The 288,358-nt window shown below is 44.3% G+C and overlaps 1 protein-coding gene and 2 long non-coding RNA genes across 7 annotated transcripts; 1 reads left to right on the top strand and 2 right to left on the bottom strand.

The window, feature by feature from the left end:
* Positions 1–48,425: 48,425 nt before the first annotated feature.
* RCOR1 (REST corepressor 1) lies at positions 48,426–183,453 on the bottom strand. Of its 3 annotated transcripts, none has more exons than XM_038406611.2 (12): positions 182,954–183,453; positions 182,755–182,814; positions 126,122–126,205; positions 100,042–100,094; positions 85,176–85,337; positions 81,487–81,605; positions 77,811–77,889; positions 64,503–64,697; positions 63,186–63,263; positions 62,354–62,411; positions 61,599–61,828; positions 48,426–55,105 (listed from the first exon to the last, which is right to left on the bottom strand). In XM_038406611.2, exons 1-12 carry the CDS (start codon positions 183,144–183,146, stop codon positions 55,064–55,066), a joined length of 1,353 nt encoding a protein of 450 aa, XP_038262539.1. In that variant the 5' UTR covers positions 183,147–183,453; the 3' UTR covers positions 48,426–55,063. The 3 variants fall into 3 exon arrangements, with proteins under 3 accessions (XP_038262539.1, XP_038262538.1, XP_038262540.1); XM_038406610.2 differs by having other exon boundaries at positions 182,755–182,811; positions 182,954–183,398; XM_038406612.2 differs by lacking the exons at positions 182,755–182,814; positions 182,954–183,453 and adding an exon at positions 147,009–147,084.
* A 22,395-nt stretch (positions 183,454–205,848) lies between these two features.
* LOC122460727 lies at positions 205,849–234,586 on the bottom strand. 3 transcript variants are annotated; one of them, XR_006282197.1, is made up of 6 exons: positions 234,386–234,586; positions 233,959–234,047; positions 230,679–230,732; positions 211,154–211,255; positions 208,381–208,603; positions 205,849–206,425 (listed from the first exon to the last, which is right to left on the bottom strand). It is a non-coding gene; the product is annotated as an uncharacterized LOC122460727 (long non-coding RNA). The 3 variants fall into 3 exon arrangements; XR_006282195.1 differs by lacking the exon at positions 234,386–234,586 and having other exon boundaries at positions 233,959–234,373; XR_006282196.1 differs by lacking the exon at positions 234,386–234,586 and having other exon boundaries at positions 208,381–208,463; positions 233,959–234,373.
* A 33,576-nt stretch (positions 234,587–268,162) lies between these two features.
* On the top strand, positions 268,163–272,432 carry LOC122460829. Its single transcript, XR_006282371.1, has 3 exons — positions 268,163–268,174; positions 268,967–268,971; positions 272,266–272,432. It is a non-coding gene; the product is annotated as an uncharacterized LOC122460829 (long non-coding RNA).
* The last annotated feature ends 15,926 nt before the right edge of the window (positions 272,433–288,358 follow it).

Genomic DNA, 288,358 nt, shown 5'->3' with positions numbered 1-288,358 from the left:
TCTATGCTTGGGACTATGGCTCATCCCTCCCTTGGGCTACTTCCTACAGTGACTCCTGCATCCATAATCTGGGTGACTTCAGGGTTCCCGGGTTCCTCTGCCTGGGCTGGTCCCAGTGGCTCCGAAATCTTTGTGGTGTCCACAGGCATCAGGGCCTCTGCCGGAGTCTCGGCACCCCTGGCTTTTGCGTTCGGGGACTGTCCCTGCTCTGAGGTGGAAACCTGCAACGGACATCCTTCCTCCCTTGCGGTCAGTCCAGATCAATCGGGGATGCTCCCTTTTATACTTGTAAAGAATTCTAATAGACTTGCGAAGCATGATATCCCATTACAAAACCTGTGTTGACTCTTCCCCAACATATTGTATACATCTATGTGTCTAATAAGTCTGTTCTTTACTATAGTTTCAGCCAATTTGCCCGGTACTGAATTCAGGCTTATTCTGGAGCCTTTTTTAAAAATCAGCATTTCATTAGCTATCCACTAGTCATCTGGTACAGAGGCCAATTTAAGCGGTAGGTTACAAACCACAGTTAATAGTTCTGCAATTTCATATTTGAGTTCTTTTAGAACTCCTGGGTGAATTCCATCTGGCCCTGGTGGCTTATTACTGTTTACTTTATCAATTTGTTCCAAAACTTCCTCTTTTGACACCCCAATCTGGGACAGTGCCTCAGATCTGTCACCTAAAAAGAACAGTTCAGGTGCAGGAATCTCCCTCACATCCTCTCCAGAAAAGACTGAACTAGTCTTCTCATCGCTAACTTCTATGATCCTAAACATTCAAAGGAGAAATTAAGAAGTACAGACACTGCTAATTAAAATGGTATTATTATTAGCTAGACACTTAAAAAAAGCAGGTTCCTCAGTTGGACTGTTAACTTGGCTGCAGTGCTTTGCTCAGGATGGCAGACATCCGGTCACCATAAACAGCTTTAGTCTCTCTGGCAACCAGATCTTGTTTTCAGAATAGTACTTTATGAGGAGTTCGTAGTCTGCCAATTTTTTTTTAAAAGACTTAAAATGTAACAACTGACTCCATGGTAAATACAGACGAGTGGACGGCTGTCTGTACCCCATACACTCTACATGCCTAGCAAATAAAGCATCTCTGTGACTAGACTTGGATCAGTTACAGTGACAAGCCAGTTACAAGGCATGCTGCTGTAATTGATTCCTGCACAACGACAGGAAGTACCCAATTTGATGTACATTAGTTTCTGGGGATGAGAGCCTAACGATTACCAATTCAGAGTGACTTGTGCCAACTTGGTGACTCTAAACCGTACCAGGGGGATGAGTGTTGGATAACCGATCAAAAAGCTAGATGGTCAATAACAAAACTGTGTACCCACTGGATTAGACCCTCTTCCAGTGCACTGTGCATCCACTTGTTATTGAAAAGTCCTTGGGGCAGCAATCACTTCATATGCTGCTTTGTACAGTTCCCCGCAATAATGATGGCATTCATATAGCAATAGGCCTCTCTCTCCTACTTTCCGGACCCTACAAACTAGGGTGACAATCTCAGCTCACAGAGAAGCGAGGAGCTGTGGTTATGACTGTTGCTCTTGCTGGTGTCACTGAATGTTTAATTAACCTTTGCACAGGGTTTAGAAAGTGCAAAGGACTCTTGTTTGTTTTGGTCATTATTAGAGACGGGTCTGAGTCACACAATTTAATTACAGATACAATCTGATTCTGAACTTTCACAAAATTCAGGGTTGTTCAGATTTGGGTCTTCATTGCAGGCCATTATACAGCTGAGTGAAGTTTGGAGCAGGATCAAAATCTAAGTTCAACCCTATCTTTAATTGCTATTATTTACAATAAGAAAACTATATCCTGTCTTGAGGGAAAGAATCTGTTACAGTGTACATTTATTAATGGAGGGATGAGTATTCTCCTACTGGCAACCTGGTGATATGCCATGTGGGCTCTGTCAGGCAGGAGCAATTTAGGTGGAAGATAAGACTGGAGCAAAATGGCTGTCTCAGTGAGAAGGCCGTCATAAAAACTAAGCCAAAGGATCAATGGACAGGGCTCAGTTTGAGGGAAAACTACAGAGAGATTAGGGAGGCTTCTGCAGGGCACCCTGGATTGGGGAAGGGGTCTTGCCACATCAGCTGGGTGAAAAAACCTGACTGGGAAGCCCTGCTATGGGGCAGGACAAGTGGATGGCTTTGAGGCACAGATCTTAGAAGGGGTCTGGCAGCAGGACCTGGTGTACATGTATTGACTGATATCAAACTGTGTTTGTGTTTGAATAATAACTGTATTTGTGGGGAAAGGGAAGGAGACACTGACAGTGGAAGCTTCACTGAAACAGCTGGCCAATGAGCTAAGCTGCCAGCTTTCATGAATGGGGAAACTGAGGCAGGGAGTGTCCCATGCTAGGTTTGAAGAGACCCTGTGCCAGAGTGTTAAGCAGATGGCACTCTCAGTGATTGGGAACTAATACATTTAGAACAGAAGCGTTTCATAATAAAATGGAGGAGCGCCTCTCCCAATTAGACTAAACAAATTGTTTTACGCTTCCAAGCCAGATCAAAGGCTGGAGCTGCTGCACAGGACGGATAAAGGGCAGGCCAGGATAACTCAATACACAGCAAAAGGTAAATCCCACAGGCAAAGTATTTCACACTTTGCTAATTTAAAATTGTTTCATGCTTACTCACATGTGTGCAGGGTCCCATCAGGTTACATATAACCACAGGAAAGAGGGGAAAGCTTGTGCAATTCAGTTTCATGAACTTACAAAATAAAGAGACAACAACAAATGAAATGGGTAGTCATTAGTCCACATTTTACTGTGATCCATTTGGTCTTCATTTTCGAATATCTTCTTTATTTTACATGAAAATGAAATTAAAAGTATTATTTTCAGAAAGAGATATTTCAGATGCGAGTCCCTGAGCTGCACTAATGGCATTGCAAACACATTTAAATGAAACCCTGCTCTCATCTGGATATATTCGGAAGCTTTCTGGAGAGAAATTTAATATGGTCTTTCTTAGGAATGGGACCTTTCCAAAGAAAATATGCTGAGTGGGAGTCACCCTCTGATGTTGGGGGGATATTTCCTTCCTTTGATTGAGCCACACATGCAGTAGACTAGACAGATGCATTGCAGGGGGCACAGGTTCAGACAGAATATCATGGGGGTTGAAGTGCTTTCAGGTCCCAGTGTGACTATGCCGGAGCAAACAATAAGAGGGTAGCTGCACAGCCTGTAAGATGACCATGGAAAACTCAAAGTGCCAAGCAAAAGGGAGAAAACAAGTCACCCAGGCTCTCATTGTCTTGCAGCCCAATAACTGCAATGTCCTTCTCTCTGGCCTTAGCGAATACAGTCTTGCCCAGCTAATATCCATCCAGAATGCTGCTGCAAAGATTATTTTCCTAGCTCACCACTTTGACCATATTGCTTGTCTTTGAATCCCTCTCACTGCCTCTCCCATCTATTATATCAAACAAAACCCTTCATAGTCAATCCCCATCTTGCCTATTATTTCTCATTTACTACAGAGCTGTCGCTGCTTGCCTCTGATCAGCCCATGATGCTAGTCTCCACTATGCACTTGCTAATTGTTCAACTAAACACTGCTGTGCTTTCTCCCATGCTGCCCCTCATGCTTTGGAGAAGCTCCTTATACCCCTCCAGAAAGCTACCTCATTATTCACCTTCAAATCCTTCCACAAAACTCTCTTTTGATGTGATGCCTACAAACCTTGACAACTGCTAATGGGCAGAGACCGCTGCCTATCATGCGGACCAATACTGTCTCTTTGTTTCCTTGTACTCAGACCCATATCCATCTGTTGTCTCGTCTTTATACTTAGATTGTAAGCTTCTTGGGGCAAAGACTCTTTGTTCTGGGTTCGAACAGTGCCTTGCACAATGGGGTTCCTACTCCACGACTCAGGCTGCTAGGCACTAAATAATAAAATAAAGAAATCAGAACCCACTTATAACTGGCCAAGCAAAGCAATGCCCCCCCGCCCCTTCCACACACTCAGCTAGAGGGTTTTTGAAATTTTAGAATGAGTTACAGACAGGGAATGTTCTAGGCATCAATGGGCAAAACCCTGTTGATTTTGGTGAAAACTGAAAAACAAGCAAAGCCTGATTTCTAGTGGTGTAAGTGAGAGGAAATTCAGGCTCACACAGTGGCGCTGAAACAATTTTTATAGTGGGGATGCTGAAAGCTGTTGAACAAAACTGTAAATCCTGTATATGAGGGAAACCATGTCTTTGGTTGTAATTACTACTTCAAGTTAAGTGGTGCTACCGCATCCCGAGCATCTCTAGCTCCAGCACCCTTGGCCCACAGAATGTCCATTTGGTGCCACAGGCAGAAAAATCTCTTTGGTGACTCTGTTTCTGTTTCTGCCTACACATATCACAGGCAGCAGTTTACTATGCCGCTCTCTCTCATTGGATGCACTGCTTGGCCTCCATAAGCAACTAGGTATCTGACCCTCTAGTAATACTTTCCTCTCCTATAGCACCTTCCATTAAAACAAATGGTTTCTTACCTGCAATGGAACTGTTCTTTGAGATGCGAGTACAGATGTGTATTCCACTCAGTTGTGCGCACGCTCAGTGTGCCAAAGCCACAGAACTTTGCTTAACAGTACACATTGGAGTGGCACACGTTCCCATGCCTCATGGCCCCTTCTAAGTCTATTTAAGGGCAATGCCACCCCCACCCCCTTCAGTTCCTTCACACTGGAATCGAGACTCCAACGCAGATGGGACAGAGGGCTGGTCCTGGAATACACATCTGCACCCACATCTTGAAGAACAACAGTTACAAAACAGGTAGAGATCTGTTTTTCTTCTTGGAATGATTGCAGACATGTATTTCACTTAGGTTGCTCAAAAGCGGCAACAGAAGGAGGTGGGGTTTGGCATATATTTAAACAGTGAATGCAAATCCGCCTTTCCAATGTTTGCATCTGATCTAGAGGCAGTCGTAATAGCATAGGTTTGGTAAAGGAGACCGGGCAGTGGTCCTGCAAGTGACCAATATAAAAACATCATTGAGAAATGTGACCAAAGCCACTTGGGCCCTGGTTGAATAAACCACCAGTCTCTGTGGAGGTGTGGCTGAGCTACCCCATATGCTGTCAAAATGCAGGAAAGAAATCCACCTGGAAACCATCTGTGTGGAAACTGCCTGACCCTTCATCCAATCCACATAGCAGCCAAAAAGTTGAAGCAATAAACAAAATGGTTTAGTTCTTTCCAGATACAATGCCAAGGATCCTTTCACACCCAATGTCCGAAGACACTGCCCATGTGTATTCGAGTGAGGGTTGGGAGAGAATACAGGTAAGTATATTGTTCAGTTAAGGTGAAATTTTTGACAAAAAATTAGCTTGTGGCCTTAAGGCCGCCTTGCCTCTGAAAAACCTGCATAGATGGAGCCCCTGTCATTAAGGCCTGCAGTACACTTACTCTCCTCATGGATGTTATGGCAATAAGAAAGGCTGACTTTTGACAAAGGAGGGACAGAGAACAAGTTGCTATGGGCTCAAATGGAGGTCCCTTGGGAGCAGCTAGCACGAAAGTCATGGACAACACCTTTCAGAAATCTGACTACCACGGAGCTGGAAGAAAACAACTAGTGGTCCAAGTAGGTTTTAACTCTTACTGATATGTACCAACCCCGACCCACCTCACAAAAAATGTTCCGTGACTAGAGCCCTGTGTGGATATAAATTTATACCTGTGGATGCGGATACCCGTGGATAGAAATCAGTATCTGCTGAACCGCAGGGCTCTCCTGGGAACTGCAGCGGCGAAAGGAGCAGAACGTGGGGCCGCTGCTCCCAGGAGCCAGTGCCACATGCCAGCAGCTCCTCCGGCATGGATGTACTACCCCAGCCCCGTCCTCCAGCAGGGCTGTACAGACCCCAGACACGAGACCCAGCTGCGTGGAAGGGCTCAGGGTGGGGCTGGAGGCGATACAGCCGTGCCAGAGGAGCTGCTGGCGCAGAGCGCTGGCTCCTGGGAGTGGCAGCTCCATGTTCTGCTCATTTTGCTGCTGTGGTTCTGGGGAGAGCCCTGCAGTTTTGAAAATGTGTCTTTCCGGTACAGCGTACCAGCAAGATATATCTTAATGGTACGGCGTATCTGACTGTCATGGCTTACTTGCACGACTGAAAACAACTTCCCTTGGATGGGAGGATGAAATGCTAAGATTACCGCTAAATGGACCACCAATGAGCTGAGACACAGACCTGAGGACTTAAGATATAATAGGTAAACCAAAAAGTCCTGAATGTGGGCTAGAATCAGCCGAATTCCCCAATCCAGTGACCAACCCAAAAAACATTTTCACTTGGCCAAATAGATAGACCTCGTAGAAGGTTTTCCACTATTAATTAGGATATGTTGGACTGCCTCTGAGCATCATCCTTCCTCCTCAGGTAACCATGAGATGCAGGGCACTCAGCTCAGGATGCCATATCTGACCATGGTGTTCGGTCAGTATGTCAGGAAGGAGGGGAAGAGGTCTGGAAAGCTTGACTGATTGACTTTGAAGGTTGGGGAATCAACATGGTCTCTGCCAGACCGGCATAACAAGTATCAGTTTGGCATGATCCAACTTCAGTTTGAGAACAACATGAGGGATGAGTGGGATCGAGGGGAAGGCATATATTAGCACTCATCCCCAATTCAGACAGAAGGTGTCAGTTAAAGAGCCTGGACTGAGACTCGCTCAAGAGCAAAATTAATGACAGTTCTTGTCCTTTGTTGCAAACAGGTCAACAGTTGGAATGCCCCATTCCCTGAAGATGGACCTCAGAATGCTGCTCTTCAGGGACCATTCATGAGTCTAGGAGAAATTCCTATTGAGGTGATCAACCAACTGATTCTGAGCACCCAGTAAGCAGGTGGCCATGGGAATGATGCCTTCTTCAATGCAAAAATGCCACAACTTAATTTCTTCATGATGGAGGTGGTTGGAGTGGGATTCTCCTTGCTTTTTCACATAGTATGTTGCGGTGGTATTGTTGGTAAGTATGTAGGCAGCTGTACCTTCAATGCTAGCCAGAAAGACTCAGCACAAATTGTAAATTGCTTGAAGTTCCAGGACACTGATATGTAATGAAGTTTCCAGTTCTGACCAGAAGCCCTGAACTTTTGAAGTTTCTTGACATTCTCCTCAACCTATTGTGAGGGCATTAGTAACTATAGTCCTGATCAGTGTAGAAAGGGCAACTGACACATCCTTGCATACATTGCTCTGATCAGTCCACCACTTCAGGGATTCCAGTGCCTTTGGTGGCACTCTGACTAGGCTGTTCAATGACTCACAGTTCAGGAGAGATAGACCAATTTCAACCATTTTTGAAGAGGATGAAGTTGTAATCTTGCATGCTGGGCATTATAAATCACATAGCCAGACGGCCTACTGACTTCAAGCATGCATGAAATGTAGTTGAAGGGTGACATTTGAGGAACAGACTCAGATGATAAATTGTTTGCAATCGCTGTTGTAGGAAAAAGGCCCTCAAACTCAGACTTTAGGAGGGCCACAAGGAACTCAATTTTTTGTGTCGAAATTAATGTTGACTTTCTCAACATTTTGATGTTCAAAATCAGTCCCAGCCAATCAAAGAGACCTAGTGTGAATTGGATGAGACAGAGTACTTGATCTTCAGACTTACCCCTCACTAGCCAATCATCCAATTAAGGAAAGATGTGAATTGCCAGTCTTCTGAGATAGGCTGCTCTATAGTCATGCACGCGGGGCTGACAATAAGCCAAAGTGGAGTACCGTGTATTGATAACATTGACCTGCCACTACAAACCTCAGAAACTAACTGTGGCTTAGGAAAATCACTACATGGAAGCAGGCATCCTGAAGATCGAGGGCAGCAAACCAGCCATTGTGATCCAATGTGGGGAGAATTGTAGTTAGGGTTACCATGCAGAATCTCACATATTTGATGTACTTGTTGAGACCTGAGTAGTTGAGAACAGGTCTCACCCTTCCCTGAAACTTGGGGATCAGGAAGAAACAGGATTAGAATCCTTTGATCCTTAGAGCTTCTTTGGCTCCTGAAGTGCATAGTTTGAATCTGCTGAAGAAGCAGTGACTTCTGAGAGGGGTCCCAGAAAAGGGATGGAGTGGAGAATGGACAGGAATTGGATGGTGTAACCCAATCTCACAGGGGTTAGGACCCATTTGTCTCTGGTTATAATTTCCCAAGTCCCGTAGAAGTAGAATAGCCTGTTCCCAAATGGAGGGAATATGGTTGGGAAGTTGATAACTGATATGCTGCCCCTTGACAGAAGAGTCAAACTGCCTGCTTGCCCAAAGCTGTCGGAGGACATGCTGGTTGATTAAAGTTGGAACCAGAAGGCCTTCTCCTCTGTTTCTTCCTGGAGAAGTCTTGAGGCCTAGCAGGATGAGCTGCCTATCTGAAATACCATTAGGAATACTGATGGTATGGCTGTTGTTGTTGCTGACCACTATAATGACGTCTCTTAACTGCTGGGGAATGAACTCCCAATGATATAGAATGGCTTGAGAATCCTTAAAAGAATGCAGCATCTCATCATTTTTTTCAGAAAACAAAAAACTGCCCATCAAAGGGTGAGTCCTCTATACTTTTTGAAGCTTGAAAGCTATGCCAGAGCTCTGAAACTAAGAAATGCTTCTCATTGTTACAGCTGAGGCCATAATCCTGGAGGAAGCTTCTGCTACATCCAGTACCAATTGCAGTGACATGTTAGCCACTAGATGACCTTCAGTGATGTCTGCCTTAAATTCTTCCCTGGCGACTTCTGGAAATTCATCAGTAAATTTAAACACGGCATTCCAGTTTACAAAACCATATTCCAATGACAGCGCCTGCATCTATAGCGATGAAGTAGAGAAACATCTTTCTTCGACTCAGACTCCTTATCTTTAGGCATCAACTTGTATCTCCTTTGTTGCAACTTCTCATTCACAGCCATTTTGACAAACAAATTAGGGACCAGATGTGAATGGAAGCACTCAAATCCTTGCAGTACTATGTCTCTATGCTTATCTGTACATTTTGCTGTGGGAGGTAAAGAAGCAGGGGAATGCCACAAGTTCTTTGCTGATTCCAACAGAGCTTCATTTATAGGGAGAACTACTCTCCCTGAAGATGTCCACTAACCTATGGGTATTCTTGCGAACAAACTCAGCCTGGATTGCCAAGGCTGTAGCCATTCTCCTCAGAAGTTCTTGATATTAGTCAAAGTCTTCAGGAACAGGAGAAGATGAATCTGGCATGGTGGAATCATCTACTGAGGAAGATGAGGAAGGAAGTGTAGCCAATGGAATCGTCTGTGGAAAAGCCTGCTCCTGCAATACTTGTTCAGATTACTATACTCCTGGAGAGATTCTGTGTGACTGCGTGCCTGCAGAATTCCTGTGGTTCCTGCAGAAAATGGCAGGGAACCAAAGGGAAGCCGTGCGGGATGTGGAGGGACAACCATGGGTGCTGTTTTGCGGGGTGGGGTGGGGGGGATTGCCCCCTCCCAAGAGGTGAGGCATGATGTGGGGCACACAGGATTATTTGCCACTACCCTCCACCTCTCATTTCTGCAAGCACAGAGCTGCCCAGCTGAAGAAAGTTACATCTCTGCTCCACTGACTCCGCCTCCTGGGTCCTAGTGCCAGTAGCGCTCCGCTTCTGTGTGCTGGGAGCTTCCAGTTTTCTGTACAACAGCAAGTACCCACAGTGGGGCTGGGTAAGGGGGGGGCAGGGGAAATAAGCAAAGCAGGGGACGAGGGGGTAGTGGGAAAGAAAGGGGGGTGAAATAGGACAGGAGGAGGGAAATGTGGGAGTGAAGGAAGGGGGATGGAGAAGAAAAGGGGACAGGGGAATTGTGGGGGGAAGCGGGAGCCCAGCATGTGGCATCCCCTTGACAGCAGCTGGGCTCCCCCATTAAACAGGCCCATTGAACCCTCACCCTGAGAAGCCATACCCCCGGACCCCTCCAACAAGCCTCCCACCCCCAGACCCCACCCCACTGATCCCCAACAGTTGCACCTGGACACCCCCAGCCCCACTCCCCCAGCACTTGGACCCCCCCACCAAGCCCTATCTCCCCACACCTAGACCCCCCATGCTGAGCCCCAACCACCTTCACCTGGATTCCCTGCAGAGTCCCATTGCCCCTGCACCCAGAATCCCCCAACGAGCTCCTGTGCATCCAGATCTCCTATTGAGCTGTCCGCACCCAGATTGCCCCATACAAAAACTTCTCACCCTACAGCTGGATCCTACCCCACTAAGCCCCTCCACACTTGGATCCTGCAGGGCTGAGCCTGCCCACCCACACCTGGTGCACCTGGCTCAGAGGGGCAGGGCTCCAGGATGTTTCTGGGGCAGGCCCAGCCCTTGCACTGTGTCAGGGTCAGGTGCAGCCTCACTGCCAACTCCCTGTACTGGGAGAGGTGGGGGTTTCAGGGTGATCTCCCACTTCAATGCAGCCAGGGACCTGTGCTCCCCGCTGCCATGCTGGAGCCACATTTATTTTTTGACACACAAAATTTGCAGAATTTAAAAATATTGTGTGCATAATTTTTAATTTTCTGGTGCAGTATTTTAAATTTTGGGTGCACGATTCCCTCAGGAATAACCAGCTCTGAGGGAGCAATATTTTGCGTGTCTCCTGCCTATTTGGGTTGGGAGGCGAGACAACAGAATGGGTCAGTGACCTTGTTCTGGATTAAGCAGAGGATTGGGACCCTGAAGATCAAAGAGCATCCCAAAAGTCCCAGGGAGGACACTGTGGGAAAGAATATGGCATCAGAGGCCTTTAGGTACTGGATCAAGAACATCTATCCCTACTGCAGGAATGATGCCAGTCCTAGTACCACTAGCGATCCCCTGGAGGCCTAAAAGACTTCTGAAGTTGGTACTTGGAAGGAGAGGAAGAGGAAGAAGATTGCAGTCCAACAGCAATGGAGGAGCCACCCGCCAAAGCCAGCAAACTCCCAGACCCATCTGAGGTCCAATATGTGGGCAGTATCGGTACCAAAGATGGTATGGTAGCCAGCGCCTTGAGTACCAGCAGAGACACTGAGGCTACACTAACACTTGGCCCCACAACGGACATCAGTACTGGAGTAGAGGTCAGTACCGAATCTGAAGAACTGGTCTGCATTGAAAATGTAGCAGCTGAAATTATCATGGGGGCTGACGATAGTATTGGTACCAACAGCTCTTACTGCTGAAAAGGGGACCGATTTTACCTCTGCAATCTGATTTTTAAGTGGTGCTGAAGAGGACACTGTCAACCGTCTATAGTCTGAAACAATCAAGTCAGTGCAATCCCAAGGCTGCAGAAGAAGCCACCACAGTTGAGGGGTCCTGTATAAAAGGAGAGTCAGGGACATAGAGGCAAAGTACATCTGGTGCTACCTGATAAGCCTGTGGGGTCAATATGGTCAGTGCTGAAACCGATGTCATTGATACCGGACTCAGCAGATGTTCTAGGGACAGGACCAGAGTTGACTGTATGGTGCCTAACGGAGCTATTCTAAGTACCAGAGAGCGGGTAGACAGCCCATCTCTCAAGGAATCCCAGTGATGCCCTGCACTCATCTTAAAAGAGGAGAACAAATCTCTCCAAGCTCTGGAGTGGCTATGATCAGTCGTGTGAGTTCTCTTCCTCAGAAGACCAGAGGAAGTAGAACAATTTCTTCTCCTCAGTGAAGAGGCCCGCTACAAAAAGGATGTGGACAAATTGGAGAGAGTTCAACGGAAGGCAAGGAAAATGATTAGGGAGCTAGGTCACATGGCTTACGAGGAGAGGCTGAAGGAACTGGGCTTATTTAGTCTGCAGAAGAGACGAGTGAGGGGGGATTTGATAGCAGCCTTCAACTACCTGAAGTGGGGTTCCAAAGAGGATGGATCTAGAATGTTCTCAGTGGTAGCAGATGACAGAATGAGGAGTAATGGTCTCAAGTTGCAGTGGGGGAGGTTTAGGTTGGATATTAAGAAAAACTATTTCACTAGGAGGATGGTGAAGCACTGGAATGGGTTACCTAAGGATGGTGGCATGGACTGCCTGACGGGTGCTGCTACTCAAAGTTCTCCAGCTTCAGTGCTATGGTCGCATGTACACCAGAGTGGAATACGCACCAGCAACCACTTGAATAAGAATATATTTTACTCCGCAACATGAGGACAAATATATAAACAAATAGCAGCCGCCCTAATTCCCCAGATCTCTTCCTTCGAATAAGAAATATTTCAAACTGTGCCTTATTTATTGTTAAAGTTGTTACCATGAGACAGCGTTTCCAATATTTGGGCTCAGTTAGTTGCAGTGCAACTAATAGGCCCGTCTTTCTAATACTTGCTGAAGAACTGTGTTGCTATTTGGAATGTGCTTTGCTAGCTTTTAATATATTGGTCATAATAGTGTTAGAATATTTCTATAAATAGAGAAGCAAAGTAGAGAGCCAGCTATGGCTCCTTGAGGTACAACACTGTTACACTAATTGTGGTTTAACAGCCATGCTTAGTAGTTGAATGAATGACCTTTATTTGCATATCTAAGTTATGATTGCATCCAGTTTGCAGCAATTTAGAGGAATATTTACAGCCAGAGCTAGTAATTTCCCTGAGGTATTTCACAGCTCACTGCAATCACTTGACACCTTTAATGACTCCTCCCTTACCCACTCTCTCTGTTGCCTTGTCCAAGAATAGTGTGATGCCAAAAATTTTAGCTAAGGGCTCCCTTAAATTTTCTACCTCAGTCAGAGATACATGCGACTTTCCCTGGGTAAAATATTCTTCCCCTTTTCCAGAAATACCCTTCTATTTATGCTATACTCTTTTGCTCCTCAAAAATCCATCACTTCCACACTTCTTTGCTGCCCAATAAATCCTTCCACCGTCCTCTGGTCTAGTTGCTCAAACCCACCAGGCTTCCCACTCCCCAGCACCTAGTGGAGGCTCCCCTTCCTGGCAATTGTTTCTCACAGAAGCTGGAATGGTGGCTGGGAGTCATCCTGTCGTCTCTGGCTGTGGAGTGGCTGGTCAGGTGGACAGGAGGTGGTTCTAGAGGTGGATGGGAGTCAGGAAGAGTCTAGCTGGTGTAGAGAGTCAGGAAGTCCATCTCTACAGGCCAATGGGGAAGATTTAGGGGGCTGTGAGTATTGCCTCAGTCCCAGCCCCTGTGGCAAGGGCATCTTGGGACAGAAGGCAAGAGGGGCCTCAGACAGACCATGGTTTGACAGGACCACAATAGTACTGGGAAATTTCCAGGCAAAGCTTTATTTAAAGAATTCTCCTCTGTGATCTGGAAGGAGATGCTGTCTCTTTAGAACCTGCACAGAAACTGGTTTCTCAGCACTTGCTTTCCTCACAAGATCTCCTCCAGCTGCCCCTCTGTACCCAAAGCTGGCAGCCATCTCCGTTGTATGGTACAGACACTGCTGAACAGGGCCTCAGAATACAGGGCAGGCACGGACACCAGGAAAGGGAAGAGGATGCCCGTGCTCTAGGCAGAGAGGATCTTCCCAATGGCCTCCCATTCCTGTCAGCCTGAAAGGGGGTTTGGAGTGCCCCTCAGCAAACCTCTGTCCCACAAGGCCTGGGGAAGAGGAAGGTGAAGAATTTCCCAAGCATATTCCTACAAGGCCTGGGGGAAGCAGCAAAGGTCTTTGTACGCCCCCCTGAGCTAAGGGTGGGGGATGGTGAGAAGAACCCCTGGGCTGGACTCTTCCTCCATGCTGCCCACCACAGCCTGCAGAGTGATGCCCTTTGGGACAGGTTGAATCAATTTGTCACTGGGGGGAAAAGGCGTTGAACTGAAGTCCCAGGGCCTCACCCTCACCCCCAAGAAGATTGATTCACCTCATCCCAACAAAAAACTCAACCGCCCAACACAGAGTAGCTATTTGCAAGCTCCGCTTAAAGGAAATGTCAGGGGTGCAGGGGTGGGGAGGTTTTGCCTGCTATTCAGAGTGCTCCATGTCTGCATATATGGAAGTAGTTACTAGATATGGTGCCGCGGATGATGCCCAATAACATGGTGTTCAGTGATCGCTCAGTGCTTATGGTGCTCCCAAAAGCTCTGCTTTATTCTGGGCCTGGTTCCAACTAGCTGAGCATCACAACAAGAGCTTCACAGTGCCTCGATCAGACACTCTGGGAAGCTCAGCCCTCAAAGGCACAACCCCCAACACCGCAAAGAACATGTAGCATAGCACCTGGGTTTTGTAGAACCGAACAACGTTGAATAGCAAACGGCTTCTCCTTTGTGCAGCTTTTACATCAGCTATTAACAGGAGCCGACCACGAACTCTTCAGTTGCCCTTCTGCCATCCCATCATGTTGGGGGAGGCTACTAAGAGCAACGTTAGCCCAGCCCCATCCCCAGCTGTGGTGGGAGTTAGTGTAGGGGGCTCCTCACATATCCTTGGGACAAGCTTTGATGGGGGGCTCAGCCAGGAGGTTCTTTATTCCCTTCTCCACAAAGCCTTGGTGGGGGGCAGCCCGGGGATGAATGACTTTACTGAGGGTACAGGCAGCTTCCTCCTTTTGACAGAGCACTATTCTGGGCTTTGCTCAGTAATGCTGGCACAAAGGAGCTGCAGGCTTTCCCAGTGGAAAGGAAGCTGTGGGAGGCCTGTCTCTATGCCAGTTTTAAAAGGGATAGCTTCTCTCAGAATAAGATTATGACTGGCTGGAGCAGGGGTGTCCAGGAAGATTTCCCAATATGCTCTGGGACAGTCTAACTGTGTCTTTTTTGGCTGGTAATTGGAGGACCTCCGAGGGCCACCTCTTCAGACTCCAGGCTTGGATTGGGCTGGAAAAACACCTACTGGCTGCAGGGACTCCCAGTAGGCAGTCGCAGGCTTGATGAAGTTTTCTAGAGTAAATGGCAGGGGAAGCGAAGGAGGGAGGAAGGGAGGCCTGTTGGAACTAATGTGGTATATCCCCCCATTCACAGCTAGATGTGGGAGGTCACGTGGGGAGGAGATGCAGAAAGGCTAAGAATTTAAGGTTCAAAAAGGGATTGGGCCTGTGGTCCCGAAACTTTTCAGGGTTGCACCACCCCCCCCCACTTTTGTCCTAGCAGCCCCAGAGCTGGGGCAGGGAGCAGCTTGGGGTGGGGGAGGCATGAAGAGTAACAGGGCTGCAGCAGGGGGCAGGTCTGGGCCAGGAATGGAGCCACGGCCAGGGCCGAGACTGGCAGCAGCCCGGGACGTGGTTGGGCCATCGAGGATGGGGGCAAAGCCCCTCTCTCCCCTGAATGTTCCTCCATGCACCCCTATTCGGGGGGCCCCACAGTTTGAGGACCACGGGATTGGACACTTCCATGGATATCAAGAATATCTAGAGTGGTTATAGTTAATGACAACATTTTTTGGAAGGGATATTAAAACCTTCTGCTTCGGGGCTTTCGCCAGCTCTGACTATTAGCCATCAAGAGGAGACCTACATGGGCGCAGTGTTATTCCACATATGCCTACAGCAAGGGTTCTAGCCATCCTCTGAAACATCTGCCTCTGGCCTCTATCAGAATACGGGACCGCTGGTCTGATTCAGCCTAGTAATTCTATGCTGTGCCAGCAGCAGCTGCTGTCAGAGCATTTGCAGGCACACTTAGAGGCTGAAATAGTTTCACAAGCAGAGTCAGACAGGGCATTTTTGGTGGGTTGAGAACAATTTTTTCCCGTCTCCCCACAGATGTAACCAATTTCTGTCCATGAGTATCACTCTGTATGCCCAGGGCCAGCCTGAGAATTTTAAGCAAGAATAATTACATGATTCTGGTAGAACACACCTTGACAACGATTTTTCATTTTTTGCCATAAAAAATAGTGTGTGTTGAGAGAAGTAGGGGATCTTTAGGCCTACAGCTGCAGAACAGTTTACTAGGATTGCTGCAGATTCTCTGTCGCTGGCCACGTTTCAATCAAGATTGGATGTTTCTCTAAAAGATCTGCCTTAGAAACTATAGGGGGAAGTTCTCTGGCCTGTGTTATACAGGAGATCAGACTAGATAGTCACAACAGTCCCTTTGGGCCTTGGAGTCTATGAAAGCAGAGCCCTGCTGCATATCCCTTTCAATTGGTTTGTTAGGCTATTGTCACACAAAAAAGGCCTGGAAACGTTTGTATGTATATAAACTTGAGATTGTCCTTTGCAGGGCACAAAGACAGTGGACTCACATGAGCCTCTGCCACCTCATAAGCATGACCAAAGAAACATAAGCTTGCTTCTCTCAGCCATATCTCTCAGCTCTAGATGAGCAATCAGAGCTTGCTGAAATATAATCCCGTCTCTGTCGTAGACCTAGTTCTCCACTTGGTTCCATTGTGCAGGTGTTTAACCATCCATGATTCTGAACTTCCGTCTTTTCCCGCATAATCGCCTTCTGTAAACCTATTCAGAGAGGCAGTTGTAAATCTGTAGGATGGGGCCATCTTGTGTGTTTATAAAGACATCCTAGAATCATAGAAATGGAAGGGACCTCGAGAGGTCACTAGTCCAGTCCCCTGCATCAAGGCAGGATTAAGTATATCTAGACAGGGTCAGCAAACCTTGAGAAGCGGTTGTGTCAAGTCTTCATAATTTAAGGTTTCAAGTGCCTGTTACTAAATTTTTAAAATACAGGGGCCCCCCCCAACAGAACCCCAGACTGGCAGCGGGCTGAGCGGTGCTGGCGGCTGGGACCCCGGCGGCAGGGGCTGGCAGCTAGAACCCCAGATCAGCAGCGGGGTGGCAGATGGAACCCCAGACCAGTACGCAGGCTGAGCCGCTCAGCACACTGCCAGGTCTGGGGTGTTCCGGCCGCGGCCCCTGCCAGCCGGGGTCCCAGCCACTGGTCCCGCTCAGCCCGCTGCGGCCCCAGAATTCCATCCATCCAGGCCAGCAGTGGGCTGGCAAGGGCAGCAGCTGGACCCCAGCTGGCAGCAGCGTGCCGTAAAAAGTGACTCTCATGCTGCCTTTGGCACGCGTGCCCTAGTTGCCAACCCCTGATCTAGACCATCCCTCACAGGTGTTTGTCCAACCTGCTTTTAAAAATCTCCAATGATGGAGATTCCACAACCTCCCTAGGCAATTATTCCAGTGCTAACCACTTTGACAGTTAGGAAGTTTTTCCGTAATGTCAACCTAAACCTCCCTTGCTGCCATTTAAGCTCAGTGTTTCTGTTTTATCTTCAGAGGTTAACAAGAACATTTTTTCTCCCTCCTTGTAACAAGCTTTTATGTACTTGAAAACTGTTATCGTGTGCCCTCTCAGTCTTCTCAAGACTAAACAAACCCATTTTTTTCAATCTTCCCTCACAGGTCATTTTTTCTAGACCTTTTATCATTTTTGTTGCTCTTCTCTGGACTTTCTCCAATTTGTCCACATCTTTCCTGAAATGTGACACCCAGAACTGTACACAATACTCCAGTTGAGGCCTAATCAGCGCGGAGTAGAGCGGAAGAATTACTTCTCGTGTCTTGCTTACAATACTCCTGCTAATACATCCCAGAATGATGTTTGCTTTTTTTGCAACAGTGTTGCACTGTTGCCTCATATTTAACTTGTGATCCACTAGGACCCCCAGATCCCTGTCCGCACTACTCCTTCCTATGCAGTCATTTCCCATTTTGCATGTGTGCAAATGATTGTTCCTTCCTAAGTGGAGTACTTTGCATTTGTCCTTATTGAATTTCATCCAATTTACTTCAGAGCATTTCTCCAGTTTGTCCAGATCATCTTGAATTTTAATCCTATTCTTCAAAGCACTTGCAACTCTTCCCAACTTGGTATTGTCCGCAAACTTTATAAGTGTACTCTCTATGCCATTATCTAAATCATTGATGAAGATATTGAACAGAACCGGACCCAGAACTGATCCCTGCAGAATCCATATACAGTAACAGCATCAAAATAGTATCCCAAGCGTCTTGGCAACATTACAAGTACTACCTTGAGTCCTGCTCTGCTGAAATCGCTCTAATCTTAAATATTGCACTTTTCTTCTCTATCAATTCCCCAAACCCCAACTTCAGCAAGTGCAGTGTTGTTCCTCTTCTCATAAATACAAACAAGTAGGAGCCCCTCTCCCATCCTCAAGCAACTATGCAGGCTCTCAGTTTGTTCAGCAGCCAGTTCAACATTCCCCTCATTTTTAAAACACCTCATGGACCATTTAGGCAAAATCACAAGCTGCCTCCTCCTACTCTTGCCTTCCCAGTTCCCTCTACTCTTATAGCACATCAACACTTTCTTTGTGCATCTACACGATCTCACCCCAGTAAATCCAAGAGCCTTCTTCTCTGCAGTTCTTGTCATCTAGAATAAGAATGACCATAGTGGCTCAGACCAATGGTCCAGCTAGCCCAGCATCCTGTTCCAACAATGGCCAGGACCAGAGCTTCAGGAAAACCGTCTAAAACAGGACAATTTTAGAGAGATCCAGCTGTCTTTACCTGTGGGCTTCTGGCAGTGGGAGGTTAAAGTCACCCTGAGCAGAGAGTTACATCTCTGACCATCTTGGCTAACAGCTATTGATGGACCTAACCTCCATGAACTAACTAGTTCTTTTTTGTTCTTTGTCCTGTTTCATTTTACATCACCAATTCTCCACCACTTTTCAAATGACACCTGAAAAACCACCTCTCTCCATGCATATACATCATTTTTATCTCCTGTGATTCAGCTCTGTAAAATGCTGGGGAATAAAGCAGATATAAAAACCTTATATAATAGTCATAGTCTAAGGCTGGGGACTAAAACTACTGAATTCCAGTGGCTTCGTTTGAAAGGATAGATTTGAAACTTCAGTTTAAAGGCTTGAAATCAGCCAAATGACTTTAAAAACAAACAAAACAACTAAACCAACACTTGAAGATCGTAAATAATTACACTTATGAATTTGGCTGCTTGGATAGATTCATACCTATGAATTATACAACATTATATGTGAACAGCATAACAACATAGCTATCCATATTTAAAAAATTGTACACAATTGTTCCTAGGGTTTTAGATATTAAGGGAAGACTAGATATTCCAGTCTAGACAAGAGAGCAGAGTTCTTTGGATCATTGAACCCTGATGTATGAAGTTATTAATTGTAACTTTGGACCATCTGCTTCTACAGCTACTGAAGTGGGGGGGGCAGGGGGAAGCTTGTTGTATTAAACTTCTTATCTTGAACCTGAGTCACAGATAGCTGGTGATCCAGAGCTGAGAAATAAAGGACACCCAAGTGAAATGTTGTAGAGTTAAGCACTCGTTTATCACTTCACTAATGGGCTGCTTCTTTTAAAATCATGTACAACCTACAGCATATGTACTGAGGGTGGGAAAGCATTTTGAAAGTGATGGGGCTTACAGATGCATGCAGTGATAAAAAGATCTTAGCTAAACAAACAATAAGTCCAGAGAAAAGCTCAGACACACAACCATGCATTTCAAGCTGTAGATAGTAACAGAGTCACAGTCATCCATTAGAAGAGTTTAATGCATAAGATCTACTATTTAACTGGGCACTACACATTAAGAACCCAAACCAGCAACAGAATGTATGTTATTAACAAAGGGGGTCTGATTATATCAGTAGCTCCTCAAGCAAAGTTATCTTCATTATGCATAATACATTTTTACAAGACTCACAGGGTACATCAACATGGCACGCTAAGCCTGGGCACTGACTGAGGTTTGAGTCCAAGCCCCACTTCTGTCTCCACACAAAGCAGTCTGACTCGGGTTAGCAAGCACTCAGGACCCGGACCCTAGAATCCTGCCATCATACTACAACATTCACAACGTCCCCATTCTGCAAATCCTCTGCCCTGTACACCACGAATATCCATAAATTAAGCAGAAATTAATCCAGGTCAATGGAGCCTCTCTCCTATTCAGCAGTGGTTATTAATTATTATGATTAGTATTATTTGTATTTCTTAGCTATTCGGAGCCCCAGTCACAAACCAGGACCCATCATCTAGGTGCTGTAGAATATAGAACAAAAGGATGGTCCCTGCCCCAAAGAGCTTCCAGTCTAGGATGTTTGACTACTTCACAGGCTCACAGCTTAAAACAATTTGATTTTGTTTGTTTTTACATTATTGGGGGTCTCAGGGGCCTCTCATCCCTGATCACCATTTTTTAAAAACTTCAGGTTGTCTGATCTCTTTCTTGATCTCCCTGAGCAAGGTCTATAGCAGGGCAGATGCAAATGTCACCAGGCCAGAGTCTCTCTGACTTCCTTCACCATCTGACTAAATGGTCCAAATATCAGTGAAGAATTATCTGCCCCAGCTGGAATTTGGATGAAGGACCTTTACATCCCAAAGCAATAGCTCTACTTAGTGAGCTAACGGAGAAGCTCTGTACTCATAGTAGCCCGGATATCTTCTTTCAAGCATCAGGTGAGTCTCATATTTACCCTCAGTTCTGAACTTCAATCACTCCCTTTCCCTGCTATGACAACAAAGTGACTCAGAAAGAGCATTCCTTCTGGAAAACACTGTGCATCTGTTTTTATTTTCTTTCTTATAACATTACTTTAAAATTGTCCAGCTGCTGAACTTAATGCTTCACAATCAAATTAGACTAATACATTGCTAATATTGTTTTAAAAAAAAACACTTTGCTTATATAAGCCCTCAATGAATATGAATACATACTGAGCAAGGGAAGAATAGCAATAGATTTTATGACAACAACCAAGTCTGAACTGAATACAGTACATCACATGCAGATACTCTTTTCAACTACTGAGTGGAAGGGATGATGCTTTTCAGCCTTTTGCTATGCTTATTTTGCATTTCCCCCTTTCATTAGTTCATTCCTGCCTCCTCTTGCTTTCTCTCTCTTCCTTTTTGATTTTTCCCTTCCTCCCTTCTTTTCATCCAGACCCTTCCTCTGTTTCAACACCTCTCTCACGTACCCACGGGTTGATTACTGTACATCAAAATAACCAGAATAATGAATCTTGGCTTAAATTAAACAAAATGAATTTTATTCTAATTTTTTTTTGCACAGATAAAAAATTTTGCCCACCACATGCATGCCGGCTGGAATGCATCTATAGGATGAAGTGAGCTATAGCTCACGAAAGCTTATGCTCAAATAAATTTGTTAGTCTCTAAGGTGCCACAAGTACTCCTTTTCTTTTTGTGGATACAGACTAACACGGCTGCTACTCTGAATACTAGGACAGTGTTACATTAGATATTTCATACAGGTACTATGTGATCCTATTTACTAACAAAATTCAGATTCATTATTAATGTACATGAGAAATAGGCGCTGGAATTTATGGGATGGGTGATCTTGTCCCAACAATAATAATGAATTACTGTTTTCCCCTTACCTGCTTCTTTTCTTAGATGTTCCAGGATATGAAACATTAATCATAGAGAATAGGGGAAAAAAGCCTCCAAGAGCTGCCTGCCAAGTGAGAGGAAGTTAAGAACTGAGCTCTAGAATATCTTCAGCCTAATTTATTTTATATAAACTAAATTGCACAAGCCAATATTAAAGTCAACACATTGATATTCATCTAAAACTATGACGGAGTTGGGTGAATATTTGTCAGGTTTATTTGCAGCTTTGCAAATGTTTTTCAAATTAGTTATTCACCTTTTAAAAAATCATTGTTCTGCTCAGCTGACAATTCTGGTTTGGTGTTAAGGTCACTAATTACGCTTTGATTGCTTCTTAATTAAGTATCATCTGTTTTTAGAAAATGGGCAGTCATTTACTTCATCGTTGGCTGGCTGTTATTGTCAGCACATAATTATTTAATGGCTGCATTTCTTGCTTTGATTTCAAAGTCACTTGTTCCCTGTTTGCATTTCAGATCTGAGTTTCGCCAGGCAACATTTATCTGCCAATAAGAAATAGTACAGACTTCTTTTCTAGGTCTTGGAAAATCAGAAACTATCTGTTCAGAAGCTCAAAATAATCCGATTTTTCACTTTTTGGTGGGGATGGTGAAGAAAAAGGGACCCATAAAACAGTCTGGTGATCAACCAGAGGAACACTGTTACACTGAAATGCTGTGGAATTTGTTTGGAATACCTGTGCCCATTTTTGAAGGCCTTAATTTTTCATTTTGGATCCTGTGGACCACAGGATAGCGGCAGACTGGAATCATTGTGCTCCCTCCAAGACTATCAGCAAGTAAATTGTACTATCACTTGTGAGTTATATTGTTTTAGATCAGATAAGATAGGTTTTCCAGAGAGAGGGGCTCTGGGTCTACAGAACCAACTTTAAACAGACCAATTTACAAAAGATGAACGGTAGTACTCTGGAAAATACAAAGAAAAGGAGTACTTGTGGCACCTTAGAGACTAACAATTTATAGAGAAGCTTTTGTGAGCTAAGCTCACTTCAGGATGCATCCACAAGTTACTCCTTTTCTTTTTGCGGAATACGACTAACCGGTGCTACTCTGAACCTGGAAACATACAGTCATGCTTCAAGGTCTTGGGTTAACTACTGTGAGGTGAAACAATACTCTGCATTCTCTAGTATCTTCGGAGTATTTCAGTGCACTTTACAAACCATGACTATCACGACCTTCCTTCCTTTTCAGCTTGCAATTATTGCAACATGTTCAGTTAGAGCCTGGCCATTAGTCTTTGCGTGGGCACATTGGGGGAGGTCCCCGGCTTGGAAAAATAATCTAGTGACCATACTTAAAAAAGGGAGAAAGAGAACCCGCAGAACTACAGATGGTCAGCCTCATTCAATCCCTGGCAAAATCATGGAGCGGTCTCAACGGAATCCATTTTGAAGCACTTGGAGGAGAGGAAGGTGATCGGAACAGTCAATGGATTTCACCAAGGGCAAGTCATGCTGATCACCTGATTGCCTTCTATAATGAGATAACTGGCTCAGTGGATATGGTGAAAGCAGTGGGTGTGTATCTTGACTTAGCAAAGCTTTGATATGGTCCCCCTGTATTCTTGCCGCAGTTAAAAAAAGAATGGATTGGATGATGGACTATAAGATGGACAGAAAGTTGGCTAGATTGTGGGCTCAACGGGTAGTGATCAACGGCTCGAGGTCTAGTTGGCAACCGGATCAAGCGGAGTGCCCCAGAGGTCAGTCCTGGGGTGGTTTTATTTAACATCTTTATCAATGATCTGGATCTGTTCCCAAACTTGGGACACCGCTTGTTCAGGGAAAGCCCTTGGTGGGCCTGGCCAATTTGTTTACTGCTGGCGCAGGTTTGCCTGATCGCGGTTCCCACTGGCCACAGTTCACTGTGCCTGGCCAAGGGGGCTGCGGAAGCGGCCAGCCAGTACGTCCCTTGGCCCGTGCACTTCCCGCAGCCCCCATTGGCTGGGCACAGTGACTGTGGCCAGTGAGAGCGGCGATCGGCCGAACCTGCGGACGTGGCAGGTAAACAATTGGCCGGGCCCACCGGGGCTTTCCTGAACAGCGGTGTCCCAGTTTGGGAAACATGATCTGGATGATTGGATGAATTGCCCCCTCAGCAAGTTTCATCATTTTAATTCAAATTTCTGGGATATGTCAACCATCACTGAACTGCCACCACAATTGGTACCCTCGTTGACAGTTTTCAGAAAACAGAACAGCACTGAATAGGCTAAAGAGATTCACCTCGAGTTGGTCATGCCACTCCAAGTTGGGTCTGATGGGGTGTCCACCCCATAAAGACCTGAAGGGGTAAATTAGGCCAATTAACCTAAAGGCAGCGCCTGGAGGAAAACTAAGGCTAACCGGCTGATGAAGTCTAGCTCGAGGGAACTGAGTTGGGTTATAAAGCCAGGAAGCTGGCAACAGAAAGGGGCTGCAGGAAAGTGGGTGCAACCATTCCTTGGGAGTAAGGAGGTATGTTGGAGGGTACAGGGCTCAGTAGCTGTAGTAGTATTCCCTGGGAGGAGGGAGTTTAATGGTACAGCTTGGGGCGGAGCCAGCCCTTGTACCTTGTGAGTTCAATTTTACTTCACCCCTTGAGGAGAAAGGGAGAGGTGCCAGAAGCTGTAGAAAGGAGTCCAGGGAAGGAGCAACAGGGTCTGAAGAAAGTAGACCACAGTTGCCAAGTGTAGGGTCCTTGGACTGGAACCTAGAATGGGGGTGAGCCTGGATTCCCTTCCCAGTCACTGGGGAAGAGGCACAATCAGGGCAGTACCAGAGAAGACTGCCTGAGACCGTTCATGTGGAAGGACTTTGACCCACCCCCAGAAAGGGAAACCACATAGTGATCTGGCTGGAGGGCCGAGCCACTAAGAGGGTTTCAGAGCAGCAGTCGTGTTAGTCTGTATTCACAAAAAGAAAGGAGACTTGTGGCACCTTAGAGACTAACAAATTTATTTGAGCATAAGCTTCCGTGAGCTACAGCTCACTTCATGATGCATGGGTACTCATGTTCAGCTGATTATCCACCTCACCTCACCCCGAATATTTTACAGAGTCACTGCATCCCAGTATAGAGTCCTCCATTGTGTAAGTATGGCCTACATTCTTTGTTCTTTACATTTAGTTGCATTAAAGCACATATTGGTTGCTGCAAACTTTATCAGCGATGATTTTATGTTTTCTTCCAGGTCATCGATAAAGATGTTAAACAGCACAGGGCCAGGAACTGATCACTGCAGGACCCCCTGGAAACAGACCAGCTCTATGACAATTCCCCATTACAGTTATATTTTGAGACCTAGCAGTTAGCTAATGTGTGCCGTGTTAATTTTATAGTGTTCTAGTTTTTTAATCAAAATGTTGTGCAGTACCAAGTCAAATGCCTTACACGAGTCTAAGTATATTATAATCAACACTATTACCGTTATCAATCAAACTTGTAATCTCATCAAAAAGTATCTCATTAGACAGAATCTATTTTCCATAAACCCATGCTGACTTGTATTAATTACATTACTCTCATTTAATTCTTTATTCACAGAATCCCATATCAGCTGTTCCATTATATTGCCCCAGGTCAATGTCAGGCTGTTAGGCCTTTAATTACTCAGGTCATCCCATTTAACCTTTTTAAAAATTGGCACAATGTTAGCTTTCTTCCAGTCTTCCAAGTTCTCCAAGATTTATTGAAAATCAACTTTAATGGTCCAGTGAACACCACACTAGATCCATTGTGGGCTGCTGCCACTTGTCTATAGCTGGAAGACTTCCATCTCCAGTACTTTCCGTGAGCACTAAGTTCACTTTAAGAAACAGGGAAATTCTCAGCGCTCCAGTAGAGGCATGTTCAAGGGGAAAAAAGACATGATGTGGCTGAAAGTTAAACAAGCAATTGAGTAAACATGTGTACTTGAGAAACCCATTGTTGATTTATCATAGAGCATGTTTGGAGTGGTAGTTATCACTTACTCTAGAATAGAAAATTATATTACCAATCTCCCACATTGGTTGCACATCAGCTACTGTATATATCACTTGAAAGCTTATCGTCGGCACTCAGGATTCTTGGCGGTGTTGTGTTTAGTCCTTGTGGAGGAAATTAATATTGAACTAATCCTTTCTTTTGTTTTGTGTCTACAGCCGATTATAATTAAAATGGCCCTTTTTCTTGATGTTTCCTGTGATAATCTAAGTTAGAGTTAGAGCAGAGAATTTTGTTAGAGATTCAGCTGATGATAGAATGAAATCGCATGTCATTTAACATAGTTGCTGAACTAGAATTTTAAAGAGCCATCCAGGAGCTCATATACTCAGAGGTCAATTTGTGTTTATTGACCAATATTGTTTGGAGTGATATAGTGAAAAGACTGAATGAATTATACAGGTCCTAGAAGGCTACACGTTAAAGCATGTGATCTTCCTTGCATTTTTGCTTGGAGTTTTAGTATATTATTTTCTCTTTGACAGCTAAATTTAATTCTGACACTTAGTATCCTACAATGTGCCTTTATTCCGACAGATTTTATTATGCTGCTGTCCACCAAGCGATATGGTTTTACAGAAGAAAGTTTGACAGATTATTTCCTTCCACCTTTAAACCTCGGTGCCGAACAACAGATGGCTAGAATGACACTGACAGTGAAGCATACCTAGTATTCTCACAATGTAGTTTGTTACGTAAAACACAACCTCAACCGGGTTTGTCTACACTGCAATGCAAGCCCAGGGTTAGTGGGACTTGAGTCAGCTGACCAGGTTGGAGAACCTGGGGCTTGAGCATCTACACTGATTGTTAACCTGACATTAAGAATTTTCTAACCTGGGCTCGAACCCTGTGCTTTGGTGTCCACACTGCAGCACATAGACCCTTGTTAAACCAAGAATATCCCAAACTCCCTAATGCCCTCCTGAAATATGGCCACTCCAGCCTTTTGACCATTGTCCACAGTGGGAAAACTTTACTGCCCACCTGCACTACAGGAAGTCTGAACAGCCCACCATCACAGCCTGCCAAGCAATATGGAGGAGGTGCCTTTTCAAGAACTTCTCTTGTTTGTGCTTTCACTCCTGTGTCAGGAATCTGGCAGAGCTTCAGAGAGGCACTGATGGACATTTTGGGTGGCATTTTCTGACTCATTAATGGCATCTGACAGAGCATATGATGGCAGACTCACATGGGTTGATGCTGCTCATTACACTTGCTATAACTACTGAGGCTAACTAAGTAGACCAATGCTTCTGGCACAGGGCCACAAGCACAGACGGGTAGGATCACATCATCATGCAGACCTGAGATGACCAGCAGTGGGTCCAGAACTTTTCTGCAGCTTTGTGAGCAGCTCGCCCCAACCCTCCAGTGCAAAGACACATGCATGAGGTAACCCTGGCTGGACCAGAAGTGGTTGCTATATCAGTCTGGAAGCTGGCTACCCCGGACTGCTACAGTGCCGTCACCAATCAGTTGGGCTTGAGAAAGTCGACTGTGAGTTAAGTGGTGGTGGAGGTTTCTATGGCAATCAGGCATGTGATGGCAGGCATAAAAGCTATTCCTGAGGTAATTGCTGGCTTTGAGAGAATGGGTTTCCCTAACTGCACCAGGGCCATTGATGTGTGCCCATAACATGCCCTCCTCAAGGAGAACATAAACTGCAAAGGATACTACTCCATTTCTATGCAGGCCCTCATGGATCACAGAGGTCAATTTATGAATTTCAATGTGGGCTGCAGTGGGAAAGTTCATGGTGCCAGGGATTTTCACTGCTCGGGAGTCAACATTTGTGGACAAGTTGGGACATTATTCCCACCAAAAGACATGGTCATAAATAGAGTTACTGTCCCTACCATTATGCTGGGGGACCTCACATATCCGCTTTTGCCTTGGCTTATGAAACTGTACCCGGATTTCAGAGGCCGTGGCAAGAGACTGTTTAATTACACTATCAGCAGGTGTTGAATGTGGTTGAATAGGCTTTTAGCAGATTGAAATCCCACCGGAGTGAGTGAAGGGCTGGATGCCGAAGTGCTGCTGAAGACCCGGAGCACAGCCGGGTGAGTACCAGGGGGTGCCGCCTTTTTAATCTCCGCTCCCCCTGTTTTTCCACCTGGCCACGCCACTGTTTGTGCTCCCACTTTAGGGACTTGCATGGCCCAGTGGAAGAGGGGGAATAATTCCTCGGACTGTGCTTGGGGGGGAATAGGGCTAATTCATTGGGTGAGGAGGGTGGCTTGTGAATTCAATGTACTTGTGAATGACACTACATATGAAATGGGGGTGGGGTAGCTCCTGTCCCTTCTGTGTCTTCTGCAAGCTGTTCCTTGGGGGTGCATCAAACAGGCTGGTTGATTGGGTTGCTGGCTGCTGACTCCTGTCAGTTCTTGGACCAGCAGGGCACCATCCCAGCTGACCAAGTCATCATGCACCATAGTTGGCTCTGTGCTGGGCACAGTGCCCAGCACCCAGTCAAACTCCTCATCAAATGGGCACAATGTTGGCAAGTTACCAGAGGTGCACTTCTGGTCCCTCGTTTTCCAGTACTCACTCTTGAGCTACTTAATCCACTCCCTGCACTGGTTCCCTGGTCCAGTAAATTTGCAACACTATCAGCTTCTTAGCTATTTGCTGGTGTGCATGATCATTCCCGGTCCACAGTTTTTCTGGCCTTGCACCGAAGAGTCACCAAAATCAGGCTGTGCTCCTATGACCAAGAAGTAGTGTGCTTTGCAAAAGGCTTGTGCTGTTTGGTCTCCATTGCAATCACAGAAGGATCTCTGATAGTGTGTTTGCAGCTTAGTGGTCAAAAGACAATGGAAAGGTTAACACTGACTCACTGGGCTGCTGCTGTGCTCCGACCTTCCACCCCCACAGGGTCCTGGGACTCTGAATCAGCATGATTTGTGTGTAGATGGAATGGGGGTTAGATTTGAGCCTGAGCCCGGACTTACATTACAGTGCAGACACACCCACTGTTTGCTTGTAACTTGTGTCACCCATGGCAAATGAATAAAAAAAGGCTTCTGTGGGAAGTTCACAAGCAACATAAAAATCTGCAGGTCAGGAAGATCGTTAAAGAGGGAAACATGTCTTCATATAGATTTGCACAGTACCAACCACAACGGAGACCGATCCTGACTGGAGCTACTGAGTACCATCTGGACTATATAAAATAAATGGCAACAACATTTTGAGTCTCTAACAAATGCTTCAGCCTAACTCTAATTTAGATCATCATAGGAAATGTCAAGGAAAAGGGACATTTAATTATAGTCTGCTTTAGACAAAAAAGAAAAGATTGGTTTCACTCCTCTTGCAGTTACAAGGACGGAGAGGGTTGTAAACTTTGAAGAGAACTTTGATAGCCATGTGGTTGAAAGGCTCTGTGTAAATGGGAAGGTCCAGATTGGAAAGTAATACCGCCGGCTGCATATTTAGCTCTCAAGTAACAGGTTGCAGTATCAGATAAACTGAGTAGGTTATTAGGTATTATCACAGACATCTAGGAGACTCTGAAGAGAGTACCTACCATATGCAAGATGTTATCTATCTGGGTGATTATACTGTAGTGAAACTAAAATAAAGGAGATCAGATAAACCAATAGAGTCTGCTTCTAATAAATATAGAAAATGCCAGCAAATGCCTATATGAAATGTAGCCAACATCATCTTATTTTAAGGCCTAGCAATCTAGCTAAATGCTGCACTTGTGTATTCTGCTATTCCGAGAATGTGTGCAGCTCGTTTTGAGTTGATTTACACTTATTACTCATTCTGTACCAGAGTTTGCAAATTTCTCTCCCAACACAGCACATAATTTTTGTCCACTGCTTAAGGTTAGGAGCAGGCTGACTTCAATAAATCCCACTGGGTTAGAATCAAGTTTCTACATAATCATTTTTTCTAATCTACCAGCTAGCAGTCTGCCAGTACTTTCATGTCTGCATTAATGGGAGATCATTTAAATAGTCCCATTTATCCTTCCTTTGGCCTCCCTCAAAGATCCAATAGCTTTCCAATTATTTCAAAACTCTTGAGATGCTTTTATCAATTTAGGTGCTAAATAATCTTCTGGATGAACATGAGATTTGATTGATGTCATCTCAGGATGGAAATTTACCTTTAAGAAGATTCAATACAGAATCACCAAACACTTTGGAGGGTCTCTCAGCATCCTCTCTATCTGACCTGATTGAACGTAGTTAGAATTTAAGCCAAAAAGCTGAAGCTGGGAATGGGCGACCGGGGATGGATCACTTGATGAGATTACCAGTTCTGTCCATTCCCTCTGGGGCACCTGGCATTGACCACTGTCAGAAGATAGGATACTGGGCTAGATGGACTTTTAGCCTGACCCAATATGGTCGTTCTTATATTCAAAAATCAGTCATGCATTTGGGCCAGATTTTATTGACCATTTAATAACACTCAGAACATTTTAAAAAAAATTTATACTGTCAATTACGATATGACTGACTAGTGTCTTTAATGTTCTGATATAGATCAGCCTCTCCACTGGAGCTGGCATTTGCTACCTAACAAATCTACACTGGATCTTTTATTAGTTATTCTTTTGGGTTAGCTCAAAGAGGCTCCAGTTGTGGATCAGCACCTTCCTTTTCTACACATGGTAAAAACCACAGTTCCTGCCCTTACAAGCTTACAATCTCTGTCTATAGATTGAGACAACAGGTGGGTAACAAATAAATGGAGGACGGGGGAAGGAAGAAGACAAGATGAAAAGTAAGACAAAAGTGACTGCCATACCAGTTAGAGATGTCAGCACACCAGTCTCCTAATCATGGGTACGCGCAGGAATTTTAGTGTTACTGTTTTTTAGAGAGGCATGTTCTGGCTCCTGCTGTGGCTCTGGGCTGGAGGAGCTCTTGGTCCCCGTCCCCGCCCCAGCCCTGGGGGCCGGAGGAGCTCTGTGCCTCTCGCTCTGATTACTGGGGGGATGGAAGGGGGGAGAACGCCCCTGCTTGTCTCTCCTCGTGCACGTCTCTGCTCCTATCATTGTAAAACTAGTTCCCCATCCCTCCCTATGGCATAGAAACACATGGCCCAGGAGAGCATCAGAGGAAGTGCAAATGCTTACGTTTCACCGCCAGTTTAGGAGGCTACATGTAAAAATCTCTTGCAGACTGCCAGAAACGGGGCCTGGATGGCAAAGGATGGATCTCTCAAAATTGCCCTGTTCTGGTCATTCCTCTGGCCACTCTCGGAGACGGGATCCTGGGCTAGATGGACCAGTGTGGCTGTTATGTTCTTATGACTGAATAAAAGTGGCTTACCCAATACAGTATAATCACTATCTTTATATTTCTGCCTAGGAATAATAATAATAAAAAAAGACAGCCACCTTGCCCATTTCCTTATCTGAGGATTCCAATTCACTGCCCTATTCAGTAACAGTGACTTGGGATTTCTAGTCCCACAGGACCCCCATATCAACAGCACAGTGCTATTTCCTTATGGACTCTGCTTAACTGCTAAAGATTTGCACTTTGCCTTCTGCCTAATAGAGTGTAGAGACCATAGCTGAGAGGCTGCAGAATCAATTTGGATTTCCAGTTGGATGTGCTCAAGGATCAGAAAGTGAGTTTAGCAGGAGCCCCCCAGGAAAGCTTTCTTTCAAGCATTTAACATACCGCTCTACTTGTTGGGCAAACGTTTAATCCCTTATTGCACTTAAAACACTCCTGTGTGCGACGATGCTAGCTTTTGCCAAATTCCCCAAATACACACAGATGCACATTTCATTCCTGCTCAGTAGTCTTGTGTGAACATACAAAGAAAGGAAGTCAGTTTCATTGATAAGAGAGAGGTTGCTACAGCAAAACCCTGTTAGGCTGGAAGGTAGAGGAACATCTTACCTTTAAAGCAGATGGAATGAGGGAAACCCATTAGACCAGATATTCCAGGCAGTATCTCTGGATAACGCCACCAAAGATAAAAGAACGCCCTCATATCACAACCACTGCTACCATTCACCATGCTGTTGAATGATACAAGAGTGATTCAAGGTCTGGAAAACATGAGAGACTGTGATGAGAGATTTCAGATGCTCAATCTGTTTCATTTATCCGAAAGAAGGTGAAGTGGTGCCTTGATCCTGCTTTACCAATATCAATATGGGGCACAGATTTCTGGCTGTAGACTGCACTTTGGCACAATGAGGTCCAGTGGTCGACAGCTGAAGTTAGACCAAATCGGGTAGTAATAAGGCACACCTTTTAAAACAGTGAACGTAATTAACCAGGGACAACTTGCCTAGGGACATTGTGGGTTCTCTATCACGCAAGTCTATAAATAAAGCCTGAGTGTCTTTCAAAATTATATGCCATAACTCAGATTCTGCCACATCCTGATGTAACCAGTGGTAAATTCCCCTCATGTTAACATGTCCCTTACTTCCAGTTTTGATTTGTCTAGCTTCAGCATCCAGTCAGTGGATTTTGTTATACCTCTACTAAACTAAGCCCTGGTCTACACTAGGCGCTGAGGTTGAATTTAGCAGCGTTAAATTGATGTAACCCTGCACCCGTCCACAGGACGAAGCCCTTTTTTTCGACTTAAAGGGCTCTTAAAATTGATTTCCTTACTCCACCCCCGACAAGGGGATTAGTGCTGAAATCGGTTTTGCTGGGTTGAATTTGGGGTACTGTGGACACAATTAGATGGTATTGGCCTCGGGGAGCTATCCCAGAGTGCTCCATTGTGACCGCTCTGGACAGCACTCTCAACTCAGATGCACCGACCAGGTAGACAGGAAAAGGCCAGCGAACTTTTGAATTTCAATTTCCTGTTTGGCCAGTGTGGCAAGCTGCAGGTGACGATGCAGAGATCATCAGCAGAGGTGACCATGATGGAATCCCAGAATCTCAAAAGAGCTCCAGCATGGACCGAACGGGAGGTATGGGATCTGATCGCTGTATGGGGAGAGGAATCCGTGCTATCAGAACTACACGTTCCAGTTTTTGAAATGCCAAAACATTTGTGAAAATCTCCCAGGGCATGAAGGTCAGAGGCCATAACAGGGACCCAAAGCAGTGCCGCGTGAAATTTAAGGAGCTGAGGCAAGCCTACCAGAAAACCAGAGAGGCGAACGGCCGCTCCGGGTCAGAGCCCCAAACATGCTGCTTCTATGATGAGCTGCATGCCATTTTAGGGGGTTCAGCCACCACTACCCCAGTCATATTGTTTGACTCCTTCAATGGAGATGGAGGCAACACGGAAGCAGGTTTTGGGGATGAGGAAGACGATGATGAGGAGGCTATAGATAGCTCACAGCAAACAAGTGGAGAAACCGGTTTTCCCAACAGCCAGGAACTGTTTCTCACTCTGGACCTGGAGCCAGTACCTCCCGGACCCACCAGGCGGAGAAGGGACCTCTGGTGAGTGTACCTTTTAAAATACTATACAAGGTTTAAAAGCCAGCATGTTTAATGATTAATTTGCCCTGGCATTCGTGGTTCTCCTGGATATACTCCCAAAGCCTTTGCAAAAGGTTTCTGGGGAGGGCAGCCTTATTCCATCCACCATGGTAGGACACTTTACCACTCCAGACCAGTAGCATGTACTCGGGAATCATTGTAGAACAAAGCATTGCAGTGTATGTTTGCTGGCATTCAAACAACATCCGTTCTTTATCTCTCTGTGTTATCCTCAGGAGAGCGATATCATTCATGGTCACCTGGTTGAAATAGGGTGCTTTTCTTAAGGGGCCATTCAGAAGTGCCTGTTCCTGCTGGGCTGTTTGCCTATGGCTGAACAGAAATGTTCCCCGCTGTTAGCCACGCGGGGGGGGAGGGGGGGTAGGGGCAAAATGCGACCTTGTAATGAAAGCACATGTGCTCTGTATGTAATGTTAACAGCAAGGTTTACTGTGAAAGAGAGTGTACCCATTGTTCTATAAAAATGTACCTTTTTAAATACCACTGTCCCTTTTTTTTTAATCCACCAGCTGCATGTGTTTCAAGGATCACAGGATCTTCTCCTTCCCAGAGGCTAGCGAAGATTAGAAGGCGAAAAAAACGCACTCGCGATGAAATGTTCTCTGAGCTCATGCTGTCCTCCCACACTGACAGAGCACAGATGAATGCATGAAGGCAGACAATGTCAGAGTGCAGGAAAGCAGAAAAAAGTGGGAGGAGAGATGGCAGGCTGAAGAGAGTAAGTGGCGGGCTGAAGAGAGGGCGGATAGTGCAATAGACCTCCGGGATCCAATTTGGATATGGATAGAGCCCTTTTCAATGTTTTTAATAAAGTAAATACTAATGCAAACTGTGTGATCATGGGAGACTAACTTCCAGATATAGACTGGAGGACCAGTGCTAGTAATAATAATAGGGCTCAGATTTTCCTAGATGCGATAGCTGATGGATTTCTTCATCAAGTAGTTGCTGAACCGACTAGAGGGGATGCCATTTTAGATTTAATTTTGGTGAGTAGCAAGGACCTCATAGAAGAAATGGTTGTAGGGGATAATCTTGGCTCAAGTGATCATGAGCTAATTCAGTTCAAACTGAACAGAAGGATTAACAAAAATAAATCTGCAACTAGAGTTTTTGATTTCAAAAGGGCTGACTTTCAAAAATTAAGGAAATTAGTTAGAGAAGTGGATTGGACTGAAGAATTTATGGATCTAAAGGTAGAGGAGGCCTGGGATTACTTTAAATCAAAGCTGCAGAAGCTATCGGAAGCCTGTATCCCAAGAAAGGGGAAAAAATTCATAGGAAGGAGTTGTAGACCAAGCTGGATGAGCAAGCATCTTAGAGAGGTGATTATGAAGAAGCAGAAAGCATACAGGGAGTGGAAGATGGGAGGGATCAGCAAGGAAAGCTACCTAATTGAGGTCAGAATATGGAGGGATAAAGTGAGACGGGCTAAAAGTCAAGTAGAGTTGGACCTTGCAAAGGGAATTAAAATCAATAGTAAAAGGTTCTATAGCCATATAAATAAGAAGAAAACTAAGAAAGAAAGAAGTGGGGCCGCTAAACACTGAGGATGGAGTGGAGGTTAAAGATAATCTAGGCATGGCCCAATATCTAAACAAATATTTTGCCTCAGTCTTTAATAAGGCTAAAGAGGATCTTGGGGAGAATGGTAGCATGACAAATGGGAATGAGGATATGGAGGTAGATATTACCATATCTGAGGTAGAAGCGAAACTGAAACAGCTTAATGGGACTAAATCGGGGGGCCCAGATAATCTTCATCCAAGAATATTAAAGAAATTGGCACCTGAAATTGCAAGCCCATTAGCAAGAATTTTTAATGAATCTGTAAACTCAGGAGTAGTACCGAATGATTGGAGAATTGCTAATATAGTTCCTATTTTTAAGAAAGGAAAAAAAAGTGATCCGGGTAACTACAGGCCAGTTAGTTTGACATCTGTAGAATGCAAGGTCCTGGAAAAAATTTTGAAGGAGAAATTAGTTAAGGACATTGAAGTCAATGATAAATGGGACAAAATACAACATGGTTTTACAAAAGGTAGATCGTGCCAAACCAACCTAATCTCCTTTTTTGAAAAAGTAGCAGATTTTTTAGATAAAGGAAATGCAGTGGATCTAATTTACCTAGATTTCAGTAAGGCATTTGATACCATGCCACATCGGGAATTATTAGTTAAATTGGAGAAGATGGGGATCAATATGAACATCAAAAGGTGGATAAGGAATTGGTTAAAGGAGAGACTGCAATGGGTCCTACTGAAAGGCGAACTGTCAGGTTGGAGGGAGGTTACCAGTGGAGTTCCTCAGGGATTGGTTTTGGGACCAATCTTATTTAATCTTTTTATTACTGACCTTGGCACAAAAAGTGGGAGCGTGCTAATAAAGTTTGCAGATGATACAAAGCTGGGAGGTATTGCCAATTCGGAGAAGGATCGGGATATTATACAGAAGGATTTGGATGACCTTGTAAACTGGAGTAATACTAATAGGATGAAATTTAATAGTGAGAAATGTAAGGTTATGCATTTAGGGATTAATAAGAATTTTAGTTATAAGTTGGGGATGCATCAATTAGAAGTAACAGAAGAGGAGAAGGACCTTGGAGTAATGGTTGATCATAGGATGACTATGAGCTGCCAATGTGATATGGCTGTGAAAAAAGCTAATGCGGTTTTGGGATGCATCAGGAGAGGCATTTCCAGTAGGGATAAGGAGGTTTTAGTACCATTATACAAGGCACTGGTGAGACCTCACCTAGAATACTGTGTGCAGTTCTGGTCTCCCATGTTTAAAAAGGATGAATTCAAACTGGAGCAGGTTCAGAGAAGGGCTACTAGGATGATCTGAGGAATGGAAAACTTGTCTTATGAAAGGAGACTTAAGGAGCTTGGCTTGTTTAGCCTAACTAAAAGAAGGTTGAGGGGAGATATGATTGCTCTCTATAAATATATCAGAGGGATAAATACAGGAGAGGGAGAGAAATTATTTCAGCTCAGCACCAATGTGGACACAAGAACAAATGGGTATAAACTGGCCACCAGGAAGTTTAGACTTGAAATTAGACTAAGGTTTCTAACCATCAGAGGAGTGAAGTTTTGGAATAGCCTTCCAAGGGAAGCAGTGGGGGCAAAAGATCTATCTGGTTTTAAAATTCTACTTGATAAGTTTATGGAGGAGATGGTATGATGGGATAGTGGGATTTTGGTAAGTAATTGATCTTTAAATATTCAGGGTAAATAGGACTAATCCCCTGAGATGGGATATTAGATGGATGGGATCTGAGTTACCCAGGAAAGCATTTTCTGTAGTATCTGGCTGGTGAATCTTGCCCATATGCTCAGGGTTTAGCTGATCGCCATATTTGGGGTTGGGAAGGAATTTTCCTCCAGGGCAGATTGGAGAGGCCCTGGAGGTTTTTCGCCTTCCTCTGTAGCATGGGGCACGGGTCACTTGAGGGAGGCTTCTGTGCTCCTTGAAGTCTTTAAACCACGATTTGAGGACTTCAATAGCTCAGACATAGGTGAGGTTTTTCGTAGGAGTGGGTGGGTGAGATTCTGTGGCCTGCGCTGTGCAGGAGGTCGGACTAGATGATCAGATGGTCCCTTCTGACCTTAGTATATATGAAGCTGAAAGGTGGCAGCAACGTGATGAGAGGAGACAGGATGCAATGCTGAGGCTGCTGGAGGATCAAACTAATATACTCCAGGTTGAGCTGCAGGAAAGGCAGCAGGAGCACAGACCGCCGCTACAGCCCGTGTAACCAACCGCCCTCCTCCCCAAGTTCCATAGCCTCCTCACCCAGACGCCCAAGAACACGGTGGAGGGACCTCCGGCCACCCAGCCACTCCACCCCAGAGGATTGCCCAAGTAACAGAAGGCTGGCATTCAATAAGTTTTAGACTTTTAAAGTGCTGTGTGGCCTTGTCCTTCCTTCCTCCACCACTCCTCCTGGGCTACCTTACCTCCCCCTATTTGTGTGATAAATTAATAAAGAATGCATGAATGTGAAGCAACTATGACTTTATTGCCTTTGCAAGAGGTGATCGAAGGGAGGAAGGGAGGGTGGTTAGCTTAGAGGGAAGTAGAGTGAACCAAGGGGCGGGGGATTTCATCAAGGAGAAACAAACAGAACTTTCCCACCGTAGCCTGGCCAGTCATGAAACTGGTTTTCAAAGCTTCTCTGATGCGCACCGCACCCTCCTGTGCTCTTCTAACTGCCCTGGTGTCTGGCTGTGCGTAACCAGCAGCCATGCGATTTGCCTCAACCTCCCACCCCACCATAAACGTCTCCCCCTTACTCTCATAGATATTGTGGAGCGCACAGCAAGCAGTAATTACAGTGTGAATATTGGTTTCGCTGAGGTCTAACCGAGTCAGTAAACTGCACCAGCGTGCTTTTAAACGTCCAAATGCACATTCTACCATCATTCTGCACTTGCTCAGTCTGTAGCTGAACAGCTCCTGACTGCTCTCCAGACTGCCTATGTATGTCTTCATGATCCATGGCATTAAGGGGTAGGCTGGGTCCCCAAGGATAACTATAGGCATTTCAACATCCCCAACGGTTATTTTCTGGTCTGGGAATAAAGTCCCTTCCTGCAGCTTTTGAAATAGACCAGAGTTCCTGAAGATGCAAGCATCATGTACCTTTCCTGGCTATCCCACATTGATGTTGGTGAAACGTCCCTTGTGATCCACCAGTGCTTGCAGCACTATTGAAAAGTACCCTTGCGGTTTAGGTACTCGCTGGCTTGGTGCTCCAGTGCCAAGATAGGGATATGGGTTCCGTCTATGGCCCCACCACAGTTAGGGAATCCCATTGCAGCAAAGCCATCCACTATGACTTGCACATTTCCCAGGGTCACTACCCTTGATATCAGCAGATCTTTGATTGCGTTGGCTATTTGCATCACAACAGCCCCTACAGTAGATTTATCCACTCCAAATTGATTCCCGACTGACCAGTAGCTGTCTGGTGTTGCAAGCTTCCACAGGGCTATTGCCACTCGCTTCTCAATTGTGAGGGCTGCTCTCATCTTGGTATTCTTGCGCCTCAGGGCAGGGGAAAGCAAGTCACAAAGTTCCATGGAAGTGCCCTTACGCATGCGAAAGTTTCGCAGCCACTGGGAATTGTCCCAGACCTGCAACACTATGCGGTCCCACCAGTCTGTGCTTGTTTCCCGAGCCCAGAATTGGCGTTCCACCGCATGAACGTGCCCCATTAGCACCATGATGCCCACATTGGCAGGGCCTGTGCTTTGAGAGAAGTCTGTGTCCATGTACTCATCACTCTCGTCACCGCGCTGATGTCGCCTACTCGCCTGGTTTTGCTTTGCCAGGTTCTGGTGCTGCATATACTGCTGGATAACGCGTGTGGTGTTTAATGTGCTCCTAATTGCCAAAGTGATCTGAGCGGGCTCCATGCTCACTGTGGGATGGCGTCTGCACAGAAAAAAGGCGCGGAACGATTGTCTGCTTTTGCCCTGACGGAGGGAGGGGCGACTGACGACATGGCTTACAGGGAATTAAAATCAACAAAGGGGGTGGCTTTGCAAGAAACTGAATGGCCGCCTCAAGGATAGAACTCAAAACTGGGTTTAGCAGGCCATCGATTTCACAGAGGGAGGGAGGAGAAAATGAATTCAAAACAAATCTTGTCTATTTCTTGTTTTGAGCCACTTTATCTTTATACATCATGCTGGCAGCAGACTGTGCAGTATGACCGCTAGTCATCGTACCTCCTGGGTGCTCAGCAGAAGACGGTGCAGTATGACTACGGGCCATCGTGTTCTGCTAGCTGCAGATTAAAAGACAGTGCACTGCCGGTAGGATTCAATCGCCATGAGACGAAACAAGGGAAATGACCTGGCTGAGTCACTCCCATGTTTGCCCAGGTGCCCGGTTAAAAGAGCACCCAGGACTACGTCGACGACGGCTACCAGTCATACTGCACTGTATGCTGCCAAAAGGCAATAAACTGCTGCTGTGTAGCAATGCAGTACCATGTCCGCCAGCACCCAGGAGACATACGGTGGCGGTTAGCTGAGCGGGGTCCATGCTTGCCGTGGTATGGCATCACACAAGTAACTCAAGAAAAAAGGTGCAAAACGATTGTCTGCCCTTGCTTTTACGGAGGGAGGGAGGGAACGGGGGCCTGACAATATGTACCCAGAACCACCCGTGGCAATGTTTTAGTCCCATCAGGCACTGGGATTTCTACTCAGAATTCAAATGGGCGGTGGAGACTGCGGGAACTGTGGGATAGCTACCCAGTGCAACGCTCCGGAAGTCGACAGTTGCCTCGGTACTGAGGACACATTCTGCCGACTACATGCACTTAGAGCATTTGTGTGGGGACACACACACTCGACTGTATAAAAACGCTTTCTACAAAACCGACTTCTATAAATTCGACCTAATTTCGTAGTGTAGACATACCCTAAAGAGCCCTCCCTCTGCTCTCAAAATTCTTCTCTTCTTGTAGGTACTTCTAGATCATGAATCAAGTCACCTCTTACTCTTTCTTTGATAAGCTAAATAGATTGAGCTCCTTTAGTCTCTCATGGCCCTGAAATCATTCTTGTAGTTCTTCTCTGAACCCGCTCCAATCTTACCAACATCCTTTCTGAAGTGTTGACACTGGAAATGGCCAAAAGATGACTCTCCCCCATAACTGCAATTTCAAGATTAGCCCAATGATTGATTTCAGCAACTTGAAGCAATTTCTGAAAGCACAACAGCTAGGGGGCTTTGTGGAGTTAACCAAACATCCCCCACAAAATCTCTTTCCCCCTTGAAGCAGACTGACTTAAAATAGTAATAAAAATATAATAATAATAATAATAATAAAAAAACCTATGCACTTTCCTAGCAGTTCCCACAAAATTCCTCCTAAATCTTTGCTGGAAAAGAAACTTCAGACAGCTGGCATACACCCTCTTTTAGCCCCCTGCCACATGCTTGTGCCTTCAGAAAGCTTCTGCAGACATTAATCAAACACTACGGGGCACACAGTTTTCACATACTAATTTACTTAAACGATATGTTACTTTGTCATCAAAACTGAAATACCTTAAAACAGGGCAGAAATTATGCCTCTTAGGAATAATTAGTGTATCAGAAAAACAAAACAAATCATGCTGTAGCCCACACAGGTGATTGACTCTAGGGGTTCCTGTACAAAAACAACTCATTCAGAATCAAAACAGTCACACATTAAAGAAAGTAAGACACTGTTCTCCAAAGCCCCAACTACTCCAGGAAAATGCCCTGCTGTTGATAATTGTTGTGAATGGGTCTCCTGAATTCAGGCAGAAAAAGGATTTTCTGCAAGCACATGCAGTGGACAAACATTTCAGCACCAATTCAGAAATTGTTACAGGGCTGAAGGGGCCAAGTCAGGTATTGGGTAGAATCACATCACAATCTGACTTTATCATTCTGCTGAAAATGCTCCTGTCTACACCAGCACCTCAAATAATTTTCAACATTGATTCAAGGCACCTGTCACTGACCACTGGACATTACCAGTGTGTCAGATTCTAGTGCAGACTGGGCTTTGGAGATCTGACTGATATAGTTGCAATCATTACGCTCCACCTGCTTGTCCTAAACCTGCTTTTTAACTCAAGACACAGTAACAAAGCAGGAAATGACCCGTGTGTTTTCAATGCAGAGCTGAAAAACTCTTAACGTGGACTGACCCATTCACTTTCATCTATTATAGTTGTCTCTACTAATGCTCCATAGTAGGTACAGAAGGGGCTTTCATAGCTCAAGAACCAAGCCAGTGGCAATGCCTCCTACCAGAACCTCAGTTATACACTATAGAATTTGAGATGGCTAAAGAACCAGGCCTACAGCAATGTTTCTTTCCAGTACACCTGACAGACAGTTGTAATCTTAGTGCCGTATACTCACTGCAACCGTAGAACATCTCTAGCAGCATTTAAGTATGTAACCACAACCTTCATGTAGTCTCTGTGGCATATAACCATCCTAGTCAGCCATACTTCTAAACCAGCCAGAGCCAAATCCTGCTCCCACTAAAGCTAACAGCAGAACTCCCATTGACTTAATAGGGCAAAATTCTAGTCCCATGCTACATTTTATATATATTTCCCGCTACCAGACAACTGCTAAGTCCATTTCTCCTTCCTTCTACTCAAAATAAGCAACACTAACTTGTCCAGCGCTTGTGTATTTGTACAGCGCCTAGTGAAATGGCATCTTGATGTGGCTAGGGCCCTTTGGATGCCTCTCCACTGCAGAGAATTCTGCATTACAAATGTCATGAAATACTTTTCACCCCAAATACACAATTGTCAGCAGGCAGCTGCACAATATTTGCTCACAGGCTTTTGCTACAAAAAATAAAACTAGTGTGGCAATCCAAGTGTTACACAAGCAGTTGGATACATCCTTCTATGAGCAGGCAACTCCTAGAATTCCCTAGCTGTGAACAGCCTTCATGATTTTTTCTCACTGACACAAGCATCTTCTGCATTCAGCAAGTTAACCTTGGTTTGCATTCTGGCACAAACAGGCAGCCATTTTAGCTTTCCTTCACTGTACAAGCACAGTAACGATGTTTAGTATTGCTCTGAATTCCACAGGACTGCCACGCTACTCTTAAGTTATGTCTGCACTGCATGCCAGTGGCAGTGGTGTTTGTAGGATACGTGTAGCTACACGCCACAATGAAAAGCAGGTTGCATCTGCACGGCAGTGTGTAGCGACGTGTGTCTGTGAAAGACTCTGGCAGGAGAGCGGCAGTGGGGAAAGGCTCCAGCAGCAACTTGTGATGGACTTCAGCAGTGGGACACTACCCTGCTAAAAACTGTAGTGTAGACAAAGGAGGCACTGCCTGGGCACGTAGACAGCCATGTAGGGTACATACTCACAGGGTTCGGGCGTGTCTTTACTCGCCCAAGCCGTGCCTCACCATCAACATGCTATTTATACCCATGCTGGGGGGGACTGTACTCTACCTACCGCTGAAAGGAGCATGCAGTGCAGATATACCGTAGAGGTTAAAAAAAAAATTTCTAACCTGTGGGGGCTCATGTTTGAAGCCTTTAGTTAACAAGAGGTGGAGGCGCTGGAGCTTTAGCAAAACTTCAGTCCTCCCCAGTATTTTAGTAAAGTAGGTGTGGTTAAAAATGGTTTTAAAACATTCCACATAAAACTTACTTCCCATCTCAATGAATCAGATTTCACTTTACTTACAGCAGAACTTCAGAGTTACGAACACCTCAGGAACAGAGGCCATTCGCAACTCTGAAATGTTTGTTACTCTGAACAAAACATTATGGTTGTTCCTTCAAAAATTTACAACTGAACATTGACCTAACGCAGCTTTGAACCATTACTATGAAGAAAAAAATGCAGCTTTTCCTTTTTTTTTTTTAGTGGTTTATGTTTAACACAGCACCGTACTGTATTTCCTTCCCCCCCCCCCTTTTTGGTCTCTGCTGCTGCTGGATTGCGTACTTGCAGTTCCAAGTGAGGTGTGTGGCTGACTGGCCAGTACGCAACTCTGGTGTTCATAACTCTGAGGTTCAACTGTACTATTGTGGTATCACAATCCTGTTTCCACAGACTACCTCTGAATTTCTAAATGTAAAAACACAAGCAAAAACACTCCACTGCTTGCCAGGACAGCTTCATAGATTATAAAGCAGCAGCAAACAAGACACACCCTCTTTACTGCCCTCGTGTTCCCCGTAGCACTACTGAACCCATAGAGAATAAAGCAATTCGACCCAAGAAAAGGCTATCACCAGAAGACAAAACACTGCAAAAAGTGTGGGCTGAATACAAATCTAATTCTCTCCCATAAACCCTCAGTACAGTATAGCTTTTTGGAGAGTGTTAAAGATCAAATGAAAGCAGCATCTGGTTGAGACAGCATTGCTGATATGTTACTGCTTCACACACAGTATGCTAATTTGGTCCCTCTTTAGACAGTGGAGAAGCAGAGAAGTGAACCGACCACTAGTAAGCACAAATTCCTGTATCTTTTACTGTCAGGTTTCTGCCTAGACCTTGACACTAATGAGAGCAGCTGATTGGTAATTGTTTGAGATAGTGTTTGCTGTAAAGTTAGCATCAGCCTGGTCCAATTCTCACTGAAGTCAATGGAAAGACACGTAGTGCAACAGGACTTGTATTAGCTCCTATGTTTAGTGTCTGCAACATTCACATCCCTGTACAATACACAAAAATAAAGACTGTTCCTGCTGGGGGAGGGGAGGCCTTATGGTGTATCTATACTGTAAGTGGGTACCCAGGGCTGGCCCTTGCCAGTTGACTTAGGCTTGCAGGGCTCAGGCTAAAGGGCTGTTTAATTGCAGAGTAGATGTTTCAGCTGCAGCCTGATCTCTGAGACCCTCCCTCCTCTAAAGGATACACACAAAGTTGGCAAAATGCCTGGCAAATCTAGCAGAGGGGGGTTTTATTCTCTCACATAATTATAAACTCACAGGTGTTTTAAGGGGTTTGAAAAAGAAAACAAAAATCTGGGAGAAAAAGAATAAGCACATTCCATAACTAAGGGGCTGTTGGGCAGTGTACAATACGGAATAGATAAGGTGTTATGTTGTCAAGAGTTATTCACTGGGGCTATCTTCTTGCATCCAGATTCTAAACTGAGATCTTAGGGACCTGAGCAGGACACCAGCATCAACTGCGAACAGTACGTAGAACATCAGAGTTACAAACTCCAGAGTTATGAACTAACCAGTCAACCACACACCTCATTTGGAACTGGAAGTACACAATCCGGCAGCAGCAGAGACAAAAAACCAAAACAAACAAACACAGTACAGAACTGTGTTAACAAACTACTAAAGGGAAAAATAAAGGGAAAGTTTAATTTTTTTGGACAAATAAGGAAACTGTTTAAATGAACGGTTGTTTCATTTAAATTAAATGGTTAAAAGCGCCGCTTTTCTTCTGCATGATAAAATTTCAAAGCTGTATTAAGTCAATGTTCAGTTGTAAACTTTTAAAAGAACAGCCATAACGTTTTGTTCAGAGTTCTGAACATTTCAGAGTTATGAACAACCTCCATTCCCAAGGTGTTCATAACTCTGAGGTTTTCCTGCATGTGCAATATAAAATGCATCGGAATCCAGCAGGCACGGGAGCGGAAGCTTACCCTACAATGCTTACAGCTGAATGAGTAGCTCATCATGAAATAGAACTGACTAGTTCAGTGATTCTCAGACCTCTGGTTCAAGAGCCAAATTAGCAATCAACATTATCCAAAAGAGCCACAGCGGTGTGAATTCATTGTTTCATTTATTATAGTACTATATATTCATATTTAAAACAGTATGATGGGAAATATTTAGTTTATATATTATTCTCACAACAAATTAACAACATAGTGCAAGTTGATAATTTGTTAACAACATAGTAATATTGGTTATTGGCTAATTAAAATGGATTGGTTAATAATTAAGTCATACAGTGTTTTAATATCATCATGTACTGCAAAGACCCACAGGAGACGCATTAAAGAGCTACTTGTGGCACAAAAGCTGCAATCTGAGGGTTACTGGCCTAGTTTATGCTCCCTTTATGGAATGGCCGTGACTAGGTTACACTTTGCTCAAGTTATTCAAGGAGTTCTACCAACCCCTTAAATTCCCTTGTTTCTGGTTTGCTATTTGAAAGCAAAGCTGTATTGCTTAGTTATGATTAGTCACATAAGTAATGTGGCATTTTTGTTCCAAATAGAGAAGAACTGATAACCTAACTTCAAGCACGGAAAAACTACAGATACTGCAACTCCAAAAGAAAAAATAATCTGTTTTATTAGGGGCATTTGAGAAGCTTACATTCACTTTCTATGAACATTTATTCCAGTAAAACTTGATTGCTCAAGTGTTTGCAGGAAGAGACCATAAAAGGGGCGCAAACATACACCTAAGCAAAGTAGTTTTCTTTGTTTTTGCAAGGGCTGATGACAGTACCAAGGGAACATTTGGGTGAGAAAAAAATTGAACCAGCTTGTTAATGTTGGGTAGACTTGAGAATGATCCATGAAAGGTTGGACCAGATTTACTGTATTAGTGAAATATACATTTTTCTGACATGATTCACTTCCAGGCAACTAAAATATAGGACTACGGAGAAAGGAAAGTACTGGGCCCAATTTCCAAACATGGGCACCCTTACAAAATATTCAGTTGCTACACTCACATGTTGATGAGCATTTATCTGCCAAACATGGCTGTTTTATACACTTAAGTACAGATTTCAGCATGCAATGTGGGACTAGGGCACCTTGGAACTCCAGAAGTTTCCAGACATACTCCAGACTTGCACTGGTACGGCTCGGAGCAGATACAGCTCAGAGCAGAATTTGGTCCCATCTTTAGCTCCTTGATTTGTGTCAGGGGAGAGTTAACAACCCTTCCTAATGAAAAGTAGATTGAGCAATTCAGCTCCAAGAGAGAAAGATTAATGATCGAGGCAATCAAGTCCACAGGACCCATTGCATGTCAATTAGGAAAGCTCAGCATCAAGTAATTACTGAAGGTAATGGAATCCTCCAACAACCCTCTTCTATATTAGATGAGAGGTGGTTTTTTTTTTTTTCATATAAAAATATCCCACCGCCCTCACCAAAATACCAAAGTGAATGGCCCCCTCCACAGCTTGCCCATGGTGGCATAAAACTATTTGACGGCTTTCTGGTTCAGTTCTAGACGAAAGATTTAGGGGCTGATCAGACCTTGAGGGGAACCAGCGGTACAGCACCACAGTGAGAGTCAGGCCGGCAGAAGTCTTAGGTTTGTGGTTCAGGCTGTTTACGGTTAATAATGCTGATAGTATCAGCTTATACAGCAGTGATGGAGACTGTTCTCAGGTGTATGAGGGCAGTAGACTTGCAGGCAAATGCGATGATGGGTTTCTTTGCTCTTGACCCACCCCAACACATAGCGCTACATAATGGGACTAGTTAGACAAGCAGTAATACATTACACATCCCTTTTACATGAGAGAGAATTTGACCACTTTACGCATGGAAACTGGAGTATTTCATTGCAATAAGCTGACTGTTTTGACAATAAGTTAACATTTGGGTGGTGAGGTTGATAAGGCCTAAACAGCAAGCTAGCAAACACTAATGGAGTCAATATTTCCAGTCTCTACTCCAGCTCCTACATGAAATCCTGCAAAGTGATTCTAACACTCTCAGTGCTGCAATATTTTTCACTTCAGTTTCATTCTCCAGCTTCCATTCAGTCCTTTCCACATCTGCAAGGGGGATGTATGTGCGTGATTTTTTAAACTGAACCTTTGCATACATGCAAACCTGCACCAGCTTCAAGATTAGGTATACTATTCAAACCAAGTTAGCTAAGCCAACACTAGTTTGTGTCTCAACAATTCTCAAGTCTTAGTGAGACTAGATCAATAAAAGCTACAGTAGAATCTCTGAGTTACCAACACCTGGGGAATGGAGGCTGTTCGTAACTCTGAAATGTTCATAACTCTGAACAAAACGTTATGGTTGTTCTTTCAAAAGTTTACAACTGAACATTGACTTAATACAGCTTTGAAACTTTACTATACAGAAAAAATGCGGCTTTTAACCATCTTAATTTAAACGAAACAAGCACAGAAACGGCTTCCTTACCTTGTCAATTGTTTTTTTAAACTTTCCCTTTTTCTTTTTAGTAGTTTATGTTTAAACACAGCACTATACAGTATTTGCTTTGCCTTTTGGTCTCTGCTGCTGCTTGATTGCATACTTCTGGTTCCAAATGAGGGGTGTGGTTGACCGGTGGGTTCATAACTCTGAGGTTCTATTGTATGTAGGGAAATAGGCAGTTTGGAATACTAAATCCACTTCCAGACAGGAAGACCAATCTGCTCCTCTTTATCAATCAAGTATATGCGATGCATTTTATACTGACAATATGCAAATATGTCACACACACATACAGCACTTTTCCTCTACAAGTCTCTGTGTTTTACAAACAGCAGGTAAGCATTACCACCACCGTTCTGCACGTGGAGAAACTACGGCACCAAGAAGGTAAGTGACTGCTCTGTGATCATTCATAAGTCAGGGGCAGAGCAGGAGAAAGAAGCTGCAGTCCTTAGCCCTAGTATAGTACCCTATCCATCGCACTATGCAGCTTTTCTTTGCATTTTATACACTCAAAGTACTGTGTAAAAATGTTGACATTGACTTTATTCATCAAAAGCCAAGTTTTGCTTCTATGAATTCCCCATTTCTTTTACCTTTGAAAGCACATGAAGTATATTTCCCACCATCTTCAAGATCAGGCAGATTTTAAAAATCAGTAAGATAACATTTAGGTTCCTTTTAAAACGCTGTCCATTTATATAACTTAACACTAGCAGGCTCTCTTTAGACATCGTAAAGCAGGAAAAGGGGCAAAACTAATTTCCCCTCTGCAGACGTGCACAGGAAGCAAACACAGCATTTTGCTTTTTATCATTAATTATGCTGGGTTTAATGTATGCAGCCAGCCAACAAGTTCCTGGTCATTTATCCCATACAGATACCCAGAACTGTAGGAAATAAGCTCTAATTGCCCTGTAATATACAGTGCAAGCTTTCTCCAGTTTATTAGTGTTTTGCTCTGTTTCCACTGTGAATCCCCCTCCTTTGCATGGTCCTTTTCCCCCCCAAAATTGGGAAATAATTGCCTCTCTCTGCATTTTGAAAAAATCAGTCCAAAGATTCTTCTTCAACCGCTATTTATAGCGACTCAGTCAGCAGTGACGAGTTAGTGCAGTCGTTCCTATTGGCTTTCAGTGACACAGGTTAACTAACTAACTATATGTATTTTCACACTGAAATTGGTTTTTATTTTTGTTCACAATTGTGTAAGAAAATGTTATCTTGCTAAAATGCACGTCCAACATGCTTGTCCTTTGTCTGTACAGGTCACAGAACATTTGGAACATGTTGCATCTTCCAAACATCCAGTTTAATGCTGAATACGCTGGGGAATGTCCCACATTTATATACCATGGGCCAGATTTTGGCTGCCTCAGGTGAATGTTTGGGGCTCCCCCAAGGGACAGCCAGGTTATTGACTCGTGTGCATCTTGAATGCCAGTTGTGGCAAGGGTTAGCATTGTCAGATGATCCATGGCAACACACATGCAAGGGTTGCGTGGAGGTAAGTAGCAGGAGCATGGTCAAGAGGGAAGAGAAGGAACATGCCACATCTCCAAAAAAATGGAGGTGCAGTCTCCCCAGAACTGCTGCCAGAAACTGCTGTCTCCCCTGCATGCCAAACATCTCCGGTCACTGTAACTGGTGCAATGCACCTCCCCATTTCTCATCCCCTTATGTAGATTTGGAGTGCTCAGGGCCCAATTCAGCTCCCATTAAAATCCATGGAAAGACTCCCATTGAGCTGACGGGGAGTTGAATTGTGCTCCAATGTCACAAAATAGGCCTGTGCATGCATATTATTATATAAGTGTAATCGTAGAATTTGTGACTATCCAACCAGACTACAGGTGTTGACAAGTGAGGTCTCTGAGCACCCACCCCCACACATTCCAGGCTGCCGTTTTGCAGCAATAACATCTGTTACTCCATATTTTATTACATCAATGGCTTGAAAAATTTTATTTGATGTCAGCAAACATTGGAAATCATAGAAAAATGATTTGTGTAGAATTTCACAAAGGAATTTTCAAACCCCATTATAATTACTCTTACAGTAAAATGATAATTCAAAAACCAATGCTGCTTTTCAGTGGTTAAGCAATTTTATAATGCTATGAACATTCATCACAGTAAGTGTGCTGAATAATAGAAAACAGGCAAAAAAGACATTAAAATATTACTTACAACAGCATTATTACAACATACTTTCTTCAAAACCCCAACGAGTATTTGATCACTTCCAAAGCTATACAGCATTTCCATTATATTTGCAAACTTAACCTTATACATCTTTTAAAATTTTGAAAAATTCTTTTAAGTCATCTATAAGCAGTTAACAAAATTGATAAAATCTACATAATGGAATACTATACACTCCAGTATAAATTTAATTTTTAGGAGAATATGAATGTAAACACTCATTATTATACAACATGCATAGACTATACTGACCTTCCATCTTTTGAATGGTAACTTTCACTGCAATTGTGCTTTACTATCCACAGAAAAAGCTGCATTAATCCAGGGAGTGGCAGAAAGTGTATTTGCTTCAGGGCATTGCACACGATCACTAGATTTTGACTTGCTAAAGGCAAGCTGGAGCTAATAAAAATGCAATTTTTTTTAAAAAAGTGACTATTAGGCCACTCAATTTTAAATGGGCTATGAGATGTTCTATACAGACTTAAACATATATCAGAAAAGCCACATTTCGTGACATTTTTGCAGTTCATTGATCTGAAGTTTTCCAAAGTCCTTAAGCTCACAAATCCAGTGATCAAGTTAGCGTAATGCACAGTTTGGCTCATATTTGGTGTGCATGAATACCAACAGTATATTGGAAATTTTGGGGGGAGGAGGCAAAAACTAAAATGGGTTAAGTTTAAATTTAAAGTGACAATGATCATATTTTAGTAAGCAATGTTTCAGATGCGTTTGTCCTGGAAAGAAAAACGTTTGTCGGGACATCACTTTAAGAAAAAAAGTTTCATTCTTGTATTAGCTTTTTAAAAAATGATGCTTTTTATTCAGAATCCAGGGGTCTTCCTGGTTGCAAATTTGTAAAAAAAAACATTAAGAATCAGTTGTTATCCCCACTGGTATTAAATATATGAAGACACAAATGTTGTGACTGCATTACCGGTTATGGCTACTATGGACTTAAGTGTCTGATTGTACATTTTTGCTATACTGTTAAGCACAACTGAGGCATGTATTTTTTCCCTTGGTTATAAAGATTATATTACAAAAATTGATCACTGTGTTTCAGACCAGTTAAACACAATATTCAAGTAACAAGGTGTTTTAATGGATAAGTGAAAAAAGTTACCTAGCACTTTACACAGCTACATAAAAATTAAATAGAACAAATGTAATTTGTTTATGCATATGTAATACACTTTTATATCTTTAAGATTTCTAAAACTAAAAGTTAAACTATCATTTGCTTTAACGATATCATATTTTTGCACAATAACTTATACTTAGGAGAAGTAAATTCCCATATTCCACAAAATATATATAATTATAACATTCACATTGATAGTTTAAGAAAACAAAATTTAAGTGAATATTACATCTTATGCAGTAATCTTTGTGGACCCTTCTAATCAGAATGCAATCAGTTGATGTATCTAATGCTTGATCCATTTAAAAAAAAGAAAAGAAAAGGTCTTCATATAAAACAAGACCAAACCATTTAAACTTTCAGAGCTAAAATGATTTCTTGCATTTAAAAACATAATAGGTAAGAGAATAATGAAACATAACAAAGTTAAAAACACAGGGCTATACTGTAAGTATAAGACTACAATAAGATAGCAGTCCTCCAAAAAAAAATTAGACAACTTTCTTCTTCCTGATATCAAATGAATTATACATACTATTTTCCACTGGGGAGAAGCCAAAATAAAACTTTTCTGATCCTAGGTTTGCCAGACTTGGTGGGAAGTGGGAGGTGATCACGCAAGACCAGTTCTACAGGAGACATTTGGGCAAGGTCTATACTACAAACGTTTGTCGGTATAACATCATCGGTTAGGGGCGTGATTTTTTTTAATGACATTTTTATATAGGCAAATGGCCCAGTGATGACACAGTTATAACAGCATAAAAGTGCTTTTGCCAGAATAGTTTATTTTGTTTGGTATGAAGCTATACCAGTAAAAATGTGCTTTTGCCAGTATAAGCTGCGTCTACACTGGGAGGATTTGCTAGTATAGCTATATGCAAACCCTTTCTAGTGTAGGCTAGGCCTGAGTGCCTAGATCCTTTACACCATAGACTGTGGTTGAATGCATGGCACAGTTTGCAAATTTGCAGTTGTAATTCACAATGGCAATCAGCTATTTTCCAAGTTTTACAAAAGAGGACTTCCCATTATTCCCAACTTTTGCAGGTCCACTGACAGAGCTACAAGTCTGCATAAAACACCACCACCGTGCTGTCAAAAAGTGGTGTTACTTTAAGGAGTCAAAGGGGTCAAACTGGGAGGGGAGATGGCAGCACTCTTCAGACCTCTAATCACAGGAAAAGCTCAGCTTACATGAGCTGCCAAAAATCAAGCCGCTTACAGTAGATTGCACAGATGTTCAAAATGCAATCGTGCACTCCCCTGGATCTCCTTGATGACTTCCCTCCCCTCACCCCACCGAAATCAAAAGTGGTGGCACTCTTCCAAATACACCAAAACCAAGAAATCTTCTCACCCATCCTCCTTCTTAGGCCTGGTCTACGTAAGAGAGTTGCACTGGTTTAATTTTAGTTTTGTTTTTTTTTAAAACCTGTTTAATTATACCAGTGCAGAAAGCTCTTATTTTTGTTTAGTTTAAACCTATTTCTAATTGATTTAAGACAAACCAAAATAAGCCGATTTAAACAGAAATCAGGGGGTGCTCACAAAGCCTTTTGCACCAGTTTAAATAAAGGTGTGATTTTTAAACTGGTATAACTTGGTTTACATGAGACCTTGATAAGGAACAAAAATTACTGGGCATTTGAGTTAACACTCGCTGAGAGGAATGAGGCAGTTCACACCTGTCAGAGTTTTGGTTCCAGGCTTTCCGTACACTCATCCAGGATATGGCTCCACCGCAGAGTAACTTGGGCTTTTGTATTGTCCCCAACCCCACTGTCACCCACAAACAAAACTCTCATCTGAATTTAGTGGTGCTTTAATCCCAGGCAAGCTGGTCTGGCTAAAGGTTAGAGCACAGGTGCAACTTTCACCTGGTAACTTAGATGATCAGCACCCAAGTTAGCTTGATCCGAGAGTGAGCAGCCATACCACAAAGCCATTCCCAAGTGCACGGGTGTCCTCGCTGGTGCTGTATTCACGCCTGGGTGTCGCTAGGACTCTGCAACTAGGATAGAGCAGAAGTGGGCAAACTACGGCCCGTGGCACCCTCATGCCCAGGAGGGTTGCCCCCGGATCCTCCCCCACTGTTCCCCCTTCCCTGCAGCCTCAGTGCGCCATGCTGCCGGTGCAGTGTATTAAACTGCTCCGTGTAGGAATGTGCTACTGGTAGCAGTTACGGAGAGCAATTTACTACACTACACCAGCGCCACACTCTGGGCAGCCAGCCTCCAGTGCTCTGTGCTTTTTGGTAAGGGGGCAGGGAGGTTGGATAGAGGGCAGGGGAGTTTGGGGTGGTGGTCAGGGGTCCTGGGTGGGCAGTCAGGAAGGGGGGGGATTGGATGGGGCAGTGAGGGGCAGGGGTTCCAGGGGCAATCAATCAGGGGACAGGGAGCGGGGGGAGGGGGAGGCGTGGATGGGGCAGGGATCCTGGGGGGGGCCCCATCAGAAAACAAGGGGGGGCTGGATGGGGCAGAAGTCCCGGGGAGGGGCCATCAGGGGACAAGAAGCAAAGGGGGGGCAGATAGGGGGCAGGGGCACAGCCTCCCCTAACTGGCCCTCCATACAATATCCAAAACCTGATGTGGCCCTCAGGCCAAAAAGTTTGCCCACCCCTGGGATAGAGGCTAACCAGTCATGTGCTGATAGTCCTCCAGTGCCTTCCCACAATTCTCCTGGGTGCCCAGGAGGACAGATAAGTTTTCCCATAATTCAGTGGGAAAGAATCATACAGCAGCTCAGCTTACTGCAGCGTAAGTAGCTGTGGGATATGCCCCCAGAAGCCCTAGTGACCCATGGGGGAGAAGAGCATCAGCTAGGCCACAGTAACTCAGGTATGGCTTTGCAATGTGGCTGTTCACACCGCACCAACCTCTTCTCGGGGGGCGGGGGGAGAGCACTGAGGCGGGGTAGACAGAAAATTGGGGGGCTATGCCCCCCTCACCACATGTCCCCACTACCTGCTCCTCCTCAGTTAAATGCTGGCCCCACCTCTTCCCCACAAAGCCCCACCCACTGGCCAAGCTGGAAGCCTGAGCTGGGCAATGCGGGGCAGCTGCTGTGCTGGCTGGTGTCACGGTGTGGGGGGGTCACACCTCTCCCACATCTCTTGCTGCTGCTCAAGGCCCCAGGGCTGCAGCTGCTCCTCAGCTCCCCACTGCCTTTTGATTGCTCATAGCCTGTAAGAGCCGCCCAGGCAGGGGGACTCAGCTCCGGGGCCAACAGAGCCTTTGGGGAGCAGTGAGTGCGAGGGGGCCCCAGGAGCCCGGGCTGGAACGGGTCAGTCCAGGCTCCGGGGAGTCCTGGATCCACCACCTGCCCTGGGCAGCTCACCCCCGCGGGGGGGAACACAGCCCAAGGCTGCTCTCAGGCACCCCAAATTCCTGCCTACGCTTATTTCTGTGCTGTTGCTGGCAGCAGTGCTGCCCTCAGAGCTGGATGGCTGGAGAGCAGTGGCTGCTGGCCGGGAGTCCAGCTCTGAAGGCAGGGCTGCTACCAGCAACAGAAGTATCTGTGTAAGGTTTCATCTTTGCGCTGGGAGGGGTAGCTACAGGGGAGCTAAGGCAAATTTTGGGGTGAGCCTCTTCCCCTTTTAATTGCATATTTTAGTTCTGAAAACGAAAGTGATGCGTGCTTTAGAGCAGCAGCTTCAGAACTTCACTGGTTCACATATCATCATCTTAAACAAAACCAAACCAAACCTTAAGTGAATGGATGGCACATCAAGCGTATATACCAATAGTGGTACAAGTACCAAAGCTTGAAAACTTCTGCTTTAGAGGGACTGAAATTGCTTCCAAAACCAAAGTGGGTCAAATTTGCAATGATACAGGGAAACCAGTTGTATCTTCCCAGGGCATTATTCTTGGTAATCTAGATTAGTTGTTTCTCAACCTTTTTGATACCAGGCACCAGCTTGCTACCTTCCTAAACTGCGTCAGAGAAATCTCAGGACCAGCAAGGAGGATGCCACGGGCCAGCACCAGTCCATGGACCAGTTGTTCAGAAGCATTGCACTAGATCAATCAGATCACTTCCAGGTCCTGTACAGTATTGAGAAAGGGGATCAGAGTGGCAAAGGGGGAACAATACAGGACTGAGTGAGGTCAACAAGATGGTCCTTGTCCTCCTCCACACAAGGTCTCCTCTAAGACTGAAATCTACATTTTAGGGTTGCACTTTCACGTCAACACTTCCCCAACCTTCCACTGAGATGAGCAATTTGGTGGCTTTGGCAACCTCAGTGCTCTCAAGAGGACGACAATGACACTGAAATAAAGTGACTGTATAGTAGCCTAATTTAAGGGGGGAAAAAAAAAGTGAGAAGCACCAGCTAAAGTTGTTTTGACTTAATCCCACGGAGAGTCAGGAAAAAGGAAGTTGCGTGGCACTCACTTAAAAAGTTACAATGTGAATGCCGAATGCCATGGGTTATATATTGTATCTGACAGATTTCAGGTTATGTATTCCCTTTTACACTAAATAAAAGCCATTAAAAATATCCAGGAATAAAACGCTCAATCAGTTAGTGAGCTTTCTATGAAGCAAGAACATGTACAAATACAGCGGAAAGAAAGCATTGCACAAACCAGAAGTGTAATGAGTTACAACTGTAGACAGACCCCAACCTTAGGAATAACCTTTCACATCACTTTGCATTATTTAAGAACGCTTGCTAACATGCCCTGTAATTGCAGAGTAAGTATGATGCCATTGGCATGTGCATAAGCCTCTCCTTTATAGAAAGCTCACTAATAATAGTGTCATTGTAAGAATAATAATTACTTTATACAGGAAGCAGAGATCACAAGGTCATGCAGCAATACGTACTTATACCCTATGGAGAGGACCAAGTATTATAAGAGCTCCTACTGTGTAGCGTTAGTGTGGGGCTGCTAACACCGGAGTTCCTTGCTGTGCAGACTTGCCAGATTTTACCCACAGGTGTAACTGGTTCTAGAAGTCCCTGTGCTTAAGCAGGACATTGATGAAATGGAGCGCTATCTGGGAGCTTTTGAAAGAAAGTCGAGGCAGTATGGAGGAATGAGGAAAAATTAAGGCAGATGTAGCACAGGACTGGAAGCGTTTGCCTTTTTTTGGTAATAGCTGCTTGTCCACATAGATACGATGCAGATGGCTGTCTGAGGTTTGCTAATACCTGATATCCTGGAAAACACAGTAGTCAAACACAAATTGTTCTAGGCTACACGAGCTTCTCATGAAGCAGATGCATATCTGACATCAAGAACAGAAGTAGCCTAGAGGGAAAAAGAAGAGACATTTGTTTAACTGTACACACACACACACACACACACACACACACACACACACACACACACACACAAACTTTTCTCGAAGTGTAAGATACTGAAACCAAAGACAGACCGACAACTCGGACATACAGCAAGCAGCATCCTCTGCTCCGAGATGAAACAGGACTTATTGATTGTCAATAAATAAAGCTAAACTCAGCACTAAGGCCACTCTATTGTCAGTGATTTCACAGGAAGCGTAAAGGGACTGTTTGCCATGAAAAAACAATTCCAGGGAAAACCAAGGAAGGATGGGTTACTCACCTTAGATGTAGAACTTGTGGCACCTTAAAGACTAAGGTGCCACAAGTCCTCCTTTTCTTTTTGTGGATACAGACTAACACGGCTGCTACTCTGAAACCTGTCCCCTCAGATGTGTTGCACACATGCTCCATGTGCCTCAGAAACAAAATTTTTCCTTAGCAATATTTGTCTGGTCCGTGTATGTGCCCCTGCTCTCCTCGTGCTCTGCACCAAGAGAACAAAGGAGGCTGCCATTTTGTTTCTTCTCTACTGGCAGTTCACAGTAAGGGAAAACCAGGCAGAGACAAAGAGCACTATCCACCCTCCTACACACAGGGCCACATAAACACGCCTTTAAGAACTCAGGTTACTACAAGGCGAGCAACCCATCCTTCTGTGAGGGATCGTCACCGTGTGTAGTGCACTTCAGGTGCTTCACAAGCTACATCTCTTTAAAGAAGATGGGTACCTGGAACCTTATGACACAATAGACTGCAGAACTCCCCTAACCTAGAGAAGCAGTTGCTTACACCAATGCATAATGCCTAGAAGTGGAGTTCGTGAACAGAACTCCAAGTTGCTGTCTGCTGTTGTCAGTAAAAGGGCCATCGCTAATGGAAGCTATCGATGCTGCCTGAGCTCTAGTTGAGTGCACACTGATACGCTGCCTTTGAGGAAACGTTCATCTCGTAGCAGAGAAGGATGCTCCCTGAGATCTGTTTAGTGTCTGGGAGGAAATGACCTCTCCTTTCACACACCCTGCAAATGATAGAGTCTAGGACAGTGGTTCTCAGCTCATCTAGATATTTGCCTAGTTTTACAACAGGCTACATAAAAAGCACGAGTGAAGTCCGTACAAACTAAAATTTCATACAGACAAAACGAGAAAGTAAGCAGATTTTCAGTAATAGTGTGCTGTGACTCTTTTGTATTTGTATGTCTGATTTTGTAAGCAAGTAGTTTTTAAGTGAAACTTGGGGTACGTAAGACAAATCAGACTCCTGAAAGGGGTACAGTAGTCTGGAAAGGTCTAGGAGACTTTTGAAAAGATTTTATTCTTTGCAGATAAGGCGTAAAAGCCCTATGCACATCCAGTGGAGTGTCATACCACCTCTTCCCTGCTGGATTAAGGTTTCAGGTAAAACACAGGTAGATGGTTGCTTTGGTTGATATGAAAGTCCAACACTATCTTAGCGATGAACTTCAGATGTAGTCCCATATATACCTTGTCCCAGTGCAAAACTGTGGGATGGGAACAGAGGAGGGAGGTGGTCAGCCATAAGTGCACTTAGCTCCCGACTCTTCTGGCCATCATCATGACCAAAAATGCTACCTTCATAGAAAGGGGTAGCAAGGAGCTGGATCCCAGGGGCTCAAGTGATAATTTAGTAAGGGTTGATAAAACAAGGCCCAAGTCCCAGGCTGGTACAAGTCTAGCCTCTGGAGTGAAGTGAAGTGAAGTGAAGACTTGAATCATACCCTCCAGAAAGCTGGTGGTGACTGGGTGGGAAAAATAAAGGGTAGGTGTCTGCCAATGGATGAAGGGCATTGATGGCTGCCAGTTTTACCCTGGGAAAGCTAACAGCAGTCCTGGACAAAAGTTAGTCCAGTATGCCCGGAATCTCTGCCTGTAAGGGCGTAGTTCCTTGTCTGTTATATCACAATTTCAGTCTTTCCCATTTTGCTTTGTAACCTTTCCTGGTAGTGTCCTATCTACTGCTGCACAGGACAGCATGGACGTCAGCCTTTTCTAACTGTGACATCCAACCAAATACCATGCCCTCAGGTGAAACATGGCTGGGTTGGGGTGGCAAGTCTATCCTTCATCCTGGGTTAATAATTGACACATCAGGGGAAGACAGAAAGGAGATTGGATGGACAGCTGAAAAGCATGGAGTACCGGAATTGTCAGGCCCAACCCAGTGCTAGGAGGATGGCTTGCACCTTGTCTCGTTCGATCGTCTTCAACACCCGAATTAAGAGGGAAATCTGTGTGTGTTGATCTCAGGGCCCTGACCATTGCATCACCCAGACAGCCTGTGCTACAACTCCCTCTGAAGCACAAGTCTTTGGCCTTGTTCACATGGGATGCAGAGATTTGTGGATGAGACACTCCACATTCAAAACACCTCCCAGACAGGGGAGCGCAGCAGCTCCCACTTGTGTTCTGTAGAGAAATGTCCGCTCAGAGAATCTGCTAGGCATTGTAGATCTCTGCCAGGTGTGCAGTGACCAAGATAATCCACCTGGGAATGCACCAGTTCCAAAGGGCAATGGCCTCCACACAAAGCTGGGAGGAGCACGCTCCTCCCTGCTTGTTGACATAGGAGACTGCTGCCACGTTGTCTGATAACTCCGTTCTGAACTTTAGGTGATGGATGAACTTGTTCAGTTCCTTAGAGTCCAGAATGGGTCTTCATCACCCTGTCTTCTTGGGGATGAGATAGTACCTCAAGTAGAACTCCTTTCCCCATGCTGTTGGGAGATACTAGTTCTAGCACTCCCAGTTGAAGGAGCAACTCTGCCTCCTGCTGAAGAATTGTCTTTTGAGGGATCCCTGAAAGAGAAGGGGATGGGGGAAGGGAGGGAAGAGAACTGGATTGTGTACTCAAGGAGATGATTTCTAGTACCTTCAGTCTGTCATGATTTCTGTCCCAGTAAATAGGGAGTGGGAAAGTTGGTCTCCAAAGGGAGGGGGAAGGGAAACAAAAACAAAACCACCCCCCACCCCCACAGTGATGCATGGCTCTCAAAGTTTCCATTAAAAACACCAACGGTGGCAATGGTTGGGAAGTGAGAGACTATTAACCTGGGGCACTCTTTCTATGCATTGTTAGACACTTGCACATCCTAGGCAATGAGCAGTAAGCAGGAACTGAGATGATAGTAGTCCACCAGCCCTCTCTATTCCCTTAGTGCAGAACATGAGGCGAGCAGGGGCATATGTGTGGACCACACTGACACAGCTAGGGAAAAATCTCCGATCCTGGGAGCATGTGCGACCTGACGGGCACTATACATAGGAACAATCAGTTGAAGAACCAGAACTTGGATAGGGGTTTTGGGTGCAATTACTGGGCAGGAGCAGAGAAAAGCCACAGATGAGGGTATGGCTGAGGTAGAGAGTGGAGGAAATCAATGGGGTCCTATGCCGGGCCAGCTAGCATTCTCGTATGCACTATCAGACTGATCCTGTAGACCAAATCAGCGAGACCAGCAGAGCCACAGAGGCAAAGTGCTGAGAACCCCAGGACTGGGCCTGCCCCAATGGTGCACTGCTATACAGGAGGGAGGGCACAATCTCCTTCCTGCCCTATACAGAACTAACCTCTCTTAGCTCATAAAACTATACAAAATAGGAGCAAACTGATCCGGCTCTTTTGGAAGTTCAGCTGCAGGACTGGATTTAGTTTCCTCTGAAGGCAACCAACACCATATGTTGACTACCTGCTCCATGAAGTAGCAATTGTTCAGGTAGATTTTGGGCCATTAATTTCACGGAACAACAACATTGCATCCCACACTCTTGTACTGGCAGGTAGGGGAAAAAGTAAGGACTGGTCTATTTTCAAAACTCCCTCCATAAGGTCAACACTTCTGCCTCCTTCCAGCAGACATACCCAACAAACGAGTAGGAAGAGAGTGGATCGTAGGTTGGCACGTGGTTTACATACATCTTTATCACATGCCTTTTATTTTAGAAAATACGATGCATGACCCTAACTAAATTTGTTCTTGGTTTGTGGCCAGTTACGAGTATTGGCACATCATTGTGCATTAAATGTTAAATCAAAAGGAGACAGGCATGTTTTAAACCTCTTGGTTCTGAAGCACCACTTGAGCAGCATGCCAGAACCTCTTCTATAGAAAAGGCTTCACCAGCACCATAACCCATCTGACATTGATTAGGCAAGCAGCAAACCAAGATGTGTATTTTCTGCTCAACTGTTTATTTTGTTACCTTACTCTGCCACCCCTCCAGCCAGTTTGTCCATTGTATCCTCCTATCACATCCTGTGTCACCTAGACTGCCAAGTTCTTCCTGGTCACTGGTCTGTGCAATGCCTAGGAATGCCTGACCCTGGATCCTTGGCACTACTTTACTGAGCTGCAAATAAATAATAATCCAACTCTGTATGGCAGTCGTTCCTCTCCGTTCTGCCTCCTCTCTTCCTCCCTGGGCTTAAAGAGGCCCTGCTGCTACTCTCAGGATCCACTTTCCAGTCACATCTTCCTGCCTCTGATGATGTACCCAACCCATCCTCTCTCTGCTGCAAGCTACCTCTGCACAATACTCCCACCTTCTCAATGGAGAAAAGTATAATGTATCCTACTCCACCCAACCCTCCCACCTCCTCAGCAGCTGCTCCACCTGGCTTTCATATCCCTACTCTCCTGACACTTAGCCTCTCCCACCTCCTCTCACTCCATCCAACCCTGCTCTGTAATAGCCACCAACTCCAGGCTGGCCTTCCAGAGCCCTTGTGACTCCTGGAACTGATCCCAAGCTTTTAGTTGTTGCTACACACTGTAAATACCTCCTTCTGTATCCACCCATTCCCTTCCAGTCTCAAGGGAGATTCCATCTTTTAAAAAAGTTAATTTAGGAACAAGGGTTAATCAGAGGCCAGGATAACTCCTAAGCCTTAGGGTTTGGGGGGGGGGGGGAAGGGCGGGAGTGTTTTCAACAATCAGTAACACTGACTAATACACAGTAGCCCCTTATCCATGATGTGTAGAGACACCTGGCATCAAACAGGTAACTAGTTCCTGGCTACATATTTAAAACACATTATAGAGCTGGAGCAAAGGAACAACAGAAGTACTGGTGGGGGGTGAAGAGGGGTGTGTGTGTGTGTGTGTGTGTGGTAATTTAATTATTCACCTTCCTATAGAAAGGGTCTTTGCCAAGCTCTGGATATTTTTATTTAGGGACAATTAATTAATTCACTCCAGGACATCTTTAAAAGAGGCCTGAAATATCAGTAGGACTCATGCAGCAATGAAGTGGTGTTAATTGTGGACCTAAAGTTAACGGCTCGTGCTGCATGAGCTAACCAAGCATGGTAAGAACAGCTGAGAAACAACATAAGCAAGGACAGTGACAGAAACCTTTAGTTCAACAGGAGCCAAATTCTGCCATAGGTCATGTGCGCAAGCATCTCAAACCATGTCTACACCACAGGCACTATAGTGGCATAGCATAGGCACCCTACAGCGGAAGGGGTTTTTCCATCGCTGAAGGACCTCCACCTCCCCGAGTGATGGTAGCTAATTGATGGAAGCATTCTTCCATGACCTAATTGTGTCTACAGCAGGGGCTAGGCTGGCATAGCAACAGTGCTCAAGAGTATGGAGTTTCACACATCTGATCAGTGTAGCTAAGTCAGTTTAAGTTTTAAGTGTAGACAAGCCAAAGGGTAGAATTTACTACTGGACAAAGTTCTCTTGTATGAATTAGGACTAGGTCAAAGACAGCCCAAAGTCCAGTTCATGTTTTGGTTTTCCTATTGCACAACTATCATTATATTAAATCTTGTAAATAAAATATATTTAAGAACGGTGAAGTACCTGGGTTATCTTTAAAAGCACAGTCTGTGGAGAAATATTATCAAGAAAGAGACAGATAGAACAGTCCCATTGCACCCGTCTGCTCAGAAACCCCATGAAGTCACCAGGAGTCCTGCTCATGGAGCAGCTCTGGGATTGAGCCCAAACCAAGCAGTTTTCACAATCCCACTTTGTTTTGTGTATGCCCAAAGGGCTATATAAACAACACACACAAAAGTAAGGTTTCTGTCTTAGAAATTTACACCGAGTCCAAAAAACCAAACCCTAGACTAAGAGCTGAGGAATTTAAGTCCAGTTAAAGCATCCAACTGAGCTACTGAAAGAAAAGAGGGTGAGAGGGTTCCAGTGACAGTCATAGATATTGTCAGAGCCTAAAATCAGGAGGTCTCTTATCACCTTAAGTTACACTTGGAATTCCCAATATTGTCACTGGGAACTGCATACACAGGAGAAATCTGCTTAAATACTTTATTTCATATATATATATATATATACATGCACACAAGAAAATAAGTTGGTTGAAAGCTGTGAAAAATGGCTGTTAACAGTTTGGAATTCATTTATATATTTGAACCTAAAAGCAACCAATATTTTACAGTCCCAAACGCTTTAGTCACAGATTTACCTCATTTTCCTCTTCTGACATTTTAGTGGAATTGTCAGGTGATTTTACAGGCTTCTGGTTACTAGGTCCATTTGTCTCCTCTTTGCCATGTTCTGCTTCCCACTCCTGTAGAACTTCATCTATGTTGAAACGACGCCGGTAACTTACAAAAAAATGTTTCACTTGCACCACGGATTTATTTCCAATTACATCAGAGATTGCCTGGAAATCTCTGCCATACTTCCTGATTGCTGAAAATGGAAGAAGCAGAATTATATAAGTAGTGACAGCAGCTAGAGATGGGCATGAGCCACAATGCAAGGATCCAATGCTGAATTTCCCCAAGGCTTGGGCCCATCTCTGGTTACACCACCATGAAAGATGGTACAAAGTTGGGAGTGGGAGAAAGACAGATAACAGAAGAGTTGGGAGCGGAGACAGAGAGAGGCAGAGTTGTATATAAAAAGGAGTCATGTAGGATGAGCCAAACCAGAAGTGCTAAACTCACCAACTCTGTTAGTTACATGTACAAGCAGCCTGGCAGTGACTGCACTAAGAGTGTCACTGTCTAGAAGCAGGTGAGTGATCTGTTTGCCCAAATGAACACTGCATGCCATGCGTCATAAAAGGGAAGGAGTATTAACCCCTCTTTCTTCGACAACAATATACAGTAATGTCAAGATTTTCCATTAGCCACTGAAGGAGAAATCCCTTGATGTGCAATAGGGTTCAACTGTACATCACCTGCTGAAGTAGGAAAGATTTATAGTTCATACCTTGCACAGCAAGAAGCTGCTCCTCTGTGGTCCAACGTGCATTAAATTTCTGAACGACCTAGGTGTCATAAACAAAGTAATTCATTTCCTTAAGCAATGGACTTTCACTCATATCTGAGTTTGTAATTCTTGTCTGAATGCAGCAATGAACTAATTGCTAGATCCTTCAAATAGGGTATTTTTCTTCCTATTAAAATATTGTATTATTCCTTATTGTTAACTGACAAATAAATTGATTCCATAGTTAACTGTTAACACGACACAGAAGTGTGGGGCTTAGTCCATGCTCCGAGTACAGGACTACGAGTTAGAGGAGCTCCTCTTTCTATTTATTGGCGTTGCCCACCAACTCCCTCTGTAATCTCAGTCAAGTTTCTTATAGCCTGATTATTAGAGGTGCCAAGTACCCAGATCTCCCATTAACTCTGATGGAAATTGTGGGTGATCAGCAGTTCTGTCAGTCAGGCCATTAACTTCTCTGGCCAGTCCCACAATCTGTGGAATAGGCTAATAATTACTGCTCTCAGAAGGGTGTTACGACAACACTCAAACGAATATGGTGACTGTGAAGTATTATCAGCAATCTGAATGTTTACATTTGAGAGAAGTTTTACAACCAGCCAAATACAGATTGAAAGTTGCCTGCTGGTACCCTCTTCCACCCTCCCTTCCCACAAAGACCAATTACTGTTAGATTGGTCTCTAGATAGCTGGCAGTAGATAGAATGATTGTATCTACATAGTGCCAGCTATGACATTAAAGCAAGAATTAGGATTTGATATTGGGAAATGCAGAAGAGATGCATACATAGCAGTGTGTGAACTGGCATACCTCTGGAAGTCTGTATTGTTCTATTCCACCTTCAAGTTTTTCTTTGAGAGCGCTGTTTGTCTGCTTGATATTTTGAATCTGGGGGGGGGGGGGGAGGAGCAGTGACTTTCAGCAAGGATAAAAATGGTTCAACAAATCCTGTCCCAGCTGCCCTTATGAACACCCTACCAACTTGACTTTGCAGCTCTCCCTGCATCCTCTTTTTATGAAAGGAGATTCTCATCTGTACCCCAAGTACAAGAAACATCTGGGGTGATTGTTAAATCTATTTACACTGTAAGCTCTTTAAAGCAGGGTCTGTTTCTTATTCTATGTTTGTACAGTGCCCAGCACAAGGGGACCCCATCCTCTGTTGGCCGTCGGTACTATATTAAAACAACAACAAACAATAGTAATTCAAAGCTAAAAATGACTATAGTAGTTTGAAATGGACCTGAACCAGCTCTAAATTCTGAAGTTAAGGGAGCGTTCAGATCTAGGACATAGCAAAAAGGACTAAACCCAGGAAGCGATTCATTAGCACGTCTGTCTTGGCTTTCAGATGTACAGAGAACATTTACCATTAATCAGTTTAAGACTGATCTACTGGTGGTGCAGAAATACGTGGGGAAGCTTGCCCAGCGCCTGCCTGCAGAAAGCACATGTCAAACCACAGCAGAATCTCAGCTTTGCACTTTGGGCTGATGCCAAAACTTCCAAAAGGTGAAGGTCCAATTAAAAAACTAAACAAAAACCCCACCAATCTCCCCTGACGCACATGCTCCACAGACGCAGAGTGAAGAATTGTGTTTGCGCCCAATGCAGAGTTCAGCTCCATCATATTTGCCAGCTTGGGGGGGGGGAGGGCGCAACACTGAAGAGATGCATTAGGGCTGTAGGAGATGCCACAGAAGAGATCTATAGCCAGAAGTGGAGAATGGCTCTGGCTATTCCAAAGGTGACATGAGAAAAACGTGAAGAAAGCTAAATACGGTAGATGCAAAAGCAGTTACTGCTGGAAGATACACCACCCAAAGCAAAATTAAAGTTCAAAAATATGAGCAACACCAGTTTAAAAGGCAGACAAAGGGCTGACAAACTCTTTGGATCAAAATGAACCATTTCTTGCTGCTTTGTAACTACAAAACTAGATTTAAACAGTACAGGGCTAATTCACTTTGGTAGGCTGGCAGCTTGTTAATTAAGCCACATCCTGTTGTAAGCTATAACAGCCATGCTATAAATCCCCCTTAACAACCCATGTGGTGACTGACAGCAGCACCTTTAAAATATCAGATGACAAATCTACTCCTGAGCTGTCTTTGGAGTGGTTCTTACCTGTCGCTTGATTGAGACCAATTCCATGTCCAGTTGTCTGAGCACAGTGGTAGCAGCAGTGGCATTGGCAGAAACGGCCTCCACGTCCTCTTGAGAAAGGAACATTCCTTTGGGAGGTTTCCTCTTTGCTCTGTTTTTAGCCTGTGTACTGTGCTTCTCCTTCTTCACCGGAGGCATTGTCTCAGGTGGCGGCACCTGGGAGGCAGACATTTTACATAAACTCTGTTCTCAAAAGAAAGACTGACTCTCAAGGAGATTGAAGTCAACAGGGTTTAGGCTCTTTAGTCACAGAGATGCCTTTGAAAATTACATCTCATCCTTCCGTTCTGGTGGAAGACAGCAAGTTGCAAAGTAACAGGAATTAAATCCTTTGTGTGATAACATCATGCTATGGGGCACTGTGATCACAAATAAATGATGCCACATCAATCTTTTCTACACAACAATAGTGTCTTTCCAGATACAGATATTTCTGTTGCTTTTTTAGCTGGCTTCCATTTCTGGTACAAGTGCCTAATCATCAGTTAAATGTCACGGCCAGGCCTCAATGTGTTAGTTTAATTCATTCCCAAAAGGAAATTCCATTTGATGGGGTGAGGGTGGGTGAACACAACATATGAGTTGTGCCAAACAAGGAAAAAACAAATGCAACCCAATTTAAGATTGAACATGAGGGTTGATGCGACTGCAAAGTAATTCTTAAGAACAATAATTTTTAAGGAATTTTTACCCACTTTATTTTAGAACGGTGCTAACAAACAAGTTCCATTAGAAAGATACAGAGTTTTACCTGTTTGAGAAATTCAAACTAGAAAGATCTCTTTTTTGGGGAAGGAGGAAGAGGAGAAAGTAGGATGGTAGCATGGGGAAGGGGATATGTTTCACACACATTAACCTCACATTCTACGAAGAATTAGATACCAACCTGATCTATTTTGACCCAAAAAAAGCTATAAATATTTCCCCACCTGTGTCTATAATCAGAGATATCTTGTAGCAAAACACCAATTTTTCTAGCCATTTCAGCAGTTTATTACATGGAAAAATCATTTGATTACCCCTCATACTCCCCTCAAAAAGGACATTTGAATCTCTTTAATATCACCTCCAAAAAAGATCATATGTTAACTTGCACACCAAACAAAATCCTCCATCCTAAGATTAAAGTTGTTGTATAGAGGCTGGAATAGTACCAAGAACTAAAAAAGAGACAGGAGAGGATCCAATATTGCATTCCTGTATTTGCTCACCCTTGCCCCAGGCTGTAAAGTGCAACACCGCCAGGTTTGGTTGCAAAAAACTGCCGTGGTTCTCGGACAGCAGGTCTGGCCAGAGACACAGCCGCAGCAAGGTGGCTATTGAAAGGTCCAGCAGTATGCCGAACCAGTGTTGGCAAGGCCACTCGCGGGCTATGAGGATAACCTTCGTCCTGTCTGGTTTGACCTTCAGGAGGACTCTTTGGATCAATGGCACTGGCGGGAAGGTGTACATCAGGGTCTCCAACCACGGGAGCAGGAAAGTGTCTTACAGGGAACCCTTGTCCATCCCCCAGAGTGAACGCCTGGCGTTTCCTGTTCAACTGGGACACAAACGAGTCCATCTGGTGAGTCCCTCACTTTTGGAAGATAATACTGACCGCCTCTGGATGGAGCGACCACTCGTGGTGAGATGAGAAGGTCCTGTTGAAGCAATCTGCAACATGTCCCTAGTCCCAGGCAAATGCATGGCTACCAGATGAATGGCCTGCTGCACACAAAAAACCCAAAGGCGGAGAGCTTTTTGGCAAAGGGCCAATGACTTGGTTCTGCAGTGGTTTTGTCCATGAGGACCTGAACCATCTTGCCCCTCAGGTGGGGCAAGAAAGCCTAGAAGGCCAGGCAAATCGCTTTAAGCTCCCTGATGTTGATATAGAGGGCCAGATCATCTTGCAGCCAGCGGCCTTGCATGCTGAGCTTGCCCTGGTGGGCTCCCCAACCCAGGTCCGAAGCATCCGAGACCAGGGTCAGCGATAGGGACAGGGCCGCAAAGGGAACTCCCTGCAACACCAACCCATCCACCAATCTAGGGATGATAGGATGTGATCCGGCACCCTGGACTACCTGGTCTAGGTCATGACTGACCATGTATGTACAGGCAGCCATGTGGCCAAACAACCGCAGCAGGTGGGAGCCATGTTGAGTGGGTGGTTCTTCACATGGGAGATCAGGTCCGACATGGCCTGAAAATGCGCCTCCGGAAGGAAGGCTCTGGCTCACGTGGAGTCAAGAAGTGTCCCAATGAACTCTATTTGTTGAACTGGCCTTAAGGTGGATTTTTTCTCATTTACCAACAGACCCAGGTTGCAGCAGATGGAATACACCAGAACAAGGCTTCTCTGCATTTGTTCCCGAGACCTGCCCATGATGAGCCAATTGTCGAGATACAGGAAGACCTGGACCCCTTGTCATCTCAGGAAAGTGGCCACTGGCCTTTTGTGGTCTTTTGTGAAGACTATTGGGGCCAATGAGAGACCAAAGGGCAGTGCCGTGAATTGGAAATGGTGTCCACCCACTATGAAACAGAGGAATGTCTATGGCCTTGGAATATGGAAATATGTGTCCTTCAAGTTGAGGGTGGCGTACAGTCTCCTGGATCCGGGGAGGGGATGATGGAGGCCAGGGAGACCATGCGAAGCTTCAACTTCTTGAGAGACTTGTTGAGGCATCACAGATCCAGAATGGGTCTGAGGCCCCCTTTTGCTTTTGGGATTAGGAAATAACGAGAGTAGAACCCTTTATTCACATGTCCTGAGGGACCTCCTCCACCACCCCTAGGTTCAGGAGGTTCTCAACTCTTGAATGAGGAGCTGCTCATGAGAAGGGTCCCTGAAGAGGGACGGGAAAGAGAGGGGTGGGAGGGAGAGGTAGCTGAAAACTTCAGGGTGTAGCTGGACAGTATGTCCAGCACTCAGTGGTCTGAGGTGACCCACGACCAGGCCGAACAGTAGGGATGAAAACAGTCGAGGAAAGAACAGGGTGAATCCTGGGAGTGACTCGGACGTCGCTCTCAAGGGCACCCTCAAAATGAGTGCTTCTGGCCCCCAGGAGGCTTTGCTGGGCCGGGCTGCGCAGGTGAGTGGGAGGAGGAAGGGCCACGGTGGTTGAAACGTATGTCCCTATCCCTTCTACTTGCAGACCCGAAGGCCTTGGCAGCGGGAACTGCTTCCATGCAGACTGAAGCGTATGCATGCCCAGAAAGCAAAGGGTGGCCAAAGTGTCCTTTAACACACGCAGCCTCGCATCCACCTGCTCAAAAAAAAAAAAAAAGACTGTTCCCATTGAATGGGAGGTCCTGGATTGAGGTCTGCATCTCTTGTGAGAGACCAGCAATCTGAAGTGAGAAGCTGCGCCTCATAACCACTGCCGACGTGACTACCCTAGCTGCCAAGTCAGCCACATCCCACTCCATTTGGAGGGAGCACCTAGCCGCTGTGGTGCCCTCCCTCCACCAGGCTGCTGTACTCTTGGGAAAACCCTGTGGGAGGGACTCCTTGAACTTATTGAGGGAGTCCCTTAAGTTAAAATTGTATCTACCTAGGAGGGCTTGATGGTTCGCCACCCAGAAATTGTAGACTGGCTCCATCATGCACTGGTAGTGCGACACGGGCATGAGTAGAGGCTGAGAGGATGTTGAACAAGATATCTGCCTGCTCGGTCATCTCCTCCACCTCTAGGCCCAAGTTCTCGGCCACCCATTGAAGCAGAGCCTGGTTTTCTTTAAAATAGTCTGGTGAGCTGGCCCACAAAGGTCCCGCGACCATCTCGTCTGGGGACGACGACGACAACTGTGCCACTGGGGGAGGCCCGGAGAATTGTCCACCGCAGGGGAAGAAGGTTTAGGGGTGGGTGCAGTCTCCTCTGTCTTGAACTCCAAGCACCCTTCATGCACCGAGCCTGGTGTCTTCAGTGACAACAACTGTTGCTCCAAGGTGGCAGCAAATGAGCGGTGCAAAGGGGGCATTGCCATGACTGGCGTGCCCCACGTGCTCCAATAAGGCCACTGTACTGGCCACTGGCTGTGCTGCCAAGGCAGCGCTCTCCATGTCGACACTGCCTCAAGTGCCCAATCGTGCCAGTGGAGTCTGTGCGAGGGCCTGAACTGCCCTTCCATGCCAGAGGAATCCCTTTCCAGTGACCACGGTGAGGCCGTTGATGCCTGAGTCTGCCTGCCAGCCGTTGCTGCCGGAGATCGATGCCCAGTGTGAGAAGATTGGTGCTGGTATCAAGGGGACCAGTGCTGGAAGGACTGGAGACGTGACGAGGAGTGCTCCCATGGGGCAGGTGACCAAGATCTGTGCCAAGAGGACAACCGGCAGGAGGGCGAATGGTGCCAGTAATACGGAGACCAGCGCCTCCCTCTAAGCTCTCCACGTCGAGACACCAGGGACCTTGAACGTGGTGCCGGTGACCGAGGGAGAGCCTCAGAGGATCTGGGCTGTGACTCTGGGTATCTGTGGTGGGGAGGTGGAGAGCACTGTCTTGTCTCAGGGGACTGGCGGTGCTCTACTGCCCCCGAGCGCTCTTAGGGGCTGGCTTGCCCTCATGGGGAGCCTTTGCTATTTCCTGCAGCGTTGGCACCATGGGCAGAGGCATCTGCTCTCTCAGCACCGGGGGAGCTGGGGAAGGCATCTGTGCCATCACCAGGTTGGGTCCCATACCGCTCCCAGGAGTTTGTGGTGGAAGTTTTAAGGGGCTAAGGGCCCTGACCAGAGAGGCACGCACACGTAGCTCCGGAGTGGCCGGTTGGTCTTTCTTGCCTGGAGCCATCCTAGTTTTCTTTTTGGGCACTGGTGACAGGAAGCGGTGATGGGTGAAGCCCAGTGCTGGGGTGCACTGCATACCAAGGCACTAGGTGAGTATTGATGGGATGGCTCAGAAGCCGGGTGAAGGGTAGACTCCGTGAGGAGAGCCCGCAAATGAATATCCCGCTCCTTTTTAGTTTCTGGCCAAAGTTTTCACAAATATGGCACTTGTCCTTCATGAGTGATCCCTCCCAAGCACTTGAGGCAGCTACTATGGGGGTCACTTAAAGGCATAGGCCTGTTACTGTCTGCGCAGGGCTTAAACCCAGGAGACCGGGGCATGCCCCGCCTCAGGCAAAGTCCCAGCTAGGACTCTAACGTCTAACTACACTTAACAACTACTATAAACAAACTATTTACAAGGCCCTAAGGCTGAAGTCAGTAGAAACGAAACTGCTAGCCCTTGCTATGCAAGAAAAGGCGCTCCGACTAAACTCCATGGGTAGTGAGAAGGAACTGATATACCAACACATGAGTGCGGTATTCAAGGGGACACCACTGCTGATCCTATGGATACCACTAAGTCAAAAAACTCTGACAACCACGTACGTGGGTGCGTGCACACCTAGAATGGAATCTACATGAGCAAGCACTCGAAGAAGCAGCAGCTCTTATTCATTAATTATGTGTGATGAAGTTATGATTAGGAGAATGCCTCAATCATTTCACAGTTAAACTGAAAAAGAAAGAAAGTACAACAAGGAAGCTCCTCATCTCCTCCTGAAAAAGGAAACACTGAGACCAAGCATTTTTGAGAGCTCTCCAACCCCCTCTCCAAGTTGTATGGCCCAGAGAAATCCCCATATTGCCTAAGTTGTCATACAGAGAACTCAGTCTCTGAGTTGACAAATATTTTTTGTTTGGGTTTTGGGAACGGGGTGGAGGGATGATTCACCGAGATTACAAACCTGACCAACTCACTGCAGAAATGCTACGATGAAGAACAAAACATATCCCCCTTTTGGACTGCTCTCCTCTCAAAGTATTTTGGATACAATAAGCCCTCAGGCTTGAGTACTGCAATATCAAACCTAATTAATGCTGCACAGGCTATGCAAATTGTATAGGAGAATAAAATGAAGCGGGCAGTCACTTTCCAGTGACAAGCCCTCAGGAGGCCGCTTGTCACCGCACACACACAAAGTGACTGAATGTGCTTGATGAGCTTTTTTTGGGGGGGACGGGACAAAAGCGAGTGGTGGCATAGATTATCTGAATTAGAGAGTGAGAAATAAATAGGATATACAATCCCATGTAAAATACTTTGCTACAAAAAGGAACTGAACCCCCAAATTGTGACCATCTGTTTCCTTTTGGAATGCACGTAGATACAAATGAACTTTGACTTCCACCATGCACAGCTAGATCTACAGATTGTAGGAAGCCAATAGTAATCCAATGTTTTAGATGGGTGAGTAGAAAAAAAAAAGTGAATAGGTAAAAACTCTTTTAGATTCAGAGTTTCTCAAAGAAAATTTCAGTTTGAAACCTTAAATCACACAAAAAACTGCTTATTATTTCATTTTTTATGAACAGACAATACTGTAGCCAGCCAGTCAGGCAGCGGCACAGACAGCTGCAGCAGCACAGGAGCTAGCAAACAGAGCTCTAAACAGGGGAGTTTGAGTGGGAGTTTGGATTGTGTTGCTTGTTTGGGGTTTGCTTTTGCTGGGGGGTGTGTGGTCTTTTTGGTGTGGCTTGTGTTTCCCAGATTAACAGGATTTAGGTGGGAAGGAGATGACAGATACAGAGGCAGCTGTGGGAGTGACTCCTGTAGTGAAAGACAAATTGAGGATGACTGGATGTGGAAGCTGTGGTATGTATATGATCCTGGAGGGGGGAACCGGTAAGAGTTTTTTCTGCATGAAATGCCGTCTGATAGAGCTGATGGAGGAAAAGATCCAAGGTTTGGAGATGCAGGTGGAAAGTCTAGTTGAGTTTAGGAAGGGGTTTGAGCAGATGATGGAGCAAAGATATGAGGTATCTGAAGGGAAAAGCTCAGACTCACAGATGGAAGCAGGGCTGGGGAATTTTGAGGAGAGACTGGGTGAGGAAAGTGGTCAGTGGAAACATGTGACTCAAAGAACCAGGCAGAGAAAAAGACGGGCTAGTGAAGGAGAAATAGAGCTTAGGAACAGGTTTGCAGAGTTGGAAAATGAAGAAGGGGCTCAGCAGGTACTTGTTGAAGGTGGAAGGGTAAGGAAGAAGAGAAGAGAGGCTAGTCCTATAGAAAAAGGGGAAGAGTCAAGGGAGACTACACCAAATATGAGCCCCAGGAGGATACAGGATGGGTTGAAGAAGATTGTAAGGGAAAATAGGAATGGAAAGAACTTGCAGCCAGAGGGAACAGGGGAGAGACCGGAGAATAGCACTGTCACCAGGAAAAGGCAGGTCTATGTGATAGGGGACTCTTTATTGAGAAGAATAGACAGGCCTGTAACTAGAGCTGATCCTGAGAATAGAAGGGTGTGCTGTCTTTCAGGTGCTAAGATACGGGATGTAGACCTGAAGTTGAAAAGGATCTTAAAGGGAGCGGGAAAGAATCCCCTAATTATCCTTCATGTGGGAACAAATGATACAGCTAGATTCTCGCTGGAAAGTATTAAGGGAGACTATGCTAGGCTGGGGAAGACGCTTAAGGAAATTGAGGCTCAGGTGATCTTGAGTGGGATCCTTCCTGTTCCTAGAGAAGGGCAACAAAGGTGTGACAAGATTATGACTGTCAACAGATGGCTTAGGCAGTGGTGCTATAAGGAGGGCTTTGGGATGTATGGCCACTGGGAGGCATTCACAGACAGAGGTCAGTTCTCTCGGGATGGACTTCATCTGAGTAGGGAAGGAAATAGACTTCTAGGATCGAGGCTGGCACAACTGATAAAGAGAGCTTTAAACTAGGAATTGGGGGGAGATGGATGGGAGATGTCCAGAAAATCTCCACGCCAGATTTTAGCATTGAGAGGGAAGAAGATGAATTAAGAAAGGATACAGCCGTAGGTAGGAGAATGTATATAAGGAGCGAGGGCGGTGTGGATACTAGTCTAATAGGTTATACTGGATGTAGAATGACTGTGCCTAATAGGGTACAAAATGTGAGCGAGGCCAAACAGCAAAAATTAAGATGTTTATACACCAATGCGAGGAGTCTAGGTAACAAAATGGAGGAACTAGAGCTACTGGTGCAGGAAGTGAAACCAGATATTATAGGGATAACAGAAACATGGTGGAATAGTAGTCATGACTGGACTACAGGTATTGAAGGGTATGTGCTCTTTAGGAAAGACAGAAACAAAGGTAAAGGGGGTGGAGTAGCATTGTATATCAATGATGAGTTAGAATGTAAAGAAATAAGAAGCGATGCAAAGGATAAGACAGAGTCCGCCTGGGCAAAAATTACATTGGGGAAGAAAACTAGTAAAGCCTCTCCTACGATAGTGCTTGGGGTGTGCTATAGACCTCCGGGATCTAATTTGGATATAGATAGAGCCCTTTTTAATGTCTTTAATAAAGTAAATACTAATGGAAACTGCGTGATCATGGGAGACTTTAACTTCCCAGATATAGACTGGAGGACCAGTGCTAGTAATAATAATAGGGCTCAGATTTTCCTAGATGCGATAGCTGATGGATTCCTTCATCAAGTAGTTGCAGAACCGACTAGAGGGGATGCCATTTTAGATTTAATTTTGGTGAGTAGCGAGGACCTCATAGAAGAAATGGTTGTAGGGGGCAAACTTGGCTCAAGTGATCATGAGCTAATTCAGTTCAAACTAAATGGAAGGATTAACAAAAATAAATCTGCAACTAGGGTTTTTGATTTCAAAAGGGCTGACTTTCAAAAATTAAGGAAATTAGTTAGAGAAGTGGATTGGACTGAAGAACTTATGGATCTAAAGGTAGGAGGAGGCCTGGGATTACTTTAAATCAAAACTGCAGAAGCTATCGGAAGCCTGTATCCCAAGAAAGGGGAAAAGATTCTTAGGAAGGAGTTGTAGACCAAGCTGGATGAGCAAGCATCTTAGAGAGGTGATTATGAAGAAGCAGAAAGCATACAGGGAGTGGAAGATGGGAGGGATCAGCAAGGAAAGCTACCTAATTGAGGTCAGAACATGTAGGGATAAAGTGAGACAGGCTAAAAGTCGAGTAGAGTTGGACCTTGCAAAGGGAATTAAAACCAATAGTAAAAGGTTCTATAGCCATATAAATAAGAAGAAAACTAAGAAAGAAGAAGTGGGGCCGCTTAACACTGAGGATGGAGTGGAGGTTAAAGATAATCTAGGCATGGCCCAATATCTAAACAAATACTTTTTCTCAGTCTTTAATAAGGCTAAAGAGGATCTTGGGGAGAATGGTAGCATGACAAATGGGAAGGAGGATATAGAGGTAGATATTACCATATCAGAGGTAGAAGCGAAACTGAAACAGCTTAATGGGACTAAATCGGGGAGGCCAGATAATCTTCATCCAAGAATATTAAAGGAATTGGCACCTGAAATTGCAAGCCCATTAGCAAGAATTTTTAATGAATCTGTAAACTCAGGAATAGTACCGAATGATTGGAGAATTGCTAATATAGTTCCTATTTTTAAGAAAGGAAAAAAAAGTGATCCGGGTAACTACAGGCCAGTTAGTTTGACATCTGTAGTATGCAAGGTCCTGGAAAAAATTTTGAAGGAGAAATTAGTTAAGGACATTGAAGTCAATGGTAAATGGGACAAAATACAACATGGTTTTACAAAAGGTAGATCGTGCCAAACCAACCTGATCTCCTTTTTTGAAAAAGTAGCAGATTTTTTAGATAAAGGAAATGCAGTGGATCTAATTTACCTAGATTTCAGTAAGGCATTTGATACCGTGCCACATGGGGAATTATTAGTTAAATTGGAGAAGATGGGGATCAATATGAACATCAAAAGGTGGATAAGGAATTGGTTAAAGGAGAGACTGCAACGGGTCCTACTGAAAGGCGAACTGTCAGGTTGGAGGGAGGTTACCAGTGGAGTTCCTCAGGGATCGGTTTTGGGACCAATCTTATTTAATCTTTTTATTACTGACCTTGGCACAAAAAGTGGGAGTGTGCTAATAAAGTTTGCAGATGATACAAAGCTGGGAGGTATTGCCAATTCGGAGAAGGATCGGGATATTATACAGGAGGATCTGGATGACCTTGTAAACTTGAGTAATAGTAATAAGATGAAATTTAATAGTGAGAAGTGTAAGGTTATGCATTTAGGGATTAATAACAAGAATTTTAGTTATAAGTTGGGGACGCATCAATTAGAAGTAACGGAAGAGGAGAAGGACCTTGGAGTATTGGTTGATCATAGGATGACTATGAGCTGCCAATGTGATATGGCTGTGAAAAAAGCTAATGCGGTTTTGGGATACATCAGGAGAGGCATTTCCAGTAGGGATAAGGAGGTTTTAGTACCATTATACAAGGCACTGGTGAGACCTCACCTAGAATACTGTGTGCAGTTCTGGTCTCCCATGTTTAAAAAGGATGAATTCAAATGGGAGCAGGTACAGAGAAGGGCTACTAGGATGATCCGAGGAATGGAAAACTTGTCTTATGAAAGGAGACTTAAGGAGCTTGGCTTGTTTAACTAAAAGAAGGTTGAGGGGAGATATGATTGCTCTCTATAAATATATCAGAGGGATAAATATAGGAGAGGGAGAGGAATTATTTAAGCTCAGCACCAATGTGGACACAAGAACAAATGGGTATAAACTGGCCACCAGGAAGTTTAGACTTGAAATCAGACGAAGGTTTTTAACCATCAGGGGAGTGAAGTTTTGGAATAACCTTCCATGGGAAGCAGTGGGGGCAAAAGATCTATCTGGTTTTAAGATTCTACTCGATAAGTTTATGGAAGAGATGGTATGATGGGATAATGGGATTTTGGTAAGTAATTGATCTTTAAATATTCAGGGTAAATAGGCCAAATCCCCTGAGATGGATGGGATCTGAGTTACTATAGAAAATTCTTTCCTGGGTATCTGGCTGGTGAATCTTGCCCATATGCTCAGGGTTTAGCTGATCGCCATATTTGGGGTCGGGAAGGAATTTTCCTCCAGAGCAGATTGGAGAGGCCCTGGAGGTTTTTTGCCTTCCTCTGTAGCATGGGGCATGGTTGACTTGAGGGAGGCTTCTCTGCTACTTGAAGTTTTGAACCATGATTTAAGGACTTCAATAGCTCAGACATGGGTGAGGTTTTTCATAGGAGTGGGTGGGTGAGATTCTGTGGCCTGCGCTGTGCAGGAGGTTGGACTAGATGATCAGAATGGTCCCTTCTGACCTTAGTATCTATGAATCTATGAAGCCTCACAAACAGCAGAAAGTGGAAAGGGGAGGTGTTAAGAAAGAAGCTCTTATTCACTAATTCTGTGTGATGAAGTTATGATTATGAGAAAGTCTCTATCGTTTTACAGTTAAACTGAAAATGAAAAAATGTAATAAGGAAGCTCCCCAGCAATGTATAAGATGATCAGTTGGGTAACTCAGGTTTAAGATGTATATTTATACTCAATGCCATAGTAAACTACCAAATATATGCTTTTGCATGAAGCTTTGCACTAACTGTACTGGGATTATGACATTGGAGGATGGTTTTTAAAAGATTTTATTGCAACAATGGGGAATTTTGTCTAGTTAAAAGACAAAACAGTAAGTATGTGCATAGGATATGCAGGAACTAGTGTACAGTAAGTATATTATCAGAGTTCATCCTTTATACAAGATTGCTTTAGAAGTGACATGAACTGTATGCAAAATTAAGATATAGTGTTTTGTCTTGCTCAGCCCCAATTAAAGGGTTTGCTAAACATAACCCATAAATATCTCTTTCCAATCCCTGTTTAAAAATATTGAGGACAAAACCAAAACTCTGTCAAGGTATTTTCCAAACATTTTCTAGTTTTAACACTGATGTATGCACCACCTTTGATAGTTCAAAGTTACATCTTTCCTCTCTATATACTGCGCTGTTACTATAGGACCCCTCCCCCTCCCTTCCACCCTGTGAGTGTCAAAGCTTGTAACATTAGTTTGAGGTATATCCCTGGCACATTTGTTTAGAAAAATAACACAAAGAATCCCATAGACTTTGCAGATGCAATTCAAGTCAAATTTAAATAAAATGAATAAACCCATTCCCTTTGATAGAGTTTCTCTGTATCTTAAATTATATTTCTTAAATCTTAACCATAATTTCTCATTCTGAAGGTTTGGATTGTGCAACCGGCAGCTGCAAAGAACCACATTTACTTCAGTGGAGATGTGTGGGGGTGCTGGGATCAGCCCACATGGATACAGTTACACAATCACAGCTTTCTTTTGTATCTGAAGGCCCCAGGCAGCTAGGGTGAGTTCTGCTGTATATTGCAGTGCCTCCTTTTGTCCCAGTACAGAATGAAGTACCTCACAGCCCTTATATGTGCTATTTCTGAAGGAGACAGGTTGACTATCTACTGCCAAGAGCAATCAATGCAGTTCTACTGACTTCAGCAGACTTGCACCTATTACACCACTGGTGAGTCAGGCCTGCAGCACCTAATCACACAAAGCTCCTACACCCTGGGACTTGTGGATGTTACAAGAACAAAGCGTTCCATAAAAAGTAAATGTCAATTTTCCAGTTCACACCCAGCCCTGTTCCAATGAAAGTCAATTGGAATGTTGTCACTTCAACGCGCTCAAGAGCAGGCCCCTTCTGGATGGAGAGGCTATACAGAAAGTGCCAGCAAGGACTGAAAGCTTAAGTTAACTTCAACCTGATGTGTCTTGACTATAATGTTCTTTTTCTACTAGGGAGGAAAAGAAGTCTTTTATTAGGTCACTTAATTCCCCTAACAGTTATTTTAATAAAACAGGTAACATCAAAAGAACTGACATGTATCAGTTAGTGTATGTTCCAACCCCTGCTACAGGATTACAGTTAAAAACATGTTAATTATTTTCTCCCTCCAACTTCCTGTTAAAACACTATGAGCCAAATTTTCAAAGGTAACACGTACATTTGAGCACAACAATTTTAATACTCAATGCCCCCCGCCCCCCACGCCAGCCCCCAATTTACAAACAAGGATTCAGGGGGAAACAGGCCTGTTGTGTTGCCCATACGCAAAATGTCAGCTTCCAGGTCAAGGCCCCTTTGGAAGGGGGAAGGGAACACTCACAACCACACATAATCTTTCTCCTTTGTTGTTAGCCACTTCAGGTGAAATCCTGACCCTGCTGAAGTCACTCGATATCTTGCTATTCAGTTCATATGGGATTGAGGATTCCGAGTACTAGTTACTCTAATCAGAATTGAGAGTCACTATTATTCCTGTGCTGAAAGAATGAATGCACAAGCACAAACAAAACTGGGCACTGTCAGATCTTCCATGGCACAACAGAATAGTTCACAGTAACAGGTGAAAACTTTCATTAGCCTTCAGTACAGTATTAGGGGAAAAAAATAATCTACCTCTTTTTTGCTCTCCTTGTTTTGTTCAACTTCAATATCAACAGGGTTAGTTCCATTTGTTTCCTCCATTTCATCCTCACTGAAAGACAAAAGCAAGGCACCACCATATTACAATGAGAATTTCTATTTCTCTACAATAGTCTGCTGAAAGTCAGGCATGGATGGAACATTCAATCCAACGGCTGTTCTTTTTGGTGAATTTTAAAGTCAATTACCGCTTTAAAATAACCACATTAGGGACCATTCATTTAAAAGCTTTTACATAAACTCTTCTGTGGTATATCTGGGCAAAATGAAGTCTGTTCACACTCAAAGACAAAAAATAAAATTAAAAAACAAGTCAGAAATTCTCTGGCTGTTAGATTCAAAGAGAACTAGCTGAATATTTTTTAACTTCAAGCAAACTCAGACAAACAAGGATATAGAATTAGAGCAAACAACTTTAATGTGGATTTCATACATTTAATTAAAAATTGTAAACGTAACAAAAAGCCACATGCACAATTAGTTCTCCCAGGAATTTAAAAAAAAACAAAACAAAAAAACCCCCACATATATGTTTAGCACTCCCATAATCTCATCTTTAATTCCTCCCCCCCGGGGGGGGGAGCATATTCTAACAATTACGGAATAATAATAATAATAAGCAGCATCAAATTGGGGCCATACTGAATCTGATCTTGGAACACCTAGCCAGTTTAATTGTACTGGAATTCTAATTTAGTGTTTGACTATCATTCACATTAAGGTATACTTCCATGTATGGTTTAGAATTAGTGTACCGTACATTGCTGAAGGTAATTGCTCTGCTTTCTATAATGTTCCCAGAGTGCAAGGATAATCTTATCTGGGTTATGTTTATTTTAAAAAGGACACATGCAGGTTTCACTGGTCCCATGAAATCCAGCAACACATTAAGTTAGCCAAGTTGTAGAAATCAGTATTAAGTCAGCATTATATTCTACATACCCTCTTAAAATTCCAGAGTACACTGTCTGCACAACTCAGTCATTTACTAACCATTTAGGTTTCAGTTTTTATTTGCTTTATTATTTTAAATTATAAACCAAGTGAAGAGTATGAACAAGACACATGCACCTGCTCAGTCACTGAGGGACACATTTTAAGGTTGTGTTAACGGTCTTCCATTTGCAGTCACTTGTGTAAACCCTGCATGCTTTCCTGTACAAAACTGATTCTCAAGCTAGTCTGTGCATGCAAATTCTGTCACTTCTGGGCCCAGGAGACTGCATGTACAGAATCCCATGCACACAAGTAAGAGAACAGGTTTTGAAAACCGAGTCCAAAGTTTGTTTGAGGTTATTTTAAAGTGATTTTAGTGCTGCCTTGGGAAAGGTGCCTTGGGAATTCCTCTGTTTAGTCACAGAACACATTCAGTGGCAGGGCAAGATTCCTCTCACTGCCCCTTTAATTAGTCTTAACTCTAAAGGGCAAGAGTGCAGTTTTACCTCCACACAGATTCAGTCCTTGGTGTCTGCTGAGACCAACACCAAAAGGTGCCAACTGTGCTGGAAATTTGTGTCTAGAGGGTCACATAACCACTACAAACTAGATTGAGACCCTAACCCATTTTGCAGAGGTTTATTACAGTCATTACTTAACCTAAGCACAATTTAATCCACAAGTGAACAGGCCTGGAACACAAACTAGCTGTAGAATTCACACATTCTAGTCTCAGGCTCAAATGACAGCGCAGCTCTCCTACCTCCCCCCACAAAGCAGAGACACAAATTCCATAATTTTTCCCTGCAATTTTTCTACTTAGTTAAACATCAAATAGCCAAGTTAAAAACCTGCCAATCATTCTTTAGCTTGCTAAATATGAAAAGCAAACACTATGGGTTGGTCGACACCTAAAACTTAAGTCAATGTAGCTATGTCAGTCGGGGTATGAATAAGTTACGTTCCTGACCCATGTATCTTTGCCAGCCTATCCTTGGGTGTAGATGTAGCTAAATCAATGGAGGAATGCTTCCATCAACATAGTTTCTGTCATGCAGGGTGGTGGTTTTCCTACACTGATGGAAAAAAAAACAACCTTCCACCAGCTTAGACATAGCTAACCTGGTGTAGTTTCCATAGTGTAGACATACTCTAAGTATCTCTGCTCCTGTTGCTTCTCTCAAAGGCTTTGAAATTCAGAAATGGAGCAGCCCATCCACTCACTCTCCATAGAGCTTATAGCACCTTAGATACACTATCTATAAAAGTCTTTACTATAAAGATATTTCCTGGTGGCAGTAATTTCAGTGCAGTTTACAAGTATAGAACAAAATGCTGATGCAGCCTTTTTGAATACTAAACTATATAGTGTGAACTACAAACAAGTGCTCCTTTTAGGAAACACAATTATTTTTCCACTGAATAAAGTTAATAAATAAAACCAGAAATAACAGTATGAAAGGGAGGCATGGATAAAGGAAAGCCAACCAAAGTCAACCAAGTAAGGGATTAGTTGGATAGTGGTGTTCTCCTTTGAGCCCACTCTCTTCCTTCCAATTAAGCAGGTGTGGAGGGATCCAGCTGCGAGATGAAGACAGTCTTGTTGGCTCATTGTTGCAGTGCGGTTCAGTAAACTCCACCATGGGAATGACCCTCTTCCTATAGGGATCTCCTTTTTGAGGCACAAAAGCTAGGGTCTAGGCTAAGCAGTCATGACATAGGAGCGGTATAATGGGAGACATGTGCAGAGCATTGCCAGCTTGTGACAGGTATCTACTTTCCTGGGATGTGGCTCTAAGAGAAGTTCTGACTCTACAAATGTCTAGATTGAGTTTTAGAGCAGGTTGGGAAGAGCACCTATTCACAAGGACAAGAAACATCTAGAGCACGGCAAAAGCACCACTGCTATGTAGAGAGAGGAAAGACAAAGAGGATGAGGACGCAGAGAATCTGTGCAGATGGTTAAACACCTCAATGTGCCAAGGAGCCATGGCCCATCGAGGCCCCAACTGCTCTAGGTTCGAATGGGGATATCCAGAGAAAGAGAATCTCTATCTCCAGAAAGCATCTGTGTAGCTAAACACATGAACTATCAGCCAAACCTTCCCGAAGGGTGCTGCAGTGTGTGGTAGGCACGGCAGCCATGGAGACTGCTGAGGCCTGAAGCTGAAGTAGTGGGAACAAAGAATCTGTTGAAGCTCAGTGGCTTAGGGGTGGATACAGAATTCCATCCACCACAGCTAGTGTGAGCTCTTTTCTCTCCTCCTCTTCCCATCACAAAGCCAGTCTACTCAACCATTGCACTGGGTAGAGAATTTGGCCCTGAAAGCATTTTTCTGGTAGCAGTTTTCTGCTGGGACAAGTGTGTAGATAAATGGAGAGGGGACTGCCAAACATTGACATTCTTCCACTTAGTGCATGCTCCCATTCTACAGAATGTTACATTTAAGGCTAAAAACCTGCCCTCGAATTACCATTGTGATCTCCCTTTACAGGGACTCGAGAGATGCATGTGAATCAGATGGTAGAATTTGGTAATGAATGTTTACATGGACACAGATTTTGGTTAAAAAGAGAGAGAGAAAGAGGCACCAGGAAGTGTCTGGGGGAAAAAAATCCTAGTTCTAGTTCTTTACAGGCTACCAGAAATTCTAGGATCATCATAAAAAGATTTATGAGTGGCAAGACACAGTCTCTCTCCTTGTAAATGTACCTTTCTTCCCGTTCCCTTTTTTGTTTACGAGCATGGCGGTCCATCACGCTGGTTTTAGTCCTTGTCTTTTTCCAGGAGTAGTAAAATTTCACCAAACTGGCTATCGATTTGTCAGGAAGCTGAAAATAAAATGGTTATACTTTTTAGAAGTCTTCACAGGTTTACATGTACAGCACTACCTGGCTTTCACATCACATGGGCCAGTTTTTGGTACCTACTATGACAGCCAGCAGGAAAGTCATAACCAGCTTCATAGGATAGCCATATCTATTCAATTAACAAAAGAGGTTTTAAAAGGTTGCAATATTGGTTCTTTCTACAACCTTCGATAAGCGTGTAGCAGGTTGTAATATTTTCATTCTCATTGTCCTGCATGTCTACATGATAAGCCTGCCCTCCATCAAGCAACTAAACCTGTATTAAGGTAGCTGACTAATTTGAGTTCTGCAGGCTACCCTAGAAGAGACCTGCATCACTCTTGCCCCTCACCTCATCCCACACAGAGTGATGGGGAGTGCAACAATAACTTTAAAGGCCTGATCCAAGTTCCATTAAAAATCAGGGAGCTATAGGTGGAAGTCAAGTCCCTCTTATTTAAGGATCAAAATTTCAGAAGTTTTGTGATTATCAGTGGCAGATTCATTGTACGCTGAGGGCAGTAAATAGCCCCAAAACTATAAATTTAGTCCATAGACTAACTAATTTGTCCCTCTCCATGGAATGAGTTTTACACCTCTGCTGTAAAATGTGCAATTTTAATACCGGTCAGCATCCACATACAATGCAGTTTATTTCCAGCTACCAGCACAGGCTTCTTCAGTGCAAATTCACAGATAAGGCTACTAACAATGCAGCTAATTTAACTAGTTTGGAATAGATAGTCAGAACACTTGCACTTACTCTTTTGCTGTATAGCCAATACTTAGAATATAGTGTACTTTTCATATAAATGACTGTCAGAGTGTTTGCCCAGCACACTCAGTACCACAGGATGCTACATGCATTTCAAGAGTTGCTCAAAAAATGTCCTGTAATTCATTATTAAGAAACAGTATAGGAGTCTGGCATTAATGCACATTCACAGTATGGGCTGGATGAATGGACTATTAGGTGGACAGAAAGCTGGCTAGATCGTCGGGCTCAGCGGGTCGCAATCAATGGTTCCATGTCTAGTTGGCAGCCGGTATCAAGTGGAGTGCCCCAAGGGTCAGTCCTGGGGCTGGTTTTGTTCAATATCTTCATTAATGATCTGGAGGATGGTGTGGACTGCACACTCAGCAAGTCTGCAGATGACACTAAACTGAGAGGAACAGTAGATACACTGGAGGGTAGGGATAGGATACAGAGGGCCCTAGACATATTAGAGGATTGGACCAAAAGAAATCTGATGAAGTTCAACAAGGACAAGTGCACAGTCTTGCACTTAGGACGGAAAAATCCCATGCACAGCTACAGACTAGGGACCAAATGACTTGGTAGCAGTTCTGCAAAAAAGGACCTGGGGTTACAGTGGACGAGAAGCTGGGTATGAGAGTTAACAGTGTGCCCTTGTTGCCAAGAAGGCTAACGGCATTTTGGGCTGTATAAGTAGGGGCATTGCCAGCAGATCGAGGGATGTGATCATTCCCCTCTATTCTACATTGGTGGGGCCTCATCTGGATGTGGAAAAGTTGGAAAGAGTCCAGCGAAGGGCAGCAAAAAATGATTAGGGGGCTGGAGCACATGACTTATGAGGAGAGGCTGAGGGAACTGGGATTGTTTAGTCTGCAGAAGAGAAGAATGAGGGGGAGAATTAATTGCTGCTTTCAAATACCTGAAAGTGAGTTCCAAAGAGGATGGATCTAGACTGTTCTCAGGTGGTACAAGGAGTAATGGTCTCAAGTTGCAGTGGGGGAGGTTTAGGTTGGATGTTAGGAAAACTTTTTCACTAGGAGGGTGGTGAAGCACTGGAATGGGTTACCTAGGGAGGTGGTGGAATCTCCTTCCTTGGAGGTTTTCAAGGTCAGGCTTGACAAAGCCCTGGCTGGGATGGTTTAGTTGGGAATCGGTCTTGCTTTGAGCAGGGGGTTAGACTAGATGACCTCCTGAGGTCCCTTCCAATCCTGATAGTCTATGATTCACAAAGGGACAGAGTTACGGCCGTTCACCTGAACTGTGAATTTCCTAATTTGGTGCTTACCTGTGCTACATAATGGGCTCCCTTAAATGTTTTACAATCAGTTTGCGTATGACATTTCTGAGGGATTCTTTATATTACAGTTAAAAGGGGGGAAAAATGGGGAAAACAGAAAGATTCTCCTCTCTCCAGGCCTTCAGAGCTCTGCTAGTTTTGCATTAAAATTGTCAGGAGGCATTCATCCAGATCCTATAATCTGGAACCATTTGGCTGGGCACAACAGGAATCCTGTTCATATACTTGCATGAGGAGCTTTTAAAGGAGGACGAGAACAGGACCTAGACAAGCCTTACAAAGGTGCATAGCAGCCCTCCTTACCTTTTGGAACAGTCAGATCACTTTTTACTATTCTGCAAAGTCAGCAACGCATGGAGCACTGCTAGGGTAACCAGATAGTAAGTGTGGGGAGGAAGAAAAAAAAAGGGGGGATTTTTTTTCCAGGTGGGGTATGGGGCAGAGTTAATATTTGTGTATATAATACAAAGCTCCTAATAGAAGGATGTCTGGTCACCCTCAGCACTTCAGCCTTCCTTAGCTGCACACTTTATGAGTGGATCAAAAGCCTTGTGCAAAGTATACTGCATATGCTAGTTTTCAAAGGGTCAGAACTGTCCAATCAAAGCCAGAACTTCACTGGAACAGTCAAAGGGATTTTCACTTAAGGGATATGTTTTCAACTTTAAAACTTTCAACTTTCAACTTCCCATCCCAGCTGAAAAGCTGTTTAAAACTTTGATTTCACTCCCACTCTTCATCCCTTCCAAAATGGATGAAGTTGTTGGTTTTGCGTTTTTGCTGAAAATTTCCTCTCCCAAAAAAAAGTTTACTTGCAGGCAGATTCCAAGCCTAGAAAATTTCATCTCCAAAGGTAAAGTTTCATAAAGACTGAGTGATTGAAAGCAGGGAATTAAATCTACAATCCTCATCTACACAAGCATTGACGCTCTCATATTATACTTAATAAACACTTATCGCCATTGTAAAACGCATAAAACTCCTAAAAAAAAAAAAAATCAATGTTAAAAGAAAGTAAAGGAGATTCAATAAAGCTCTTTGGGGAAAGGACTGTTTTCTTATTACCACTCATTGCACAATGGGTCCCTAAACCCTGGTTTAAGCCTCTAAATACTACTGCAATACAATAAAATGAAGAGTGGCCCCATGAGTGACCAATCAAAAACAATACCAATTCTATAGTCAGAACTGTCTCTCAACATTGTAAGAGAGTCAGATTCTACTTCTAGAAGATTTTTTCTTTGCATGACATGCGGATTCTTTGTCTGCTACTAGAGGAATGTGAGGTAATAAAAGTAATAGTCCCTCCCCCCTCCCAAATCAGCATAGTCCTTTGAATGACAATGCCATAGTCAAGCTTTTCCCCAACACCCCATCCCCACACCGGCAGTCTTTGACAGTCTTCAAAAAGAGCAGTTACATGATTGCTAACAATCCTGTATTGGACAAGGTGACCTCAACAGTTTTTTCCAGGTCTAATTATGATGATCCTACTTACCATCTGCTGAATTCTATGAAATGTTTTCCCATGGAAACTAAAGGCCTGTTCGAACAAGACCTTGTCTTCCACTGTCCACTCATCTGGGAATGGAGTAAAGTTGGGCAAATCTGCCAAGGATTTCTCAATATTATGCTTGTGCCAAAAGAGCATTCCAAGGGCCTGAAAGTAACATGGACACAAAAGAAAGAGAGTTACAATGGGGGGGATGGAGGGGAAGAGGGGGAATATACAGTCCTCACACTGATACAAGTAATAGGGCGATAGGGCAACACAAAAGTTACAAAAGGGCCATGACTCTGACCTCAGATATACGTGTGTGAGGCTGCAGAAGCTTACATGACAGCAAGAACCTGGAATCTGACCCATCACCACTCTGGACTGTGGAGCATCAGAATCTGGCCCATACTGCATAAGCAGCAAAATGAAAGAGTTCTATTGCTGAAAGGCCGCTAGAGATTGCTGCAGGAAAAGGCAAGTGGGGTGGACATTTTTGCTAGTTTAAAAAATAAAAATGGTCTTCCAGCAAAAAAATGGTGCACACAGAGAATTTAGCCAAGGACAAAGTAAAGAGTTAGAAAAATGTGTGTAAAGCAGAGATTAAAACTAAACTACAGGAAGAGTTAGCCCGTGTTCAAGTCTTGATACCTGTCTATTTGATTGGGTATTTTTGTGCTCTTTTTTGGAGGAGGGGACAGACTTATTTGTTGATTGCGCACCCCCTGACAAAGCAGGGGCATAGCTCAGTATCATTTGGAAGGGGACTATCATTTATTCCCCCTAACTTCATCTCCTTCAGTTGCAACTCTGAGTCTCCAGTTCAGAAAACTGAATTAGACAAACAGTTCGCCCTGGCACAAATGAATGCTTTCCCTAGTGAGCCCTCTAAGAGGTGTTCACTCAAAATCTACCACCTTCCGGAAGTGGATGGCAAAAGGGCATTCTGACCTTCCACTCCGATGGAGTGATTATTTTTGGTGCAGTTAGCCTCCCCAGAGTCATTTCAGAAGGGCCTGACCCTAACATGCTACAAATATTTAAAATAAAAATTTTCAACTTGTTTCAGAACTGCTGTTAAGTGAAAACGATCCCCGATCCGCTGACTAAAATATTACCTGTTTGACATATGCAAAGTTGACTCTGGTTCTGCCACCATAAATCCCCCCATCTAGTAGTTTCACCCAGTCCATTCAGACCGACAGTGCTACCTTTGAAACTGGGGTTTCCCCATCCCACTTTGCTATGCAAAAAAACAGTTCCTTTCTGGGCACAAAGTTCTCGCTCCAGTAGATTCTGCAACTATATGACTAAATGCTTGCCTCACCCCAGATCTCTTCCTCATGAAACTAGACTCTCCCTGCTAAATATCTAGATTTCTTCCCCTTCATTATGATACAGAACCAGAAGAGTCTTAACATGCCACGGTTTTGAAGATGTCACGTGAATTATAAAAATTACGACTAGACAGTTGGGAGGGGAGAGCTTAACTAGCTAGTATAGAGGCACATGGAAGATTTTACAAGCGTTATGGTTTCTTCTTTTTTAATATCAGACTCAGTCTCACCTGGGCACCTCCCCAAATATCCCTGTGTGAAGCAACACAAGCTGGACATTAGTGCAGAAATACATTACACAAAGAGGAGATCTGTTGAATGGGCAAAAGTGGTAAATGTTCTTAAAGAGGGGAAGTTGGCCCAGACACCAACCTCTGACAAAGGGCATGGAACACAAGTGTGATTTTTTTTTTAATTTTTTTTTTTAAATAGGTCAGGCTCTTAACACTTACAATATTTTTTTAAACAGATATTGTTTATAGAAGGAAGACATTTTACATACAAGCTACTTTTACACCACTAGCAATAGTGCCCACGGGGATTTACCAATTCAAAAGTTCTTCTACCCATCCCTCTTCCCTAGGAAACAACTTTACTTGCCCCTGCCCTTCCCCCCACCCCAGGTATCTATTTAGCTGTGGACACAGAACCCTGCTGCAAGCAAGGGAGAGAAGGAGAGGGCTAGAGCAGACAAGTTCCATACAGAACAAATGCAGCCAGCTGGATATGAAGCCCAGCAGACAGCTGAGCTTTAAGCAAGAGTCCCATTCACCCTTCCAGAGAAACCTGCTCCCTACTACTCCATCAACAAGCTGGCACCTGTGTCTCTGCAAGTGATGGAGGGCAGGATCCTCAAGGCAATTGCTATCTCCTCCTCTGCTGCCCTGTGCCTGGGAGGGAGCAAGCTTTGCAAGGTCATTGCTTCTTTGGCTCACCCGACACTTGGGATCTTCTAGGCTGCCACCTGCTATAGTGTCCTGAGCCCTCGAGGAGTGGCTCCCAGCAGTGTGTGCGCGTGCACACACACGGTCAAATGCTTGCCACCACCTAATAAGTTCAGAGCCAGAGGCAAAAGTCCTAAAGCAGGTTGTCTAGGCTTGAACGGTTCCCTCAAAATTCTCACTCTTCTCCTCCTCCCTCCAAAGGATCTCATGTCTAACGTCAATCTGAAAGGGGAAGTGTCCATGGTTTTGCAATTTTTTCCTGAGGAAGGCCAATTTCAAAAATAGAATTTCTATAACATTGGATTAGTAGGACTATTTGCATAAAATAACCATCCTGGAAGGACATTCTGTGTATTTCCTAGCAGTACTTGGTTTTCAAATTCTAGGACCACCTAAGTCTTTGGGGCATATGCTGTCCTGCAAAGGAAGAACAGTGGAAGGTTCTCTTCCATTTTTACCACCCCAAGACAATTCATTATGGAGAAACAGGAACATAGGATTCAGAGGGTAGCCGTGTTAGTCTGTATCAGCAAAAATAATGAGAAGTCCTTGTGGCACTTTAGAGACTAACCAATTTATTTGGGCATAAGCTTTCGTGGGCTAAAACCCACTTCATCAGACGCATGGAGTGGAACATACAGTAGGGAGGTATAAATACATAGCAAATGAAAAGATGGGATTTACCTTACCAAGTGGGGGGTCAGTGCTAATGAGCCAATTCAATTTAAGTTGGAAGTAGGCAATTCTCAACAGTTGACAAGAAGGAGTGGAAATCACATTTGTACTGTTAATGAGGACAGTGTAAACAAGGTGGCCCATTTGAAACAGTTGACAAGAAGGTGTGAGTATTTAGCAACGTGAAATTAGTTTTTGTAAAAACAAGGAGGGGTACTTGTGGCACCTTAGAGGCTAACAAATTGATTTAGTTTCTGTAGTGACTTATCCACTCCCAGTCTCTATTCAGGCCTAATTTGATGGTGTCCAGTTTGCAAATTAATTTCAGTTCTGCAGTTTCTCGTTGAAGTCTATTAATTGCCATATTGGATCAGACCCAAGATCCCCCTATTCTAGCATTCTGTTTCTGATAGTGGCCAGTACCAGATACTTCAGTGAAAGGGGTAAGAATCCCACTGTAGGCAGACGTGGGATAATCTGCCCCTCCCCGTGAGAGATCAGAATGAGATCTAAGTAACAAGAAGAAATGGCTGGGGATAGGACAAATCCATTTAGTAGGATAATGGGAAGGCAACTGGACAGAGTCCATCAGCTCATTTCACAGATCACTGTAAACCTGACAGCGAATGTTCAATTGCCACCAGCCTTGCTGATCATAGGCTCAAATCATGACAAGTGAACAGTGGGATAACACGGAGAGCTTAGAAAGTGCCAGGTGGTACTGATCATTCAAGCATATAGTTACACAGTTCAGTGAGTTGTCATGCCACAATCCAGAGAGCTCAGTAGCACAAACACATACTTTTCTCCTTCCTCCCTCCCCTTAACCAGATGTTCCCATCCCACTCTCCCTTCTGGTCACAGCATCACAGCCACAAAAATCCTTCTGTTCAAGGAGAAGACATGTTTTCAAACTTTAGACGTTGCGAGAGTTGTCTAAAAACAAAAGTGTGTCTTCAATGTTTAAAGCTTCAGACCTGGCAGCTGGCTGCACCTCAGTTTTATAAGTTTTTTAATTTTAAACAAAGTCTGATCAGTTTTCACTTTCCAAAAACATTCACCTTTCGACTAAAATCGAATAGAAGGTCACTCAAATAGGTGGGGCTTAGTTTTTTGAGGAAAAAGAAAAGGAGGACTTGTGGCACCTCAGAGACTAACAAATTTATTTGAGCATAAGCTTTCGTGAGCTACAGCTCACTTCATTGGATACATGCTCAAATAAATTTGTTAATCTCTAAGGTGCCACAAGTCCTCCTTCTCTTTTTGCAGACACAGACTAACACGGCTGCTACTCTGAAACCTTTTTTGAAGAAGTCATTCATGACTTCACATATTAAAACAACACACCTATCTCAACCTTAAAGGTTATCTGTGTTTAAAAAAAAGGGAAGAATTAGGCTTGTGGCTATTCACTGCTTTAAGGGGTTTTATTATTAATTATTATTATTTTTGGTCCTAGAAATATCATGATTGTCATTTCTGATCTTCCCTGGTTTTGCTGGAGCATCTGCTGGACAGCTCAGAGCACATGTATTGTATGGTTTCTCACACCTTAGCAACAGGGATGCTGAAAAAGACAGTTACCTGTTCCGTAACTGGCGTTCTTCGAGATGTCTTGCTCATGTCTATTCCACAGTAGGTGTGCGTACGCGCCACATGCACCGGTGCTGGAAGTTTTTCCCTTAGTTGTACCCATGGGGGGGGGGAGCACCACTATGACCCCTGGAGTGGCAACTCTATCGCGCTGTAAGGGAGGCCGCGAGCTCCCGCTATCCTCGGTTCCTTCTTGCCAGACAACTCTGACAAAGGGGAAGAAGGGTGGGATGTGGAATAGATATGAGCAACACATCTCGAAGACCACCATTTACGGAACAGGTAACTGTCTTCTCTTCTTCGAGTGATTGCTCATGTGTATTCCAAGCTACATCTGTTGGAGGTGGGTAGGAGTTCACGAGTTCCTGGGACGCAGTACTGCTCTGCTGAACCCGGCATCATTCTAGTTTGGGAGACGATCGCATAGTGTGCAGTGAACATTTGTACTGAAGACCAGGTGGCAGCCCTACAGATATCCTGGATAGGGACACAGGCTACATAGGCAGCTGACGAGGCCTGAGCCCTCGTTGAGTGTGCCCTGACGATTGGTGGCGGGGAAACCCCTGCCAGATCATAGCACATGCGTATGTACGAGGTGATCCAGTGAGAAAGGCGCTGGGTGGAAATAGGCTTCCCCTTCATACGCTCGGCCGAAGCAACGAAGAGTTGCGAGGATTTACGGAGCGGTTTAGTCCGATCCAGGTAGAAGGCCAGTGCCCTGCTCACAGAGTGTGGAGGCGGCGTTCCTCATTGGAGGAATGGGGCTTGAGACAGAGCACGAGAAGGAAGATGTCCTGGTTCCATATGGAAGGCGGAGACCACCTTCGGGAGGAATGCAGGACATGGGCGAAGTTGGACCTTATCCTTGTGGAAGACCGTATATGGGGGTTCCGAGGTCAAGGCCCTGAGCTCTGAGATACGTCGGGCTGACGTGATTGCTACAAGGAAGGCTACCTTCCAGGAGAGGCGAGACCAGGAACACGTGACCAAGGGCTTAAAGGGAGGCCCCGTGAGGCAGAACACCACCAGGTCTAGGTCCCATTGTGGTACAGGGGGTCTAGCACATGGGAATGAACGGTCAAGGCCTCTCAGGAAGTGGGAGGTCATATTATGGGAGAAGACCAAGTGCCCTTCCACTGGCGGGTGGAAGGCCAATATAGCCACCAAGTGTACTCTGACAAAGGCGGGTGCCAGCCGTTGGGTCCTAAGGGACAGGAAGTACTCAAGGATAAACTGGAGCGGTGCGGACGATGACGAAACTCCCTGCTCCCCCGCCCACCTGGAAAATCTGGACCACTTCACCAGGTACATCTGTTGTGTGGACAGCTTCCTACTTTCCAGGAGGATCCGCCTGACTTTCTCAGAACACCTCCTCTCCTCCTCACCTTGCCACTGAGCAGCCACGCTGTCAAGTGGAGAGCGGCCAGATTGGGATGAAGGAGGCAGACTCCATTCTGGGAGAGGAGGTCTGAGCGAAGCGGAAACCTCCTCTGAGGGGCCACCAACAGGTCCAGTAGGGTCCCGTACCAGTGTTGACGGGGCCAGGCTGGGGCGATAAGGATGATACGTGCCTTGTCTGCTTTCACTTTTTCTAGAAAGTTGCCTATAAGGGGAAAGGGTGGAAAAGCATAGAACACCACTTGAGGAGGAAGGCATCTGAGATCGCATCCCTTCCCAACTGCTCCCCCCCCACCCCCGGAACAAAACTGGGGGCAATGCCAGTTCTGGCGGGTTGCGAACAGGTCCACATGGGGAATTCCCCACTCTCGAAAGAGCCGGTGAGTGACCTCCGAGTGGAGCGACCACTCATAATGGGGGAGGAAAACCCTGCTGAGGCGATTGGCCTGTGTATTGCGAGCACCCGGTAGGTGGAAAGACCTCAGGGAAATGTCGTGAGCTGTACAGAATTCCCATAGGCTCAGGGCTTCCCGGCACAGGGCTGAGGACTGTGCCCCACCTTGCCTGTTGATGTAGAACATGGCGGCGGTGTTGCCGTAAGGACTCTGACCACCTTGCCGTGAAGCTGCATGATGAAAGCCACACACGCCAACCGTATCGCTCTGAGCTCCCCGACATTTATATGGAGGGATATGTCCAAGGTTGACCACATCCCTTGGGTTTGCATGTTCCCTATGTGGGCTCCCCAGCTCAAGTCTGACACATCAGACACCAGGTCTATTGACAGGTTTCAGAGTAGCAGCCGTATTAGTCTGTATTCGCAAAAAGAAAAGGAGCACTTGTGGCACCTTAGAGACTAATAGTAGTCTCTAAGGTGCCACAAGTGCTCCTTTTCTTTTTGCGAATACAGACTAACACGGCTGCTACTCTGAAAACTGTAAGGAGAGTGATCACTTAAGATAAGCCATCACCAGCAGCAGGGGGGGAAAGGAGGAAAACCTTTCATGGTGACAAGCAAGGTAGGCTATTTCCAGCAGTTAACAAGAATATCTGAGGAACAGTAGGGGGTGGGGGGGTTGGGGGGGAGAAATAACATGGGGAAATAGTTTTACTTTGTGTAATGATTCATTCATTCCCAGTCTCTATTCAAGCCTAAGTTAATTGTATCCAGTTTGCAAATTAATTCCAATTCAGCAGTCTCTCGTTGGAGTCTGTTTTTGAAGCTTTTTTGTTGAAAGATAGCCACCTCTTAGGTCTGTGATCGAGTGACCAGAGAGATTGAAGTGTTCTCCAACTGGTTTTTGAATGTTATAATTCTTGACATCTGATTTGTGTCCATGCATTCTTTTACGTAGAGACTGTCCAGTTTGACCAATGTACATGGTAGAGGGCATTGCTGGCACATGATGGCATATATCACATTGGTAGATGCGCAGGTGAACGAGCCTCTGATAGTGTGGTTGATGTGATTAGGCCCTATGATGGTGTCCCCTGAATAGATATGTGGACACAGTTGGCAACGGGCTTTGTTGCAAGGATAGGTTCCTGGGTTGGTGGTTCTGTTGTGTTGTGTGTGGTTGCTGGTGAGTATTTGCTTCAGATTGGGGGGCTGTCTGTAAGCAAGGACTGGCCTGTCTCCCAAGATCTGTGAGAGTGATGGGTCATCCTTCAGGATAGGTTGTAGATCCTTGATGATGCGTTGGAGAGGTTTTAGTTGGGGGCTGAAGGTGATGGCTAGTGGCGTTCTGTTATTTTCTTTGTTGGGCCTGTCCTGTAGTAGGTGACTTCTGGGTACTCTTCTGGCTCTGTCAATCTGTTTCTTCACTTCAGCAGGTGGGTATTGTAGTTGTAGGAATGCATGATAGAGATCTTGTAGGTGTTTGTCTCAGTCTGAGGGGTTGGAGCAAATGCGGTTATATCGTAGAGCTTGGCTGTAGACAATGGATCGTGTGGTATGATCTGGATGAAAGCTAGAGGCATGTAGGTAGGAATAGCGGTCAGTAGGTTTCCGATATAGGGTGGTGTTTATGTGACCATCGCTTATTAGCACCGTAGTGTCCAGGAAGTGGATCTCTTGTGTGGACTGGTCCAGGCTGAGGTTGATGGTGGGATCGAAATTGTTGAAATCATGGTGGAATTCCTCAAGGGCTTCTTTTCCATGGGTCCAGATGATGAAGATGTCATCAATGTAGCACAAGTAGAGTAGGGGCATTAGGAGACGAGAGCTGAGGAAGCGTTGTTCTAAGTCAGCCATAAAAATGTTGGCATACTGTGGGGCCATGCGGGTAACCATCGCAGTGCCGCTGACTTGAAGGTATACATTGTCTCCAAATGTAAATAGTTATGGGTGAGGACAAAGTCACAAAGTTCAGCCACCAAGTTAGCTGTGACATTATCGGGGATACTGTTCCTGACGGCTTGTAGCCCATCTTTGTGTGGAATGTTGGTGTAGAGGGCTTCTACATCCATAGTGGCTAGGATGGTGTTTTTAAGAAGATCACCAATGGACTGTAGTTTCCTCAGGAAGTCAGTGGTGTCTCAAAGATAGTTGGGAGTGCTGGTAATGTAGGGCCTGAGGAGGGAGTCTACATAGCCAGACAATCCTGCTGTCAGGGTGCCAATGCTTGAGATGATGGGGTGTCCAGGATTTCTAGGTTTATGGATCTTGGGTAGCAGATAGAATACCCCAGGTCGGGGTTCTAGGGGTGTGTCTGTGCGGATTTGTTCTTGTGCTTTTTCAGGAGTTTCTTGAGCAAATGCTGTAGTTTCTTTTGGTAACTCTCAGTGGGATCAGAGGGTAATGGCTTGTAGAAAGTGGTTTGGAGAGCTGCCTAGTAGCCTCTTGTTCATACTCCGACCTATTCATGATGACGACAGCACCTCCTTTGTCAGCCTTTTTGATTATGATGTCAGAATTGTTTCTGAGGCTGTGGATGGCATTGTGTTCTGCATGGCTGAGGTTATGGGGTAAGCGATGCTGCTTTTCCACAATTTCAGCTTGTGCATGTCGGCGGAAGCACTCTATGTAGAAGTCCAGGCTGCTGTTTCGACCTTCAGGAGGAGTCCACCCAGAATCCTTCTTTTTGTAGTGTTGGTAGGAAGGTCTCTGTGGGTTAATACGTTGGTCAGAAGTGTGTTGGAAATATTCCTTGAGTCGGAGACGTCGAAAATAGGATTCTAGGTCACCACAGAACTGTATCATGTTCGTGGGGGTGGAGGGGCAAAAGGAGAAGCCCCGAGATAGGACAGATTCTTCTGCTGGGCTAAGAGTATACTTGGATAGAGTAACAATATTGCTGGGTGGGTTATGGGAACCACTGTTGTGGCCCCTTGTGGCATGTAGTAGTTTAGATAGCTTAGTGTCCTTTTTCTTTTGTAGAGAAGCAAAGTGTGTGTTGTAAATGGCTTATCTAGTTTTTGTAAAGTCCAGCCACAAGGAAGTTTGTGTGGAAGGTTGGTTCTTTATGAGAGTATCCAGTTTTGAGAGCTCATTCTTAATCTTTCCCTGTTTGCTGTAGAGGATGTTGATCAGGTGGTTCCGCAGTTTCTTTGAGAGTGTGTGGCACAAGCTGTCAGCATAGTCTGTGTGGTATGTAGATTGTAATGGATTTTTGACCTTCAGTCCTTTCGGTATGATGTCCATCTGTTTGCATTTGGAGAGGAAGATGATGTCTGTCTGTATCTGTACGAGTTTTTTCATGAAGTTGACAGATTTCCACTCTATACGGCTAAATTCAGTGCCTTGCATAATGACAGGTTTCAGAGTAGCAGCCGTGTTAGTCTGTATTCATGTGCCAGCAATGCCCCTCTACCATGTACATTGGTCAAACTGGACAGTCTCTACGTGAAAGAATGAATGGACACAAATCAGACGTCAAGAATTATAACATTCAAAAACCAGTTGGAGAACACTTCAATCCCTCTGGTCACTCGATTACAGACCTAAGAGTGGCTATCCTTCAACAAAAAAGCTTCAAAAACAGACTCCAACGAGAGACTGCTGAATTGGAATTTATTTGCAAACTGGATACAATCAACTTAGGCTTGAATAGAGACTGGGAATGGATGAGTCATTACACAAAGTAAAACTATTTCCCCATGTTATTTCTCCCCCCCACTGTTCCTCAGATATTCTTGTTAACTGCTGGAAATAGCCCACCTTGCTTGTCACCATGAAAGGTTTTCATTCCCCCCCCCCGCTGCTGGCTTATCTTAAGTGATCACTCTCCTTACAGTGTGTATGATAAACCCATTGTTTCATGTTCTCTGTGTGTGTATATCAATCTCCCCTCTGTTTTTCCACCAAATGCATCCAATGAAGTGAGCTGTAGCTCACGAAAGCTTATGCTCTAATAAATTTGTTAGTCTCTAAGGTGCCACAAGTATTCCTTTTCTTTTTTCAGGTCTATTGAGAGGGCCGTCTCCCAGAAAAGAGCCCCTTGGAGCATGTTTCCCGGGGAGGACCACCATTGTAGGGAGGCAATTATCAGGGTCGGTACCGTGAGGGCCTTGTCCAGGCCGTCCCGTGCCTGGGAGAAGTGGGAGGCTAGCCATACCTGGAGGGGCCTCATTTGGAGCCTGGCGTTGCAGACCACATACATGCACACCGCCATGTGTCCCAGGATCTGAAGGAAAGCCCTTGCTGTTGTCACCAGAAAAGTCGTGACAGAAGCGATGAGACCTTTGAGGATTATGAACCTGGCCACTGGGAGAGAGGCTGTGGCCCTTAAGGAGTCCCGTAGTGCCCCTATGAATTCTATGCGCTGCACCGGGACCAGTGTTGATTTTGTTTTCGTTTACTAACGGACCAAGATTGGTGCATGTAGACAGGAGCAGATGCACACGGGCCCTTACCTGAGACCGTGAGTTGCCCTTGAGAAGCCAATCGCCCAGATATGGGAACATCTGGACCCCTTCTCATCTGAGGTAGGTTGCTATACACTTTGTGAACAGCCTGGGAGCCGTGGATAGGCCAAATGGGAGAACCGTGAACTGGTAGTGGTCGGGCCCCATCAGGAAACTGAGGAAGCGCCTGTGCCCTTCGAAAATATGGATGTGGAAATATGCGTCCTGAAAGTCCAGGGCCGCGTACCAGTCCCCCGGGTCCAGCAAGGGGATAACAGAAGCCAGGGATACCATGTGGAACTTGGAGCGGACCATAAACCGATTGAGATTCCTCAGATCTGGATGGGCCTGAGACCTCCTTTTGCCTTTGGTATCAGGAAATATCAGGAGTAGAAGCCCCTGCCCTGGAATTCTACTAGCACTTTCTCCATCGCCCCCAGGAGTAGTAGTAGTTCCACCTCCTGACTTAGGAGATGAACATGCTCTGTGTCCCCCAGCCCACCAGGGACGGGGGGTGGTTGGGTGGGGGTGAACTGAACTGCAACATGTAGTCCTTGGAAATGGTGCTGAGGATCCAGCGGTCCGAGGTTATTCGTGACCATTCCCCACGGAAGGCAGACAAAACACACTTTATTAGTGGGGGTTTCCATGGCAACTACCCCAGTGCCCCCCCCTGCAAACAGTCAAAACCACCTCTTTCCCTGCCTCTTGCCCTTAGAGGGCCCGGGCTGTGGGGCAGAGCAGGAGTTTCGTTGAGGCCTGCGCTTTTGGTCTCTCGGCCTCGTGTAAGGGGCTCCTATCTGCTCTGTGCAGGGTGAGCCAACGTCTGTGGTTTGGCCTTGTCCTTAGCCGGAGGGACGTATTGGCCCAAGGTCTGCAGGGTGGTGCGAGAGTCTTTCATCCCATGTAGCCTGTCCCGTGCCGTCCGCCTGTTTGGGAAACAGGGCTTTCCTGTCGAACAGGAAGTCCTGCGCGAGGTACTGGGCCTTTGCAGAAAGCCCGGACAAGAGGAGCCACGATGCCCTGAGCATGGAGATCGCGGAGGCCATCGAGCGAGCCGCCGTCTCCGCCGCTGCCTTCAGGGCAGCTTTGGCTGCCGTCACCCCCTTGTCCACCAATGCCTTAAAGTCCTTCCTATCCTGCTCTGGGAGGAGTGGCTCGAACTTTGGCAGGGACTCCCATAAATTAAAATCATATCAGCTCATAAGGCCTGATGGTTGGCCACCCTGAGCTGGAAACTCTAAGAGGAGTAAAGTTTTCTACCAAAAAGGAGTCTAGTCTCCTGGCGTCTTTATTCTTGGGGGGTGGGCGCAGGCTGGCCCTTCCGCTCCCGGTGGTTCACAGATTCCACCACTAGAGAGTTGGGTGCCAGGTGAGAGTGGTTCTTGGCCGGCACAAAATACTTCCTCTCAGCCTTTGTGGAAATCGGGGCCAGAGGGGCAGGAGCTAGCCATAGGCCATCTCCAAGGCGTTGAAGATGTTGGCTACACCTTGGTGAAGGGGTAAAGCCACACGGCCCGACACCGAGTGGGACAGTACATTAAAGAGGGAATCAGACAGGCCCTCCATCTCCTCGGCCTGCAGCTGGAGGTTCGATGCCACCCGCTTTATCAGGACTTGATGCGCCCTGAAGCCTTCCTGTGGAGCAGCGGGTGGTGGTGCCATAATGGTGTCATCAGATTCAGAAGAAGAGGCCGGCATGTGGCTGTAGGCCTCAGCCGGTGCCAGGGGATCAACCCTCAGGTTGGAGTCTGGGTGTGGGGCTGACGACTCATGACCCGTCATCTTGTCCCCCTCTGCCTAGATAGCGAGGCCAACAGGGCCTCGGACGCCCCAGCCACCGAGCGGGTCCACACCTGGGTAGGCATCGTCAGCCACCGTGCCCATTGACACCATTGTCCCTGCCATGGGGCCCCTTGCCACTGTCCATGCTGTGGGCCTGGTGGCACTATCTGGTCTGGCTGAGCAGTACAGCCCAGCGAGGGGCGGGCTGGGTGCTGAGGCCACCACTGACCAAACAGTACCATAGGAGCGGTGGGAGCAGTGGTGCCTACGATGCTGTCTTCCACGGGACTGGGACATCGACGTCGAGGACCGGTACCCGCCGGAAGTACTGTCCCGAGACTCACTTCGGCGCCTGGAGCTGCGGTACTGGTGACACGCGGCAGGAGCCCCGTGTACGACGCCTGACAGAGCGGGAGCTCGACTGGGAGCGTCAACTTCGGTTGCGCCGAGACCAGCTACAATAGCTGCATCATGAAGAGGAGCGCCTTCAACGCCTATCTTGGTGCCTGCGTCCGCTGCTGCGTGGCGTAGTTGGACCCGGGGACTCCTGCCCGGATGGAACCCTGGTTGGCGTTGAGGGCGGTGGATGCGAGCTGCGGGTGGACCAGTTGCTGCGTACCAAAAGAAACAGAGAACGGTCTTCAGAGTGAGTGCGCTGTGCTGGGGAGGCCTGTCGAGCACCCAGTGGTGGTTTGCCTCGGGACCGGGGGCCTGCCCCCAGTGGCGCCCCGGGCACCGGCAAGCTCAGAATGTCACATGCGGCCTGTAGAGCCTCCGGCATCGATGGCATCCTGACTGCGGGAGAGTCGCGTGTCGGCGCTGCCGGGCTACTCCACTCAGCGCAAGTCAGAGGTTTCGAGCCGGGGGGGGGGGGGGGAAGACAGAGGGCTGCCCAACGCAGGACCAGCCTCTCCCCCTTCCTTCTCTCAGCGCCGCTGCGAAGTCGAGCTCTTCCTTCGTTTCTTGGAAGGGGAACAGTGCCGACTGGTGGCGGGCGCTTCGCTGTGCACCGACGATGCTGCGCCCGGTGCCGAGTCCACACAGCATACCGGCATGGAGTAAGCACCAATTCCATAAGAAGAGCGTGAAGCCCGACATCTCTCTCCTTCTTAGTTTGCAGCTTGAAAGACCTGCAGATCTTACAGCATTCACTCACGTGAGTTTCGCCCAAGCAGCGGAGACACTCAGCATGCAGATCACTCCTTGGCATGGAGCGGCAACAGGAGTCACACGACTTTAAGCCTGGGGCACGGAACATGCCCTGTGCCCACTCTAACAACTGAGAAACTACTTTCCACGAGTTACTAACAACTAGCTAAAGGTACCACTAAGATCAACTGGAAAGGCTGCAGCAACCCTGGAGCAAGAAGTTCCGACACACCTTCACTAGCGGCAAGAAGGAATCGAGGGTGGGGGGAGCTCGCGGTCCCCCTTATAGTGCGATATAGAGGCGCCACTCCAGGGGTCGCAGAGGTGCTCCCCCCTTACGGGTACTGCTAAGGGAAAAACTTCTAGGACCGGTGCACGTGGTGTGCACACACACCTACTGTGGAATGCACATGAGCAAATACTCGAAGAAGAACTTTAAGATGTCTCTTCTCAAGAATGTTTAAGACCTACACTTTCAATGGCTAACACAAAAATGAGGGTTTGATCATCTGACTAAAATCTCTTCCCCTCTTAATCACTCACCCTTCAGTCCCATTGCTCTTGCAAGGACATAATTTCTCTAATTCTCAAGTCAAAGTCCTCCAGTAGAGACAATACCTTTATTCCCAATATAATAAACCAGCAAAACCCATCCCTCCTCCCCACAACATAATTTAATGCACATGAGATGTCCCACTTAATTCAGAACTTCTCAGATGCATGAAGCTACCCAGCTATCCAAGTGTTTGTCGAGATGCACCTTAAGGAGGAGACAGAAAAAGCCAGAGTAAAATCTGGGCCTCACTCAAGTAAAGGAGAGCCTTGAGTGAAGTTGAGTTAAAGGCTGCAATGAGACCAGAATTTTACCAACATAGATATAGATCAGACTGCAATACAAGGCCAAATACCTCTGAAAATCAATGGGAAGTTTGCATCAAAACACTGAAATTTGGGTGTTTTAGTGACTATCACTAATAAATTAGGATGAACTGCATGTCCTCAGAAAAGAAATGTATTACTATGCTGGATGAATGGAAGGAAGAAAGTTTGCAGTGTGGCAGTTTGCTTTAAATCAGATTCTAGTACCTACTGGAAAAAAAAGGTCAGTTTAAATACAGAAATGCAAATAATCGTTTTTGTTACCTGTTCCATGTTGTATCCATGTTTCTCTTTAGCAATGGCAATGTATTCATCCACTGAAAAATAAAAATAGGTCCTGAAGACATTTCGCACATGGGCCTTGCCCCACTTTCTAGTCTTCAACAGAGGATATAAAATTCAGCTCCTTTGAGTCTAAACAGGGAGGAGGCTAATGGTTACTTATTACCCATATTATTCACTTATTGCCCAGTAACGGACTTCACATCCCCTGTAGAGAACTTGGGGAAAGAGTTAGTTATATTTAAAAAACATGCAAGCAACAAAAAAGAACCACATGGTATCCTGTTCTAATTCTTTTCCATTAGGCTGTTGCAAGAATCAGTCCGTAAGACTGCATTCTTCATGGCCAGAAACAGTTGAGGATTTCAACCAGCAAAGATATTTAATTTAGTCTTGCTCAAATAACTTAATTCTGTCCCTTTGCTCATGCATCACAATATGCAGTCTTTAGGGACAATCACCATTTGTTTGTTTTAATAACCACAAAGGACTCGTGCTTCATTTCATGAATAGGATGGATGGTAAATCAGGTAGTTGTTTATAGGACTATTGTGATTTGCAGCTGAAGTTAAAAGGTGAATGGTAAAAGTGGCAAGGGGACTGCAAAAAGAGAAAGGGTACGCGCCTGCCTGAATCCTGTTCTCTTTGGCTGTGTCACAAGCTTTTTACTTGCTGGACAAATTACTTAACTCAAAAATCTTCAAAAATCATCAACTAACTGTTGGTTCCTTGTTTTCTGGATGCTCATCTTGGGACACCTAAGGTCTGCCTTTCAGATATGCTGAGCTCTTCAAGTGAAATTAACAAGAATGGAGAGGGCTGAGCAGCTTTTGAAGAAGGGGAAAATATATCTATAGCTATATCTCAAGCTTAAGTATCTTTAATGGGGCACCCAATATTAGTAGACCCTTAATTTTGGCCTAGATATCCATGTCTCAGCTCCCCATCTGTAAAATTGGGACAATACCTTTCTAAAAACTCTCATGGGCACTGTAAAAATAATTTCATTAATCTTTGTGAAGCAGCTGGTTACTATAGTGATGAGTGCATTGGAAAAGCCCATGAGAAAACAAACAGTTCCATATTCAGTGCAGCTTGGATGGGGTGCAGTAAATAAAGCATGAGGCCACAAACTGAAAAACTGTACAGGAACTGTACAGTTGCATCATTCCCCAAGTACCATCCATCCTGTCCCCAGAATGACAGAGGAGTCCTGTGGAAATTTTGTGATCACATCCCATTAAAGAGTGTATCGCAATCCAAGCACACAAGTGGGCAGAATTAGGGTTACACAGGAAACCTTAATTAGGATGTTTCCCAGCTTGAGTGTTTGACTATGCACCCTTAACTTTTCTTAATGTAGATATTTTATAAGCGATTCATTAAGTACTTTGCCTTAAGGCCCAGCAAAAACAATTAAGTTCTAGAGACAGTACTAAGCTCTTGGGAACGCCAATCACTTGGGTAAAGGATTGCAGCATTAACTGGCTCTTTGAGTGAGAAAAGATCTATAGATCCAGATATTATTTTACCATTTTTATCTTTAATTTCTTCTCCTTGGAGATTTAAAGAGCTCTCCCTTCTAATAAATTAACATTTTAACAGCTACAGCAATTAAAACACACATTTTTTTAAACCATTCATTAAGGTCTTTTCTATAAACCTAACTAAAAAGGACAGGAAGAGGGGTCATTATAGCAATAGCAACATTAATAGAACATCATCACTTTATAGAGGAACTCGGTATGTGGTGAAGCAAATTGCTAGGGGCATCACACCAGGATGCTGGACAGGAGGCACAGAGTGTGGGTGTGGGTGTGTGGGTAAATGTGCGCGTACATGCGCGTGTGTGCCAGGGAAGAAGGACAAAGGGAAGGGAGGAAGAGGAGAGAAAAAACAAACAGTAGAATAGCAACTTTCATATACTGAAAGGGCGGGGGTGGGGGGGAGATAATCTATTGTGTCAATAAACCAGGAAGTTGCAAGCAGCTAATGAGGCCACTTAGTTCATGCTGCCAGCCATTCCTCTTCTAAGTATTAGCTCACTCTTTCTTTGGAGCTCACACTTTGAGGGTTCAGAGGTGTTGGGCAATTCTAGATTTTTTGCTCCTATCCTGTAAGTATTACCTTTTGCATTAAGTAGGGCCATGCTATTGCTTATGGACTTGAGTCACTCATTGAATCCTTTTAGACTCAACTCAACATTACTAGATACTTGAATTGCTACAGCTGAGACCCACATATGCCACACAAAACATACACACTTCCAGCTTGGCCTTGTCACAAAATTTCACACCATTCTGGAAGACTTGGACCTGCCCACAGTGATCTAGGCATTTGTGACCTCCAAGCTCAATTACTGTAACTCCTCCTTGGGATTTAAGCCACTCGCCCTGAAAAAGCTTCAACGGTACAAAGCATAGGAGCTCCTCTGCTTAGCAGTGCAGACCCCTCTGAACCCATCTCACCAGTGCTCTCCTCATTCAATACAGAATCCAGGTCCCACAGTCTCCATCTTGAGATGGAAAGCCCACCATGGAACTCTCCCTAGCTACATGAGAGATTAACTCTCCTGCTGCATGACTTCCCAGGAAGGGAAGACTTTAGGTGAGGGGTGTGTGTATGAATGTGAAAAATCTGCTGGCTCATGTTGGTATGTAAGCAACCTGACTAACAGAAGTTTGCTGAATACAAACTGTGCTGTAAAAACAGTGCAGGCACATTCTAGTGGTTTCTTTATAGAACTACTGCACCACACTCCTTTCTAGTGTAACCCCAGTGACCTGAGTGGTTACAACAAGGAGGAATCTAGTCTATTGTGTTTAAGAGCGTGCCTACACCACAATCATGGTGTGACTACAGCATGTGTAGACATACCTGAACTAGCTTTGGTACCCAAATTAGCGAGGTTGAGGGTATGTCTACACTTCAATTGCTGCAGTGGCGCCTCTGTAGCACTGACACTACCTACACTGACTGAAAGGTTCTCCTGTCAGCGCAGGCACTCCACCTCCCCGAGACGGAATAGCTAGGTCGACAGAAGAATTCTTCCAGTGACCTAGTACTGTCTACACTTCGGGTTAGGTTGACATAGCTACATCTCTCAGGGGGACTTCTCACACCCTTGAAGGACATCGCTCTGCCAATGTAAGTTCTCAGCAAAGAAAAGTCCTAAAACTAGTTCAGGTATGTTGTCTACACATGTGGCAGTCAGACCTCTGATTGACACGTAGACAGACTACTATAAAGTTAGGTCAACCTAGCTAATCACTCAAGCCTATGAAAAAACTCACCCCCCTAAGAGACATAGTTAATCCAACCTAAGCTCCAGCATAGGCAGCACTGGGTCAACAGAGTTCTTCCATTGACCTAGCTACCTACCACCTCTCAGAGATGGATCTACTACAGCAATGGAACCTGTTTTCGCTGCAGCTGTGCCACTGTAGCATTTCCAGTGTAGACATAGCCTAGGCTACACTAGCACATTGCCTTTTTGCCAGTATAACTGTGGTTTGGTCTACAGTACAGACTTTCACACCCGAGTGACATAATTATACTGGACCTAACCCCCAATGTAGACAGTGCTATGTCAGCAGGAGGGCTTCTCAGGAAGCCTCTCAGAAAGGCGGATTAACTATGCTGATGGGAGAACTCTTTCCCCCTCGGCACAGAGCATTTTCATTAAGGCGTTACAACGGCACCGCTGCATTGGTGCAGCTGTGCCGATGTAGTATTTTAAGTGTAGACCTACCCTGTGTCTGTATTAGGGCTTCTGCCAGCACAACTATATCTGTTGCAGGGACAGGTTCACACTCCTAAGGCCTGGGTATACTACAGGGTTAGATCGACATAAGCTGCCTTGTGTCGACCTAGCTGTGGAAGGGTCTTCGCTTAAATTTGGCTCCCCCAGACATAAGTGCCTCTCTACGCCTATTTAGTAACACCACCTTCCTGAGTAGCGTAGAGGCATGGTCAATGTAATTGGGTCAACGCAGTGTCAGTGTAAACACTGTGTTGCTTATGTCAACTGTTACTGGCTTTCAGGAACTGTCCCACAATGTCCCACACTGGCAATACAATTGATACAAGCACTCCTGGTGAGGACACGCACCACAGACACAAGGACTCAAGTGTGCACACACACAAGCGATTTAATACCTGCAGTGGCTTTATGCAGACATAAGTTAGGTCGAGAATTCTGTAGTGTAGACATGGCATAACTCAGTGGTTCTCAACCAGGCTCACATGGATCCTGGGGGGTATGCAGAGGGCTTCCAGGGGGTACTCAATTTATCTAGATATTTGCCTAGTTTTACAACAGGCTACGTAAAAAGCATGAGCAAAGCCAGTACAAACTAAAATTTCAGATAGACAATTACTTGTTTATACTGCTCTACATACTATACACTGAAATGTAAGTAGAATATTTATATTCCAAATGATTTATAATTATATAGTACAAATGAGAATAATCATTTTTTCAGTAATAGTGTGCTGTTACACTTATATTTTTATGTCTGATTTTGTAATCAAGTAGTTTAAGTGAGGTGAAATTTGGGGGTACACCAGATAAATCAGACTCCTGAAAGGGGTACAGTAGTCAGGAAAGGTTGAGAGCCACTGGCCTAACTGACATAACTATGCCAGCAAGACTTTCCAGTGTGGACCATGCCAAAGACAATGATGCTTAAGAAATGACAGTTATGTGACAAATGAATTGTCTGATTCTTATGAGGGCCCTTGTTGCTATTAGAAACCAGATCGTGCAAAAGGAAGATTCCTGTACATCTTTAAGAAGTTTCCTCCTTTCACGGGTTTTGTGCTTGGCAGGTGCATAAGAGCAAACTCACTCCCCTCAAAATGTTCTGCTCTGGCCAGCACACAGGGTGGGAAGCATGTGCTTACCCAAAGATCCTCTGTCTGCAGCTATCCATGCCCAATGCGTCTCTCTTCCCTCCACCTCCCAGGAAGATGGTCAGGCATAAAAGGCTGGAAGAGCAAAATGCTCCTGCTAATGGCACCCTGCTCTGCCTGTATGCTGCAGGCAGAAAGAAGTAGGTAACATTTAGACACTTGCTAATCACCTCTCTCCAGTGCAAGTGGGAGCTGTTAGGGCACCCACTGAAGGAAATGGACAGGTTGCACCCAACCCAGCATCAGTGGGGAAGGAGAGAAAGGGAAGCGACAGTCCTCCAGCATCTGGAGAGAGAGAGGATACTTGCTGGGTTTCCCACCAGTGCATTTGTCCCTTAATCTCATTGGAAACCCTACCTCCACCTATACTGCATGTCCTGGCTTTTAGCTGGCTAGCTGCCTAAGTCCTGTGGGTGTTATTCAGTAATGCACAGGCACTAAAGGAGACTTTGTTAGCTGCTAGAAAGAAGGGAATAGGAATAAATAGCTGCACTGCTCCTCATTACAGTCCCAACTCTAAGACCAAAGATTTGAATTATTTTAAATACATAACAAAGGAATGTTTATTTAGGGGTCTATTATCTGAAAGATAGGAAATGCTTGGAAGCAGCTTTTTCCTGGGCACATTCCATCAAATATAAAACACTCTATAGAGCACATATTTCTGTGGAATTGTCCCCAGAATAAATATTTGCTTCCTGACAGCTTCACAAATGCCACTTCATGCCTAGAAGAACCATGGACCCCAGACAGGGTTTGCAGGAGAGAGAAAACCTGGAGAAAGCAAAGAGAATGCAGAGGTAGAGCTGCGACTGTAACCTCAATTCACCCTTTTTACTGAGGTACTGCAGGAGATTCTGAACACTTTGCCTACTACGTGATGTAATACCCTGAGAGAACAGGGTGAAATGAGGACACAGCAGCAGTCTTAGCAGTCTGCTGTAGTGTGCTTCCTACTGTTTGATCAATGTTTGAATGTGTAAGATTTTGATTGTAGCTGTAGATTTTTTCCTCCTCCACCAAAAAGATGCAGAATAAATCAATTTTGTATAATAAATCAAATGTGGATCATTCATACACAAAATAAATAAATTTTCAACTCGAAAATGTGATGGAAACATGAAAAAACAAAAAAACAAAAAAACCTTTGCTATAAAAATGAACCACAGCATTGCTGCGTCTCCCAGTACCGGCCAAACTGTAGCACAGACCATTAGTAAAGCAATTATGCCACCTTGTGGCCACAAAACATTTTAAAAAGGGAAACAGAAAAGTTTAGAAGAGACAAGCAAAAAAAAAAAAAGGGAGGAATATCAATAAAAAGGATTGGTCTAAAGAAGTCCTGAAAAAGACTACTCCTGGGGGAATTCTGCTCCAAAAAATTAAAAATTCTGTGAATAACAGTTTTAAATTCTGCAAAATTCTGTGTATTTTATTTGTCAAAATAATACTACGTAATCATGACAGTTTCTATATTTTGGTAATTTATTCAAAATACCTGTCAGCAATTACATATGTAACCATACAGGCAACAAAAATGACTGAGGAAATGTAGGTCAGCTGAGGCTCCCACTGTCAGTCCTGGGTGGCTGGGGGTGACAGTGGGAACCCCTCCACCCATTTTCCAGTTTATCCAGATTTTTGGTTATCCAATCTGGCCCCAGTTCCAGTTAAACTGGATAATCAGGGTTCCACTGTATGTAACAAATACATCTGAAACACACAAAACCGGAAAAAGGAAGCATTTTGGTGGAAATCACAAGCTCTGTGTGAAAAAATAAAATTCTGTAGGGGACATTAATTCTGCGCAAATTCTGCACTGTGCAGTGGCACAGAATTCCAGCAGGAGTAAAATATTTTATCCCCCAAAATGACCCAATCCCATACTTTATTTAAATTAAAGGATTCTCTCTGCCCTAGAAGACTGATAAGTGAAACGAGTAAAGTCATGACTGATGTCACAAGAGTGATGAGGGCTGGTCTACACACAGGTTTTGGACTGCTTTAAGCACCTTTATACTGGTATAACTGCATCCTCCCTAGGGAGTTGTCCAGTTTCAGCCATATCGGTTTCTAACGCTTGGTCCAAGTTTTATATTCATACCGACATAGCTATGTTGGTTAGGGGTGATTTTTTTCCCCCACTGACATAGCAACGCCTGTCTAAGTTTCTAGCGTAGACCCAATTTACACAAGCATAGTATGTCTTCTGCTGTTATAGCTTATGTCTCGGAAAACTGATTAATACTATACCAGCAAAAGAATTTTTATAACGGCAAAAACTGCATCTCCACTCAGAGTTTGCTGGTATAGCTATGCCAGCAAAACTTCTCTAGCATAGACAGGGCTTAAAACTAAGCTAGCTATAGCAGTACAAAACACTGCTTAGACAAGCCCTGAGCTATGGAGGGCATGTCTACTTTGCAAATAGAGGTGTGATTGCAGCATGTACAGACATTCCTAAATTTGCTTTAATTTAGCTAGCGTAAATATCAACAGCAATGAAGCCACAGCCACGGAGACTTCAGCGGGGGTGCACAAGCCTACCAAAGATTCTAGGTACCTACTCGAGTAGCTTGCCCACAGCAAAGTCCGCGTTGCTGCAGCTTCACTGCTGTTGGTACCCGAGCTAACCGAGGTATGTCTACACGTGCTGCAGTCCGACCTCTGATTGTAGAGTAGACATGTGAAGGGACATTTTTTGTGGTTTTAAAACATCAATAATGTTTTCAGAGTTCTTTGAGTTCCAGAGTTTTCGCTAGTATCTACTTAACTTCAGGTACCATGTAACTGAAGGAGGCCACACTGCCCAAACTGCCTTTTATGTTTCTAATTGATGCTCACTAAAAAGCTAACCAATACAAATACCTGTTAATTGCACAACTTAGCCATTCATTTGCTATTTTTTCCTTTAATATAGTATTTTTTGGCGTGTGTGTATATATATATATATATATATATATATATATATATATATATATATATATATATATATAGGGGTACATTCACATTACAAACTTTTACTGGTACAGCAGTGGCCGTGAGGGGTATGACTTTAACACTGTTGTAGTAGTAAAAACTCTGATGTAGACACAGTTATAGGTGCAAAAGTGTTTTTGCCAGAATATATACCTCTCTTATATAGTGTTTTTCATCAGTAGGTCTCAAAATGCATCACAATCTTTAATGTATGTATCGTCACAAGACAGCTGCAAGAGAAGGAAATATAGCTTATGCCACTCACCAAACCAGCATACGCTACAATGGTAAGAATAGGGGTTCTCAAACTGGGGGTCGGGACCCCTCAGGGGGTCACGAGCTCTCAGCCTCCACCCCAAATCCCACTTTGCTTCCAGCATTTATAATGGTGTTTTTTAATATATATATATATATATATATATATATATATATATATATATATATATATATATAAAAATAAAATGTTTTTAATGTATAAGGGGGGGTCACACTCAGAGGCTTGCTGTGTAAAAGGAGTCACAAAAGTCTGAGAACCCCTGGGTAAGAACATTTTGTTGCCAATATAACTAAGTCTACACTAGAAGGATTTGTCAGTATATCCCATACTACCAACGTTTTTCTAGTGTAGACTAGGCCTAGGGTAAGTGTCAAGAAGTATTTGCAGTTAAAGAACCTCAGTATTTCTCCTTAAGATTATGTATGGTTTCAGGTACTATTTGGGTGAGGATACTGGATTAAGTAAGCCATTAGTCTGATCCAGGATGTGGTTCTTATACCTTTTTCCTTCACCAGGATCTCACTAGTCTGAAAAATAATTTGGTATTCCCTAATTATGGGCAGCAGAATGGAAAGCAATTCATTCAAAGTGTTGCAGTCCTTGTACAAAGACTCTAGGCATCAACCTAGGAATGTCCCATCACCTCTTCTCATACCCGCAAAGTTAAGCAGCATATGGCACTAAGAGTGGATCAGCCAGTCAATAAGGAATTACCTTATTGTGCCAAAAAAATCAGTTTCCAAAAAGGTAAGTGTCTGAATTTGTAAGTGAAAAAGGCAGCTCTGCTTTCAAAAGCCCAGTCAAAAATGCCAGTTTTGAAATTGGTGGTTGGGAAGTGAAATACGATTGACCCTATGCACCCTTTCTATGCGTGCTTTGATGCTTGCATGGCTATTCGTACTGCAGCTGATGATAAAAGGCAGGCAGGACTGGTCATCCGAATTACAGCTCACTGGATTTTCTAGTGGTTGCAGGTATGTAGGTATCTGGCAAACTAAGTGTGATTTAGGAGACGTTCAACGAGTGGAGAGACTCATTCATCTTTGCTCTGAACAGTGTGTCACACTCAAATGGAAGGTCTTCAACCATGCTTTGAACCTCCTCTAGAATTTCTGAGGAGAGCCACGATGAGAGTCTCACCATCACAGCTGTTGACATGGACCTTGCTGCCATGTTCGCTGCCCTTATGGCAATCTGAAGCGACAATCTTGTTATCAGTTTTACTTCACCAATCGGGGCCAAAACTGGTCTCAAGTTTTAAGGCACTTTATCGGTAAAGCTGCCAATTTGTCATACGTGATAAAATCATATTTAGCCATCAAAGTTCTGCAGTTTGAGACTTAAAACAGCAGGGAAGTCGAGGCATACATCTATCTCCCAAAAAGGTCAATTCTCTTTGCTTCCTTCTTGTGCAGACCTGGCTTGCCTCGGTCTGCTGTGCTCAGTGACCACTGATTCTACCAAAGATTTGTGAGATGGGTGAGAGAATAGGTACTCTGACCCTTTCGCGGATACAATATAATTCTCTCTTTTCAGCCCATTTGGATATTGGTGCGAACCTGGTGGGCGTCTGCTGAAGAGTCCTGGCTGGTTCCAGGATGGCCTCATTAATAGAAAGGGCCACATCACTCAGAACCGAGCAATGTAAAGTGCCCAGCTGTTTGTCTGGCCCTTCCAGGACCTTGTCCAGGGAAATGTGAAGTGATTCTGCCACTCTCGAGGAAGACCTGGAAAGCCTTAGTATCATCAGGGCATGGTGGTAAAGCTGGGATCACTGCCTCATATGGGGAAGACGAGGATATCATCACCGGCATAATCCTACTGTTCCTGTTGCTCTTCTTCTTCACTGCTTGAGGAGGCTGAAGCAGCAGCTCCTCCCTCTTCCCTCGGAGCCATGGATCTCCTTGGGTCCCTGGCCTCACGAGGGGGGTATATTGGGCAGTCTCTTGGATCTTTCAGGCCCCAGTACTGCCACTGAAGGATCTCAATCTTTTGGTACCAGGCCCCCCAGATTGGTACCAGTGGGTATTTAGGGGGGCGGGGGGGAGGAACGAGACCAGGGTATTCTGTAGTATGAGAATAGTGAGATACCCTGGAGACTCCCACAGTTCCATCCGGGTTCAATCCCCTCAAGAGATCCCTTCGGCGTAGTCCAGATGCAGTCTTCTGTCATAGATAGGGCCCTACCAAATTAATGGCCGTGAAAAATGCTTTATGGACCGTGAAATTGGATCTCCCCTGTGAAATCTAGCTAAGAGACCAGATTTCACAGAATTGGGCAGCCAGAAAGCGGCGGCAGCTGGCCAGGCGTCCAGCACTGAAGGCTGCTAGTAGCAGCAGCACAGAAGTGAGGGTGGCACGGTATGGTATTAGCAACCTTACTTCTGAAGGCAGCAGCACAGAAGGGTGGTAATATCATGACTCCCCTACAATAGGCTTGTGAACCCCTTGCCCCTTCCATGACCCCATTTGGGGTCAGGACCCCCATAGTTACAATACCATGAAATTTTAGATTTAAATATCTGAAACTGTGAAATTTATGATTTTTTTTAAACCTGTGACTATGAAATTAACCAAAACAGACCATGAATTTGGTAGGGACCTACTTATAGTCCTTTTCCAATCCCGAGGATTCTGCTTCCAGATCTAGAAGGAGAGTCGTTAGTAACAGAGGAGAACGTGTTGACCTGCCTCTAGCTGTTGCCAGTACCAGTGACTGTTTGGCTCGACCCCTACTTACAGGTTAGATGGTAAAGGGTACCACAGAGATATCAGCACCAGCTGAAGTCCCCGTGATGGGTATCAATGGCTGGAGAGGCACTGCTGTTTTGCCTTTCAAAGATGTCCAAGTCCAGGCCTTCCTGGTACTGAACAGTCACAACTCTGGAGCACAAACCTCCCAATGACTTGATAAGGGAGGGGACATATGTGTCTGCGTCTATTTAGAGACCTTGGGCCTTGTCCTTGTGGAAGCACTTCTCTCCCTCTTCCCCCTGCCTGCCCTGGTTCTGCTCTCCAGAGTCTCTCGGTGGGGGTTCAGAGGTCTTGGAACTGCCTGGGTCCAAAGAAAAGAGGTCACTCTTGCCTTCTTCAGGCCGAAGTACAGGGGCTTTTCCCCCTCACTCAAAGGTTATTCCCACCTTCATAGTGTCTTCCATGAAGAACTTCTGGAGTCAAAATTCCCTCGACTGCTTAGGTTCTATTCGGGAACAACCTGTAGATCGTATCTCTTCTAGGTGTACTGGTTTGCCCCAGGCAGTATAAACCGATGTCAGGGATGTCCATGACTGGGAAGGATTTGTGGCACTTTATGCAACTTTTGAAGCAGGGGAGCCTTGGCAAACTGTCCCACAACCAGTTGGAAGGCCAAGGCCAAGACTGGGGTGGAAAGGGCAGTGTATACCAATGGCTCTATGTCCCAGAGGGAAGCAAAATAGGGAGCCAAACTCTTAACATTTTATAGTTATGTCATAACTTAGACTTTTAAAAAACAGCTTACAGAGAGAACCTGAAGTATTCAGCATGAACACTGAAGCGCCATCCTAGACCATCAGAAGTAAGAAGGAATAAGATGGTGGTGATCTGGCAGCCCCTTTTACAAGCTTGGAGCAGAGCATCAAGAGAGCAGGAGCACATGCATGGACCAGACCAAAAAAAAAAAAAAAAAAAAAAAAACCACCAATCCTGGGCACATGTAACCTGAAGTGCTCGACACAGAGGGACAATCACTCAAAGAAAGACACTCAAAGCCAGTATCCGCTATCTCAGGGGTGGGCACACTTTTTGGGCCAAGGGCCGCATCGGGGTTGCAAAACAGTATGGAGGGCCAGGTAGGGAAGGTTGTGCCTCCGTAAACAGCCTGGCCCCCGCCCGCTATCCACCCCTTGACTGCCCCCCTCAGAACTCCCGCCCCATCCAACACACCCTGCTCCTTGTCCCCTGACCGCCCGTCTCGGGACTCCTGCCCCAACAGCCCCTGGGACCCCCCCGCCGCTCCAACCGCCCCTTCTCCCTGTCCTCTGACTGCCCCGACCCCTATCCATGCCCCCACCTTTGACAGGCCCCCTGGGACTCCCAACCCATCCAACCCCCCCTCCCACATTCCTTGTCCCCTGACCGCCCCCTTCCAGGATCCCCATCCCTAACTACCCTATCCAACCCCCCCACTCCCTGTCCATCCCCCCTGGAACCCTACCTCCTAGCCAACTCCCCCTGCTCCCTATCTCCTGATTCTCCCCCCCCCCCCCGAACCTCCACCCCATCCAACCGTCCCGACTGCCTCCCAGGGCCTCCTGTCCCTTATCCAACCCCCCCACCCCTTAACATACTGCTCAGAGTGACAAGACAGGCATATTGGAAAGCCTGAGAGGTGGGTGGGTGCAAGCCACGCTTCCCACGTGGCGGCATAACTACAGGAAAGGGGGTACAGCGGGGGAGAGGCCGGGAGCTCAGGGGCAGGGCAGGTCAGGACAGTCCTGCAGGTCGTAGTTTGCCCACCTCTGCGCTATCTATTGCAAGCTCAGACAGCTACTCAGTGCCAATTAACCTCAAAAGGCACATCAGGGAGTTCTCACAGTGAAAGCCTAACCAAGTTGCGAGTTTCAAACTTAGGCACATGGTTCAAAATCCCTCCCATGCTGTCTAATTTACCCCATTCTCCATTCTCAGATGGATTTTCACAGAAGTTTAGACAGGAGTTTTCCAAAGATCAGTATTTCAGGTACCGTCATACCAGGAACACTAGCTAATAAAGGCATCATACTAAACTCAGGCTACATAAATAGTTCCTGGAACAATTCCATTATTCCAGAGCATGGTGGGTGGGTGGATGGGTGTGTGCGTGCATGCGAGTGTGTCATGGGGAAGTGGGGGGAGGGACAGGCCACCGCTTGCAGGGAGCCTGTAGGAGTGGACTTGCTATAAGGTTAAATTACAGTTCGTTATTATTGTTGCTGATAATGAAGCCTGTCACTAGAGTGTGGAATCATGCTGACCCTTTATAACCAGTACAAAAGCAGGAGAAATGGACAATTTGTCTCCTAGCTACCTCCTTGAAGAGTAGCAGCCGTGTTAGTCTGTATTCGCAAAAAGAAAAGGAGTACTTGTGGCACCTTAGAGACTAACAAATTTATTAGAGCATAAACTTTCGTGAGCTACAGCTCACTTCATCCGATGAAGTGAGCTGTAGCTCACGAAAGCTTATGCTCTAATAAATTTGTTAGTCTCTAAGGTGCCACAAGTACTCCTTTTCTCCTTGAAGAATGTCACTTAGGCAAAAAGGAAGTATCACTGATTCACTGCTTTGGCTGAAAGGGGAAGACAAGTCAGAATCATGCTTAGGAGCTGCCTATAGCTGTGACTGCTAGAAGACAGAGCTTATAGTGAGAGCAACACACCACAGGCTTTGTAAGGACAAAATCTCCAGATGGAAATTGGCTGGTTCCAGCTTCATAGAAGCCAGAGTAAGAGAACCTAGTTTATCAGAGTGAGAAGTGGTCTAATTCACAGAAGGACGTGTTTCTTTTGCAGCCGCCCCACTCACTCCCCAGCCCAAATTAGGGGAAATGACATGTTGTGGACAATGGTTCTCAGCACCCAGAGGCCCACTGAACTTGTGTTACCATTTGTAACTGCCAGAGTTGATTGGACAAAATTTTCAGCACCATTTGATAAAGCATGATATGAACTTGATTGAGTCACGTTTGATATTAGAGGGAACCAAATCTCGACCACAGATTCTATAATGCTGCTGAAGACAGTTTTGCTCCTTCTGCATTCACAATTTTCAGATCTGGTTTAGGCAGGGCCCTTTTGATCACATTTGAGGCATTCCCACAGAGCAATGCCATTAGTATTCCTGATTGCAAGGGCCAAGAATCAGTGAGCAGCCTTCTCAAATTGTGCCAGTTTGGAAGGCTCCATTTTAAGTAAGGGGAGGATAGATAATGCATTTATTGTGCACTTAGAGTGAGTTGATTAGGGAAGGAACCTTTGATAAAGGTTTAAAAAAGGGGAAGAAAGATGATGATGATTGATGAGTGTGGCATAAATGAAATTTCCTGGTGAATCTGGCTATCAGCATGAAACTGCTACCAGGCCACACCATGCAGGACTAGAGCACAAGCATAAAAATATTACACTTATCTCAGTTTGCTCAGGTGGGAAGCGTTGGAAGTATTGTCTGAACTGGATCAGAGGGACAGTACCAAGCTGATTTTCCCAATGCAGATAGGCCTGAGAGAGGTGTTACTAACACTTCATATATCCACCTCTGTATTTGATTACAGCCTAATCTTGGATGATAAATCTCAGCCCTGAGAGACATTTTGTAGAGAGACTGGAAAGCTAGTTACAGTAAAGTGGTAGCTTGCCTATCCAGAGCTCAGATGACATCTATGGTTTGCTAGTTGGCAACCCAAAAGGATTAGTGTCAGATCTTCAGGCAATTTGGATTTTAAAAATATGCATAAGGATGAAGTAAATATTAAAAGCCAAAGTTACAATTCCATGTCTAACTCACTCTTTGGTGTGTTACATCTCAGTCTAGTGGCAGATCTCCAGAGGCTAAGGCCTGGTCTACGCTGGGGAGGGGGAATAGCAAACTTTAGCTACGAGAATAGCGTAGCTGAAGTCGACACATCTTAGATCGACTTAGAATCACTTACTTCACGTCCTCACAGCGCGGGATCGACGGCCGCTCCCCTGTCGACTCCATTTCCGCCTCTCGCCCTGGTGGAGTTCCGGAGTCCACGGCAGAGCGATCGGGAAATCGATTTATCGCATCTAACTACACTAGACGTGATAAATCGATCCCCGATAGATCAATCGCTACCCGCCTAAGAGTCTATAACAGCCAACACCAGGAATTAACCCATTAGGTCAAGCGGTAGTAGCTCATACTTTTAGCGCAGGATGTTGGAGGTTCAATCCCCAGTGAGGACACATTTTTCCTGAGGATTACCATGAACCATCACCACAAGACAAATAACTTCCATATTAAAACACAGCATGATGTAGCTGCAATTTGGCCTGGTTCTCACTATAGTGGTCCTACAACTTATACTACAGATCTGGCCAGCTGGAACTACTCAAATGCATTTCAGGTGATGGCTAACAGTATTATTACTATACTGTCACATTACTGGTATTCAAATATAGATTACACCATCGAAAAGGTTTTTCTCTAGAAAAGCTTCCCTCTATTGCGAACACTGATTCAACTCCCCTGGTAATAGCAGCAGCAGGAGCACAACTATACAAAGGCTTCAAGGTGCCAGTTGACATTGTAACCAAGTAATCTGAACCTGCTTGTGATGAGGTGTTTAACCCACCTTGGCTACGAAGGGGTTAATGTAGACTGGGAATGGGGCTAATTAGCTGACAAGCCACAGGTGAGAGGCATCAGGTGGCTAAGCAAACCCTGACTCAGGAAGGGAGCCCAGCTGGGGAGGAATGAGCTGGGATGGATGTATATAGACAGGAAATTGGAAGTAGAAGGGGTGGCTAGGAAATAGGATGCAGTAACTCCTTGTGGGGAAGAGAGGTGTGTTTGGGGCTATAGCAGAGGTGGGCAAACTCCGGCCCGCAGGACCCTCCTGCCCAGACCCTGAGCTCCTGGCCCAGGAGGCTAGCCCCCGGGCCCTCCCCTGCTGTCCCTCCTCCCCCGCAGCCTCAGCATGCTGCGCTGCTGGCACAATGCTCTGAGCAGCCGGGCAGTGCAGTTGCAGAGCTGTGGCCAGCCACCGGTGCTCTGTGCCCCGCGGGTGTAGCACCACCAGCCACCGGTGCTCTGTGCTGCGCGGTAAGGGGGCAGGGAGCGGGGGGGGGGGGTTGGATAGAGGGCAGGGGTGTGGATAGGGGTCATGGTGGTCAGAGGTTGGGGAACTGGGGGGCTAGGGTTGAATGGAGGCAGGGGTCCCCTGGGGGGGGAGCAGTCAGGAAGAAGGGGGTTGGATGGGGTGATGGGGGCCTGTCAGGGGCAGGGGTTCGGGGAGGGGGGGCACCGTCAGGGAACGGGGGGGGGGGGTTGGATGGGGCAGGAGTCCGGGAGGGGCGGGGGGGAGGCGGCACAGCCTCCTCTAACTAGCCCTCCATACAATTTTCGAAACCCAATGCAGCCCTCGGGCCAAAAAGTGCCCGCCCTGGGCTATAGAGACAAGTAGCCTGCAATTGCTCCTTTGGAGCAGGGAGTTGTGAGGCTGGCAACCCGGGGCGAAAGAGTGCCAGATAGTAAGGAAAGGGCTCAGAGAAAGGCAGTAAGGTCTAGAAAGGAACAGCCCTTAGCTGCTGTGCAGAGGGTCCCTGAGCAGGAACCTGGAGTAGAGAGTGGGCCCAGGTTCCACTGACCGCCACAGAGGACGTGGCACCAGGGGGGAAGCGAGTGGGAAGACTGCTGAAGATTGCTGAAGATTCTGATACCTCGGAAAGGGGACATACGTATAGTGACCAGGCTGGAGGGCTGAATCACGAAGAGGCGGCAGCAACAGCTCGTGAAGTGTGAGAGGAGCGGCATGCTGAGAGAGTGAGGCGGACAGATGGCAACCGCAAGAAGGGGTGTCGACCTTGGAAAGCTAATTCCCACAACAGGCAGGAGGGGGTGCCCTCTAGCACTGAGTAGAGTGCCCTGTGACACTGCTCAGAGCAAGTCTGCATGACATGGCAATAAGAGTGCTGGTGCCTTGGCTAAGCTAGCACTTCCATGGCACTGGCTTTGAAGGGAAGCGTTTCTGAAAACAAGACTCGTGGGAGAGGACAGAGCAGGGAAAACTAGGAAATACACTTCTCTTGCCAGGATGCCGGTGCTTCATGCATCCTACCCTGCCATTACTTATAAATCAACCATTTTTTTTAGAACAGCGTGTGACCATGAATGTTGACTCAAACCCCTTGAATGTTGAATCTACAGCACAGCATACACATCCCATTGTAAAACTTGTACCCCAGGGATGAAGCACATGGTAGCAGAATAGAGTTGACTGCATAAAGCTGACTGCCTCCTCCCCACACAGGACCCAGGGACAGAAGCTCTTCCAGGGCAGCATGACAATCTGAAAATACCTTTGATACACCCTGAATCTTTCAAATGCAAGCCCATTACATGGGAGTTCACTCTTTGGCGTTTTATTTTCGAAATGCTTTCACCCAACTACTTTCCTGGTTCCAGTTTGAACCATTTCTGAACCAGATGGATCAGTGAAAGGGTTAAATTCAAATCCTAACTGAAGTGTGTGTTTGGGCTCCAGAGATACCAACCTGCAATAATAATGATGAAAGAGTGGTCTGAGATTTCACCTGACGTTGCAACAGCCAGCAAGCACCACATGGTGGCTAACAAACAAAAGGAAACTCCTTAGGCTTTGTGTAAGTAGCACAGACTCTTATTTGGAACATCTTAACCTCTGAAACGGAGAGGCTGCACTTTTGCTGTTTGCAGTATTGTCTCCCCTGCCTCCCACGATATTTGTAAACATATGAACTTACCCCAGGTTAAAGACAGAAGCCAGGTCCATTAGCAGTTCCCCTTTATCCTTCTAGCCTGTCTTTTGGGCATTTACATCACTGCAGCAATTGCCACTGCCAATAAGTGGAAGCTACAATATAACATTTCTACAGTTAAACTCCTAGCGAATGTTAAGTTAAACCTTATTTATCTTGGTTTTGGATTCATGAACTTGTATTTTCTAGCTGCAGCTACTATATTTATGTCCAAGTTTTATGCCTGCCAGGTTCACTGTGTACTATTAAATTTGGATTAAGAATAAACACAAGCCCATTCTGCCTTTCCATTATTTTTTTTGCTGTCATTGTGAGAAGCCAACAGGCTGATGTTAGTAGGGGGACAGGGAGGGAATAAACAGCATGATCATAAGTACTGTTAAGCTCCCTTAACTTTACTGACCATCTGCCCCCCAAACAACAATAAAAACCACACACCTACGGATCAGACTCTGGACAAAAAAAGTTACAGATCCAGAAATCCAGCACAAGACTCTCCTGGAAGTCTTTGCTCCATCATACAGATCTCTCTCGAGAGCGTGGGGGTGGGGAGAGAGCACAAAACAAAAAACTAATCTCTCAGGTCATTTTTAACCATCATGAGGCAGCCATAAAAAGGCATAAATCTAATGTTTTTAAAAAGTCTTCGGAGGTAATCTTTGAAGTATTAATTCCATCAATGTAAAGGAACACTGTCAACTTGAAACCTTGCTAATTGCAAAAGCAAAGTACTGAGTCAGAAGTGCCACCTGCCCCAGAGCCTCTCTGCCTTTGTGTGTTTTATACTCACTTTTCTATGCTCTGCTGCAGACACCCCACACCCTCCCCAAAAGAAAATGGGAGCTGACCATTGCCTGATCTTGCTAAGAGAGCCAAGTCTCTACAGAACCTTGTTGATTTCAGCGCGTGGCTTTGCAAAGACGTAAGTTCACATCCATGAGGTTGGAGGTTTACATAGCCAAGCCACAATCTAGCAGAGAAAACCGTGAAACCAACTATCCACAGGACTGTAAAATGCACTCAGTACCCTGAAAAAAGAGAGACAGGTATTTTCTCCTCCTCTAATCTTTATCATGCATTTTAGGTTAAAAAAAAATTCAGATTAAGGCAATTTTAAATTGATAGTACATCAAATTCTAAGCTACCCTGCCATGTCCCCTTAACATTAAGAGAAGCATGATCATACCTATATGTTCTTTGCAATGCTTAGCCCTGCAAAATTGTTAAATATATGGACCAGGGCCGTTTAAAGGTGACCCATATGGTGAAAGTTCAGGCTTTACTCGAAGGATAGAGAATGCCAGGAGGATTTTCTCAACAAAGTGCTGGTTTCTTTGAAATGGGATACAGTCCTTTTGTTCTGTGTCTGTACAGCACCTAGCACAACGGGGTCCTAGTTCATGACACATAATAAATTAATAATAATTATTAATCTTTCCACCAGGCTGTCCTCACCCTCTGTTTCCTGGAGGTCCTCAGCAACCTCCCCCAAAAGCCTGAACAATAAGGTCACAAAAACCATAAACCAAATTACAGCTCTCCTCCACCCAACTGCATGGCCAACAGAGGGCACTTCTTACTGTCAGGTTTCAGAGTAGCAGCCATGTTAGTCTGCATCTGCAAAAAGAACAGGAGTACTTGTGGCACCTTAGAGACTAACAAATTTATTAGAGCATAAGCTTTTGTGGGCTACAGCCCACTTCATCAGATGCATAGAATGGAACATACAATAAGATAGATAGATATATACACAGATAAGTTGGAAGTTGCCATACAAACTGTGAGAGTCTAATTAGTTAAGATGAGCTATTATCAGCAGGAGAAAAAAAAACCTTTTGTAGTGATAATCAAGATGGCCCGTTTAGACAGTTGACAAGAAGGTGTGAGGATACTTAATTTAAGACAATAGATGCAATATGTGTAATGACCCAGCCACTCCCAGTCTCTTTTCAAACCCAAATTAATGGTATCTAGTTTGCATATTAATTCAACCTCAGCAGTTTCTCGTTTGAATCTGTTTTTGAAGCTTTTCTGTTGCAAAATTGCCACCCTTAAATCTTTTACTGAGTGGCCAGAGAGGTTGAAATGCTCTCCTACCGGTTTTTGAATGTTATGATTCCTGATGTCAGATTTGTGTCCCTTTATTCTTTGGCGTAGAGACTGTCCAGTTTGGCCAATGTACATGGCAGAGGGGCATTGCTGGCACATGATGGCATATATATCACATTGGTAGTTGTGCAGGTGAATGAGTCCCTGATGGCATGGCTAATGTGATTAGGTCCTATGATGGTGTCACTTGAATAAATACGTGGACAGAGTTGGCATCGGGCTTTGTTGCAAGGATAGGTTCCTGGGTTAGTGTTTTTTGTGTGTGGTTGCTGGTGAGTATTTCCTTCAGGTTGGGGAGCTGTAAGCAAGAACTGGTCTGTCTCCCAAGACCTGTGAGAGCGAGGGATCATTTTTCAGGATAGGTTGTAAATCTTTGATGATGCGCTTAGCTGGAGGCTGAAGGTGACAGCTAGGGGAGTTCTGTTATTTTCTTTGCTGCGCCTGCTCTGTAGTAGGTGACTTCTGGATACTCTTCTGGCTCTGTCCATCTGTTTTTTCACTTCAGCAGGTGGGTATTGTAGTTTTAAGAACGTTTGATAGAGATCTTGTAGGTGTTTGTCTCTGTCTGAGGGACTGGAACAAATGCGGTTGTATCTTAGAGCTTGGCTATAGACAATGGATTGTCTGGTATGTCCTGGATGGAAGCTGGAGGCATGTAGGTAAGTATAACGATCAGTAGGTTTCCGGTATAGGGTGATGTTTATGTGACCATCGCTTATTAGCACAGTAGTGTCCAGGAAATGGACTGCTTATGTGGATTGGTCTAGGCTGAGGTTATGGTGGGATGGAAATTGTTGAAATCACGGTGGAATTCCTCAAGGGCTTCTTTTCCATGGGTCCAGATGATGAAGATGTCATCAATGTAGCGCAAGTAGAGTAGGGGCATTAGGGGACGAGAGCTGAGGAAGCGTTGTTCTAAGTCAGCCATAAAAACGTTAGCATATTGTGGGGCCATGCGGGTACCCATAGCAGTGCCGCTGACTTGAAGGTTTATATTGTCCCCAAATGTGAAATAGTTATGGGTGAGGACAAAGTCACAAAGGTCAGCCATAGGTCCTCATCCACAGCTATTTCACATTTGGGGACAAGGAAAAACTGCTGAGCTTGAATTAATATGCAAACTAGATACCATTAACTTGGGTTTGAGTAGAGACTGGGCGTGGCTGGGTCATTACACATATTGCATCTATTGTCTTAAATTAAGTATCCTCACACCTTCTTGTCAACTGTCTAAATGGGCCACCTTGATTATCACCATAAAAGTTTTTTTTTTCCTCCTGCTGATAATAGCTCATCTTAACTAATTAGACTCTCACAGTTTGTATGGCAACTTCCAACTTATCTGTGTATCTATCTATCTATCTAACTATATGTTCCATCCTATGCATCCGATGAAGTGGGCTGTAGCCCATAAAAGCTTATGCGCTAATAAATTTGTTAGTCTCTAAGGTTCCACAAGTACTCCTGATCTTAGCATCAGTCTCTAACTATTGCTAATGGAGTTTGTAATGAGCTAGCAGCATGTTAGCTCTAAACACTATGACCAGACCTCACATGGTTAATACTTAGTAACAATGGCAACCAAACATTTCCCTCCCCACCAGAGGCCTAGGCTGGCACATAGCTGTCTTCCCAGGGCCAATTCATCACACTTGTTTTTCATTGTCGACAGAACCGCAGAATAGTGCTTATGTAACTAGTTTGGCCAGCCCAACCTCCTCACAGCCTTCTGTGCATTTTGATACCCTAGTGCGCACGGCTCCAAATACTGCTGGTTCTTCTCTCCGGGCACATCTGACAGGCACTCTATTCCCCAAGAAGAAACAATGGGATAGCATCCAGGTTTTTCCAGAATTTACCAATGCAAATGCACTTAGGCAGGGGAGAAGGTGCAGACACAGGTCAGTGGTTGCCCTGGGGGGGGGGGGGGGGGGGAGGGAGTAAAAGAAAAAAGCTGCCCTGTGGATGCAGCTCAGCCACGTTTGTGTAACCAGGTCAGATGTCACCACAACCGGGTGGTGTGTTTGTAATGATCGTGAAGCCCTGAGCTGGGCATGCCTTTCCATTTTAGTTAACCCAGAGCTTATAGCTTCCTGAGATCCTCTATTCGCATTCTCAAGAGACCTTGACAAGAACAGCCAAACAAGGGAAGGTGGAGAGGATCTTCTATATTTTAATAGTTTAAAAAAACAAAAAAAAAAACAAAAACAAAAAACCACCAGATTTGTATGGGAATGAGGAAGGTAGGATAGCCCCTGGAGACAGTCATCGTAGATCGTAGAATAGCAGCAAAGACAGCTTTTCACTTTGTTGGTCACATTTAAACTACATGCCCATGAAAACGACCACCACGATCGTGCCATTACCCCAATTACTTTATATTCAGGCTTCCTCGGAGGCTGCTGAAACAAGCCAACGTTTCCTCATTTTCAAACCAGTGTTGTTATGGTAAAGCCCAGTGAAGTACTTGGCAATGCTGTTTTACAGTAAAAGCTGTTTTATCCAGCATGGTTGGGGAATGGGGGTGGGGGGGTGCCGGTAAGTGAAAAATGCCTGTTAACTAAGAGGGAGGGAGTTTGGGTGCGGGAGGAGGGGTGGGGTTGGGGCACGGGAGGGGGCTTGGGTGTGGGAGGGGGCTTGGGGAATGGGAGGGGATGTGGGGTGCAGGCCATGGGAGGGGGCTCGGGGAAGGGTTTTGTGGCGTGAGATGCTGGATCCAGGGTCGCTCGCCTCGGGTGGCGCCTGTGGAGCCACCTGCTGCGCCTCCATCTAGGAGTGGCCGGGACAGGCCACTGCTTGCGGAGAGCCACCTGAAGCGAGCACCCACCAGATGCGGCACCCTGAGCCCCAACCCATCTCATGCTCTGAACCCCTCGTGGCCGTTCCTCTGCCCAGGAGCAGCAGGGACATGTCGCCGCTTCTGGGGAGTGCCACGGAGCCAGGTAGGGAGCCTGCCGGCACTGCTCTAACCAGACTTTCTATGACGATTAGAAATGTAGGTGTATAGAGCTTTCCGGTTGGTACAGGGCCTGATAACACAACTTTTACTGTAAATAGTTTCACACCACCAGCCTGGCTTTATGTACTGAGACACTGCTTTAGGCCAGGGGTGCACAAACTTTTCCAGTTGCATGCCCCACACCCCCTTACCGTTAATGGAATCCATCTGTGCTCCCCACCGTTACTGCACAGTTGACTCAGCAGAGGAGCTTGGGCTGAAGGCAGAGCTGGGCTGCAACTGAGAGTGGAACTGGGATCCAGTGGGGTGTCGCTCCCACCCCGCCTTCTGGGGGGGGCGGCCTGGGCCCTGCCACACCCCCCCTAAGGGTGGTGCGCTCCACAATTTGGGGACCACTGCTCTAGGCCATGCCATGGTATCTCATTAAAAACAAACTTTCGCCATTCCCCACCTCAGCTCCCATCTGCAAAACAGATTAGTTCCTTCACTTTACTTAGCTCTTCCTCTGCCTTGCTCAGCCCTGCCTCTCTCCAGTGAGATCTAACATCCCAGCTCTGCCTCCATTAACAACATCTCAATGCAGGTCCCTGAAGTTGAGGCAATTCTTTGGAGAAATCTCTTCAAAATGTCTAAGAGTGCGAGAGCAGGGTTCTGTAGCAGGTGTGGATGGGCTACATGGCACAGAGGAATGGACTGACTGGGCAGAGACGAGCACAGCTATTTTAAGAGACAGTTGGGAGCTGACCTATGGCAGACTGGAGGGATTTTGTTCTTGCTCTACTCTGTCAGAGCATACAACATTTTATTGTTCAGTCTTTGTTCATGAAACTGCCAGTGGGTAGAACCATCTCAGTGACACTCTGTAACAAAGGGTTTTTGGGGATCTGTAGCACACCTATAACCCCTTATTGACAGCACTCAGTTCAGGGTGTGTGGGGGAGCGTGAAAGGAGCAGAAAAGTTATGGACTCCCAGGAATATGGTTAACAAGCCAAGGGATGCAAATAAATATGCCAGTAAATAGTAGACAGGGCCAAATCCACTACAGTATATTCCTCCAGCATAAGTAAAACACTGTCCCATCTTCAAGCATACATGGCGCAACTAGGTTTTAACTGACCTGCGCTAAAGCCTTGGACAAGCAAGTATGTACCACAGTTAAGATACACCATTACACCACAAGACGGGACTATGTCAAGGGACGATGCCTATAACCTGGTCCCCCAACTGTTTTTCCTGTAGTTTAGACAAGCCCTTACTCAATTCAAACCACTGAAATCTTCATGGAATCTTTCAGCATCTGCCTCCATTTCAGACTATGGCTACACTGACTAGGACAAGGATATATGTGAACTGCTGTTTATTGTGCTTACCTGGCTCTTCCCATTAAGCCTTGACCCTGAAAGTAAAGCAAACCTTCAGCAGTAAGATTGTGTGTAAGAGCAGGTGTGGGCTGGGGCCCTGGACATGAGCCAAAGTGGTACTGCACAGGTGCTAAAGGATTGTCTAAGTCATCCTCACAGTCCTGATTTTTCAGCCATAAACCCCCTCCACGTCAAATAGCCCTACAATAAAAAAATTCTATGAAGACCTGCTGCAGTTAAGTCTTTCATGGGGAGGGTCTCCCCACAGTATGGGAGATTGGTATAAGGCACTACCCTCCAACACTGTAAACTTTCTGAAAGGAGAGGAGCAGGAACAATATGGGGCCAGTTCAGATTTTGTACTGTTGTAAATCACGGCATGTTGCCCTGGAAGTCAGTATAGTAAAATTGCTGTATGGTCAGACACAGACAAAAGTTTAAAGTTCACTTGTATGAAATTTGAGAGGAGAAAGTTCCTAGACACTCATTGCTCCAAAGATGCAAGGTCTTGGACAGAGTCAGTCATTCCCTTCGGGGGTTATTCACATGCCACTTGTACCAGTGGCTATAGCCTTCCACAGTTGGTAACGTACAACTACACTTACGCTCACCATCTCCAACCCAAAAAGAAATCCAAATTCCTAACAGCAAGGTGCTAAAAATTGAAAAACCTAAAAATCAACCCCCATATCTGAAGCCAGGTACTTGCAATCTTTTGTGATTTTGCAGACTACCAAATTTGAGCAGGTGGCCCAGGAAGAAAACACATTTGTTTCCATCTGCAAATGCCTCACCACACACACACACACACACACACACACACACAAAAGAAGGAAGCACTCTCCCCTCCAGAGATTTTATACAATGCATATAAATAGGAATACAAAGTTCACTAACTGGCAATCTGACCTCACCACTAGGGGAGGAAGTGGAAGTTACACTTATATTGGCACTTTTCATCTGTAGATTTCAAAGCATCAGCCACCTTTTACAGATGGACAGGCTGTGAGAGGGTAAGTGACCTCTCCAGTGCAGAAAAGTCACCCAGCAGAACTCGGGCCACCCAGGATATCACTAGTCTGATGCCCTATCCAGATTGCTAAAGCAGGCAGTATAGGTACTCTTAGTCTTCAGCAAACCCTCACAACTGCCTAGTGAGGTGTATCACTCCTATGCAGCCAATGAAAACAAAGGTCAAGCGACTTGACCAAGGCCATAGAGGGAATCAATATCAGAGCTGGGAGCAGCACTTTTAGTTCCTTGCTTCTGGTCCTGTGCTCAGGTCACAGCACAGAAAGTTAAATTAAAACAAAATAAACCCCCTCCACTTTATTAGAGAGAGCTGGCTTTTAAATGGTAACTATGTTAAAGACACTGTAATTCTTCAGGAAGTGAACCACAATTAGACATTTCTATCACTTGTTCCACCATGAGTTAATGGCCTTTGGAAACCTGTTCCCAGGGACACATTCAGTTTACAATTTGCTCTCACATGGAAATCAAAGACACTCTAATTGTTACCACATTTTAAACTTGAGTTCCAGGTATGGAATTATTGAGGGTTTGGAGGTTGTTTGTTTGTTTGTTTTTGTTTGGACAGGATTTCTTCCCTCCCCTCAAAATGCCTCTCCTCCTGGCCTCAGAAACTTTATTTCTGCTGCCTTCTACAGCACCTGCAGTATATGACTGGAAGATCACAGCAGCTTGCTGATCAAGAGCCTCAACAATTCATACCATGGAAGGAAATCACAAGAGGTCTTTCCTCCTTCCCAATGGATATGGCATTCTGGGCAGCTGCTCAGTAAGGAATGAAACCCTGTGTAGGGTCCTTTTTTTAGATTCCCAAATTCATTTTGAAGCCCACTGAGACAATCACACTGCATAATCGCTCTCTGCTGTAAAAGGTATCTTCACTTTCTTAAAAATAAACCACTTAAACAAAAATAAGAATGCAAAATAGACTTACATTTTGCCTCGGATAGATTCTGATTAGGTGACCAGACCAGCATGCCAAGGTTCTCTCTCTCCTGACAGCGTCTTGCAAGTTTGGCTTAAGAAAAAAACAGATATACAGCAAAGTTAAAAACAAATTCAAGAATCTTATCGCCAGCTAGTACTGAAGCAAACTGGGTACAAGAGTGGCTTATCATCCAGCTTTTAGTCAATCTAACAAGATTAAAAGCCTTCCTCCCTCTCCCCCTTTAGATCAGAGGTCTCTATTTGTCTCTTCTATACATCACTCTAAATACAATATGAAAAGGAGTACTTGTGGCACCTTAGAGACTAACAAATTTATTTGAGCATAAGCTTTCGTGAGCTACAGCTCACTTCACTGTAGTTCACAAAAGCTTATGTTCAAATAAATTTGTTAGTCTCTATGATGCCACAAGTACTCCTTTTCTTTTTGTGAATACAGACTAACATGGCTGCTACTCTGAAACCTCTTAATACAATACGACAGAGGAAGTACATTCACCCTCTTTCGTGCAGAAAGCTCTAAATCAAATGTTAATTAACATTTCTACATCAGCATACTTGATTATTTCTCTTCTGCCTTTTGTTAAATGAAGGGGAGGAGCAAGAACCAGATGCTATGGATACAAGACCCTGAATGCTATGGTCGCTTCCTTGTGTAGTTAGGTTAGGACTTTGGGACAGTCACATGAAATGAAGAACGTTCCGGGATTTTTTGCAAATCCCTGTTAATTATCTCAAGCCAGCCTCCAGTTCCAACTAAGTATTTCCACACTGACATTTCATACACTCTGGGACAGATTCAAATCTCAGTTATATTGAGGTCACTGGAATTAGAATCTGGGCCTTCATTTGTACAGTTACTCTAAACAGGGAAATGACTCTCTTTGTTCATGGGTCTGTTACATCACAATAAAGAGCTGCCCAGCATAATGCATTAAAATCTACAATTCAAAGCCATGTGCACATATGGTTCCTGATTGCTTACTATTCAAGTTGCTCTCTCTGAAACCAATGCAAGTTTGTGTACCTCAAATTTTTGGCAGTCTGCTGTTCAATTTCTTACACCATTAGCCAGGTACAGTAAAGATACTAGAAAAGAGAGAGTTATCAGAAGTAGACACACCAAAAATGGATATGATAGACCAAATGCCTCTCTCCGTTGAGTCAGCACATGTAGTTAAAATCCATTACTAGTACTGGCAGCACAACGTTAAGAGAAAAACTCTCATATCTAGCTACCAGTGGAGAGCTGGGTATTATTATTCCTACTACAAAACTTCTATGGACTGCTAAAAATTTATAATGCTTATACAGAATGACACATACCCTGCCCCGATCTGATTAATAATATATAAACACAACAGGACCAGAGTTCTAAGAATTTCTTCTCCTGGATACATCTGCACTGAACCACCTCCTGCATCAGCGAGTCTCAGAGCCCAGATCTACAGATTTAGGCTCATACTGCAGGACTAAAAATATCAGCGTAGATGTTCCCACTTGGGCTAGAGCTCAGGCTCTGAGACGACCCACACCCCCTCACTGGGGACATCTACACTGCTATTTTTAGCTCTGTAGTACGAGCCCCCAGAAGCCTGAGTCCGTAGACCCAGGCTCAGACTCGCTGCTGTGTCTCTTTTTTGCCCTGTAGACATACCCTTAGTGATGAGAAGCAACGAACAGAGATCGTTCCCCAGGGTACTATACATGTGAAGTCAGAACAGGATTGTCTTTTTAAACTCACTTGCAGCATAGACAGACTGTTATGTATGTCAAAGGAAACTTGGTGCTGGTTGGTAGATGGTGGTAGATGACAGAACAAGGAGCAATGGTCTCAAGTTGCAGTGGGGGAGGTGTAGGTTGGATATTAGGAAACACTATTTCACTAGGAGGGTGGTGAAACACTGGAATAGGTTACCTAGGGAGGTGGTGGAATCTCCATCCTTACAGGTTTTTAAGGCCCAGCTTGACAAAGCCCTGGCTGGGATGATTTAGTTGGTGTTGGTCCTGCCTTGAGAAGGGTGTTGGACTAGATGAGGTCTCTTCAAACCCTAATAGTCTATGATTCTAAGTACATATTCTTGAACAGTCAGGCTACATAAAAACATTTGGTGGGTGCATGCAATGAACTTTAATATTTTCACCACTCAGGCTGTGTGGCTTTTTAACATTGCCTCTCCTTAACTTGGCATTAGACAACAAACCTAAGTTATGTTTTCAGGTAAGAGTTTAAATCCCAACAACAAGTTGGTTTTAAAAATGGTATTATTAACCACTAATATAATGCAAAGATTCCGATTATTTTTACTCCCAGTTATCTGGATGCTGAAATTTGCATCATCTCTATGCCTCACCACACTAATGCAAGAAAGTTTATTTTCTCTCTGTTTTGCCATGAAGATGCTGAGAAATTAATCACCTTTTTCTCTAGCATTTTAAGACGACTGGCAACTGCGTCTTTCAAGTCACATTCAAACTCCAAGTATCCGGAAGACTCTGCAGTCGAATACACTCACACTCACACACTCTCTCTCTCCGTGTGTGCGTGCGCGCATGCGGGGCACAAAAAAAGAAGCCAACTTTCTCTGGAGGAGAATGACAGGGTGGAGATGGGATGTTCTATAGAGACTATAAAAACATCTTAATTTAAAATGACAATAACTGGACTTTGAACAAAACTTGCTATGATCTTGAAACATTTGGGACCCTCTCATGTGGCTAACAAATCATGATTATGGAGTTGTGAGAAAAGAAAATAAATAGGTAACCCCGACGCCAGTCACTTGTAGAATACTGCTCCACTGCATTATGCATCTCAGTTCTACTCACCCATTCAGCCTACTACAAAAGTATCTGAACAAGGGAAAAAACAAACAAACAAACAAAAAAAACCCCTACCACCATAAGAGGTTATATTTAAAGAGAACCTCACACCATTTACGGATACACAAATAAATGCACAAGAACTAGTGAGAGACTCCAATTAAGATTTACTTTAAGCAGTGACAGTCTACTACACCCAAAAAGAATGTATTAGGCTGTGTTTTGTCAGTTAGGATTCAGGAGTCAGTTACTTAAATGCCAAAAGGAACTTAGATAACACAGTTAAGGGTTGCCCAGTGGTGCCTTGTGCCTTTCCAGAATGTGCCGAGTAGCTACACGTAAAGCCTCTGAAAACCAGGAAATACCTTATTTACTGGTTCTCAGAGATTAAATTTAGCCACGCTGCACATTATGAAAGGGCACAAGGTGCTACCTTGAGGGTACGTTTACCCTAGAGCAGCTGTTGCAGCATAACTACAGTACTGCAGCTATGCCATTGTAGTGCAGACACTTCCTGTTGACGAAAGAGATTTTTCTCTCAATAAAGAAGGTAATCCACCACTCCAAGAGCTGGTAACTAGGTCAACGGAAGAGTTATTCTGTCAACCTACCTGTGTCTACAGTGAGGGTAGGTCGACCTAAATACATCACACAGGGCATAAAAATTTTTTTTTACAGCCCAGATGATGCAGCTGGGTTGACCTACATATTAGGTCTAGACTGGACCAGCGGTTTTCAACCCATGGTCCTCAGATCCCTCGGGATCTGCAGACTGTGTGCAAGTCACACAGTGAAAGGTTGTCATTACCACAGAACAGTGTTTTCAACCTGTGCTCTATGGATGGGGGTCTGCAGACTAGGTCTAAGATTTCCAAAGGGTTCCGCATCTCCATATGAAATGTTTAGGGGTCCACATATGAAAAAAGGTTGAAAACCACTGGACTAGGCCTAATTCTGCATTAATAATGATTGGGGGCTTTTAAGGGTTTTTGTTTTTGTTTTTTAAAAGAAGGAAAAGGATTTTGCACCACACACACAAGCGCCCTACTCTCCTCCTTCCTTGCATCTGGCTCCTTGGCAAGGATTACCCCACCCACAGAACACACTGTATGTTAAACCCCTTTGCTGCACCTGCATCACTCCCCCACATATCTCTATCTGTCCAGCACAGCTCCCCTTCCTCTCCCCACAGAGAGGCAGGCATCAGGATGGGGCCCACAGACTAAGGAGCTGAGGAAAGGAGCAGAACAGTGGGGATATGTTTTGAAGGGGTGGGACAGACATGGGGGGCACAAATGTAGGTTTTTGAAGGGGACAGACACCTTGTCTGACCCCTTCTTTCCACAGACTTCCAACCCCTGATATTCTCTCCAACCTCTCAGATTTCCCCCTCTCGCACCCCCCGACTGCTCTGAGACAGCTCCTACTCCAACGTTATCACCATCACACCCACTGCTCATCTTAGTGGCTGTTCTCATCCCCTCTCTCTTGGACATTTAGTACCCCTGCTAATAAATGGGGAAAGTAAGGCTGCCCTGCTCCCAACAGAGGTATAAGGGGCCCCAAGATACTGGTTTACACACGGGGGAGTCCCTGCCGTCTCTGATACCAGGTGTAGCTGCCACCCCATTCTCAAAGATGGGCTAGACTAGAGGTTTTCAAATTGTGGGGCTCAGCCCCCTAAGGGGGTGTGGAGGAACACGTGGGGCTCAAAGCAGTCGGGGGCAGGGCTTAGAGAGGGAATGTCGCCTCCGACTAACCTCAGCGGGCCACCCAGCTGGTGGATCAACACCCACCACAGTGATTTCTACCCCCAGAGATCTTCCCACATGCCTTCCCCCACCCTGAAAATCCAAGGGAGGAGGAGCAGGTATTGTGTCTATTTGTGTCCATGTCGGGGGAAGCGGAACCAAAAAACTAATTCAAGGGGGGGGGGGAAAATCAGCTCAGAAAGTCTGAAAACCTCTGGCCTAGACAAACCTACTATAAGGTGGGTGCACAACTGGTTGGAAAAGCATACTCAGAAGGAAGTTAGCTATGGTTCATAATTAAAGTTGGAAGGACATAATGAGAGGGGTCTCACAGGGATCTGTCCTGGGTCTGGTTCTATTCAATATCTTCATGAATCATGACAAAGCCCTGGCTAGGATGATTTAACTGGGACTTGGTCCTGCTTTGAGCAGGGGGTTGGACTAGATGACCTTCTGGGGTCCCTTCCAACCCTGATATTCTATGATTCTATGATTCTATGATTTGGATAATGGTGTAGACGAGTACACTTAAAGTTTGCAGAGGATACCAAGCTGGGAGGGGTTGCAAGTGATTTGGAGGACAGGGTTAAAATTCAAAATAATCTTGAGAAACTGGAGAAATGAAATAAACAGGATGAAATTCAGTAAGGACAAATGCAAGTACTATACTTAGGAACGGACAATCAATTGCACAAATACAAAATGGGAAATGATTGCCTACGAAAGAGTACTTCAGAAAAGGATCTGGGGGTTATAGTGGATCAGAAACTAAATCGGATTCAACAATATAATACTGTTGCCAAAAAAAACCCATCCCACCACCCACAAAGCAGCAAACATCATTCTGGGGTGTATTAGGGAGTGTTGCAAGCAAGACATGAGAAGTAATTCTTCTATCTTATTCAGCAAGGTCTCAAGTGGAGTACTGAGTCCAGTTTTGGGTGCCACGCTTCAGGAAAGATGTGGACAAATTGGAGAAAGTCCAGAGGAGAGCAACCAAAATGATTAAAAGTCTAGAAAAAAAGACCTATGAGGGAAGATTGAATAAACTGAGTTTGTTTAGTCTTGAAGAGACAACAGTCTAAAACAACCTTTCACATACTTGAAAAGAGGAGGGTGAAAAATTGTTGTCCTGTCCTCAGTGGTTAAGGAGAAGAAATAATGGGCTTAAATTGCAGCAAAGGTAGTTTAGGTTGGACATTACAGAAAAATAGAAAAAAGAAAAAAAACGAACAACTTTTGAACTGCCAGGGTAGTTAAGCACTGGAACAAATTACCTAGGGAAGTTGTGGAATCTCTTTTATTGGAGGTTTTTAAGACCAGGTTAGACTGGTACCGGTCAAGGACTGTCTAGATCAGGGATACTCAATAGGCAGCTCATGGGCCAAATGTGGCCCACCAAGGCTTCCTGTGTGGCCTACGAACTCACCTTAAAAAATGCTTATAATTATATTCATGAACAGTGATGCACAGCCCGTCATTTGCCTAGGACTTCCTTAGTAAGGAACTTGCTGCTGGACCTTAAGTTCTTGCGATAGCACCAGCTACCACTGAGCTAGGACACCGCCCATTCTTCTCATCCATGATGGCAATGGTGCCAAAAATGAATGCTGATGTGTGTGAACGTTAAAAAGTCGACAGCAAAAACCAAGCTGTTAACCCAAGCTGGACAGTGGGTTATTTTTATTACTCCACCACACTTAAATGCAACACTTTTGTGTTTAACGTGTCAAACCACTGTATCCGTCTGTAAAGTCATCAGTGCGAAGCGCCACTTTGAATCAAAGCACAGTACCACTCGACATGGCCATCCTGGCAGTGTTACAAGAAGTGACAAAATTGAAAATCTGAAGTTTTCGTATCACACTTCAAATATCTCCTCACAATATCAGTGACCGTGCAGGACAAAGTAACAGCTGCTTCTCTTCAGATACCGTTGGTACTAGCTAAAAAGAGAAAGTCTTTCCTGTAAGGTGAGCTTGTGAATGAGTGCACATCGGAAACACTGGAAGAGCTTTTTGCTGGAGATAAAAACAAAGACGATATTGTGAAGCATGTGAACCAAGTTCCCGTATGATTCCATGGCAGCACAAAGATTGGAAGTAGTTTATGAGGAGTGTTTTTCAGCACTGTTGTCCAATTTAAAAAACAAAAACAAAAAACACCAAATGCATGTCCTGGCAGTGTATGATCAAGTGTTTAAGTGACACTGCTCAGCTATTGCTGTTTGTTAAATTTTAAGATTGTGAAATTTTCAAGGAAGAATTTTTATGTTTAATACCATTAGAAACCTATATGATGGGAGAGATCATTTTTGAAAAGGTAAATGGATTTTTTGGAAGAAAAAAAAAAAAAAGCTTTAGATCTGTCGAAAGTAAACTTGCTTGTTACAAACGGAGGCCCCTCCATGACAGGAAAAAAAGAGAATGGCTTTGCTTCACATTTGGCGGTGATACACCCTTCATTAAATATACTTCACTGCATCATTCACCTGACTGTCCTCTGCAGTATGTTGTCTGGGGACTTGAAAAAACAATGGGTATTCTGATGAGATTAATGAACTACATATGCTCAACTTCTAGCTTGCAACAGCAGCTTTTTAAAGCTCTTTACAAGATGTTTCAGCTAAATACAGTGAGTGACCTGTTGCAGTACAATGATGTTCACTGGTTAAGTTGCAGGTGTGTGTTAGAGAGGTTTTGTGCGCGTCAAAAAGAAATAATAGACTTTATTTCAAAACCACAAGACAAACAAGGTTTGCAAGTTCCTGGAATTTATTAAAGATTTCCCCTCTATGTAAATCTGTGTGATATTACTGATCACGTCAAATTCCCCTAAATTATAGTTCCAAAGCTGGGCAAGCAGTGTCGGGGATGTGTTTGAAAAAGTGTGCACCTTTCAGAGGAATCTTGAAATCTTTCAGACAGACTTAACAGGAAAGATGTACTTTCTACATTTCCTGTGAAACTACAGCTGAAACTTCACTGAAAACGATGCAAGAATTCCTAAACAACCTGATTGAGAAGTTTGCAATTCTAAAGGATTTGTTTTTTGTTGTTGTTTGTTGTCTCTGCCAATAGAACATTCTTGATTCAATTGATGAAGGTGCTTCTCAGTTAGAAATTGTAAGGCTCGAGAGCTCAGATATCTTGAAGGCAAAATTCAGAGAAGTGGGACTTGGTGATTTCTGGACTCAGTATGCTGACCAATAGATAGGTGGTTGGATTCTGGTTAACAATGTTCAGATCAATGTACCACTTTAATTCTGGGTTTTCTACCATCAACATTATTTAAAAACAACACCGCAATCGCTTGACAGATGAGCATCTTCACCAGTGCACGAGCCTTGCCCTGACTTCTCCTACAAACCACTCTTCATAAAGCTTGCCAGAGATTGTTGATGTCACCTCTCCCGTTAGAGATTGCCACAAACCCAGATAATAATGTTGATTTATAAACTTTGTTAAAAGATAGAAACACCAATACTTAAGTTGCAATCAAGGTCTTTATTGGCAGCTGAAGGGTTTTTATTATGATTTTGTCAGCCTTCTGCGCAAACAACCCACCTCTTGTCATAAAATTGTCAAGTCAGACCACAAATAGATCCAATTGAGTATTACTGGTCTATATAATACTTAGTCCAGCCGCAATGCAAGGGACTGGACTAGATGATCTATCAAGTTCCCTTCCAGTCCTACATTTCTATTATTCCCTTACGTCAGGTACAACTCCCCTCTGGCCTCTAGATATTGCCCTGAGAAATGGGGCTGTGAAGAACATCTCCTACCAGCACCCAGCCTTCCCAGCAGCCTTGAACAAGAGAGGAGAACATGGGAATAAAAGGCTCCCCTCCACTGCAATCATCCCCCAGCTCCTCTGCCATCCACCCCATCCTCCACTATAACAAGTGACACAGCTAAGAGCAGTTCAAGTGCTTGTCTATGCACTCATCATTTTTCCAGAACAGTTATTTCAATATAACCCCCATGGGGGCACAATCTAGAATAACTATTTTGGAATTATTATTTTGGTACATTTCTGTGAAAACGCAAGCCCTAAGACCCACCCATTTTGGAGAGAAACTAAGGTCCCTCGACCCCCACACCTAATTCAGCGCTTTGACAGGTTATTCTGCTGAAGAGCTAACCCTGGCACATGAAGTTTAACTAAAGGGATGATTTTAACATAAGCTGTTTTTTAAAACACCTGTGCAGCTTTGTGTGTTCACACAATTACACTTGGTTTATAGCAGTTGAAACCTGTAAGTTTAAATGTGCAAGCTAACCCAATATAATCAGTTTTAAACAGATATACAAGTGTTCACACAGGGGTTCACAACTAAACAAATTTTTAATCAATGGGTTTTAAACCAGTTTCAGTTAAACTGTTTCAAGCTTTGTTTTGACAAGCCCTACAATAGCAGACGAGGAAGTGCTGAAGTTCAGTTACAAGACTGAGCCCTGCATTTTCAGCTATCCTATTTAAATGCTGACAAAGTAGTTTAGTTGCATACAGATACCCAATACATCACTACCTAAGAGTGAGTCTCTATCATAGTTGCCAGATTCCTAGTGTTACTGGAGGGGGAGAGAAGAGCCCCAATTTGCCCTTCTCCCAAGCATTGCTCATATCAGGGCCTTTGCACCTTGTTGCCCTCCCCTCCGCCTACCACCATTGCTGAGCTTGAAGCAAGTAGGAGCAAGAGTCCTTCCTCTATCTGCAGCAGAAGGGCCTGCTGCTGCATCCAGCCACCCCAGCGTTGTCCCAAACATCACACTCCCAAGAGTCATAAATCACCACCTGTTCCCAACTGAGTAATGCAGCCCTACTGTAGATTCTCAGCAGCAGCATATCTGCCTCACCCAGAAAGCTGTATCGTTGGAACAAAGCAGGCTGTTTATTAGTTTATGCTGGCTGTTCGCATTTTTTGCCTTTGCTTTTCCTTGTGTTTGTTCCTAGCTCAGGTGTGGTCAGGCTTCCCTTCCTGTCTCCATTAGCTCACTGCTATCAGCACACATGGCATGCAAGACAACAGTGCAGTCTGAAGGTGCAAAGCATGAGCTACTCTGGATGGCACTCTGTGCCAAAAGTTTTTAAATTCTGCAAGTTTTATTTGTCAATAAATAAATAAGAGGCTCCAGCATGGTAGTAGGGAGCACAGGCCACTGACTGCATGAAGGTGGAAGATGACCCTGAAGCCCCACGCCACCCCCAGGACACGGACTCCTTGGTGAGGCTGCACCTGATCTGGACATAGCACAAGGCCTGGGCCTGCCCCAGAAACACCCTGGGGCCCTGCCTGGCCCCTCTGTGCCAGGTGCACCACAGGTGGGGTAGGTCAGCTCAACCAGGCAGGATCCAAGTGTGAAGGGACTCGGCGGGGGGGGGGGGGGGAGAGGGGGGGAAGGGGGGGAAGCGGGTTCCAGGTGTGGGGTGAGAGGATTCTGTGTGGGACAATCTGGGTGCGGGCAGCTCAGTGGGGGGGGGGAACGTATCTTTATGCACAGGGGCTTGTTGGGGGGTTCCAGGTCCAGGGGCAATGGGACTCTGCAGGGACTTCCAGGTGAAGGTTGCGGGGGCTCAGCAGAGGGGTTTGGGTGTGTGGGGGAGAGAAGGGGTCTGAGTGCTGGGGAAGGAACCATTCTTACACCAGATACACTAGAAGACTGATTGTAAAAACTGTCTTGGCCCATTCAGAGAGACAAGGTGGATGAGGCAATATCTTTTATTGGACAAACTTCTGCTGGTGAGAGAGACAAGCTTTCGAGCTTATACAGCTTCCCAGTCCTGAAGAAGAGCTCTGTGTGGCTCAAAAGCTTGTGTCTCTCTCACCAACAGATGCTGGTCCAATAAAAGATATTACCTCACCCACCCAGTCTCTAATATTCTGGGACTGACCTGGCTACAACAACACTGGATAATGGCCCACTCAGTCCTTCAAGTTTGTATTTCCCTGTTGTGAGGGTGATAACGGGGCAGACTCATCCCCATGCGTAATTCTTCTGGGGCCACCATATGTACAGTTGGCCAGTTTTAATTTGGATACTAAAGAGCTAGACAGAAGGGTGTTAGGCCTCTTCTTCCCACTGCTTAAACCCTTTAGGAAAAACCACTCCCCGGACCTGAATAACCAGGTTTGGTGCAGAAAGTTCAGAGGAGGTAATGGGGGGAGGAGGCGGGGGGAGAAAAGAATGAAAAGTTTCCCCACCCGCAAAGAACAGACCCACTCCACAACACTTTTGCATCCCTCTGTGTGTATGTGTATATATATATACATACATAATATATATATATATTAATTGGGGGGGATCCCCAGTTGACCCTTGGTCATGCCACACACCCCACTGGGGTACAGGGAGCTCCTACAAAGCAGTGCAATGGAGGTTCTCAGTCCTGCCGCTAACGATCTCACCAAGTGTGAGAGCTTCTTCAGGGTAGAATCTGTTGAGCAACAATGTGCCTTCAATGATGTGAAGGACTTTTTCACTGGCCATCTGCCTTAAATGGATCATCATTCCAAGACACCTACACACTAACGAATATAAGGTCCAGTCCTTCTCCCATTGAAGTCAATGGACTTTAACAAGGAATTGATGATTCAATCCATCTCGAGTTCACTCAAGGACTGAGAAAAATATAGCACATGTGTGTGTTCTACAGGCAGTGTAACAATGCATTACAATCACTTTGGGTCATGTCTCCCATGATCCATATGCAGAAAGCCCATCTTCTGCATCAGTGCCCCTCCTTTCTGCCCCCCACCACCAGGGTTGTGCAGCCCAGGATCTGCATAAAAGTGTGTGGGGAGGGAAAATGCACATGTGCGCGCACACACACACACATCCATCCCCAACAGACGCTACCTGGAAAAGGTTAAACAGCCTAGAGCTCTATTATAGCTTTCCCATGAAACCTCATCTACGGAACAGAAATACCCTTCCACCTCTGGCTCAAACAAGGGCAAGACTTGGAACAGCTGCAGTCATTGGTGGGGGAAGAGAAGGAAGAATGCTTACTAGCATATTGTACAACTGGTCCCAGCCACCTGCTGGTACCCCAAGACACATCCCACCGTCTTTAACGACCATGGAGGATTTCTGCCAAGCGGCTCCTCCAAGTTTCCTTCTGCCTTAACACCTCCTGTCGGCTTCACCACTACAAGAGTGATCCAGCCCTCTATTTTTTTTTGCCTCCTGTGGAGGTCACTACTGTGCAGAGAGCTATGGAGTTTACCTGCAGTGGCGTTACTCAGAAGCACCTTGCTACCAGCCTACATATAAGCAAATCTGCTGTTAGCAAATTTCACTGTTCCCTAAAGTATTGGGAATTCTGCAGCTATGAAGGTCACAGTATCTATTGTTCAAGAACAAAATGAAAGGCTTTCAGCACCACCACTGAACTTTGTTGAATTACTTAAGTTTATGTGCCGTACAAACCTGAAATCCTCCAAATACTGATGGTGAGATTCCGACATTCAAAGACTACTGAATAACTAGCAACAGCATTTACTGAGCCTCTGTCATATCTGGCAGTAATTAATGGTTTTATGTTTTATTATAATAGGGGTATAGACTTTTATTGGGGACTAGAGTTAAATGAAATAAAAGCTGATAAATAATCACTTTCATGAGTAGTTTCATACCTCGACTAAAATACAGCCACTTTTTAAATAAAGGGATATAAACATGCTTCTGTTCCAAACCCAGCATTTTCTTAATTTATTAATGAAATCCTTACATTTTTGGCTAGGCACCTCCCTCCTCCATATACACACGCACACAAAACTTGTCTACACCCGTGATATATAATAGAAAAAAAGTCAGCCTGGGCTCCAATCATTTCAAAAGAGACCACTTTAAACTCAATATTATTGCCCAGTTAAATCAGCATTACTGACTTCAGAGTGGTACTGCATTTCAACAAGAATTAGCTTTAACAAAAGTTGCTGTGATGCAAAAGAATTCCAACCTTTTTGAGAACAATTAAAACAGAAGGAAAGTTTCCCCATCCTCTTTCCCTCTTGCTAGTGTTACTTGTCTCAGGCAATGATCCAATGAAATTCAAAGCAGTGCTCTGCTATACGTCTGCTTCCCTGTGCATGTGACTTATCTTTGGTCAGCCGATTATGCTTGTGACCCCCTTTCATTTCTATTTCAGCAGGACTGCCTAGATTTAACAGCTAGTATCTTGATGAAGTACAGTTTTGTACATACTGTAGTTGTGTTAAATGCAGCAGAACATTTCTAGACCAAAAACCAGTAAGTCAGGGGACTTTTTAATTTAAAAAGTTATAAATTAAGCAGCAGTTAGCTCTTCCTATACATAGATACACCTGACTGGGACTATAATCTATATGCAAATAAAGTGCTGAGGGCAAATTTGTATCCACCCATGAAACAGAAGCTACTATTTAGATTTCTATATATAAAAGCAGTACCCTACACCACAGGAGTAAATGAAGGTGCTGTACTACAAACCGAGAGGTTGATGTAATAACCATTAAGAGAGTGTGAAAAATATTGCTTTAAAAGTTACTGAGTTAAAGAGTAATCATCCAGCACAGGTTAAGGAGGTCATTTTGCACTTCTAAATGAAGAGCATTAAAAAAGCTGAAGGAAAATGAGCTCAATAAGAGACAGTATTCCATTATTAAGAATGGACAAGTTCAACCCAAATCTAGGCTGAATTTCATGTTTAGTTTTTTTAAATTATCTGATGCAAGATGCTACTTTTTTTTTTTTTAATATATAGTTGCAGGAAGCTGATTAAAGTGCAAACAAAAAGACCCCAAAACACCCCAAACAAAAAGAGCATCTACATTTGCTAACAGTCAAATCCAGCTTAAACAGTGTTATCATTTTGAGGCATCGCCTTAGTTTTTTTGCTTTGAGTCCACTCATTCTTTCCTGCAGGCAGGTGGCACCAATGTGCAGCCATAGCAGCTGTTTGATCAACTATAAGTGAATGGTCTTTATACACAGAAAATATTGTAAATTTATATTTTATACATACACAGAACTGGTCCTAATTCTGCAGTGAACTCTGCACCGGCAGACCCCTGTACCTACACACAGCTCATTTCAGGACTAGGTCATAATTTAATGCACCCACGAATTCAGAAAATCTAGTAATATTCTCATCACCATACAGCAGCCATCTTCCACAAAACTGTGCCACATGATACATCACTGTAAGACATCTGCTTATGGTTTTGCTATTTGTGAGAGCCCTAATTTTGGATTTCCTAATTTCTGGACAATCTCAGCCAGAGTCACATTTATGTATTGTTTATACACCAACAAGGTACCTTTCCACTTAAGAGTCATAAGCTGCAAACAGATAGATTATCAAAAGTTAAATATTTTTAAAACCCTAGACTTGGTTATTATTTTGGATCAATTTATTTATTTTTTTCCCCTCAAACTGAGGAAATTAAATTATGTCAGTTTCAGTTTTGTTGATGTCCAGTTTCACTTTCAGGTTTTTAGTGGTGCAGCCTCTGGGTGTTTTTAAATGCAAACAGAGTTTAACTTTTAAAAAAATAAAAGACATGGTCAACTCTAGCTACTAACAACCCACTAATATTTTTAAAGGCTGTAAAACCCATCTATACTAGCGCTGAAAAGTGTGAAGGCATATCTACATAGGGAAATAGCCCTGACAAGCCTCTCTGTATGTCCTCCATGTAGACATTTAATCCACATACAGTATCTCTTTTTGGGGTTTAGATTAATCCATGTACACATGAGGAGCTAATGCAGAATACCTTCTGCCTTTTAAAAGAAAATCACACCCTAGCTTATGTTGCAGTAGTCTCCTTGTGTAGAAAAGCCCCAAGTTAACACTACATATACTTTCTCCGGCTTTGTCTTCATGCACATAAAGTGTGTTCTTTACTAGGATTTTAACTTAACTTTTAGTTATGACAAGGCAATTGTAGTTGTCACATGAGTCAGCAGGTTGAGTTTATATTGTCCCATAACAGGTCAAGTTATTCCCTATGGGGGAAGTATAAATTCAACCTGTTAAGTCCTGTGACAGCTACAATTGCTTTGTCTTAATTACATAAAAATGTATTAACTAAAATTAAAATCTGACTGAAGGCAGGCCTTTGTCCAGGCACAGCCAGACTTTCACACTAAAAGGAACGGGTTTGGAGGTTTTGTTCATTTGATGTTTAAGAGAGAACTGAAGCACTGGATTTAAAAAAAAAAAAAAAAAAAAAAATTAGAGTGGAAATGTTTGCTGGTCTTATCCTTTATCAAAGTTTGTTTTTACAAAAATCCTGAATGCTGTTTAAAATTTAAGAGTGTAACAGTCCATTTAACTAAACAAAAAACAAAACAAAAACACCCACCCACCCACCCCTAAAAGGAACTTAAAGAAAAAAGGGCTAGTGAGAAACCGTTTACTGAAACAACCATGTGCATGTGTTTCATTGTACATTCCACCACACTTCTGTACAAATTTACAACACACATCTCGGTATGCAGCTACACAGATGCTTCCTCCTTGCCACTATGGGGCAGAACTTCACTAACTGCACTGCAAGCTCCCCTCTACCCATATCACGCCAGCCACTGCCACTTTAAATGCAAAGCAAACAATACCCTACAGCCACACCATAATTATTATCGTAATTTAGAAGAACTGTTCAGGAAATCAAGTCAGAATTCATTTTTATCAGGAGTATTTTAAAAGCCAGTTGATAAATTTATAAACATGTACTCCAAATAATCTAAAAGTTGCTTCTACTGCCTTTCTTCAAGAAGAGTTACTCCACACAACAAGTGTTCTCCCTCCCATTTCCCTTATATCCTACAAGTTTCTATGCCATTAAAAAAACAAAAACAGATTTAGGATCCAATCCTGCAGGCAGCCTAGTCATACGAGTAAGAAAGACATTACCATCAGGTTTAACACAACAAGCATGGGTCTTGCAATTTCTTCATCAGTTATCACGCATGTAAGAATACAGCCCAATGGGGCAGGTAAAGATACCTGTGTCACCAGACCATTTTAACTGTTTATAAAGACTTATCAATAAGGACGTAAAGACAAGACAACTTCGTCCTGTCCCTCCCCAGCACACCCTATTAATTCTGCTTTCCCACCTCCCACAAATAATCTGACAGCCTCCAAATTGGACATGTCCCTGTGTTCATAAAATCTTGGCTCCTTTACACAGTAAGTCCTCTGGTCGCCTCCCTCCCCACTAATGAGAGGGCCTCTTTTCCCCTTCTGCTGTTCTCCAGGGGGGCCATTCTACTGTCCCTCCCCTGCAGACAAGGAATCAGAGTGGTCCAATGCAAGCCCGTCTCTGGCTCTCTCTCCCCTTTCCTGTTAAAGGAGCAGCTACTTCCTTCTCTCTCCTTCTCTTCTGGGGAGGGTTTCTGGCTCAGCTCTCTTGCCAGAGAAAAATTTCTACTCACCCTGGGACAGCAGAAAAGCATCCCACAACCCGCAGCCTTGACGAGGAAGCGCAAAACCTAGTTATCAGCAGGAATGTGTCCACAATTTATTTTAAAGCTTCAACTAAGTCGGTTTGGCCTTTACAGTGCCACACAAGTAGTTGCAACCCGAGTATCACAACATCGTGCTAGCATGTGCAAAAGCACTACAGCATTACTATATCTTGAAATGGAACAGAGTTTCAGTTGCCCAGTGTAAGAAACAGCATAAAAAGTATAAAGTTTCCATAGTCTGAAGTGTTAGCAAAACAAATTCGTTGCTTTGTTTTTTGTGGAGAAGTGGTGCCAAAATACACTCATTAGCATGCCCGCATCCCTTTAAGACAGCTTGTGTTGATTTGTGGAACTCTAAGTCAGTCCCTGGAAAATGCCAGCTTTGTTGTAAAATGCAGATACTTGCTTGGCAAAGATAACTACAAAGATATGTTCAGTGTTTCAAAATCCTTACTGATGGATGGACAGATCCAAATAACAAGGAATTGGAGCCCAATTTAGATGGAAAATAAAGTTTCCCGAGCTCTCTTTAAACTTCAGACAAATCAGGACAAGCTATTCCTTCTGAGCCTTCCAGTAGCAGCAATCCTGCTTTATAGAACATGACATTGATGGTACTAGCTTCACCAAATAATAGCAACAACATGTGCTAGTACAGGACATTCTGTGGTATCTCAATTTAACAAAAACTTGTCCCCAAAAGTCCAAGGGCAAAGTACACGATAAATGGATATTCACAGCATAGCACTAGTACAGTAGAAACAAAATCACTGTGCACAGAAGAATAAAACTATAAAAGCTGAGCAACAGCCTGATCTTCAGGATAGGTATAGATTTCCCACAATAATAAATAATAATAATAATAAAAAACCCACACACCACAGTAAATGGGGTTGAAATTTTGGCTCTTATGAGGACAGCAAGTGGGGAAATTACAGTACTAAGTCATAATACACTAAATTAGAGGAAGCACCAGCACAGAAGATGCTTACACAAGATCCTGTCCAGCAATCTGACCCACTGACATCTCCCGGACTCCACTGCCATCAATGCGGCTTCCGACAGACACAAGGCTTCACTGACACAAACCTAACTAGGACTGTTGGAAACACCTACCTAAGATACTCCTATGCCCCCAGCACCACAGGGCCTGAGCACCTCACAACCTTTGAGGTATTTACCCTCACAACACTTCTGTGAGGAAGTACTATTACTGAGGCCCTGTGTAATCATCATTGTGTGGACTGCAAGGAAATCAGGAAGTTACCCCAATACCGTGATTTTTCCCAAGAGCTAGAAGACAGACGTGGCTGCTCATGGGGGTTAACAGGACGGTCCCATCCTAGGATGGGGACAGAGGTGCCAGGACAGTCCTATCCCCTGGAGTAAGGCTGCATGTTTCACCATATGGTGCTAGCTGGTTCAGCCCAGTCTGGCCCAGGGCAGGGATTGGCTCACTTCCTGATTGGCTGGGGGGGGGGGGGGGGGGGAAGAGAGCACACAGAGCTGTGAACATGGCCATTAGGAGCCCCAGCCCACCCCACAGTGCCCCCCCTATCCCAGGGGCAACACTGCAGGAGGTGAGACCATGATCCATCCCCTCCCCATGGCCAGCACCATGGCCGCTTGGAATTAGGGCTACCAACTCTCTAATGGCAGAAAACTTAACAGCCTTGCCCCACCCCCTGCCCCACCACAGCTCACTCCATCCCCCTCCCTCGCTCTCCCCCACCCTCGTTCACTAGCTCATTTTCACCAGGCTGAGGCAGGGGGTTGGGGGTGAGGAGTTTGGGCTGCAGGAGGAGGCTCCAGGCTGGGAAAGGAGGTTGGTGCATGAGGGGGCTCCAGGTGGAGGGTACAGGCTCTTGGGAAGGGCTAGAAACGTGGAATTCAGAGCGTGGGAGAGGGCTGAGGCAGGGGGTTGGGGTATGGGAGAGGGTACAGGCTCCGGGAGGGAGGTTGGGTGCAGGCTTCAGAAAGGGGCTCAGGGGGAGGGGCAGGGGGTTGGAGTGCAGGAGGGGGTGAGGGCTCCCAGAAGGGCTGGCATGTTCCGCCGGCTCCTAGGCAGAGGGGCCAGTGGACTCTGCACACGGCCCCCACCCTGAGCAGTGGCTCTGCAGCTTCCAATGGCCGGGAACTGCAGCCAATAGGAGCTGAGGAGCCGACGCTCGAGGCAGGTAAAGCACACAGAGTCCCTCTATGCCTAAGAGCCGGTGTAACATGCTGGCCACTTCCGGGTGCCAGATACGGCCAGGTAGGGAGCCTGCCAGTGCTGCCAACCAGACTTTTAACAGCCCGGTCAGTGATGATGACCAGAGCTGCCAGGGTCCCTTTTCGACAGGGTGTTCTGGTCGAAAACCAGACACCTGGTAACTGTACTTGGAACATGAGCGAGAATGAGAAGGCGCCTTGTTCCACCAGATTGATGGATCCCAGTATCAGCTTTGCACCAGTTGGGGCTATTGTCTCTCCTCTGGAGCTTCAAGGTGTGCTGGAGCTCTTAATCACCCCATGGTCAGCTCTGCGCCACTTCACCCCCACCTCCCCAGCAAGGCAGGAAGCAGCAGCTAAGCCAAGCACAGAGCAAGCTGGGCCCTGATCCTTGCCCCAGGCTGCATGGGCTGGCACCATGTAGGGAGAGCTCCCCCACTCCACTCTGCAAAATTGGACCATCCCACCACCTCCCCACCCCATCCAGGATGGGACTGGCCCCTATTAACTCCCCCAAGAGCAGATGCAGTGTGTGCTTCCCCCCCACACACACTTTTGGAAAAAAAACAAGCAGGTGGGGGGGGGGGAGACAGGGGATTCAGTGGCTGTGCATATCCCAAGAAATTCAAACATTTATCCGTGATATGCCATGAATTTAAAAAACAAACAAAAAAAATCACACACAGACACACATGATTTTCTCAAGACCTTAACTATTATTCCTGTTTTACAAAGGGGGAACCGAGGCACACAGAGACTACACAACTTGCCCTAGGCTACATAGGACATCTGTGGCAGAGCTGGGAATTGAACCTGGCTCTTCTGAGTGCTAGGTTACTGCCCCAGCCACTGGCCAGCCCTTCTTTCTCATTATTCCACTCTCAGCTCTGAGGGACTAGACAAGATATTCTGCGAAATTTTAAAAATCTTGCCTATTATTTAATGAAATTTAAAAATAAAAGAGGCCGGGGATTGATCTGTGTTTTTCAAAAGATCTTTAGAAGAGAGGACTGTGTTAATTCAAACATGAGGCAGTATTTCGTTTGCCCTTGAAAATGCAGGCGGCTCCTAGGAGCTATTTGGTTTGACAAGTTTTCCTTCAGATTTCAGAATTAAAAAAACAAAAACAAGCCATCTTCTCCAAACTTCATGACAGAATGTTTTTTACATATAGTCTCTGCTAAAAATACCAAACCACCATGAAGGATCCCACAACAGTGCTAATCTGAGTTTTGCTAACACTTCACCCAAAACACCCTAGCACTACACAGGCACAAATCAATCAAGATAGATGCTAGCACTGGAAAGTTCTCCATTTATATCAGTGATTCTCAACCTATTTACCACTGTGGGCTGCATATGCAGCTGTGTGTGTTACGTGGAGCGTGTGTGCACGCACGCACGTGCACACACACACAGTATGGCCCTGAAGATGGCAGCTATATGCAGATTGGGCCACAAGTGGCCTGTGAGCTGAGAACCACTGATTTATATCTTAATACTATATATGCAGCTAGAATAGACAAAAGGCTTAATTCTTCATTTCCTGGCACCTTGTGTAGACAATTATAACAGTGCAGAATGACAGCAAGATACAGTAAAAGCTGTGTTTTCCAGCACTTTGCCACCCAGAATTTCTGTATCTCCCAATACAAATCTTCAATCTAGTAACCAGGACTAGTATACTGCCCAGGAGGTTATGCAATTGCACATTCTGTACTCTACTTTTATGCAAAAGAGGCAGAAGACAAGTAAGCAAGCTGATATCAGGAATTTAATCAGAGAAGCAGCTTCCAGGGTATGTCATAGGGTCAGTACAGATTCAGCCCAATCTCCTACACCTTCTACATCTACAATACATCCGATGAAGTGAGCTGTAGCTCACGAAAGCTTATGCTCTAATAAATTTGTTAGTCTCTAAGGTGCCGCAAGTTCTCCTTTTCTTTTTGCGAATATAGACTAACACGGCTGCTACTCTGAAATACATCTACAATGATAATTGATGTTGATAATGATGACCCTGAGGAACTGCAAGATCCTGAAGTGCCTTCTGAATCAAAGAAAGATTAAATTATGTTCAGTATAGTTTTAGTGTTAAGAGTGTGTTTAGTGATCTGGGTGTACGCAATGCACTGCCCATAGTGATACGTAGTGTCATAAGATAACCTACTGTATAGAAAACTTTACCTGATGTGACAAAGTTCCTCCTCTACCTTGGTGGGTCCTGCACTTATTGGCGGATTTTGCTTGCCTCAGAGATTCACAATTGCCCTCAGTTTGGCCACTTTCATGGCCCAAATCTGCCATTCACTCAGATGGCCCCATCACTGGCCAGCATGGGAAAAAGGAAGGAGAACAATCCCCCACAGTCTGTGCTGGTCCACCTAGTGGGTCGGGGGACAGGTCAGGGACCTTCCCCTCTGGTGGGACCTACAGTCCAAGTCAACTCCCCCTGTATCCAATAGGGAGTTGGGGGGAACCCGGGCCCGCCCTTTACTCCTGGTTCCAGCCCAGGGGCCCTGTGGATCACAGCTGTTTATAGTGTTTTGTATAACACCTGTGTGACAGCTACAACTCCCTCGGCTACTTCCCCATGGCCTCCTCCCAACACCTTCTGTATCCTCACCACAGGACCTTCCTCCTGATGCCAGATAGCGTTTGTACTCCTCCGTCCTTCCGCAGCACACCCTCTCAGCTCCTTGCGCGCAACTCACTAACTGGAGTGAGAGCCTTTTTAAACCAGGTGTCCTGATTAGCCTTAATTCTAGCAGCTTCCCAATTCACTACAGGTGTCCTAATTAGCCTGCCAGCCTTAATTAGTTCTAGAAAGTTCCTGAGTGTTCTGGAATAGCCCCTGTTATTTTACCCAGGGAAAAGGGACCTGCTTAACCTGGAACTAATTTATCTACCTTCAACCACTCTTTGGTAGCCATCTGGCCTGACCCTGTCACACTGTATACACCTAAGTGCTTCAAGAAACCAACTGCTCTGCATGCAGTACTACTACTACTACTGGATTGGTGAATACCTGTACACTATTTTATACCTTTATTCATTTTATTGTATTCCAATTCTTTGATAATTAGTATTCCATCGGTAAATATAGCTCTTAGTTGATTGGAATTTTGGACAAACTGGCACCCCCCCATTCCCCCAACATGCTGGATAACAAAGCTTTTACTGTACTAACTAGTCTCATTTACACCTACTGTGAATGACTACATAAAGTACAAGCCAACAGAGTATCCTCAGCAGCAGCAAATGGGCTCCTCAGCCAAACCAAAGCAAAAATCCTGCAAGCATGTTGGATTTTGCTGAGCCGCCTTCACTTTGGGATTATGAATGTTCCATCTGTGGTGCCAACCCTCTGCATACCACAGCATATTATAAAGGAATCAATTAAGGCAAAAGCAAGGAGGTAAACACGAACCAGAGATCCATGATGTATGGCATGCTCCTCTGATCAGAGTGTAGCTCCCCTCTCTGCTTTGATGCTTCAGGCAGAGAAGAGCAAGCCAGGTAGGGCTTATCTTCACTGAATGTTGCACTAGTTTAGCTACAGATGTGAATTTAAACCAGTGTAGTTCAATAGTACAAACTCCTACAAGGACAGTCATGCACCATTTAAATTTAAAGGGATGCAAGCATGCATGTAGACAAGTACTTAGCAGCACTGATGGTACATCTACACTGCAATAAAAGACCTGCTGCATGGCTGGGGCTGGCCCAGGTCAGTCGACTCTGGCTCGCAGGACTCGAGTTGCAGGGCTAAACAATTGCATTATAGACACTTGGGCACGAGGGGAGTGGGTCTCAAACCTCAGGCTCCAGCCCAAGAATCTACATTTCAATTTTTAATCCCGCAAGCCTGAGTCAATTGACCTGTACTCTGAGACTCAGTGCCATGGGTTTGTTTTTGTTTTTTTTTATTGTAGGCATAACCTGAGACACAAATCATCATTGCATATCTGCAGCAACAACCCCAAAAAGCAGAGGGAGGGGGGAAGACAGGCAGCTGGAGCTGGAGAAAAAGAGAGAATGCCTGGTCAAAGGCAGGGCAGGGGACAAAAAAGGGACTCAGGAAGAGTGAGAGTGACCAGGAAAGAAAGGGGATAAGAATGAGGCTATGGCAAGGCAGAGAGAGACACAGGAGGACGACATAGGAGGACAGAGAGACATGAAGAGGGAGAGTAAATGCTGGCCAAATAAGGGGCCGCCAGCAAGGAGGACAATCTGCCTACTTAGATAGCCAAAGATTCTTAGTACCTCATGGGAGGAGCAGAGTGTAGCTTGCACATAGGAAACTGACTTATTATGAGAGACCACTTTGGAGCCTGGTTTGGTTCTACTGCGAGGAAGGGAAAGGTGGCTATGCTAGCTAGCGGGGTTGGGGGGGAGGGGAGGACTGGTTAAATGTACCCACACTGTACCTGGCATGCATGCTCACACTCCTCTCGCAAATTTGCTATATAGCCATAAAATTTACTGTTTCACTATGTTCAGGCAAAGAATCTTTCCAGTCTGGGAACAGAAATCCTGTTAAGAACTTAAATGCCTCTTTCCTGAGGCTGCAATTCTTAAATTTTTCTTCAATTAAACCCAACTAAAATTGTTTTTATTTAGGGTAAAAGGGATGTGTCTGCTTCTTTTACAGCACCAGGCATACTGTCAGTGCTAAACAAAATGATTAATACTACAGTACCTAGTACAAGGGGAGCCTGTCCATCGTTGGGCTCCTAGGTACTGCCACAATACAAATAAATACAATATCCAGTGCACCAGCAGATCTCATTTGGAACCCTCCCAGCTGTATGCATGTTTGGAGGGGGATGGAGAGGGGTGAGAAGATTATTTTTGGAGTCACTCTTTCACAGGGACAAACCCTTAACTAAAACCTGCTAGTACCTGGCTATACTTATTTAAGTGTCCTAACTTCCATGGCTGTGGCATTACACTCCGCTAAACATATTCCACCTTCAGAACAGCAGTTCGGTATCACGGCCGCATCCAGTTAAATATACCAGATAACTCTCCATCACTCTCCAGAACGGATGGTACCCTGCTTAGGAGCAACTGGGTGTCTTAATTCCCCTGCTGCTTGGTCTGAAGCCAGGGAGTCCCGCCAAGTGCCAAGAGAAAGGAGCTCCTGAAGATCCCCACTAGTGAACTCCTGAAACATTTCTCTCTAGGGAATAGGGTATTCCCCGTCATATGATCCTGGATAGCAAATGCTGGAGAGCCTGGGCTTTTACATGAAGTTTGAAGCTCATAGACTCATAGATATTAAGGTCAGAAGTGACCATTATGATCACCTAGTCTGACCTTCTGCACAACGCAGGCCACAGAATCTCACCCACCCACTCCTGCAAAAAACCTCACCTATGTCTGAGCTATTGAAGTCCTCAAATCATAGTTTAAAGACTTCAAGATGCAGAGAATCCTCCAGCAAGTGACTCATGTCCCATGCTACAGAGAAAGGTGAAAAACCCCCAGGGCCTCTTCCAAGCTGCCCTGGAGGAAAATTCCTTCCCGACCCCAAATATGGCGATCAGCTGAACCCTGAGCATGTGGGCAAGATTCACCAGCCAGATACCCAGGAAAGAATTTTCTGTAATAACTCAGATCCCACCCCATCTAACATGTCATTACAGGCCATTGGGCCTATTTACCATGAATAGTTAAAGATCAATTAATTGCCAAAGTCATGTTATCCCATCATACCATCTCCTCCATAAATGTATCGAATTTAATCTTGAAGCCAGATAGGTCTTTTGCCCCCACTGCTTCCCTTGGAAGGCTATTCCAGAACTTTACTCCTCTGATGGTTAGAAACCTTCGTCTAATTTCGAGGCTCTCTCACTCTCTCCACATTCTTTAAGTGGAAGAATCCACTTTAGGTCAACCACCCCTAGGCTAAGCTAGTGCCCTGTGGTAGCACTTCACATAGGGCAAGGACAACCTGCCTTTGCTGATGCTGTATCACTTCCACCCAAGACTTTCCTCCCCTGCAGAAGCAAGACAGAGGGGTGTTCAGGAGAAGGGCAGTGCAGGGCAGAGCACCAAGCAATGGTATTTAAAAATGCCTACTTTTGTTTTGCCATCTTCTACCATCTTCAACTGATAGGCTACTGCAGATGCGGGGTCAGAGTTTTTTCTTTTATTTGTATACTAATTTTTAATCTTGATCAAACTCTAACTAAGCAACTATACTATAGTGTCAAGAGTAAATGACCATATAGGTCATTCTTCTTCCTGGATAATGGAAGCAGCACTTGTCTGTTATTCCACCCAGGATTTCATGGGTATTGTTGTCTGAATTGGAGTGTCCAGTTAGAGGATAAGACATATGAACCAGGTCTACATCAGAAAATTTGCTAGTACTGCAATATTGGTTAGCAGTGTGATTTTCTGTGATATTGGCAATAGGGCTTTTGCTCATACAGAAATGTGGTTATACCATCATATCTTATTTCTCATGAGGAACTGGTAAAAGCTACATCTACACCAAGAGGGTTTGCTGGTATAACGATTCTGGCAAAAATTTCAAGTGTAAACTAGGTTTTTATCGCTGCATCTAGATGGCTTCTAATTGAATACATCAGAATGGGCCCCCGCCCTGTTATTGTTTGGAGAACATTAGGAATTTCCCTTTTCGCTTTGTCCTTTTTGTTCTAGTAATTACAAATCCATTCACGGAGTCCTGTGACCTTCTCATCCATTTCAGAGCCCTAATTATTTATGTGGGTGGAGTGCTAAAAACTTGTGATGGAGTCCCGGCAGTGCCCTGCCCTGAAAGGAACAGTTTAGAATTAGAAGGGAATTCAGTTACCACATCAATTCAATCCTTGGCCTTTGTGCAAAGACTGACAAGTGCCAGCTGTATTGACTTTGTGATGTGGACATCTGACTTCTCTAGGAACTGCATGGAAGACAGCAACATGCTTCATAAAGACTAAGACAATATTTATTTCTGGTCACTAATGATCTTGGTTATTTTGAACTAGTGACCAAGAGTTCTCAAGTCATCCAGCCCCCATGAATCTTCCTTGTCCATCTAATTTTACCTTCAAACAGAACAAAAAAGAAGGGGAAATGTATTTCTTTGAGTATGGAAGATACGTGGCTTGGAATGGAAACTCACAACATCTTATTAATGATTTACAAAGATCTATACTTAGTGCTTTGCTGTTCTAGCAGAGTTGGAAAAAAAACAAACATTTTTTACTTTTTGCCAGACTTAAAAAGAAATAAAAAACCCTAAGAGGCTACAATTCCCATTACAATGCATATGTGTCTGTAGCTGTTCTTGAGGAAAGACTATATTGTCTGAGTGCTGGAGTGGGTTGGTGAAGGCAGGAAATAAGTCTCATGAGACAGATTCTGGGGATACTCTCACTTTGGAGAACTCTTGAAACAGCCTACTATTTAGGGGATACAGCTGTATTCGGGGGTAAGGCAAAGATTTGGACAGAGGAAAGCTGCACTTTTTTCCTGGATCTCCCTGGATAGGTCACCTTGGGCAAGACACTTCACCTCTGTACCTCAGTTTCTTCAATCTGTAAAATTGAGATAACAATACTTACCTCCTTTGGAGACAAAGTGTGCTATATAAGAGCTAGGTACTACACTTTCAGTTTAATCTTATGCATTTCATTGGCCAGATGCATTAAAGGATGTATGTGAGCCAAAGATGAAAGTACCACACACTGGAATCTCTAGGAATTCAAACCCCAAGTGAAAAGAATGCAAATAGACAAGTACATTACTGGCCTCCTGATGCAGGGTGGCGAGAGGAGGAGAAAAGAAAAAACTAATATTGTATAGAGTGCATTCTTATTGAGGGAAATCAAAAAGGCAACAGTATGCCTTGCAGCTCTCATTAGCTGGGAACAGCGAACCATGGCCACTGGGAGCTGCAAGCGGCCGTACCTGCGGACGCTCAGGTAAATAAAGCATCTCGCGGCCTGACAGGGGCTTAACCTGAACGAGCCACAAACCAAGTTTGGGAACCATTGATTTAGATGAATCATTTCAAGTTTTCTGCAGAGTTCACAAGAGAGAAAGTTGGGGAGAGGCCTATTCTTTTCAGGCAATAAAGATTTCAAAGACTGAGGTGTCCAAAGAAATTAATAAAAATTGATCAACTAAAGAGCAACCAGTCATCTGGATTGGATTCCATGTATCCGGGAACTTAAATGAAATAGACGAGCTTCAAAACAAAAACAAACAAAACCCACCACGACCACGTAGGGCTGGTCTACATGGAGAAAAAGCCTACAGTAGCTAGTCTGCACTAGCTCTTTGTCTGGACACAATTGCAGCTTACTGAGAATGGCTTAGTGCGCAGTACCTTAATGCATTTTTGAAGTGCATTAAGCTAAACTGCTTGAGGGCACTCAGTGCACAATAAGGGCTTGGCTACACTTACATTTTAAAGCGCTCTAACTTGCTGGCTCAGGGGAGTGAAAAATCGCCCCCCTGAGCGCAGCAAGTCAGAGCGCTTTAAAGCGCTAGTGTAAACAGGCTACGAGCGCTGGGAGCAGGGCTGCTCCCAGTGCTCGGAGCTAATCCCCTCGTGGAGGTGGATTACCAGGAGTGCTGGGAGAGCTCTCTCTCCCCAGCACTCACGCGCGACCACACTCACACTTCAAAGCGCTGCCATGGGAGCACTCCCTCGACAGCGCTTTGAAGTTTCTAGTGTAGCCATGCCCTAAGTGTCCACAAGAGTTGGTACAGAATAGCTAATGAGCTTTAAATTCACATCCTAGTTAACTGCACACTAACTTCCCCATGCAGACAAGCCCTTAGTTACTATACTGGGGGACAACAAAATGTTGTGCCTTTTTCAAAGACAGGCATTTAGAGGTGATCCTGGCAAACCCAGGCCAGTGAGTCGTACCTTCAGTTCCAGGTACAGTGGATGGAGATATTACAGAGTCATTAAAACACCTAAATGAATAAGGACAGACATGGCGTCTGTAGAGAAAAAGCACAACTCTTTAGTCTACCAGAAATCTTGTGCCTCTTATTTTAAGATTGGCTACAAAATGAAAAGCAGAATTTAACATTTCTCCAAAGCTCTGACAAAGTCTCTGACAAGATGCAGTTTTGGGAAGCATAGGGTAATGGGATGAGATGCAAAACTGTCATGGATTAGAAAATGACTAAAAAAAAAGAAGACACATGATAGCAATAAAATGGTCACACTACACTAGGTAGGATTTAATGGAACCTTTTCCATTGACCCTATTTGGTTTTGGGTCAGGCCCATAAATCCTCACATTTCAGAGCATAAAAGTCAACCACTAACTGATGGGGTCAGAATTAACTGCTCATTAGTTTCTATGATTATGGACTATTGGGTTTCTTTTATCTTCCTGAGGCCTTGTCTACACTAAAGGGAAAAGTCGATCTAAGCTACGCAATTTGAACTACGTGAATAGAGTAACTCAGATCAATGTATCTTAGATCTACTTACCGAGGGGTCCAAGCTACTCGACTTTGACGGGAGACACTCTCCCGTCGACTCCCCTTACTCTTCTCGATCAGGTGGAGTACAGAAATTGATAATGGGGGTCAATTTAGCAAGTCTTCGCTAGACCTGCTAAATCGACTGCCAATGCATTGATCTCCATTGCGTCAATCCTCCAGTAAGTGTAGACAAGCCCTCAGAAGCATCCGATACGGGCCACCATTAGAAACAAGACACTGGACTAGTCAGATCTAGTTAGCAATTCCTAGGTTCTTTTCAAAATGATCTTTGGAAAAGCTGGTTTTAGTAGTATGAAGAGGGAAGGGATGAAGAAACTGAAAAAGCAGGTTACACAGACCTGGATCGTTACTGGCAAATGTATTTCTTAGGCCATGTCTACACTAAAAAGTTAAGTTGACCCAGCTACATTGCTCAGGTGTGTGAATAATCCACAACCCTTTATGGTGTAGTTAGGCTGACCGAACCCATGGTGTAGACAGCACTAGGTCAATGGAAGAATTTTTCTGTCGATCTAGCTACTGTCTCTCCGGGAGGTGAAATACCTATGCCAATGGGAGAACCCCTCCAATTGGCGTAGCTAGCGTCTACACCAGAAACGCTCCAGCAGCGCAACTGCACCACTGCAGTTAGGCCACTGTAGCATTTCAAATGTAGACAAGCCCTTGCAAGTGCTGGGCATTAAAGTATTGCATTTAAAATACCTATAACTTCATTTCCTGCTTGCTCAGTTGTACCACTACAGCCAGAATATGGATTTATGCACTGAATTGCCTTGGGGGACCCACAATTTAATTATTCTGAATAATTAACCATGGAATGTATTACTGAAGTTCCAGAATGCTTTCAGAAGAGAGATGGTCACAAACCAAAACTAGACACCCAGACTTCTGGTGGGGTGGACGCCTCTAGATCAGACTTGCACCTGGCTTCACTCTGTAAAACAGGTCTATCAAAACTCCCTCAATTTTAGTAGATTGAGTAAAAGTCTGAAGTTTGCACCTGAGGTTAAATTTTGAGGTAACCTCTGACTACTAGTTTAACTACGCACATATCCCTCCCCTCTCAGGAGATACTTCTGAATAATGCATGTACGATATATTGGTACATTTAGAAACAAGTTTGTTTCTAAGAAAAGCAGCAAAGAGTAATGGTTGTTGTTGTAGTTGCAGATAGCATGAGTGGGATGGTTTGTATTAGCAGGTTGCAGGTACAAGGTTTGCATTTGATTTTAATGCTCTATAGGTGCTACTCCAGAATAATAATTTTAATGTCTTTAAAACAAAGATAAATCACATTTCCTGTAACTAGCTATGCACACCAACTGCAAAAGACAAGTTACTTTGCTTACGCATTTCAGCGTATTGGCTGAATCATATTGTCCCAATATGTTCTCTTAGTCCCTTCCTCTGCCCCCATATCAGTACCATCTGGCTCTGACCGGGCTGGTGACCACAAATCCCTAGTTTAGGCAAATGTTCCTGTCTTTACAGTTACATGTCACCCACACCACCTGTGTTGGTCTGTTTAATCACCTGTTGTGTCTCGTCAATCTCAGACTAAGTTCTATGGGACTAGGGACAGTCTTTGGTCTACCCACCTGTAGAGTGTCTGACAGTGAAGGCCTGACTGGGGCCTCCAAGAGTCACTCCAGGATAACTATGTAGGTTGACAAAAAAAAACGCCACACATTGTTGTATATACAGGGACCTAGGGCTGCCTTACTAAACTAGAGAAGAAAAGAATGTTTCCCTGTCTGCTAAAGACTAGTTTTTGGAGCCCAGAAGAAACGTTTTTTGGGATCTTCCCTTACCTCCTTATTCAGAGATTTTTGAGCTAGTTCTCTGTCAGAGTTCCAAATGACTGACTCATAAACACCTGGTTTAGAAATGCCTTCTGCAGGAGAATAGAATGAATCAGAGCGACTGCCGGCTCTAATACTGCTATTTCCACCTACTTCAAATAGCAGCTGCAGGTGGCTCAGCACCTTTTGGCTGGTTTATGCATTGAAGAGGACCAATGGCTTTAGTTTCTCTTCTAGAGCAACTGTCATCCTTGTCTCGAAGGCGGACAAGTGCCAGTTGTTATTTCATAAAGATTTGGAATTTGATCCCCCTTTTATTTAAGATGTCGTAGGGGAAATTAGCTTAATTTGCAGGCACGAGGTAGTGTTCGCCTCACACCAGGAACTTGCAAAAAGAAAAGGAGTACTTGTGGCACCTTAGAGACTAAAATTTATTTGAGCATAAGCTTTCATGAGCTACAGCTCACTTCATCGGATGCATTCAGTGGAAAATACAGTGGGGAGATTTATATACATAGAGAACATGAAACAATGGGTGTTACCATACACGCTGTAACCAGAGTTGTGCTGGAAATGGGCCACCTTGATCATCACTACAAAAGGTTCACCCCGCTCTCCGGCTGGTAATAGCTCACCTTAAGTGATCACTCTGGTTACAGTGTGTATGGTAACACCCATTGTTTCATGTTCTCTCTGTATATAAATCTTCCCACTGTATTTTCCACTGAATGCATCCGATGAAGTGAGCTGTAGCTCACGAAAGCTTATGCTCAAATAAATTTGTTAGTCTCTAAGGTGCCACAAGTACTCCTTTTCTTTTTGCGAATACAGACTAACTCGGCTGCTACTCTGAAACCAGGAACTTGGTGTACATTTAGGCAGGGAGCATTGGAGAATTTCAGTGCTCTGTTAGGAGTCTTCTCAATACCCAGGTATCAGCAGAGCACAGCTGATCACTCCTCCAGCTTTATGGGGAAGGAGAATTGAATATGAGAAATCCAAAGTGTCAGATACTGGCCTGCCTAAGAAATCAACATCCTGAGCACAGCTGCTGTGACACAAATGGCTTTTCCTCTCCTTCTGAGGAAGCAAGCACTTTGCCCTTCTCCTTTTCAGTTACTGGAGGAAAAGAGGCCTGTAGATTCTCAGAAGCCCTCTTGTGATCCAGAAGGGTCTACCATCACCACGAGAAACAGAGACACACACACTTGAGTCACATCCTTCCCCCTCAGCTTCCAAAGACTAATATATTTTTTCCTGAGTCACCAGGAAAGCCCCAGTTCCAGGGCTGTGGCTGGATCTCACTGCCATCCATCAAGGGAATGGGGGTGTTGGGAGGAGTGTTTGAAATCAGGGGCGCGTGTGACAGTGCTCAGGTTACCCAGGACTAAGAAAATCACTTTACTCCTCTCACTGGCGGAAGGTGTGAGAGAGTCTTGCCTCTGACTGTTGGGTGTTAGCTCCCTATGCCAGCCCTGTCTATCTAGGTCTTTCAGTTTAACAAGTGCACCCCAACCCTCTTGAAGCATTCCTCTGTGACATCCGGCCCCCGACACTGACTACTCACAGAAATCCCAGATATAATCTGCTTTCAAAAGGAACAGTGTACCCCAGTTTTACCTACATCACCGCGCCTGTATAACGCACAGCACTTGTGAACACTTATACCAAAAGAAAGAACAGAAACAAGAGAGATGGAAACAAATAAATAGTTACAATATAAAACAATAATAAAATGTGAACTACAGCCTACATTTATTAATAGGTACCGAAATGCCCTACCTGCCACACCATCCTGCCTCTCAAGATCTAACCAAGGTCACACTGCAGATCAAGCCATGAATCTTTTACTGTTATATAAAGGTCCAAATGGGGGACACAATCTGGAAAGGTGAAAAAAAAAAAAAAATCTAAGAAAACAGTTTGTTCTTAGAAGACTACTCCCTCCCCACCCCATTCATAGAATCACAGGGCTGGAAGAGACTTCAAGAGGTCTTCCAGTCCAGTCCCCTGCACTCAAGCCAGGACTAAGTATTATATTTTAGACCATCCCTGACAGGTGACTGTCTAACCTCCAATGATGGAGATTCCACAATCTCCCTAGGCAATTTATTCCAGTGCTTAACTAACCTGTCAGTTAGGAAGTTTTTCCTAATATCCAACCTAAGCTGCCCTTGCTGAAATTTAAGCCCATTGCTTCTTGTCCTATCCTCAGAGGTTAAAAACAACAATTTTGCTCCCTTCTCCTTGTAACAACCTTTTATGTACTAAACTTTTATCATGTCCCCCTTCAGTGTTCTCTTCTTCAGACTAAACAAATCCAATTTTTTTCAATTTTCCCTCATAGGTCATGTTTTTTTAGACCTTTAATCCTGTGTTGCTCTTCTCTGGACTTTCTCCAATTTGTCCACATCCTTCCTGAAATGTGGTGCCCAGAACCGGACACAATACTCCAGTTGAGGCCTAATCAGCGTGGAGTATGGGGGAAGAATTACTTCTAGTGTCTTGCTTACTATCCTCCTGCTAATACATTCCAGAATGATGTTCGCTTTTTTCTTTTTTTAAAAAAAATGCCCTTCCAGCTGAGAACTAGTGTTCCCAGTGAGTAATCATTGGTATTTCAAACAGTTATGCACCCACCTTATAGTAGCTCCATCTACGTTGTATTTCCCTCATTTGTTTACAAGTAGGTCATGCGAAACAGTATCAAAAGCCTTACTAAAGTCAACATATACCACATCTACTGCTTCTCCCCTGTCCAGAAGGCTTGTTACCCTGTCAAAGACAGTGTTTAGGTTGGTTTGACACAATTTGTTCTTGACAAATCCATGCTGACTGTTACTTAGCACCTTATCTTCTAGATGTCTGCAAACTGACTGCCTAATTATTTGTTCCATTTTCTTTCCAGGTACTGAAAGTAAGCTGACTGGTCTGTACCTTCCCGGTTTGTCCTTATTCCCATTTTTGCAGATGGGCATATATAGTGCCATTTTCTCTCCCATCTTCCCTGACTTTTCAAAGATAATTACTAATGGCTGATATCTCCTCAGTTGGCTCCAGCCATTTCTATACCACTTATGCCAGCAAAATTGTTGCTCAGGAGGGTGTGTTTTTTTTCCTCTACATCCCTGAGTAACATAACTTTTGCCAACACAAGTGGTAGCGTACCCAGCGCTACGTCAGCAGGAGAGCTCTCTCCAGTCAGTATAGAGCGGCTACTGGAGAGATCTCATAGCGGCGCAGCTGCATCAGTACAGCTGTGCTGCTATATGGTTGCCAGTGTAGACATGGCCTCCTTGAGCATTCTAGGATGTATTTCATCAGGCCCTGGTGACTTGAAAACATTTAACCTGTTTTCAGCCTTGTCTACAGTATACAGTTTTGTCAGAGATGCTCAAGTCCCTGATTTTGCTGCATCATTTGGAACACATGCCTGCTCAACTCCCCCTGCAACCCATGTAAAACTGCCTCCATGCTCTCCCCTCAGACATTCCCAGTATCCCTGTCACTCCACCCCATGGACATTTTTCCATAATAGCTGGACTTATACACAGCTATGAGATCCTCATTTCAGAGAGTGCTATTCACTGCCATGTGCCTTGTAAGAAATGTTAATCTATGTATTGCTGTTTAAAAAAATGTAGTCTTACAAAGACCATTGCAACAGAAAATTCATACACAGTGGCAAAGCAGCACATTTGCAGACTATAATTAACACCCAGGCATGAATCATTACAAGGGTCATTCAAGATGGCAAGAAAGCAATGCCTGGCTGAATGTATTATAGAAAGACACATTGACAAAGAGCCCAGTAAAATGCTGCTTCAAAGCCTCCCCGATTCAAATAGCCCACTGTTGAGCCCTTCTAATAGCCCTAGTATCTGGCTGCTCGAAATCAGCAGCTAGGCAATCCACCTCAATGTTCCATCCCAGGGAAACTTTTCCCCCTTAGTTTCACAAATGCTATGCAGCACACAGCAGGTTGCTATGAACATGGGAATATTTTTCTCACTGAGGTCTAACCGACCCATCCCGCAAAAAAAAAAAAAAAAAAAAAAAAAAAAAAAAAAAAAAAAAAAAAAGGCAGCACCAACAACCCTTTATTCTGCCAATTGCACATACTATGGTCATTCTACACCTACATTGTTGCTGCTGTCAAGGTTTCCAGTGTAAGGCTTCATAAGCCATGGGAGTAAAGGGTAGGTTGGGTCTCCCAGAACCACTATGTGCATTTCCACATCCCCTGTTGGAATCTTCTGGTCTTGAAAAAAAGTCCCTGCATGCAACATTTTATACAGGCCAATGTTTCTGAAGATGTGTGCATCATGCACCTTCCCTGACCACTCCGTGTTGATGTCAGTGAAATACCACAGAGAAGTAGCCCTTTCTGTTGATGTACTCTTCCGCAAGATGGTCACCACAACCCCCAAGGCCGACTTTCCAACTCCAAACTGATTCGTGACTTATCGGTAGCAGTCTGGAGTTGCCAGCTTCCACACAGTGATTGCTACACTTTCTACCAATAGGGCAGCTCTCATTTTGGTATCCTCACACCACAGGGCAGGGGCAAGCACCACACACAGTTCAAGAAAGATGGTTTTGCGCAAATGAAAGTTCTGCAGCCACTGCTCATCATCTCATATCTGCATCACAATCCAATACCACCACTCATTTCCTGAGTCTAACTGCGATGGTCCACAGTGTTGAAATGTTTCTTTCCATGGCACACAGCAGGGCAGTTCAGTTCAGATTGACAGCTCATGAAATACTGTAGGATCAGCCGCATTGTGTTCATAACGCTCATCACAAGACTGGTGAATAATGCAGGATCCATGCTTTCAGGCAGAGATGGCGGGCACACAATTTACAGGGGCAGTTGAAAAACAGCACGAAACGTAAATCGGAAGCTCTTGGAATTATGGGACGGAGAAAATTACAGCATGAGATGACAATTCCCTCCCCCATGATGCACTGAGATCCATTCCCAGAACTCCTAGCAGGATAGGATGGCGATTTGCACAGTAGTAATAGCTACATCAGTGCACTGTTCTCTCGATCGATGCTAGAGCACCAACTGTGGATGTGCTCCGCTGACACAAGGAACGTTGTGTGAACATGCACAAGCGAAGTAATTACAGTGGCTTACAACCACCAACGTAACTTAAGTTAACTTAACACTGTAGTGTAGACATGGCCTAAGTAATTTTTAAACTTGTTCTGTCCCTATTTTAGCCTCTGATTCTACCTAGTTTTCACAGGCATTCATTAAGTTAGACATTCAATTGCTACTAAACTTTTTGTCAAAAACTGAAACAAAAGTCATTTAGCACTTTTGCCAGTTCCACATTTTCTGTTATTGTTCCCCACCTTCCACGGAGTAACAGGCCTACCCTGTCCTTTGTCTTCCACTTTCTTCTAATGTATTTGTAGAATGTTTTCTTGTTACCTTTTATGTCTCTAGCTAGTTTAATCTTGTTTTGTGCCTTGGCCTTTCTAATTTTGTCCCTATATATTTGTGTTGTTTATATTCATCCTTTGTAATTTGACCTAGTTTCTGCTTTTTGTAGGATTCCTCTCCTGCCAGGTGCCAATGTTCTTTGCTGAAGGGCAAATTAAACCCAAACCAAGCTAAGGGAAACTTTGATTATTTTCCTACTTGCAAATCAACTGTGGGGTGTCTTTTATAAGCAAGTCACTGGAATGAAGCAGCCTCTATGTACATTATGACCTTAAGTTACCCAACCCTACCCCAATCTGTTAATCAAGGGAGCAACCTCCCCATTCACGTATGATCAGCTACCAGTACAAAGCTGTGCTGAGCATAGCCAATTCTTGAGTAACAGCTACCACAAGTATTTTAAGACAAGCTGTAGCTGGCCCCTGAGCAGGCTATAGCATGCAGGTGCAAGCAACCAGGCACCACCAAATGCAGACTAGCACTCCGAGGCACTAGACACCCCTAAATGGAAAGAAGGAACATATTCCTCACACCATACCAATAGAGCTGGCACAGTCTGCATGCTCGCCCTATATGCAGTAGAGCTCCAAAAGCCACTGGTCTCCTGGAATTGGTACAAAGTGCTCTGCCCCCCAAATGCCCCTTAAATTTATTTTTTTAACAGTCCCCTGAAACCGTCTTTCCCCCGCTGATGTATTTCCATACACCAGAAGGGGATTTTTGGATAGGCTTGGCTGAGTAGAGTCAAGACTGTTCCCTGTAGTCCACCCCAAGCCCAGAGGGTTTTGTGCAGTCTAGTTTCAAGTCTCATTGTTTTACATGCCCATAATTGCTAATTACTCAATAGCTAAACAAATGCTTTTTTGGTGAAATAATGGAATTTCTCTAGTCGAATTCACTCAATGGGATGGTTATGACCATTAGCAATAGTACTCCCTCACACACATACCCCAACCCGCTTCAGTTAGTCTCTAGCTTTGTGTGGCTGTTAACCACATGTACCCTTCCAAAGCCAGGGATCTTATTTATGACTATTAGGCTGTGTTTCTTCATCCGTCAAGTCAGTCTATACTTCCTTTCATCAGTAAATAATAGCTGCATGCTGATAATTCACTACAACACAAGTTAGAATAGCCATTTAAACATCTGCTTTGACAAAGATCCAGTTGTCACACTACTGTAGGGCGACATGGATGCCTCTGTGAAATAACAGGGTGTGACTACATATTGTGACTCAAGCATGACTGGGTAGTCACGGCTGTCTAACAGTGCAACTAGTCTCACTTCCAGGTGGCTGATGTCCTGTAAACTTAGTCTGACTTTAGGATCACTGTCATAGGTGTTTATGCTGGCAATACTACAACCTCAGAACAGATTCCTGTTTTTATTTATATTATATAAATATAACAGTAACCTGGAATGGGTTTAAAAAGTTTAAACAGGGGGCTGTTGAATGGGCCCATTGACAGCACTGCACTGCTCCGGACACCTGGGTTAAACGGTGCTGGTCACGCTCTCAGATGCTTTGGACCAACAGGGAGGGGTTGGAAGTGTTATGGCTGCAGCACAAGCAGCCCCATAGGGAAGAGACTCTGCCTTAAGTAGTCACAACACAAACTGCCTCCTCAGACAGTCAGGGAACACGACATTGACAGGAGTGCCATTTAGTCCACCTAGGATATGGGACAGTAATTGCAACATAAGGGTAGAAGAGAGATGATCAGAAAGAGTACAGGATGAAGAGATGGGATGAGAGAAATCCATCCAAGACATAGCTTTGATTTACTCAGTTAAGAGATTTGAGGGGGTCAAGGCGGGGAAAACACAGTTAAAGACTTAAAAAAAAAAAAGCATCCTTCAAGTTTTTTTGAATATAGTAATAGACAGAAGCAATAGAACTTGAAAAATCCACTCACCAGTGATGAGCAGGAAACTTGCCGACAAGGAGGAAGATGGCGTAGCCATCAACTTCTGCGTAGGTTTGTTTCTATTACTTTTCTAAGTCTCACAATTGAGGCGGAAAAGCCTTCCCAATTTGAGCTGACGCAGTGCCTGAGTCTGCAAGCAGACAGCTCCTCTGTTGTTCCCAGTAGCAGTTGTTTGGGGGAAAGCAACAGTGTGGAGCTAGGTGGTGACACTGCCCAGAGTGTGTACAAAAAAGTAGAAAGTAGTGAAACTGGGAGAAATGTTGATTTCGCTAAGCCATGGTGGAGTTAAGAGTCAGTTAGCAGCCACTGCAGCTCAGTGTTTTGCCCTTGCTATGGTTGCTTTCCTGGGACCGGTCCAGCCACACTTTCTGCAGCATAGATGGGAATCCCAAGCCATATGAGGCATCAGTTAACGCTTGATCTTCCTCCCCGTTCTCCTTGGTGGGACAAAGCATTTGGAATAGCCACACCCAGCTCATGCCATTGTGCATACATCTTACAGTCACCATATCCCTCGTTGAGTCACTACAGGTTAGCTACCCATATTTTCCCAGAATGCATGGATGCAAACATGGGTGGGCAGCCTGACAGATGCAGACATACAAGACACTGAAATGATGCAGAAACATTGACCTGTGTTATTTGTAATGGGCTACAGTCAACATGCCTCTAATTGTTTAGAGAAGTTTAGAAGTATTATCGTGAACAGGGTTTCAGCTGCTGCATGGGAAAGACCTGAGCAGCTGTGGGGATGGGCACCAAAGCTATTATGGGAAAGGAGATGCCCAGAAACGTGGGTGCGGGCTGGAAGAAAGGCAGGCTGGGGAAGAGGTAGAAACGCCTGTATCTGTTACTCTACAATAGATATTTGTCCTGGTCACATTCATCAGTAGCCAGCCACTGGTGGCTGCACCAGTGCAAAACCCTAATGTGGAGAAATTTATTTGCTCCAATGGAGTGTTCCTCTGCCAGATGCTAGAGTAAGCTGCCTCATTCTATCATGCAAACAGCTGCTTAAACAGGTTTGCCCTGTTTACACTAGAGATTTCCACTGGTGCAGCTATAACAAAAGCAAACCGCCAATGACTGTAACCAGGCCAAATGCCCAGGATGGACAAAGTCACAACCTCCTGCCTACTGGATGGACGAGTAACAGGCATCTGCTAACCCGCACAATCAGGATGGAGAGGGATGCTAAGATGGAGGGAGCTCTACAGATGCCAGACAGATGGCTTCAGATCTGTTAGTCACCGACTAGGCCAGTAGGAAAGCTGGAGACTGCCCTCCCATCATATCCCACCCCCCTCTCCCCCAAAAAAGTGTTTTTGGGAAGAGCATCTTGTCAAGAATCCCCAAATCCTTCCAGATCTTACTGGTGGGACACAGTCTCTTATGCTCCTCCCTCCCCCACAAAAGTAGAAGAAATATTGTATCCATAAGATTTTTCAAATCTGTAAGCATTTCTATAGTGATCTTTATGTCCAAGACACCTCAGGCCTATTTAAACTTCACAGCAGCTGTGCAACACTGAATGGGTTAAAGATTAGCCTTATTAAGACGCGGCAATTGTGACCACTCTACACAATGCCTGGGGAAGTGCCATCAACTGAGATCACTCTGGCTGGTGCAACAGTCCTTAATAGACGACACATGTTTGATGATGAATTGTGACAAAAAGGTTGCAACTTGCGCAAGGCCAGAGAAAGTGCTGGGATTAACACTTGCACACTCAGTCTCCAGCCCCTGTGCTCAAACCATTAGACCGTGCTTCACTGGCAGTTTGCTAAATTAAAGAGTCTGAAGCATCCAGACGTGGTGCCAAGCCCTAGCCAACATTCACAGGTCTAAGGTTTGGATCCAAAAACACCAGTGGAAGGGGGATTGTACCAATTAGTCTTAAGAGGAACCATCTCCTCAACCCTTATCTTTTGTGAAGATGGAAACCAAACATAGAGAATGCCTGGGAAAATGGGATTTAGAATGCATTTGTGAAAGCAAGAAGTAGGACACCATAATATGAAAGATTCTGATAATATGAGTTTGTTGTTTGTTTTGGTTTGGTTTATAGACTGGAAAAGATTTGAGTTTATTATTTCATAATCTAGGCTTTCAAAGGTAGCACTAGGTACAAAATGCGCTCCAAAGCTTATAAAGATTCTTGCCATGTTGAGACATTCCCCCCCAGACTGTATTAATTTAAAAAAAAAAAAAAAAGTTCACATCACAAATTCACTGAGGGACCCTGCTCTCCAAGTCAAAAATAAAGATGGATCTGTATTGCCATTTCAATGGAGTGCAATCCATGTACTCTTTCAGAATACCTGGAACAAGACAAGTGTTAAAGGGAAAGAGGAGCTGAATACCATTAGAAGCAAATGGTAAAGAGGATAGATTTTAAGAATGCATTTTCCAGTTGCAGTCGCTTTTGTCCTTTCATTTACTTATATGATTTCCTGTTTCCTCTCTTCTGGCATTTTAATTCTCCAGTGTCACTCACCTTTGGAGCATGCCTCATTTCTGCACGGTCACTTGCCTCTCCCCCCTTACAACGCCTTTTCCTTCTGGCCTACAAAGCCTTGCCAAAATATGGCAAAGCAGGAAAAGAAAGAGCAGCCTGGCTGTTATTCCTGCATCTTTGTTTAACATTTATGGCATCCAGAGGTTCATTTAATCTTAGCCTCAGCAAAGCAACAGAGTTTAGCTACCAGCTCTTAACTCTAATACAGCGATGAGGACGCCAAATTGAGATTTCAGACTTTTTTTAAAAAAATTGCTTCTTTAAAAGTCTCTGTAGCATCTTCAGAACACTCAAAAGTTGTTGAAAACTGAGCAACAGAATGACTGCAATTTGCATAAAGCCTAGAAGCAATTCTGCCTCACCCCCCAGCTCTCTCTAAACAATCACACAACAAAATTTCAAAGCTACTTAAACACTTGATCGTCCCATGATCATAGTGCTTCAGTGGCCATTTTGGTTAGTAAAATAGGATTTTGATACTCAGTTTCTAGCCAGTACTGACAGCTGTCTAAAGCTAGTGACACAGTAAGGATCTGAACAGAGGAGGTTTAAAAAAACAAAAACAAAAAAAAAAAAACACTTTTAGTGTTTATGGTATTGGTAATTTATGATATTGATAATTAATAAAAAGTTTAATACTATTTCTAGCATGGTATTGCCTAGAGACCTTGATCATGCCCTCTGCCGTTCCCCCCCCCCGCCCCAAACAATAATCCAATCGTACTAGGCACCGTACATCTAATCAAGACTGCAAGCTCTCCTGGCAGATGCCATCTATACATAACTCCTGGCTAGAGAAAAATGCTTATCTCGCACAGAAACAGAGTTACCTGAACAGTGTAGGGACGCTTAAGGTCTTGTTTTGGTTTTATAGGTTGCCTTTAAAAAAGCCCCACTCTGTTATAGTTTTAAGAAAAATGCAAAAGTTTTGCCAAAAAAGTGTTTATGGACAAACGATAATGCACAATTGAATGACCTTGTTTCATGACATTGTCCTCCTTAGTTCAACACATCATTTAATGGAAGAAAAGACCCAAAACAATTTGGCTTATCGACAACTGAGAGACAAAATACATGGCTGTCAATGTCCCAAAAAAATCAACCACCAGAGTGGAAGGAATCATAGAATCATAGAATCATAGAATATCAGGGTTGGAAGGGACCCCAGAAGGTCATCTAGACCAACCCCCTGCTCAAAGCAGGACCAAGTCCCAGTTAAATCATCCTAGCCAGGGCTTTGTCAAGCCTGACCTTAAAAACCTCTAAGGAAGGAGATTCTACCACCTCCCTAGGTAACGCATTCCAGTGTTTCACCACCCTCTTAGTGAAAAAGTTTTTCCTAATATCCAATCTAAACCTCCCCCATTGCAACTTGAGAAGGAGAAATGCTAGAAGTCATTTTGCCTATATACAGAGAGAATATTTTGACCAGCTTCAATTTCCAGCCCTCATGTTTGCAGAGATGGCCTGCCAAATCTGAAAGAATAAATAGTGCTGTCTTCCTAAGTCTGACAACAGCTCCAGTGCCTCTGTTGTCACTCAGTTTTACAAAGCTGAAACACAGCCAAGACTGACTAGTTATTTTTTCCCCACTGCTGATATTCAGACCCCTGGGAGAAGCAGGGAAAGATAGAAATCAAGTCAGTTTAACTTTGCTGGGGGAAGGGCAGAAGTTATTCACTGGGATTTGAGTAGCGGTAACATCCTCTTGCAGCAGCCTGAATATTGAGGCCAGGGTAAAGTATGATAGCAATGATACAAAGCCACTCCCCCACTGCTGCAACCAGTACACCATGAGCAGCACCCAACTGTTCTATCCCTTTAAGCTGCAGGGTGTACAACAGCACAGACGCTTTCTACTATGGCTTTTAAGTGTCAAGTAGATTTTCCTAGCCCTGGTTATAGCAACATGACCATCTAAAGTAAAGAACAGCCATTTGAAAATACATCAGGAAAGAATAAAACCAACTGTCAAAGACAAGAATAAAAACTACCCTCTTCAACTAACATCCACCTGAGACAATCAAGTTCTGGACTGGCAACAGCTGTAAGTCCTATAGATAAATTATCAATAGCCACCATATTCAAACCCTGGATTCTTGTGCGATGGCCTTGCAGACTCCCCCAACAACCATTGAAAACAGGTTTGCAAACAATGCTACTTCATCGGACAGCCTCCTAGTTCTGCCCCTAGACAAAGATGACCCAGTGCTTTTTCTAGAGATTTGCTCCAGGCAAAGCAGCAACAATTCCTACTGAAGCCGCTGAGTACGAGATAATCAGATAAAGCAGCATTCCACATAATCTAGTCACTCAATGTTTAGCGGGAGACATCTGGGTGCAGGACAAGGATGTCTGGTTGTGATCATGCAGGCCCCAGTAGTCTAAACACAAGGTCTTGGGGGGGGGGGGGGGGTGTGAGTTCGTTCTCAGGGAGTTTCAGAACAGCAAAGATTCTAGCAGATCCCAATTCCCTGGTTGCAATAGGAGGATATTTTTACTACCCCTAAATAAACTTGGAAGGATTAGATTTTTATCACTAAATGTTGATTTCACTATATACACAAAGCAAGGAAAAACTATTTCCATCACCAATAATCAAAATTTACAGATAGGCAAAGTAAGAAAAATGCTGCTTGACAACTTTTAGACTTTAAGGATACTCAGTTTGTGTACTTGGACATGTGATGTTTTAAATTTTTGTTTTAATTGTTATAAAAAGCTTTAAACCTTCTGAATCTCAATATCAATTGTCATTAAACAATTATTGTCTCACCCCGCCCATAATTTACTGCCTCTGCAAAAATTTAGATCTAAATATGCTTAAAAACTAAATCAATATTGTCTGTTGACATTATTTAAAAAAAATTGTTATCCCTACTTCTAAAGATTTTTTTTGTTAGGGTGCGAAGGTTTTGATTGAATACACTCCCATACTACCTTGCAATAACTTAGACAAAGCACAAGTTGCAAATGTATTGATGTATCTTTGACTGTTGAACCTCTAGTATCTCTGAAGGATGTTAAAAAAAAAAAAAACCCACACACTACTAAAATTAAACATTTTTAAAAATCAGCAGGTCCAGATAACTTGCCTTCAGGAGTTTTAAAGGAGCTGGCTCAGAATCTCACTGGACTGTTAATGTTGATTTTCAATAAGGCTTGAAGCACTGGGAAAGTTCCATTTCACTGAACAAAAGCTAATGTTGTTCTGTTAATTTTTAAAAAAGGATAAATGGGATTACCCAGATAATTATAGGCCTGTCAGCTTGACATCAATGCCAGGCAAGATAATGAAGCTGCTGCTATGGGACTCAATTAATAAGGAATTAAAGGAGGGTAATTTAACTAATGCAAATCACTGTGGATTTATGGAAAACAGATCTTGTCAAACTACTCGGATATCTTTTTTGATGAGATTGCAAGTTTTGTTGATAAAATTTTGACGTAATATAGTTTGACTTGGTACCGCACAATATTTTGATTATAAACTAGAAAGACATAAAATCAGTATAGCACACATTAAATAGATAAAAAGCTGGCTAACGAATAGGTCTCAAATATGTAATTGTAAATGAAGAATCATCATCGGGCAAGTCTGTTTCCAAGGGACCCTGCAGGGATCCATTCTTGGCCTTACGTTATTTCACATTTTTAATCAATGACCTGGAAGAAGACATAGGATCATTGATAATGTTTTCAGAAGACACACAAATAGGAGGAGTGGGAAATAACAAAGAGGAGAGGTTGCTGACACAAAGTGGTATGGATCACTTGGTGAGCTGGGCGCAAGCAAACAATATGCATTTTAATATGGTTAAATGTAGATGTATACATCTGGGAACACAGACTGCAGGTAACACTTACAGAATGGAGGACTATCCTGGGAAGTAGATAGTGAAAAAGATTTGGGAGTCATGGTGGATAATCAGTTAGACATGAGCTCCCGTTGCGATGCTGTGGCCAAAGAGTTAATATGATCTTGGGATGCAAAAGCAGGGGAATCTCGAGTAGGAGTACAGAGGTTATTTTACCAATGTATTTATCACTAGTACGACTACTGTTAGAATATTGTGTCCATTTCTGGTGTGATCAACATTCTATTTAAATTGTGAAGTTGGAGAGGGTTCAGCAAAGAACTACAAAAATGTTTAGAGTATTAGGAAACCTGCCATACAGTAAGACATTCAGGGAGTTCCAATTTATTTAGATCAACAAAGAGAAGGTTAAGGGGTGGCATCACTGCTGTCTACACTTGTCTACCTGGGGAACAAATATTTAATAATGGGGCCTTCAGTCTAGCAGAGAAAGGTATAGCATGATCCAACGGTTTGAAGTTGAAGTTAGACAAACTGAGACTGGAAATAAGGTGCACATTTTAATGGTGAAAGTAATTAACCATTGGAAAAGTTTAGCAAGGATGATAGGGGATTCTCCATCACTGAATTTTTAAATCAAGTTTGATATTTTTCTGGAAGATCTGCTCTCAGAATTAATTTTTGTGAAGTTCTCTGTCCTGTGTTATACAGGAGGTCAGATTAGAGGATCAGAATGGTCCCTTCTGGCCTTGAAGCCTATGAATCTCTGGTTTAGAGGACATGTTAAAATGAGCTGTATAATCATTTATGTCCATCTTTCACATCAGCATAAATCATACTTTTTCTAGTATGCCTATAAAGGTAAAACAAGTTTGCTAACTGTCCATCTTTGATCCTGGATGAGAACCTGAATATTATAAAGCCATGGTTCTCAGCCGGGGTAAACATACCCCTGGGGATACGCAGAGGTCGTCCAGAGGGTAGATCAACTCATCTAGCATTTGCCCAGTTTTACAACAGGCTACATAAAAAGCACTAGCAAAGACTGTACAATCTAAAGTTTCATACAGACAAAATGAGACAGCAAACAATTTTTCAGTTTTAGTGTGCTGTGACACTTGTATTTTTATGGCTGGTTTTGTGAGCAAGTAGTTTTTAAGTGAGGTGAAATTTGGGGTAGGCAAAACAAATTAGACTGCAGAAAGGTTCCACATAGTCTGGAAAGGTTGAGAGCCACTGTTATAGAGTGCTGCTTGGCTGTACCAGAGTGACCAAATAGCCAGCATTCTACACCACAGCATTTTTAAATTACAGCCTTAGTGGCTTCTGTTCCGGTGGAAGTTGACACAAGTCATTTTTCACCTGAAACTGCAACTGTAACACAAAACAGGCTTGGTGACAAAGAACATTGGATGGAGTGCTGGATGGCATTGCTTGCACTTTAAAGAATCAATGTCTAACAGGTTAGGGAGAGTTTTTGAAAGAAAGAGTTGCTCAAAATTCAAACCAAAGCAAACAGGAAACTTTTTGGGGGCGGGTGGGGAGGAAGGAGGGATCTTATAGTCCCCTCAATTATCTTAATTACTGCCCAAAGTTAGGAGTAACAGGTTGACTGCTTCTCAAGAGGTACTCACACTTGTGTTTCTCAGGGTGAATATATGAAGAATGAAATCCATTAAAGTAGTTGCCATGTAATCAACAAAAAGTCTCCCCCCTTGACTTCAGAGGGTTATTCTGTTGACTGTTCCTACACCTCCAAAGTTCTCACCTGCAGGATCTCTCCTCCATATTATTCAATATCTATATAATGCCTAGGGAAGCTGGTGGGAGAATGGAGTTACATGCTGCTAATGGATGAAGCTGAACCTATCCAAGACTGAGGCAATGCTGGAGAGAAGGTGCTTCAAAAAGAGTTGGTCTGCTCATCAACATCTCCATCTATCACAGCTATCTGCAGCCTTGGGATCCATTTGGACTTAATACTATTGGATCCCCAAAATTGCCATGAGGACAAACACACACATCAATCTTCAAATGACTAGAATGAGATGCAATCTGGTAACTGGGGAATCTCTGGGCAGGGCCTTATTAGAATGAGAATGATGCAACAAACATCTAGTCACAATTGCATGAAATCACCGTTACTTCGGCTGTTGGATAGAATCCACTACAGGGTCTCTGCCCTGATACTCCAAGCACTCCATGGGAGTGCCCCTAGCTACCCAAGAGACCAACTCTTTCCCCAAAGCCATGGCCTTCATGGCAGCTACAAACCACCGGAAGAGTGAAACTGCAGACCAGGAGAGGGAATGTAGTGCTGGGGGTAATTTCTACAGCATAGGTCCTGTTAAACATCCACAGACCTAACCATGCTCAGAATCCATTTCTGTGACTTGGCTTTTCCCATGAGGTGTGTTTTTGTCCATCCCCCCTTCTTCTCCCAACCCAAAAAAATCCTGTTTAAAAAGTTGATAAACTATTTCCTGCACAGTTTGGGAAGGCACATCGATATTACTCCTGAAGTACCTGGGAGGTGCTCAGACAAAGGCAAGGGGAAAGAACAGGAATAATCGATAAGCACCTACTTAGATTGTAGATGCTTTGGGGTAGGGACCATCTTTCTGTTCTGTGTTTGTATGGCACCTAACATCAGGTCCATGACAGGGATTTCCAGGCACTGTGATAATACAAAGTTCTGCTAGTTTTTGTTTTATTTTTATTTCCCTAAACAGAGGGCTCTGAGTCATCAACCAGAAGAAAGAGGTCACGAGAGGGATTTTAAAAATAGTTGTGGAATAGATTAAGTGCAGAGATGAAATTCCCATGGGATGGGGGAGGGGAGAAAGAGAAGGCAGAAAACACAGTGAGGGACAGGAAGAGTGAAAAGTACAGGAAATAGGCTAGAAAACACAAGTCCTAAGGTTGGGGTAAGGAGAACAAGGTCACGGAATAGCTAGAAGACCTAGAGACATAATGAAGGAGGATGTATTACCAGCAGCACTCAGAAGCATGTCCAGGACATGCCACAAGCATGGCAATTCTTCAGGGGGAGAGGAAGAGGAGGGGCTGATTACAGGAACTCTTGAGGTAAATCAGGCACACAGTTTTCTGACAGTAGGGAGTTACAGGTCATGTGCAAATAAGTACAGCTGAACCACTGCAAAGGAAGTAGAAGCTGGAAGAGCAACTTTCAGACAAGTTGCTGTGAGAGGTGAAGCATTAAGAGGCTAGATTTTGCTAAGAAAGAGATGACCAGTGGTTAGTTGGGGACACCTCTAGGAAAGGATTACTAGAATGGGAGTGATGGTTGTTGCATCATGAGCATCACACACACCCCCCGCAGTGGCCAGAGTGCAACCGATTATTGCTGCAATACATGAAACAAAGGTTGAGTAGCGGAAAAAGAGAGAAGAAATATTGGGGTCTGAGCTTAAGAGGTACCAGCAACTCCTATTAATTCCCATCATTCTGATCAGAGTTCTGTGCTTCTCAGATCTTGTGACAGACAGGGAGCAATCCCTTGCACTACTTCAGGTACTGAATTTCCCTCACCTTTTGATTGAGGATGACGTTTGAGATGCTGCATTTCAGTGATAGGAGAACTGGATATACAAATATTTTTGGACCCAAACTTTTGAAAGGTACATTTATGTGAACTCTGTTAGTATTAATTAGAAGCCTTTGCAGCTTTAAAAGTTAATATACCTGGTTATCTTGCCCGAGTCACAATTTATATTTTCACAGCAATAAAGATATTTCTAAACTCCTTAGATACATGGAGCCAATGACCTTTGTTTAGAGTGTATGCTGTTTTTAGTAGTATGTATTTTTAAACACTGATTACATTTCTTAGGCTACATAAGTAATGCCTTTTATACTGCGTGTTTTGAGTTTCACATGTGATGTATCACTATCATATGGTACTTTGTTTTTATGAAAGTTTAACATGTATGGTCATTAACTGAGGTCATGTCCATCCATTTCCCCACCAACCCCTTTCCCAACCTTAAACAGAGAGCCACCACACGTGCTACCGTCCAGATGCTGTTTTGTGCCCATCCTTATCTTTCCATCTATCAGACAAAGAAAATCCAGAGCCAGTTAAGAACAAAGTCCTCTTCCCACACACAATGAGGTGGAATATCAGAACACATTTTTTTGTTGTTGTTAAGACTACTTAATACCAACACTGAGGCAGTCTGCCTAGCAACAAGTTGAAGTTATAAACTCATATCATCCTACTTGTGTTCCCATGGCTACTGTCATGAACAGAGCAGTGGCAGCTGCAGATATCAGGGAAAGGGGTCCCATTAGAGACATATTTAAGATTCTGAGACAGAAAACAATACCAAAAAGGTATGAATGCTGTTTGGTACATTTTCCACTGCAGCCCACCTCTCCACCCCCAAAACTGCTCTGAACAGCCTTCCATTAGAGCAGTGGCTCTCAAACTTTTGTACTAGCAACCCCTTTCACAAAGCAAGCTTCTGAGTGTGACCCCCCCTTATAAATTAAAAACATTTTTTTATATATTTAACACCATTATAAATGTTGGAGGCGAAGCGTGGCTTGGGGTGTAGGCTGACAGCCCCCCCATGTAATAACCTCACAACCCCCTGAGGGGTTCTGACCCCCCAGTTTGAGAACTCCTGCATTAGAGCCTGTAAAATATTAGTGGTTTGTCATCTCAAGAAGTGATTGAGCCCACTGGCTACTGAGGAATGCTGGAAGTGTTATTTGTTTTTTAAAGCTAAAAGTGAATTCACACTACGGTTGTGCAGCATGACTGAAAACAGCCATGAGCTCCTTATGCAACTCTTAGCAGCCTAAACAAAAGATGTAGCAAAGGCCACTTGTCAAAGTTGTTTGGAAACAGCATAGTCTAACAGCTTTATTAGTGTTCCATTCTTTTTTTCTTTAAAAAGTTCAAAAATTGTAATGAAGGGCCCAAGTCAGAGTGCTCTTGATTCACACTAAAGGCAATGAGACTAGAGGGCCCAAAGAGAAAGCAAGGGAGTGGAAGGAATTCCCCATCTTGAGGAAAAAAAGGCGGATAAACATTTAAACTATGAATCCAGACTTTTCCAATCCTGACTTGACTGTTCCCCCAAGATGAGAACATTTCCCTCTAGCAACATTTCCATCTTAATCTCTCACTGTTTATAGGATCTCCACCGGGTTGAGAATCTACAGTCCATGTTTTTTCAGATTGCAATGATTATTTTTTTCTAACAAGGAAGGAAGCCAGCCAGTCACTTATATAACAATATATAGTTGGGCTAATATAAGCAGAATTGCTATAGTTACACATTATTCATTGGCCCATGTTTTTGCAGACTAAATATACAATATCTAAGAGAACAATGTTTTAAGGGCATATACAAACTTTTTAATACCCAATATTTAAATCCAGATTTAAAAAAAAAAAAAAAAAAATCTGTAAATCAGTATAGAGTGAAGTCCAATTGAACTCAGATATCAATCTGTAGTATACAGACAGACCCATACAATAATGGGCATAATCCAGATACCTATAGACAGCATAACTGCACAGATGACACAGGTGGCACGTGGTTAGATTCTAAATTAGAAAGCTATACTATGAAAGTAACAGAGGATCTCTTATGAGAATATCATCTGTGAAACCTCTCCTTACTGAGGAGGAGCTTGGGATAGGGGCACTTCTACTACAGACACCAACTCACTTCCTTGCACTGTTCATTTTCAACACTGCTGCCACCCCACTGAAAGAACAAAGAAAACACCAGTGGCATCCTGCGTGGAAGCTCCTAATTCACCATGACCAGACGTGATGAAATATGAAAATGAGACGAGTATACACCAGATCTTCCTCTGAACCCAGGGAATCTTTGTGATTCAATATTATCAGTCCATTGCAGCCTTCCACTCTCCCCCCCCCACCCCCCATCAATGTAAGAAACTCCATTTACTAATACTTCCTTTTGCAGAGTTCAATGAGTTTAGCTGCTGTGCAGCACTGAATGTTTGAAGATGTTTGGCAGGGCGGGTTAGACACACTAGCTTGGTTTCAATGTACCTACCATACGAAAAGAAGTTAAGCACATCACGATCAGTCACATTTCAGCACAACTGGCATTATGGGCTCAAGATAATAGAAGAAAGTTTCCAAAAGGAAAGTTAAAAACAAAAACAAAAAAGAAAAGGGCTATTTTCAAAATTTAAAATAGAGTCTAAATTGCACTGCAAGGAGGTATTTCCTGTTCATCATTTGAGAAAATGTTAGTTCAAAAGTCAATTTCATATTTTCCAACACATACACACACACACACACTTAAGACCATGGACTTTCACAGTTTGCCATTTGTTTTAGTTAATTTATATAGAGAGGCTCAAAACCTCAAAATGTACAAGAGCACTAAATGCGCAAATTGGTAAAGATTTCATGAAGAGGTCCAGTTCTGCTTTCACAATTGGAAGTTCCTTGCTCCAGGTCCACTGAAGTAACCAGTCACTCTAATTATGTTACAATACAGGCTGCTCAGCACTTAGAATTCTTCTTATTTTATAATTGTAAAGCACCACGAAAATCTATGCCACAGTACCACAAATAAGGAACATTTCTAAAAATTAAATTAAACAAAGTTTCCAGAGAACCAGCTGCCTCAGCTGTACTTGCCTAGCATCTGTTCAGAAACCGATATGGATATTCAGAAGTTCAACTGTGCAGCTGAAGTGTTTTACAAACCACATCCAGTTATAATACTCTGAAGATATGTTACAGGACAAAAGCCCACCGTAAGCGCATTGTACAGTTCCCCTTGATCAGAGGCAAGATTTCTGAGCTAAGAACTAATTACAGAGAGCTCTAAGCCTTTCACTTGGCCAAGTCACAACACTAAACTAGGCTGAAAACAAAAGTTTTAATTAAGAGCAACTCATTAAGTGGCAGAGACCAGTTAGAACAAAGGATCCACTTTTCATAACTATCAAGTCAGTCCCACCATTAATACACTCATCAAAAGGTGAGGTAGTGACAAGTTTATTATGCAAATACTGCATGAGCCAGGTTGATTTCACTAGGGGACCTCATGACCTCCAGTAACAAGACTGTTGGAGAGGTCTCTTGGCATTGCACAACAAAGTGACAGACAGCATCTTTGGGATACTCGCTTCACTGTGCAATGCCAAGGGAAGCTATACCAAGAGAAACAAGGTGAACCATCTAGTTCATTATACTTTTCACTTTGATTCCAGATGGATGACCAATGCCTAACTGCCAGGGAGCTGCACCCAAGCTTCCTCCATGCCTAGGCATGGTCCCACAACTTCCGAGAGTTACTGGGACAAACGTATTATGGGCCGTATGAGCTGGGTCTCCCTGAGGCAAGATTGCACTGACCAAGTCTCTCAATGCTTTAAAGAAATCAAATCGGCTACCAGCAAACTAGCAGGGACTTGGCCATCCAGGAGGCAAAGAAAACATTGCGGTGTTTATATGACCAAAGTGGAGTGCATTCCCAGACCTCCAGCATTTTGAATGGCATCTCCGCACAGTAAGCGTTTCTCCCACCTTCTGCGTCCCTGGATCCAGATGTTTCTAGGGTGCTATTGTAATTCCTCCCTTAGCAGGAATACTTCCCTAAATCAAGAGTGCTCTGGTTTTATTCATTTATTTTTGTAGTAGAGCAGGCAAGAGACTCGTGAGGCCAGTTCTGCTGTAAGCAATCCACAGATGGTTTCTCCCTCTCTACCTCCCCCTGGCATCTCCATCAGAGATCTGATTGAATTAGGGCACCCTCTGGATTAACCAGTCATTTGTCAGGAGTTCATTTCCACCACAAAGAAAACAGGAGCATTCTCTCTGAAGATTACTGGACATAACAGAAGTCTGGAGGTACAAGAACTGGCTCATACTTGTACTGCTATAACTGAGATGAAAGGTACTTAGTTGCACTACAGCCATGAGAAGGAGAATTGCACAGGAGAAATCATTTCTATCTTCTCTGTATTTATAGATTCGGAACAAGGTGTTCTCGTCAAGAAATTATATAATGCTTTTCAAAGTCATTGAAGCCTAAATCTTACTTAAAAGTTATTAGCCATGCAAAAGAGTAAACAAAAAAAAAGTAACTAGGTTCCTTTTTATATTTACAATATTTCAGCGCATACAAGATGACCAAGCAGAAAGCAATCAGGGTCAAGTAGCAAGCACGTTTTTTGCTAGTACTCCCCTCCTCCTCCTCCCCCCACATAAAATAAAATAGATTTCTATTCATCTTTGGGACACAAATTCCCTTTCCCTAAATTTTTCCATTAAACACACAAGTACACACAGCTTTTTGTTCTCTTTTTTTTAAATCCTCAGTTTCTCAAATGGAGAACTCACAATATATGCTGGCCTACTGATAAGTATTGTTTGCTAGAGCTGTCAGCTAGCAGTCAAATGTTTGACTCACAATTCTTTATATTTACTACAGAGGGCAATGGTGGGGGAGGGACAGCTTTTCTCAATGTATTCATTAACTCAAGGCCAAACAGCAAAACTTATCAATATATAAATATTTATAACACACCTAGGAACAATTAAAAGCTTACTTTTCTATTTAAGACAAAAAAGGCAAGTGCTGTGTCCAGCTACCAAGACCCTGGTTTACCAAAACAACATGTAGTTGCAATACCAATGGGTGGGTAGGATGAGAAAGGAGAAAGAGACTGGTAGTAATTTAAGAAAAGATTCTACAAAACTTTGTCCATGTGACCTAGCCCTTAGAGCCCTGCATGGCTACAAAATTTGTATCCATATCCAATCCACAAAAATGGACCATGGATGTGGATATCCAGATTTGCAGGGATGTCCTACTGCCAGTAGCCAATCCACTGAACTCAAGGAGCTACAAAGTAAGGACTATTGATCCACATGCGTAAGTATTTGCAGGCTCATGTCCTTGGCTTTCAAGAATCACAAAGATCATCATCAGGGCCTTGCCACATTTAATTTTAGCCATTATCATTTTAAAGAAAAATTTAAGATCATCCAGAAGGCCACTTTAATTCAGAAGAAAATCTAGTTATTTTTTGGTTCCAAAAGGAATCTAAAAATATATTCTAGTTTTAGTATTTTTCCCAGCTCTACTGAAAACCTCTAGCCCATTAGAGGAGGTTAGACTAGAGGATCCTAGTGGTCCCTTTTAACCCTATGATTAGCCAAAAGGTGAAGGGTTCTCTGCGCACTTTTTAGAAGTTTTGTTTTTATTCTGTTTAATAGTTTGTCATTGTAAATCCAGAGAGTAACTAAGGAGACCTAAATTTTTGATTTCATGTTGTACACTGCCTCTTTGGTCTGATCTAGCTGTAATGTAATTACGAAATCTGAATCAACGTCTTGTTACTGTCTTGCTCAACTTCACTTTATTTTGCAGAATGTAGTTCTGAAAAGCCTTCCTAGTTTAATATTCTTTACTATAACTATCTCACACATGTGCACAGTATTTTTATATATATACACACACAAGAAACAGACTGGACTAACAGGACTGCTACTTCTGCTTCTTATACTAATTTTGATTGTAAGCATTCAGGGCAGGGACTGTCTGTTACTCTGTTTTTATGAAAAAAGAAAAGGATGCATCCGATGAAGTGAGCTGTAGCTTACAAAAGCTTATGCTCAAATACATTTGTTAGTCTCCAAGGTGCCACAAGTACTCCTTTTCTTTTTTCCAATACAGACTAACACAGTTGCTACTCTGAAATCTGTTTTCATGGTGCCTAGCACAATAGGGCCCCATTCTTGGTTGGTCTTTAGGCACTAGCATAATAAACATGAACTTCTGTAATGAACATGATTAATAATAAAAATATCAAAGGTATACTTAACTTTAATGCTGAACTGTAGCTAAAAGCATTTACAGTCCCTATTCTAAAATCATGGCCATGATGCAAAAATCTGTTCTGTACTGGGTTTCAGCCTCCAGTACCGCTGCAAGAGTGCAGATCCTTAGTGTACACACAGTTTTACACTGGCACAGTTTACCCAGGGGTAAGGAGACACTGTTTATACTAGGGGTTTGTACCAATGCAGCAGCTAGAGCAGAGGTGGACAAACTCCAGCCCGTGGGACCATCCTGCCTGGCCCCTGAGCTCCCAGCTGGGGAGGCTAGCCCCCAGCCCCTCCCCCCGCTCCCGCAGCGATGCCGCCACACTGCCATCGCTCTGGCCTGCCACTCCTGCTGGGCAGCACGGGCAGCGTGGCTGGTTCCGGAGCGGGGCTGCGAGCTCCTGCTGCTCTGAGCAGCATAGTAAGGTGCGGGGGGGGGGGGGGCAGGATAGGCGTGGGAGTCCCCAGGGGGCTGTCAGGGGGTGGAGGTGTGGATAGGGGGCGGGGTCCCAGGAGAGCTGTTAGGGGCAGAGGGTCCCAGAAGGGGGTGGTCAGGGGACAAGGAGCAGGGGGGTTGGATGGGTTGGGGCCAGGCTGTTTGGGGAGGCACAGCCTTCCCTACCCACGCTTTCATAGTTTCGCAAGCCTGAAGTTTGCCCACCCCGACCTAGAGTCCCAGCATAGGCCAGGGCAAAGAACCAGCTGGTTTTACAAATCCTTTGTTCTTCCCTACTAGAAATAGGATGTTTGATAAACTGAACCTACAGTCATTGTGCATTATTATAACACTGTGCTATTTGAATGTAGTAGTCATAGGAATTTCTAGGCCAAACAATTGTTTAGGGTTAAGAGAGATAGACTCCAGATAGCTGAAATTAACACAGTTTGACTGGCATTATATTCCAGAAGTACAGTTATTTAGGAATGCATACTATTATTTAAAAAAAAAATCAAATTAAAAACTGAATAGGGACGTTCAGAAGAGAAAATATACATTTTTGTGAACAAAGTTTAACTGCAAAACTACCAAGGTAGTTTGATAAAATTTAGCATTAGTTTTCCAATCTACTTAAGTAGAAGGTAGATGTGAGTATACACTAAACTCTTAATTAAGTCTAAAAATTAGTTCCACAATAAGGGCCCAATCCAAATCCCATTGAAGTCAATGAAAGTCTGCTTATTTACTTTCTATCAGGCTATTATGGACTAAGTACTGCACTGTTTACTCAGGCTGAACTTCCACTGAAGTTGTGTAAGTTGCATTTATTTTTCCAGCTATGTCATACACTTCCCACCCCACTGGAAGAAAGATAAGTCAGTAATGAATGCAATAACTTTTGCATACGTAAATCTACAACTTTAACTGAAAACTAGAACAAAATAAATGCAATCCTAAATGTATTCAGTTCAGTCACAGCAGTAAGAAAAAAGTCACTCTAGTAGAGAAATGAGGTAAGTTAGAGAACTGATTTGCAAGGTTCAATGAAAAACATAAAGTATTTTTGTAACACTTGGCTAGAAGCCAGTAGGATCCATGTATGTTACATCAATGTTGTGCTTGACCTACAGAATGAAAAAGAGGGTCAATTGCTACCTAATAAGCCCTTCCCCCAGTGGTCAACAAAAAAAATGGAGTTTCCATGAGCAGAGAGAAAAGGAGTACTTGTGGCACCTTAGAGACTAACAAATTTATTAGAGCATAAGTTTTCGTGAGCTACAGCTCACTTCAGCAGAGAGACCTTGTATCCTATTCTGTCAATCAGAAGAACCAGTGAGAAATGTCTACCCAGGAAGAAGAAAGGAGAGAGAAGCAATACAAATAAAATCTATAAATAACTATATGAAATGCTGTAACTAAAAAGATGTTCAACCTGAGTATCCACAAAAAAATGCATAAGTTAATTGATTTGGAGAGACTGCAACAGTGTAAAAAATAGAGAAAAAGCAACCTATTCCATTAAATAAAAAGGCACCCAAAACATCTTCATTCTCAAGAAAATACATTTCAGAATTTAGATTGATCTAATAAGTCAATTAACAGCAGGAGTTACTCTCTCTGGTTTGTTCTGAGAAATGAACTATTGTTATTTTCAAGTCGTGTGTTTTGTTTTGTTCTTTTAAGCTGAGAGGTACAGAGGATTCAATTAAGTTTGAGAAATGCAAGAGGCAACTCCAAGTGTTAAGACCTCCAGACAGTAGGAAGGTTTTCCACTAGCTTTAACCAACAGTTACAAAAGAACAATTAAAAAGCACATTTAAAAACTAAGGAAGTCGACAGTCTACCTCTACACACACAGCTGTAGACACGTCTATACTAAATTGTCTGAATCACATGCCTTCCAGTACAACTACAATTCCTTTGTTTGCTCACAATTTTCTCCCATACCACTTTAAATTAGCTTACAAAGAACTGCAGCAGAATAGATGGAATGTGGAACATTTTGGCAACCAACTGGTTCTTTTTAAGAATTTTTTTTTTAAAACAGCCACATTAGTTTGACTAAAACAGCCATAATCGAATACATTTCAAAAAGAGGAACAGGCATTTGTGACTTCATCTTTTTTATTTCTACCCTTATGGTCGAACCCACAAACATATAAATCGTGTGGAGGGGGAGCGGAAATCTAACTGCCATTTACGGTCTCTCCTAGCCAAATCAGCTTCCTTGCTTTTCTCCCTGTTTGCAAAGCGCCCTCTGGAAAAGCATCTAGACTTCTTTTATTAACCGTTGGGGGGGGGGGGAAATCGTGGTTCTTCTCTGGCCCTGAATATCTCGTTTTGGGGGGAGGAGGGATGTATTTTTTAAAAGTACTGGGGTAGGGGAATAGAAAACCCACTAAAGGATTCGATTTCATATTAGTTGCCAGGGAATCTGATGAAAGTCCTTTTAATTAGTGCCACGCTACTCTCCTAAAGACCCAGATCCCAACCCGATCGTTGTGAATATGAAACTAACCACACCTGAAGAAAGGGGGGGGGGGGGAGAAAATAGCACAGCTAATCCTTCTTGCTTCCGTGCCATAGAGTGAGATATTCATATTTCCCTGGGGGAGGGCGGGGGCGAGGAGGGACGTAAATAGATCTATAGCTATAGTTTTGGTTCTATTTCATGGAAAAGGAAAGATCTCCCTCTCCCCCTCCCCCCCCCCCAATCTGGAGGCACGTTTCCCCTACACGTTCCCCCCTTGTTGCTGTTCTTTCCTTGGACAGCAGGGTGAACACACACACACACGCAAAAGTTGTTGATTTTCCCCTCCCTTTTTAATTACCAGAAATCTAATGCCACAAAGTGACCTCTCCCACACCCCCCAATAAAACAGTCTTACGTCCAGCGGCTCAATCCAAACACTAACCCCAATTCCCAAAAGCAGGATGTCGGATCTCCAGCCGGACACACACACACACACACACACACACACAGCCGTTGGCGGCTCTTACCCCACTCACACACACAAATGGTGCTGAATCCTTAGGAGACACTGGAGACACAATAACTCACCCGGATCAAAATCAGGAACCACGGCTTGGTACTGGGCTCCAACTCTCATGCCGCCTCCTGCTGAGATGTCAAAGAGAGAGAGAGAGAGAGAGACCGGGTTAGAAAGAACGTGCTTCATTGATTCGTGTGTGAGAGAGAGAGAGAGATTAACAGAGAAAATCCCGGAGCGAGTTTGAGGCTCCCACTTCAGCGGACTTACCATGCTCTTCATCACTAGAGGAGCCAGAGCTGCCTTCCTCCCAGGAGTTGCTGCTGCTATTTCCATTGGGCGCTGCTGCCGCCAAACTTTTATTATTCCCATTATTGTTGGCACTGGTGGCGGCGGTGGCATTATTATTCCTGCCTCTTCTTTTCCCTGAGACCTCTGGGCCCTTCTCTATCATGGCTGGCATTTGGGGGTGAAACTGGCAGAGAGATCAGAGTTAACTCGGGGGGGGGGGGCTGCTGGAGGGGGGGGGGAGAAGGGGCTGCTAGAGCCTGGGAGCAGCAGCTGGTAAAGCCCCCGGCTAGGGGAGGAGGAGTGGGGGGGGGGGAAGAGAGGCTGAGGCGCTTTCAGTGTGCGGCCGCTTTAAATCCCCTGCACGGCGAGGGCTAGAACTTTGAGGCTCATCCCAGCGCTGCACTTCCCTGCACTGGGACGCTCGTCAACCTGCGCTGCTGCCTCACCGCGGCCCCACCTCCCCCTCGGCTCCGGCGCCCTCCCATTGGCGGCCCCCACATTTTGGGAGGCAGGTGCCTTTGCCATTGGCCGTCCCGCCCCGTCCATCAACCCGGCCCGGCGCTTCCGTTTGTCATGTTAGGTGGAGGCGCATCGCCCGCTGTACGTGGTTGGGTTTTGCAATCTCTACGCCCAGTGATACATCCCCTTCCAAGGCTACATTGTATCGGGGAGGGAAGTGGGGGAGTTTCACGCCGTGGCCCCAGAGGCGCGGGGGAGGGGCTCGAAGAGGGGGAGGGGGATCAGGCGGAGGGGCCCCCGCCGGGGGGGGGGGCTCCGAACCTCGTGCTTTGAACTCGGCAGCAGTCGGGGCTGGGGACTATTTTCCTCCCCTTGGCGGAAGGTTACGCGGAACACGCCGCTCAGTTTGAATGGAACCCCCATACAAAGAGAGAAACTAATTGCTACAAAGTGGCCCCGGGCTGGGGCCGGCCCCTCGCGGGGGAGGGGCGGCACGGGGACCAGGGTGGGGAGACCTGCCCAGGCTTTGGCCGGGCAGAGTCGCCCCTCGAGCGCTACGAGGAGATTGGCCGGTCGGGGAGGAAAAGTCCTTGCAATTGCTGGAGTTCGCCAAATTGCCCCCTCGGTGGCGCCGCGTGGGGAGGGAAGATCAGGGCATTAGGCGGAGGGGGGGGGGGCAAATCAGCAGCCGCTACCCCACCCACCTGAGCAGCAGGCGCCTGGCCAGGGGACAATGGGCAACAGACAGAGTTTAATGAAACACAATAAAAGCTGGAGGGAGGTTGATGCTGGCCGACTGGCACTGAAGGAAGCAGGGTGCCACCCAGGTGGAGGGATCAGTCCTTGCATAGCTGATAGCAGGATCAGGCCCTTGAGGGCCAATCCTGCAGACTCTTGGCCATGTGACAAGGTTTGTTCACAAGAGCTGTCCCAGAAAACTGCTCATGCATGTCTGCAGGGTCAGATTCTTAGTCCCAGATCCCCAAAGGCACCCACTACCTTTAAGGATCTGGGCCTTGCATCTTATAGAAATAAGGTCCTTGCCATGAGGAGTTTGCAGTGTAAGCGTCTGACCCTGTAGAGCTTTCTCTTGTGACATCAGCGGGCTTGCTCCCATGAAAACTGCTCTTCTGAGGATTCCCTCATTGGGCCCTGACAGACCATATGGCTCACAAACCATATATCACACTCCACATTTCTTCCACTTCCAACCTGCAAACAGCTACGGGGGCAGACACTTTTGCCTGTGTTGATTCAACAGCACGACAGGGGTTTTGAGCCTTAATCCTGCAAGGAGCTCGGCTCAGACAAAAATCTGAGCCCACAAAGACTCCTCTTTACTGCTCTAGGGCTTCACATGAGTGCAGGAATATATCCACATGGATGCAGTTGCAGCATCAGCAGCAGGGACTTTCATCTTCATACCTGTTTGTACAGTGCCTGCTGCAACGTCTGATCCTAAACTGAGTGGTGCTACAGCAATATCAATATAGCAGCAACCAGTTTGCTAGGGCAGCGGCTGTGAAAGGAATGAGGACAAAACAAGCAGGGAGAAAGAAGTGAAGCAGTAAGAGCACTTTTCCTTTCTCTCCCTTTTCCACTGAATGTGAATGATGGGTTTTTTTAGGGGGATGGTGGAGGGGGGACAATGACACTTACTCCTACTTTGGGGGGAAAAAATTAGGACTATCCCTGCCAAAGAGAGAGAGTTGGAATGCACAAGCTGTAAGAGTGTATTTACTATTTGAACAGTACAGTACCATGAGGTAAAGTAAAGTAAATCTAAGATGGGTTGTACCTTCTATTGCTAATTCAAATTACCTCCTGCAGCAGCTATTTTTTATTGGTCAGTAGCACAATTAAAGCTGCAATTTGACTAGCTGCAGCTATCTGAATGTCAGACAAACTGTCTCCAGTCACACCCCACCTCCCCCACCCCTCATTTAAATGTGAGGGAACTTGAAAAGGGCAGAGAGAAAGCCTGCTGATCAAGATAGTGTATGAATTTTTTTTTTTAAATTTGGCTTGTTTACTATTTTACTGTTTACTCCGCCTTACAGGTCTACACAACACAGTTTTGTCAGGATTGCTATGTTGATTAGGAGTGTGAATTATTCACTTAAAAATTTAAGTAAACCAAATTAAGGCCACCTCAATTCTGAATGATAGCATTGAAAGAGGAATTTAAGGACTTGTCTACATAGAGGAACAAGAAAATTAATTCAAATTAACTTTTAAATCAGATTAGTTAAACCCCATTAAAACCTCTGTGTGGATGCTCTTATTCAAAATTAAAGTATTTACTTAACTAAATTGAATTAAAGTCAATATAATTCTGAATGTGTCTATACAGGCATTTAATGCAGGAGAGTCTAAAAGTTAATTTGGATTAATTTTCCTTGGGGCTTGTCTTCACTACTGAGGAGATCCATGCTGTTGCAATCGATGCAGTGGGTGTTGATTTAGCAAGTTTAGTGAAGTTCCACTAAATTGACAGCTGCGTGCTCTCGGGGAGCTGGAGTACCAGAGTTGACCAAAGAAGAGTAAGGTAAGTCAATGGAAGAGTGGAAGGAGTAAGTTGACTTAAGCTACGTTTGTGATATTGACATGAACTGTGACCATATAGATCATTGTTGCACCAAATCTTTTACCAATGGGGTCAAGTAAGGTGTCTATGGAAAGGTTGTAATTTTACTGGTTATGATTATGCTTTGTGTGCATCATTTTTGTATTTAAAGTTATGAATATTGGCTATGTGCTTGTATCTCCATGATTCTCAGTAGCATCAGTGAAGCATTTGATCAGCTTCTTGAGAAAGGAGTATTCTGAGTAAGTGCCCAGTCAAGAAACACTTGACAATGGACTTTGGGAGATGCCAGTCGACATCTGAGCATTTCTGTGAACATTCAAACTAACCTGTAAACAATGGTGTTAGCCTGCAAAAAGCTGAATCGTTCATGGACATGTGACTTACCCAGGTGGCTACAGACTCCATCTTCTTGCTGTGATTTTGCACAGAAGAACAAAAGGGGGTTTTGCCCACAAGAGAGAGAATATAAAAGGCCCTAGAAGCCCCTCCATTTTGTCTTCAGCTGGCTCAAGGGATGGCCTTTCCAACTCAAAGATGCCTGAAAGAAATTGGGACAAAGGACTAACTATGGGGGTGAGAGCAATTGCTGGATCCAGGCCATAAACCACAACATTGGTCTGAAAAGGATTGGGCCCAGACTAGGAAGAAATCTAGTCTGTGAAAGCAGCTTATTGAAACATCTCTGGATGAGAGATTTGCCTGTATTCAGTTTCCTACTGTATTAGGCTTAGACTAGTGTGGTTTTTTTTTTTATTTTGCTTGGCAACTTACTTTGTTCTGTCTGTTATTACTTGGAACCACTGAAATCCTACCATTTAATATAATCACTTTTGCTTATTAATTAACCCAAAGTAAGCAATTAATACCTGGGGGAGCAAACAACTGTGCATCTCTCTCTATCAGTGTTAGAGGGCAGAATTTATGAGTTTATCCTGTATAAGCTTTATACAGAGTATAATGAATTCATTTGGGGTTTAGGTTCCCAGAAAGGTTGAATACAGGGTGCTGGGAAAGTCCCTGTTAACTAAGAAGCCCCTGAGTTGAGTGGATCTCAGTTTCAGTGAACTGGAGAGGTGTGGCCCAACCCCTGGGTCTGGGCTGAAGCTGACTGGAGTATCTAACTCAGCAAGACAGGATTGGAGGGGCGCCTGTTCCGGCAGGAGGGTTGTTCTCAGTGGTATTCCAGCACATCTAGTGACAGTCTTGAGGGAGTTTGTGACCAGCCTGTCACAATGTCAACTCAAGATACATTATTCTTGTAGCTGGAGAGGAGTAGGTTTACCCCAGTAGTGAAGACAAGCCCTTAACACACTACAGCAACATACCTTCCATTGACCTAATCTGTATACACAAGGGTTTAAGTAAAATTAACAATGCTACTCAGGGAGTGTGGCTTTCATACTTCTGGACAATGTAGTTATATCAACCTAATTTTCCAGCGTAGACCAGGCCTAAGTGTCCCCATGTAAACAACCCCAAAATTTTACTTCTAGATAGCTGCTTATCTTATCAAGAGAGTCTTGTTTAATTTTCATAACTATACTTTCTCCCTTGAAACTGGACAGAGAAATATATAAACCAGCCCCTGTGAAATATATATCAGTTTCCTTCAGAATAATGTCCTCTTGTCTATATTCATCTCCATCACATACTCAAATTATGTCTACACTTAAAACACTACAGCATGACAGCTGCAGTGACATCTGTAGCACATCAATGTAGACACATACTGCAGTGACAGGAGAGGTTCTCCTGTCATTGCAGTAAATCCACGTCCCTGAGAGGCAGTAGCTAGATGAAAGAATTCTTCAGTCTATCGCTCTAGCATTAGCTACATAGGGACTTAGGTCTGCTCAGGGATGTGGATTTTTCACACCCGTGAGTTATGTAGCTGGGTAAATCTAATTTTCTAGTGTAGACCGGCCCTCAATGTATACATTTTATATATGTACACAGTAGAACCTCAGAGTTATGAGCACCAGAGTTATGAACTGACTATTCAACCACACCTCATGTTGAGCCCAAAGTACACAATCAGGCAGGAGCAGAGACCTCCCACAAAAAAAGCAAATAAAGTATAGTACTGTGTTAAACTACTAAAAACGGAAAACAGCATTTTTTTTTCTGCATAGTAGAAGTTTCAAAGCAGTGTTAAGTCAATGGTCAGTTGTAAACTTTTGAAACAATAAAGTTTCGTTCAGAATTACAAACGTTTCAGACTTACCTTGGGAATGGAGGTTGTTAGTAACTGAGGTTCTACTGTACAATCAGTATATATTTATCTCAAATTTAGTACACACATTAGTAGCTGCAAGCCTGTGGTTTTGCACAGGTGTAATTCATAAAGTCAAAACAAAAATTGGACAGTAACAAACCACAAATCCCAGCGATTATTGGAATATCACCAAATTCAAACAAAAATAGCTCTCAACTAGGCTTGTAGCTGTTCCCATTACTTCAGACTGACTTGACATTCTAGGCTCCATAGTGAATCCGGAAATCTTATATATAGACACACATACGGTTTGTGTGTGTTTATCTTTTATATATAAAATCACAGTATACATGTGCACAAAGAAAAAATCTAGTTTTATATTCTCCCCCAGTATATTGTAAAAATGATTTTTTGTAGTAAAAATTTTCATTAATTCAAAAAAAACTAATTTCACAACAGCAATTTCTGGTTCCACTTTTTTTCCCTCCTCTCCAAAAGGATGTTCTAAATCACAGGAATAATAAGTGATGCTCTCAAGCTTCCAGCATGGCAGCTGCAAATATTTCTTGGTGCAAAATGTGTTAGTTCTACAGTATAATATACACATTGCATGAGAGATAGAAATGCAAACTTGGCAGAATGTTAGTTATCCTTTTCTGTAGTCTAGGCTCCAGTATTTCTACTTCAGAAACGTGGGTGGTGGGAATAGTTTGATTTTCCTTTGAAAAGGAGTTTGAGTTAGATTCAAAAAGGAGTTTATGTTGACACTGGGGCCCAAGCCCTGAAAAGACTACTGCATATGCTTACCTTTACACACTTGAGTAGATCTGTTTAACTCAGGACTAATGTGCTCAAAGTTAAGCATGTGCATTAGACTTTGTAGGGTCTAATTTTGTATTTTTTCCTATTATCTCTTATATCACCTTTGACTATGCTGAAAATTAGGACTCAATTAAAATATGGTTTTATATTATGTATTTTAGGAAAGTAAAATCAATATTTTATCATTAACTGCTCAAACTTACTGCCAATTTTATAAAATCAATTTTCTAACTCAACCCAATTGTACTACACTTACATTAAGTAGCATTTACTAGGAGTTTCGCCATGGATTTGATTTGGAGTAGGATTAAGTCCCATATGTCCCTACCCCTGCACAGAATACAAGTGACAGGGTGGGTGAGGTCAAACGTTTTATTGGACCAGCTTTTGCTGATTAAAGAGAAGCTTTTGAGCTGCACAGAATTCAGAGTTCTGTGCAGCTCAAAAGCTTCTCTTTCACCAACAGAAGTTGGTCCCATAAACAATATTATCTCACCCACCTTGTCTTTCTAATAGCCTGGGACCAACACAGCTACAACACAGCCATGTACATTGGCCAAACCAGACAGTCTCTACGCAAAAGACTAAATCAGAGGTGGGCAAACTACGGCCTGTGGGCCACATCTGGCCTGCAGGATTGTCCTGCCTGGCCCCTGAGCTCCTTGCTGGGGAGACTATCCCCTGGCCCCTCCCCCACTGTCCCCTCCTCCCCCGGAACCATGCTGCCACATGGGCAGTACATCTGGCTCCAGCCAGGCGGGTGGCTCCAGACATGCTGCTCTGAGCAGCATGGTAAGGGGGCTGGAGCATTGGATATGGGGAAAGGAGTCCTGGGGGGCAATCAGGAGACAGGGGTGGTTGGATAGGGGGTGAGGTCCCAGGGGGCAGTCAGGGGATAATGAGCAGGGGGTTGGATGGGTAGGGGGTTGACGGAGGCAGGAAGTGGGAGGGAGAGGATGGGGCAGGGGCCAGGCTATTTGGGGGACACAGCCTTCCCTACCTGGCCCTCCATACAGTTTTGGACTCCGATGTGGCCCTTGGGGCAAAAAGTTGGCCCACCCCTGGAATAAATGGACACAAATCAGACATCAAGAATTACAACATTCAAAAACCAGTAGGAGAACACTTCAATCTCCTTGGATACTCAGACTTGAGTGGCAATTCAACCAAAAAAAAAAAAAACTTCAGAAACAGACTCCAATGAGAAACTGCAGAACTGGAATTAATTTGCAAACTGGACATCAAATTAGGCCTGAATAAAGGCCGAGAATGGATGGGTCACCACAAAAATTAGTTTTCCCCTGCTGATACTCAGCCTTCTTGTCAAATGTTGAGAGCAGCCCACTTCCACCTTAATTGAATTGGCTTGTTAACACTGACCACCCCCACTTAAGGCAACTCCCATCTTTTCATGTGCTGTGTTTATACCTGCCTACTGTATTTTCCACTCCATGCATCTGATGAAGTGGGTTTTAGCCTACAAAGCTTATTCCCAAATAAATTTGTTAGTTTCTAAGATGCCACAAAGACACCTTGTTGTTTTTACTGGAATAGAAGTGGCAGATGCCTCCCACACAAGAGCCATCTGTTGGGATGATGGGGAACCCATTACCATTCCTGTTTCCACAGGCTCTGGTCCCTCCTCCAGCAGAGATCTGTCCTGGATAAGGGGGACTCCCTCTCTACCCACCCAAGCAGAGGTGTTTATACATGGGGTCCATGTTACAGCAGTGAGTGTCCATGTTAATGCTCCACCAAGATGAATGGCACAGCTGATGTTGGTCAGAACTATTGTTTGAGCTGTCTGCAGACTTAGGCAGATATCGCTGCACTTTTCTAAACTTTTTCTTGTGAACCCTGAGGGATACAGTGGTAACATCACTCACGCAGACAAGCCCTTAAGCTTCTAACTTTTGGAAAACTTTTAAATGTTTGTTCCAACCTTCCTGCCCCATCGCCCCACATCCCTTCCCACCAAAAGGGGTTAAGCTTTGCAAGAATATTAACACTGTCACAATTTGTGATTTTTGTCCTATGGGACAAGCTTAAAAAATCCTTTCCAAACAATATAGAAAACTCTGCCCAGAGCGTCAATAAATGTGTAGGCAGGAACTGCGTGCGCGCACATGCACACACACACACACACACACACACACACACACACGCACTCTACAGTATTTTATTTTTTTAAAAAAATAAGTGGATGCACTTTTGGCTCCCCGAGAATACCACCAAGTATCAAGAAAGAAAAGTTTAATGCCAAATTCCATTCCTGCAGTTTACCCCCAATTGCCCTTGATACAGTTGGATCTTAGGTAAACTTTACCATTCTTAGGCCTCAATCCTGCAAGCAGATCTGCATGGGCTGACATTTGAGCTGGCACAGAAACTTCCCTGACTTCAGCAGGAACCCCTGCAGACAGGGTGTTCTGTCCACATTGTTCAGCTTGTAGGATTGGGGCTTTAGGCCCTGTTCCTGCAATTGAGTGCATGCAGGTGCACCCATGTACCTACACAGAGCTCCACTGAAGTCAATTGGGCTACAAGTTGGCTCAGGTGTGTGTTCACATGCAGTCAGACAATTGATTATAAATGTTTTGGAGCAGGGACAGCTTCTTCCTACCACAAAGTGGCCCTGATCTTGACTGGGGCCTGTGAGCACAACTAATACAAGTAAACAAACATGGTTCATCTTCTGCTCAGCAGTGAGGACACCAAAGCAAAAATCTTCCCCTCTTTGTAAGCACACTTGTCTCCATTTTATATAGTCTCTCACTAATGGGTATATTAGTAGGTCTTTTCAAATAACTTTTGAAAAAGTGGGTGATTAGTTTTGCCAAGCAGTAGGGTTCATCTATTGCCAGTCAATAAATGAGACCCTTTTTATTAGCAATGATTGATTTAGGCCCACAAGCAGCATATACATTACATATCAATCTGTGGTGACTACAGCTAAATTATTAACTGGAGTTAGAGAGGAAAGATGATCTAGCGATTAGGGCACTAGCCTAGGATTTGGGAGACCTGAGTGCAATTCCCTTCTCTGCCACAGGCTGCCTGCATGACAATCTCCAAGACACTTAGCTTCTGTGTGCCTCAGTTCCCCATCTGTAAGATGGGGAGGATAACACTACCCTAGCTCACAGGTGTTTTGAGAGAATAAATCATTACAGAATGCGAGATGTTCACATACTACAGTGGGGGGGGGGGCACAGATAAGTACCATTGATAGACTTCATTACCAAGCAAAGCCCCCTGCTCCTCCATAGGGTCAAGAGTTTGGATAGTCCATCAAGGTGACACTGAAGTTACACATGCACATGGTTGTCACTTAAAAGAAAACCATTCCTAATTTTCCTCAGTTTTGAGAAGCAGCTCTCACCATATGTATAATGTATTTGAATATTCTTGTGTAAACCAGGTGTATATATGTTAGCAATGGCCATGCTGCAGCAAATGAGAATTTTGGTCACTCAGAGTAGAAGAGATAGTTACCCAGTCTGTACACAGATTTACTACAGATTATTATTCATATTCCCATCACACCTAAGCAGAGACCAGGACCCCATTGTTGTAGGCAGTGTTCAAACAGAACAAAAACAGTCTGACCAAGTAAATCTAAATAAAAAAGGCAAGAGACAGATATAGATAGGGAGTACAAGTCAATAGTGTCTCATTGTTTGTCAGCATAGCAGGGAGTGGTCTCTGCACATTAAATGACTGTCAGAAAAAACCTTAAGCCTTGAACAAGATGTCTCAAAATAAACATTAAGGTTCTTTCTATAGGTGTTAAATCACTGTGGAAGCAGATCAGAAACTGATTTCTAATCTCTTATATTAGAGCTCCATGACAGCAGCTTTACACAAAATTTAGGCTGGAATTTTCAAAGCAGTTTAAGGAAATTAGGTGCCCAATTTCCTCCTATTCACTTTCAAGGGGATTTGGGTGGCTAAGGGCCAGATTTTTAAAGGTATTTAGATGCCTAAATGTAAATAATAGGTGCCTGGTGGGACTTTCAAAAGCACCTACACACCTAGCTTCCATTGAAATCAAGGCCCAGTCTACACTTAATTAGTTCAACTTGACTACACCACTCAAGGCTGTGAAAAATTTTGCACTTTTAGCATCACAGTTAGGTCTATCTAACCCCCAGTGTAGACACAAGTAGGTCAACAGACGACTTCTTTGGTCAACTTAGCTACCACCACTTGGAGGGGCAGATTAACTACTCTGATGGAAAAATGCCTTCCACCTATGTAGGTCATGCCTACACTCTGGTGCTACAGTGCTGTAGTGTAGACATACACAAAAAGAGAAGAAATTTGTAGTGAACTCAGCAGGGTGATGGGATTTTCTCAGTAGAGCGGGAGCCAAGGGAATATGGTTGGGGGTTACTGTGATAGACTAAGACTGAAGAGAGGAGCAAAGGAGTCCAGAATGATGGAGACAACTGAGTGAACTAACAACTGAGGAGAGAGCTGAGAGCAGCAGAGAAGTCATATACTTTGATGGACTGGAAGTCAGGGAAGTGCCAGGTGGAAGGTGAGGAGCAGATAGGCAGGGCACAGAAATAGCTGGTTCTTGCCCATACACCAATTGAAACCTCTAGGAAGCTACTATCTTGTTCTCCAGAATCTCAGTTTTATTTTTTTTTTTAAAAAAGGTTCAGAGAAGAGCAACTAAAATGATTAGGGGTTTGGAATGGGTCCCATATGAGGAGAGATTAAAGAGGCTAGGACTTTTCAACTTGGAAAAGAGGAGACTAAGGGCGCATATGATAGAGGTATATAAAAATCATGAGTGGTGTGGACAAAGTGAATAAGGAAAAGTTATTTACTTGTTCCCATAATATAAGAACTAGGGGCCACCAAATGAAATTAATGGGCAGCAGGTTTAAAACAAATAAAAGGAAGTTCTTCACACAGCACAGTCAACCTGTGGAACTCTTTGCCTGCGGATGTTGGGAAGGCTAGGACTATAACAGGGTTTAAAAGAGAACTGGATTAATGGACTTAACCTCTTTGAATTTATCGCTATTAGCCAGATGGATAAGGAATGGTGTCCCTAGCCTCTGTTTGTCAGAGGGTGGAGATGGATGGTAGGAGAGAGATCACCGATCACCTGTTAGGTTCACTCCCTCTGGGGCACCTGCCATTGGCCACTGTTGGTCGACAGGATACTGGGTTGGGTGGATCTTTGGTCTGACCCAGTATGGCCATTATGTTCTTAATTAAATCTCTGTGCTGTAAATTATGTCCTCCCAGAAGTGCAGAGATGCCATATTTCCTGTACCCTCTAGACTAGTGGTTCTCAAACTTTTATACTGATGACCCCTTTCACATAGCATGCCTCTGAGTGTGACACCCCCCGCATTATAAATTAAATACTTTAACACTATTATAAATGCTGGATGCAAAGTGGGGTTTGGGGTGGAGGCTGACAGCTCACAACCCCCCCCCCATTGTAATAACCTTGCAAACCCCGCGGATCCCACCGTCTAGTTTGAGAGCCCTTGCTCTAGGCAGAGTCTTTGGTTTCCTGTGACACTTCCAGCTGGAACAAAAGCCCAGGGAAGGGCAATAGCAGGCTGAAGCTACCCATAGTAGGAAGTTTTGGGTATCTCAGTTCTGTGCACAGTTCCTGTTCATAATAAAAGGTTTATCTTGACACAGCTCAGCTCCTCAGCTAGATACAACAGTCTTTAGTTATGGTTGTGGAGAAGGCTCACATTTGTGGAGCTAAGTGTGCCCCAGTTCTGTAACCACACAAAAAGCAACGGCACTGAGAGGTGTGAGGTATGGTATTCAGTTTCAATGGTGTGTTAACTCAGATGCCTAGGGAAGATAATTTAAATGTAAATATTGCTAACTATTAAATTGTTCAGGTAGCAAACGGGATGGAGGGTCCCAAAGCCACACAATTTCCCAGCGGTAATATTTCATTTTGATAACAAAAATGGGTGGTATTTGGGAGATGCCTATGTCACATTGTCTGGAGTGGCTCATGACCGTGAGTGCCAGTCTCAGTGCAGATTGTCAAGAAGCAGGGCAGAGGCCCTAAACTGGTTGCATGTTCTATTAGATTTCACCAACCCAGTAACAAGTGTGAACTCCTAAAGCACTAGGACAGTCTTACCATGTAGTCACTCCTTGGGCATTCCAGTCTATCTTGTCATCCAGGCAAGCTGTACTTAGTGATAAATGGCTGCTTTACACTAAAGATCACAAAATATTCAGGTTGCTTCCAGTCCCAAGAGACCAGTCATTAACCCCAGGTCAGTTTAGGCCTTAGCTCTCCCACCTAAGACAGTGCTTGTAGCCAATCCGATAGTAAACTAATTCAGGATTTATTATCTGAAAAAATAAATGAGGGAGTTACTACAAGGTTAAAACAGGCAAGCATATATAGACAAATGAGTTACAGTCTATGGTTTTAAAAAGAGTTGTAATAATTTGTCAGCTTTGAATGTTTTTTTAAGGCTAACCCAGGTTAACTCTGGAGATTTTTGCTTCTGCGAGAGTCCAAACAGCAAAAGAGGGATTTTTTTGTCAGCTATTTTTATTTCCTTCTTCCAGAACTCAGGCTGATGGGATGAGTCCTTTTGCATGCAGCCGCTTCATTGGTGTGAAGGGGCAATGAACAAAGTCTTATTGTGACATCTCAGTGGCCCATTTAGTTTTGATCAGCCTTCTTGATGGGCAGGAGATGATCCCTCTTGACTGGGTTCACAGTTTCAGAGCAAACTTTTTTTTTTAAATTATAAAGCAAAAACTTAAATTACTGTGACAGGGTTGGGACTCACCACTGCAGCATCTCCTGCTGTTTGGTCAGGGAATTAGCTCAGTTCATGCAGAGCATCCTCTGCTAGTGGTGTCCCATCAGTCTCTTGCCCTTGCTTAGCATCTTGACCCACATTGCTCCCAGCTTGCAGCATTCTCTTCAGGACACTGCCCTCTGGCAGTGCCCCCAAGTCCACACTCACCCCCTTCTCAGGGTGGGAAAGGGTTATCAGGAATCTTTGCACAGGCCTTAGTGGCTTGCTACAACCCCCAAGTCTAGCCCCCCTTATGTCAGGGGGCAGCCTGACTCAGCCACTGCTCCACAGCCTAGTGCAGCACAAGGGGGCAGGGGGGACCCAGGCCCACCCACTACTCTAGGCCCTGACCTAGAGACCCTCTAACAGCAGCCTCCCTGCCCTCCTTCTCTCCCCTTGCCTTCAGTCTTCCCTGCATCACTTCCCCTCTGACCCCATTACACCTTCTAGACCCTTCTACTCAGGGTCAGCAGTCTGGCACTCTCCTCTACTTCCCCAAGCCTGCCCAGCACAGCGCTGTCCTAGGTGCTGGTCTCCTGCTCAGGAGATAGACCTTCCCTCACAAAGGTCTAGGACAGATTGACCACTCCCTTCCTAGGCAGCCTTTATATAGGGCTGAGCCTGGCCCTGATTGGCCGCCTAAAGCTCAGCCCTGATTGGCTCCCAGCAGGCCCTTCCCTATGGCTGCCACACTGCGCAGCTGCACTGGCCTGACCCAGTCCACTCTTTCATGGGGGTGGAGCAGCTGCCGCACCACAATTACCGTACAGCATGTGACAATGATATCATAGTTGAGATTAATTCTGCAGCAATTTACAAGCATGTAATAAAGTCTAAACACATTTTTAGAAGTTCAATACCCATCTTAACCATCTTAATGCACAGGTGAAACATTTTGGTTTCCAGCAATGAATTTGTCAGTGCTTGACTGAGTCCTAAAGCCTTTGCAAGAGCTGACACCTAGTCTGCCAGCGTCACAGCCACCACTTATTTTATTCCCCAATCAAGAAGGAGCCAAGCCCAAGGAGTGTAGCAGTGCCCAAGGCCTATTCAAGCCTTACCAAGAGAGAGCCAGATTCAAGGAACCCACTGGAGCGAAGCAGCGAAACAATGATATTTTTAACATCTTCACAACCTATTGTGTATGGCATCTTATTTTGGCCAATCACATGGGTGGAGTTTATTCTGGGGCCAGAGGCTGAAAGAGTACCACCACCTTCTCCGCCTACTCCACCTGATCCCTGCAGATGGGCAATAGTGAAGGAGATGAGGTGGTTGACAGTACGATGGGATAGTGAGAGTTTAAAAAAGGAGGGCCCAAAGGAGATGCTTTGGGGTTAGGAAAAGAGGGGAAATGCTGGGAATGAAACAAGGACCAGAGTTAGGCAAGTTCCACATATATGAAATTATCATCACATACACTGGCGCCCTGGCTCAGCAGAGAAGCGAAGCACTAAATGTACACAGAGAGTGGTATCTTTTTCCCTCTAGAGGTGCTCAGATGCCAGGTTGGGATTGAGGCACATTAGCTAGTCACCGTGAGGAATCTTGCATGGCTGCCATCTTTGCTTTAATCTGATCTATAGATAAACAGAGGGCTTCAGGCTTCAGTCTGGCACCTTTCAGAAGCATTACATTTCAAATGAATGTTTGAACTCATGTTTTCAAATATATCTCACAGCATAGACCAGCCTTGGTGGGCTAAGCAAAGTGCAAATGGGTTTCTTTTAAGTAGCCAATTTAGTGCAGGCTACTGTAACAGGTGACCTTGAGGATCATCACTATCTTTTCATAAACTTTTTTATTACAATTCACATTTTTACCCTACCCTCAATACAGAGATCCTGAGTGTAACTCTGGCCCTATTGAAGGCAATGGGAGTTTGAAGACTGGGATTTCAGCCAATGTCTTTATCTTCATACCACACCATCTAGTGCAATAACGGAGCATGTGCTGCACATCACATAGGCCTGACAATGAAACTGAAAGGTGGCAAATTTAAAGCTGATCAAAGGAAATGCTTTTCCATACCGAACATGATTTGCCTGTGGAACTCTTTGCAACAAGACATAAGTGAGGCCAAGAGTTTAATGGGATTCAAAAGGCAATTAGACATTTGTGCGAATTACAAGAACATCCAGAACTATCAGAGTAAATGTTAATTTAAAAAAGAGCTTTGGAAGGGATATAATCCCTCATACATCAGAGTTTAAACCAATCTTGAGTTACTGAGACTTGGGAGAAAATTTTCCTCAGGGAGCTGATATCCTAGAACTGCCTACTTACTGCAGGGTTTCTTGCACCTCTTCTGAAGCATCTGATACTGACCATTTTTGGTGGCAAGGATAGTGGACGAGATGGCACATTAGTCTGACCCACTATAAAAACTCCTATGTACTATCCTCTCATAGTTGAGCAGTTCCAGTGCTTTCAGTGGCCAGGATCTTGTTGCAAAGATCCACATGTGAGGAGTAGCAAGTTAGCACAGAGGGAGAGGAGTGCCATCTCTGCAACCCCTCAGATTCCACTCTTGTGCAACTGTCTTACCACTGGATCACCACATGTAAGGGGCTCCATAGATTTCTAGGGCACAGACAAGAGCTCTGTACAGATTTCCAGGAAGTAAAACAGCTGGGATTTCCATTACCTCCCTTTAGGCCTCCTCTGCAACTGCTTACTGAGTAGCCAACAACAGGGTAGCTCAAATAGGAAACAGGAAGGGGGGAGGGGGTCCTGCTGAGCAGCAGCTGTACCTGGAGGTTAGCTCCTAAATCCATACTAAAGGCCTTATGATTTGTGTAGTTGGGAGGCTGGGGGGCCTCCTATAACCACAACCACCTTTGCTTCCCCATCCACTCCCATCAGAGGGAAAGGAAAGTAAGGGAAACTATATTGAGTTTCTCTCCTCCCACGGGTTATTCTGTAGGAGGTGACAATCTGGCCCTTTGTAAGCATCAGAAAATCCCTTGAAATTGCTACAAAACACCAAAAATGTAGAAGGAGCAAAGAAGATATTGTAAGAGTGAATGGAATCTACATGAAAAATAGGCCCCAGAACAATGGGCTGTTCTGATTTATATTGGGAGTGACTCCACTGAATCAGGCCCAGTGTTTCTATGACCAGATTGTTGACTCTAAGGCATGCTGTCAAGACTATAGGGTCAAAATGTGATTCTCCTCCCTCCCCTTATTGTAAATCTGTTTCCAAAGTCTTGCATGCAGGAGAGAGGTGTTGAAGCAAAAGCATCAGTGCTATTTTCTAAAGAAAACGTCAAACGCATGCGAAGCCTAGAGAAGATAAACCAGTAAAACTTTGATTTAGTGTCAAATGTCCGAGGGATTATCAGCATCTAAGGAACAATTTAAAAATTAAGAAAATATCATGACAGTATCTTTTAAAATCACAGTAAAACAAATGGCCACACACTCCTTACATTTTCTTTTACTTACATATTTTACATTTAAGACTGAAAACACTAGATATTTCTCTCATGCTCCACAAGAGCAGCAAGCATGTGGGTAAAATGTTGTTTCTTGCATACTGGGTTCTTTCTGATAAAATGTGATACTTTCACAAAAACCCGTTGTGGAGATTTCTCTCAGGAAACAAGGAGGGTTGGACCAGTTTCTGATATTTCTATCGGCCCTTCATTTTCAATTTTTATTTTATTTAATTTTTGCCAGGAATGTATCGGTGTTTATTACTACAACAACAAAACCATGTGAAAATCGGTGCAAAAAACTATGAATAATTTTTCATAGTTTATTTTGGTGGACAGAAGGACCAGGGGGAAAGTATTCAATAGATTAATGCTTTCAGGAACAGAATTCAATGTGGTTTGCTGCAGAACTAAAACAGAACTCAAAACACAATGCCACTTCTGAGTTTAAGAAAACTATATATCTCTAATCTCCAAATAAAACTTTTAATTTGAATTAACAGTTCATTGTTGTAGACTTAGAACTAATAGCCTGTAAATATTTAGATTTAATAATTTGCAGCACATACACTTAATCCTTTTGTCCTGTTTTTGTTTTTTTAAAACTTCTGAATACTTCATTGGGTTCTGAAACATATTCTGATTCAGATTTTTGTTTTCTTCTCATTTTAGTGTGTCAGATCTTTAAACTGTTATCTGCTGTCTGCTTGAAATGTATACGTGGTGGGTGTGAGATTCATCAGTACGTGCAGATATGCATGCACTTCAGAGCTTGTGTGCATGTCTGCTTATTTACTGTGTGTATCTTCTAGACTAATACATAGCCTTACTTCAACAGGCAGGTTTGCATATACACACAGGCTAATGTATTATCGTAATAAATATATCTCATGCAACGTATTGCATTTTCCTAATAAAACAAGTTATTTTTAATATATATGAATGATACAAAAGTAGGGTAAAAATTGGAAAAAAAAACAAATAATACTTTTTGAAACACCTGGGATTTTTTTGGTAAAAATGGGCTGAAACTGAAAACGAAGGGGCTTATGTATCTAGCTAAACATTTATACCATGCTCATCACTATCACATATCAGAATAACACCAGTGTAAATCTAAAGTGACTGGCATAAAACTGGCATAAGTCCACTGGAACAATGGAAATACTCTGGTTTGACATCAGTTTATTCAAGAACAAGAATCTTCCCCCTGGTGCTTCTATGTATCGTGGTATTGGTTCTGATTGTTTCTTTGATAGAGAGGCCAGGTGGGTAAGGTAATATCTTTTATTGGACCAACTTCTGTTGGTGAGAGAGGCAAGCTTGAGAGTCACACAGAGCTCTTCTTCATGTCTGTTTCTCTGATAGGCAGTAGTGATTTAAAAGGAGCAGTTACAGTCTCTTGTGTAAATGTGAATAATACTTGCTCTTTAAAGAATAGAGTTTTCACACGACAGGCACTAATGGCCCTTTCAGAGCTGTTACGGTCTATCTTGTCAATTTGGTTTCTATTCACACATGCTCAGTGAATTTTTATAGCTTAGCTAGGAATCCTCCAAAATAGGCTTTATACTGGAAAAGCAGCTGTGACTTACTGTGAGTTGTGATATGATATCATCCCTGCTCAGGGGAAGGTAGGATCGGGAAATCAAAATTTCCCTTTTGGTGCAGATAACATTACTCCCCATCGCTCTTTCATCTATACTGAAAGGCATGAAAGAGAGACAGACAGAGTGGAATTATCCCCTCATTACAATACTGCTTCAGAGACAGCTTCTCCAGCTACTCTCTGCATGAATTAGAGTTAGGGGCCTGATTGTCAGAAGTTCTGAACAGCTACAACACCTGTTAAAGTCAACAGGAGGTGTGGGCACTCAGCAGTCCCTTTGAAAATCAGGCCCAATGTGCTTTTAACCAAAGGGTTTTTAAAAAGCCTTGCGTGAAAGGGGAAAAAATTATAGCCAGAGCTTCATTGTGAAAATGGACTTTCAGTATATATTCAGGTTGATTGATTTCCTTGTGGCTTCCACGTTACAAATTGTACAGTACATGTACTAGTCTCAGTATTGTTACCTGCTTCTTACAGTGTCAGAAAAGAAAAACAAGTTGCCTTAATTGTCTTCCCATTCACAAAAAAAGCTTATTTTTCATGCTATGCCAGTTCAGATCTGAAATCTGAATAATTTTATATCAGCTAAATACTGCTGATCGTTTACACTGTACAGAGCAGATACACACCACTATTCAGTGGCAGTGTGAACCTGCTCTATGGAGCTGAAAGTAGAAAAAGAAAATAGAAGATATCAAATGTCATTTGTTTATTTGTTCAGATGTATTAACTGTACGTCCCTTGAGTGCTAGGCTCCTGACAAAACAATTTTATAATGAACCCCATTACAGGAGCATAGCCTCAGCTGGTGCAAATTGGTGATGCTCCATTGAATGTAATGGATCTATGTTGATTTACACTAGCTGAAGTTTTGGCCCAACACAACTAAAAAGGCCTACATCTATAGATCATATAAGCAAAAGAGAGACCTCCTACATTGTCTTCCCAATGTATTTCTCCCCAGGGCCCACTGGTCACTACTGGAATCATAGACTTGTCTCCACCTAGGTGCATATACCTAGTCCCCATTGCTGTACTATTTGAGTGTCTAATCATTTAGTAGCCATCTCTAAGACTCTCATTTGAAAAGGCACAGAGCCAAATCTGGCACAAACAGATCAGATATGTACAAAGGGAAATCTTGACAGCATCTGTGAATAAAGCATTTAAGAGAAGGGAACAAAATAATACCACATATGTTAACAGATTGAAATGGTAGCTATGGTGACCACAGATTGACAAAGAACAAACCAATTTGACTGAATTCAGCTCATTCTCTCAGCTCACAAATTGCAAATATAAAACTAAACTTTTAAAATCTATGATGAAATAATCATAACAAATACATTTTGCGTGGTTCTGTTTGTCTGTTTTTTAAACCTTTAGTTACAGCCATTAAATTCTCCCTCTTAAATTAACTAGCTATTCAATCAAGTACTGTTTACCCCATTAAAATATGGATTTTTTTTAATGACTGCTCTTTGTTTGCACTTTCTAAAATAGCCAGGAATAATGAGTGTAAAATGACTGACAGGTAGAAAATAACTCAGGGTGATATCCTCTTTATGGAGCAATGGGTGAATTTTGTAGGCCAATGGTTTGTCTACACACAAAAGTTGCACCACTTTAACTATACCAGTGTACAATGTAGCTATGAAAAGCGAGTGGCTTTGTTTACTGTGTACTGCACCTTTAAATGTCTAAAAACTCTGCAGCTGCCATTTTGTTCTCAGAATTATAGTCAGTACAGAGGAGAGACACACTGTGCTCTCCCATAGAGACTTTTTTGATTCTATCTGAAATAGTCCCAACATTAGACTGGTTGTTCTTTGTGCATGGAAAAACATAACAATGTCCCTGTCTGAGGAATTATAATCTTTTTAGGGTCAGATACTTTCCTCCGCCCAGCCGCTCTGTCATACTCTGGTAGAGTATAGGAGCTGGCATTATGCTGCAAGAAGCCAGGGGAGAATCCCCCGCCCAGTGCAGACACAACATAAGGCTGCTGAAAGTGGCTCTGGGCTACCCCCTTGCAAACTCCCACCACAAGAGGTGTTCAAAGGGCAAAGGAGGATTGTCCCTAGTGATCCCCTCTAGGGAGATTCTAGAATGCTTCAGATTGTGGAGCATCCCATAAGCAGCCCTCAGGCTGCTAGGGTAAAGCAGGGCATAGGAAGACAGCTCTGATTTACACAGGATGCTGTTTTAGACCCCAGAGCAGTCCAGATTACTGAGCAGAGACAACAGGTGGGGGGGGGGAGGAAGAAACAGGGTCACATGCCCCCCGATTTCCTGCTTGACTTGTAGTGAGCATGCTGAGTAACACTGCTGCCCTCACTCTGCACCCCTCGCGCACACACGAATCAGCAGACACAGATCAACTTTGCTCCTGCACAAAGGTGACTTCAAACCATCTGTATTTCCCCCATCTCAGGGATGTGCAGTCTGTATTGGGCCTCCAGGGGCACAGCAAAGAGTCTCACTCTCCCACCCGCCCCCCCATGAGCAGGCAAGGCACTTCCATTCTCATGAAAGACTTAACAGTTTAGTATTTAATAGCATGTCTACAGTAGCATTTTGCAGTACACTGCAGGGTGTTAAATTGATAATAATAAAAATTTGCAACATAGCCATGTCATTGTTGATGTGGGTGCATCAACTTAGAGTTTCCTGTTTTTTGCTGTATTGACATTCCCAGCTGTATTGTAGCATTTTTGTTCTGTTTAATTTCATTGGGAGTTTTTAAAGAAAAAAAATTAAACAAGAGTGATTACTGTTCAAATGACTAACTATTATGTTGCCTGTGTTTATGTAAGAGAGGAAGGATGGTCTTAACTGGCTAAGGCCTTGAATCAGGACTAAGGAGATTGAGATAAATTTCCAGCTCTGCCATACACTTCTTGTGTGATCTTCTAGGGCACATCACTGAATCTCTCTGTGCTTCAGCTCCCCATTAGTGAAATAAGATGATAATTCAGCCTTTTGCCTCCTTCTCCCCCACATTCTCTGTCTTGTTTAGTTAGATTATAAGCAATTTGAGACTGTCTTTGACTATGTGTTTGTACAGCATGTAATACAATGGGGGTCTCTAGATGTTGCTGTAATGCAAATAATAATTTCAAGATCTGGCAGTGAAATTCAAGTGGGCAGGCACACGGTGTATCTGGAGCTCCACATATGTTTACTGAAATGCTCAGGCAAGGAAATTAAAGGCAGTAGGCCAAATTCAAACCTGCTGCAATTCCAGTGAAGTCAGTGGAGTAATGCCAAGTCTGAATCAAACCAAGTATATATTTTATGATCTGGTATTTCTTAAAAAGAGGAAAGGTCACCACATGATCACTAAGTACAACACACCACTCCTACATGGTAATGTTATTGTTTGCAATAGTTAGGACTACAGAATTAGTGCACAAAAATAAAATGTTTGGTCACTTTTACTTAGAGAGTTCCATGCCTAGATAAAAATGCTAAAAGAAGTTTCTTCACTTTTATGTACAGTAAACCCTCAATAGATGGCTCCTTACAGCAAGCAAATATGATCTCAACAGCAAGAATACCAATGTGATGTTATATGTAAGAACACACACAATTTTATGCTAATTGGGCTTTCTAGCTGTTAGAGTGCAATGCACATACGGGGTACATAACACATTGGTTCATTGCTGAGCAAACAAGTAACTGCATGTGTTACCAGTGACACGATTTTATGACTGGCAAACCATGAGTCAGACTGGCACTGTCATCCTTCTCAAGTTTAATACATCCCATGCCCTTTTGTATGCATTTTTAAGTAAATCTGTTTCACATTCAGCTGTCTAATTCAGAGAGCAAAGGTGGGCTGGGGGAAGAAGGCAGGAGGGAATGTTGGTGGGAACAGCAGATTCCAGTTGAGGCAATGGACAGTTTTCAAGTCTGGAGTCCTATATATCACATAAGCAAAGAGGTGGCATGCACCCTAAAATGGCTCTTTAAAGTCTCTATCACAGGAACATTTTATTTATAACACATATATTAACAGGTTGCTCTATGCAAAAGAACAGAGAGAGAAACAAACTGTTGTTTACTTCTCATTCATACTTCACGCACACAGTGTGGTTCAAGGTTGTGCAAGTCAGTTGTGCACTCATTAATGAGTGATAGCAATTGGTGCATATCTCATACTGCAATAAACATGTTTATTACATGTTTGGAAGATGTATGTGAAAGTGGTGGTATTACATAGCAAACTAGAGAGAGTTTACACTGTAGAATTAAGGGTCTGATTTATAACCATAAAGGGAAAGGTGCATTTGATACTCCATCCCTTTGCAATACTCTTAGGCCTAGATCAGTGGTTCTCAACCTGCAGCCCAATCAGCACACAGCTGCAGCCTATGTGACATCCTCAGGGCCATACAGGTAGTAGTGGATGCAGCCCACAATGGTAAATAGGTTGAGAACCACTGAACGATTGGAAACAAAGTTTGAAATATGAGCAAACTCTCACAGCTCAAGCGTGGCTGTTTATTTCTGAACACAATTGGTATAGATGTTGAAAAATCAATATAGATAAAATACGGTGAATATATTTTTAATCAGCCTTAAACGTTTATGTAAATGTTCAGATTAGAGAATTATAGCAAATACTCAGCAACTCAGGGTTTAGAGTTTTTTAGACAGACATTTGTATCATGTTTACTTTTTTAAAAATGGATTTTGTTTTTTCAGCAACTTTCCCTTGAAATGCATTTGTTTACAGCAGATCTTTAAGGCTGGATTAATGGAGGGGAGAGTTTGCCTTCAAATTATACACATAGATTTTGTTGTTTTTATTTCTACAGTCACTAATCTATTAATAAAACCCTAGTGTAATAATGCTCAAATTCCACTCCTTACGTTACCAAAAGATTAAGAGAAAGAGAGAGCAGGTCAAATCAATGACTCCAGAAATTATTTTATATATTTTGATATTACATCTCTTTCACACAACACAATATACTTTCAGCAAACAGTGATGAATTATTAATTGCTCACAGCTTCAAACGGCAGCCAGAAGGATTAACTCATGAACTGGACAATAAAAGAGGAGATGGCAAGTCATCACCCAATGAGCCTTCTGAGATGGGCAATAACAGTGAAGTATCTAGAATATCCATGGAAGAATTTCTACTGTATTCATTTATATTTAATGCAATTTATTGCTGTTGCCCTCTCTGTAGGCAAACATCCAGAGGATTGAGATTCGAGGAAGAGATTGAAGAATTCTCACCTACATGTCCCAGACACTGTGTCTTCAGGGACTCTTGGGTTGCTTTTCAACAACAAGGAAGATGGTAGCATCTCCTTTGACAGCTGTTCGATGGCATTGATTAGGTGTTCATGGTTATAGCCTGACTTACATCCTTGCACATCTTGTTTTTCTTCTCCCTCCTCACATGCGTGAGAGCCTAAAGTGGTCATGTAATTGCCCCAAGGAAAGGACAGGACTAATCTCTCAGCACCATGGAGTTCTGGTCCATCTGCAATTGGATATTTAAAAAAAAAGAAAGAAAAGGAAAAAACCCATTCCACTTTGTAAGTTATTTATCTGTTTAAGGTTGCTTTAACATTCCTTATAGAGAAATAACAGATACAGATTTGGAAATCATTTGCAGTTCTTTAGTTTTATTTACTTCAAGCAACTGCGTAGCCCTTCAAGGCAGTTTTAGGCTATCTATACCAGGGGCTTTCAGCCTTTTTAGGCATCTGCACCAGATTAAAGGCTTCAGTTGTTCCAACTAATGATTACATTTAAGGTTATGTCTTTGGGGCTGGGGAAGGGTGCGAGCTTAGAGGAACAGAAAATTAAGTGAATTCTTAAAAAAAAAAAATTGAACAAGACAAAGGGTAAAATGTTCAAGTCAGTTGGGTGCTTCTAGGAGCTTAAGTCCCCTTTTTCTGGAGAGACAGTTTGTCTACCCAATGAAGTTGTATCAGTTATACCAGTATAAATATATCAGTATAGTTATTTTTGTTTTGGGGGTTGGGGTTTTTTTTGGTTTTGGGGTTGTTGGTTTTTTTGGGGTTTTTTGTTTGCAGATAACTTAGAAATTAGCTGACAGGAGCACTGTATCTAATTCCTCTATATAAAGAAAGAAATATATATATACACAAACACCAGTTAAAGCCATATTTTAAATTTATATGTAAATTTAGAACAATCAGGGGATAATACAGCAAGATATTCCCAATTCCAAGCCTTGAGGTATCAGTTTTGGAGCCTTAACACATAGTTATTCATTCTCTGACTCCAGATTAAATTAATCAGTTAACAAGATTTTTTTTTTAAATTCCTATCCTTGCTTAACTCTGAAATTCAAATTGGGTTCTTTCTGCTTCTTTCATCTTCACCAGCAATGCATTTAACAATTCTGTTGATGTCTGAGGCCAAACAGAATACAGTTTGCTTTCCTTGACTGATGTTGGTTCCTGCACCATTAAGAGTAAAAACATGTTTGTATCCATAAAATAAACAGATTTGACTTGAAACAGAGAAAGTAGAGGTCTTTCATTGTGGTAACATTTTTACAGAACCACTTTTCTGACCACAACTGGACTTTAAAGAAAAACCAACATTTATTTTTGCCAGGCTGGATGTACAAGATATGCCAATGAACATTCTTATGATCCATTCATCTAAGCCATTAGCTAGGAGAGTGTGTAGTCTTGAGGGTGGAGTAGCAGAATGGGGAGCTGGGCTGAGATACATTTCTAGTTCTAATACTAACATGTTCTGACATCTTGTGGCAAAGTCACATAAGGGACACTGGTTCCATTTAAAATTTTAATGTATATTCTTACTTTGTTACTAACTCTTGAATACAACAATTGGAACAATTGCAGAAAAGTCTATATTACTTTCTATCATTTAGACTATTTACTTCTTGCAGTTCACCAAACTGGGAATAGATCATTTAACTTTTGGAAACGTCCTACTAGTGCAAGGCCCCATGAGTTTATACTGCACCTGCCTGGGGCTCTAAGGGTGTTACCTACCACAAATATTAATAGACTAGAAACTGACTTTAAACAGGAGTCAAACTGACACTTTCAAGTCACTTTCACTTCTGTTTAAAGGCTAGTTACTTTCCATAAGGCTCATAAACACAACACTGCAGTGATTGAGTTGCAGTTCTCACAGGAAAATATTTAAAACCAAACACCAAGAAAATTCCACATTTTAAAGCTGAGAAAAAAAAATTGATGATGTGCCTCAGTGCCTGTTGCTGTGAATTGGGAATACTACTACTTGCCTGTCTGCCATATGGAATTATAAGGATTAGATTGAGATCTGTGGGGCAGGAACTGGGCCTTCTTATTGGTTTGTATGGTGCTGAGCACAATGAGGGATTCCTAGTCATTAAGGTCTTTAGGCACTGCTGTAACATTAGTCAGCTGTTGAGATGCTCGCAGGTGGTAGCTGAAGGGGACTTACCTGGCGGGTAGGATGTTGGTGGCGTACAGGTCCATCTCTTTGTTGGTCTACAGTACAGCTTTCATCCTTCAAGAGCTCAGCACCTGCTGGCAGAATTTGCAGCACAGCAATGGACATTCACCTTCCCTTGAAGGTGCAACTGCTAGTGGACATGACAGCTCTGGATGAGAAGGGTCTGTCCCCAGTCTCTTCCCAGAGAGACGTGAGAGTGCTCCCTGATTCTCTGAGGACAGACAGACCCCAAAACCCACTTAGCTGCTCCTTGCCCCCCACCGTTCTTCAGCTCCCACTCCCTCAGGATCCTTGCCCCAGGGACTGGTCCCCCTCAGCTGCTCCTCCCACACTCACTGCCTGCTCCCTCAGGACTCACCCCTGGAGATTGACACCCCTTTCCCACCCCACTACTCCCCCCACCACGAGTGGGGGCCCTGTGCTCCCCCTTTGCTTCCCACCACCACCAATGGGGACTTTCTGCTTCTCCCTCCCACCCCCACCACAGGATACCTTGTGCTCCCCCACCACCACCGGGGACCCTATGCTCCCCACTCCCATCCTGACTGACCCCTTCCTTGCCTGGCCCACCCTCAGAGGCCCTACTCACTGCCCCTCCCAGGAGCCGATCCCCTTTTCTTTTCCCCCGGGCCAGCGTTGGCCATGCTGCTGTTAGACCCCAGCAGGCTAGGCTGTGCAAGCCCCCTTCTTCAGAGCTGTCAGACTCAGTTTGAATCACCATCCTCGCTTCTCACTGGAAGAGAGCCCCCCTGCCCCTAGTGCCCAATTGGAGGGATTGTGGCTAGGACATGCCCCTTCAGCTCCTCATTAGAGGAGCCAGCCCCCTCCTCCTGCGGGTTAAAGCCTCCGTTGCTCCTGATTGGGCCAGGGTGGCTGGGGCATGTGCAGACCTCCCGTATGAAACTCCCCCTGCCCTCCCTAAATGGTGCCCCTGCCACCAATACTTTCATACCAGAATAAGAGTGCCCACACAGGGGTTATACCAGAACATCTATATCAGCATGTCACAGGTTCACCTGAACCAATGGACCATTTCATGAAGTGAGCTCCCTTCAAGTCAATTGATGTCCAACTCAGAATGGCCAACTGGACTTTAAATTCCACAAAGTAAAACAAAACCAATCTTCTGCTGACTCAGTCAAAGAGGTCCGGCCCTCCTGAACCTCTTGGGTTCCAACAGAGGAGATCCTTCCTCCTCAATTTTAGCTTCACCTAGAACTGTCCCTAGAAGAAGCAGCCAGTCCTTTTAAATCTTTCCTGCTCCTGGTCTTCTAGCAATGATCCTGTGGGCTCTCTTGGCAGTTCTTGGAGGTCTAAACTCACTCTTCTACCTCAACAGGACACCTTCTTCAGGCAGGGTGTGAAGAGGGCAGCTAATGCCTGGTGCACACAATGTACCTGGTAAAACTTTCCTGTGTAGACAAGGCCTAAGACATTTGGGTGCTTTTGAAAATTTTATTCCAAGAATCTGTATCCAGCTAACTTCTCATCCCCCTGGAGCCTTGTTCCCTCTAATGACAAACTCAGGGTCCCAGCTCTGTCTGCAGCCCTGATATAACAGTTGTCTGTCTACCTCCTGTTCCTTTAAGTGTGACACTGATAGATGAGGTAATCAAAATCCTGGAGCATGGCACTGGTCTCTGAGAGCAACTTCAGATTCATTGAGGGTCAAAGCATGTGCAAATAAATAGGAAGCAGGCAGCAGTAGTATACAGGATCCCAGCACAGATTTGATTAAAGCCCATATCATCCCTTCCCATGGTGAAACCATATAGGAATCTGCAAACCAAGTGAGGAGAGGGAGGATGATCTGGTGTTAAGGCACTAGAATAGCACTCAGCAGGTCCAAGGTCAACTCTCAGCTGTACCACAGACTTCCTGTGTGACCTTGGTCAGGTCATTTAATCTCTCTGTGCCTAGTTCCCCTTCTGTGAAATGGGGGTACTACTTCCCCGGACCTCAGGGATGTCATGAGGCTATATACATTAATGTTTTGGAGGTGTTAGATAGTATGGCAATGGTGGCCATAGAAATAGCTAGATAGAGTTTCCCCTGACAGAATTCCCACTGGATTGTTTACACTGAGTGAAAAGTTTATAGGAGGATCATCCTGCAAAATGCATGGCTGTTAGGGCAGCTACTGAATCCCAGTGCCTCTGCACTACCCTGACAGCACCAGACCCGAACTGCCAGCCCGTCACCTGGCCTTTGGCAGCCCCTGGGCCTCCACTCCTCTCAGAGGCTCATCAGTTGGGAGGGGCTGCATGCAAAGCTAATACCAAAGGTCATTATTAAGTTATGTGCAGCTTTCCTGCAGGCTTTATGGGAGATGGTGCTTTGTCCTGACAGCCCCCAACAGAAAAATCCAAAATTGACGTTGTTGGTTTTCCATATTCCCCCCAAAAATAGTATAACTGAAAAAACAGGAGTTGGACCCTTCTTGCCCAAAAACAAGTTGTGCATTCTTACAGACAGACTTAGAGTTATAACCTGCACAATGGCTATTTTTAGCCATGATTCCCTGCAACGTGATATAACTACCAGCAGGACACCGTATACACTATCTTATCTCCTAGACACAAACCACCAGTTACACCATAAGCTGAAGAATGAAGAGGAACTGTGGCCAAAGAACATTTACCTACTCAACCTGGATTACACAAGAGTGACATTGCACCTATCTTGTGAGTGACAGCGTAACAGCTACCATCTTGGCTGACACACTGGGGATTAAACAGTTTGAGGTAAAGAAATAACTCACCTTAGGTTGCTGGGGCTATAAACAGATTTATACAAAGAGCTGAGCTGGAATGAGATTTTTCGTTCTGCAAAAATTTCCAAGATTTTGGGGAAAAAATTAGTTCTGTAGTGGAATGAAAAACAATAATCTCAGAATTTTTCACAGAACAGCTGCTTGGCTTCCTGGCCAGCAGCCAAGGAGCTGAGCTACCCACTTCCACTCCAGGAGGGCAGCCCAAGCAGCCAGGCAGATGGAGAACCAGCCATCTGGCTCCCCTGGTAGCCAGCTAGATGGAGAACTGGTCACCATCTCGCTGGGGTGCTGGTGTCCCCAAGTCCTCTGGGTCCTAGGGAGCCCTGGAACCTCGACAGCCCACCTGGCGAGCTGCTAAGGAGCTGGGGAGTCCTGGGGACCCTAACTCCAAGGCAGTCTGTCTGGGAAGCTGACACAGAGCCAGGGACCCTATAATACCTGCAAGGTCTGACTCTACTCATATGGTCTGCAGATGGGGCACAGAGGTGGATCTGTACCACACACTGACCAATGGGTTACACTAGAGTAAGTCTCAAATAAGAGAAAAGTTAAAATATGTTTTAACCAACACATTTTAAATGCCTAGCATAGGCAGCACGTTGTATTTTCATGTGTATTAGCCAGCTGAAGGCCTAGGTTTTATCTCAATCAGCCGACACAGGTCAAAATACAGCTTGTCTTGCCTATACCAGGTGTTTAAAGTACGTTGGTTAAACTAGCTATTATGCTATGCTAGCTACCATCTTTTAAAAAACACCTTTTTGCTAGTCTAGATATCTCCCAAATGTGTGAGCTAGGCCTCCTGCTGACTGATTTAAACTACAAATGGTGCACATTTGTGCATGCAAAGCAAATGAACTCAGATACATGTGTAAAAGTGGTGATGCAAAACGATATGGTGTGTGATGTCTAGATTCATAAAAGTGGTAGCCCTGTGTGTGTTTGTTCTGCTAAAGAAGCAGTTTTGACTGAATGAAGCACAGACCACTAGAAAAAATACATGTAAGATAGGTCATTGTCTCTTGGGCTGTCATGTGCTATGCAGAGAAAGAGTTTCTCTACTGGATAAAGCCCACATAATCCACAACATTCAGTGCCTTTTGGCAGAGTGAGGGCAGACATAAGCCCAAACTCTGTGCATTTTCCTTTAAGAACACCTTGTGTGAGCCAGCTTCTGAGCCATCCCTCATGTCCTCATTTCAGTGTTTTCCCTCAGCATTCTCAGCTGAATCACTCTTGCATCATTGACATCACTGTGGGCAGCTTTCCATATATAGGTGTGGCAAATGGCGACACCTCCAGCTCAGTCATAGTCAAGTGGGGATGAGCAGTGAATCTTCGCTAAGGCCCAGAATCAGAGTTCTGTAGGGACTTGTGCAATTTTTGCACCCTGAATCAAGATTTAAGCTTCAAAAAGAGCAGATCTAGGATTCCCTTTTCACATAGGCTGCAGATATTGTGTTTCATGGAACAGATCCTTTAGTCTCGGTATCTTGCTGGAGTTGAAGGCATTTGTGTTCAAATCCTTATTTAGACTCTAATGCTATTTAGTACTGGATACAGGGAATTTATACTGGAAGTGGCCCAGTTGACTTTACTTTTGCCCAAAACACACAATTAAAGCTTTAAGATGCTGTTTCCTCTCCACTGTGTTTACATTGTCCCCGATACTCTCTCAGAAAGTGATATTGTTCTGCCACATTGACTCTGCTAATAACATTTACTCTTCCCAGCTTCTCTCCTCCACATTCTTTTCAAGACTTTCACCAGAGTGAAAACGATGATAACCATTTTACATGTATTTACATTAGTTTAGGTGCCACTTACAGTACTTTGAATTTACTTAAACATATGCCACAAAAGTATATATTGTAGCACCACTATACACAAAGTTGTGTCAGGCATTCCCATTGGAAAGCCCTCTTTTCAGGAGTTAAACATCTTTACTGATTATAACAATACATTGCTCTTATGGCTTTGCTACATTAGAAAATGTGAGCTTGGTCAAATATGGTTGTGAAGAGTGAAGTTAGCTGACACCATCACCGATGTAGGCAGGCCAAATCGTGATCAACATCCACAGTGACCAGTCAGTCAGCATTGTGTCAGCTAACTCCTTGCATCATAATTTTTTTGAACTTGATAAGTGTGTAAGGCAGGCAGACCCTTGTAGAAAACCTGTCATCCAGAGATCTTACAAGCAATAACAAAAGCCGATACTGTATGAAATAGGTACATGTGTCTGCTTCACGTACAAATTATCTGTAAAATATGTACAGAGGTATGTGACTCAATCAGCTACATTGCAAGTGAGTGACAGAGTAAAGAACAGAACGGACTTCCTAGGCCGCACTCTGTTGGAGGAAGTTTGGTTTAGTTGTCAATGCACTGGGGGAGGGGTTCCCTTAGCGGCCACCAAATGAGAAGAAAATTTATTTAAATCCTAAAATGGTTAATACATGCAAAGGATTGGCTTCAACCTTGTTTTACTCTCAAACTAACTCACCATTCTTACTTATGGTAAATCTCATCTATGGTAAAATTTCAAAGATTAACCAGCAAGAAATCCTTCCTAAACTTATGTTCTGTGCAGATGTAAATGTTGTATCAGTGTTTGTAGTGAAATATAGCACCATCATTTCTCTCAAATGTGGAAGGGAGATCCACATGCAATTGGATTGCATACGCAGACCCTTAAGTTCATGAAGAGCTTATCACAGGAATGGGGCCCAACTGAGTTTTATTTCACAGAAAGGATATGCTTTTTTTCCTTTGGAAAAAATATAGAGTAGGGCTGAGATTATGATTTGCTTCATATTCACTGTGTAGACAAAGAGTACCACTGTTCTAGGCCCAGTGGCATTCCAAAAAAGCACCCCAATATGCTGGTTCCCAAGTTCTGAGGCTCCCAACGCAGCTGGAACATCCAGGCTTCTGGTTCTCCTTCAGTCCCCTGCCAGGAGTTGGGCTACCCAGCTGGCCTGGGAGTCAGGAAGCTCTGGGGTTCTAGCTCCAAGGCAGTCAGCATGGCAGGCTGCCCCAGAACCACAGACCCTGGAAAGTCTGGGATCCCCAGCTCCAGGGAAGTTTGCATTGCAGGGCTGACATGGACCCTGGAAGTCCAGGCTACAGAGGAGTCAGTTAGTGAGCTGGAAGAAAACCAAGCAGGTTTCAAAACCCTGCCTGGTTTCATCAGAAATTAGTTGAAATTGAACCATTTCTATTTAGCATTTTTATTTAAAGAAATGGGCTAATCATGATGAAAAAACTTTTCATCTGAATTTTTTCAACCAGCTCTGGTCACATGGCCTCTTGATGTTAGTAAAGCTGGGGAAATACTGCAAAACGTTGTCCACAAGTATGTGTTTGAATTTTAAAATGAATTCTTGTGGACTGTGTTCGAGCTCCATTTGTACTTGCCTTATGTGAAAGTTCCAGCTAATAAGCTTACTGGCAGGGATGTTCTCAGAAACACAGAATTTTAAAACGAATGCTGTACAATATTTCCAGAAAGCAATTTTTGAATTAATAGGCACAATCAATCACAACACCAGAGTCCTGATTTTAGCAGCTAAGTTCATCCCATCATGGTATCAACTCATGCCATGTGACTTGTCTGACCAATCAAAACCGCTCAAATGTTAAATACTCACAGCTAACTGCTTGATAACACACAAATTGCCAAGTATTAATTGCAGAAATTTAGGGAATAGTTATGAATAAATACACTCAAGATTATTAGGATTTGCTTGCAGACAATTTGTGATAGAACAAGTTAGGATTTTTGTAAAGTAAATTATTCATTGTGAATTATTTGCCCAGCTTGGGACGTTAATTGATACATTACTTCTTCATGTATTTGATGGTTAACACAAACATTTTTTGTGTTAACCAAAGCTAATATCACAGCACTGTTCGGAAGAGAATTTTGCCAATGATTACTTCCTTTAAACATGAATTTGGGATCAAAAAATATGGTTCTGATTTTTCATCTATTTTTAGTCTTATAATATACTTCTCCATTGATAGCAATGAAATAATTGCAATAGACAGCCTATGAATTTTCAACAGAGTGACATCTTCAATACTTTGCTGAAATATTTTTTTCCACAACTGCTTTGTCTTCTTCAATCTTCATATTGATTTGGGCTGTAATCACCCCTTCCCCTTCCTACCCCTCCCCCACAGAGACAACTACACAACATTGGTGAGGGGGAACTCTATGGCAGAGATAGCACAATGGATTTGAGCTAGGGCTGTTCAAATATTTTCCATCAAAACTGTTTTCATGGAAAATCTGGGACTTTGATTAAACAAACATTTTCACAGAAAGTGTCTGTTTTCCCTGAAAAATATTAATATGTAGTTGAAAAACCAAATACTCAAAAAATGATTTTGTTTTTGCCAAAAACCAAAATATTTCAGTTCAAAATAAGCACTGGTTTGCAATAATTCAAAAATTTCAAGTCAAAATTCACCACAACAAATAATCTATTTTCTGATCAGCTCTAATTTACGCCTGACTCATGGGCACGCTCTGTTACAGCAACTTTGCAGCCACCAGTCCAGCATCTGGCCTGGCACAGTGGGCATTGTTCCTCTGCCTGGTTTTTGGGTCACTGTATCTACATATGTGTAGATTCAGCAGCATCTGTCCATTTTCTAGCCAAGGCCCAATGGGCTGATCTATTTAAGACTGGCATAAAGACCTGCTTTTTAGAGTTCCCCAGTACTGGTATACGTCCTAATTATACGTATAATAATAATACGTCCCCAGACCACACCACCATCCACACACAGAAGACCTTACTATCCACATCCAGCTTCTCGTCCACTGTAACCCCTAGGTCCTTTGCTGCAGAACTGCTGCCGAGCCATTCGGTCCCCAGTCTGTAGCGGTGCATGGGATGCTTCCGTCCTCAGTGCAGGACTCTGCACTTGTCCTTGTGAACCTCATCAGATTTCTTTTGCCCCAATCCTCTAATTTGTCTAGGTCCCTCTGTATCCTATGCCTACCCTCCAGCGTATCTACCTCTCCTCCCAGTTTAGTGTCATCTGCAAACTTGCTGAGGGTGCAATCCACACCATCCTCCAGATCATTTATGAAGATATTGAACAAAACCGGCCCGAGGACTGACCCTTGGGGCACTCCACTTGATACCGGCTGCCAACTAGACATGGAGCCATTGATCACTACCCGTTAAGCCCGACAATCTAGCCAGCTTTCTATCCACCTTACAGTCCATTCATCCAGCCCATACCTCTTTAACTTGCTGGCAAGAATACTGTGGGAGACTGTGTCAAAAGCTTTGCTAAAATCAAGGAACACATCAACTGCTTTCCCCTCATCCACAGAGCCAGTTATCTCGTCATAGCAGGCAATTAGATTAGTCAGGCATGACTTGCCCTTGGTGAATCCATGCTGACTGTTCCTGATCACTTTCCTCGCCTCTAAGTGCTTCAGAATTGATTCCTTGAGGACCTGCTCCATGATTTTTCCAGGGACTGAGGTGAGGCTGACTGGCCTGTAGTTCCCAGGATCCTCCTTCTTCCCTTTTTAAAGATGGGCACTGCATTAGTCTTTTTCCAGTTGTTGGGGACCTCCCCCAATCACATTAGTTTTCAAAGAGAATGGCCAATGGCTCTGAAATCACATCTGCCAATTCCTTTAGCACTCTTGTATGCAGCACATCCGGCCCCATGGACTTGTGCTCGTCCAGCTTTTTTAAATAGTTCCAAACCACTTCTTTCTCCACAGAGGGCTGGTCACCTCCTCCCCATGCTGTGCTGCCCAGTGCAGTAGTCTGGGAGCTGACCTTGTTTGTGAAGACAGAGGCAAAAAAAGCATTGAGTACATTAACTTTTTCCACATCCTCTGTCCGTAGGTTGCCTCCCTCATTCAGTAAGGGGCTCACACTTTCCTTGACTTTCTTCTTGTTGCTAACATTCCTGAAGAAACCCTTCTTGTTACTCTTAACATCCCTTGCTAGCTGCAACTCCAGGTGTGATTTGGCCTTCCTGATTTCACTCCTGCATGCCCGAGCAATATTTTTATACTCTTCCCTGGTCATTTGTCCAACCTTCCACTTCTTGTAAGCTTCTTTTTTGTGTTTAAGATCAGCAAGGATTTCACTGTTAAGCCAAGCTGGTCGCCTGCCATATTTACTATTCTTTCTACTTTTTTTTTTTTAAATTTCTCATGATTACTGAGCCAATACCATGATTTTTGGGGGGCCTGACTCAGATTTTTGAACACTTGGCAATACTGGAAGTGCTACATTCTATCTAGCTTCCCAGTTGGTGGGTGGACTTTTTGGGGACCTCCTGGTATAGGTTAGAATAGCACCTAGGATGATTTCCCTGAACTAGGCCATGGCTGGGACTGATCAGCCCTGGATCGGGGAGTTAACACAGGCTTATTACACTGACTTTATGGAAATTATTCACAGTAGCAGTATTGCCAATCACAAGAATTTAAAAATCATGAGTCAGGCCCCGCAAAACCATGAGATTGGCTTAGCAATTAGGAGATTTAAAATAGTTTTTGGGGTTGGGTATTTGCCTTCTGACTCTGAGTTTTTAGAGCTGCATAGTCCATCTTTTCTCCATAACCAGGAGCACTAGAAACTTGCTGTCAAAGTGGCTGGCAAAATGAAGCAGGTCCAGCTTTGCTGTGCTAGAACAGGTGATCCCAGATTGGCCAATGAACGGGGTAGGTCAGCATCTGGGGCTATAAAGAGCCAGGTTGCCAGTAAGGAAGGGGTGCAGGAGCAACAGGATGTTCCCTGGGAGAGGCTGCCAGAGTCCCTTGGGAGGGGAGGCAGTGGGAAACTGTTGGGGGAAGAGAGTCTCTTGGGAGAAAGCCCTGGGAGGCCATGCTCAATAGGGAGGACACTGACTTCTCCAATTTGTCCTCTTTTGAGATGCTTGTCCCCCTTCCGGTACTGAACATGGTTTGTCCAATATTGGACAGGGAACACATGCACTGCCCCCTCCAATTCTTAAAAATGGCACACACACCTCTGCCAAACGGCATAGGAGGTCATGCCAGCAGGGGTGGGTCGCTTTTAAAGATGGTGCCCCCCCATGCGGCCTGACCTCACACACAGCATCATGCCGGCGGGGGCGGGTCATGCTGGCAGGGGTATGCCCCGAAGTACCAGAATGTCTGATATTCTGGGAACACGTGAGTGGTCACCTCAGTGCTCAGTGAAAAAGCAAGAAAGAATCCTGCAAGAAGCCCTGAAGTGGGAGGGACAGAGAGATGCAAAGGGGAAAGTGTACTGAAGCTGTAGCCCAGGGAGGGCTGAGGAACAATTTTTGTGCTTTGCCTATGTTTGGGAAATAAAATTGGGCCTGGAAAGAGACTCTGGGTGTGGCAGTGGGGACTTCATGGGCTGATGATGAGACAGCTCTTTACAATTGCCTAATTTTTTCAAATGAAAGCTGAGATTCTCATACAATACCATGATTCCAGGAGCTGGGGCTTTAAGGAAAAATACCAAATATCACAACACCTGCTATAAAATTGCAAGAGCTGGCAACACTGTGTAGTCAGAGTCATGCTCAGTAGGCAGCCTTGGTAGGATAAGGCCCCATTGAATGTTGCTAGCACAAGAGTATGGACAAGGTTTGCTTATTTCCCCCTTTATATTTGATTTTAATTTTTTAACCCATACTGGACAAAGAAGACTATAAACCACCTCATAGAATCACCAGGACCTTAGGGCTACTCTACACATTAATTATACTGATACAGTTAAAGCAGTAGATCTTTAAAGGGCTACAAAGCCCACAGAGTGGCTGCAGTTCCACCAGTGTAAATATGATTATGCTGGTATAGCTTGTTCCCATATGGAAAGGGGAGTCAGCTAAAATGTATAAGGCACCTTTATACAAGTACAATTGTGCTCGTACTAGGAGTTGTACCGGTATAATTATTTTGGTAAAAAAAGCCCACCACTAACCAAAATAGCTATGCCTCTACAAAAGTCACCCTTGTTGACTGTGCCTGTTTTCTAAGAAAAGGTTCCTGGCTTTCAGCCTTGTGTAGAACTTTATTTTCAGCAGGTCCTCAAGAGAACACCTTTGTCCTAGCTGCAACTCATGCTCCTGAGGCAGGGCCTGGGGACCAGAGCCTGCTGACGGGGCAGGGGGGGAGCAGAGCTAGGGCAGCCGGCTTCAGCAGTGTTACTGAGTATGTTCAGTCTGTGTGAGCATGTTCATTACAAGCCAAGCAGCAAATCTGGAGGAGGGCCCCCCATGCATCCCCTATTCTATTTCATTATTAAGACATCTCCAGTGAGAGCTGCTAATGTTACCTGGGGGGGGGGGGGATTTCCCCCAGGTAAAGTTTAAAATGAACAGAGTGAAAAAAGGAATGGGCCAAAAAATTCAATTTCACTCAAAGACATGCAAAGCTGCCTTCACGGTGAATTTGCTCTGGATGGAGGTGATAAATGGCCAGTCATCAAATGTAGAGAGAATGTAATGTCCGTGTAGGGAGAAAGAGTCTAGCATAGACCCAACCCAGCTGGGAGCTGTGCACAGAAACAGGTAAACAAACTTCTGCTTCAGGGCCTGAAATAGTGATTTTTTTTTCACCCTCATTCAGGTCCGTCAGCATCGCAGATATCTGGTGTGGCTTTGTTCAGTTTTGCTGATAAATACTTTAAAGCCCAAGTTCGCAGCTTTTAATTTATACAGGACTGGTGATGGCAAGGGGAAACCATGTCTCCTTAATCTGAGACCTCTAAAATGGCAGATTAAAGGGGGCTGCCTAGCCTTCCCATCCTCCCCCAAAGGGAGCATCTCATGAATGGAGAGTACTTTGTGCCGAGCAGGATTGTGCCCCCAGTGAGACTGTTTCTAAAACACTGTCAAGAAAAGCTATTTAGTACCAGTCTAGCATTCATACCCTATGCCAACAAAGCTGCTTCCAGGAACCAGTATGTGTTCGCTGATTTTCAGCCTTTTGTGGCCTTTGTTATGCAGGAGGAAGATCCTTGCTAGCCTTAAAAATCTATGAATCATAATGTGTCCAGGAAGTCACTCAGACCCATAAGCCCCACCCTTTGGATGAGGCTAATGGTGTATCACACCACATCAGAGCTGTATCTTGAATGATGCATGGCTCTAGAAATGATGCGGACAAAAGGATCGGGTTTGGGTTCAGTCTAATCACAGGATGAAAGAACTGTCTTTGCTAAGACGATACTTGGCATCCAAATTTGGCCAAGATCTGAAATGAAATTTCTCAGCCCCGCATGTTGAACAGTTTGATGGCTTTCCAGAACCACAGGGGAACAAGGGATGTTTTCTACAACTCTTGTTTGCCTCTTAGAAGGATTGCCAGTGTATTTTAGGGACAATAATCAAACAGCCATAGATCTTAATGCTCTACTATAACCCAAGTCGGGTATAGATTGATCAGTAACATTATCGCCAGTGGAGGCTTCTCAAAATCAATATGCATTAGTATTGTTTATTCCAGCTGAAATCTAATATTATCCAAATGGCACTGCCTACCTCCATATCTTAGTCAGACGCCTTATAAATTTTACCTGTTGCTGTATATTGGCTATGCAGGAGAGCACCTATGCTCTTTCATCATCCTCTTATTGCCAGTCTGGTATATGGAAGAACAACGGATGCCTCCGAGTCAAAGGAGAGTGAAAGATCAGTTTGTCAGGAAGCAAAACAATCCATCAGGAACTGCTGACACAGTGAGATTTGAGGGGAGGGGGAATATCTACCCTGCTTGTCTGGTTAGAAGGATGGGAGCGATTAATACAGAATATCAAGTAACAGCCTCTGTAGGCCAAAGATTTCCAGTGCCTTGCTCAAATTAGTGTACTCTTCTGTAATTGATGAATTCTCTTCCATGTCTGCAATACATGGGGTCTGTCTGATGTGATACAAGTTAAACAGGAGTCTGAAGACTGGGTAGGTCTATCCCTGCACCCATCATTTTCCACACTTCACTCATTCATTTCTTTTCAGCATCATGAAAAGTGTTAGTTTCCTAACTTAAAAAGTGTGCTGCACCCTGCAGAGATAAATCCAGAATGCCACAATGTTTTCTGCACTTCAACAGGCACCATTAAAATTCTCTTCCAGAAGCCGTACTAGTGGGATATTGAAGCCATGAGCAGCAGTGAATTTAATTCATACCACTGAACCACAACACAACCATATGTGAGAGAGACTAGAAGACAGTATTTTATGTTAGTCAGTTAAGTGTTTTAAGAAATCCTCCTCACCAGATGGACATCATGGTGCTTCAAAGACCCTGAGTAGCTTCTTAGAGGTGCATGCGCACACACGCACACACATACACACACACACACACACACACACACACACACACACACACACAAGTAAATCCTCTTCAATTCTTTATATATTGCCATTTAAGAGGAAATCACCATTGCAGTGACAAAAGAACGTTTGAAGCTGAATCAGTATTAAAAAAAAAATCAGTATTTGATATCAATTTTTCTTTTATAAAAATAGTTTAGATCAAAAGGGTGAAAGATTCCATCTGACTGTTTTAGAACAAGCTAGGGCCCATTTAAAGGAAAATGAAGGAAAACTTAGAGGCCTGCCAATTTCAGCAGCTATTCCCTAAAACAAGAGACACTGCAGGTCAGGTATACACTGTAATGCACAACACACACCCACACGGCAAGCATTGTATAATAATCAATTTATGGCAGGCTTGTGTGACTATATCAACAAGATCCTTCAGTGTCATAGAATATCAGGGTTAAAAGGGACCTCAGGAGGTCATCTAGTCCAACTCCCTGTTCAAAGCAGGACCAAACCAACTACCATCCCTTATTTTTGCCCAAGATCCCTAAATGGCCCCCTCAAGGATTGAGCTTACAACCCTGGGTTTAGCAGGCCAATGCTCAAACCATTGAGCCAAACTCCCCCAAAATAGTTTAGGTATAGAGTGGGCCGTATGCATAGATAAGCCCCGACAAATATCTTTAACTTGTGTGACATTCTGTACCTTGGGGGGAACACCCAGCATCCCCATGTTCATCCTTATAATATGATTGTGTTGTATCTAATGCAAAGTTTGTCATGTTGGGTGTCTTCGGAAGGCTCATGATGTACTGAGCATTGTGGTTATGGTAATGTTATAGTAATCATTGTTATAGGTTGTAATTTCATGTATATAGTTATGAGGCTGAAAATGTGTCCTCATGGCTTAAAGCAAGCCCAGGCAAAAACTCTCCAAAAGCAGAGAGGCAGTTCACACCTCATCAGAGCAGGTGTGGGACAAACCCAGCCCAGCCTCACAGGAAGAAAGGACATTAGCCTAGGCAACAACAAAGGATCTGTTGGACTCTCGATTGAGTCACCCCCCTTCCTTTGGTCAGTTTGGGATTGCGATGAGGTAATGTTCAACTAACTCTGAAGTGGGGGGAGGGGGGCCAAGCCAAGAGAGAAGAAAGGACATGATAAAAGGGAGAGATATTTGCCATGCTCTCCCCTTTGATCAGCACTTCAGTCACTTGGTGGTGATGTCTGTAGATGGAGGTGGAAGAGAGAGGGAGAGCCTGGCTGAAGGGCAACCAGCCAGCCTGTGGTGAGAAGCATCGAAGTTTGTAAGGGCATTGAAAGTGTTAAGATCAGCTTAGAATACATTGTGCTTTTATTTCATTTGACCAAATCTGACTTGTTGTGCTTTGATTTATAATCACTTAAAATCTATCTTTGTAGTTAATAAATGTGTTTGTTTATTCTACTGAAGCAGTGCATTTGGTTTGAAGCATGTCAGAGACTCCCCTTGGGATAACAAGCCTGGTCCATATCAATTTCTTTGTTAAATAGACAAACTCATATAAGCTTGCAGTGTCCAGCGGGCATAACTGGACACTGCAAGACAGAGGTTCCTAGGGTTGTGTCTGGGACTGGAGATACTGGCTAGTGTCATTTGGTTGCACAATCCGAGGAGCAGCTTACATGCCAGAGGCTGCACGTGAACAGCCCACGAGTGGGGGTTCTCACAGCAGACCAGGGTAAGGCTGGCTCCCAGAGTCAAAGATTCGAGTGACCTAGCAGATCACTGGCCCAGATAACATGCCAGGGAAATGTCACAGCCTGGATCAACATTAAAGTCACAAGGGTGGAAGAGTAGAAAGAGGAAACTGAATAGGCAAATGTATCATTTTGATATCTAAACTGTAAAATAGATAGTGTCCATTGTTGTATGCAGTGTAGTTGTAGCCATGTTGGTCCCAGGGTATGAGAGAGATATTAGTGATATTAACTTGTCTTTCTCACTAACATAAGTTAAAAGTAAAAGATATTACCTCACTCACCTTGTCTCTTAAAATGGTAGGAAATCTATTTCTCAATATGACAAAACTTTAAAGCAGGGTGGTGCAGGTTATTTTATCCACACCCAGTTGCTCAGGACTGAATTCTGTCACTGAGATGATGCCATAGGTCAGGAGATTCAGTGTTGCCAACTTCTTTGATTTTATCATGAGCCTGGCAACATTTGGTGGTTTGATTGGGAGAGAATTTTGGCTGCAAATGTTTCCAAAAGATGTCTACAGTTCCTTCGGGTGTGCAGAGCAGCAAATTAAAACCAGTCAGACACTCATTCACATTTGATTTAGAACAGAAATAGCTGGCAAAAAGAAATTATCCAAAACTGAAAACCATGTCAACTTTAAAGACAGAGCATAAAATTATAGAATCTCAGAAATGTAGGGCTGCGAGGGACCTCAAGAACTCGTCTAGTTCAGCCCCTGCACTGAGGCAGGACCAAGTAAGTCTAAACCATCTCTGACATATGTTTGTCTAACCTATTCTTATAAACCTCCAGTGATGGGGATTCCATAACCTCCCTTTGAAACTTATTCCAGAGCTCAACCATGGGCAGCGCATAATAGAGGCTGAGCCTCCCTAAACCTCGTGCCTCGGGGGGGAGCAGAATGGGGGGGACTATGGGTGGAACAGGGATGGGGCAGGGCCACAGGCAGAAGGGGCCAAACCGGGATGGGGATCCAAGCTCAGAGCTCCAGCCAGGGCTGAGACAGCTCCACCCATCCTCGGTGGTTCCAGCTGGGGCCAAGCTCTCAGCTCTCTTTGTGGCCTGGATTGAGCTTTCAGCCCCCTTGCCTTGCCCAAGGTGGTGAGGGGGAGGGCTGAGCTCACAGGCCCCTCCTCCCACTGTGGCCAGGGCCATAGCGGGGTAGGGCTAAGAGCAGTGAGTAGGCCTCAGCTAGAAGAGGCAGGGCAGGGGGCTAGCCTCCCCAAAGGGAAGCTTGACCTGCCACCTATGAGCTCAATTAGCATTATAGTTAGAAAGATTTTCCTAATATCTAACCTAAATCTCCCTTGCAGCAGATTAAGTCCATTGCTTCTTGTCCTACCTTTGGTGGACATGGACAATAACTGAGTCATCTTCCTTATAACAGCCCTGAAAATATTTAAAGACTTATCAGGCTCCCCCTCAGAATTCTTTTCTCAAGATTGAACATGGCCAGTTTTTATAACTTTTCCTCATAGATCAGGTTTTCAAAACCTTTTATCATTTTTGTTACTCTCCTCTAGACTTTCTACAATTTGTCCACATCTTTCTTAAAGAGTGGTATCTAGAACTGGACATAGCACTTCAGCTGAGGCGATGCCGAGCCGAATCGAACTATTACATACCATGTCTTACATATGACACTCCTGTTAATATACTCCAGAATGATATTAGACTTTTTTGAAACTGCATCACATTATAGACTCATTCAGTTTGTGATCCACTATAACCACATCATTTTCTGCAGCATTACTGCCTGGCAAGTTATTCCCCATTTTGTAGTTCTGCATTTGATTTTTCCTTCCTAATGGACGTACTTTGCACTTGTCTTCACTGAATTTCATCTTATTGTTTTCAGACCAATTCTTTAATGCAGTGGTTCCCAAACTTGTTCCGCCACTTGTGCGGGGAAAGCCCCTGGTGGGCCGGGCCGGTTTGTTTACCTGCCGCGTCCGCAAGTTCAGCTGATTGCGGCTCCCAGTGGCTGCAGTTCGCTGCTCTAGGCCAATGGGAGCTGCTGGAAGTGGTGGCCAGTATGTCCCTCGGCCCGCGCTGCTGTTAAATATCTGGTCTTTCTAGTTTACCTTTTTAGTGAAGACTGAAGCAAAATAGGCATTTAAACATCTCAGCCTTCTTGATGTCATCCACTGTTAGCTCTCCTTCCACACTAACTAGAGGACCTAAGTTTTCCTTCATCTTTCTCTTGCTTCTAATGTATTTAAAGAACCTCTTCTTATTGCCTTTTGTGTCCATGGGTGGCGCGTATAAGAGGCTTAGGGATGCTAAGCTTCCCCACAATAAAAAAGGCTGGCCACGCAAGGGGCAAATGCCGGATGTGGCACAGGTCACCTCCCTTTGGAGGCCCACCGCCTTTGCACCGGCCAGGAGTACCAGAAGCTCCCTAGAAGTAGGGGAGCCACTTGCGCATGGACTGTGGCCCCGCCCACGCTCCGCCCCAACCGCTCCTGCTCGGCCTCTTCCCCCGAGGCCCAGCCCCCACTCTGTCTCTTCCCACCTGCCTGCTCCCAGAGCAGGGCTCCAGCAGGCATGTCTCCAGCCTGTCCGCATCACTGTGCTCAGCCAGGCAGGAAGCCCAGGGCAGGACACCAGCGAGGCGGTGTCAGCGCACTGCCAGCACGGCCTGGGGGCCCATGCCCAGCTCCCCTCGGTGCTGACCCAGGGAAATGGCGCTTCCCTGGCTTGGTTGGAGCCCGGCACCCTTCAGCGGTGGGAAGTGAATGAACCACACCACCCATGGAGCTCCTGCCTCCTGAGGTTGAAACGAGTTCCCCGGGCAGCTGCACCCCCAAGTTCCTCTGCCTCCCCCTGCTGCAGCCCGGGCCTCTCCCCTTCCCCAGGGCCGCACAGGGTGTGAGTGGGGGGGAAAAGATGGGACTGAGCCCTGGGGGGCATGGTGGGGCAAGAATGAGCCCTGAAGAGGGGGCAGTAAGGAGCCCCGGGGGGGTTAAGAGGGGACAGTAAGGAACCTGGGGGAGCAGGGAGGAGCCGAAGAAGTGGGGGGCAGTGAGGAGCCCTGCAGCAGAGAATAAGGCTGGGGCTGGGCAGTGGAGCAAGGGCAGGGCTCAGGGGAAGAGGCCTCATGGAGGCTTTCTAGGGAGTTTCCAGTGCTCTGTAACCTCCTCGGTGGAAAAAGACTCACACACTGCCTATCCTTATGTCCTTTACTAGCTGTAACTCATTTTGTGCTTTAGCCTTTCTGATTTTATCCCTACGTGCTTGTGCTATTCTATTCAACCTTAGCGATCTGTCCATATTTCCACTTTTTGTAGGATTCCTTTTTCATTTTCAGGTCATTAAATGACCTGATGGTGCCATGTTGGCCTCTTACTGTGCTTCCTATCTTTACTTCATACCAGGATAGTTTGCTGTTCCATTAATATTGTCTCTTTGAGAAAATACCACCTCTCCTGACCTCCTTTTCCCTTAGATTGTCTTCCCATGGGGCCTTGCCTACCAGTTCTCTGAGTTTGTTAAAGTCTGCTTTTTAAAAAGTCCATTGTCCTTATTTTGCTACTGTCACTCCTTTTCGTTTGAATCATGAAAGGATAGATTTGATGAACATTTTCACCCAAATTTGCCTTCAACCTTCAGATTTGCAACCATTTCCTCCTTGTTGGTCAGAATCAAGTCTAAAATGATTGTCCCCTGGTTATTTCCTCTGCCTTCTGAAACAAAAAGTTGTCCACTACATTATAAGAACTTACTGAACATTTTGTGTTTTGCCATATTACTTTTCCGGCAGATATCTGGGTAGTTAAAGTCCCCCATTACTACCAGGTCTCATGTTTAGGATATTTCTGTTATTTGTTCTAGAAATGTTTCCTCCACATCGTCCCTGTTTTCCCCCTTTTATCTTCCTCCAGAGACTTTCAACTGGTCTGCCTCTCCTCTCCTTCTGGACCTCAGAACACATGTATAAAGCAACACTTCTTCCCTTTCCCCTCCCCATGACTCAATGCAACACCTCCAGCCAACATCAAGTGACATGAAAAATCAGAATCCAGCCACCTAGTCCGTGGACTGATCAAAAGACCATGAGAAATGCCAAGTTCTCAGACAAGAAGTCACAAGTCCAATTACTCAAAATGAGATGATGGAAATCATGGTTTAATATCCCAAGGGATATTTCCGAGAACATTTCTGGAGAGTGGTATACAAAGAAGGGAAATGAAAGTTATACCACTTCTATAGACTTCTGTAGACTATAACATGAATGAATGTTCATGAAGAGGTCATGTACAATGCAATCAGTACATCAGTGGAGGCAATTTTATCAGTAATTAAAAACATTATTGCATTGAAATCAAAGATCAACAACTGACAACTTAGAGAAAAATTGTTAAAATATCTGTTTGCTCAGTCAAGCCAAAACTTTTCCAATGTAATGAACTTGATAAAAATTTTGATGGTACTAGCACCCAGTGCTGTAAGTGAGCACAGTTTCAGTGCTGTATGTTGTATTAAAATATGGCTTTAATTCACAATGGAACAATCACAGATCAACTGCTATATTATTTTTACATATACACAAGGATAAAACTGATAACTTACAGATGTTGCAGAAGCATCCATTTGAAGTAATTCAGGATGAAGATATTTGTTTGAAACTTTTTCAGATTTGCAAGGCATTATTTTGTTATGTTTTAAAAAAGAAATGCTTTAATGAGTAATTTTAGACCGTGATTAAATTTGTCCACTTCTAATAAAATGAGATGAAATACTGAAGTTGGAACAGAAGTTTCTTTGTCCTCAACCCTCCACCCTGCCCCCCAAAAAAACAGTTGTCTATGCCTATGCATATTGATGAAGGCAGCACTATCCAGCCAATAACTCATACACTTACAGTAGAATCTCAAGAGTTATGAACACCAGAGTTATGAACTGACCAGTCAAACGCACATCTCATTTGGAACCAGAAGTACACAATCAGGCAGCAGCCGAGCGGGGGGAAGGAGCAAATACAGTACAGTACTGTGTTAAACGTAAACTACTAAAAAAAATAAAGGGAAAGTTTAAAAAACGATTTGACAAGGTAATGAAACTGTTTCTGTGTTTGTTTAATTGAAATTAAGGTGGTTAAAAGCAGCATTTTTGTTTTGCATAGTAAAGTTTCAAAGCTGTATTAAGTCAATGTTTAGCTGTTAACTTTTGAAAGAACCGTAATGTTTTGTTCAGAGATACGAACCTTTCAGATTGATGAACAACCTCCATATCCAAGATTGTTCATAACGGTGAGGTACTGCTGTATTTTCCTTAAATCACACCTGAGTTAGTTCCATTTACAGCCAGCCAGTACATGAAATGTCAATAGCCTCAGTAGTTACCCAGCAGACCAAGTCCCTCATCCCTTTATACATGAGAGACTTGTGTAACCCTGATTACAGAAGGCTGGCACAGAGAGAGTTCCCTCAAGGATGTTCACTCATGCACCCACCTCTGGTCAGCTGGGGAAAAGTGCTGGGAGACAGTCTCCAAAAGCTAGAAAGAAAACAGGAGACAGTTGAAGGCTAGAGGAATCCTGTTCTTATAACAATAGGACTGCAGTTTTGTCCCTATAGAAGAACTGGTAGCACACCAACCGCTAAAGGTGTGCAACCTGCTCCTTTGCAGAAACCCCTTTTTTGAGAGGTTTACAGCTCAATAGATAAACTCGTATGCAGCCTTTCAACCTGCAGGCAGAGGCTTGGCTTCAGAGGGGCTGTCATAAAAATATTATGCAAAGCCCTTCTGTTATGCAGTCAGCATAAGTGCTAGTACACATCAGCAGCATACGCCAGTGGATCTGTTCTGTCAATGGCTAGTTAGAATATTACTTTGCAAAGATAAGTTAAAATAGCAGGATCACCACTATGTTATTGGGGCCCTGGGCAAAGTCAGGTATAGCAGGTGGAGAGGGTCTTTTTATACCCTGTACACCTGAGGTGTGTTAGGGAGCAAAGGTTATCACAGCAGGTGTAAATGCAGAACTTGTGCTTTTTGGTGTGGGACATAAGAGTACATGCAGTGTTAGTGCCTTCCACTAGAAAGGTCACCTACATAAGGATTTCAGGAGCAGCCCTCAGTCAGCCAATGCTCACTATTGATACAAAGCACCAGCATTCAATGACAAATGTGGTTTTCTCTCTGCTTGGCTGGTTCTATTGCAACTATACATAGGTGTAACTGCAAAGTAACATCAATGGCATTACTCTGGGTTTGCTCCAGTGCAAGATCAGGATTTGGTTCACTGAGTCCATGATTATTAAAGAAAAGAAAACCCAGCTGCAAGCTCTTTCAATAAGTGTCTGCAGATTTGGGTTCTGTCTCTTTACTTTTCCCTTCCTCCTTTATAGGACCTGGATTCTGCTTTTCCTGCTTTTCACTGGCCATGTTTCAACCTCAGAACCATCTTCCAGATGTTTTCCATGTTCACGAGTTGGCAGTTTTATCTTCCTTAAAAACCTGCTTTCCTTTTTCAAGACATTTGCTCTTTTCTCCCTATCTGTGTTCTCATATTCAGCCTCTCTCCCCCACTTGGTCTCTCCTCCCCCTCACCCCCAAACTTTTCACATGTTTCTGTTTTGACCACACTTGTTTTCCCCTTAATTTCTTCTTTAAAAAGTCTCCCTCTGTCTCACAATCAACACATTCTCTTTCACTTCCACATTTTCTCCGCCTCTAATCCCCATTTTGCCCACCTTTGGCCTTCCATTTCCACCCGGCCCCACCTACCCTCTGGTTTCTTTCCCTTCACCTAGTCTTTTCCCACTCCCAAGTATTCCCCCATTCTCCTTGGCTCTTCATACACATACCCCTCTCTCCCCATCCCTTCATGCCTCCTAGTTCTTTTATCTATTTGCCCTGCTCTCTCCCTCAGTCTACAGCATTTTTCCTCTGCCAGGGAAAAAGAATGGCGGGGAGACACATTTTTCCCTCCTGTCCCGTCTCACTGTATCTAAGGGGAGCATTCAGAGCATTCTTCTGAGTGCGCTACTGTCAGTAGAACTGAATCCCCTCACAGCTCAAGAAGCTAACCTCTCTCTGTGCTGTGTGTGTGTGTGTGTGTCACTCCACAGAACATACTTGCAGTCATGACAATGAAGAGCACCCCTAGCGGGAGGCCCCCCAATTAAGAGAAAGAGGTCAGGCAATTAACAGCAGGAGAGCTCTTCAGACATCAAATCTCTCCCAGTGATGTTCTCCTCCTCTGTGCTCAGATCACAGAGCTTTTTTCACTTGCCAGCCCTAGGTGGGCTCCACAGTTGGACGCCTGGGACCCCTTCAATCCCAAGTCAAACACTCTTGGAAGGACCAGCCATGCTCAGTATCCACAAGAGGGAGAGTCTGAAGATACCCCAGTCTTGACACATCAGCCAATATTACTGAAGCCTCATGAAGGAGAAAGAAACAATAGCAAGAATTTCCAGAGTTAAGGCTGCTTCTTTCTTCTCAACTCACCCTCCCATCCTTGTTATGGCCGGCATCCAGCTTCAGGCCCAGAGATAACATGACCTAGGAGCAGAGTTGTATTTATACATCTTGGAATGAATTCACTAAGAGTCAATATTAATTAAAGCACCAACAGCTTTATTTATGTCAATAATATAAATATGGTTTTCATTGGTTCTAGTTCAAACTGGAGAAGGAAGGGGACATATGACCCCTTGGGAATTTAGTGCACTCCCATGGTGGGGCGGGGGGGGTGTGGTATCTGGAGTTGCAGAACAGATGTTATTCCGTTCTCTGTGCTGTTTTTCCATGTAGAAGAGGCTCCACTAGAACTGGAGAGGAAGTGAGTTTCCCCATCTCATGAATAATTTTGAGACATCAAAAAAATTTTCCCATTGTGAATCAGGATAAAATATCCAAAATCTTAAAAATGTTTGTGAACTGCAAATCCAAAAATATATTCGGTTTGGTATTTCATTTTGATAATTTAGGAATGTTTTGTTTCAATGTTAATAGCTTTTAAATAATAGTTTAAAAACCCTTCAATTTTAGCTTAAATTTTGAAACAAAAAAAAAGTTACTTTGAATAGGAACAACTGATTTTTCCCATTTCAAAAATGTCTCTCTCGCTCTATATATAGGCAATTTCAAAATGATTTCCCCCCCCCCAAATTTCCGGGTGAAATATTCATCAAAACCTTTCCTGGCAACAGTTTCAACAAATTAGCAACTTTTGACAGGAACAATGTTGAGTCGGAAAATTCCCATCCAGCTCCTCTTCATGCTTCTCACAGGGGCAGTCCTGAGGCAGCCACTTTAGTGGCTAGTGTTAGTTGAGATACAGAATGTTACAGAGCAAGTAAATGTGTAATTCCCTCCTCACTCTGAGCCGTCCCACCCCGCCCGAGGCACGCTCATACTCACTCTCTCTCACACGCACACACTTTATATTTGTTTTCTGTTGTTTTGCTTAATCTGAAATAAAAGTCCTCTCCACTGAAAAAAAATACACAGTTTGCTCAGGATGGGGAAAGGAGCAGAGGTCTAGCTTCCAAACCCTTGAAAAAGTCTGACGGAATTTAATAGGGAGTAAAATCAACAGAGTGCTGTCAAAAACTAAACTAAATATCCAAGAAAAGCCAAGAAAAAATGAAGCCAAGAAAAAATGCTTAACCTTCCTTTAGGTTTTTTGAGCCACCCCTGGAATTCCATAGCAGGGTATAATTTTCTATTTCAATCCAAAGGATGTTCCAAAATGCCTGTAGAAAAATGAATAATTAAATTCTATAGGATTTTCCCGTAAAAGAAAGCCCATCAGGTGATAGGAGAGTGCGGAGATAGCCATTGATTAGTGTTTTCCCCCACATAAGGAGCAATCATATACAGTCAATTTAAAAATGACTTATTTAGCAAAAGGAAAATCAAGAACAAGTGAAGGTCAAGTCTCCTCACTAGAGCAGGCTGCCCCTCTCCTCCATTACAAGCAGTGACTCAGAAGAAAATGGCTGCCCCATCCATACACCAGCAGAGTTCTTACCCACTTCTGGCACAGAGCAATAGAAAATGAAGGCATCTGAAGTGTTGTAGCTACATATGCCACAGCGATCTTGAGTCTCCAAGGAAAAGGCAGCCAGCACCACGCAATACATCTGTACCGTAGCAGTGGATTTTAGCAACAGATATGCAGGGAGGATCCAGAGGGCAAACACTGTGAGGAGGCCAAGGCTTAGCAGTGGGGGAACAAGAATGAAAAGATGAGTTGTCCCCTCTTTTGTGATTTTTCTCTAAGATACCTGGGAAGGCTCAAGAGCTTATTTGCTAATGACTGGGGCTTTCCTCTACAGGGAAAAACAGAGACAGATATTTGTATGTCTGAAGGATTAGGGGAACTTCTTGGCTGATTTAGGGATGGTTTACCAGTGAAAAAACACATAGCTTCTTCTGGGAAATGAATGGGTACAAAGCAGCAGCTGAATGAATTTAATAGGGTGCTATCAACCTGGAACTAAATACCCAGGCAAGCCAAGAAAAAAAAATGCTTAACCTTCCTTTAGGTTTTTTGAACTACGCCAGAATTCCATAGCAGGGATATCATTTTCTATTGCAAGCCAAAGGATGTTCCAAAATGCCTGTAGAAAATGTATCACTCTCTATTAAATTCTATAGGCTTGTTCTATAAGAGAAAGCCCTGCAGGAGAGAGAGGTGAGAAATGGGAAATGAATGGGAGAGAAGGGTTAGAGTTACAGACATCATATACAGGGCCAAGTTTTCAGACCGGCCCTCTAGTTTTGTAGGTGTAACCATATTTGCTCCCCAAAATAGGAACACAGCCATTTTGTGCACAGCCACTTGTGAGCATAAATCACATACTCTGCTCCCTCCCCCAGCTGACCTTGCAGCTTTTGCTTATGCAAGACAGTTGCATGTCTATTTTCTCACCCAGAATCAGCTGTGCATGCAGAAGTGGAACACAGCACACAAAAGCTCCCTGGCAGTCTAGCCACAGGGAGAGCATTTTTCAGATGCTGAAGGAAAAAGGCCCCTTTGCACTGGGGTGCCCACTTGCCAGTAGTGAGTATTCACCAGAAGCTGCTATATCTATTAATGCAGGTCTGCAATATAAACCCTGTAGGAGGTTTGAGCTAGTATAGGGGTTCACACCACCCTGTCATTTCCAAACCCAGGCACAGGAGGCATTTCTGGGTGAAAGGAGACATGGCTGGTACATATTATAGTAACTAGGTCTATAAGTTTACCCTAATTGTAACCTCAGCTGTGAAAAGTGAGTAAAAGTTCATAAAAATCTCAATAACCTACAACAATAAATGTTCATGGGAAAAGGTGCAAAAGAGGAACAAAACTGAATTAATAAAAACAAAAAGACCTACTTTTATAATTTGACTGTATTAAAATCATGCTGGATAGACAAGAAACATGTGGGACAGGAAAATCAATACAGCAAAGTGTGTCAAATATTAGGTATTACTGGTAAACAAAATAATGAGGTGATGGGCTATTCCACTCCTTTTGGAGTTCATAAAAAACAGAGGCTTTTGGAGGAAAATTAGCAACAGAAGCAGCTATTGGCCAACAACCACTGCAAGAAGCTTTACACTCATGGCTGCCACACCCCATCTCCTGCAAACCCAGAGACTACCACAACACTACTGGGCCTTCATTGTGCTAATTCTGAGAGATGTCCTCACCAGACCAAGCCAAAAAAAGGAACCCAAATAACACCTCCACCGGCTTAATTGCAACCACTACCTGTGAGCCTTTGTCACTTACCTCTTTGTGTGTCTCTCTCCCTTTATATCTCTCTGTCCTTTTGCCTTCTGTTTAATAAGAGTCTGGTCAAGAATGTATATTTTGCAAAACTGCAACCAGAAAAAGACAGCTCTCAGCAATGCCCCAACCAGCTCAGTGTTGGTATAAGTTGCCAAATCTCAGAGTGGCTAACAAGACTGTGTGTCATACACATGGTTCTCCCACACCGAGGTTACAAATAAAATGCAGAAGCTACATTTTAAAAAAATCTCTCTCTCCCCTCTTGTGCATATTTGCCTTGCTTTATCTTTTAGGAAACACACACAGACTTCAAGAACAGCAGCTTCAGCCCCTTTCAACTAACTTCATTTTCCCCCTATCCCAGAGTGTTCCCTCAGCTACCCACTGTGCCACACTGCATGGCCCATTTGGGTGGTCTCTTACTCACAATCTACATAAATCCATTTCTTTTCCTCATGTCGATCTTTAATCTTTACATTCCCAGCATAGCAGAACATAGCATAGGCATGTGTCAGGGGACATCTTCTACCCAACCTGTTCTACCACACCCAGCTCACTCTCTGAGGTCCCCTCTTACCACCTCTTCCTGCTAATTCTGTATCTTCCCTTATTGAGCTCATTAGCCCAATCATCAACAATCTCCTCCAGAAGAAGTTAATTGCCATCAGTTAAGTCTGTAATCTTCTCTGTTATGCAATTACCTAAGTGACCAGGGTGCTACAGTTAGCACTCTGTCACAGCCCCAAAAAAGGACAATTATTATCTTTAATATCATCTAAGAGACAGGTTTTCTTTTGATAGCTCTCCAGATGAGGGAAAGTAAACAAGGAATGTTGTTAAAACAAAAGCCTGACTTAATACTTTACACTTCAAATGCTTTATTTGTTTTTCCTTCTTTTCTGTATCTTTAATAAAAGGTTTAAAAGATTTTAATGGTGTATTTGCCATGGTACTAAGCAGGCTGAAATCTCTGTATGCCTAACCCTGAATCTTGTTTAACACTGTTTAATATTGGACAGTAAGATGATCATGTTAAGACCTTTGACTCTTTAGGCAATTTAATTTCATCAAAATTAATACAAAATTTCTGGCATCCGAGGCTGGGTCTAAAGGGTTTATAGATACGCAGGAGCTAGTATCTTAGCAAACAAGCAATTGTTTTCAAAGTTGGTTTAAAACAAAAGTTTGTTTTAAAATCCTGAAATGTGTTAAGCTTGTTTGGAACAAGCATGCAAAGCACTGTTTTTTGCTTCAAAAATAAGTTGAACAATTGTTTTAAAGTTATTATTTTTGTAACCTTTAAACAAATGCTTTTTGTTTTGTTTTAAGGTTTGTAGTTTCTTTAACTGGTAATAATTTTGAGAGGTATAAGAAAAAAGTATTTTTAAGAAAAAGCAAAAGTAGTAAAAATAAAGTGTTTTAAATTGTTGCTAAAACAGACTTAAGTTGCTAAAGGTTAAGTTGCTAAAGCAGATTTTTACTAAAATAACATCATGGGTAACCCATCTTCCCAACCTTGTTAACAACATGCCAGCTTCATTCAGGGCTGCTCCTGCATTAACTGTAAATTAAGTTTCAAACCACCTGAAACAAAAACTGTTGCAAACTTTTTTGTAATTTTGGTGACTGTTTTGTTTCTGAAATGTTTTCCTTCCTTCTTGTTGTTGCAATTTTGTTGTTGTTTTACAATTTTTTTTCCTGTTTTGTTTTTGATGTCAGCAGTTTTTGTTATCGTTGTCCTTGTGCACGTAAAACAGCTTGGTGCTAGTGTTGCAGGTTAAATCCCCATGATGGGTTAAGTTGCCACAATGGCCATGTTGTCCACACAAATGTCAGTGGTGAAACAGGTGGGCAGGGTCTGTCAGAGACTAAAAATGCCTGCAAATTTTTATTGCCGTTGGGGAGTTGAAAATGGCTCATCAATGCAAAAGTGCTTCCAAAGGAACATCATCTTACTGCTTTTTTGTTTAAAAAAAAAAAAGGCAATATGCTGGGGTAAAAATGCCATATGGGCTAAAAAATTCTCCAAGTAAGCAAGTTTAACCACTAGTATGTAAAATTGTCACCATTTGTGCAAAGGTACTGCATTAAATGTATGAATGGCAAAAAGAAGGGTAAAGGGTTTTTTTCCAGTTTTACCCATTCTGGGCATACAGCCAAAGAAGTAATAAAAGCTGGTTTGTTTTTAAATATCTTACAAACGTATAACAGCAGCAGCTCAGGGTTTGTTTTAGCAGGAAATAGAGTCAGTTGTAAGTCCTTCGCTTGTTAACATCTGGAAGGTTTAACCGCAATTTCGGTAACATATAACCACATAAAATTTGTAAGTCCCAATTTAAGAATAAAAATTTTGCAAACCTTAAAATATAACCAAATGCCGTTTTCTTTTTCTTTGTTTCTATGTGCTTAAATTAAAATACGGTTTTTATTTTAGTAATTATAATTTTATGGACCACTGTCCAATCCTAGCGTGAATTGGTTTGTAAAAGAAAGGGATTACACTATAATAATTGGGGTTACAAATCTACCCTAATTGTAAACTCAAGTGTGAAAAGTGAGCAGAAGTTCATAAAGTCTCACAATAACCTATCACAATAAATGTTAATGGAAAAAGGTGCAAAAGAAAAACAAAAAAAACCCAGAATTAATACAAACAAAAAGGCCTAATAATATAATTCAAAGACTTTGTTAATCATAGAATCATAGAATATCAGGGTTGGAAGAGACCTCAGGAGGTCATCTAGTCCAACCCCCTGCTCAAAGCAGGACCAATCCCCAACTAAATCATCCCAGCCAGGGCTTTGTCAAGCCTGACCTTAAAAACCTCTAAGGAAGAAGATTCCACCATCTCCCTAGATAACCCATTCCAGTGCTTCACCACCCTCCTAGTGAAAAAGTTTTTCCTAATATCCAACCTAAACCTCTCCCACTGCAATTTGAGACCATTACTCCTTGTTCTGTCACCTGGTACCACTAAGAACAGTCTAGATCCATCCTCTTTGGAACCCCCTTTAAAAACATGCCTGGTAAACAAGAAGAGTATGGGACTAAAAATTAATAAACCAAAATTGTGTGTTGGATATTAGGTCTCATTGGTAAACAAAATAACGAGGGATGGGCTATTTCACGCATCACTTCCTTTTGGGGTTGTTTTTTTTTTTTTTTTAAGAAAAGACTTTTAGGGAAAAATTAGCAAAAGAAGCAGCTGTCTGCCATCAGCTGCAGCAAGCTTTACCATCCTGGCTGCCACCCCCACTGTCTCCTGGCTTCCCAAAATCTACCATGACACCTTTGGGCCTTCATTATCCTAATCCTAAATTGTGTCCTGACCAGACTAGGCCAAAGAAAGGGACTCAACATTGCCAGCTCCACCAGCTCTAGATAAATTCCATCCACCACCTGGCATGTGAGACTTTGTTACCCTTCCTTGTGTGTGTCCTTTTCCTCTCTCCCCTGCTCACTTCCCCCTTATTTCTTTTTTGTCCTGTCTCTCTCCTTTTAGCTGGCCAAGATTGTGTATTTTGCAAAACTGCTTTAAGAGTGAAACCAGAAAAAAGCAGCTAACAGCAATGCCCTTAAAAGCCCGATGTTGGTACAAGTTTTCAGGTCTCAAAGAAGTAATAATACCTTGTGCCAGGCCAGAGCCTGGCTGTGAGGCAGTGAATACAACCAGAAACAGAAGCTGCAGTTTCTAGTTTTGCTGTTCTTTTCTCTCCCCTCTTGTGTGTGTTTGTCTTGTTTTGTCTTTTAGGAAAAGGAATCAGATTGCAGCAATAACAGCTCCAGCCCATCTCAACTGGCTTCTCTTTTCCCTAAAAAGGACAATTATTGCAATAGTTAATGCCATCTAAAAAACTGTCAAATGGGAGAGGAGGGTCCTTTTAAAACTCTCCCTAGCTAGAGGGAAAGAAAAGAAGAAATAAAACCCTACTTAATACTTTACCTTTCAAATGCTTTAACTATTTTTCCTTTTTTTCTCTGTATCTTTAAGAAAAGGTTAAAATATTTTTAATGGTGTGTCTGCCATAGTACTAATCAGGCTGAGATCTCTGTATACCAAACCCCAAACCTTGTTTAGCCCTGTTTAATGTTGGACAATAAGAGGGTCACATTAACACCTTTTGACTCTTTCGGCCCATATATTCCTTCAAAATTAATACAACAATATGCCCTGTGCTCTCTCTGTCCCTGGCTAGAGGACTGGGTGGTTGGGGCTGTGCACAGGTGGGTATATGTAAGAACATCCTTCAACATTCATTTAACTCATGGTGGGGATGGGACTAGGCTCCACCAGCCAATGGATCTAGGGGCCACCAAAGTGGCTTAGAATGATCATTGCCACCCTGGCACTGCTCCTAGTGCAGCTCAGCTGATCCTGATAATCTTGCCCAATAGAACAACCCACACGAGGGGGGGTTTGCCAGATCAGACCCAGAGTTTTTAATTTGCCCATAGGTGTACTTAAAAAATAAAGTAAGTATTGCCACTACTCACTGCAGTTGTCCTTTAACAAGTTACACCACACAAGTTATCTGACTGCTATTAGGTTTCCAACCCAATTCTTCCCCAACACCACACCTGTCACCAGCTGACTTGAACCTGAGCCAACAGTGAGTTCAGCTGTTCGATTTGGTTTCCGTTCCCATCCTACCTCATGTCACTGGAAACAACTTTATCAGCATATCCCTAATTCTGATTCTCTCCCTGGGATTCAGCATCTTATTTCTTGGACCCTTCTTTGTTTCTTCTGCACTGATTTAAAGGCTACATCACACAAATACCACAATGCAGCAATGTTGCTGCAAGATTCCCAATAGAAGAGTGAGCCTAGTCATTAATCTAACAGCAGTGTGGGTGAAGGAATACCATAAGGCTCCTTTAAAGTGTTTTCTGCTTTTCCCCCTGCTCCCCCAAGGAGGCACTTTCTCTTGGGTGCAGTGATGAAATACAGAAAATCTTTGCTTCAGCTGAGTCTCTGTGTGGCAAGAATACAGGAGGGCCCAATCTTGTGCTGAGCACTGTCATTGGCTTCAGGAGGAGTTGAAGCCCTTTGCAGGTTCAGACTCCTACTAAGGTCCAACCCCCCCCACCTCCCACCCTACAGCAAACAAAAACATAGCCAAATTTCACTAGGGCTAGGCACAGGGAGCCATTCCACCACACGCTCTAAAGTAGAGCTAAGGAGACAGAGGGAACCAGCAACCCAGAGCCTGCCTGATTACTGACATTTAAAATACACAGTGTTCCAATATGAAGCAATTCTAAAGAAAAATAGCCCATACTAACTGAGCAGGTGGATAAACAACAGCCGTGGGTGCTGCCAGCCAAGAAGGTAGAGTTCTGGAAAGGGATCTGGATGCCAGGAACAGGGTCAATGGAACGTGTTGTGGAAATGCTGGGGCCATCTGGGGCTGGGAGAGAAGGCCAGCAGCACCAACTCCTTACACACCCTTTTGCAATCATTGCTCTTAGGTAGAACTTGCTGGAAAATGGGGGGCTGTTCCCCCAGAACATTTTGTAGGAAACCAAATTATTTTTTTCACAACATTTTCAGTGGAAAATTTTGACCTTTTGTTGAAAGACCTAAATCTCTAATGCTGATTTATTTTTGGTTTAAAAAAATAAATAAATCAACATTCAGTTTGCTGACGAAAAAACAAACATTTTGAGGAAAGCTGATACACACCGTGAAAATTTTTGTTGCATCAAAAAAAGTTTTTGACACGTTTGGGTTTTGACACAAAGTTTCCAACCAGCTGCACTAGGCAGCAGTGCCTAGTGACTAGCGCATTGGAATGGAAACCAGTGCCTGCTGGGTGTCCTTAGGTAAATCACGTCCCAGTTTTGAGCCTCAGCTTCCCCAGCTGTAAAATGGGGACACTGATCTCCTTTGTAAAGCACTTTGAGATCTGCTATGTAAGTGCTCAGTGGGGTTATTATTTTCACAGGCTCTGTCCCGGCATGGAGCCTTCAACATGCTGCCTGCACTTGAAATCACTTCTCAGGTGTGCTCAGCACAGGACTGAGTGAACCTCACCTTTCCTGCTAACTGTAAATAATTCCTATACTGAAAGGAAATAAGACTCGAAGACCAGGAGCTGAGTGGCAATGCTGCTGGATGTCACCATGGGAAAAAAACTGCTTGCGGGGTCTTACTCGGAAGGCTGGTAGGTACTGAGATTGCTATGGAGGTGTTGCACTGGGGAATGGCGAGAGAGTCTCATGCCACTGAATAGCCACCTCACCTCGACAGCAAATGAAGGAACACTTGTAATTGTTCTTGGCTGCTGTGAATGACGGTCCTGACAGGGGCTTGAGCATAGGAGGATAAAATAATGAAAATAAGGGAGGGACAGGAGTTTTCAGATCTCTATGAGGATGAACAATGCAAAGGACAAGGTGATCACTGGGGTACCGCAGAGATAAGCACTGTATAAGAACCTGAATAGATAGGCCCAACTCTTATAGATCAGGCAAGTGGACAAAGAAAAGGCATTTTGTAGACACACTGCTCTGCCCCCAGGAGCTGTGCAAGCTGCACCTCTTTCATCACTATTAGCAATATGCCATAATGAGGCAGTACAAGGAGCAGTTTGCTCTCTCAGCTACCAGGGGCAGTGGGAGGCAGGGAAGGGGAAGTGGTTGGCTGGAATCAGAAAGAAACAAAGTAGTGGGACAGAATATATAGATAGATAAAGACACTATAAACTGTACCTAAGACCCAGTAGACAACAGACAGTAGACAACAGACAGCTCATTCATTGATGCTCAGGTACTTACATATAATATACAGCTTTACAATAAAAGTACTGTAGATGGATGTGAATTTATCATTCTAGACAAACAGAGATTTATTTATTTTGCTTTCTTTGCTGCAACACAGAAAAGAATGCAGAATACTGATGTTTCAAATGAGAGGAGTGCTCCCTTTGTTTTGCTTTACAAGATGCTGTCTCTGTCTGTGCTTCTGAAACCCAGAGACTGAGGCTCATCCAGAAACCTGGGGCATGCAATCATCTCTTTATCACAGTTAACTAGTGAAAAAGACAGGTTCCTATTAAAATGCTATTGCTAAAAGTGGTGAAGTATGACTTTTAACCAGCAAATTGTAGCCTGGGTTATAAAGGCAGATCTAGAGGAAGTGAGTATGTTCTCACTGAGTCAGTATGAGAGGGTAACTGTAGGAGGCTAGTTTAAATAAAGTCAAGGGGCTAAGTGGTGAGTTCTGAACTGTATGATGCTTTGTGGCTGAGTTAGTTGGCATCCGATGAAGTGAGCTGTAGCTCACGAAAGCTTATGCTCAAATAAATTTGTTAGTCTCTAAGATGCCACAAGTCCTCCTTTTTTGTTACATTTGTAACTGAACCCAATCACTGTGATGGCTGGCTTTTTTGTTGTGAATCAACTTTCTATTGTAGTGACTAGGGTATATTGCTCCCTCTGCTGGATGGACTCAGATCTGCTGGTGTACAGTATTCTGGTATTAATTGGGAAAAGCAGCAGCCCTTAGCAAGTCCCACACCAGAGGACTGCTGGAGAAACAGTTGCCTGGCACTTCCTGAAGATCTAGACCTGTGGTTCTCAGCAAAGGGGTATGTATACCCCGGGGGGTTTGCAGAGGTCTTCCTGGGGGTACAGCAACTCATCTAGATATTTGACTAATTTTAAAACAGGCTACGTAAAAAGCATTAGCAAAGTCAGTACAAACTAAAATTTCATACAATGACTTGTTTATATTGCTTTATATACTATACACTGAAATGTAAGTATAAAATTTATACCCCCAATTGATTTATTGTATAATTATATGATAAAAATTAGACACTAAGCATTTTTTTCAGTAATAGTGTGCTGTGACACTTTTGTATTTTTGTCTGATTTTGTAAGCAAGTAGTTTTATAGTGAGGTGAAACTAGGGGTACACAAGATAAATCAGACTCCTGAAAGGGGTACAGTACTCTGGAAAGGTTGAGAGCCACTGATCTAGAGGAGGTCAGCTGACCCTGAAAGCCCTGTAGGGGACAGGAGCATGGACCACCCCAAAACAGAAAAGGAGTGTCAAGGCCTGGAGTGAAAGGACCTGGGGGAAGAGAGAGGAGATGGGCTTTTTCTTGGGGATTTAGGATAGAAACCTTATGGGTCAGGTTCATAAACAGCAGTATCGGTTTCAGTTTGTATCGCCCATATGACCTGACCCCAATCTAGAGTGACTAGATAGCAACGATGAAAAAACGGGACGGGGGTGGGGGTAATAGGTGCCTATATAAGAAAAAGTCCCAAAAAATGGGACTGTCCCTATAAAAACAGGACATCTGGTCACCCTAAACCAATCTGGCTTACACAGGCCCTTGTGAAATCCCTAACCAGTGTTGCCAACTGGAGCTTCAAGAAAAACACCAAAGATTGCATTGTAATGATCTTGGGGTTCATTAAACAACAAACCAGTGGATGAGAAAGGAATAAAACTTTTAATAAAACAAACTAGAGAGCTTCTGTGGTGAACTGCTGTACACAGCTACACTGTGTTCTCAACCTCAGCTTCTAGGGCACATCTCTAAATTCCTGTGTTCATAATACTGCCCCTTATGAGGGAGTGTCTCTAAATATCTCATATTATATTCTTTGTTGTAAATCATAGTAGTAGTAATATGATCATAGAATATCAGGGGTGGAAGGGACCTCAGGAGATCATCTAGTCCAAACCCCTGCTCAAAGCAGGACCAATCCCCAATATCTGTCCCAGATGCCTAAATGGCCCCTTCAGGGATTGAACTCACTACCCTGGGTTTACCAGGCCAATGCTCAAACCACTGAGCTATCCCTCCCCCATATCAAACATATCTCTAAAGCATGGCCTGCCATTTGACCTTGGGAAGTCACTTCATCTCTCTGTACCTTTGTCCCCCGCTGCCGTCCCCCACATTGCCTGTTTCAACTGTCAGCATTTTGGGGCAAGGATTGTTTCTCACTATGCATTAATACAGCACCTAGCACAATGGAGCTCCAGTCTCAGCTGATGCTTATATGTGCTATTGTAATACAGATAGTACTAAAAACCTGTTGCTTTATTTCAATCACTAGCAGTCAGGTCAATGCACAGCTATCTGCTAGGCCAAACTGGGCATAATAAAATTGGATTCAGGTGAAAATTGGTAATTTTTGAGCAAGCAATTGTGGGTTCAGAAAAATGTCCTCCCTTTACTTGTATAACTGGCATTCGTGTGCCCATTAAAAGATACACAGATTATATACAGATTAGTTTTAGCTGGAATTTTGGATACAGAAAAATTCTGGACAGGTAGAACTCAGTTAAGAGAAAACCACAGGACAAAAAATAAGATCTTGTAAAATGTTGATCTGAAATTAAATTTTTCCCTCTTGCTAACATCCAGGAAGTATTAACTGAATCTCATACATACTTATACCCAAGGGAGGGGGGCAGGAGGGAAGGACTTCAGGCAGAATGGCAACACGGCAGCAAGTCCTACAGAAACTCTGACATGTGGATGAACACAAACTCTGGGACCACTTCCAAAACCTGCTGCCTTCCGCATTTAAGACAATGCACAAGAGACAGATGAAGATCTGCTCACTCAGATGCATTCTTCCAGCCTTCCGTGCATGGACAGAAAAACAGAGAGAGAGGAGCCATTCAGACAATAGCAGCAAAACATTCAGGAACATTTTGACTATTCAATCTGTTGAGGAAGCTGCACATTTTAGGAATCGTTCATCATGAGAAAAAAAGGAGGCAGTACTGAGCAAATTAGCTCCCCTCAGGGGTGCAGGAAAGCCAATGTGAACTCGGCTCTCTGTGTAGAGTCTCACGTTGACACTGACACAAAACTTTCCTCTTAAACCAACAACATTCCAATCCCACAATGGGTTGCCAGACCCAGCCTGCCTAGCACCAGTAGTTCTTATGGGCTAGGGTGTGAAAGGAAGGGGGGCAAGCATGTGGAAGAGTGAGCAGTGGTGCCTAGAGCAGCGTTTCTCAAATGTGGTCACCAGGGGCTTTTCTTGGGACCACACCCTCCTGGGCGGTGATTGGGAAGGAGGGGGAGGGGAGCAGCAGCCCCTCCCCCAGGGCCGCCGGCAGTGGTTGGGCCGTGCCTCCCTCTGGAGACACACAAGTTGGAGGAGCAGGCAGTGAGTTCCCCATCTTCCTGGGGGCGGTGGGGTCAGGCTTCAGCTCTGGGATGGCCGGTGGCAGGCTCCAGCCACGAGGCTTCGAGGTCCTTTTCCAAGTTGCGCGGTGGTGGGCTCTGGCCCCGCGCTCACCATTCCCCCCATTGCCCCTGGCCTCTACTGCCTCCACCAGTGCCTCATCCTCCCCAGCCCCCATTGCGTCCATACCCACATCCCCCATCCAGGGCTTAATTTGTCCCCGAAGCTGAGTAAGTCTGCTGTGAAAAGTGATATTTGTATGTTTGTTAATATCCCTTTTCACAGCAGACTTAGTAGCTAGCAAGTCTTAAAACAACAACAGCAACAACAATAACAAAGCAAATGGAACAGGAAGAAAAAAGACAAGAACATGCATAGCACCTTATTTGTGTTTCTATTCTGTTTAGGTCCAGTAAAGAATAGAGACAACTGTACATTATTTTTATTATTGAGTCTGCAAAAAAAAATCCTACATAAATAAATTACAATGATTTGGACATGTATACGTGCATATTTGATTTTCCTAAAGTTAATTATTTTGGGAAAAATTGTCAGAGTGGCCACCAGGAAGAGTTGGTGGCCGCAATTCTGAGGCCACCAAAAATTTTGTTGTGAGAACCTCTGACCGAGAGGTACCAGTCTAGAGGGCACAGTTGGGCTGGACGCTGTACAGACATCTAACAAATGACAGGCCTGGCCCCAAATGGCTAACAGTCTAAGAAGTGACATGTAACAGGTGGAGGAGACAAACAAACAGATCAAGGTGGGGGATGGACATGACAGGGTAACAAAAAACAATAGGAAATGAATCATAGAAGTGTAGGACTGGAAGGGACCTCAGTAGGTCATCTAGTCCAATCCTCTTCACTCCAGGCAGGACTAAGTAACAACTAGACCAGTCCTTAGTCAACCAATTCTTAGTCAACTAGGACCGGTGATCACAACTCATCCATAGCACCTGCCTCCCCAAAGATGAAGTGAGGGGAATGGGCGTGGGTGGAGCCATGGCTACTCTGTCACTCCAGGCAGTGGAATGAGCTCGTGCCAAGGGAGCACAGGCTATGTCCTTTTGAAGGGTGGAGGCGCTCCCACTCCAAGGTGCACTCCCTCAGGGTGCAGAGGTGGCTGGCTGATCCAACTTGTAACCAGTTAATGGCCCAGCTGGTTCTCACATGGTTGATGACCATGCACTAAGGTTACTTGGTAAGTAGCCATGGAAGCTGGCAGAGCTTGCTCTTGCTGGAGCCCTAGCCCAGCACCTTCCTATAACGAAGTCACTGTGATTGTCATTGCTCTGTGCTGATACAACCCCCTAACCAGGATACTAAGTCCCCCTTCCTCCCAGATCGCCGGGTGTTAGGACTTTCCTGTGTGTATCGCTCTTATTACCATTTCTAGCCCCTCCATCCCATCCTTCTGCCTGCCTGGTCCATCCACTTGTTGCAGCTTGTGGATAGTGACAGATGATCCCTGTCATAAAAAACTTACAGCGTGTTTGTACAAGTGGTTCCCAGTCCTGACCTGGACCTTTAGGCGCTGCCGTAATCCAGGAAAAAAAAGCAGCCCTGCATGTGGCTGGTGCCACTCTGCGTGCGCGTCCTCAGGACACCGGCCCCTGCTGATACACCAGCTGGCTGGGGTTGTGCAGCTTGTCTCAGAAGGCACTGATACAAGCACAGCTAGGCACTGTGATGGGTAGGGGTGCACACACTCAGAGGACATATAGGAACTGCTGTGTGGACACAACAGAAAGCTGGTTGTAGCTAGGAGAGATGCAGGTGACATAGCTTGGTGACCAAACATATTTAGTGATTGCAGATGTTTCCATTCCCCACCCCACCGAGGTAGAACACCTCTGGGCATTCCCATTGCCGTGCAGCCCCTCCCTTCCAGGACAGCCAGTAGCTTGCACAGCTGCAATGGGGGAGAAATCAGGGATTTCTGTAACCGCTGTTTATGGTCACACTTGTCAATTTTATTGTGGAACTAGATGCCATTTTAACTTTTAGAAAGAGCCACCACCACTGTTCCACCTTGGAAGTATTGATCTATTCCAGCACAGGCTCTTTTAGTCAGAGCAAGGACAAACAGTTGTTATGCCTGCATTTCCTTGCCATTTCAGTGAAGTGAGCTGTAGTCACTGAGAGTAGATTTCTTGTGTCATTTTACTGGCAGTAATTAGCTCACATCCCCCTGCTTATACCAGCAATTCTCATCACGCAAGTTATCTGACACACTGGGACAACCTAGGGTTGACTGACACAGTTCCCACCCCCATTCTCCCAGACACTGTAGTTTTTACAAAACTCTGTTCTCGTTCTCTATTCATCCTGCGAATGCACTGAAGCTACTTCAGTCCATGAAAAAGGAAGGCCCCATGTTCATAAACTTAGACTCTAGAAGAGCTCTGTGAAGTTTGAAAGCTTGTCTCTTCCACTAACAGAAGTTGGTCCAATAAAAGATATTACCTCACCCACCTTGTCTCTCTCTAGTTTTAATCATTTCCCCACATGCTCCAGAAGAACGAGCATTTAACTTGCATGGTGACAAGTATCAGGCATGCACAGGATGAAATTGTGAACACACAGCATCACTTCCCCCATAACCTCAGCCATACAGAATGCAACGCCATCCACAGCCTCAGAAACAACTCTGACATTATAATCAAAGGGGCTGACAAAGGAGGTGCTGTAGTCATAATGAACAGGTCAGATTATGAACAGGAGGCTGCCAGGCAACTCTCCAACACCACATTCTACAGACCACTATCCTCTGACCCCACTGAGGAGTACCAAAAGAAACTGCACCATCTGCTCAAGAAACTCCCTGCTACAGCACGGGAACAAAACTACACGGACACAGTCCCAGAGCCCCAACCTGGGGATTCTATCTGCTACCCAAGATCCATAAACCTGGAAACACTGGACACCCCATCATCTCAGGCATCAGCACTCTTACCGCAGGATTATCTGGCTATTTGGACTCTCTCCTCAGACCCTACGCTACCAGCACTCCTAGCTGTCTCTGAGACACCACTGACTTTCTGAGGAAATTACAATGCATTGATGATCTTCCTGAAAACACCATCTTGGCCACCATGGATGTAGAAGCTCTTTATACCAGTATTCCACATGAGGATGGACTACAGGTTGTCAAGAACAGTGTCCCTGATGAGGCCACGGCACACCTGATGGCTGAGCTTTGTGACTTTGTCCTCACCCACAACCACTTCAGATTTGGGGATAACTTATACCTTCAAGTCAGTGGCACTGCTATGGGTACCCGCATGGCCCCACAGTATGCCAACATTTTTATGGCTGACTTAGAACAACACTTCCTCAGCTCTTGTCCCCTAGCACCCCTCCTCCACTTGTGCTACATTGATGACATCTTCATCATATGGACCCATGGGAAGGAGGCCCTTGAAGAATTCCACCTGGATTTCAATTTCCATCCCACCATCAACCTCAGCCAGTCCACACAAGAGATCCACTTCCTGGACACTACAGTGCAAAATAAGTGATGGTCACATAAACACCACCCTATACCGGAAACCTACTGACCGCTATACTTAACTATATGCCTCCAGCTTCCATCCAGGACACATCACACGATCCATTGTCTACAGCCAAGCCCTAAGATACAACCGAATTTGCTCCAATCCCTCAGACAGAGACAAACACCTACAAGATCTTTATCAAGCATTCTTACAACTACAATACCCACCTGGAGAAGTTAGGAAACAGATTGACAGAGCGAGGTGGGTACCCAGAAATCACCTACTACAGGACAGGCCCAACAAGGAAAATAACAGAACACTACTGGTCATCACGTACAGCCCCCAGCTAAAACCTCTCCAGCACATTATCAGTGATCTACAACCTATCCTGGAAAACGATTCCTCACTCTCCCAGACCTTGGGAGACAGGCCAGTCCTCGCTTACAGACAGTCCCCCAACCTGAAGCAAATACTCACCAGCAACTACACACCACACCACAGAAACACTAACCCAGGAACCAATCCCTGTAGCAAACCTCGTTGCCTACTCTGTCCCCATATCTACTCGAGCGACACCATCAGAGGACCCAACCACATCAGCCACACCATCAGAGGCTCATTCATCTGCATGTCTACTAATGTGATATATGCCATCATGTGCCCGCAATGCCCCTCTGCCACATTGGCCAAACCGGACAATCCCTATGTGAAAGAATAAATGGACACAAATCAGACATTAGGAATGGTAACAGACAAAAGCCAGTAGGAGAACACTTCAATCTTCCTGGACATTCAATAACAGATTTGAAAATAGGTATACTTGAACAAAAAAACTTCAGAAACAGACTTCAAAGAGAAACTGCAGAACTAAAATTCATTTGCAAATTTAACACCATTAATTTGGGCTTGAATAGGGACTGGAAGTGGCTGGCTCATTACAAAAGCAGCTTTGCCTCTCCTGGAATTGACATCTCCTCATCTGTTATTGGGAATGGACTACATCCACCCTTATCGAATTGGCCCTGTCAACACTGGTTCTCCACTTGTGAGGTAACTCCCTTCTCTTCATGTGTAAGTATATTTATGTCTGTGTCTGTAATTTTCACTCCATGCATCCGAAGAAGTGGGGTTTTTACCCACAAAAGCTTTTGCTCAAATAAATCTATTAGTCTTTAAGGTGCCACCGGACTCCTTGTAGCATTTAACTCTCACTCCCAGGGCAGATCATATTGCCCTCTAGTGGATTTGACAAACATGACAGCCTGACATTATAGTGGCTAAAAGAAATCCAGGAATGCCTTTGCTCTGCGTAACAATGGGAAAACCGAACCTCTGGAATGTGCTGACTCTCATCAGCATTGCTTGGAAGTCAGCTAGAGCTGCTGTGCCAAACACAAGCGTGTCAAAGTAGGCCACACCGCTGCGGTGTGGAAAATAAAACCTCACACCAGAGGAGTTGCACTCTGAGGCCAATAAGATCTGACAGAGAATGACCTGAGCATGCGTCCACTGACAGCACTAAGTCAAGTGAGCTGAAGTGAATCGTGGCAGAGCTACACAAAAAATCCTTTCACCAGCTCAATAGTTTCTTAGCTAAATGCCAACCATAAAGGGGAGTATCACCCCCAAGAGAAGCAGGAGTTAGTTTGGATGTAACTAGAGTCCATTTACTAGCCCCACTCCTGGGGAGGAAAGGAGAGGAAACACCATCTCCATAAGTTATTGGCATTTCATCCCTTCAGCTGTTGAGGAACTGATGTGACATGCAGCCTGCTAACAAGTAAAATAGAGGCTCCATGTGAGTGTAATGTGGTGGGCTGGCTGTTCATAATAGGAAAGGAGATAGAAAACAGCTTACTCTATAGTGCTGCTTATTCCATAATAAGCAAAATAGCCTTTAGAGATCTAGTGAACACAATTAATTTACAGTGCTGGTTCCCCTTTGTCTTTAGGGCTAAACTCTGCTTTGTCCACAGATTGAGGCACTTTGAATAAACAGTACCAAAAAAAATGCCTTTAAGAAATGATGGAGTTGCCTCTGAAAGCAGGGGACTGGAGTTGAAGACCCAGGAGGTCCTTTCCACTCCTACAGCCTCTGCTTCTAAGAGATGCCTCTTCCCTTGGGTAGGAAACTGATTTCATGGGTATGGATTGGTATAGTCATCCACCTGTGAAGTGCAGCTGCTTCTGGGGTGAATGCAGCAACTGTGCAAAAACAGATAACAGGATAGGACAAAAAGCAGTTATATCAGCTGGTATTAGAGGGTTTTAGTTGGCTAATTACATTCCTCTATGCTGGAATTTGACCAGGACAGCAGGATTAATATCTCCACTTATGAAAAAAGCCAGGGAATCTTTTATGACCAGAAGCTGTCAGCATGCCTCACCTGGAAGAAGACAAAGCTTCCTGGGAAGCTGCACATTGGGCCAGTGCAATGTGTGACATCTGACACTAACTGGAATATTCCATAGGATATGGGTGGGGGGAGCTGTAGATGTGATACATCTTGATTTTAGTAAGGCTTTTGGCACAGTCCCACATGACCTTCTCATAAGCAAACTAGGGAAATGAGGTCTAGCTGAAGTTACTATAAAGTGGGACCACCACTAGGTGAAAGACCGTACTCAAAAAGTAGTTATCAATGGGAGGGTATGGCTAGTGGGGTCCAGCAGGGTCAATCCTGGGTTTGGTATTAGTCAATATTTTCATTAATGACTTGGCTAATGGAGAGGAGAGAATGCTTATAAAATTTGCAGATGACACCAAGCTGGGAGGGGTTGCAAACACTTTGGAGGACAGGATTAGAATTCACAGTGATCTTGCCAAATTAGAGAAGTTGTCTGAAATCAACACGATGAAATTCAATAAAGACAAATGCAAAGTAAAACTCTCAGGAAAGAAAAAAAATCAAATGCAGAACTACAAAATGGGTAATAACCAGCTAGGCAGTAATGCTGCTAAAAAGGATCTGGGAGATCTAGTGGATCATAAATTCAGTATGAGTCAACAATGTGATGCAGTTACAAAAAAGTCTAATATTCTGGGGTGCATTAACAAGAATGTCGTATGTAAGACACGGGAGGTAATTGTCTTACTCTACGTGGCACTGGTGAGGCCTCAGCTGGAGTCCTGTGTCCAGTTTTGGGCACTACGCTTTAAGAAAGATGTGGACAAATTGGAGAATGCAGAAGAGATCCACAAAAAAAGATAAGATTTAGAAAATCTGACCTATGAGGAAAGGTTAAAAAAAACTGGGCATGTTTAGTCCTGAGAAAAGAAGACTGAGGGCAGGGGGAAGAGCTGATAACTATCTTCAAATCTGTTAAGGGCTGTTATGAAGAGGATGGTGATCAATTAACCTCCATGTCCACTGAAGGTAGGACAAATAGCAATGAGCTTAATCTGCAGCAAAACAGATTAGATTAGATATTAGGAAAAGTTTTCTAACTATAAGGGCAGTTAAATTCTGGAGGCAACCAAGGTAAATTCTACAATCCCTATCATTGCAGGTTTTTAAGAAGAGGTTAGACAAACACCCATCAGAGATGATTTAGTTTTACCTGCCTCAGCCCAGGGTCCCTACATTTCTATTATTCTAAAAAAGAACAGCAGTACTTGTGGCACCTTGGAGACTAACAAATTTATTAGAGCATAAGCTTTCGTGGGCTACAGCCCACTTCATCGGATGCATAGAATGGAACATATAGTAAGAAGATATATATATACATACAGAGAAGGTTGTACAAGGTTCATGACATTTGCCTGGGTATCAAAGAGCAGGAGGATCAGGCTCGGAGCCTCTTTTCAAAGAGAATCAGACCCAATAGTCTGGAGAACCATGGCCTAAACAAAAGGGAAACCTTAAATATTCCTTTTCCCCCAGGAATTGTGCAACAGATGTGATTGGCTCACCTTTTTAGCAGAAACTTCACAAAATGAATCTTGCTTATATTAAAAAACAACGAGGACTCCGGTGGCACCTTAAAAACTAACAGATTTATTTGAGCATAAGCTTTTGTGGGTAAAAACCCCACTTCTTTGGATGCATGGAGGGATAATTACAGATTATTACAGAAATTACAGATACAGACATAAATATACTGACACATGAAGAGAAGGGAGTTACCTCACAAGTGGAGAACCAGTGTTGACAGGGTCAATTCGATCAGGGTGGATGTAGTCCACTCCCAATAATAGATGAGGAAGTGTCAATTCCAGGAGAGGCAAAGCTGCTTTTGTAATGAACCAGCCACTCCCAGTCCTTATTCGAGCCCAAATTAATGGTGTTAAATTTGCAAATTAATTTTAGGGTACTTATATTCAGTGACATTTATTAAGTAGCTTGGGGGACTCCTGGAATATCACAAAAATATCACAAAAATGGAAGCCATCGCACATCTCCAGGAAAGCAGCTCTGAACCACTGCATTTCAGTGAGGGACAGAGAAGAATTCAAAGGGGCTACTCTAAAGACCCTCTGCACTGCCAGAGTGGTGGAAAGCAGCTTCAGTGGAAATGAGAATTGGACCCCCCACGAGTCTTGTCAGTAATTTTCAGTAAGAGATATGGTTCATTGTGACAAAGGCCAAAAATTAAAAAAAAAAAAAATCTGGACACTTCAGCATACTGGAGTCAGGCTAACGACACACACAAGAGCCTGACTCTCCTTGCATTTACACATAACTCCTGCCAATAGACACTTGTGAAAAACTGGTGCAAGTGAGAGGAGAATCAGGCCCTGAAATGATTGATGATTAGTAAAGGTCTAGAGAGATGAGGATGTGTCTTACAGGTCACCAAAGCCTGAGAGCTGCTGGCATATATTAGTATCATAAGATCGGCCTGGATCCCATCACTGCAAGGCCCCATGCTTGTCATGCTGCAGAAAGCAGAGATACACAACCCTTTCCCTAGCTAGCAAGGAAGGAGAGTGATCTACTTCTTTAAATGATAGAATATTTCTCCTGCTCACCCACCTCTTTTAGGCCAGAACTATGCTAGAACCTTTTGCTAGTATAGTAATGTCGAGGGGCTGCAGGAGGTGTGGGTGTGCATGCACAACATTTATGCCAGTATAACTGTGTCTACACTAGAGCTCTGATACGATAAAAAGTGCATTTGCTGGTATAGCTTAATTTTCTGCAGGGAACTGCTGTAAGCAGTACTGGCAAAAGCACTTTGCCAGTATAAGCTATGCCTCTGCTAAGAAGCTTGGCCACTACAGCTGTACTGCCAAAGCCTTTCTGATGCACACAGGGTCTTAGTTTCCACCATGCAGCTGCTATTGCAGCAACTTTAATGAAATACCGCTCTCTTGGGCTCCAGCTGCTATGAGTCAGACCTGTTAGAGGCCAAAGTCATACAGGTGTGGCAGAGCAGGATTGCTGCATAGTGGTTAGAAAAGGGAAGCTGTTCTAACTATAGGGTATGTCTACACTATGAAATTAGGTTGATTTTATAGAAGTCGATTTTTATAAATCGATTTTATACAGTCGTTTGTGTATGTCCCCACTAAGCGCATTAAGTCAGTGGAGTGTGTCCTCAATACCATGACTAGCATCGACTTACAGAGCAGTGCATTGTGGGTAGCTATCTCACAGTTCCTGCAGTCTCTGCTGCCTATTGGAATTCTGGGTTAAGCTCCCAATGCCTGATGGGGCAAAACATTGTCGTGGGTGGTTTGGGTACATGTCGTCAGTCGCCCCTCCCTCCCTCCTTCCATGAAAGCAACGGCAGACAATTATTTCATGCCTTTTTTCCTGAGTTACCCATGCAGACGCCATACCATGGCAAGCATGGAGCCCGCTCAGCTCACCGCTGCTGTTGTGAGCATTGTAAACACCTCACGCATTATCTTGGAGTATGTGCAGAACCGGGCTAAGAGACGCCAGCAAGAGGAGGATTGTGATGAGGACATGGACACAGATGTTCCTGAAAGCACAGGCTGTGGCAATTGGGACATCATGGTGGCAGTGGGGCTGGTTGATACAGTGGAATGCCCATTCTGGGCCTGGCAAACAAGCGCAAGTGGGACCACATAGTATTGCAGGTATGGGATGATTCACAGTGGCTGCAAAACTTTCGCATGCATAAGACCACTTTCCTTGAACTTTTTGAGTTGCTTTCCTCTGCCCTAAAGTTCAGGAATTCCAAGATGAGAGCTGCCCTGATAGTTGAGAAGTGAGTGCCGATAGCCCTGTGAAAGCTTGCAACGCCTGACTGCTACTGGTCAGTAGGGAATCAATTTGGAGTGGGCAAGTCTACTGTGGCTTAATCCAAGTAGCCAGTGCAATCACTGATGTACTGTTATCAAGGGTAGTGATTCTGGGAAATGTGCAGGTCATACTGGATGGCTTTGCTGCAATGGGGTTCCCTAACTGTGGTGGGGCAATAGACAGAACGCATATCCCTGTCTTGGCACCGGACCACCTTGCCAACCAGTACGTAAACCGCAAGGGGTACTTCTCAATGGTGCTGCAAGCACTGGTGGATCACAAGGGATGTTTCACTGCCATCAGCGTGGGATGGCCGGGAAAGGTGCATGATGCTCGCATATTTAGGAACTCTGGGCTGTTTGAGCAGTTGCAAGAAGGGACTTACTTCCCAGACCAGAAAATTACTGTTGGGGATGTTGAAATGCCAAAAGTTATCCTTGGGGACCCAGCCTACCCCTTGCTCCCATGGCTCATGAAGCCATACACAGGCAGCCTGGACAGTAGTAAGAAGCAGTTCAACTATAGGCTGAGCAAGTGCAGAATGGTGGTAGAATGTGCCTTTGGACATTTAAAAGCTCACTGGCGCTGTTTGCTGACTAGGTTAGACCTCAGCGCAACCAACATTCCCATTGTTATTGCTATTTGCTGTGTGCTCCATAATATCTGTGAGAGTAAGGGGGAAGAATCATAGAATCATAGAATATCAGGGTTGGAAGGGACCCCAGAAGGTCATCTAGTCCAACCCCCTGCTCAAAGCAGGACCAAGTCCCAGTTAAATCATCCCAGCCAGGGCTTTGTCAAGCCTGACCTTAAAAACCTCTAAGGAAGGAGATTCTACCACCTCCCTAGGTAACGCATTCCAGTGTTTCACCACCCTCTTAGTGAAAAAGTTTTTCCTAATATCCAATCTAAACCTCCCCCATTGCAACTTGAGACCATTACTCCTCGTTCTGTCATCTGCTACCATTGAGAACAGTCTAGAGCCATCCTCTTTGAAACCCCCTTTCAGGTAGTTGAAAGCAGCTATCAAATCCCCCCTCATTCTTCTCTTCTGCAGACTAAACAATCCCAGCTCCCTCAGCCTCTCCTCATAAGTCATGTGCTCTAGACCCCTAATCATTTTTGTTGCCCTTCGTTGTACTCTTTCCAATTTATCCACATCCTTCCTGTAGTGTGGGGCCCAAAACTGGACACAGTACTCCAGATGAGGCCTCACCAGTGTCGAATAGAGGGGAACGATCACGTCCCTCGATCTGCTCGCTATGCCCCTACTTATACAACCCAAAATGCCATTGGCCTTCTTGGCAACAAGGGCACACTGCTGACTCATATCCAGCTTCTCGTCCACTGTCACCCCTAGGTCCTTTTCCGCAGAACTGCTGCCGAGCCATTCGGTCCCTAGTCTGTAGCGGTGCATTGGATTCTTCCATCCTAAGTGCAGGACCCTGCATTTATCCTTATTGAACCTCATTAGATTTCTTTTGGCCCAATCCTCCAATTTGTCTAGGTCCTTCTGTATCCTATCCCTCCCCTCCAGCGTATCTACCACTCCTCCCAGTTTAGTATCATCCGCAAATTTGCTGAGAGTGCAATCCACACCATCCTCCAGATCATTTATGAAGATATTGAACAAAACGGGCCCCAGGACCGACCCCTGGGGCACTCCACTTGACACCGGCTGCCAACTAGACATGGAGCCATTGATCACTACCCGTTGAGCCCGACAATCTAGCCAGCTTTCTACCCACCTTATAGTGCATTCATCCAGCCCATACTTCCTTAACTTGCTGACAAGAATGCTGTGGGAGACCGTGTCAAAAGCTTTGCTAAAGTCAAGAAACAATACATCCACTGCTTTACCTTCATCCACAGAACCAGTAATCTCATCATAAAAGGCGATTAGATTAGTCAGGCATGACCTTCCCTTGGTGAATCCATGCTGACTGTTCCTGATCACTTTCCTCTCCTCTAAGTGCTTCAGGATTGATTCTTTGAGGACCTGCTCCATGATTTTTCCAGGGACTGAGGTGAGGCTGACCGGCCTGTAGTTCCCAGGATCCTCCTTCTTCCCTTTTTTAAAGATGGGCACTACATTAGCCTTTTTCCAGTCATCCGGGACTTCCCCCGTTCGCCACGAGTTTTCAAAGATAATGGCCAAGGGCTCTGCAATCACAGCCGCCAATTCCCTCAGCACTCTCGGATGCAATTCGTCCGGCCCCATGGACTTGTGCACGTCCAGCTTTTCTAAATAGTCCCTAACCACCTCTATCTCTACAGAGGGCTGGCCATCTCTTCCCCATTTTGTGTTGCCCAGCACAGCAGTCTGGGAGCTGACCTTGTTAGTGAAAACAGAGGCAAAAAAAGCATTGAGTACATTAGCTTTTTCCACATCCTCTGTCACTAGCTTGCCTCCCTCATTCAGTAAGGGGCCCACACTTTCCTTGGCTTTCTTCTTGTTGCCAACATACCTGAAGAAACCCTTCTTGTTACTCTTGACATCTCTTGCTAGCTGCAGCTCCAGGTGCGATTTGGCCCTCCTGATATCTTTCCTACATGCCCGAGCAATATTTTTATACTCTTCCCTGGTCATATGTCCAACCTTCCACTTCTTGTAAGCTTCTTTTTTATGTTTAAGATCCGCTAGGATTTCACCATTAAGCCAAGCTGGTCGCCTGCCATATTTACTATTCTTTTGACTCATCGGGATGGTTTGTCCCTGTAACCTCAACAGGGATTCCTTGAAATACAGCCAGCTCTCCTGGACTCCCTTCCCTTTCATGTTAGTCCCCCAGGGGATCCTGGCCATCTGTTCCCTGAGGGAGTCAAAGTCTGCTTTCCTGAAGTCCAGGGTCCGTATCCTGCTGCTTACCTTTCTTCCCTGCGTCAGGATCCTGAACTCAACCAACTCATGGTCACTGCCTCCCAGATTCCCATCCACTTTTGCTTCCCCCACTAATTCTACCCGGTTTGTGAGCAGCAGGTCAAGAAAAGCGCTCCCCCTAGTTGGCTCCCCTAGCACTTGCACCAGGAAATTGTCCCCTACGCTTTCCAAAAACTTCCTGGATTGTCTATGCACCGCTGTATTGCTCTCCCAGCAGATATCAGGAAAATTAAAGTCACCCATGAGAATCAGGGCATGCGATCTAGTAGCTTCCGTGAGTTGCCGGAAGAAAGCCTCATCCACCTCATCCCCCTGGTCCGGTGGTCTATAGCAGACTCCCACCATGACATCACTCTTGTTGCACACACTTCTAAACTTAATCCAGAGACACTCAGGTTTTTCCACAGTTTCGTACCGGAGCTCTGAGCAGTCATACTGCTCCCTTACATACAGTGCTACTCCCCCACCTTTTCTGCCCTGCCTGTCCTTCCTGAACAGTTTATAACCATCCATGACTGTACTCCAGTCATGTGAGTTATCCCACCAAGTCTCTGTTATTCCAATCACGTCATAATTCCTTGACATCACCAGGACCTCCAGTTCTCCCTGCTTGTTTCCAAGGCTTTGTGCATTTGTATATAAGCACTTGAGATAACCTGTTGATCGCCCCTCATTCCCAGTATGAGGCAGGAGCCCTCCCCTCACAGACCTTCCTGCCTGTGCTTCCTCCCGGTATCCCGCTTTCCCACTTACCTCAGGGCTTTGGTCTCCTTCCCCCGGTGAACCTAGTTTAAAGCCCTCCTCACTAGGTTAGCCAGCCTGCTGGCAAAGATGTTCTTCCCTCTCTTCGTAAGATGGAGCCCGTCTCTGCCCAGCACTCCTCCTTCATGGAACACCATCCCATGGTCAAAGAATCCAAAGCCTTCTCTCCGACACCACCTGCGTAGCCATTCGTTGACCTCCACGATTCGACGGTCCCTACCCAGGCCTTTTCCTTCCACGGGGAGGATGGACGAGAACACCACTTGCGCCTCCAACTCCTTTATCCTTCTTCCCAGAGCCACGTAGTCCGCAGTGATCCGCTCAAGGTCATTCTTGGCAGTATCATTGGTGCCCACGTGGAGAAGCAGGAAGGGGTAGCGATCCGAGGGCTTGATGAGTCTCGGCAGTCTCTCCGTCACATCACGAATCTTAGCCCCTGGCAAGCAGCAGACTTCTCGGTTTTCCCGGTCAGGGCGGCAGATAGATGACTCAGTCCCCCGGAGGAGAGAGTCCCCGACCACCACCACCCGCCTTCTCCTCTTGGGAGTGGTGGTCGTGGAACCCCCAACCTCAGGACATCGCATCTCATGCCTCCCAACCAGCGGAGTCTCCTTCTGCTTTCTCCCCCCAGACATATCATCATCTGGTCCACTCTCCGCATTGGTACCTGTGGAGAGAACATGAAAGCGGTTAGTTACCTGTGTCTGTGTTACTGGAACCCGGACATTCCGCTTACCTCTTCTGGAGGTCACATGTTGCCAAGCTTCTTCACTGGCCTCTTGGCTCCTCTGTGCAACCTGCTCTACATCTTTAGAGCTTTGTGCCCCTAGAAGGCTATCCTGAGTTTGGTCCAGAAAATCCTCAGTCTCTCGTATACAACGCAGGGTCGTTACCTGTTGCTCCAGACCTTCAATCTTCTCTTCCAATATGGAGACCAGCTTGCACTTTGTACAGACAAAGTCGCTTCTGTCCTGTGGAAGAAAGACAAACATGGCACATCCAGTGCAGGTCACAACAGCTGAATCCCCCCCTTCCATATCACCTACCTACTACGGAGCTTCCTCAGAGACGTTGGCAAGATGTAAGCCTCACTGGGCTCACTCCAGGCGAACTCCCAGGCAAACTCCTGCTGTGAGCTGCTCTGCTGTCCCCCCTGCTCCGCTGCCGCTCAGCTGGTTCGCGAGGCTCTGGCTATTTTTAAACAGCCAGGCTTCCCTGACGCAAACACACAGACACCCTAATGCCCGCCCCCTGCAGGCTAGCAGCCAATCAGACACTCACTCAGGCTCCCTCCCAGCAAACACACGCTCGGATACTTCCTCAGCAAGCAAACACACACACTCGGATACTTACCAGTCCCAGGCAAACTCCTGCTGTGAGCTGCTCTGCTGTCCCCGCTGCTCCGCTGGTTCGCTGCCGCTCGACATTTATGACATTAAGACATTAAGACATTTATGGTGGGGTGGGAGGTTGAGACAAATCACCTGGCGGCCGATTTTGAGGAGCCAGACACCAGGGCGATTAGAAGAGCACAGCTAGGTGCACTGCACATCAGAGTGGCTTTGAAAACTAGTTTAATGACTGGCCAGGCTACAGTGTGACAGCTGTGTGTGTTTCTCCTTGCTGCAAACCCACCCCCTTTGTTGATTTTAATTCCCTTGCTTCCATGCTTCCCACTTCAATCACAGCTGGCAAAGGAAATAAAGTAACTATCATTGCTTTCTTTATTAATTAAAAAAAAGTGAGATAACTGACAAGTTATCTGGAGTGGAGTGACTGGGTGCCCGGAGCCTCTCCCCCCGCGTTCTTGGGCATCTGGGTGAGGAGGATATGGAACTTGGGGAGGAGGGCAGTCAGTTATACAATGGATGCAGTGGGGGTCTGTGCTCTTGTTGGCTTTCCTGCAGCTCCAACAGATGCTTCATCATGTCCGTTTGCTCCCCCATTAGCCTCAGCATCACCTCCTGCCTTTGCTCTTCGTGCTCACTTAATGCTTTTCTGGCCTCTGCCACTGAATGCCTCCATGCATTAAGCTGTGCCATATCAGCACGGGAGGACTGCATGAGCTTGGAAAACATGTCATCGTGAGTGTGTTTTTTTCTTCTTCTAATCTGTGATAACCTCAGGAATGGAAATAATAGGGGAAACATTTGCACCTGGGGGGAGATAAAAAGGGAAAGTAAAATTTAAGATGATATATTTCTGAGAACAAAAGGGAGACTCTTTCACAGTGACTCAAGTAATTCACAGCAGACAGCACATGTGCTTTAGGTACAAGGTCGCGTTTTGCCTTTTATATTGAGCGCCTGCTGGTATGGTGACACATCACAAACAGCTGGACAACAGAATTTGTTTTCCAGGCAGCTATAGTAAGCCTTTTGGTATGCGGGGTTGGTTTCTTACACCTTCATAACATGTGGGAATGGTTTCAAACTGCAGCGCCATCCTTTCCCATAGCAAGCAATGCCGATTGGATTTCACATTTAAAAGGAGGGGCTGCGGTTTTCGGGTGGATGTGCAGCACACACCTCCCCCCACCCCGCCGCGTGGCTATTCTCTGGGATGATCCCTTCACCCCTCCCCCCACCATGTGTCTATTCTCCGGGATGATCCCTTTTAGCCAAGCGCAAACAACCCAGCATGAACGGGGTCTTTTTACTGTTTCCTTACAAAAATTCCTCTATTTCTACCAGGTGACCATGAATGATATCACTCTCCTGAGGCTAATACAGAAAGATATAGACTGAATGTTGCTTGAATGCAACCAAAATCCAGGACCATTCGCTGCCATGCTTTGTGCTGCAGTGATTCCAGACTACTTGCTACTGGCTTGGCGTGGTAAAGTATCCTGTCGTGGAGGACAAAATAAGGCAGCCCTCCCCAGAAACCTTCTGCAAAGGCTTTCGGATACCTCCAGGAGAGCTTCATGGAGATGTCCCTGGAGGATTCCCGCTCCATCCCGAGACATGTGAACAGACTTTTCCAGTAGCTGTACTGGCTCTGAATGCATCCTAATTCTTCAGGGCAAATCAAACATTAAACACTATTGCTTTTAAACCCTGTACTGTAGTTACAAATGTGCACTCACCAGAGCTGCCTTCTCTGGCTTCAGGGTCGGGGATCCCGCCTTGGGAGAGTATTGGCTCCAGTGTGATGGAAAGGTCCTGGCTGCCGGGGAGAGCGGATTCACCGCTTGCCTGCTGCTCATTCTCCTCGTCCTCCTCCTCCTCTTCCTCATCCACAAAATCCTCCTCCTTGTTGCGTGAGACTCCCCGCTTGCAGGTGTCCACGGACAGTGGTGGGGTAGTGGTAGGGTCCCCCTCAGAATGCCATGCAGCTGATCAAAGAAACAGCATGTATGGGGCTCTGACCCGGAGTGACCGTTTGCCTCCTTTGTCTTTTGGTAGGCTTGCCTGAGCTCCTTAACTTTCACGCAGCAATGCTGTGTGTCCCTGTTGTAGCCTCTCTCTACCATGCCCTATGTGATTTTGGCATATATATTAGCATTTCTTCTCTTTGATCAGAATTCAGCCTGCACAGATTCTTCTCCCCATACAGCAATCAAATCCAGTGTCTCCCTTTCGGTCCATGCTGGAGCTTGTTTGCAATTCTGGGCGGACTGCATGGTCACCTGTGCTTCTGAGCTCGCCACGCTGACCAAACAGGAAATGAAATGAAATTCAAAATTTCCCAGGGCTTTTCCTGTGTACCTGGCTAGTGCATCGGAGTTCAAAGTGCTGTCCAGAGCAGTCACATTGGAGCACTCTGGGATAGCTCCCAGAGGCCAATACCGTCAAATTGCGTCTGCACTACCCCAAATTCAACCCAGCAAGGTCGATTTTAGCGCTACTCCCCTTACCAGGGAGGACTACAGAGGTCGATTTTAAGAGCCCTTTAGATCGACGGAACAGGGTTAGTTGTGTAGACACATTCATTTTAAAATCGACCTAACACAGCTAAATTTGATCTCATCCCATAGCGTAGACGAGGGCTAAGAAATGTTTAGCAAATTACACAAAGCAGCTTAAGTGAAGTAGGTGCCCAAATCCCACTGAAATTCAATGGGAGTTGAGCACCTAACTCCCTTGGGCCTCTTTGAAAATCCAAGCGTGCAGATTACAGCACAGACTTCTGCCAACTTAGCTCTGTTGGTCAGGGGTGTGAAGAGGTGAAATCCATGATGGACACTGCTGTGCCAGCAGAAGCCCCTGGTACAAACACCGCTATATGGGCAAAACTGCACTTGTATCTGTACAGCTTGTTTCACTCATGGGATGATTTTCTTGCACCAGTATGAGCACTGTTTTGACAATACAGCTGTGTTCACACTAGGAGTGCTTTGCTGGTATGGTTTCTATACTAGTGAAGTGCTCCTAGTGTAGGAACCGCCTTTGCCTCAGTTTTCCCTCACTGAAGCCTAGAGATAATATCCAGCTCTGGAGTAGAGGTACTGTTGTTAGTACTAAGTGGGATTTAGACTCAGTCACTGTAGTAAGCCTGGCTCAAAGCACTGCCTTATAAAAGTTTTCCAGTTCCCTTGCTATTGAAGAAAACAGAGAGGGTTCTAGGCATCAGCACCAAAAGCAGCTGGTATTGTATTAATATTTCTGAGCTGGAGCGGGGCAGAGAGAGGGCAGGAGAAAAGGAAGTCACTGCCTGTGGGTGTGATTGCACTTTCTTTTTTAGGCCCTGGGCCAGTAGATAAAAGGCATGCGCTCTCCCTGTGGCAATGAGAGTTGTAGAGAAGAGAAGTAATCAACTTCTCCCCCTGAGCAACTTGATTGTTCGGCAGTCTGTGTTTTGTACATTTGTCTTAATCTTTCCTCTTAAAACTCTCTGTAACTATAACTCCTAAAGCATTCTGCAGGCGGAGAGTTATCCTTGAGTGTTTGCCTGGACTTCTGGGGTTAAGCAGGCTTTGCTCAACCAACACTTAACTGTATGAGTACATTATATATAAGCCAATTGCAATAAGTGGTGTCCAGATGAGCTATCAATAGTGGAATATTTTTATTCCAATGGACAACATATGTTGTATGGGTCATTATGGACTGCAGTTTACACTTCACATTCTACCATGTTATGGAGCAGAAGAACAGTCTCTTATCTCTGAAATATGATCTATTTGTGTCTCAATACTTCAAAGTATTTCTAAAAGCATCCATACAGCCCTCTGGGGTGGGCCTTTCAAGCAGCGTCTGGGCCTTTCCACTCCTTGCCAACATTTACTCTAACCCCTCTAGCACTTCTACCCTCACGCAACGTACCAGAAACCAGCCACCAGGCTGCAGCAGGCTTTGCTCAGTGCTTCCTTTCTTTACACCACTTCTCTGCAGCAATGGCTTTTTGGCTGTCCCAGTGGGACATGAGAACTCTACCTTTTGATTTAGTGAATTCAGTCCCCCTTCAGTCTCTGCCAAAAGCCTTCCCTGTAATTTGGGTTTTGATTGGGAAGGTGGATTAAAGGAACATCACATGCAATTTCCCTCTGTCCTGCCACCAGCCCCTGTTCTAGAGATGAACTACACAGCTCCAGCTCATCTCAAATTTCAAGTGGAGCAAAGGGGTGGGAAAGGGGATTCTCCTCAAATGTCCCTAATTATAATGTCCAGGGCTGGCCCTCATGATCTGCTCACGATCATAGAGTCAAGTATTGCAGCTGATCAGGCAAACATTCCCATCAGACTCTGACCCTTGATGTTTTAACTTCTTTTCTGCTTACAGACACACTCCCTTGCCTGCTTTATTCTCTTCTCCTAAGTCTCCCTGTCATAGTCGTGTCAGTTTTACGCATGTGCCAGCCCTGGCATATCTCACACATTTGGCGGCCCTATTACACATTCCCAGAGCCACCTGGATCCTCACACGCCCAACTGGGCTGAGGGACATCTGCAGGCATTGCCTGCTCTTCTAGCTGTTGGTGGCTGGAGACTGCTTTGGCATTTGCTGAGCAAGCAAGGTACTGACCCAGGGCCAGGAATGAGCAACTGGGAGGAGGCAGTGGCAGATGGAGAAGGTGGCTGAGGCACAGTCAAAGAGGAGGGGCCCAATACACCTGCCCTGGTTCCATTCCCCTGCAGCCAGCTGCACTAGGCTTCCCCCAGCTCCCTGGACTCCAGGAGTCCAACTGTCCCTCCACCCACTTACCCAGCAGTAGTAGCCCCAAAATTTCCTACCCCCACAAGAGAACCCTGCTCTTCAGCAGCCCAGTACCCACCCACTCCCACAGCAGCCCATTAACCCACAGTAGCACCAGCCCCCACCTATTCTCTAGTAACACCCCCAGCCCCAGTAGCCACCCATCTAGCTACCCACTCAGACTCCCTCAAGTATTTATCCACCTACCCACCCCAGCGAGAGCTGCCAAGTTTTGTGCTGCTCCTTCACCACTGCTCAGGGCAGGGTGTGTTGATGATAAGCTAACATTTGTGGTAATATGCAAATATTGTTAATTATGCAAATTCATTCATTCAAGAATTTGCATGAGATGTCACATGGAGCAGAACAAATCTCAGCAGCTATGATATGCTGGGCCACGTTCTCAGTCAGCCTCTAATTCTATGCACACAGCTGATAGTGTCTGCAGAAGGGAGCATTTTCCCTTCATCATGGAGTTTTCCATTCATTACACCTACAGCAAGAAAACAAAAAAGGCCAGTTGCTCATGGAAAATACCCACCCATTCTCAAAGTCTCAGTTGTATGCGCAGAAGTGGGTGCACAACCTTGTATTCTGGGACTCAACATTTCTCACGAAATATACAGTATACGGAGCATGATCTCTCACTCAGGCAACATCTACTTTGAGCAGAGAAGTGTGATTCCCTAGCTCTAAGAACATAAGACCATATGTATACCCATAAATTCAATCCAGGGTACCCCCACACTTTGAATATTGCGTGCTGTTCTGACCACCCCATCTCAAAAAAAATATATTAAAATTGGAAAAAGTACAGAGAAGGGGAACAAAAATTATTAGGGGTATGGAACTGCTTCCATATGAGGAGAGTTTAAAAAGACTGGGGCTGTTAATCTTAGCAAAGAGGTGACTGAGAGGAGATTATGACAGAGGGCTGTAAAATCCTGAATCATGTGAAGAAAGCATTATTTACTCCTCCTCATAACACACGAGTCAGGAACCACCCAATGAAATTAATAGGCAACAGGTTTAAAACAAACATAAGGAAGTACTTCTTCACCCATCTCACAGTCAACCTGTGGAACTCATTGCCAGGGGACTTTGTGAAGGCCAAAAATATTACCGAATTCAAAAAGGACTAGAAAATTTCAGAGAGGATAGGTCCATCAATGGCTATTAGCCAAAATGGTCAGGGACGCAACCCCATGCTCTGGGTGTCCTTATATCTCTGACTGCCAGAAGCTGGCACTGAATGACATGGGGTGGATCACTCGATAAATTGCCCTGTTCTGTTCACTCCCTTGAAGCATCTGGCACTGGCCACTGTTGGAAAACAGGATACAGGGCTAGATGGACTATTGGTCTGATCCAGTATGTCCATTCTTATGTTCAGGTACTAGCTCGAGCTGAGCTAGTGTGGGTACATCCATGTGAGCTGGGAATCACACCTCAAAGATGAAATGCAGATGTAGCCTCACCCTGAGGTGTAATTCCCGTGACTTAATTTGAGTTGCTCCTGATTTGCACCCATAGGAGAGCAGTGTCTTCTCTGTGGAAACAGTAGTACACTGTATAGCTGAAGAAAACTCCCCCTCACGCTTGCTCTGCAGGGACACTGAAAATTTGCCAAGCACAATGCATTTTGATGGACAATCAGATTTCATTTGGAGGTAGCAAGAGAATTTTGGTGCAAAGCTGAAATACTCAGCTGGCACATTCATACTGTAAATGGATTACTGCCAGCACTCCTCCCTGCTGTGGAGAAACTTACAACAGCATCACTTTCTCTATGTTACTTGCATGTGTCACTAGGCACAGATGTAGCAGGGGACAGTAAGCTCCAATAGTGTGAGCTCACTGTCTCCCTATCCAGGAAACAGCATGCAGGGTACAAGACTCCACATGCTGGCTTCAGCTGTTCAAATCTCTAACACAGGCCACAAGGTCAGATTTACACAAGGAGGAAGCTAAAAGTTATGGACAAAAATAAAGGAATAAGAGGCTTGAGAGAGAATAAAATATGTAAATGATGTGACTGGGATAGCAGGAACAACCCTCTCGCCCCAAGATTTCAGGAATTAGCATGACCCTGGGGATGCTGCAGCAAAGAACACTGCAGCTCATCTCCTCAGCAACACAGGCTACCGCAAGCACATTACACATATCCTCCACTCTCTGCACTGGCTTCCCATAGAATGTCAAATCATCTTCAATATCTCAGTCCCTATCTTCAAGGTGCTCCATGCCCTGGTCCCAGAATATCTAAGAGACCATCTAAAGCTTTGGGATGAAGACTGTGGTTGACAACTTCGCTCCTCTAGCACAGTGGAATTCTCTGCAAACAAGGGTAAAGCTCATCTGTGCGGGAGACAGAGCTTTCCCCAGGGAGGGCCTGAGACTGTGGAATGACCACTCCCAGGACCTGAGGGATCATCACAAACCTTGCCACCTTTCACTCCACGTGCAAGGCACCTTTCTTTTACCTTGCCTTCTCTAACATAAACATAGCAACATGAATATTTTAAAAAGACAAACTATCCACCCTACCAAAACAAGAGACTCCATTCCATACAGTTCTTTCCTTGTGGAGAGGATGAGAGAACAAACAGCACTTGATGAATGCTAGTCACATTGCTTAATGCACTGTTAGAAGATTGTCAGATACTATGGCAATGAACATGATACAAGAACCTATCTAGAACAGAACAGAAGAGACTGTGAAGAGAACTAAATCTCTAGGAAACTGAGGCTCCATCTAGTGTAAAAATTGCAATAACTGGATCAATACATAGTATGTAGCACTCAGAAGAGAGACTTGCAAGGAACATTTAGGCACAGAAACACCCTCCAAGAACGAACAGGGTTTTATTACAGACCTTGCAGCCATTTCTCTTTACTGAGCAGCTTCACATTTGCCAAGAAGATATGAGTACTATCATTACTAGGAGGTGTTGGAGATGGATCGATCATGTGCCTCGGATGGAAACTGATTCCATCACCAGAGTAGCAATAAGATGGACACCTGAAGGCAAGCAAAAACAAGGCCGCACAAAAACAACATGGCACAGAGTTGAGCTGAAAAACCTGGGGCACAGCTGGGGAACCATTGAAAGACTTGCCAGAAACAGACAGGAGTGGAGGAGTTTTGTCGCTGCCCTAAACGCCAGAGGTGTAATGGGTACTAATTAACTAACTAACTTCACACTTGCCTTACCTTTCCAGAGAATGTTTGGCTGCTTCAGATGTTGTTCCATCCTCAGTCCACCTTGATCTCTTCAGTACTGGTACCTCTGGCTGTATCACATAGTGGAGGGTAAGTTATTGTAAAAAGCCTGGTCACCTGGGACATGATGCCATATTGCTAGTCTGTTTCCTTTTTACAAAAGGGACCTGAACCAAAACCCTGGAGCCAGACCCCTCTGAGCTTTGGAACTCAGGACCCATCTCTACTTCTTTCCAGCATCATTGCTGATACGGACACACCTCATCTCTTTCCCGTCTCCCTATAGGAAAGAATGGAGCTGCAGTCCCACTAGACAACAGTGAATTGGTCGCATTTTGTATTATGCCTACAGAGTTACTTTGACACCCCCCCCCCAAAAGAGAATGTTCTTTAGAATTCAGTGTAGGGCACTACTATAGTTACCATAATTGCACATCCAGGAGCACTAGTCCTAGAAATATGATCTCAGTCTCCCACAGATCTGTTATTGCTAGTTGATGCATCAAGAATGAAGCTGTGATCTCAGATGAAAGTCATGATTTTAGCTAAAAATTGCAGCATGCATTTAACAGTATCGCCAATCTCAAATGTTCAAAAATCATGAGACTGGCTTGGAAATACATTTTGTGTTCTCTTTATGTGCCTTTTGTTTTTTTTTAAATTTTAGGGTACAGGCAGGTCATATTTTCAAACTTTTCTCTGCAGACAGAAGGACTAGAAAAACACTTGTTTTAAAAATGAAAGCTGAGATTCTCACATATTCACATGAATCCAGGAGCTGGGGCTTTAAGTAAAACACCAAATATTTATTGTGAGATTCACAATAAAAAAATGGCAAGAGCTAACTGTGCAGATTAACCAGATTGTCAACTCTTTGGCACAGAGGCTGGAGTTGTTCCATGTTTGTGCAGTATCAAGCACAGTGGTACTAGGTACTACCACAATACAAATAAGAAATAACTTACTCCATTGCTCTGTGCCAAAGTTTTGTTAACTATAAGGTAGGGACATAATATTCACCATTAAGTGCTTTGAGACCTTGAGATGAAAGGTCATAGGTGCAAAAGATGGCTCATTAAAATAAGAGAGAGTCTGTGTAGAGAGGCCAGGAGTCTAACAACAATGTGTGTGTTGCCATATGGAAGATCTAAGTTCGGAAGAAAGCCAGAAGGTAAATGGAAACAATACTCCACCCAAGAGGTGGTTGTCTGCACTTCAGAGAGGAGTGAAAAGTCCACTGTATATCCTACCTCAAAAAACAATTGAGACAGCTTTTATTAGTATGTCCATGAAACACCTTGATATTAAATGAAAGGCACTATTGAAGTATAGTGTAGTCCCTTCCAAAACCTTAATAGTAATAATAGTCATCAGGACATTTACCAGCCTCACAAATTGAGAAAAGACAAGCTATTTTGAAAGCTTTTTTGGTTTTAAAATGGTTTTATCTGTGAAAATCAAAATTACTGGTTTTTACTATTACTAATGAAAAATTTTATATGCATTCTATTTTTGCCAAATTAGATCTTCTGAAATATTGACAGAACCTTATTTCATTTAATCTTTAATTGTAAGATGAGTTGTTTTGGAATACTGCCTCCTTAAAGATCCAGATGAGTTAAGAACCTTACCCCAGACTGGTTTATTATTCAAACTCAATTGTCTTCTAAAGTAGTTTCCTGTTCTAACTTTTTGATGCGAAGTTTTAATACATGATTGAAGTAGTTTACCAGAATGTACCTAGTTGCTGATGTAGCCTGGGAACTCATCATCTGAACTATATTTTGTTCCACTGAGAGTGTAAACATTTAGTAAAAAGAAAAGGAGTACTTGTGGCACCTTAGAGACTAACAAATTTATTCGAGCATAAGCTTTCGTGAGCTACAGCTCACTTTTCTTTTTGCGAATACAGACTAACACGGCTGCTACTCTGAAACCTAAACATTTAGTGACTTCTTTGAGAGAAATATTTTCCCTATCAAAGATATATCACATTTAAAAGTATTTGCCCATTGTGTGTATGGCTTAAAGAATTATTGTATATTTTAGTGTAATTATTAGGATGCAAAGATCTGTGTTCCCAAAGTCTCAAATTTTATGTATCATCAGAGTCTGTTTGTTAGTCTGTGTGAAGTGATTTGGTGGTGTCTGTCCAATCTTTAGTGGACAGGTATCCACACTGTAAAAGTTACCAACATAATTGATAACAGTCTATCAAAGTGGGGGAACAGGCCTAGAGAACAAACAGCCACTTCACACTCCTAGAAGTGGGCCATTCAGTCCTGGGTTGAGGCACATAGGCAGGGCAGCTATGAGATGATAAAGCTTGTATCACATCTGCCCATGCTGTGTCTGTTCTGAGGTTAGAAAGAGGATTCCAGTCTCCAGGACTGTTAATTTGACACTTAAAAAAAAATCTTATTAATGACTGCTTCTTGGAGCAGCTAGTGCTAGAACCCACAAGGGAAGAGGCAATTCTTGATTTAGTCCTAAGTAAAGCACAGGATCTGGTCCAAGAGGTGAATATAGCTGAACCTCTCGGTAATAACAACCATAATATATTTAAATTTAACATCCTTGTGGTGGTGATGGGAATACCAGTGAAACCCACCACAATAGCATTTAACTTCAAAATGGGGAACTACACAAAAATGAGGAAACTAGCTAAACAAATTAAAAGGAACAATCACAAGAGTGAAATGCCTGCAAGCTGCATGGAAACTCATTTAAAACACCATAATAGAGGCTCAAATTAAATGTATACCCTAAATTTAAAAAAAAGTAGCAAGACAAGCAAAATGTATCTCCATAGGTAAACAATAGAGTAAAAGAGGCAGTTAGAGGCAAAAAGGCATCTTTTAAACATTGGAAGTCAAATCCTACTGAGGAAAATAGAAAGGAGCATAAATTCTGGCAAGTCAAGTGTAAACGTATAATTAGGCAGACCAAAAAAGAATTTGAAGAGCAACTAGTAAAAGATTTTTTAAAAATTTGCTGTCAGTTTTTGTAAATACATCAGAAGCAGGAAACCTGCCAAATTATCAGTGGGTCTGTTTGACAATCAAGGTGCTAAAAGGAGAACTCTAGGGAAATCAGGCCATTGCAGAGAAGCTAAATTAATTCTTTGCATCAGTCTTCACTGCCGAGGATGTGAAGGAGCCTCCCACACACGACCCATTCTTTTTAGGTGACAGATCTGAGGAACTGTCCCAGATTGAGGTGTCAATAGAGGAGGTTTTGGAACAAATCAATAATTTAAATGGTAATAAGTTACCAGGACTAGATGGTATTCACCCAAGATTTCTGAAGGAACTCGGATACAAAATTGCAGAACTATTAACTGTGGTATGTAACCTATCACTTAAATCAGCCTCTGTACCAGATGACTGAAGGGTAGCTAATGTAATGCCAATTAAAAAAAAATGTTCCAGAGGAAATCCTGGCAATTACAGGCCAGTAAGCCTAACTTCATTACCAGTCAAATTAACTGAAACTATAGTAAAGAACAGAATTATCAGACACACAGATGAACATGATTTGTGGAGGAAGAGTCAATGTGGCTCTTGTAAAGGGAAATCCCTTACCAATTTATTAGAATTCTTTGAGGGGTCAAACATGTGCACAATGATGATCAAATGTATATAGGGTACTTGCAATTTCAGAAAGCCTTTGACAAGGTGCCTCACCAAAGACTCTTAAGAAAAGTAAGCTGTCATGGGATAAGACAGAAGATCCTCTCATGGATCAGTAACTGATTAAAAGACAAGAAACAAAGGATAGGAATAAATAGTCAGTTTTCAGAATGGAGAGAGTAAATAGCTGGGTCCCCCAGGGATCTGTACTGGGACCTATGCTGTTCAACATATTCATAAATGACCTGGAAAAAGGGGTAAACAGTGTCTGCAAAATTTGCAGACAATACAAAATTACTCAAGAGAGGTAAGCCCAAAGTAGACTGCGGAGAGTTACAAAGGGATCTCACAAAACTTTGTGCCGGGGCAACAAAATGCAGATGAAATCAATGTTGATAAATGCAAAGTAATGCACACTGGAAAACATAATCCCAACTATACATACGTAACCCTTCTGCCAGGTGAAGCCAGCAGCAATAAGGGCCGGGTTCAGTATCTAGAGATTTCTTTTCAACAACACAACAAAAAATCAGCTCAAGCTCTTACCCAGTGACCTGGGACAATTACACTCTACCCCCTGGGCACCTCTAAGAGGCAATACTTCCCCTCTCGCAGGCACAGAGTCTGAGTGTAGCAAAACCTTTTAATAAAAGGAGGAAATTAACTCAGCATTAATTTGGGAAAACACCACAACTAGGGCTCATAAACAAAAACCATGAGCAAAAGACCCACCCCCAAGTAAGTTGGGCCGTGTCCTTTTCCCCTCAGGGTCTTAAGTCCAGCAACCCAAAAGTCCCTTTAACGTGCCCGTCCCTTCTCTGTACCCCACTCACAGTTGCTGTCCTTGGTCAGTGCAGCCCCAGAGTTCAGAAGTTCATCCACAGAGTTCACCTCCCACCCTGTGTGGAAGGCAGGGGGTGGATAAGGAGGCACCTCACATGCTGCACTGCTTGGGCACTTGCTCATTGCCCCAACGGCTGATTGTCTTGCCTCTAGGGGGTTCTGCTCTGGCCCTCTCCACCAGCTTCTCTGCTGGTTGCTTTCCAAAACTCTCCACCAGCCACCCTGCTGGTCATGCTTCTCTACCAGCCACCCACCACATCTCTCCACCAGCTACCCACTCACCAAGATGTCTCCAGGGGTCCCCCATACTTAACACAGCTCTCAGTGATTTCAGCTGTTAGTAGGGCAGTCTCTTGCAATAGAGACAGTGTCCCAAAGTAGGTCTAATACTTAGACCTAGGCATCAGTGACTTCAGCTCTGCAGTATGTAACAAGACTCTCAATTGTGTTTAAGTTAGCTTTTATTATACCATGGAGAGAAGACACATCAAATAGTGTCTGGGCCCCTCAAACATAACATAACATAACCTACCCTACAAATACCTGTCCCCATCCCAATTGGGCTTTAGGAACCCATGTCTCCTGCCTAGTGAGTGCTGTTCAGTTGAGGGTGAGTCCCTCCATTGGGGTAGGCCAGGTATAGTTCTGCTGCCCTCAATTCATACAACAAGGATAGCAACTCTTTATTACTCCTGCCCCAATAACAAGGAGACTAGGGATCCAACACCAGCCACAAGTGATCATTTGGGCAAACAGTCCCATCATGCTGAGCACCTAGGCAGGGTGGGTGTGTCCATGCAAACGAGATCTGCTTCTTAAGTTTTTTTCTACAGCTCACCATGAGATGTCAGGGGAGAGCTCATCCAGACTCTGCTTACACATACAAACTGATAGGATCTAAAGTAGCTGTTACTACTCAAGAAAGATCTTAGAGTCATTGTGGTTAGTTCTCTGAAAACATCTGCTCAATGGGCAGCAGTCTAAAAAGCTAACGGAGTGTTAGGAATCATTAGGAAAGGGATAGATAATAAGACAGTAAATATCATAATGCCACTACATAAATCCATGGTACGCCCACACCTTGAATATGACATACAGTTCTGGTTGCCCCAACTCAAAAGAAAGAAGATATTAGAATTGAAAAAGGTACAAAGAAAGGCAAAACAAATGATTAGAGGTATGGACCAGTTTCTAGATGAGACGAGGTTAAGAAGACTGGGACTGTTCAGCTTGGAAAAGAGGAAAAGATTTTATGAAAATCAGAAAAACATAACTGGGTTCAAAAAAGAATTAAATAAGTTCATGGAGGGTCGGTCCATCAATGGCTATTAGCCGAGATAGTCAGGGATGCAACCCCATGTTCTGGGTGTCCCTAAGGGCATGTCTACACTGCAATTGGACACCCGCGGCTGCCCTGTGCCAGCTGACTCAGGCTTTGGCTAAGGGGCTGTATAACTGCTGCATAGAAATTTGGGCTCAGGCTGCAACCTGAGCTCTGGGATTGCAGGGTCCTGGAGCCTGGGCTGCAGCCCAAGGGCAAATGTCTATACTGCAATTAAACAGCCCCTTAACCTGAGCCCCGTGATCCCAAGTCAGCTGGCACGGGCCAGCCTTGGGTTTTTAATTCCAATGTAGACATATTTTAAGCCACTGACTGCAAGATGCTGGATCACTTGATAACTGACCTGTTCTGTTCATTCCCTCTGAAGAATCTGGCATTGGCCACTGTCGGAAGACAGGCTACTGGGCTGGATGGACCATTGTTCTGACTCAGTATGGCGGTTCCTTATTAAACATATTTGTTACGCCTTCAGCTGTTAAATGTTTAGCCATTGTTGGAAGGGCCCGACCCAGTCACACTGCTCCCTAAAAAAAGTGCATCTGAAGTGGCAAGAGCAAATTAGAGAAACAATTCTCCTGGCTTAGTTTGACTAAAGAACTGCATGGTCATCTAGGAACCCTAAGAACCCTAGGTCTTTCTTATACATCAGCTATTGTTAACTTGATTTTCTTTGACACAGTCAGAATCGCTAATTAATTAATGCAACAACTGCACCTGTTCTGGCCTCTTGTGGGCAGCTGCATGCAAACCTGCTTACCTCAGTCTTCACACTGCAAACTTTCCTTTCAAGAGACTCCTGGACATGGCAGCTTCCTTCATTAAATAATTCAGAGTGACAGTTTGCTGTACTGGAGCACAGTGTTCTATAGGGTACAGCATCTCCTCCTCCAGTAGTGTGCTGTCGCACAAGGAAGCACCATCACTCCCCAAACCATGTTGATCCCATCTTTCAAGGGGGAAATTGTAGAGCAGGAAGGAAATCTGTGGGAGAGTGATCATCATTTTCAGTTTGTGTGTGTCCAAGAAATTTTCACATCAAAACCCAACACTTCAGTGTATGTGTGGGAACAGCTAGTATAATTACATTAGGAAAAATGGTCCAGTGGTTAGGGTGCTAGCATAAGACTTGGGTTCAAGTTCCTGATCTGCCATAGACTTCATGTATGACCTTAGGTAAGTCACTCTGTGCTTCTATTCCCAGTCTATAAAGTACATTAGCATGACCATACTGGGTCAGACCAATGGTCAGTCTAGACCAATATCCTGTCTTCCAACAGTGGGTGGGGCCAGATGCTTCAGGGGGAATGAACAGAACAGGGGAATTATCAAATGATCCACCCCCTGTCATCCAGTCCCAGCTTCTCGCAGTCAGGGGTTTAGGGACACCCAGAGCAGGGTTGTATCCCTGACCATCTTGGCTAATAGCCATTGATGGACCTATCCTCCATGAACTTATCTAATTTTTTTTAACCCAGTTATACTTTTGGCCTTCACAACATCCCGTGGGAATGAGTTCCACAGGTAGACTGAGTTGTGTGTAGGTATGGGGATACCAGCACTGCCCTGCCTCACAGGGGTGTTGTGAGGCTAAATAAAAAGTTCTTATAGCTCAGAGTCAATTCTGGGCATGGTATTAAAGCAGAACACCCACAGCTTCCTGTATGATGTCTCCCAGACATTTCCCTAATGGATTTGTATATCTAGCCTTCTGAGTTTGACAATACCCTCAAGTAATAGAAATTTCCTGAAGGGAAGGCTAACAAGCCAAGTCAATGGAAGCTGTGGGGTCTCTTGCTGCCTTAGGGAAGGTTTTAACCCTCAGCTTGCTAAGGGGACCATGTGGGGGGTTTAGCTCTGGTTATCAGCCTGGCAGGAATGGAGAGTTTCCATGGCATCTGGCTGTCAAGCCAATTTAAACCAGTCAGGATGGGCAGCCTGGATGCTGTAATGAACTCCATGTGGGTGAAGGGGTCCACATACTGCAGGGTCAGGGCTATGGTGTGTAAATGAGATGAGACTTGCTATGTGAACATAGATTATTTATTATTTGTAAATTAACAATTGGCTCTAAATAGTTTTAATTCCAGGCTATTCCCCTGGTATGTTTAACAGGGAGCTCTCCTTTAATTATCTTCCTTTCTAACATCTATCCCAGGAATCAGCAATCCTTGGCTCACGGCCCGTCAGGGAAAGCCCCTGGCGGGCTGGACTGGTTTGTTTACTTGCCGTGTCCGCAGGTTCGGCCGATCACAGCTCCCACCATCTGCGGTTCGCCGTCCCAGGCCAATGGGGGCTGCGGGAAGGGCAGCCAGCACATCCCTAGGCCTGTGCCATTTCCCGCAGCCCCCATTGGCCTGGAGGGGCCAACCATGGCCAGTGGGAGCTGCAATCGGCTGAACCTGCAGACGCAGCAGGTAAACAAACTGGCCTGGCTCGCCAGGGGCTTACCCTGACAGGCCGCATGCCAAAGGTTGCCGATCCCTTATCTATCCACATTACAGCATTGCCAGCCCCAAGCATTCAAATACCATGTGCCAGGCCTCAAAAAACTGAGTTTTTTTAAAATAAAAATGTGGGTGCTCATTGTATTTTTTTAAGCCTTTTCAGTGCAAATGGGTCCCATTTTCAAGCTTTTCTCTGCAAGCAGGGGGGAAAAAAATTTACTTTTAAAAACACCATATAGCTCTCACACCTGGTCTACACCACAAACTTATGTTAGTATAACTATGTCACTCAGGGATGTGGAAAATACACACCCCTGAGCAACCTAGTTATACCGACCTAACATCTGGTGTAGACAGCGCTATGTCTCACAGGAGAACTTCACCTCCCCAACTTCACCTCCTCCTTCACCTCCCCCATTTTGTTAGGAGGAGTACCTACAGCTATTGTCTTCACTAAGCACTACAGCTGCAGCTCTGTATGTGTAGACAAGCCCTCAGTGTCTTATGGATAGTGCAAGTGTCTTATAAAGCTGGTGTTTGGTGACACATCCATTTCAGGAAGGACTCTCATTCTCAGTTTGTCCGATTTGCTACTCAGTTCATATGCTCTAGTCCTGGAGCAGATTTACTTGAGAATGAAATCCCTTTCTCCCACTGATCAGCTACGCAAGAGGCTGTGTTAAGAATTATTTGGGTTTTTAATATGTGATCTTCAAGCCTCTTTCTTTGTTGCATAAGGGAAGTAAAGGAGGTAATGTGTGTATGAGGGGGTTGGGAGTCCCAGATATCTCAGAAGAGGCAATCAAGTGAGATCAGCAACCAAATATTTTGGAAGCACTGACAAATTTAAGAATAAAATGGTCATAGCACCAGTCATTCCCTAGTTGGCAGCTGATCTCCCTCCTCCGCTCCCTCCTCCCCCTGAAAATAACCCTGGTGTAAATGAGATTGCCCAGTGGTGTAGAGACAGCAAGATGGTCCTACATTCTTCCCCTTTATCCCCTGCTGCAGCAAGAGGAGGCACATGTAGTGCACTGTGTTTGGCTATTCTGGGCTGCTGTTGCAGAGTATAAAATACACCAGCCCCTGGATTGTTCTAACTTATGCCAGGACCAGTTCTGGTTCCCAGGATCTAGGAGGTACAATAGTGATATAAAAATACCACCTCCCCTCCCACAACACCACATACACTCCCAATCCCAATGGGAAAATCAGGGCCCCTGCACCCAATTCTCCCCCCTCAGGGCACCAAAGTGGTCAACGGGAATCAGTGGTATCCTGAAGGAGAAAGGGATGAGCTCTCTTTCCTTCCTAGAATGACATGGCTCTTTCAGGGCCACTAAGTCGGAGACCTTAAGTCTTTTGTTCTCCATTTCATGCAGACCCCCCTTTTCCTCCCAGAATATTCCCCCAAAGTCTGTCTGCCTTATGCACATTGTGGACGGAGGAGATTTGCCTGCTGTTATTTCCATCCATGGCCAAACATTCTGAGGCTGATGCTTTCGTCCCCAGTAGCCAAAAGCCAACTACAATTCAGCTCAGCACGCCAGTCACTCTCCAACCCTCACAGCCTCTGTACGGCAATCTCAGAAAACCACCACCACTGCTGCTCTACAAATCAGACATCAAGCATTACCAAATTCTTGTGCTGACACCACTCTCCCTAGACTGTGCACCCCACGATTTCTCTACAGGGTCTCCTCTGCCTTCGAGCCTCCTGTATTAGAGGAGTGAACCATTTCAATTTCAATCTGCACATTTATTGTACTGTTTGATCCTGAAACATTCAACATACCTGCACTAACCAGCCCAGGGAGCGTAAAGCTGTACAGTGCATGCATGAGCAGCACTGGCTCCACCTGCTGCTGAGCCTGAATATGGCTCACCACTCCAAACACAGCCCCTGGGAGCAGGTGTTGCACGTCTCTCACTGTAGGTGTCTACACAGACACGCGTAATGCGTGAGCCCCTGTAGAAAAAATACATACATACATCTCCATGTCACTTTATATTACACTTCTCATGCATGTCATGATGCACACTGCATAATACAATATAATGTGTGCCCCTGGTCACATTTTTGGTCTATGCCGATCTTTTAACAGGGTCTGTCCTGCCTTCAGATCAGCAACACTCTGAGGCATGGGCCACACCCTCACACAACTGTATGCGGAGGCTACTGAAGGCTACTAGCCCTTGCACCTATTCTCAATTGACTCTGCGGCACTGTTATGTTCACAGCACACACACATAAGTCAGAGAAAACCAAATACTCTTGCTTGAAAGTTGCAACATAACACTTTTTTGTTTTGTTAAAATTCAGAACAAAAGCACACAAGAACCCCAAAACAGAGAGGGAGAAACCAGGCTGCTCCCTGAAACAGTGAGGCACAACTCAACCCACCTTAGTCTCGGCTAGCTGACTGCAAAATCTAAACTGCCTATAGCTAAGCCCAGATATCACACTTCCCTTCAGAGCCCCATTGCTTGCAAGCAGGACCAGGAAACTCTACTCCTAAAGCAGTGGTCCCCAAACTTTTGAGGGTCAGACCCCCTGCCTTACCCATTTGCATCCCCCAGGAGCTAGGGCTGGGAGTGGGGCCATGGTTCCAAACGGGGGGCGGGATGCAGACAAGGGTAATGGGGCCGAGGCTGGGGCTGCAGCTGGGGATAGGTCTGGGGCCAAGAACGGGGCTGCGGCCAGGGGCCGAGACTCGGGGCAGGAGCGGAGCTGCAGCAGGGCTACATTTGGGGCTGGCAGTCAGGCCCATAGCTAGTGCAGTTCCGCTCCTGGCCTTGCCCCCAGGCCGGGAAAGGAGCCACGGCTAACAGCCGAGGCTTGGGGCTGGAACAGGGCCAGAAGCAGAGATGCACTGAGGCTGGGGATGGGGCCAGGGCCAGGGCCAGAGCCAGGAGCCAGGGATGCAGCTGCGGGTGGAGAGGGGCTGGATGGCACTCCCTCCCCATTGTAATGGGGACTGGCCTGGACCTTGCCCTGCCCCCCTGGATGTTCGTCCAAATCCCCCTAGGGGGCATGCACACCCCACATTTTGGAGACCTCTGTCCTAAAGAGACAGCTTGCAATTCCAACACAGTCCTCAATACACCAGAGTAAGGAATCTTCAGCAATGAGAATTGGCATATTTTGGGCCGTGGCTCTTCATCCCTCCAGACAGTCAGCAGATCTCAGTGGCTGTTTGGAAGACAGCATCCTGTCTGCTCCTAAGGGCTCAACGGGTAGTGACCAATGGCTCAATGTCTAGTTGGCAGCAGGTATCAAGCGGAGTGCCCCAGGGGTCAGTCCTGGGGCCGGTTTTGTTCAACATCTTTATTAACGATCTGGGATTGTTAATTGTTAATTGTTGTTAAACTGGGAATGAAGGGATTAATTGCACCCTCAGCAAGTTCGCAGATGACACTAAGCTGGGGGGAGAGGTAGATATGCTGGAGGGTAGGGTTAGGGTTCAGAGTGACCTAAACAAATTGAAGGATTAGGCCAAAAGAAATCTGATGAGGTTCAACAAGGACAAGTGCAGAGTCCTGCACTTAAGAAGGAAGAATCCCATGCACCGCTACAGGCTGGGGACTGACTGGCTAAGCAGCTGTTCTGCAGAAAAGGACCTGGGCATTACAGTGGACAAGAAGCTGGATATAAGTCAACAGTGTGCCCTTGTTGCCGAGAATGCCAGTGGCATATTGGGCTGTATTAGTAGGAGCATTGCCAGCAGATCGAGGGAAGTGATTATTCCCCTCTATTTGGCAAAGGTGAGGCCACACCTGGAGTATTGCATCCAGTTTTGGTCCCCCCACTACAGAAGGGATGTGGACAAATTGGAGAGAGTCCAGCGGAGGGCAACGAAAATGATTAGGGAGCTGGGGCACATGACTTACGAGGAGAGGCTGAGGGGAACTGGGATTATTTAGTCTGCAGAAGAGAAGAGTGAGGGGGGATTTGATAGCAGCATTCAATTACCTGAAGGGGGGTTCCAAAGAGGATGGAGCTAGGCTGTTCTCAGTGGTGGCAGATGACAGAACAAGAAGCAATGGTCTCAAGTTGCAGTGGGGGAGATGTAGATTGGATATTAGGAAAAACTATTTCACTAGGAGGGTGGTGAAACACTGGAATGGGTTACCTAGGGCAGTGGTGGAATCTCCATCCTTAGAGGTTTTTAAGGCCCGGCTTCACAAAGCCCTGGCTGGGATCATTTAGTTGGTGTTGGTCCTGCTTTGAGCAGGGGGTTGGACTAGATGAATTCTTCCAACCCTACTATTCTATGACAGAGCAGGGTGACCACTCCCTCCTGTGTTTTGGGTAACTCCAGGAGGGATTCTGTCTCCTGGAGTTCCCCTGCCAGGGTGATGCAGTGAATCCCAGACCTCCACCCACCCAGGGCAGTTTAGCATTGCACTTCATACAGCTAAATTCAGCAGATGATGTCTGTCTGTATCTGCACGAGTTTTTTCATGAAGTTGATGGATTGCCACTTCAGCCTTGCACCACTCTTAAGTCCCAATACAGGCCAGTGTGGTTACAATATCAGTCGAGCTCTCAGGTTTTTAATTACACTTTTCTCACTGTTAAAGTGCAATTTTTGTGACACAGCTCTGCCCCGTGACATGTTCCATCTTTCTGTTTTATTGAGTCAGATTGGGATTGCATTCTTTTGCGAATGAACAGATTATGCAGGTAAATGCAGTGCACTGTGCATCCTTATATGAGAGGAGAAACATGCTTTGGATTTATGCATAGATTTTTCTCCATTGTCCCTCCCCCCAAATTGTAGACACTAAACAGCTTTCGGACTCTGAAATATCTGTTGTACAGATATTTGTTCCCAATGCTGTCCCTCTGCTTAGGGCTGAATGTACCCTGGGTGCCTAATGCAGAGTGGAAGGGGGCCTGAAGAGACTCCGCTGGGGCTAGAATCTCCAGGAGGAATTCTGGATCAGGCAGCCAGCAACGCACAGCCCGTGGAGAGGGTGCATCATGTTCTGCTCCACTCGGGCAGGATAGGGAATGAGTGGGAGAGACCACTTCCCCTTCTCCCCATTCCCACTCTCTGGCAGCCCATGCCCATGGGATAACTAGGAGTGGGTAGGCCTTTGGCTTCCCAACTCCTTGCTCCCTACTCCCACAAATGAAGTCTCTACTGATTAGTCATTCTAGTTAAAAATTAAGGTAAAAATAAAGTGCTGAAGAGCGTTGTGTTTGAGCCATATATCACCAGATCTCTCTTTGCACATGGGATCTAAACAACATTAGGAAAGTTCCATCTAACATAGGCCCCTGGTGTACTAATAGCTTCCAAACCAGTATTAAATGGGGGAGCTTAATGTAAACAAGTCACACTTAACCCTGAAGTTTACATAGCAATTCACGAATGGAATTTTCAGGATCACAAAAAGGAGACCCTAGCTACATAATCAGATTTCATTTCACTAAGAGCATTTCCCACATAACGCCAGGCCTGATGGGAGAAGCCTTTCCGGGAATAAGAGGCCTCTGTGCATAGCACAGCCGCCCAGAATGTGGTTTGTACAGATATTCTTTCCATTTTAAAATTGTCACCTAAACACATCTGCAGATTGTAAAACCAGTAGGGTCAACCAGTCTTTGGAGGGTGCAAGTGACCTACTGAAAGATACTCAAATACTATAGTGATGAGCGTGGCTTAAGAACCTAAATAGAACAGAACAGGAATTCATTCCACATCCATTCAGAAAAAGTTGAATTAAAGTGAATAAGGAAGAAGCACTTGTGTTTTATTACTAATTTTGCACTTTAAAGAGCACACAATTACAATATACAAGCACATTGTGAGCAAATCAGGCAGCTGGTTTATGAACTTCACAGAAACTAACATGATGACTGGATCATTAGAGGAAATCTTGCTCTTAGTTACCCTGGTGTAAATCTGGGGTAACGAACTCCACAAAACTCAGTGTGGTTACTCCTGATCTACACCAATGGAAATAAGATCATAATCTAACACTACTAGTTTTGAATGTTTGGGGCTAACTTTATCCCAGATGCAACTCTACCAACTTCAGTTGAATTTCCCCCAGGATGAATTTAGTCCACTGTTGCTACTGTAACCCAGTGATCTTTGTGCTACATTTCCATCTGTATGTTTAACACACAAAGGTTGTGAGTCTGTTACAGCCCACAGTTACAGAGCCTGCCTCTTTAGCTCAAGCAGTAGAAGTCCCTGATTCAATACCCTGGTGTAGGCAAAGGTGGTGGTCATCACCTCACCATAAGTGCAGCCCTGCTGGCAGAAGTACCCCAGGGGCAATAGGTTTGTATAATTTTTGGTGTTGCCCAGAATGGGTCCAAGTCCCGCTCCCCTTACACCTGCCTTGTAAGCCAATATATTTTTTAAAATAATGTAAAAATGTGAGGGCTCTGGAGTGGGGGTGGGAATGAGGGGTTTGGGGTATGGGAGGGGCTCGAGCAGAGGTTTGTGGTGCAGGCTGCAGCGTGGGGCTGGGGATGAGTGGTTCACAGTGCAGGAGGGGCCTCAGGGCTGAGGCAGAGGGTTGGGGTGAGGGCTCTGACTGGGGGTGCAGGCTCTGGGGTGGGGCAGGGCCAAGGATGAGGAGTTTGGGGAGCAGGCAGGCTACCCCCGGCTGGGGCCAGAGAGGCCTCCCCCTAGCCCCTAGCAGGGACACCCTGGCACGAGTGATTGGGGGGTGCTAGGATCCTGCAGTAGCAGTTGATGCCAGGAGACGGCAGAGCAGAACGCAGTGTGGAGGAGCTGCAGGGAGCAGCCACCCGCTGCCCAGGCAGGGACGTTCGGGGGAGGCACATGGGGGCAGCAGGTGGGGCTGCGGGAGAGAGCTGGCCCCAAACATTGGTGGAGCCAGGCCCCCGGGCCCTGAATATTGCTGGAACACGGGCACCACGGGCCCATACAACTCGCTGCCCCTCGAAGTACCACTGCCAACAAGTGTGACAGGGTCCTTCACCAATCATGGCGCCTCCTCCTAGCCACCCTGGGGATTAGCTCTGCCAGGTGCTACACCCCCCTCAGCAGTCTCTTGACCCACCGCCTTCTCTCTGTCTGCAGCCTCTCTCACTCTTGGAGCAGCAGCTTCTGGTTCATGGCTTGGCCCTCCGGCCAGGTCACTCAATTCCTCTCCTTCTGAGGAAATCACAGTCCTTCCAGACCAGTTGTATGGGTGACACCTCCAACACCCTGTGCCACCACCCAGTGGCTGCTAGGGGAACCCAGCCCCACCCTCTACACTGGGTTTCAGCTCAGGGACCCTATAACATGCAGCCTGTGCTATCTTAGCCCTTGTTGCTGTTCCCCTGGGCTTCTTCTTCAATAACGGTCTCCCTTCCCTCTTTGGGTTTGCCAGCCCACACACCCTCCTCTAAGGACATGACTATACTACAGCCCAGCCGCGCCATCCCCCCTTGCAACTTGCAGCTTCTGGGCTTTTTACAGTCCCCTTCTGTTCCTGCCTGGCTGAGCCTGCTTCTAATTAGTAGGCTACAAGGAGCCCACATCTCTCCCTCACTTGCTGCTTAATTAGGCCTGCCTAGCCTAATTTACCATCTCAGGGCCAGTATGGGGAATACACTGCATCACAGCAAGCAACTGGTATTTTAACCATTGTTGTCTAGCCCCGCTCAGAACATGCCTGGATAACATAGTGGTTAAATGCGGAGAGCTTCCTGGAACCCTTTATACACTAGTCAAGGGGGTCTTAAACTGGGGGTCGGGACCCCTCACGGGGTCATGAGGTTCTTTCATGGGGGGTTGCAAGCTGTCAGCCTCTACCCCAAACCCCACTTTGCCTTCAGCCTTTATAATGGTGTTAAATATATACAAACTTTTTTTAATTTATAAGGGGGGGTCGCACTCAGAGGCTTGCTGTGTGAAAGGGGTCACCTGTACAAAAGTTTGAGAACCACTGCACTAGTACAACCACCCACGGACCTGCAACAGTGGGAAAGTTCACAAAAGTCTAGCCTAAACACGGCCTTTGTTGTGTTGTTTCTTCTGTCTTCCCTTTCTTTATATTGATTCTCTTCCCATGCTCACCCTCTGCAAGGTGGTTTCCCATAGGAAACATCAACAAAGCCAGTACTTTTAAAAGGATCCTCACGCTAAACTGTGAATTTTGCGGGTCATTCTTCTAACAGCTCATGCAGGTGACTGAACCCCAGAGGCCCATCAACCGCTGTCTCTTTTCCTTAGCGCCTGGAAGTGTTGAAATTACAGGAGCTCGTTATTGTTTTGACTCAGGTGAAGACACAGAATTTCTTGGTCCCGTCTCTATTATTTTTAATTTTTTGGGACTTTTAAAATTGGAAGGAGAGCAAACAGAAACAAAAAATATTTCTCTAAGGCCAAGTGTGCAATCAGCTTGTTGTTGGGCACATTCTCTGTCACCTAGGGGGCCTATATCTGCCCGTGTAGGAGAGATGGATTCAAAGATTAAATAGGTCTAATTGATATCTATGATCCTAGAAAAATTTAGGCCTGAAACAGCTACTTGCTGAATATGGTGCAAAAAACCAGCAGGTCCATGGTGAGCGGACAGAAAGGCAGCAGCCTGCATGAGATCGTTAACCTGAGTTTGCAAAGGAGAGAAATCCAGAACTGGGCCAATGGACTGTATAGCACATGGATTACAACCTGACCATCCATAGCAGGGATGAGGGCCGGGCTGTACCAGCATTAGCTTTGGCCGCTGAGGGAGCTGCTGCCCTTTCTTTGTCACTGCAACCTACTTGTCACCTGACATAATCCCCAGCAGTGCAAGTAGGGCGGTCTGGTCCAGTCCGCCATACCAGCAAGATATTTATAGCTGGTACTGCCCCACACTCACAGCTCCGGCGCAGCTGTATCGCCCCCCAGCCCTTCCACACAGGGTCTCCTCCATCTGTACAGCAGCCCCACCGGAGGACAGGGCTGAGGGGGGGACGGGGCTGGGGGCAGTACAGCAGCCATGCCGGAGGAGCTGCAGGCAGTGGCACCACACAGTGGCCCCACGTTCTGCTTCTCCAGCACAGTGGAAGAAGGACAGAGCCCCCCCCCCGCCCATGTAAGGGGGGGTGGATCATGGGGAGGGGACGGGGAGAGTATGGGGGCCCCAGGCTGAGGGTGGGGTGCGGAGGAGTCACATGGAGAGTCACATGAGGTAGTCACATGCCCCCTATGCCAGAGTAGAAATGGATTCCACTTGTACCACTAATTATCTCAGAAGGTAAGGGCTACCTTGGGCCTGGCCCTACATAGGTACACAAGGATGCGGGAGAGGGTGCCAGGAGGAGCCTTTCCCCTTCCCCAAACAGGGGCCAGGGACAATCCCCCTGGATACCATCACCATTTCTGGCTTCCTGAAAGAGGGTGGGGGTAGGGCGAGGAAAGAGTTCCATCTCCTAGTTTGAGTCTGATCTTGCTGGCACCAGCATAACTATTGATTTCTGGACTCTAACTCATGATTCACACCAGTGTGAGATCAGAATCAGGCCTAGAGAGCAGATAATCAGTTCTAGAAGTTTCTGGTACCAATCACTGTTGTCAGCCTCCAAATGTATCAACTCTCAGCCTCTTTCTGAAACATAGCTGCAATGCCTTAGACATTCAACCCCAAGTCAACCTGTGGAACTTGTTGCCAGGGGATGTTCTGAAGGCTAAAAACTATAACTGGGTTAAACAAGAATTAGATATCCTCCATGGACGTAGGTACATCAATGGCTATTAACCAAGATGGTCAAGGACTCAAACCCATGCCTGAGATGTCTCTAAGCCTCTGACTGGTGGATGCTCGGACTGGACAAGAGGGGATGGATCACTCAACAATTGCCCAGTGCTTCAGTGGAAATGAACAGAACAGGGCATCGACCACTGTCAGAAGCCAGGATACTGGGCTAGATGCACCAGTGGTCTGACCCAGTATGGCCATTCTTGTGTTCTTATTCCATAGCCAAATTCTATGGACCCTGATGCATGAACTGATTCATTCCTATTCCATTTGTTCGCTCTCCCTCAACGTCTCTATTTCTACCTCCCATGCCATCATTTGATTTTGATTTTCTGTTCTGTTCAGGGGTGCCGGAACAAGGGGGGGCCAGGGGGCCATAGCTCCCCCTTTTTTTACTAGCCTTAAGGGCGAGTGACAAGGAGAAAGGAGCGGTGGGGGGACAGAGGCTCAGGGAGAAGGGGCAGTGTGGGGGGAGGGCAGGGCCACAGTTCGGGCACCGGTGGGGCCTCTCCCACTTTTAGGTACCTTCTGCCACTCCTGGTTCTGTTACTTGCTGCAAAAAGAAACTATAAAGCGTTATTTGTTCTGAAGTAAGATAATGATCACTAGTCACTAGAATGTCCCTGTGCATACATCTGTGTGCCATCAACAAAATGGTTCACACTCCTGTGCAGTCATAAGACCAGGCAGATGTTCTTATATAAAAAATGGACCTATATCCAAACACTCTGACAAAGGCCAGATCATTTCCTAATCTTGATCAGAATAAGATGGCTGGCCCTTGTCTCTAGATGTAGAGCAATCAAAACCCTAGATCCAAATTCTACTGAATTTTGGGAAAGTTTAGACCCAGAAATAAGAGCCACACTTCATATCTTGGGCTCATTGCTATATTATCTTGATTCAATAAAGCTTTTAGTGTCTGTGTCAAGAGAAAGACACGTGAACATCCTTTAATTTTACTTCTGTTTGAAATCAGTTAGGTCACAAGTAAAATGAGTTTGTTAGTATCAATCTAATCCTTAGGCACCAGACATGAAATTACTAGGGCTGTTGATTAATCTCAGTTAACTCACAGGATTAACTCAAAAAATTGATCATGATTAATCAACAGTTTTAATTGCACTGTTAAACAATAGAATACCACTTGAAATTTATTAAATATTGTGGATGTTTTTCTACATTTTCATATATATTGTATTCTGTATTGTAAGTGAAATTAAAGTGTATATTATTTTTATTACAAATATTTGCACTGTAAAAATGATAAACAAAAGAAACAGTATTTTTCAATTCACTTCATACAAGTACTGTAGTCCAATCTCTTTGTCATGAAAGTGCAACTTACAGTGTAGATTTTTTTTGTTACATAACTGCACTCAAAAAACAAAACAATGTAAAACTTCAGAGCCTACAAGTCCACTCAGTCCTACTTCTTGTTCAGCCAATCGCTAAGACAAACAAGTTTGTTTACATTTACAGGAAATAATGCTGCCCTCTTCTTATTTACAATGTCGCCAGAAAATGAGAACAGGCATTTGCATGGCACTTTTGTAGCTGGCATTGCAAGGTATTTATGTGCCAGATATGCTAAACATTCATATGTTCCTTTATGCTTTGGCCACCATTCCAGAGGATATGTTTCCATGCTGATGACGCTTGTTAAAAATATAATGCATTAATTAAATTTGTGACTGAACTCCTTCGGGGAGACTTTATGTCCCCTGCTCTGTTTTACCCACATTCTGCCATATATTTCATGTTATAGCAGTTTTGGATGATGACCTAGCACATGTTCATTTTAAGAACACTTTCACTGCAGATTTCACAAAATGCAAAGAAGGTACCAATGTGAGATTTCTAAAGATAGCTACAGCACTCCACTCAAGGCTTAAGAATCTAAACTGCCTTACAAAATCTGAGGGGGACGAGGTGTGGAACATGCTTTCAGAAGTCTTAAAAGAGCAACTCTCCAATGCAGAAACTACAGAACCTAAACCACCAAAAAAGAAAATCAACCTTCTGCTGGTGGCATCTGACTCAGATAATGAAAATGAACATGCATCGGTCCACACTGCTTTGGATTGTTATAGAGCAGAACCCGTCGTCAGCATGGACGCATGTCCCCTGGAACGGTGGTTGAAGCATGAAGGGACATATGAATCTTTAGTGCATCTGGCACGTAAATATCTTGCAATGCTGACTACAACAGTGCCATGAGAATGCTGATTCTCATATTGAGGTGACATTGTAAATAAGAAGCAGGCAGCATTATCTCCTGCATATGTAAACAAACTTGTTTGTCTGAGCAATTGGCTGAACAAGAAGTAGGACTGAGTGGACTTGCAGGCTCTAAAATTTTACATTGTTTTATTTTTGAATGCAGTTTTTTTGTACATAATTCTACATTTGTAAGTTCAACTTTCATGATAAAGAGATTGCACTACTGTACTTGTCTTTAGGTGAATTGAAAAATACTATTTTTTTTACAGTGCAAATACTTGTAATTAAAAATAAATATAAAGTGAGCACTGTACACTTTGTATTCTGTGTTGTAATTGAAATTAATATATTTGAAAATGTAGAAAACATCCAAATATATTTTTAAAATGTTATTCTATTATTGTTTAACAGTGCGATTAATCACGTGATTAATCACAATTATTTTTTTTAATCGCTTGACAGCCCTAGAAATTACTACATAAACTGACAAAGTGATCTCTCTTTGTTCAGTTCCCACACTAGAGTATGTCTGTTTTTGGTCATGACTGAGCTGCTTTAGCAAAACGGTACAGAACCTGCCCACACTATGCCAAAATTCAGTAAAACCATGTAAATCATATTGAAATAAATTGGGAGTTATACCTACTTATTACAGGGCTGACTTTGGTACTGTAGATCTAGTTCTAAGCTTCATATTTAGTCTGTCACTTGAACAAGCACGTCCACTTAGCATTTTAGAATACAGGAGGAAAGATGAATGAGCTGCTTGTTGTCTTTAAATCATAAAACCCAAAGTTGAATAGGATCAAAATCAGACACATTCACTAAATCCCTATATGGTGAGCACTGTGACAAACAGGCATATTTTCACATACATATTTACATTTCTGGAAATGCAAATGTGACATAAATTATTGCTAGATAAATGTAAGAGCTGAATGGGGTCTCATATCTAAAACAACAATTTGCTGTACCCAGAGCTAAAAGCTTATACATTTATATCACTGTCAACTGAATTCAATTTGCAACAAACAAATTATTATTTGCTTGTACAGCACCTTTTAGTTGAGGATCTGAAGCTGCTTTGCCAAGTGGAGTAAGTATCATTATCCCATTTTCCATCTGGGACAGCTGAGGCACTGAGAGCTCTGCAGTGAAGACAAGCCAACTTGTGCTTTTACTTGGGTGTTGTTCCTAACCTAGCTCCTGTCTCATCTGAGTTTAGTAGTGCTTTAAATTCAGGCCAGCTGCCCCATTTTGGGGTATAGGCTAACACTTGAGTGCTATTTACACCTACTTTTCAGTGAG

Source organism: Dermochelys coriacea, chromosome 6 (genome assembly GCF_009764565.3).
Source record: "Dermochelys coriacea isolate rDerCor1 chromosome 6, rDerCor1.pri.v4, whole genome shotgun sequence".
Taxonomy (NCBI): Eukaryota; Metazoa; Chordata; order Testudines; family Dermochelyidae; genus Dermochelys; species Dermochelys coriacea.
Note: the sequence above shows the minus strand (reverse complement) of the source record. Positions and strands in the feature narration are given on the sequence as shown.

What these genes read in the sequence shown, in the direction of transcription:
- RCOR1 (XM_038406611.2), bottom strand. Translation starts at nt 183,146, where the DNA reads ATGCCAGCCATGATAGAGAAGGGCCCAGAGGTCTCAGGGAAAAGAAGA. An exon ending in GGTTCCTGATTTTGATCCGG is followed by an intron (nt 126,206 to 182,754) that starts GTGAGTTATTGT and finishes TTTTTTCTTAAG; the next exon opens with CCAAACTTGCAAGACGCTGT. An exon ending in GCAGCTTCTTGCTGTGCAAG is followed by an intron (nt 61,829 to 62,353) that starts GTATGAACTATA and finishes TTCCATTTTCAG; the next exon opens with CAATCAGGAAGTATGGCAGA.